Raw genomic sequence first — 284,504 nt, 5'->3', positions numbered from 1 at the left:
AGGGAAACAGGATACCGCTGAAGTTTTTTAGGATATCTGTAATGAATGAAATTGAAAACGCAGAAAAGCACACCCAATGGACAGATGGCCGAAGAGGAGCAACTTGGAAACTTGCCCAGGATCCATTAGTGAACGGCTAGCTGTGGTAACGGGCCTGAAAACACTCAAAGGGGAGGAGGAGGTATTGTTGCTGAGTCATGGTACTGAAAAGTAGGACAAATGTTGGGAAAAGGACGAAGCCTTGTTTGGTGTAGGCGAATCCAGCAGCTCAGATACACAATACTGTTCCTATTATCAAAACATCAAGAACGAGAAAAGTTTCTTGTAAAGGCTTCCAAAGAAATAGAATAACGGGCGGCCGGTTAGCTCAGTTGGTTAGAGCGTGGTGCTAATAACGCCAAGGTCGCGGGTTCGATCCCCGTACGGGCCAGAGTTACCTTTTAACCACGACTGTGATTTAACCGTGAAATAGTTTTGATTACTTTCCAGCCAAACTGTCCAACGACTGTCCTACGAGACAACCTGCGGTATCTCCACAAGAGACAGTTTGCCACAAGTCCAAATCATCCTAGGGAGTCCAGAGCACACGTCTTTGAGCAAGACAGATTGCTCAAAATTTTGTCCAAGAGAAGCAGAAAAGCAGCAAGACACCTTAGGAGTTATTAAGTTCATTAGAAGGAAAAACTGTCACCAGTTTGTTTAGTGGCCAAACACTGCCCTCGAAATAGTCTGAAAACATACTGAGATGCGGGGCAAGTGTGAAAAGGCAGTGTTCATGATCTCCGATTGCTCAGTTGAGGATTTCTATTCGGTTAGATCATCCCTCACATGAAGGGAGGACTCCCATATTGGGAAAAGTGTTTTCTTGTTACTTTGATTTTTTTAGGTAAGAAAGGACTAAGCCCTTTTCCAGAATCTACTTTGCCGTCTGTCACCAACCAGTTGGTCCACGTTGACCGACACCAGCAGACCCTCTGTTTCGTCCACTTCTCGATGTTACGCCTCTTGAATCAGTCTCATTTTCCACCAAAACCGACTTTCTGAACACTAATTATGTATCCCCTTGTTCCTTGTACAACGAATTTTCTTTATTCATTCACGACCTCAGAACTTTATATCCCGTTGAGTGAATTTTCACTATTTTCCGTGGAAAATACTGAGATCAAGCCAAGAGGAGTTAGGGAGCTTGTCAAAAATGCAGCTTATTGGGCCTCACCCCCAGGGACTTAGACTCAGTAGATTTGAGGAAGACTACAGGTTTCTTTATTTTAAATAAACGCCACCGTTGTTTCTTACAAAGGGTGGATCAGCGATCTCTGAGAAATAAGGCTTTATACAGACCAATCTTCGAAGGATTCTGTTGCGGGGAAATCCAGGGAACTTCTGAGCCAAGTCGATCTGGTTTTAAAACTAGGAAGGGAGGGTAGCAGGGAGACAGAAACAAAGAGAAACAGAGACGGAAAAAAATGTTATATATCCAAGTAGGAAAGAAAAACGGAGTAAATATTTAGGAGAAGTAAATATTTAATCTGTTTAGAAAAATCATTTTTGCAGGTGGCTCGTTGGTCTAGGGGTATGATTCTCGCTTAGGGTGCGAGAGGTCCCGGGTTCAAATCCCGGACGAGCCCAGGTTTTGCGGCCTACACCCGCTGTTGAATTTTTTATTAAACTCACTCAAAAGAAATTGGTACATTTGCTGTTAAATTAAACTGCTATATTTTCATGTAGAAATATGTAGGCTGTATATGCACTTGATTCCAATAAGTAACTAGATAACTCTTCTAGTTAAGAGAGACAAGTACTTTTCAGTTTTGGCTCTTACTCAGTTTTGCATCAGCTCTAAATTGACTCTTGCAAAGGCCAAGGTTTCTGGTTATTCTAGAAGTTCGACTCCACGGTTGTGGTTATATGAAATGTATAGGAAACAACATTGTAAAGCAACTATACTCCAATAAAAGTTAATTTTAAAAAATCCAGGTAATAAACATTATATTTTTAAAATTAAAAAAATAGTATAGGAAGACGATGGTCATATCTCAATTCAATGTCACCCATCATTCATTCATCACATCAAAGAAATGGGTTCAAATGGAAAAATCAAATATTGACCTATAGAGTTGGGGTGCTGGAAACCTTTGTACAAGTTATTTCGGCTTTCCTCGTTGCGTATTCTTCCATCATTCAGGAATAGGGGCTCTGCTTCATTATTGAGAAGGGGGACTTTTTCTCTTTTCCCGGAGCATACTGTTGGTACACTCTTTAAACAGATATTTGTTTAGCATCTATTATAATCAATGAGCTTTTGCAGTCTGTGATAAACAAAATACACAAAAATCACTGGATCCTATATTCCAGTGGTTGTCAAATATTTTATATTAAAACGCAGTTGCAACACCCCTTCCCGCCTCCCTTTTTTGTGTGTGCAAGCCCTGATTGTGGAGAAGGACAATAAATGAACAAGAACAAGCGGCCTGAAAAGGAGGGAGAAAACCGCAGGGAATTCCTTTAGGACCACATTTACACAGCGTGGCAAGAGGGGCCAGAGTTGACAGGTGATAGAAACAGGAGAGGAATGTCTCAGTGGGTTACGGAGAAGGCCCAGTGCAATGTTTTGGTTCGAGGACCTGACCTTTGGGACTGAGCTTGGAGCCACATTGGCAACCAGGCCTGGAGCTCTGGGAATGCCAGAGCTGGGCTCACCCTTAGAGCGTTCAGAGATTCCGACTCTTGGATTCCGGAAGGATCTTGTGGTCTATCAAGACATGTTGGTGAGAATGAGGCGAAGAGGGAAGATGTAGTGAAAGCGAATGGAATGCATGCCAATAATTTCAGACAATGCTTACATTCTTTGCGTTTCACGTCATCTTATATAACAAAAACAGTCAAAATATCTAGAATCCTATTAATCCCTGTCAGTCCAGGAAGAATTTTATAGTCTCTTAATTCACTGAAGAAAGCTCACGTGCGGAGTGCCCGGCTAGCTCAGTCGGTAGAGCATGAGACTCTTAATCTCAGGGTCGTGGGTTCGAGCCCCACGTTGGGCGAGTAATCTCTGTACCTTTTGCTCGCAGCTACATTTCTGCACCTTCCTCTAATCTCCAAAACAAAGTGCCTCACCGTTGTCAAACGAGAAATTTTAGAAAGTATTGAATTGCGGAATCCCGGTGACCAGCTGTGGTTTACTGGCTCTGTTGAACTATTCCGGCCAGCTCTATGACTCCGGCAGCGTTAAGCCTCATCGCCCCCTGGCGGCAACGCACTTCTCTGGCTTATTAGAGCTTTTGTTTGGGTAACTAGAGATAACATGGTCTCTGGCAGGGCAGTTAGGCTCCTGGGATGATTCTGAAGCACTATCCCCACCGAAAAGGGTTTAGGATGCAGGGATGTTGGAAAACGTAGTATGAAGGTGGAGACGATCCAAACAAAGGAAACAGTTTGATGGGCAGAGGCTCAGAAGCAGCAATGTCCATGGAGAGTTTTGAGAATGGTGACAACTTTCTGGCCCAAGCAAGTGTCATTATGTAATAATGGGAGACAGATTTTCTATTACCACTACCTCATACACCCTTTCAGTTCCTGATCAACTACACCTAAACAGCACAATGGGCCTCCTTTTAGATAGTGCTGTTTCCAACCTTTCTTCCCTTCCTTCGGCAAGTAAAAGAACCAACCAACCCACAACAGGTTGCAACTGCCTGCAAAATAAAATCTAAAGACTTAAGCCTGGTTTTTATAGTCCAAATTGCATTTCTGCCATTCTCTCTTGAATGGGAGTGTGAAGGATATAGTCAAGAATAACTTTAAAGTCAGAATACCAGCTTTATAAATTTATACTAAGAAAAAAAACTAAGTGGCCCAGTGTGTTTTTATTGGCCCTCAAATTTGGCAAGGCAAAATTCATACGAAAGGTTGCCTAGTGTATAATCAGAGCAAAACGAGTTAGATGTTAAAAATATTTATGTCGCTTTGAAAACCTGATAATGCTGTCTACACCCATTGAGACCAAGAGCCCCAGAACTATCAATATTGTATTGAAAGAATGCCCACTTCTGAGCATGCTGGAGACAGGACAATTTACCACTCTCCATCCTCCCCCATCCACACCTTCCTTTTTTCTTTACTCAGGAACCTGAATATTGTTAATATATCCCTTGCTCCATGTGATGTTATATTCCATTTTAAAACTATTCCGTATTTTACCTATTTAGATGAATAGCACCTATGGTTGGGCACATGGAATCACATGTTTTAAACTAGGTAGACTCCCTACAATTTGGAAGTATTGTCAGTATATACACGATGAAACCGAGAATCATGAGTCAACTTAAAATGGATGGACAAGAAACAACTTTCCTAGAAGAGTACACTGGGCCTTGACTGTTTTCCAGGTCTCAAGACATCTTTCAAATTAATTGATGAACGTATTTTTATTAAGCGCCTTTCCCCTGTTGGATACTTAAAATGAAAATATGCATATAACATGGGCCGTGCCTTCAAGAAGGCTATCATTTACTTACTGGGTGAATGTAACTGACTCAAGTGAAAATTAAATTCTCAGTTGTATTTTAACTGTCTAGCATTAGGAAATGAAGGTGCTCGGAGTGACTGTTTTAAAAAATAGGTGATGGTGACAGAAACGGAGTTAAGAAATTACCAGCGTTTATCCAGTAAAATCAAAGGAACAGAGGCCCTGTATCTGACTCATATGAATATTCTACTTACTAGAGAGAACAATCCTTGAAGATTTACAGACTCCATGTTGTGGGTATTAAGCCCTAAGTCTTATTGTAAAGCCTGGACTCTTGATCACCCAGCAGCATCAACTTAATGTTTCGGTTTCCTGGTATGATGAAAACTATAAAGGGATGTCCTAGGTAGAGAACAAGTATTGCTGGTGTTAATAAGCCACATGTCCTCTTGTCAATTAACTTAATGGATTTCTTGTTTATAAGCATTTTTTGAGTTGCTTGGAACAGACTGCTTTTTCCCATTCTTATGGCCCTTTGGCTATATTGTTAAAATTGAGTTGACTTACTTAAAAATTGCATTTCTGAACTCAAGGCCTGTGCCAACATCTCCAAGGCCAAGGCCATCCTGAGCTTGGTCCTGAGCACAAGCTAACCTAACTCCTTAGACATAACACTTCAACTGCAAAGGAGTCCTTGATTAAAGGTGGTTAAAAAGGGCACAGGTTGGGGGCTGGTGTCTTAGTCTGCTTGGGCTACCAGAACAAAATACCACAGACTGGGTGGCTTAAACTGAAAAATTTTTATTTTCTTGCAGTTCTAGAGGCTGAGGAATCCATGATTAAGGCACTAACTGATTCAATTTCTGGTGAGAGCTCTCTTCTTGGCTTGTAGAGGGCTGCATTCTTGCCACGTCCTCAGTGGAAGAAAGAGGGAGGGAGCTTCCAGATGTCTTTTCTTTTAAGAACACCAATCCAACCTCAATTACTTCCTTATTCCAAATACTGCCACACTGTGGGGTGGGTGTTAAGGTTTCAACATAAAAGTTTGGAGGGGACAATATTCAGTCTACAGTAGGGGGGACAAAAAAAGCAAATCACACTATGACATTTTGGAATTCAGGAATTTGACACACAGTAACCTCTCACATATTTGTTGAAAGAATAACTTTAGTTGTATTGCCTTTAGGATACTTAATCTTTTATATAGATAACATTGTTTAATAAATCTTATCAAATTAACTAAAAAAAAACTTAGTGGCTTTTCCTTAGGACAGATAATCTGAAAGCAGAGTCCACAGACTCTCTATTCATAACTAGAGCTTGACTGATACTGGCCTGAGCCAGATATGAAAGAAAAGCCAGAGGTCAGTAATTTGGAGGTTGCCTACAAGAACATGTTAGCCTACAGTTAGGTCTGAACTTGGGAGGACAGTCTCTGGAGGAAAAGCAAAGGCAGACACAACTACAATTTTGTGAATACACAGGTCTGTTCAGAGAAGGTTATCAACAGCAAATTGTATAGTCAGGTGTGCTTCAGGAAGTCTTGGTAGTTGAGAAGAGTAAACAAGAGACAGAAGTCAGGGCCTTAATCCTGTTCCAGAGCGGACTTGGAAAGCTGGGGTCATAGGTAAAGGGAAAAGGAAGTATTCTACACAAGAGTATTATCTGCACCAGCAGCCCAAGGTGACAATAGCTCAGGCATTCCAGAAACAAGCCAGTATTATTTTTTGAACATGAAATAAAGAGGAAAATATATGTATGCCAGAACATATTTTCATAATCAGCTGGATTCCAGAGTTCAGAGCCCTAGGACTTTTTCTAAAAGATAAATGTTTACATCAGCAGAATACACTTTTATTATATAGTATGGTCTAAACTACCAACAAGAGAGGTCCCACTAACTTAACTACCAAGCCTTTTGAGTCAGAGCCTTCAAAGCTGAAAATCTTTACCTCCATGATTGACTCAAACTTACTGTTTGAGCTTTTCAATTTGACACCTTTTGGGGACAGAGTTTATCTTATTTGCCTCTGTGTGTTCCCAGCACTTAGCATGGTGACTGGAATAGTCAGTGCTCAATGCATGTTTGTGAATATTAAAGGTCACTGTTGTGTATACGTTACCGAGTTCAAGTTCGCACTGCTTACCGCATGACAGGTCAATAAATTGAGAGACAAGTTTTGGGGGCACGGAACAGTGACTTTATTCGGAAAGCCAGGCGTCAGATAACATGGTGATCTAGCGTCCCAGAGTACCATCTTATCAGGGGCTGGACGCTAGTTTCTTTTATAGAACAGAGAGAGGGAGGGGATGAGGAAGTAAAGTAAAAAGGCTTTAAGTCTTACAAAAGACCTCCCGGTTTTGGCCCATCATCGGGGAGGGGATGCGTTAATTTCTGCTTTTCTGCAGCCATTCACAGGTGGGCAGGGGCAGAGTGTTTCCCTGTGGGCTGAACAAAGGCACTTTAATTTAACATTCAGGCAGAGAGGCAGGGTTCCCGGAGGCAGGCCATTATGTATGCCTAGAGCTATAGACCGAACAAAAGCAATGGAAAGCAAAGGTCCGGCAGACCGAGAAGGTGGAAGACAAACGTCCTCAAGAACCATCTTGCCTGGCTTTGGATGCTAGTTTCTTTTATGGAAAAAAGAGGGGGAGGTGAGGAGATAAAGTAAAAAAGGCGATAAGTTGTTGCAAATATTTCCTGGTTCTGGCCAGACTCGGGAGGGGATATGTTAATTTCTTCTTTCCTGCAGCCATTCACAGGGAGGCTAGGTCAGGATGTTTCCCTGGGAGCTAAGCAAAGGTATTTTTAGCTTAACCCCTCAGGCATGGGAGGCAGGGTTCCTTGAGACGGGCCATTATGTATACTTTAAGCCTTAGGCAACGTCCCTCTAGTGATTAATTTATAGCAAAACTAATAGAATGCAAAGGTTAAAGAAAAAGAAACATATCCAGTATAGAGTCATATTTGTTCTTCCCTATTGTGGGATTCGAAATTCATCTCCCACCTGCATCTAAGAATACTGAGGAAGGCGAAAACGAAAGGAACACCAAAACTTTCCTACTTCTTATATTTTCACAGTTATATTTTATTGTGTAAATATATGGAAAAGAAGGCTAGATATATATGGAAGAACCAGACGTGATTCTTGACCTACGAGAATTCAGGTTATTCACATACACACACACTCCTCAGAATCCCTCAAATCTGCTTGTTCTTTTCTCAAGGCTCCTTAAGGCCTGTCTAGCTTTCTGTCTGTCTGAATCTTCTATAATGTGGAGTGGGAGAAAAGGAAGGAAGGAATGGATCCTTTTTGTAAAAGCGTATTTTTACAAAATGGATAGTACTAAATACATTTATAAAATAGGATAACTTATTCAGTCAATTGGGGTTGGGAAGGAGATAAAATTTTATATTTAATTTATTCAGACTAGCCCCCCTCAAAACAGATGTTTCATGAAGACTTGAGGAGCTAAATGGCTAAATTAAGGGATTAACAACTTGCTTTTAATTCCAATTCAGAAAAAAAAAAATCTTGAGCCATAGAGGAGTGAACACTGGTCTCAATGTTCCACTTGCACAAGGGGGATCGTTTGTCCTATGTGTATGGCTCCGCAGTATGACAATGTAATGATTTTTAGTGGAACGTGAAGAACAAAGATTCCTGATGTCTTGCCACCTCAAGTGGATTTCACTTACATGAGAGTAATAGCCATTCTGAGCTTCACAGAAAATTAGACTGTCACAGAAAATTAGACTAGGCTCACACTTTGTAAAATTAGTGTTTGAATGACATTACTTTCTACCTTGTTAAGATAATTTAAAAAATATTTTAGCTTCCCATCGACAGGTTTTTTTCTGAGTTTAGAATTAGTGTGTTCGTCCGGTTTATCTACAGGGACTAAATGTCAATTAAGAACGTCTTAGTATGGTTTTGAAGAGTTTAACCCTGTGCTTGTTTTCTTCCTCCTCCTCCTCCTGTTAATTATCTGTTAAAATTGCAGATTAAAGTACTTCAAATTTTATCTAAGATTGGTTATTTAAATTCATTCATCACAGTAAAAGACACTCATTGCTAAATTTTTGTCAGTTCCTCATACCTCATTATTTTATTTTCTTCTTGCAAACCAGTGGGTGCTAGCGTTTTCTCCTTGGTCCAGGGCAGTGGTCCTGTGAAGGAGTGCTGGGTTACCAAAAAAACGTGGAGGCCACTAGAGCAGACCTAATAAACAGCACTAGTGAGTAAAACAATAAGCACCAATGGCTCTCCAACCTCGTGCAGAGATGGCATGCTCTGCGGGGAAAACACATACAGTGATTCCTTCGATAGCTCAGTTGGTAGAGCGGAGGACTGTAGTGAGTATATTCCTTAACTCAGGCATCCTTAGGTCGCTGGTTCGAATCCGGCTCGAAGGAGTTCACGTTTTGCGTCTGCTTTTTTCACCCTCACCCTTAAGAAGGTTTATCTCAGCTATATATATCCTTGCTGTGCATCTTTTTAAGAGTAATCTCAGTGTGCAACGAATCTAATTTGTTTAATTATTATTCTCCGTAATAATTCCTAATACGCGATCAAACTTCAGGCTCATAGTTCATAAAGGGCCCGTGCCGCAAAAAAGTCCCGAGCCCCAAGCAGGCGGATCAGAGGTGAGCCCCCTAAGCAAGGGATCCAGTGACAAGTCTCCGCCACCCTACCGGGCATCCCAAGACTAGGAGAGGGGCGGCCTGCTAGGAACATAGCTGACCAAAGGTTAGTAACTGGTTGGGCACGGGCGCCCTCTCGTGGTATTAGAGTCCTGAGTCTCTCCGAAGGTTTTTTTTTTGTTTGTTTTTTTCCCAGGTGGACGCTCAACTACTGGCAGTCGCCCACAGACACTGGGGCACTACTCCCACTTCTCCGTTTAATTATGTAAAAGTGATTCTCAACCCTGGCGCAGAAAAGTGGGTGGATGTCAGAATCACCTGGGACTATTTTACAAAGCGCCTTTAGTTGCGGCACTTTGAAGGTGGGACCCAGGCATTGGTAGTTTTAACAGCTCCCAGGTGATTTTAATGTGTTGCAAGGTTTGAGAACCACTGCAGAAGAGAAAAATTTTAGAATTAAAAATAAAAGACAAGGGGAAAGTTGATAGAATTTTCTACCCACTTTGGTCTAAACTGGTAGCTCCCTTGCTCTTTGAAAGCGACTTGAGGGCAAAAGAGTAAACAAGAAAAATTGTCCAATTTTCAAAGATAACATGGGCCTTGGTTGCAAATTTTATTAGATAGTCCTGGACTGAGCGTCTTATCAACGCACCATAGATTCCAACCCAAACATGTTCTCCACTGCAATTTCCCTCCCATAATTGGGCCATATTCTGCAATATTCCAGTATCAATTGGCAGTAGCGGCCCCACCACCCCGTAGAAACAGCCAGATGACTCCAAAAGAGGACGAGTGAATGTAAAAAAACCAAATCTCAAACATACCTACATATTTTTGGCTCTTCAAAATTTCATTAAGAAATAGAAATTATTTGTTCCAGTTGTAAGAACTTGAGGTGGCCCTCAATAGGTCATACATGTGGGAAATAGATTCTGAGGATAAAAATGTAATATTAATGCATAAATAATTGAAATGTAGATTTGTAAATCCACCTGGCAGAGACCAATATTCAAATCTTCGAAAGGCGAGAGAAATCTCTAAGAATCCAACCTTCCCTATCCTGTCACTGGAGAGAAGGGAGAGGCCATCAATTAGGAATTGGGCCCTTATGTGGTAACGTTGGAGCAAGGTGTTCATTTACAGAAGCATGGAATTAAAGGCCAAAGAGTAGGCGGAACATAAAGCTGGAGAATGCGGGCATCGATCCCGCTACCTCTCGCATGCTAAGCGAGCGCTCTACCACTTGAGCTAATTCCCCTCGCTGCTAGATGCTTCTGCCTCCCATACTTTAATATCCGAATGTAATTCAGAACTCGTGGCCACCTTGGTATCTAGTTGGCGTTAGACAATAGGACAAAGTACGGGTTATCAAACAGCCCCTGGGGCGCCACCTATAATCTGTTCTACGGTACTGGATCCTGTTGAGAGAAGACTGCAGAGTGCAGGTGGACCAGGGCGTGGAATCCATAGAAACACCTGTCTTCGAAATTGGGCAAGAGTTTAACACTGGAATCATATCTACGGAAACCGGGGACCGGAAGGAAATTGTAGGTGCATCCAGGAGGGCAAATCAAGTTTCTCAGGCAATGAGACTAGGCTTTTGGCCATCCCAATAGTTCCTGCCAATCCCCGCACTCCTAAATTTTCCACCAATTGATTCTGCTAGTACCAGAAACAGATTCTCCAGAGTTCCTACGAATGTTCCCTAATCTGCTTTCTGTCTGGCTTTTTTTATAGATAAAAATCACCGTCGGTGGACACAAGGTCACGAGGGGGTGTGCGTCCCAGTTATTTTCTCCCTTCATTCCGGCTTCGTAGTCCCGATTTCGATCAAGGGTGTACAAGTTATTTTTCTAAGGTAAACACTAATAGAAGTGAATATAATCATGGCTGCATGCTTAGATCTGGATTCCTTGCAAAAAACCGAAAGTAGTAGTTGCCTCTTTTTCTTCTGGGCCTGTGGAGTACTAGGTACCAGGTACTGTGCTTAGGTGCTCGGTACTTCACAGAGCTAGTTCTTCAGAGGAGAACTCTTGAGCATTGCCGGAGACCCATCACTTGCAGGAAAGCCATGTGAAGACCCTTCCCGTCAACTGGTTCTTTGTCTGAAATTCCATCATTAGAAACATTTTTTCTTTTTGGTTTAATGTTATTTTCTAGTCTCAATGAAATTGGAACAAAGTGATGAAATGGAGATGAAACATTTTACTTAAGAAAGTGACTCTATGTCCCTATGCTGTGCAGGCATGCTGTGCAGGCCTTTCCAGGACCCTTTTAATGCCCTTAATGCTTGCTCTTCTCTTCTTTTTCATTGCAGTCAGGGATGACAAACAAAGTGAATAACTTTCTGTGGGAAGAAATCCTCCACCTTCCTGCACCCCCTCCATTTGAGACAAAAGAGTTCAAAACTCAGATGTTCTAAGTGGGTGTGTAGAAACCACCATTCATCTCAAAACTTGGCTCAAGGTCAGCCTTGCCTTGATTCTCTCCACCGACTGGGTATTCTCTCCTCACTTCTCCTTGGACAGAATTTACCCAGCTACAGAAGTCAATTTGGCCTCCACTCATTTTTTTTCTCCATTTATTTTCCATGATTCTATTAGAGGTGCAAGTGTGGAACTGGAGTGAAAGAAAGTGGACTAATTCCATAGCTCAGATCCATGGATTAAGCTTTGGGATGACTGACTGTGAACTGGGAGCAACTGGGGGCTTTCAACCATGAGCTGGGAGTTCTAGTTTCCAGTACATTGGATTAGGTATTAAAATTTCAACAGCTTAGCTTGCACAGAGGTAAAATGAAGATCAAAAATAATATCTTAAAATTCACATGGAAGTTTTCCCAGTTGTTAAACTACTGACTCAACTTTAAGCTCACTGTTCTGGACTGCATTGTGTTCTTCCAAAATCCAAATGTGACTGTATTCAAAATTGGAAAGTAATTAAGGTTAATGCAGTCCTTAGGGTGGGGTCCTGATCCCATAGGATTACTATTCTCATAATGGGAAACACCAGAGAGTTCTCTCAAGTCAGGAAGAGAGCTCTCACTGGGAATTAAAAGGCTGTCATCTTGATCTTAGACATCCCAGCCTCCAGAACAGTGAGAAAATAAATTTCTGTTATTTAATCCACCTAGTCTGTGGTATTTTGTCACATCAGCCAGGGCAGACTAAGACACTCATCCTTCTTTAATCTGCCTTGTGATAAAGGAGGTAAACCACACGGCTCCATATTAGGCTTTGCCAAAAAGGAAGCTAGAGGGAGAATGCAAGGTTGGAGGAGGAAGAGGAAAGGTGGACTTGTCTTTTCTGTTTCCTTTTGGAGAGCTTCCTGTTCCTCTAAGTATCATCCCAGGAAGACTTCTGCATCCCAAGAGACGACAATTCTGTAGCAGCAACTGAATCCAGCACCATGCTGAAATTTTACACTTGTTGGCATCTCCGCTATTTTCCACCTTGTATTCAAGGCACAGATAGGAGGACACTTGACAATGAAAGAGAAACTCCACGTCCTACAGTCTCTCTTCTCCCGCTGCTAATTCTCTATTAGGTCAGGAACACTGAAAGTTGCTAGATGATATTTTCTTGGTTTGTCATGGAAAGGGATTTAATTACTGAGTTCAATATCGACTACGTCCTCTCAGTGCCCCTAATAGAATGCATTGGCAATTGCCATTTGAAAAAAATTTTCGGAATTCTTTTTAATAGTATCATTTTGTAGAAATAATAGTTTTGTATAAATTTGTAGAAATAAGCACAGATATTTTATAGAGAAATACACTTAATCTTTTCCTTAAGCCTATTTCCAAAGAAAGCCTTTTCTCTCCAGATAATTTAGTGTATTCTCCATTTGTGTATATTTCTGCTTTAGGCACAAGTGTAAGGCAATCTCTGTTGAACCTCGATGTTTGATGATTTTCTTTGAAAAAAGAATATATTTGCATTTAAATTTTAGGGGTTTTTGTTTCACTTTAATTGCTCCACAAAAATTATGCAATATAATATGAACCACCCAAATTATTTATCCAAGTAAGAAAATTCACACACACACACACTCCACATATTTCATCATTAGAGCTATGAATACACACGATTTCCCATTAGATTTTCAGAAAGGAGAATCACAATGATACCAAAATGCACTGGATATGCTCTGTTCACAACTTTGGGATCCTCTTCAACCCAAATGTCTGTGTTTACGTAATTATATCATTTATCGAGCCAACCTAGACACTTTTGAGAGAAAAAGGAGAAAGTAATTATAGGGGACAGCAGGAAATCGGGCGTAATCCAGGGAATTCACCCTAGGTATATAATGCTTAGGGAGGAGGGCATGGGATACCGGTAGGGTTTTTGTTTTGAGATATACACAGAACAATATCCTAACGTCTTAAATGTACAACTCAATGGATCTTACATGTTTATTAAACCCAGGAAACCAACTACCCGGATCATGACATAGAACCCATTCAGTGCCTTAAAAGACTACTTAAATTTGATTATACTTTCAAAAGTGAATATGATCAAAGCGGAAACCATCTGGATAGACATTAGGATTGAGATTCTAAAATAATGGCCATAAGTGGTCCTTCGATAGCTCAGTTGGTAGAGCGGAGGACTGTAGGTACAACACTTAGATATCCTCAGGTCGCTGGTTCGAATCCGGCTCGAAGGATGAGAATTTTGAAAATTGTAGACCGAAACAAATCAAACATACACATAGAGTGAGTGAACTCCTTCCGGTCCAAAAGAATAAACTGGACAGTAACTCCGCTTCAAGATAATAGCTCCCTCTTCAACCCATTTAGGAAAACCCTTTCATTTATGGCTCACTTCTGATTGAGAGAGGAGGCGCTAAGCTGATGAGACAGCAGGAGTGTCAAGAGTGATGGTCCTATCTGTATTGTATCCAAGGGCACAGGATAATGAATTAAAGCACAACTCTTTATTGTTCAAGGGAATTAATTTTTTAGTATACTCCTATAATCACTACCCATATCAGTTTTAGAATATTTCTAGCACCCTTCATGTTTGCTTCTACTTTTGAAATAAACTTATAGTCAAAACAAAACTACAGGATTGAGTAAAGATTATTTAAAGTATTCTAAGACTCCTTTCTTAAAGACCCTTCGATAGCTCAGTTGGTAGAGCGGAGGACTGTAGGTGTTTGATCTTTGAGTCATCCTTAGGTCGCTGGTTCGAATCCGGCTCGAAGGATTCCGTTTTTGAAAGGTTGTCATTGACACTGCAGGCCTGAACACGATAGAAAAATTGAACAGTGAACAGTTATTTGTGCTCAGATCTTGTAGGAATGAGTGTATAAACACACAAACGATCCTCAGGTACGCCTAAGAGCCTGTCAACAAAGGTTGCTTCAGCGAGACAGAAGGTGAGTCAGAGTGTCCTCTTGCGGTGACCATTTCTTCGGTACCTTTAATTCAAAATAACGAGTACGCCATTGAGGCATATTTTTGGGTGGCCTACCCTGGACCCCAACACTGTGAAAACAAGTCCTGGAGAGAATAAAGCTCGCGGTACAGGCAGTCGCCTAAATCAGGGCCAGGTATACATTTGACAATAGGTATTTGTAACATAAGTATAAATACGAATCCATGTATCAACACAAATGTAAAACAGGCGCCAAATAAGTTTTTAAAAGAAGTAATTGTCAAACATTAAAATTTTTTAGACATTTTATTCACAAAATCAAATTTTAAATTAATAGTTTAAACTAAAATTTTTTAACTAAATGAAAAGGTCACAGAAGAAATTTTCAAAAATTAAATCTCAACTAAATTTCCAAAACTTATATTTGCAAAGTTAAATTACATTTTCGAAACTTAAAATATTCAAATCTCTAAGTTAAATTTTGAAAAATAATTAAAATTTCAAACTTAATTTAAAAATTGAAATTTAAGTAACCTTTAGAAGTTGAGCCATCCCCCAACCTTGAGTCTCACCCGAGTCCCTTGGGTAAAATGCTATTTTGACCGCTAGAACACAAAGAAACCTCCCTTCACTCCCAAAATAGTTCTCCAAAATTTCCGGAAGAGCCAGCTTCATCCCGTCCTTTTGCATCTCACCGAGGAGTGCTATAGGGTAAGTTATACTTGGAGCTCTACCTCTCCGGTTCTGCCTCATCAGCTCAAGTTCTCTAACGCTTTGAATCTCCCGGCAGACCCGGGACCCACTTCCGCTCTCTCCTCTAGGCCTAGACTCGCGGACACCGCCCAATCTTGTCCTTTCCTTTGTCGTCACCCGGACCGACCCCGCCCCCTCGACACAGGCAGTCGCACAAGGTGTGCGTCAGAGGCGCGGCGCTTTACGGCTGCCCTGCTTTACCTACCCGCAAGCATGGAGGCAGAGAAATCCGAGAAGGGAGCCGCTGAGCTGGAACCTCTGGAAGGGAGTGATCAGAAATCAGAGGCAGAGGAGGAACAGGAGGAATCCGAAGGGGCGGCTGGCGGCAGCAAGAAACGGGTAGTGCCAGGTATTGTGTACCTGGGCCACATACCGCCCCGCTTTAGGCCTTTGCACGTACGGAACCTTCTCAGCGCCTACGGCGAGGTCGGGCGCGTTTTTTTCCAGCCGGAAGGTAAGTGCTCAGGCCTTGGCGGTGAGGGTAGGAGGGTGATGCTCGCTGGCAGTGAGCACGCAATGCATGTCCTGTTGCCTCAGCTTGCCCTGGTCCGAGGCGCTAACGGAGCCGGGGACCCGCGTCCGGCTTCTTTGGTAAATCGGTAGCGCGCATGTCTTTTAGGAGGCGGCGATGGGATGTGGATAGCGCAGTATATACCTCGCTGAGCCTTAGTTCTCGGATAGCTAATTTTTGGATTTTAACTTCGGCTCCGCTCGCCCATCTTTCCTGAGCCGAATTTACCAGTTTGTTAAATGGGTACAGCCTGAATTAAAATCTCAGTGGTTTTCCCATAAAACTGAACGTATCTCTTTGTCATCGCGGCCCAGTTCTAGAGAAGGTTTATGATCGGCCGTCCCCAGCTCGCATACAGACAGACACTAATTGGAATTGGGGTTGGGGGCCTGTGCGGGTTTTAAAGAGAGCGTTTAGGGCAGACCTGATAAAGGAGTTAACATTTGAGGAAAGGATTGAGTTAGACAAGGGGAAAAGGGTGGACTTTGCAGTTATCCGCTTCCGGGCAAAGAAGTTGAGGTGGGACTCTGGCCTGAGGGAAGGTTTGGAGAATTCGGCGAATGGGAGGTGCTGTTGAGTGGGTGCTGTATTGGCCTCCTTGACCACTGCTCTGTCTTTGCTTCGCAGACGGGTTCGTGAGGCGCAAGAAGAAGGCAGCGGCAGCCCACGCTGCGGGAGGAAAAAAGCGGTCCAAGTACAGCAAGGACTACACCGAGGGCTGGGTGGAGTTCCGGGACAAGCGAGTAGCCAAGCGTGTGGCGGCCAGTCTTCACAACACGCCCATGGGCTCCCGCAGGCGCAGCCCCTTCCGTTATGACCTGTGGAACCTCAGGGTGAGGGGATCGGCTTGTCTGCCACACCGCTCAGCCTTCCGTCTTCCCAGCCCCAGCCGGCGCACCCCTGTCACCTCTTGTTGGCCCCGGCCCCCCCATCTCCTCTCCATCCCAGATCTGCCCTCCTCAGATCTTTTCTTGTTTTCCCTTCCGCAGTACCTGCACCGTTTTACCTGGTCCCACCTCAGCGAGCATCTTGCTTTTGAGCGCCAGGTACGCAGGCAGCGCCTGAGGGCTGAGGTTGCCCAGGCCAAGCGTGAGACTGACTTCTATCTTCGAAGCGTGGAGCGCGGACAGCGTTTCCTTGCCGCTGATGGGGACTCTACCCGCCCGAACGTCTCCTGGGCCTTTGCCCAGCGTCCTACTGAACAGGAGCTGAGGGCCCGGAAGGCAGCTCGGCCAGGAGGACGTGAACGGGCTCGCCTGGCCAACGCTCAGGACCAGGCCCGCTCCAACAGAGGGCTTCTTGCCAAGATCTTTGGATCCCCCACCCCCTCAGCGAGCATGGAGGACTCCTCACTGGTCAGGAACTCTTGAGGGGCAGGGAGGCCCCTTCCACCTCCTAGCCCAGCCCAGCGTCCTATCTACCTGATAATGACTACCCAGGCAGACATTTTATTGTGTTTCTCAAACCAGGAGTGAGTGCTCAGACATAAAAGTTTTGAAGGCCTCTCCTTCCCCCTCCAATTCCTGTACATGCCTCGCTGAGGCACTTAATTCTTACTAGCATGATTATGACTACTGCACATGTCTGTTTTGCCTTGTTTGATTCTTGGCGACCTGCCTCCTGCCCACTGGGGCCCTCTAAAAATCCTGCTTTCTGGCCCCAGGAAGAGCCTTTACTTTGAACTAGACTGATAATGGCTAGTCCAGACAGCTGTTTACCCACCACATTACTGGGCATCAGCAACATCCTTTTTATTTACAGAAGATTAATAAGGATAGGGCTTAATGGGTTAGAGTGGCTTGGGAGCCACCTTCCAAATGTATTTATAGAAAAGAAAAAATATATATATATTTTATATGCCTTTATAGTTTATGGGGGGTGGGGATGGTCATTGGATAAGTTCCAACTTCTGTCTGTGTCCCATTCACTCACCTTCACTCCATCTCCTGGTCTCAGACCCTCCCACTCCCCCCGAATTCAACCTGGACCCTTTTCTATGTATCTAATCAATTTCTTAGGCCATGTTATTAATAGTTATCTAATGCAGCATTTACTAAGTCATTGTATGAGGACACAGAGCGGACCCTTGGGCCTCGGACCGGTATTGGCAGCACAGCAGGAGGTAAGCGGTGGGCAAGAGAGCAAAGCTTCATCTGGCTCTCCCCATCACGCGCATTGCCGCCTGAACCATTCCCGCACCCCACCTGGCCCCTGTCCATGGGAAAATTGTCTTTCACGGAACCGGTCCCTGATGCCAAAAAGGTTGGGGACCGCTGTTACAGACCACTTAAAAAAAGATAAATGTTTAAGAAATAAATGCACAGAAGTACTACAGGCATCATGGTAGATGTGTATAAGGGGTAGAGTGGGGCCATGGGAAGACACGGGTGACTCCATCTGCATGTGTAGTCGGGGAGGTCTCCTGACTTTAAGAATGAGGAATATGTGGACTCTTATCGTCTATCTGGGCAGAGCCCAGACTCCTCTCTCAATTGTCCTGTTATTCCCGGCTGGAGTATCCCTCCACAAGGAAGGAACGAACTCAAACCGTTTGCCCTGGGGGCCCATCTGTCTCCTGCCTCAGGGTGACTAGACTCAAAATACCAAAAGAGAAAAATCTCTTTTTCTCAAGAAATTGGCCACAAGAGAAAGGGTTAACCTGTATTTGAAACAGCTTCCATGATGAATATTTTCTTTATCTAGAACCACAATAAGTTATAAATGTTAAATATCTGGGACAGTTACTTATTCACTGTCCACTCTGTGTGGTACCCTGGTAAACCAACATACACGATACGGTCAGGACTGGAAAAGGATGAGCAGAGACTTTGCAGTCAGGTGGCATTAATCACACTCAAGCTCCACCACTACCAACGTGCATGTCCTCTGACAAGTTATTTCTACGTGCTTCATTTTATTTCCTTCACATAGTAGAAATAACTTTTTAAGTTGTGATTATTAAACAAGATATCAATGCAAACCACAGCATCTGGACAGGGCATCTGACTTCTCAAGAAACATAACCTATTATTAGGATTATATCCATAAATTTATCATATGTCAGTATGTAGTGAATTCTGTGACAGATGAAGAGAGCATTTTGAATGTCATTGCCTATATAGTAAAGTAAAATAACTAATATTCTGTTGTTTCCAAGAGATACTAACTTTTGCATTTATGTAATCTTATCTGTACACCAAACTTAGAGACTAAACAGGACTACTACTTATACAATTACATAGATGATGAACTTCCAGTTCAGAATAATTGGTAAATAACTGCATGTAATTTATACATCATGAAGAGATGATTTAATTGTGGATGAGGAAGTAAAAAAATCAAAATTATGATTTATTTCAGTCTGAAAGGGCAGTTCTTGAGATTTCCCTACCCAGAGGAGGATTTAACTGAAGCTTAAGTCCATTAGAAGGACCTAGCAGTTTTTTATTCACCATTGTATATTCTTTTTTTCTTAAAGCGGGCCCCTCAATGTCTTAGAAGTTTCAAGCCCAGCCAGAATTGGCCTATCCTTGCTCTCATCCCTTCATTGGTAGAAGGCCTATGCGATTCTATCATCCAGAGACTGTCTGCATCTCCTGCCTTAATGTTGGGCTGTGGCAAGTGACCCATCATTGCACTGTGGGTATCATTTGCAAACAGTATCTTTTCTGTTTTCTCCTACTCTCGTCCTCCCTGCTCTGGAGATTCATGTCCACTCTAGACTGCCCTTCCTCCAAATTTTGTGGTGAAATTAGCATCTGTGTGTGTGGTTTGTGGGAGGAGACTATGAGGGCTATAATGTGCTTTGATCTAGTCTACTTGGACACTAGTACTAATTAAGAACACTGATCAAATCCATATTTAGCCTTTTGCTTTTTCTGGAATACAGTAGGTTTTAGATCCAGAGCCTTCATGATGATAACGTGATGGTATATTTACTTTTAACCTAATAACACTTCAATTTTACTGTAGTATTTTATGCTGAATAAAATTCAAATGAAATCAACTGTGCAGATTATTTCAATAAAAATACACAAATTAATGTCTTGATTAAATTAATTCAATCAGTATTCACTCAGTTAATACTTAATAAAACTTTTACCATGTTCAGAAAATTATTTTGGAAACATCAAATAATCAATATCCCTATTTACTAATGATAGCATTAGCTAACCATGAGTTTTACTTTTCAGATATCTATGCAAAATTATTTTCTAAGTAAGTTATTAGAAAAATAGACAAGTTTATAAAACTTGTGTTTTATAAGTGTTACCAAAAATACGGAGTTCTCATCTTAATACAATCAATGAAGATACAAATTTCAAATTCTTGGTTTTTATTAATCAGGGTATTTCAACTATCTCTAGAGTTGTCTGCTATTCTCCCATATTATCTGTTTTAACTTTAATTTTTAAAAAGGCTGTAATTAAAATGCACATTTTAAAATGGAAATTCTCATATCTTGTTCCCCACAGGTATACAGTTTTAAATAATTTGTTTATTTCACCCGCTGGTTACAGCCATAATAATACACTTTTCCTCATGTCAGACTTGACATGAAAGTCACTAATTTATGTCTTTTACAACAAGTAACAGTTGTTGGCCAGGATGTGGAGAAAAGGGAACTCTCGTGCACTGTTGTTGGGATTGTCAGTTGGTGCAGGCACTATAGATAGCAGTATGGAAGTTCCTCAAAAAATTAAAAATAGAACTGCGATATGATCAGTCATATTCTATTACATTTGATTCTATTGATTTGAATCTAATCCAAAAAGTTATATGACCCCGATGTTCACTGCAGCATTATTTACAGTATCAAAGATATGGAAGCAACTGAAATGTCCATCCACAGATGACTGGATAAAGAAGATGTGGCATACATATGCAATGGAGTGTTAGCCTTAAAAAAACCCCCGAAACCTTGCCATTTGCAACAACATGGATGGATCTTGAGGGTAGTATGCTAAGTGAAATTAACAGTGAAAGACAAACATTGCACGCTTTCACTTACATATAGAATCTAGAAAACAAAACAAATTGAAAACAAACAGATACAGAGAAAAAAAATGGATGGTTGCCAGATGGGAGGACGTGGGGACTGGGTGAAATAGGTGAAGGGGAATAAGAGGTAAAAACCTCCATTTACAAAATAAATAAGCCGCGGGGATACAATATACAGCATAAGGAATATGGACAGTAATATTGTAATAACTCTGTATGTGGACAGATGGTTAGAGACATCTTGGTGATCGTTTCATAATGTATGCAAATGTCAAATCACTGTGTAGTACACCTGAAACTAATAATATTGTATATCAACTATATTTCAATAGCCATTTCTTTATTCTGTCTTCTGAAAATAGTTATAACCATAGTGTCCCTTAATTCTTTAACTGTACATCTCAATAATCATAAATGCTAATTTTGGTTTCTTCACTCCTTTCTATTCCCAAAGACCCACACAGTCATACAAATTTGTTATTAAAACTCTCATTCATACAAGTGCATCTGTTTTTATACCCCAAATCCACAATCCTAATCCTCATATGTTGATAGTTACTATACAAGCTAATTAACCCTTATTTCTGAAGATCCTTAAGTTTCCAGCTCATCCTTTACATATATATTAGTGGCCATTACTGTACTTCAAAAAACTACAGAAACTTCAACCTAACATTCAGCGTGTTCAAAGATGTAATCAACTTACTAAATTGAGTTTAATTTTCCATAGGAATATTGTACCTCATTCAGTCGGCATATTTCCTATTCTTGATACGTGTTAAGTAACAGTATCGAAACGTTGAAATAAGGCAAAAAGGCAGTTGGCATTGCTTTTCAATATCATACAAAGGCATTGTTTAACAGACTCTCCCAAGAATTATTTAATACAGGGAATGTACCTGTGTTTGTCTATGTGTTTATGTGTGTGTGTGTGTGTGACTATTCCTGGGAACATGCAGTGTTTCTTCATCCCTTCCAACGATAAGAATTTCTGATCTAAAACTAATCTTTAAAATTTGTTAGAGAGCTTAAAGTAACAGCTGATTAAAACTTCTCTGTATTGTCACACCTGCAAAACTATATCTTGCAGCAACACTAGTGGTCAAAAAACTTGTGGTTCAGTAATTTTCAAGAACATCTTAGACTGTCTTTAGTTCTACAAATAGTAATACAAAGGGTTTTATATAGTAATACACCTAAAATCTTAAATTGTGTTGGTTCAATCTTTTGTATTTTACTTTCTTTTGCACAAAAGAAAATCCACATCCAAATGCTTGCAAAATGCTTTCTGCTATATAATCCTGAATTAAGGGCCCACGTGTCATTGATCATTACAAACAATGTATCATTAAACACTATATGGCTATACCTAATTACTTCATTAGAGTACAGAATGAGATTGAGCTTACCTGTATTCCTAGTTCCAAGAGGAGAACCTTCCAAGTATAAATTAAATACATATATACATAAACGGAAAATTGGAGAGAGGAGGAACAGAGAAAAACCTCTGTTGAGGAAGATGACTGAATTAGTTTAAATTTTGAGCAAAAATGACACTTGCAAGGGATAAGAGACAGAGGAGAAACCACATGGAGAGGACAGATAAAAATCTGGACATGGTCCGGGCATACCAAGTATGAAGAGGTCAATTCCTCTGTGGATGCCAGACTAACTTGTATTTTCTCTTAGTTATAACACAGCATCCTCCTGCAGAACACAGTAAAAAGCCTGCCCCAGGACAGATGGAAAGTACTCATTTAGTGCCGTGATTCTCACAGTGCGATCCCCCAACAAAGTAGCATCAACATCCCCTGGGAACTTGCAGGAAATGCACATTTCCAGGCACCACCTCTGACCTACTGAATCAGAAATATGTTTTAACAAGCCTCCAGGTGATTTGAATGCTGGCTACTGTTTGAGAACCACTGCTGTAGTCCATCTTCCTGCTTTCGAAGAGGACCCTCTCATGGTATTCCATATAGAGAAAAGCTAGTACCTATTGGAAACACAGGGCTACTTCTGAAAATTTCCTCTGCCTCTCCCAGTAACATTGTTAAATTTTCAATAAAGTAAATCCTTTACTTCCCCTCACGTGGATACAATATTCTCTGCTTGCTTTTTTTTTTAGTACCATTGAGTTATGTCATTCTCCTTGTCAGAGACCTCCACAGGCTCCAAACTGTCAGAAAATCAAATGACAACTATTTCTTTTGGGGTTCAGGATACTGCACAAGAGGTTACTCCCACCATCTCAAGAGGTTTCTCCTCATTGTTTTTCAACACAAACCCTGAGAATTCTACCCTTTCATCCCCAAATATTTTCTAATATGAGGTCTTGGCTCAGGTTAGTTCCCTCATGAAGAAGAAGCTTTGTTCTCCAACTCACCCCAACATTTTTAGTTCGTTCCTTCATTCCAGCTCTAGAACAACCACATCACCCTCATGAACTCTATTTCATTTTAATAGATCATATGCTCCCCATTCACTAACTTCAGTCATATGGTCTCTTCTACTGCTCTTGGAGCAGAGTGCTGAACTGGGATTTTGAGATCAGATGGGTCTGTGATTGAATCACTGCTCTACTGCCAACAGTGATATTCTCAAGAATCCTCTTTAAAAAAAATTCTATAGTGAGACCAATATCATCCCTCAGCGTTGTTGCAAATAAAACTCAGCATAAAGCTTAATCCAAAACATACGAACTCAGAAAATATAAGCTTCAACCATCTTATTACCGTTATCATACTTTTGGTATTTAATCATATTGTATTAGTTTGCTAGACTGCCATAACAAGGTACCAAAAACCAGGAGGACTTAAACAATCAAAACTTCCTGTCTCACAGTTCTGAAAGCCAGAAGTGTCAAATCAAGGTGTCAGCAAGACTGGTTCCTTCTGAGTGCTGCAAGGAAGAATCAGTTCCATGCCTCTCACCTAGCTTCTGGTGGCTGCTGGCAACCTTTGGCATTCCCTGGCTAGTAGAAAATAACCCTGATGTGTCCTTCATCTTCGCATGGCAATCTTGCTGTTTTGTGTCTGTTTCCAAATTTCCTCTTTTTATAAGGACACTTGTCATCTGGATTAACACTCACCCTATTGACCTTATTTTAACTTGATTACCTCTGTAAGGAGGTCACATTTTGAGGTACTGGGACTTCAACATATAAATTTTGAGGGACATAATGCAATCCATAAAACATATATTAATTCCCATTTTTATTTTCCTATTATTTTTTATAATGACTTATTCTCTAGAGTATAGGCCACTAAAAGATAATGTCATTTTAAAAAGTACTACGTTAATCAAACAGAACTTTGCTTTACACAGAGTTGAATATGTTCTTCTTAGGGGAAAAAAAGTGTAGATTTAATGAAATAGATCCATGAAGAGATTCTCTGAATGAGTTTTAAAGTTGTGTACATTATAGAACAGTCAAATCATAATGCCTTACATTCACATAATATTCTTTAAAAAGAACCCAAGACCTAGACAAGACTAATATTTCTCAACTTTTAAATATGGGATGAATTAAGGTAGGCCAAGTTAAGATGAAAATATACCTACTGCTTTGGAAGTATCTAAAACAGTATAGGTTGTCATCCATTTCTGCCTCCTTGAAACCATGAAGGTGCTAGAAATTTTGAAATTTAAACTTCTTTTTCCAATCTTACCTTCTGGTGTTTCCCAAGAAGAAACAATAGCACTGACTGAGTAAATAAAAAGGCTTAAATTCCTAGGATTTTTTCCCCTAGTTAAATTTCTTAGTCCACAGGGGTTTAGTCTCTTGCCTTTAATTCCACTGGTGAAGTTATCTTCAATTTTTTCCAAGGTCATCAAGGTAATTGCTTCTGTTCCCAGCATAAGCTTTGTTTTTTAATACCAGGTAGTAGAGAATGATCTGTTTCTTCCATCATTAATAACACAGACTGCTTGAAATAGTCACCTAATGTCTGGCTTTAACATCTTCACAATATCTCCTGCCTCTGCCTGAGTGGTTCTCAAACTTAGATACTTACTAGAATCTTCTGAGGAGATGATTCAAAAATGTTTTCTAGTACCTGACCTTTCTGGACTCACTGAATCAGAATCTCTTCGGAAGAAACCAGGCATTGCTATGTTAACAATCTTCCCAGTTGATTCTATTGTGCAGGCTCTCTTCTTCCAAAGTTAACAATGACATCTTGGTCCCTGGATTTCATTGTTCTCTATCCCATGGAAAAACTTGTTCAATAAGCTTTTTTCGTTCACCCTATTTTCTTTGTCAGTTGACACTTTTAGATTAAGCTACTAATAAGCCTCAAACATGCTTGTTCTTCATTAAACAGCTTTCATATAATGCATAGGCTTGCTGCCAGTGATATTTTACTTTACTATGGTTGAGAAAAAGAGAATTATTTACTAACTCAGAGTCTGAGATGATTGCTGAGTTGATGAGGGATATTCCCTTCTGTACCACTTTTTTATTATTTTGGGGGGAATATTTCAAATGTTCAATAATGGCCACAGATTGTCTTAAAATAGGCATCACCAGTCACTATTGGTCTCTTTTTCCTTATGACAGGAGTGATTCAAATATTGGGCCTTCACTCAACAGTCATTACGTTCTTAGTTCTCTCTTTGTATGGCTCCCATTAAAATTTCCTGCCTGACCCTAATTAGAAATCTTTCAAAGCTCAGATTCAAATGCCTGATACTTATCACAGTTGGACAGTTTGGGGATATGTGTTAGTTCTTCTGATGACTGGGAAATGTGGAGTCCTATCATTTCCATGAGAAGGACCCATGGGAGGAGAAGTCCAGTAAACACTCAGAAGCCCCAGTAACACTATGAGTAGGAATAGTTGGAGAGCTCCTCCCTATAAGTGCCAAATGAGGGATAGATGGAGCCTTACCAAAACTCTACCTACCTTACTTCATCTCAGTCCCCAAATCCACTAAGCTACTTTGTAGCTGATTTAGAGTACTGAGCAAGTTGCTGTGTAACTGGCCTTTATGATACCAGATCCAATGGTGCATCAAGGGTCCGTGTTAAATAGAGATGCTCTATGGAGCCTCTGTCAATTCACAGGAAAAGAATACCTGAGAAAAAGCTCCTCACTCTTTACTGGGCTTTGTAGAGACTTAATGCTGCACAATGGGATACAAAGGAGGGCCATGTGACCTGAACTTCCTTTTAGATATTGAGTATCGTCTGACTCACAATCCATAAAATTGTGCAAGCCCAGTAGAGTCCTTCATCCATGGATATCTTCCATAGTCACTTCCGGTCATCAGAGAACAGATACCAGAGAGCCTTCCAAGGATGTATGAGTTCCATATAAATTCATATTTTGTACAGATATTTATATTCAGATATTTAGATTTGAGTATCTAGAAAGCAATATGAAACACAGTACAAGTACAGAAAGCACAGTAAACAAAAAACAAGTATGTTCAGTGGATAGCAAGGAAAACTGCCTAACTAGATAAGACATTATGGAATATATGAAAATGTTTTCAGTTATAAGCAATAGAAACCCAACTCAATAAGACGTAATCAAAAAGGATTTCTTTTTTCTCATATAATTGGAAGGCAGTAGCTCACTTCAGCCATGGTTCTTGACCCATCTCTTGGCAATTCTCTCAGCTCTGCTTTCCCCAGAGCCGGATCAACCATGCCTGTGGAATGAGTGGGGAGGAGTTTATATAAGATTTTTCCTTTAGTCTAATTGGGCCAACATAGTTTATGTGGCCACCTTAGACCCATAATGCTAATTAGGATAATGCAAGGTGTTAAATTAGCTTAAACTTGGGCTCACAAACCAAAGGAAATGGTATTTCATGCTTGAAGTTGCCCTCGATTCATCAAACCACACTCCTGCCGCACAACGGATGAGGGTGAAATGTCAGCTCTAGATTAATTTCAGAAAATATATCTAAAAAGGGATCAAATTTTAGCCTCCTTAAAAGCTAGGTTAGAAAACGTACAGTTGATGCTATACATAATGGAAAGTAATCTATTTAAGGTTGCATAAGACAGTGTAAAAGGCAGGTAAACCTACTGAACTGAGTAGGATGGAGAGAAACAGGATAATAGAGATTATTGTAAAAATCAAAACTAATAAGTTTCTGGACTAGAGTGGTTATAATAAGAATGCAAATGAAGCAATAAGGGTGAGAGACATGAAGAAAGTATAACAGGATCTGGTGACAGTGGAGAGAAAAGAGTCAAAGATGATACCCTGGCTCAGCAAAGGTGGTGCTATCAATCTTAATGGAAAAATTGGGACATGGGTCAGTGGTTGGAAATGGAAATGAGCTGGATTTTACATGGTTTGAGTCTTTAAGAGAAATGACTCAGGATGTTGGAAAATTAAAATTAGCTCTTATGGGAATGAGAATTTGGAGGTTATTTACACCTGAGTAAAAGACATACAATACAGATGAATACATTTTCTAAGAAAAAGCAGGTAATCAGCCCCTATGCTTTATAAGATTAGGAAAAAAGCGGCCAACATAGGCGTCAACAGAAAGAAATGTCAGAAAGACAGGGTGAGTATCAGTACTATACTGTATTGCTAAGGACACAAAAAAGAGGCAGGCAACTGATGTGCGGTGTTGGAGAGCACATCATCCACTTTGGTTCAAAGGTCGCTAATGATCTTTGAGAGAATACCTAGGTAGGAAATTGTGTAAAGCCAGATTATAGCATGATAGGAAATGAACACTTAGAAACGGAGGCAGTATAGATTTTAAGCTGGTGAATTCTGGAAGGGGGGAAATTAAGAGAAACACTAGCCTATTAAGGGCAATCTAAAGTTTAAAAAAAAAAAGGGAATGAAAGGGCATCTATACATATTTGAAGACATGAGGGAAAATCTCAATGAAGGAAATAAATGAAAAAATCTGGAGATAAATGAGGAAGGTTTCAGAGGTTGTTAAAGAGAATGTGCTTGGCATGTTAAAGGAGTCAGGATGTTTATTCCTTTGGGAGAAGAAAGGCAGGCTAAAGAGATTTGTTTTGAAGTGGTCAGGAGGCCTCTACTAGAGATTTTTCTTGTTGGAGTAGATGATCCTATGCAGGGGTGGTGGGGTGGTGGTGGCTGAATAGGGTTGGAGAATGAGGGCTGAGAGTGTGGGCTTATGACATTGACAGAGGAGAGAAGACACGTCGCTGCAGCAGTGACTGTTCCAAACAACTCCCTTATCAGTCCCCTGCTCAGTCAGAAACAACTGATGTGGTTTAAATTGCCTGTTGGTAAATCATGATATGGCCCTACTGCCCCCGAACCAATTGCCCCCATATCTCCCAAAGCAGTTCCAACTTCCTCTACCTGCAAGACTGAGGCTCCTCATCTAGACGAGTGCTGGATTCAACAGTGAGGAGGTCCACTTAGAATTCCATATAAAAGACTTCTCATTTTCAGATACATTAACGCAAATTTCTGAGCCAGGCAATTAAGACCAAGATTCCTGGATACAAGAGGGTTGCAGAGAATTTGAAAGTGGATATAAAAGATAACAGGAGTTACTCCAAGTCTTCTCTTTTCTTCACTAATTACCAATTATTTGATGTTATCAGTTACTACTGAGAGTTGGATTCCTATACCCCTACTTTTAAAGTGTCCTGTGCCAGATGGAAAAAGGATTCTCTCTGCAAGGGTTAACTGCCTTCAGCCTCCCTCACTTTAAAGTCCAAATCTCTGCTTGGGTAATGACACAAGCTAATATTTTGGGCATGAAACAAGAAAGCTTCAGTTGCATACAAGTGCTCCCCAGCCCATCAGGAAGCAATGTGAAGAACTCTTTCAAGAAACTCTTGTGGCATATACGTGTACTGGGAGGCACCTTTCCCTTCTACCCAAGTGTGGCACCATTTCTCTTCTAATTACTTGTAAGGGATATGACTAGTGTTTTCCCCAGAGGTATTTCTCGCCACAGCCCAGCTAAACGTTGGGCTGTAGCATCACTTTAAGCGGGGGGATAAGCATGAAGGCCACAGGCCTTGTTCTAGCCACACCACTTTATGTCAAAAGAAAAAACAAAACTTGAAATTGTACCATTTTCCCTTCCCCCTTTCATCCATCCAAATTGTCTTAACTCTTATTCTTTTCCCACAATGAGAGCCACTTAAAACGCTGGGACCTATTCTGTGGCAGAGCAAATAGATGTAAACTGGGGCAAACTTCATAATGGGAGGTAAATTAGTGCCACCATTTTTACACCATCTGCTTTGCCCCACTCCAACAAACGATAAGGTGACAAGAGGTAGAACTGGAATCATACATGAATTCCACTGGGAATTGAAAATTCAAAATTGTCCTTTATTTTGAGGGTGTAGACAGACAGTTTTGTTGTTTCTGAATTTTAGTCCCAAATACGGTCAGTTTAAGCTATTACTCCTCCCTGTACTCCGTATGTAATGCAATGGGGAGGCTCCAAAAGGACCCAATGTCTACAGCAGAGCAAAGACAATAATTCCTTCCAGGTTTCCATTCATTATTTGCCTAAGCATCAAAAATTCCTGGAATTCTTAAAAAAAAAAAATCTTGGAATTCTAGAGATGGTTCAATGGCTATCATCACCACCAAGCCAAAGGGTCACATGAATATCCACTTTATTCCTTTTCCCCCCAGCTTTACTGAGATATAACTGACAAATAAAATTGTAAGGTATTTAAAGTGTACACTATGACAGTTTGATATACGTATACACTGTGAAAGGATTCCTGAACATCTGCTTTATTCTAACGCAAGTGTAGGGGAAATGCTTTTTCTTAGTACAGTGGAGGCAAAAATGGGAGTTTTCAGAACAATGCTTTTATTTAAGAATTAAGGGAAAACAAAAACATTAAAGCATAGGAATACAATGACTGAATACAAGTGTCTCGTTTGGTCTGAAACCTAGAAAAAGTCACTCTGACTACTTACCTGAGGTAGATTTAGGTTGGCACTGTTTCAAGAGAACCTCCATCCATCCCAGAAGTTACCTTCTAGTTTTGATTACAGGCTCCCAAGTGGTCCTTTCCAACCTCAGGTTATTCTATATGAGTAATATCAACACCTTTTTCCCCCCATGGTTAAAAGCCCTCAGACCTGTTTCATACCCCCAAAGTTCTCTGTCTGAGGGATGGTCCATTCTTAATTTACTTAAAGACTAGAGACAATTACCAGGAAGATTAGTTGAAAGAAGGGGCAAGTCACTGCCCTGCCAAAGATACAAACTCTGTTCCCTTCTCCAAGTTCTCTCTAATGACTAACAAGTAGCCATAAGGACTAATTTTCATCACCACCAAGCCATACACCCAATACTATTTTAAGAATTACAATTGTCAAACATATACTAGTGATAGACATGATTTTCACCAAAGAGAAACAAATACATCTTGTGTGTTTTATCACACTGAGCAACTTTTTATGGTATAAGAGCTATTTATGAAAATTACTAAAATACATCAGATCAAATAAACTTCCAGGACATGTTTTCTAAAAGAAGAAAGAAAAAAACACCGTAGAATCAGATTCCTTATTATCACTATGAGCTATATCCTCTGACCCTAAGATTATCAAGGTCAACAACCAGTCATCAGGATCAAAGCTTAGAGCCATACACAAGGTGGCAGTGCAATAGTTGGCCACCGCCATGAGTCCGAACACCAACGCTCTCTGGAGTTCAGGATTTGCTAAGATAAACCAGAGGACTCAAAACTTATTCACGAAGCCTACAGTCCCAAATACTGTAGAAGTTTTAAGTATTTATATTAAATGTCGTTTAATCGGAGGGAAGAAAAAAACCCTCAGAAGTGTCCACGTACAGATCCCTGGATTAATTAGAGTATTTCTGGAGAATATTAAAGGTAATCATAATTATCCTGTTAAGTTGGAGGTAACTGCTTATCCTTAAACCTCTGATGAATCTGCCAACTACTTTTCCCTTCTAGCATTTAGAATCCTACATTACAAGCGAAATATATACCTTATATTGTGGTGACTGCAGTCTTTTCCCTGGGAATAAAAAGTATTCTCTTTCCTTGGCAGAATCGAAGTAAATGAAAGGCATGTCATTATGCGGCTTGATTTGCTATAAACAGCAGGATGATGGAGTGGAAAAAAAACACAAAACACCAGCTTTTGAGTCACGATTCTCAAAATCAAAGTCTAGCTTCTCCATTAATAATGCATTATTATGTGTTTTACTCTGTGCCTACTCAGGCTTAAATCTTTCTTTCAGCTTTAATTATTTTGCAAGGAGCTGAAGAGGATATCTTACCATTGAAAGAAACATGATAAATGAAGTCACAAAAGTATGGGTACTAGCAAAAATCATAACTATTATCCTGGAACGTGCATCTCTGAGTTGAGAAGAGATGAATCTCTAAAGCTGAAACTGCAAATACCAGTAATAATCTGAAAGATTTTAGGGAAAGGAAACTTGTAAGGGTATGCCTCAACTCACAAGTAAAAAGCTGAGTATTCTACCTCGTTATGAGCTTGGCCCTCCAAAGGGGAAGCCTTGGGAAGAGTTTTGATCTATGATAACTACTCCCTAGCTGCTTAGTTCTTTTCACAACCAGCAAAAGGTTCCCATGCTGCTATCAACACACTAGTCCCCATTCCAGCCAAGACTTACAAAATCGACAGAGGCAAAGTAAATGTACTTCTTTCCCCCAACAGTAACACATGCCACACCTTCTATCTCAAGGTTACAGTCCTTTCCTTTATTGGAGTTCCAAATTTTAAAAACTGAAAGTAAAGCAATCATTAAGTGGTTCAGATAAAAGAAAAGCATCTTTACCTGAGTTTCCCATCAGGCCTACTCTGACCTGCCCTAGCTCCTTCCAGAAGAAGTTTCTGGGTATCTAAAAAAAAACAGTTTACATATTGACTCATTAAAAGTCATCTCTACTGTATGAGTCAACTAACTATGAGAACAGTTCTTCTCATACCTATTAAATGTACACAGTCCACAGTTAGATCTCTTACTAGAACAAAATTATCTGCAGAGTAGGTTCTTTGGGGCACAATAAGGTAGGGATTTCCTGCAAGGCTTTTTTTTAGACTCAAGGTTATTTATAGGGTTTTTCACTTATGTGAGTTCCCCAGTATACCACAAAAACTGATCACTGACAGAAGCTTTTCTCACTCAGAGAATTCATAAGGTCTTTCCTCAGATTGTTTTTTTTTTTGGGGGGGGGGTGCAAACCCAAGAAGGCTCTCCACCTAATGCTTTTGCCACCTTCAAGGCAAATATAGAAATTTTCACCTGTATGGCTTCTCTGATAGGTAAGAAAGTCATAGTTCTGTTAGAAGCTTTCTTCACACTTGTGGGGGTCTCTTCCCAGTGGGGCGTTCTGACGTCCAATGAAACGTGCACACTCTCTGAAGCACTGTTGACACAGGGTATTAAAAATGCTGTCCACCAATGTGAATTCTCTTGGAATGAGAAGAGGTGACCATTGCTAGAAAGCTTTCTCACATTCACCAAATTTGTAAGGTTTCCCACCTGTAAGAATCCTCTTGTGGGTGATCAGATACAAGCTTGGACTAAAGGTTTTCCCAAACTCAGAGCATTTGTAAGGTTTCTCATTGGAGTGGTTGATAAGCTTCTGTAAGGACAGCTCTCTGGGCAAACCATTTCTCAACTTCCTACAATTGCAGATTCTCTGGTCCCCAGTGAAATCTGAGCTCTGAGGAAAGTCTGAGATTTGCTTAGAGTTCTTCATCTTAAGGAGTTCTCTTACATTGCAAATACATTTTTTATGGCATTATAACTTCTTGTCTGGTCAAGACATTTGTGAGGCTTCTGATGCATGCGGAGGGCTGAGCTCAAGACCTTTTTCACCCACATCACAGATATATGGTTTTTCACCGATGTGGATTGTCTGATGTTGAAGAAGTGCTGAGCTCTGGTGAAAGCTTTTATCACAGACACCGTATTTATAATGCAGCTCCTCTGTCTGAGTTCTCATTTTCTGTTGGGCAACAAAGTCCATGCCCAGGAGGAAGCCACTCTCACATGCAGACCACTGATGTGGTTTCTCTTCCATGTGAATTCTTTGATGCACAATAAGATCTGAACTACAGTTGAAACTTTTCTCATATTCCAGGCATTTAAAAGTGTGAGTGTGAGTTGCCTGGTGCCTGATTAGGTTGGCGCTCCGAGTAAAACTTCGCATACATTCTAAACATTTATACGGCTTCTCACCTGTGTGGACTCTCTGGTGTACAATAAGGTCTGATTTCTGGCCAAAGCATTTCTCACAGGCACCACACTTATAGGGCTTCTCCCCAGTATGAACTCTTTTATGAACAATGAAGGCTGAACGGTGTCGGTAACTTTTCTCACACTTATTACATTTGTAGGGCCTTTCACCAGTATGAGTTCTCTGGTGGCTAATAAGATCTGATTTCCCACTAAAAGCTTTTTCACACTCCAGACACTTAAATGGTTTCTCACCTGTGTGAGTTCTTCGGTGTCTTATGAGGTTTGTACTTCGGCTGAAGCATTTGTCACACTCACTACATAGATACGGTTTCTCGCCTGTATGGCTTCGCTGGTGGACAAGCAGATCAGAGCTCTGACCAAAATTCTTGCCACAAATGTCACATGTATAGAATTTTTTACCTGCATGTGTTCTCTGGTGTCCTGAAAGGGCTAAGTGGTGCCAGAAGCTCTTCTCACATTTGCTACATTTATAAGGTTTCTCATAATTGTGGATCCTCTGGTGTGAAATAAGATCTGAGCTTTGGATGAAGGTTTTCTCACACATATCACATCTATAAGGTTTCTCCCCTGTATGGGTTCTCTCACACATAATAAGAGCTAAGTTTTCACAGAAGTTTTGCTCACGTTCAAGGCACTGGTATATATGATCATCTATTTGAGTAATCTCATGCACATGAATAAAAATCTTTTTACCCTTCTGAGGGTATACATGATATATTTTCCTTTTTTGAGTTCTCTGATTATACCTCTCTTCTGAAGTGTACATTTTCTATGGCTCTCTCCTAGGGAGTTTTCCACTGGTCTTCCTGACCCATCATTTTCTTCACAGTCATTTTCTCGATGAGAACTTGAAAGATACATCTGTTTTAGGCCTTTCAGTCATGAGCAGCTCCTCTCTGCAACTTTCCAGCATCATATATACTAATTCTTTACTTGGTATTTCCAACCCTGTGAGACAAAGAAGAAGTATTATTTATATTCCTTTAACTAAGAAAAAATGCTCAAAATTAAAATTGCTGCAGAAAAGGCAGAATTTCTGTATCAAAGTCCACAAGTGCTCTAGGTTTTACAGGGGTTGAAAGCAGTTACTTTTCCTCTTTGCTAGTATAAAACCAATCAGCAACACATACAGGGCAAGTACCAGAAAGAACTGTTTCTTTAATGAACTCAGGTGATCTCAAAACCAGAATTCCTCCTCTTCCCTTGGTTCAAATGAATAATCAAGACGCCTAATAATTAGTACGCCTGCTCATGAAGAAAACAATCCAAAAGGGGCTATGAATATCTGTGCAGTCCTTTCTATAGTAAGGTTTGGAAGAAAATGGTTAATGATCATTAGAATTTCCAGTGCAAAGAGAGAGAAAGTAAGTTTCTATGACTATCATCCTAGCTGTGTGATGTCAGGCAAGTTACTTAATCACTCTGTACATAGTTTCCTCATCTATAAAATCGATTAATGATGGAAATTATCTCACATCATTGAGTTGAATAATACATTAATCACGATCTATCTCATGGTAAGTACTCTGTGTTAGCTATTATAATAACTATTATTATGGTAAAGGGGCCTAAGAGTCTGCTTTGATATGGTTGTACGAGCACAAACCTTGCTCAAAAAGAAAAACCCCAACTTACTGCTGATAAAAAAAAATACGATGACTTTGCTTCCTATTTTACTGAGAAAATCTAAGGAAGCCAAAAACCAAAAACATAAAAAAAACACTTCCACATGCTCCCACCACATCAACCAACCTCTTCCAAGGTGGTCATGCACTCTCCATCTTTCCTTCTGTTACCACGGATAACAAACTTCCCCTGCCCAATCTAAGGACAACCTGTCCATTGGTGTACTGGATTCCACCCCTTTTTGCCACAAAGACATCACTCCTGCAATTCTATCCTCTCTCTCCTGCAATATCAATTTGTTCTTTCCTACTGGATCACACTAATCAGCAAACTAGCTGTTATGTCTCTCCTAAAACCAAAGCACTAACAAGAAACTTCTCTCAACCACTTCACGCTCGAGCTATTGTCTCACTTCTGCTTCTCTTTACAGCAAAATTCCTCAAAAGAAATCAATCTGTTTATTGTCTTTAATTCTTATCTTCCAAGGTTTCTGGAACATACTCCAATCAAATACCCTCACCACTCCACCAAAACTGCTCCTATTAGAACCTAGGAGTCCCTAGGAAATCTGATTCCTAGTTACCACTCTGACACACTTCTCTGCTCTTCTCGTGTGTACTGCACGCTAGTCACCTTGGCCTCCTTGCTGTTGTTCAAACAAGCCAGGTCCATTCCCATTTCAAGGTCTTTGTGCTTGTAGTCTCTCCCTGCTAAAGTGCTCTTCCTTTAGATCTTCAAAGCTCCCTCTCTCACCTCACTCAAATCTTTGGTAAACTGTCATAGTCTCAGTAAGGCCTGACTGACCATCCTATTTTAAATTATGACACACCTCCACCCCAGCTGACCCACACATACAACACTCCTTCTCTCCTTTCCTGTTTTATTTTTCTCCATAGAATGTAAGCCCCTAAAGGACAAGGATTTTAGTTCATTTCATTTGCTGCTGTTTCCCTAGCACCTGGGACTGTGCCTGGCACAGAGAAGGTATGTTCACATATAATGAGGTACTATGTAACTGTACAACAGGATGAAGATAACCTTTATGAACTGATGTGGAGCAATTTCTAGGATAAACCGTAAATTTTAGAAAGCAGTTGTGAATTAAGTAGAAATAAGAAACTACACATGTATCTATTCATTTGGCCAAAAAGAAACTCAGAAAAGAAGAAACTAATGAGTTTGGTTATCATCAAAAGGTAGGTGTAAATGGGATCAAAAGGACAGGAAAATGAAATTGGTACCAAAGGGTGGATGGAAAGAGAGTCATACTTCTGTTAGTATATACATTTTTGTAAAACACACATTTTTACTTTTTAAACTGTTACATTTCACATATTCAACAAATACATAAATACATAAATAAATAGAAAAGCTGAGGGAGAAAAAAATTAAAATGGAATACAAATAAAAACAAACAAGTCTGTATTTCAAATTAATAACAAAACCACCCAGGAGGGGGAAAAATAACTCAAATAACTTTATAATACAGTATTAGGATTATATAAACTCAAACTAAAGATAAAAAGGACTATAAACAATTACTGAACTCTAATTAGTAGGAGTTTTCCTCCAGAGTGGAAAAGGTTCACTACTTAATGTATGGCCTAGGAATGAACAAATAAATAAATATAACGGCACCCAGATGCTTCCCTGTCAGCGAAGGGGGTTACAAACACAGAAAAGGGAAAGGCTAGAATGAACTCTGCATATGTAGTGTTTAACTGGAATTAGAAGTATCAGTATGAGGTCAAGGTTTTTCTTTTTTTTTGCGGTACACAGGCCTCTCACTGTTGTGGTCTCTCCTGTCGGAGCAGAGGCTCCGGACGCGCAGGCTCAGTGGCCATGGCTCACGGGCCCAGCCGCTCCGCGGCACGTGGGATCTTCCCAGACTGGGGCACGAACCCGCGTCCCCTGCATCGGCAGGCGGACTCTCAACCACTGCGCCACCAGGAGAGCCCGAGGTCAAGGTTTTTAAGTATACACAGAAAAAATAGAAATGTGTGTATGTGTGAAAGTGTGTACTTTTTTTTTTTTACTAATGTCTGGCTGTGAGGTCACAAACGATGAAATCCCAGTAGTAATGAGCACACCAAGCACTTAGAGCATGGTTTCTAAACACCATTTCCCACTGAAAGGAATCAAGGCTCACTGGAGAAATGGCTAATTCCAGGGCTTAGAAAGTACAAGATGAACCTGGAACACCTTGTTTGTGTCAGAAAATAAGGAAGTGCTCAAAAAGTGGTGACAATATGCCAAGAGGACCCAGGAGCCAGGCTGAAGGGGCTGCCACTATACAAATCAGGAACAAACAACATCAAAATAAATAATGATAGTGATAAATTAGTAACACAATAAGAATCCATGAATCCATACTCATTTAAAAAGTGAATAAATAGTCCGCTGCCGCCATATTGTCTGTGTGAAGAGAGGGGAGAGCGTCCGCCGCCACTGCAGCTTCCACCACAGTTTGAAGAAAACAGTTCTGAAACAAGCTCTTACCCCCACTTGCCTCTCAACACAGTGACTGCCATCTCTCCAAACGTCAAGTCCAGCTTTGTCCGCCAACCTGTCTGACATGTCGGGACCCGTACCAAACAGGGCCAGAGTTTACACAGATGTTAATACGCACAGAGCCCAAAAGTACTGGGATTACAAGTCACATGTGGTGGAATGGGGAAATCAAGATGACTACCAGCTGGTTAGAAAACTAGGCCGAGGTAAATACAGTGAAGTATTTGAAGCCATCAACATCACAAATAATGAAAAAGTTGTTGTTAAAATTCTCAAGCCAGTAAAGAAGAAGAAAATCAAGTATGAAATAAAGATTTTGGAGAATTTGCAAGGCGGTCCCAACATCATCACACTGGCAGACATTGTAAAAGACCCTGTGTCACGAACTCCTGCCTTGGTTTTTGAACACGTAAACAACAGACTTCGAGCAATTGTACCAGACGTTAACAGACTATGATATTCGATTTTACATGCATGAGATTCTGAAGGCCCTGGATTATTGTCACAGCATGGGGATTATGCACAGAGATTAAAGCCCCATAATGTCATCATTAATCATGAGCACAGAAGCTACGGCTAATAGACTGGGGTTTGGCTGAGTTTTACCATCCTGGCCAAGAACATAACGTCCGAGTTGCTTCCCGATATTTTAAAGGTCCTGAGCTACTTGTAGACTATCAGATGTATGATTATAGTTTGGATATGTGGAGCTTGGGTTGTATGCTGGCAAGTGTGATCTTCCGGAAGGAGCCATTTTTCCATGAACATGACAATTATGATCAGTTGGTGAGGACAGCCAAGGTTCTGGGGACAGAGATTTATATGACTATATTGACAAATACAACATTCAATTAGATCCACGTTTTAATGATATCTTGGGCAGACATTCCCATAAGCGATGGGAATGCTTTGTCCACAGTGAAAACCAGTACCTTGTCAGTCCTGAGGCCTTGGATTTCCTGGACAAGCTGCTGCGGTACGACCACCAGTCATGGCTCACCACAAGAGAGGCCATGGAGCACCCCTATTTCTACACTGTTGTGAAGGACCAGACTCGAATGGGCTCATCTAGCATGCCAGGGGGCAGTATGCCTGTCAGCAGCACCAATATGATGTCAGGGATTTCTTCAGTGCCAACCCCTTCACCCCTTAGACCTCTGGCAGGCTCACCAGTGATTGCTGCTGCCAACCCCCTCGGGATGCCCGTTCCAGCTGCCGCTGGCGCTCAGCAGTAATGGCCCCTTCTGTCTCCTGATGCCTGAGCAGAGGCTGGGGAGTCACTCACTCCCTTGATGCAGCTTGCGCCTGGCGGGGAGGAGTGAAAGGCTTCAGAAGCACCGTGTCTGAACCGTTGCTTGTGGATTTATAGTAGTTCAGTCATAAAAAAAAAATTATAATAGGCTGTATTCCTTTTTTTCTTTCTTTCTTTTTTTTTAACTCGAACTTTTCATAACTCAGGGGATTCCCTGAAAAATTCTCTGCAGGTGGAATATTTCACGGACAAATTTTTTTCTCCCCTTCCAAATTCAGTTCCTCACCACTAAAGAACAAAGATAAACCAGCCTCAATTCTGGCTGCTGCATTTGGGTGGAGATCTCTTCCCATGCCCACCATTGCTCCCCTACCATCTCACACTTTGAGGGGTTTGTATTCCATGCTCTCCTCCAGAGATTACAAAAATGTAGCTTCTTGAAGGGAGGTGGGAAGGAAGGAAGAAGGAAGGACCCAACCTATAAGAGCAGTGTACTGCTAGTCACTTATATCACTTTACTCCAAAAGTGCTTCAGTGGGGTTATACTGGTAAATCTAGTGGAAATATGTCTTAGTTACACCGAGATGCTGAAAATCTACCCAAAGTGCAGACAGGTCCTGAAAAGGTCTGTTCAGTATGAATCATGTCTTACTGACCTAACCTAAATGCAACTCACTTATAATTTAGTTTCAGTTCAGTTTAAAACTTTAATACCGTCCCTCCCAGGCTCCTTACCTCGGTCCTCTCCCCTTTCATCTCCCAACATGCTCTATAGCTGGTAGGAGGGGGAAGGCAAAATCTTTTTCAGTTTTCTTTGACTTGGCCCTTTTGAATTCAGTTAGTTACTGGGTATAATTACTGCGTTTTACAAAAGAAAAAAACATCGTCTATGTTGGTTTCATGCTAGCAGCTCTTGAAGAGCTAATGAGAGATGTGGCCACTGCATTTTATGTTAAGCTTTCTACCTTCTTTTCCTACCTTCCCCTTCCCTCACATGCCATCCATTGAGAAGACCTGCCCCTCAGTCTTGTAAATATACCTGAGAGGTAGGAGCAGAGCCACTATCTTCAGTGAAACTGAAATGGTAGAACTGTAATTGTGGGAAAACTAAACTCTCCTGTTACAGCCCTGCCACCCCTTGCTGTCTGTATATATATAATACTTTGTCCTTCATATGTGAAAGATTCAGTGTTGGAATTCTTTGGTGTAAATAAACGTTTGGTTTTATTTATCAAAAAAAAGTGAATAAATAGTGACTGAGAAGGGATAGTTTTTTCTTATATTAAAAAAGCCAACAATTAAATGTAGAATAAATGATGGAATTAAAAACATCACATGTCCAATGAAGAGTAACAACTGTTTCAGGCGAAAATACAAAAATATAGTGGATGAAAGTTTTATGAGAATCAGGATATTTACACAATCTGAATATATCTCCCCACTAGATATTTAATAATTAGAAAGACAAAAAAAGTAACTTCACAGTTTAGAAACCTGGAAGACACCACCTTAACCAAATGATCAGAGTTAACACCACCAGTAACAAGATATATAGTTGCCTCCTAATATGATGCAAAGAACAGAACATCACTTCTGTGCTATCTTGCCAAAAATGTATAACCTGAAATCTAATCATGAGGAAACATCAGACAAACCCAAATTGAGGAAAATTCTGCCAAATAAATGGCCTAAACTTAAAAAAAAAAAAAAGTCTAAAGACAAAGTCTGAGGATATGTTCCACAATAAAGACATGACAATTAAATGAAATGGGTGATGGTGGAATGGATCCTGGACAACAAAAAAAACTTATTTTTCTTTTCCTACAAAGGACGTTAGTGGAACAATTGGCTAAACTCCAATAATGTCTGGCGATCAGATAATAGTATTATATGAATGTTAATTTTTTGACTGTGATAACTGTAATGATAATATAAGAGAATAGCCTTGTCTTCAGGGAATAAACAATTGAGTATTTAGGACAGGCTTTCTCAACTAGAGTTCTGGCAAAGAACGAAGCCCTACAGAAAATGACTTGAGTAACTATTTTTAAAATTCTCCCAAGGATGGCATGTAGCTAGTAGCACTGAACACACATGGGAGAGAAGTTAATTCATTGCATACCTATTACTTCAGGGCTTACCATGTCTTAGGACTTTAGGGCTTAATTCTCTCGTAGTTTGAGATGAGGTATTATGTCTATAACTTACTCTCAAAAGGTTCAGAAAAAATGTACATATAGGTACATGTATGTATAGAGAAATTAGTATAGACAGACTCATAAAACATAGTAAAATGTAAACATTTAGGGACTGCAGGTGAAGGGTGTATGGGTATTCTTTATATTATTTTACAACTCTTTTGTAAATCTGAAATTACTTCAAAATTTAAATGTATCTTATTTTGTTTTTTAAGAACATGGGAGCTGAGGGCTTCCCTGGTGGCGCAGTGGTTAAGAGTCCGCCTGCCAATGCAGGGGACATGGGTCCGTGCTCCACTACTGAACCTGTGCTCTAGAACCTGCGAGCCACAACTACTGAGCCCACGTGCCACAACCACTGAAGCCGGCATGCCTAGAGCCTGTGCTCTGCAACAGGAGAAGCCACCGCAATGAGAAGCCTGCGCACCACAATGAAGAGCAGACCCCGCTCGCTGCAGCTGGAGAAGGGCAGCGTGCAGCAATGAAGACCCGATGCAGCTAAAAAAAAAAAAAAAAAAAAAAAAAATATATATATATATATATATATATATATATACACACATATATATAAGAAAAAAGAACATGGGAGCTGAAGAGTTAGTATATTGTGATAGTTAAAGCTGAATGTTCAAACTCTGGAATCAGATTTTGGCTCAAATTCCCACTGTGCTTTTTGTAGCTATGAGAACTTGGGTAAGTTACTTTCTTCAGCTTCAAACTTCAATTTCGATAAAATAAGTAAGATATCATTACATGTCTTAAAGAGTTGCCATGGGAACTGAGACACTGTCAATAAAGGACGTGGCTCAATGCCTGGATCTCAACAGATGCTCAATAAATGGTAGGTTCTATTATTTTCTTAATTCCAGCTTCACAGTCACAAAAACACTAACATTTCTTGAGCTCATCCTCTGTGCCTGTCTCTTATGCAAAGCCTTGTTCAAAACTATTTAAAATAGTTAACTCAATAATAAAAAATAATCAGTTAATGATTAATACGAAGATTAAGCAAAAAACAGAAAAACATTTATGGAGAAATGCTAGGAGGAAAAGGAAGACTTTAGAATCACAATTAAGTAAAGATATGCATCCATACAGACAAATAGCTACTCTAAGATGGTGGCTGTATGGGAGTTTTGTCTTTTAAAATGTGTATTACTGTTAAGGTCAAAAGGAGAGGAGAGTAGAGTGGAAATAAATGATTCTGAGCACGGTCATAGCCTGTTAAATGAATTAAAATATTCCCTAATTTTATCAGCCGAGGGTATCATATTTGCCCTAAATAGCCAATCAACTGTAGGGCACCAAGGAAAAAAATTAAAAATAAGGAAAAAATTAAAAATAAGGAAGACTTTTAGAGGTCAGCACCTAGAAAATAAAATACAGTCTGGCTGTCAAAATTGAAAGTAATCCATGACACTTCCCCAGTTCAAAATACTATAACTGCTTCCTACCACTCTAAGAATAAAACCTAAAGTTTTCACTGCGCTACATAATGCGGTACCTCCCCCTACCTTCAGCCTCACACAGCACATCAGAATCTTTACACTTGCTCCTCTGCCTAGAATGCCCTTCCCCCAAGTAGCTTGCTCCTTTATTTGATCAAGTCTCTGACTGAAAATTATTTCCTTAAAAAGAGGCACACCCTGACTACTTCACCTAAAATAGCTATGTCCCCTTAGCCTGTTTTACAATATTTCTCTTCATAGCACTTATCATCATCCAACTTTGTGGTATATATCTTATATTTGTTAACTTGTTTCTCTCTCCTACTAGAATGTAACTTCCATTAGGGTTAGGACTTAGTCTTTTGTTCACTGCAATATTATTCCTAGCGTCTAGAATACATTTGTTGAATGAATGAAAAATATGAATGAATATCAGAACCAAAAAAGAGCCATCATCCTCTAAGCCTCAGCATCAATATAACAGGCTAGGCTAGTAGCCCTGACTGGTGCATCTGGCAAACCCAAATATATACTTCAAGTCTTAGCTTCAGGGTACCCTTCGCTAAGAGGTTTCTCTTACCTCTTCCTAGGAAAAGACTGGTTCTCTCTTCCATGGCTAGGGTCAGAGTGCACAGAATAGGCAGACAGGCTGAGTACAGAACTTCAAAGCTCAAGGCTATCCTTATAGTTAAAGGATGTACGTGACAGGCAGATAAAGTTGATAAAGTGTTATCTAAAAAACTAGATAATGCTTACTGTATCAGGTCCCAGGCTAGGGATTACCTCATTTATTTTTCATTAATTACATGGATTATCTCATTTAATCTTCCCAAGATTGTAAAATAGGTATGAATACCAATGTTTGTGCCTTACAGATAGAAAACCTGATGCTCAGGGCAGTTAAATAACTACGTAAGAACTCACAGCTAGTAAGTAGCAGAGCCAGTGTCTAAATCTCCATCTTCTGACTCCAGGGCCTGCTTAAGCATTGGGCATACTGCCTTTTGGGGGCTGCAAATCAATCACAAAGGAATTACTAAAAGCCTATTGTGAATAAGCCCGTTGAAAAGGAGTAGAAAATACACTTAAATTGGTAGGACAGCACTGGTTTTAGCACTCCGCTATCTCAGGAGCTAAGAAAGGGTCATGTATCTTCTTTCCATGTATCCTCTCCCATTCCTCCTCGTCTCCCCCAGTTTCCCTCTCCTCCGGCCTCAAAAATCCACTGTTTATATAGAAACATACAGCCTGGTATGTTACTTACCATAACAACAAAGACTCAAGACTATCTTCCTTTTGGCTCCAAAAGGTCTCTAGTCCATAACTATTCACAACACTCAATTCTTCCCTCTCCTAGAGGAAAAAAAATCAATAATGTAGAAATTTATAATTTTTGTGAAATTTATAACTTTTCTGAGGCTTGAACATCTAAAAGTTGGTTCCATTTACTCCCCAGTCTGGTCAGTATCTTTCAACCGTAACTTACCTCTTCCCCCCTTTCCTTACATTCTATTTTCTCCTGCAAGAAGCACCTGCCCCTGGTAGCCACCAGTTCCTTCCCAAACAGCTCTAGACAAAACATCGAGAATCCTTCTGGGTAATGACTAACCTTAACTTCATAATAAAGCCCTGAGTCCTGTTCTACTTGTTTCAATTTTTACCTCAACTTCTGAGATCAATGACCCATTCTTCTACCACTATAAACCTCAAAATGCAGTTGATAAGTGCATATGATACAAAGCAATATATAATGCCGGTTTCCAAAAATGGTTATGGAATGATTAAACAAACCAGATTTTTCTGCATACAGATTCGATGCAACATGACCAATCTCTGCCTTAAAGATAGGGGTGAGCGGTGGGTGGAGAACATTCAACGTCCTTGTTTTTTTTTTAATCCCCCAAAGTGAAAGATACACTTAGATCACTTAGAAAAGTGCCTGGCAGTGTTTACTATTATCTCCAGGAACGATAGTACTAAGCTTCTCTTCCTTTAACTTTTCATTGACCTCCTTTCAGTCGCAGTCAGGGGGGGGGTCCCAGACCCTGCTCTGTTGCGAGGACCAGAGGCTGCTCCTACCAGGCGGAGGCCGAGGGGGTCTCGGGTCCCGCAGAACCCCTCCCCCGATCCCTGGGCCCCGCAGGCCATGCCCCTCCCAGGCCCCGCGGGCCGCGCTTACCACGGCAGCAGCCGGCGCCGCCCCTCCGCCTGGGACGGCACTTCCGGTTACTCTCCGGACAGTCGGGTTTGGGTTTCCCGGCGGCCGCAGGCTCCTGGCGGTAAACCTAAGGGCCCACCTTCGGGAAAAGAAGGAAAGCCAACCTGGGAGGCCGACGAGAACCAGAAGCAGCCCCCTTTGCGTGGCTCGGCGAGGGCAGTTGAGGCCAGGCCACCCAGGGGGCTCTTTAAGGGCCGACAAGGCCGGCTACCCGAGCCCTTTCAGCCTGGCTGGGAAGCGGCTGGCGCAGCCCCGCCCCCGAGAATCACATGATCACCCCCTGTTCAGCCACTGGGGCAGTCCACCCCCGGCCTCTGGGCCAATAGGGGCCGAGCCTCTGGACCGGGGGCGGGGCTCTGGGGCGCCTGCGCTCCGGGACCCTTGGTGTTTCGGGGCGGAGCGGTCGAGGACTTTATTTAGGGATCCTTTCCGATGCTACTGACGTCTGGGGGTGACGAGAGGACCCCACTACCACCTGTCTAAGAAGAAGCAACCCTGTTTATCTTACTGTTTCCGAGTTATGTTCTCTTTCCTGAAGGCTGTTAAAAGAGGACTCGAGGCAGGAGTAGCGTCAGAAGAGATGGATGCCACCGACCCTGTGGAAAACACCCCGAAGGAGCTGGAAGAAATGGAGGATACCAAAACACGGTGGAAGCGCTCCGCCACCCAAGATGTGGCCAGAGAGATGAATGAAATGCTTTAAAGGGGGGATAGTGTTGGCTTTGTGTGGGTAGAGAAAACTGCAGAGGAGGATAGGACTGCTCTGATTGTAGGAGGTTTCCCAGGCCTTCCTTATTGTTTATGGGCTGGAATCAACTTAAGTAATCACCTATGTTTGGGTTGGAGCAGAAATGAGATTTCCTTCAGAGAGAAGTAAATATACCTATATCTACATCTCCCCTTGCTCAATTGTTCAGTGAAAAAAAAGTTTCCTAAAATCCCTCAGACATCAAAGGAGAAAGGTTAGTACTAGGAATATAGAGGACAAAAGGCTGGGTAATGAGACTAAGAACTTGGATTGGGAGAAAAATACTGAGTTTAGGGAGTGGTGAGAGCATCATCAGGGTCATAACAGTCGTTTATTCAAGATTAACTAATCATGTTCCTAATTCTGGAATTCTTCCCCAGAGGAGTTGCAGCTTAGTTTCATGTTTGTTTTAATGAAAACTTCCAAGTAAGGCCCAAATATTCTATCCAGAGCCTTCTTAATATTTGAAATAATTTTTAATAACTTTAGAGTATGTGATATGTTCCAGACATTGTTCTCATCATTTTACACGTATTATCCCTTTAACTTGTAACAAAAATTCTATGAGTGATGAATTGGGTGATTGGGATTGACATATGCACTAATATGTATAAAATGGATAACTCATAAGAACCTGATATATAAAAAAATAAATAAAATAAAATTCAAAAAAAATTCTATGAGATGTTTATTATTATTTTTATCTTAGGAGAAAACTGGTGCAGGAAGAGATTGAGTACCTTGCCCAAGATCACACATTTAGTAACTAGTGAAGCTGAAATATGAACATTCATACCAGAGCCTGTGCTTGCCATCATTGTACTTGTAGGGCTGTATCAATAGTGGTGACTGTATAGTGGAAAAGTACTGAGTTCTGATTCCTGCACTGTGTAGCGGAAGGTCTCAATAATTGTTGAATTGAACTCTTCAGCTTTTTCTTTAAAGATACATTGACCCAAGCAAAGAGCTCATTTTATTCATTGTTTCATTCACACAACACATGTTTATTGAGCACTTCCAGTTCACCTGACACGATGCTGAGTATTAGGAATTTAAAGGCAGGAAAGACTCAGTCCCATTCCTCTAACAGTTCACAGCCTACTATGGAGAGAGCAAGTGGTGTGATGGAGGTAGAAGTTACATAAGGTAGTGTGGGAGCAGAGAGAAGGAGCACTTGTTTGAGAAAGGGTCAGAAATGACTGTAGAACGTGGGGCATGAGGTGAGGCTTGAAGGAATGGAAGCAAGGAGTTGAAGATGGGACTGGAATGGAAGATGGGAAATAGGTCAGAGATGTTTTAATGTGATTTCAGTTAATGGACTTTATCTTGTAAGAACTGGGAATCCATTCATGGGGTAGCTCAATTATCCCCAACCTTAAAATCTTTAGAAGGATGATTTTATTTTAGTTTTACATATAGAGAGAAGCAAAACAGGAAGCCTGGAGACAAGGATAAAGAATAAGGTAGAGTAGCCAGAAAATTAGGAAAATGAAAAAAATGGGTCATGGCAACCAAGGGAGGAGAGGTTCAATTAAAAGTTTATTGAGAGCAATGTCAAATAACGAGATCAGATGAGATAGCACCAAAGAACATCGGATAAAGTTTACATGAGAATTACTATGTTCTAAGTGCTGTTATAGGCACTTTATAGTATTAACTCACTTAATCATCCAACAACACTGTGTGCTTTAATTCTCACAATAACCCCATATTATAGATGAGGAAGATGAGGTACAAGGAGGATAAGTAATTTGGGCAAAATCATGCAGCTGTTAAGAGGCAGAATGGGGATTTAAACACTGGGAGTCTGGCTTCTGAGTCTGTGCTTGTTACCACTACCCTATCCTGCCTCTCTAAAGAGGCTCTGCGGAGTTTAGGAAAAAAAGAGGTTTTTTTTCTTTAGTAAGGGCAGCTTCTGTGGACTGTGGTGGAAAGGGAAGTAGGGAATGCAGGTAGCATCATCTTTTCTTTCAGAAGCTTGGCTATGAAGAAGAACAAAGAAAGGCCATCTCTAGCATGGAACACAGGTCTTAAACAGTGAGCAGGGCCTAGGGCTTCAGGGTGGGGGAGATTTTAATATGTTGCTAAAGGAAACAAGTTCATAGAAAGGATGAGGATTCAGGAAAGGGGTATTTGGTGTAGAGAGGCCGCTTAGGAAACAGGAGAGGCTGAGGTCTGCAGTACGAAGAGGAACTAGCCTTGAATGGGAGAAGGAATCTCCCATTCCTTCAGAGATCAGAGCAGGAAAATATATCTGTGTTGCTTTGGTCTTGTTCAGAAACCCCTACTTTTAGAATTTGGAGGGAGGAACCTCAACTCAACATAGATACTCTATTCATCAGGCTCCCATCTATTCTATTAGTCATTCGCCAGAACCCTGATTCAGAGGAATTTTTCTCACAAGAAATAATCTTCTGTTTGATTGAATCCAAAGATAAAAAGCAGTAATATGTAGGGCTTCCCTGGTGGCGCAGTGGTTGAGAATCTGCCTGCTAATGCAGGGGACACAGGTCCGAGCCCTGGTCTGGGAGGATCCCACATGCCGCAGAACAACTAGGCCCGTGAGCCACAACTACTGAGCCTGCGCGTCTGGAGCCTGTGCTCCGCAGCAAGAGAGGCCATGATAGTGAGAGGCCTGTGCACTGCGATGAAGAGTGGCCCCCGCTTCCCACAACTAGAGAAAGCCCTTGCACAGAAACGAAGACCCAACACAGCAAAAATTAATTAATTAATTAAAAAACTCCTACCCCCAACATCTTCTTAAAAAAAAAATCAGTAATACATTTTTGAAAATAAATCACCATGTTCATGTTTCAGCAATTCCAGTAGGATAGCATTGCTGTTCTTTACCTCCTGATTTCCCAGGTATCTCAGATTTTCCCACTGAAGTATAACCAAGCATAGAGGAGAATGAACAAGTACCTCAAAGTGGCTTCTCACAGTTGGAAAGTTAATTTGGGTGCCTCATTTTATCTTTAAAACTCATGCAATTTGCATTCTACCCTGTGATCTAGTTGGGCACTGGAAATAGAAAATTAAAAAAATTGGTTCCTATCATTAATAAATCATAGTTGAAAAATGAAATAGATATTTGCCTAGTTTAGAGGTGGCAAATCTATGTAGTAAATTACTAGCTCTTCCCCCATATCCATGGCACTAACACCAATCAGTTGTGAATTTTCTTTTCCATTTTACAAAAACTTAAGCTCAGGTACCTTCTCAATACAATATCCACTGTCAGTCAATCAGGATGGATTTTGCTTTGCTACCCCTGTGCACGAGAAAAGTTTAATTCAATAGCATATGAACTAGAGGAAAGATCTGTACAAAGTACCATAAGAATGTTGAAGGAAGTGGGTTATTCTGTCTGGAGGGATCAGAGGAGACTTTACGAAAAAAGATAGGCAGTCTACGGCTGTTATAATTGCTTTGTTCCACAACTATTCAGAAAGCCGGGTTTCTTCCAGTTCATTGTCCCCTGTTCGTTGGAATGTTGCTTTTATCTGGTAGGTAGAATTCCAACCATCACATTCACATTTTAGACAGAAAGATGGAGAAAGAGATAAAGAAGAAAAGGCAAAGGGCATGGGCCAGCTTTTAGTAAAGGAAGTTTCCAAGAAGCTGCCACACAATCATTCCACCTGCATCTCATTGGCCAGACCTCAGTCACACTGTCACATGGAGTAGCAAGTACTAATCCTATGGATGAAAGTGAATATGGATACTACATGGGAATCTGGGATGGGGGAAGGAAGAAGGGAAGTTGCTTTGTTAAATACTGGATTAAATCAAGTGGTCTATTTTTCATTTTCTGCATCACTCTTGTAGCTATAACACCCCTCCCCCATAATATGCATGTGCATCTTCTTCCATAGGAATAGAACCCAACATTTTTGGAAAGCATATGGACTGCAGAATAAAAATTAACTCCTTTGCAGCTACAGAGCATAATGAGACAATGATAGTCGCTAAATAAGAAGGGTAACAAAGGTAAGGAAATCTGGAGAGAATCAGCTTGAAGAAGAAAAAATGAAGTTGGTAGTATGGAGGGCACAGTAGGTAAAGAGGGAGTGAATTATGTGAAGAGGGCAGAACTTCATTTGGGAAATCTGATGAAAAACCACCAGGGATTTGGCCATATCTGAAGTCTCCTTTTAAAAGAGCTCAAGTGAGGGGGCTAGCTCAAGTCTGGAGGGGAGAAATAGCAGAGGGAAATTTCTGAGTGTGTCTTGTTTTATCCTGTTAGTGGCTCCGTTCCTTCCTTACCAGAACATGTTTCTCTCCCAAGGAGAACTCAAGGAACTAAGTTGAGTTTCTGTCTTGGCCCTCAACCTCGTGGCTCCCCTCTTGCTGAAATAGACTTCTATCTCCCCTTACTGAGTACAAATCTTGTTCTTAGACACTGACATTCAGCAGTGTCTGGGACGTCTGTTTTGAACACGATCTTTGGCTTTCCCCTGGTAAGCAGGATCACTTACCCTTCCCAGCCAGGATGGCTAGAGAGAGAGTGGTTACTTTGTCGCAGGCTAGGTCTTTATTAGGTGGGTATTACTGACTCAAGTCTATATACACAGATGCTTTGATTGCCCTAATTTTCAAAAAAAAAAAGTTCTCCTCCTATACTTGAGGACGTCTATCGTAAATCTCAAGTACAATCTTCTGCCTCAAGTGTCTTCAGGTTGTTTTTCTAACTTAAAATTTTTTCAAGAAATGGCTGCCCCCCCTTTTTTTTGGCATGAGTTTTGAGTTAAACAAAACAAAACAAAACCGAGATGAGCACCTCGCATCAGTCCTCCAGGTAGCCCCCAGACAGGTTAGAACAGACCTATATGATAATTTGAGAACAAGGACTGTTCTGCTTTCTTTGGAATCAGGCACCAGGTTCCCACACTGGGAACACACACTTCTGTCTTTAAGTCTGCTGCTGAGCCAGAGGGGGAGTGGGGCAAGAGCAAGTAAACATGCCACAGAGATTCCTACCATTTTTTGGTTGACTTTTTCTTGAGTCAGCTTTCATTGGTTGCTGTAAACTTCGGACTACCTTCCAGAATTCTCATGAAATTAGCTTTCACATTTTCTGCTTGTTTTTAAATGTTTTTGTCAAGGGACAGGAACTTAGAGCTGCCTGCTCTGCTTTCTTGCCCCAAATGTTTTTATAGAGCATCTCAAACTCTTCCAAAGAAATTCTGCAATATTAATTCACAAAACACGTGAACATAACTGAAGAATCCTTCCCCTTCTGCAGGCCGAGGGACAATATCTTTAGGTTAATAAAAACTTTTGTGCTTTTGTTGATGTGTTGTTGATATTGATGTTTGCCGATGTGTTTAAGACAACAGAAACCTTCAAAACAAATATCGAAGAACCTTTGGAATTTGGGGGATAAAGGAAGAAAAAAGAAAAAGAAAAATCAGGTAAAACATAGTAGAGAAATAAGTTAGGGCTCAACAGATTGTTTTGTAAGTTAATACATGGCTCTTCTTTTTAGAGAACAATTATGTATTAACTCAACATCAGCCTAGCTAATAATCTAGGTACCAAGCCTGAACACAATTGGGGCAAACAGTTTTAATTTACTCATTCAGCTAATATGTATCAGACACTAACCGAGGGGCTATGCATGTGACGGACATCATGCCCCAAAATTGCTCTGAATGAAAGAGATGGCAGTTCTCAAGAAAGACATGACTGTAGAATCCTTTGTATTCCCTGAAAGAGGTGTGAGTCAGTTCTTTATGGCTCCTGTAACAAATTACTGTGTACTTAGTGGATTAAACAATACAAATTTCTTATCTTACAGTTCTGTAGTTCAGAAGTCTAATTCAGGGCACACTGGGTTAAAATCAAGTTGTTTGCAGTGCTGCGGTCCTTTCTGGAGAATCTGCTTCCTCGCTCTTTCCAGCTTCTAGGTTTCCTGCAGCTTTGGGCTCATAGCCTTCTTCTTCCATCTCCAAAGCCTGCAGTGAAGGACCAATTTCTTCTTATGTCACATCTCTCCAAGCCTTCTGTCATTGCAAAACTCTGATACAGCCAGAGTCAGAGTCTCCACTCTTAAGGACTCATGTGATTAGATTGGGCTCACCCGGATGATCTCCCCATCTCAAGGTTGTAAACTTGATCACATCTGCGAAGTCCTTTTTGCCATCATGGTAATATATTCACAGGTTCCCCCTGTACTGATTGCTCATGTCAGGGGAGGACTCTAACGACTTGGCGGGTAGCAAAGATCACCGTTATTGCCAACCACCAGAAATAGAAGTCTAGACAAGTCTGCTCACTGCATCTTGCTCCCAGAGTCACCAGGGAAAACACAACACAGTCAAGCACAGGATGGAGCAACACTTTACTTACATAGTGAAGAGACAGAGCAAGGTCAGCTTTAATATGAGTGTCAGTCCCCCATGTCTAGCAGGTCCCCACAGCAGCTATGCACACCCCTCTCATGCCACAGTAGGAGGACCACAACCCCTTTCCCGTGGGGTCTGAAATACTGGAAGTTGGGAGCATGCCTGAGGGTCACTGATGCATGTGCTTAAGCAGAACAAAGGAATACACATTATGAAACAGGGAAATAGATTCCCACATAAGGCAATAAGCCTGGCACAGACTGTGTGGGCTCTTTATTTCTTGGTAAGGATGTGTTCCAGGCACAAGGCCCATTCTTATCTGACCAAGCAGTGGCTGAAAGACTGTGCACACGAGACTGCCTTTCTCAAGAATCCACCCCAAATCTACTGAAACAATAGATAAAGCATGTCAAATCCGGTAGCACCCTAGTCTACCTCAAATTTGGAAGCATAACTGGGTCCAGTGGGTTCCCTGAACAACCTGTGCAGATGCAGTTCACTGGAAGAGACTTTCTGTCCTTTCGAGAGAGCACTTTACCAGGTTCACTAAGAGAACTACACCCAGGAGTGTGACCAGTCCTCCCTGGAGCCTGGTCCTCAACTAGGAACCCCAAATGCCAGGGCTGAACCAGCTGAAGAGGTCAAAGAATGAGTCTAGGTATGACACCTAAAACACGAACAAAAAAAAAAAAAAAGCAAAAGTAAATCCTACAGAATTCGAACCTGCCAGTCCACAACCACAATAATAACTCCAAGAAATAAATGTCTTTATGTGTGAAAATAAGAGCTAGGGCAAGGTTGAAGATAAGGTTCATCTCCTACGTGAGGCCGCTCCTTCAAGACTAGGAAAGGGCTGTTTTATGTAATATATAGAAAAAAACACAGAGTAGAAAAATGAGGAAACAGAGGAATGTGTTCTAAAGGAGAAAACAAGATAAAACCTCGGGGGGTGGCGGGCAGACCCAGTAAAAAGGAGATAAGTAATTTACCTGAGTTTAAAGTAATAGTCATAAAGATGATCAGCAAACTTGGGAGAAGAATGGATGAACACAATGAAAACCTCAACAAAGACAGAGAAAATATAAGAAAGTACCAAACAGAAGTCACAGAGCTGAAGAATACAATAACGGAACCGAAAAATACACTAGAGGCATTCCACAGCAGATTCTTTTCCTGGAGCTCATAGTCTCTTCCTCCCTCTGGTGTTCATCTGTGGTGCTGCAGGTTCTGTGGAGCTGCAACAAGCTGCCAAACTCTCCGGTGTTCCCTGTGGCCCCAAGCCTCCGAAGTATGATGGTTCCGTGTCAGTGCTCGTAATCACGTGAGACAGAAACTAGTCCCTTGGGCAGCCTCCCCTGCAACCCCCGAAAACCAAAATGTTGGGCCTGTGTTCCATTCTTTCCTTTCCTTCCCAAGAGGGAAACAATAAGTTGGGCATTTTCTCCTGATCTTGCTGGGCTCTGTCAGCTTGGAGGAAAGTCTACAGTGGGTAGAATGCAATGGTTTTATTTATTCGTTTCAATGTAGCCATTCTTGCTTTGCAGTACTTGGGGTACTTCAACTTCTCAACTGGTTTCTGGAGCTCTCAGAAAAGCTTTTTGGACCATATATTGATGTTAAGTTGGTGTCTCTGTCAGGAAACAAGGCTTTCTATTTTGCCATCTTGCTGATGTCACCCCTTGCCAGCATTATAATTAATTTAAAGCTCTAGAATTTATACTTGCTATTCATTTGAGGAGGCTGCCTCTGATGGTAATATAATCTGGGGAGGTTTTGTTACTTTCTTCTATATGGATTTCATTTTAAGCAATAAGTTAATGCTCCTTAGTATTCAAACATTTCTAACTCTTGGCTATGCCTCCATCAGTTCCTTTCTGCTGATTATCAGGGATGGTCATCTGACTGAACACTGGCATGTTCATTGACAATTGTGATAACTTCTCTCTACAGGAGAGGAGGTTGGGTGTGAGATCCACAATGAAAAACTGAACACATAATACATGAGAATTTTTTACCTATTACTTCAAGATTTATAGGAAAGAAAAGATTCAAGACGTCCAATTCATCAAAAGCTGGAAATATAAAAAGAAATCCATAGCCAGTTACATCATAGTGAAACTCTAAAAGAAAAAGAGGAGAGCAAGAAGGAGAAGGGGGGAGAGGAGGAGGGGGGAGGAGGAGGGGGAAAAAAGAAAGGATCACAATGGGTTAGAGACTAATGACAATCTTCAAAACATAGAAAAGAGATTGCCTGCAAAAGTGACACTGTTAGCTACAAAATAGCTTAGTAGAATTTTCAAATTGAAGAAATAAAATTACTCTTCAACTAAAATTTTATTTAGTGTATCTATTTTTGAAGAACATTAGAGACATAAAGATACCAGAAGACAAAAGAAAATTTGAGAGTTTATCCCACAAGTGATCCTCAATAAAGGAGATCTCAAGAATATACTATAGGAAGAAGGAAATTTTCACAGATATATTCTTCAGCAAATATTTTCAGAGACACTGTTCTGGACTTTTTGGACCAATGAGTAAACAAAAATGACAAAGAATTTACATTCTATTAGACTTGCAATGCAAATCATGGTGAGAAAACGCATAGACAAGTATCAAGGAGAACTGCCTATTGCTGGTTGTTCAACCCGAGTGTAGTGCAGAAGGCATCCACTTAATTAAGAAGGGGGCTGCAAGCACAGTGTCGGAGCCCCAGTGAGATGAAGAGGGTAGCTCAGCATGAGGTGTTGAAGCCTAATCAGCAGGAGGGATGTGTCTGTGGAAGCAGGAGCCCAGCCAGTGGCGTCAGATCCTGAGCAGGGTGAGGAGAGCATCCGTATAGTACAAAGAGATGGCAATGGAAAAGAATTTATGAAGAGGATTTTGGAGTGAGCTGTTGGTATGCTGTTATTTCTGCACATTCCCTACACAGGATGCAGATTGCGGTGTCTCTGCCCTTTTACTAAATCTGCACAAGAGAGGTGCCAGCAAGGCCGGGCAATGGCATCAAAATATGGGAGACACGGTGGAGAGGGGCATGGGCCATATAAAGGCAAGAGATGGGCAGCTTGACTGCCTGAAGTTGCTCTTTTCTTGGGATTGGCCTGTGGCTCCAGAGCTTATCAGGGACAACCAGGCATCAGCATTTCCCACAAAACATGTGCGGGAAGCAGGAGAGAGGGAGCAATGTCAGGGGATCAACTTAAAGCCGGTTCAAGTGGGCTGAGTGGAGAAAAGAAAGCAGCTTAGGAAAAAAGAAGCAGGAGGAAACTTTGAGTTTCAGAGCTGCTGAAAAGGAAGTCACAAGGAAGGAAGTGGAAGAGAATACGTCATCATCAGGGGAAATGCAAAAGAGAACCCACAATCTTGTGTGTTGTTCAAAGAAGAATTGTTCATATTTAAAATCTGAACAACAAGAGAGGGTCACACTAATGACATCACCATTTAAGTAAGAATTTTATTGTACCCCCGTCCCCTTAATCTCACCTCGCTCTGCCTTAATTCATCCCTCCACTACACTCAAACTTGGAAGGGTCAAAGCCTTAGTTAACAAGATGGCAGGGGAAGGGTAGGAGTTCAGGGAAGCAAAGAGAGATGAAATATTTTCCCTAGCATTTATTCAAGTAGCCATGACTCAACATCCCCAGTGGGTGAAGGGAGAAGTTTTATCTTTATGTCAAGTTTGCATTTTAGAGCGTTACATGGAGCTTAGCACTTTAATTTGGGGACTGAGATGGTATTAGTCAGGATAAGCCATAAAACTTCATATGGAGGTAGGAAAAGAATGCATCCAGTGAATAAAAATAAAATGATAATGGAAGACCTAAATATATCTTCTGTATTATTCTATCCCAGAGATTGGTCATTTTCATGTCACAGAATTTGGAGAGGTCCAATTGATAAAGTTATATGGCTATCCGTTAATCAGTTTTGTTATTATTACTATCATACCAAAAAATGACATCTCAGATACCTAAAAGTGCTCCATTTGGGTTATTCCAAACACATGGCAGATACAACAATGTTTATAATGTAAAGCTACTTGACATTTTCAATTTCTGAGTATTGGTGTAAATATAATTTCTGTTTAGAGATGGCAAATAAAATAAAAAGCCATGAATTTCATGTGTCCCAATTACTTGCACTTTTGGAATAATATCTTGTTCTAGCCAATAACTCCCACTTATTTGTCTTTAACATACCACAACATAAAAACTGTTTAAAACTAGAGCAGAAAGTAGATACTTCCTGGTCTATTGTCAGCTGTTCCCTATTTGCATTTGTGCTATATATTTTGAGACATGGATGTGTATTTTTTTCTCATTTTATGTCCCTATTCAAATTTAAATAGAGATGTGTAGCAATGTAGAAAGTAGTTATAGCCAGGATCCCCACAACCATCACCCCAAAGATCTAAGAGGGTCTGAAAAGGATCTGAAGAGAAATGTAGCATGGAGGAAGAGGTTTTGTAAAAGAAGCATATTGGACTAGACTTTGAAACAAGAGTGAAAGAACTTCCCTAATTAAGAGAAAATGATTCACCCAAATATGGAGGAAGAGAGGAACATCCCAAGTACCTACAGGCATTTTGACATGCAGACCCGTTACTGGCATTGACCAAGACAAATGACAAGAGTTCACCAACGAAAGAGTTCATTAGAAAAGATACTCTTAACATTAGAAAAACTCCTGAGACTATGGCATAAACCATCCCATGACATGGATGCTACAGAGCTTCCAGCTAAAGGAACCAGGTAGGTAGAAACAGAAGCAGGGTTAGCATTACTTTCCTCCCTCTTTTCCTGGGACCTGCATTGGATCCTGTAAGCTTGGCAAGAACCTGAGTGAATAAGAAGATAACAAATGGCTACCTTCAGGATCAGGAGAGTCAGGAATTTCTTTAGGCAATATAAATATTGGGTTGGCCAAAAAGTTCATTTGGTTTTCCCTAAGATGTCTCTAGTAGCACTTAGTTGTCTTTAACTTCATTCGAAACAATTTTGTTAGATTGTATTGTGACAGCTGTCAGCGTGTATTTGTATTTAAAGAAAAACTTATCAAAACTGGTGAATTTTTGTGTAGCCATTTTAATATTGAAGATGGAAGAAAAAAGCAACATTTTTGGCATATTATGCTTTATTATTTCAAGAAAGGTTAAAAAAGCAACTGAAACACACGAAAAAGATTTGTGCAGTGTATGGAGAAGGTGCTGTGACTGATCGAGCATGTCAAAAGTGGTTTGCGAAGTTACGTGCTGGAGATTTCTCACTGGATGATGCTCCACAGTCGGGTAGACCAGTTGAAGTTGATAGCAGTCAAATTGAGACATTAATTGAGAACAATCAACGTTACACCACGCAGGAGATAGCCGACATACTCAAAATATCCAAATCAAGTGTTGAAAATCATTTGCACCAGCTTGGTTATGTCCATCGCTTTGATGTTTGGATTCCACATAAGTTAAGCGAAAAAACCTTCTTGACCATATTTCCACATGCAAGTCTCTACTTAAACGTAATAAAAACGTTCTGTTTTTAAAACAAATTGTCACAGGTGATGAAAAGTGGATACTGTACAATAATGTGGAACGGAAGAGATCGTGGGGCAAGCGAAATGAACCACCACCAACCACACTAAAGGCCGGTCTTCATCCAAAGGAGGTGATGTTGTGTATATGGTGGGATTGGAAGGGAGTCTTCTATTATGAGCTCCTTCCGGAAAACCAAATGATTAATTCCAACAAGTACTGCTCCCAGTTAGACCAACTGAAAGAGGCATTAGATGAAAAGCATCCAGTATTCGTCAATAGAAAATGCATCATCTTCCATCAGGATAACACGAGACTGCATGTTTCTTTGATGACCAGGCAAAAACTGTTACAGCTTGGCTGGGAAGTTCTGATTCATCCTCGTATTCACCAGACATTACACCTTTGGATTTCCATTTATTCCTTCACAAAATTTCTTAAGGGAAAAAATTTCGATTCCCTGGAAGACTGTAAAAGGCACCTGGAAGAGTTCTTTGCTCAAAAAGATAAAAAATTTTGGGAAGATGGAATTATGAAGTTGCCTGGAAAATGGCAGAAGGTAGTGGAACAAAACGGTGAACACGTTGTCCAATAAAGTTCTTGGTGAAAATGAAAAATGTGTCTTTTATTTTTACTTAAAGACTGAAGGAAATATTTGGCCAACTCAATAATTAGTCTATGCATATGTCAGGTTTTGGAGTGTAGCTCCACTGGCAGCACTTCCTTATGGATACAGTGACCGCTAGATGGAAGATATTAATGAAAGATGGGGCACATCCATACTGAATACTGTAACAGCAAAAACCATAAGATGGTTACTGAAAAGGAGTCATGGATTCCAGAAAAAAAAGTCAAGATCATATAAGAATGGAAGTATCAAGAATGGGCCTTAGAGAATGAAGAAGAAGAGAAATCACGGATGTGTGAACCAGGCATGGAAGTGGGAATTCCTCTATGAGAAAAAGTGTATGGCCTTTCTAATTGAGGGGGCTTTAAAATACTCATGAAGGGAAGTAGTGACAGCAAAGGCTGAAAATTTGGAGTTGAAAATATAAAAAATCTGAGCGTGTTATGGGCTGAATTTTGTCCCTCCAAATTCATATGTTGAAAGCCTAGCACGCGGTACCTCAGAACATGACTGTATTTGGAGACAGGCCCTTTAAGGAGGTGGTTAGGTTACAATGAGGTCATTAGAGTGGGCCCTAATCCAAACTGACTGGTGTCCTTATAAGAAGGGACAATTAGGGCACAAAGAGAGAAATACCGGACATGTGCCCAGAGGAAAGACCATGTGAGGACACAGCAAGAAGGTGACCATCTGCAAGTCAAGGGGCCTGAGAAGAAACCAGACCTGCCGACGCCTTGATTTTGAACTTGTAGCCTCCCGAACTGTGAGAAAAATTTCTGTTGTTTAAGCCACCCAGTCTGTGGTATTTTGTTATGGCATCTCTAGCAAATTAATACAGAGCAGAAGGGTTACATTATCAGAATGAAATATTTAAGAGGCTGTTTTTAGCTGAGAGAATGAGGAAGTTTGAGAGTATGGGAACGGGGCCTTTGTTTATCCTGTCAGCTCCTGAGGTCGGGGTTGCCCAATTGCCTCTGACTCCCCAAGCCTGGCACAGAACACGTCCTCAATAATTATGAGTAGAATGAATGATGGAATGAAAAGGAAGAGGGAGATTCAAGAGAGGTTCTGTAAAAAATAATCTAGTGTAGTAGTTCTCAGGCTTTCTGGTGTCAGGACTCATCACACTCTTAAAAACTTTATAATGAAACCCAAAGACCTTTGTGAATTTTATCTGTCAATATTTATTATGTTAAGATTTAAAATGTTTATTTGATTTTTAAAATAACATGATCAACCTATCAGATGTCATCATAAGTAATATAATTTTATGGAAAATAACTCTTTAATTTTAAACTCTCTTTAATGACTGGCTTAATAGAAGACAGATTTTTATATCTGCTTCCACATTCAAAATCTTGAGATATAATGTTTTGTTTCAAGCATATGAAGAAAGTTTGGCTTCATACAGATATGCTATTAGAAAAGGAAAGAGTATTTCAATAGACTTTTCAGGTAATTGTGGACATCTTTCTTTGATTTTACACCAATACTTGACAGGCAGTACCTTCTTTAGGGTTGGTCGTAAAGTAGAATCTGACGCCTTATTGCTAACTTTGAATGGATCTTTCACCCATGTGTGATTTGGTAACAACTTGGTTATATTGGTCCACTGAGATATATAGTTCTTCCAAATGTTGAAACGTTTCAGTATACAATATCAAACAAACAGAAAAGAACATTCACTGATACCATCACCAATCTCATCAGAAACATCTCTAAATATTGGGAAGCTGCAAATTCATGAAGTTTCCTAGATGCTAATTTTCACTTGCAGGCTAATATTTTATCACTGCAAACAAATTCTGTCAGTTATTTTCTTTGAAGTGACAGGCTGAATTTTTTTATTCTTGAGAAAATGCCTGAATGTGTCATAGTTTTGTCTGTTACTTCTTTCAAATAAAAGTGGTGTTCCCTGAAAAACAAAACAAAACAAAACCCATAACTAGAACAGTTCACAACTCAAAAGTCACCCAAGTGCTTTTCTTAGAGATAATCATTCTACTGTGGTGCACAGCTGAAGGGCTTTTTCTGCACTTCTCATTTATTCACACAAATTATTAAAAAGACATGTACTTAAGGGTGAGAGTTAGTAAATACTTTTTACTGCTCCATCAAGGATATTCTTAAGTAAAATACTTTTTTTTTTTCTGAGTGTGTGGCGGATAGACACAGTGGCTGCTAGCACAGCTTGATGTCACTGCCTTGATTCATAGCAGGCACCAGAAGATTTATGCGCTGCTGTTTTTGCACCATCGGATTTTTTTTTCATAGCAAATAAAGCCTTGATAATTATGAAAAAATTGTTGGCCTCACAGATACCCTGAAAGTGTCTCAGAACCCCTATGGGTCTGGACACCACACTTTGAGAACTGATAGTCTAAAGTATTTGTCAGGATTTGAGGGACGAAAGGTCAAGGCTTTCTTGGAAGTTTTGAACTCAGGTGCCAGGCACATGGCAGGCTGTGAATTAATGTCTGTTGAATGGACTGAAGAGTTCACAGTTCTATAAATATTTGTGTAACGAGTGAATGTGGTGATGTGAGGAAGAACATAATCTAGAGTGAAGAAAGCACACTTTTTGGAATCAGCAAAATCTGCTTTCAACGTCTGGCTTTGCCATTTAGCAGCTGTGAATCTGATTCTACGGAGCCTCAGTTTCATCAGTAAAATGTGGATAATGATATATAGATTTATGGCAGAAAACTAAATTGGACTAAATGAAATTGAATGAATAGAATCTTTAATAGGATTTTTGGTACATAGAAGTGAAGAAAACATGCAGACTTACAAAGTCAGTTTGTGATATACTGAGGGGAACATCTCAGGCAACATAGGTGGAAATGTAGATTTAAATTAAGACATGTAAGTGTAGACTGCAGATATGTTTGGGAGCTATGCATTCGTCCAACTACTATTTGGTGAGAGTCTACTATTCCAACAGGGGAGACTATGGATGGTAAAAAATCGACTGATAATTGAGGGAACGACAATCCAGATGATTAGAAAATAAGGACAGCATCAACCAGAGGTCAGGCACAATTGTTCAGTGGATACAGTAGTTTCCAGGTATGAAGCTCTTTTGAGCGCGGAGCTAGAAAGGACCCTGGGTATTTGGAAATATCTTGGATAACCAGTAACTCTGGACGAAGAAAACTGAAAATCCAGAAAGTAATCCGTTTCGAGGGAAAGAAATTAGATAATTCATTTACAGCCTGGCTAAGTAGGGTCCCCCAGCGCCTTCTTAGCGCAGTGGGTAGCGCGTCAGTCTCATAATCTGAAGGTCCTGAGTTCGAGCCTCAGAGAAGGCAGCTTTCTTTTCTTCGGCGTGTTCGTTTTCTTTGTTTTTGCACTCATTTACCTCTGGGACGTAGTTTCTTCTGCTGTGAAGTATCAAGAAGTGAGATTGTATGAGATTGTATCAGAGCCAGAGTCTTCCTACAATAACCGTTCGGGTCCCCAGCAGACATGCGCTCGCCGCTCCGCGCAACTGCTGTTTCCCGAGGGGTTCTGGAGACGCTCTGCCTTCAGGGCGGTGACGCTTGGGACTCCAGACTAGCCCTGAAAAACCACGCGGGGCATAAAGCTTCTAGTGCCGAAATAACCACGTGCTCAAAATAGCCAATAGCGCAGAAATTGTACTTCACTAACTTCGCTGGCTGGTGCCTGCAGGGTCTACGCCCGAGGTCTTCGGCTGTGCATCTCCTTGCCCTCTTGGTCGGTAACAGCAACTTCCCAGATGACTACAGCTCAATACAGATATAGAAAACATTGACTTTTTTTTGCGGGGGGGGGGCGGTGTCTTAAAAAATTTTTTTATGAGCCCGTAGAAGACAGGGAAATATTGGACATTGAAATATTGGAAGTGTAGTAAATCGGATCTTTCTGATTTTTTTCCTCGTATGGTTCCACACATGACAGGGCTGGCGATGTCTTAACTGACACTCCAACTTTGTAGCCGGTGGAGGAAAACAGTGGAAGAGAGATGGGGGATCTCGGAGCAGGCAGAGATAGATGCTCAAAGAGGAAGAAGGTCTGTGGGAGGCTGGGCTGGTCATTTTCCATCACAGCAATGCGCGGTGCTGTATGTCGGGTGGGTCCTCAACCCCGTGTTATAGAAGCCGAGAGAAGTTAATTTTAATGGTGAAAAGTTAATTAAATGGCCAATGACGGGGACCTAAAGAAGCTAGATTACGAGAGGACTTGCGCGTCTAAGGTCTCCTGGTAGATGCCGGTTGGGGAGGGGATGGCAAAGAGCCAGAGTCGGGCAAAGGAAGGTTCTGACGCCCAGTGGAATTTATAGAAAATGAATTCACGCAGGAAGAGGGGGAAGAAAGAGAGTGTTGGGAAGTCTGTCCTTAACGAGATGCTTACCCATCTGCCTAGGACCCCATGATTTCCGTCCCTGCCTGTGTATTTCAACCGTAACGCCGGTCCTGAGCAATAACTTTAGAAACCCTTCAAAATCATTAAAGGAAACAAAGAGGCCATTCTCATGTGCTACACACAAAACCTGGATAGTTTTTCCTCTTTTGTTTTAGAGGTTCCTGGAGATAGACATAGATATGCAAAAACTTCACAGCAGAAAATACTGAGCAGCAATTCCATCAGGATATTTATTTTTAATACAGTCTGACATGTCTAGATTGTCAGAATTATTAAAAAATAAACATACTGGGGGTGGTGGTGGGATGAATTGGGAGATTGGGACTGACATATATACACTAATATGTATAAAATGGATAACTAATAAAAAATATACTGTCTATAAGAAACTCACGTAATATAGTTACTAATAAGTCTGCATACAGATTTACTATTTAATAATTTATTAGTTGCTTGTTCCTTTTTTTTTTTTTTTTTTTTTTTTTGCGGTACGCGGGCCTCTCACTGTTGCGGAACACAGGCTCCAGACGCGCAGGCTCAGCGGCCATAGCTCACGGGCCCAGCCGCTCCGCCGCATGTGCGATCTTCGCGGCCCGGGGCACGAACCCGTGTTTGCTGCATCGACAAGCGGACTCTCAACCACTGCGCCACCAGGGAAGCCGCCGCCCCTTTCTTTTTCATATTTCTTTGTTCCTCTTCCTTCCTACCTTCATTTGACTTATTTAAACATTGCTAGTAGGTGGTCTAGTGATTACCCTATACATCCTTAACATCTCACAGCATACTTGGAATCAATAAATTACCATTCAAATTGAGTATAGAAACCTATACCACCATTATGTACCTTTGCCATAAGCCCTTTATGATATGTATATAGTACATGTAGATATAATTAAACTCTATGAGACAATGTAATTTTCACTTTCAATCATCAAACATACTTTAAAGAACTCAAGAGAATAAGTCTGTCATTTTTACCCACATCTTTCCTAGCTTTGCTATTGTTCAATCATGCTGTTCCAAGTGTCCTGCTGGTATCATTTTTCTTGTCTCACACTTTACTTTTTTCTAGCACTTTTGCTGGCAATGGATTATCTCAGTTTACCTTCAAATCAAAATGTATTTTTCACCTCTTTGTCTGAACGATATTTTTGCTATATCAGCATTCTGGTCTATTCTTCTAACATTTAAAAAAGTCATGTCATTTCTTTATGGCCTCTGTGGTTCTGATGAGAACAGATCAAAGTTTCCCTTTAGTTTTCCTCAGGTTGCTTTCAAGAAGTTTTTATTTTTTTCCTTTGGTTTTCAGCAGTTTAATAGTAATATGTCTGGGTGTGGCTTCATAGGAGTATATCCTGCTTCAAGTTTACTGAACGTTTTGAATCTGGTTTAGGTCTTTTGCCAAATTTGGAAAGTTTTCAAATTTGGAAATTCAAAATAAATTTCCCCCTTTTTCAAGGTCCTCTTTCTCCTCTTGTTTTGTGTCTCCAATGATGTGAATACAAGATCTTTGTTATTTTCCAATTTGTCCCTGAAGCACCAGCCATCTTTTAAAATATACTTTTCACTCTGTCATTTAGACTGGATAGTTACTATCATCTATCTTCACATTCACTGACTTTTTCTCAGTCATTGTCTGCTATTAGGACAGTCCATTGAGGCATTGTTGTTTATAATTTTGGTTAATACATTTTCAGTTCTGAAGTTTCAATTTGGACTTATATGTCCCATTTTTTTGCTAAGACTTTCTAACATTCAATTCATTTCAGTTCTCACCCCTAATTCTCAGAGCACTGAATAATCACTACTTCAAAGTATTTATTAGAAGATTTCAACATCTGTGTCATCTCAGTATTGATATCTGTTGATTCTCTTTTCCAAGTCAGTTAACCAATTTTCCTGGTTCTTCATTTGCTGAATAATGTTGGATTATAACCTGGCCATTTTTGCATCAGACTTTGTGTCTTGTTCAAATTTTATGGAGAATATTGCTACTTTTGCTTTTGCAGTCAATTGACTGCCTTGTGTCAAAGTTCCAAGTACCAACCAGTCTTCTGTGTGTTCATAGTCTAATCCATTTCCAAAGCCTTTCTGATGCTATTTGGAGATCTCTGGAGTGTGTGCAATCCAGTGACCAGTGTGGACTTGGGCAGTGCGCTATCACTTCAGTTCTCAAAGTTTTTGTTGTTTAGGACCTGAGTCACTTATACATAGATCATGGGTTCATCCAAAAGTTCACTAATAACTTCACGTGTTTGCTTTCCACAGTGTCTTTCTCGATATTTTCTGGTTACTTGGGGCACTCGGTTTCAGTCCCTGATGAGAACGCTGCGGCCTTATTGAACCCCGCTCTGTCCTGAGCTTCTCAGGACTGTGCCGCCTTGTGGCTAAGTTGCAGGAAGAAACAGGAATAAAAAGACGAATTGGGCATATCCCTTTAGATGACCAGCTATTCTGAAGAAACAGAAAACAAATTATAGGTTGAAAATATCTGTACATACCGAAAGCCAGTAGAGCCAGCGCTGCCCTGCCTTGTCCTTGCCCAAAGAAGTGTCCAAAGTGTCTAATTTTCTCATTTCTTACTACAGGCTGGAAGATTGGCGCTCCTCGGTAGAACGAGTAAAACTTAGAGAATGTGGATATCGATCCCCCTACCTCTCGCATGCCAAGCGAGCGCTCTACCACTTGGGCTAACTCCCCTACACCAAACTCACTCTCTCTTTTTTCCCCCCGCCCCCCCTTCCTCCTTCAGCTTTTCAGAGTACTTCATTATTCGCTCTTTTGGAAGGCCCAAACTTCAGGAAATGTCAAGACCATTAATGCGAAACCAGAATTTAGACTAAGGGCACATCTTCTCAAAGATGCCCCAAAGCAAGAGCGCGGTTGGTACCTATTCCTCTGCTAAGAAAAGAAAGTAGCCATGGGAAAAGTTTGATACCCCAAAAGTTCACGTTTCAGACTTTCTGGGACAGAAGAGAACACGTCTCACTTGGGAGGAGTCACCCAGAACAGTTGGCTAATGCGACAAGACTACCTCAGGATGATTATCTGTGTCTTGAAAAGGAGACCGAAACAAGAAACCAAAAGAAGTTGGATGATCACTTGTTCCTTTTAGGACAGGTGGTACACTGATTTTTCCCAGATGGTGGAAGGCAAAAGAATCAGCTGTTGTTTCCGCTCGGTTTCGAACCGAGGACCTCTCGCGTGTTAGGCGAGCGTGATAACCGCTACACTACGGAAACTCGCGTTGTAATATTTTCCCGGCATATTTATTCAATTCTTGCTGAGGTGGGTTATGAAAGGTTTCACATCTACACCGTGTGAGAGAATAACCAAAAACTACAAACTATTACAAGCAGGACCCATCGGAAATAAGAAGCGAGATCATATCAGAGAGAAGAAATAAAATATGGACACTGAGGGGTGAAGATGAAGAGTGAACAGGTTGGAAGGAACAGGCATGGAGGTAGGAATTCCTGTGTTCAGCAATTACCTGTTTAGTTGGAGTGGAGTGGAGTGTGTGCGTGTGTGTGTGTGTGTAAAATAGACATGGAGGGAAACAGTGATTGAAAAGCCTGGACACATGAAGATACATTGGGGAGAAAATTGTGGAGGCTTAAGAACCTTTGAAAAAAAATCCAGGCACATGACTTTAAAACCAAAACATTTTATGAAACGTTTTTATTTTGAATGCCAAATAGGTAGGAAACGGAGAAACTAGAATTAGAGAGAGAGAAAAAGAAGTTATATGATATTAAAGAATCGAGGTTTATTCTTTTAGCTCCTGGGATTAGCAGTAGCATGAGTCTTTCTGCATCTCCAACCCAGTACACTGTCTGGGACAGAATACATTTTCCATAAACATAGAATGGATAAAGGCATAGATGCATGAGAAGAAAGAGAAAGATTCTGGAGAGGTTGTCCAGGAAGGATCTACAGTATTTGAGTATATGTCAAGACACTGGATGTAGAGATTTTGAGGGAGAAGAAAGTGTCAAAGCCATGTATAGAATACTTGAACCTGGGTGGTAGACACAAGTGATTTTGAATTAATATCTGATGCATGGAAGATTAAATCCACTGATTTATAAGTATTTGTTTTAATAATGAATTAATGAATGAATTGGTCTGGATAAAAAGTGATAAGACTATGCACAGGGCTAAAGGAAAAGCCTACATTTTAATATAGGAAAAAAAAATCAGTTTTCCACTTCCGGTTTTGCTCCACACATCCATTCAAACTGAGAAAAAAATGGTTCAACTACTCTGAGCTTCAGTTTTATCAGTAAAGTGGGAATAATGATATTTGGATGAAATGCAAAGCCTAAATCAAACAACTTGCATAAAATTAATAAACATTTAGTAAAATTTTCAGCATATGGTGCTGAAAAGGATTTTTTTTTCATTCTTTCGTAGCCTGTATTCCAAGTCCCCAGTGGTGGTCATCCTTCTCTCAAAGGCTCAGAGAGGCAGCAGATGGAAAGAGGTAATCCCCTTGTAACCACTGTGGTGCTTTCTCCAGCCTGAAGATGCTTCCCTTCCTTGAGCCCTTAAGGGGAAGAAACAGCATGGTCTGATCTTCAGGAAGCAATCTCTAGACAAGCTAACCTTCAGAAATCCATCTCTGGGTGTCATTTTGGTAACATGTGTATAAGAAGTAAAACAGAACATCACTTCTCTTTCACATTTTAAAAGAAAATCAACTGGGCAAAGTTGGAATCCTACAACCCATAATCATATATGTCACCATACCGTCACTGGTTCCCCAAAGAATAAAGTGGTTTCAAGATATTTTATTATCCTGAAAAGGCTACTACACTGTCTACACTGTCAGCATTCCAGATGTGACCACTGTCTCCGCTTTCTCCTTCCAGCTTCCACGCTCACGGAATGTCAAAGAACACCTTATCATTATGTAACTTCTCACTTAATAACTGGAAATTTAAAGTCCACTTTGTCTGATATGAATATATCCACTTCGGCTCTTTTTGATTAATGCTTGTGTGGTGTCTCTTTTCCCATTCTTTACTATCAATCTCCTGTGTAACTTTAATCTTGTTTATAACATTTAATCTCATATATTAACACCTTTGAAAAGAGTTTCTTAAGGTCAGCATATTTATTTTTAGTATATTCTGATGATCTCTGATTTTTATGGATGTGTCTAGATAATGTATATTTAATGTTATTATTGATAAATTTGCATATAGATTTACTATTTAATAGTTTATTAATGGTTTGTTCCCTTATTTTTTATTCTTTGTTTCTTTTCCTACCTTCTTTCAGCTTATTTAAACATTATCTGTAGCTGCTCTAGTGATTACTCTATACATCCTTAATATTTCACAGTATATTTAGAATCAATAAATTACTATTCAAGTTGAATATAGAAAACTCACTGCCATTCAGTCCCTTTACCATAATCATTTTATGTCATGTATATAGTACATGTAGATACAATGAAAACTCCATGGGACAATGCTGTACTTTTCACTTTCAAACATTAAACATACTTCAAAGAACTCAAGAGAAACAATAGTCTGTCCTATTCACCCAGATATTTCCTTCTCTGCTGTTGTTCTGATGAGAATGGAGTCATCATAGTTCAGGCATATAAAAATGGAGACATCTGCCATTGAGAATCTGGTCTCAGACACCTCCTTACATCAGTGAGAACTTGAATTTTCTTTGAACTTTGCCAAACCCAAGGATGCCATTTGCCCTGTTGAGAACAACATAACCAGCTGCAACTTTATGGTCTCAAGGTTCCCCCTTGTAACTATGTAACCATTGCAGACCCCAACCAAACCTTGCTTAGCCAGTTCTCAAAGCCTATGGTATGTTGTTTAGGATCAGAGCCATTTATTCACAACTCACAGGTGCATCCAGAAGTTCACTAATAACTTCTTGTGTTTGCTTTCCTGATATTTTCTGGTTACTTGAGGTTCCTGGTTTCAATCAGTGACAGGAAAGCTGGGGTCTTATTGACCCCCGCTCTGCCCTGCACTTCTCAGGACTCTGCTGCCTTGCTGCCAAGTAGCTGGAAGAAACAGGAATAAAAAGAGGAATTGGGCATATCCCTTGAGATGACCAGCTATTCTGAAGAAACAGAAAATAAATTATAGGTTGATAGTAGAGGTACATAAAAAAGGCCAGTAGAACCAGTGCTGTCCTGTCTTGTCCTTGCCTGGAGAAGGATCCAAAGTGTCTGATTTTCTCATTTCTTTCTACAGGTTGGAAGATTTGCAGTTGTCAGCTGGAGTTCCGTCGTTGAAAGAGTAAAAGTTGGAGAATGTGGGCATCGATCCCACTACCTCTCACATGCTATGCGAGCGCTCTACCACTTGAGCTAATCCCCCACACCTCACTTTCGTTTTTCTCCGAGTTTTTCAGAGTCCCATCCCCATCATTCACTTGAAACCCTGACTCTGCTAAGGGCAAGTCTTCTCAAAGATGCCCTGAGGCAAGAGCACGGTTGGTATCCATTCCTCTTCTAAGGAAAAGGAGGCGGTGAGTACCCATGGGAAAAGCTTGGCGTCCCAAAATTTCACGTTTCAGATTTTCCGAGATAGAAGGGAAAACTTCCCAGTTGGGAGGAGTCACCCAGAACGGCCGGCTAACTCAATAGGTCTATCTCAGGATGTTTATCTGTTTCTTAAAAACGAAATGAAAACGACAAACCAACAGGAGTGGGATGACCACTGGTTCCCTTTAAGGGAGGCGGAGGGCTGATTTTCCCCGCATGGTGGAAGGCAAAAAAAGCATCAGTTGTTTCCGCTCGGTTTCGAACCGAGGACCTCTCGCGTGTTAGGCGAGTGTGATGACCACTACACTACGGAAACTCGCATTTTGTACCATCTTAAGATATTTCTCTGTTGTTACTGAGGCAGGTCATGAGGATTTACATATCTACACCGTAGGATAGAACAATAAAAAATACAAGATATTACAGACAAGAGCCATCGGAAATAAGACGCGAGAGCATATCATAGTGAAGGAAAAAATACGGACATTTAGGGGTGAAGATGGAGGGAACAGCGTGCACAGGGTGGAAGAAACAGGCTTGGAGGAATTCCTGTGTTCAGAAATATACCTGTTCAATTGGAGTGCTTGTGTGTGTGTGTGTGTGTGTGTGTGTGTGTGTGTGTGTGTGTGTAAAATAGACATGGAGGGAAAGTGATTGAAAAGCCTGTACACATGAAGATACACTGGGGAGAAAACTGTGGAAGCTTAAAAACCTTTGAAAAAAATCCAGGCACAAGGCTTACATAATCAAGGTAACATTTTATGAAGGGTGGGGGAAACCAGAATTGAAGAGAAGGAAAAAGAAGTTATAAAATATTAAGGGATTGAGGTTTATTCTTTCAGCTCCTGGGATTAGCAGTAGCATGAGTCTTTCTGCATCTCCAGCCCAGTACAGTGTCTGGCACAGAATCCATCCTCCATAAACATAGAATGGATAAAGGCATAGATGCATGGGTTAGCTGCAATGCTAAATTAAACAAGTTGCATAAATTAATAAAATTTTAGTACAATTTCTAGCACTTGGTTCTGAAAGAGGATTTATTTCATTCCTTTTTAATCTTTCTTCACCTGTATCCCAAGTTCCCACTCCCTAAGAGAAAATCACGGAGAAATAGTTGGGATCCTACAAACTATAATCATATATGGCATCATTTTGTCATTGGTCCCACAAAAAATAAACTGTTTTCAAGACACTTGATTACCCTGAAAAGTCTGCTACACTGTCTACATTGTCATCATTCCGAACATGACTACCGTCTCCTCTTCTTCCCTGCAGCCTCTAAGCTGCACAATGTCAAAGATTTGTGGTCTACCTGTATAAGAATTCTCACAAGCCTCCAAATCCTCAAGCTCTCTTCATCCTGACACCTAGAAGAAGAGACGAGGGAACATTTTTGGGCTTCACTGTTGAAGAGAGAAAGAAAGTGGAAATTAAGAACCTGTGTAGAAGAAAATGTTTGGAGGAAATACATGCAAAAGGAAATAGGCTTTAAATTCGGTTCTAGTTTTCACCCAACTTCAAGCTGTTATCAGTTGTGACTGTTTTATAACAGGAGTGTTAAACATCTGTGGTCCCTTACACCTTTATTTGTTATTCACTAGTTAGAAGGTAGAAAATTCTGTCCGGGAAAAATTAAAATTATGCATTATAAATAAACTGCCATTCATCAATAAAATTCAAAACATCAAATAAGTCATAAAGAAAGAGCAAAATGAATTGAAAGATGCAGGGATTAACATTTTGGAAGTTAATAAAATGATTTATTAAATTATTAACTTGTATTTGATCTGCCTATTAACTCCATTTACCTATTACTTCCATTTCAAGACAGATGCCATATTTATGCCTTAACTCCAGGCACTGAGGACACAGTGATTTGAGCCTAAAGATCCTTATATTCTAGACGAGAGACAAGAAATTTAAAAAGAAAAACTTCATAAGACACTTTCTAAAGCACTTCATAAGACACTTTCTAAAGCACTTCATAAGACACTTTCTAAAGCACTTCATAAGACACTTTGTGAGGAATGTGGCATAAGTTGATGTAATAGATTGAAATCACAATAAGAGTCATTAGCTATGGGGGGTGCTGTCAGTAGTAAAGTGACATGTGATTCAGGGACTGAGTACCTAGAAGTAGGTACCTTATTACTAAGTCTGATTCAAAATGAGAAGATGTATTAGTCAGGAGCTGAGAGGTGAAGAAAGGTCCTCTGTGGGCAACTGGGAAACTAGCCCAGACAGAGCCTGGTTACCAAATACCTACAACAGAGTCAAAATGTAAGACATTTTCTATCTTATTGCAAGACTGTGTGCCACTGACTTAAGCAAATGTTGGGTTTGCTGAAGACCCACCACCTATTCACAGAAGTTCTCGAAGAACTTCACCCAAAGGATTCTTTGTGTCTGAAGAAGCTTAAGCTCAAGTTGAGGGAAAGGGAAGTCTCTCAGTGAAAAGCAAAGTGCAAGGGCTGTTCACAGCTCAGCACTGCAGAATCATGATGCTCTCTTTTCTCAATTTTTTTGGACCTCACCAGGATCTGATCACTAATGCTGATTAATATATTTCCTGCATTACCTCCTGGGATCCGCCCCCCCCCCACATATTTTAAACCATATTTAAGCTGCCTGTGCAAAGAGGAAAAATTCTATCTGGGGTTGTTTTTGTGGAAATTAAATACCACCTGATTGTTTCATTTTTTTTGGAGATATTTCTGAAGGTGTTGATTTGGACTGTGATGGTTGGGTTGGGACAGATGGGTAAGAAACCTTCTTAAGGAAGAGCTACCCAAAGATCCTACTCCTATTCTTCTTTCATGAGTCTTCCCAAGAATTCCTCTGGTTTCACAATTTTTTTTTTCTTGTTGTTGCTGTTTTTGTTGTTTGACCGTCTGAGTCTTTCTGATTCTCTCGCAGACCCAGGCTACTCAGACTTCAGAAGGACAAATTCTGCCGTATGCCTTGTCTCTCTAGGTGCCCCTCAACAGCCTTCCTTCTTTCCTCAGGCCAACTGCCCCATAAAATTCAAGTACAAAAATAGTGGAAAGACCTTGTTTTCACCAGGATCTCTCGGTTCGGAAACAGAGGTGAGAGGTCCACCCTCCCGCTAGCCAAAAACCATGAATGTTGAGATGGAAAGGCCAGCACTGTCCAGTACAGACCATGTTCACTCCCTCACAGCTTTTTTCAGGTTTTCCTTCCTTGTCTATAAACCAATGACACGGAGGATTCATTCCCTGAAGACTGAAACTGAGCTGAATTAGAAAAACTTCGGGCACAAGGATTTCAGCAAGCATGAAAGGAGAGACTAAAAGGCATCTTCAACACAATCTTTCCTGACTCTTCCGCTGAAAGCTGAACGTGCCACCTCCATAATCCCAAGCCCCTTTACTGCCTAATGATTACACCCCAGCACACATTTCCTCATGTGCTTATGATGCATTTTTTCTTACTTGCTTCTTGTTCAGTTTTTCCCACTCCTCCCGACTGGGGTGTAGCTCCACGAGGAAGGGACTAACAGGAGATATTTATTGTTGTTGCTTGGTAAAAGATGAAAACACCTGCCCTCTCTGAGGCTCGAACTCAGGACCTTCAGATTATGAGACTGACGCGCTGCCTACTGCGCTAAGAGGGCAGACATCCATTATCTTTTCCTTTGAAAATAAAATATGAAATTTTATTTTCCAGGTCTGTCCATCAGTTTCCAGCTTTTGAAGAATGTAATCAATGTTACTTGTAAATCGTTCCATTTAAACTAAAGCTGCACCTGAAGTGTTCCACATCCAGGAATTGTGGAGTCCACACCTTTCCAGTATACACCCAGCAATTGGACACTCTGGCTTGCAGTACCCAAGAATTGTACAGGTCTTTTGCAGCTCTTTTTCCCTCTTGTGTTCCAGTGATCTGCCTCTTCCCACCTTCAGAGATCTCAGTCACTCTTATACTTTCCTTGGTACCTTATGTTCAAAAGAAACTTTTGAACAGTGCCCAGTTAATATTAGTTCACTGACTGACTGAGTGAATGAATACTCCTCACATTTTTCTACAGTCCATATTTCTCTGTCTCACTCTAAATCTCCACTTGGATATACATGACTGGAGACATTATCCTTACAAAAAACACAAACTGAACTTAATAAAAAACCTCCTTGTTGGGCTTCCCTGGTGGCGCAGTGGTTGAGAGTCCACCTGCCGATGCAGGGGACACGGAATTGTGCCCCGGTCCTGGAGGATCCCACATGCCACAAAAAAATCTCCTCGTTTGTTTCAGCCTTACAATTATACTAAGAAATGTATGGAGATGATTTCATATATTCAAATTGAATTTTGGTAACAAAAGTATGTATCATGATTTGCATTTCTCAGATATAATGGAGGCTCAGAAAAGTTAAGTAATGTTTCAAAGGTCCCAGAGCTGCTAAGCAGCAAAGTATGAATTGAGAAACAGACTTTTAGATTCCAAATTGGGATATGTTTTCCTGCTCTAGCTCGTGATCTCACTGTCTGTTCTTCTCCACAATAGCTCATTCATCCACACTCTATCTAATTCCCAACCTCCTCTGTGCTGGCCTTTTGGGCTTAGACTTGCAAGTCAATTTTGGCTCATCCTCCTCCTTCAAAGTCCACATCCACTGCCCTGCCAAATACTGAACATTATTCTTGTGACGCCCTCTTGAATCTATCCCTTCCTTTCCATTCAGTCAGTACATATTCATTGGGGAGCTGCTCTGTGCTGGGCAGTAGGCTCAGGTGATTCAGAACGAATCTGACCACACAGATCTCTGGAGCCAGAAGGATAAATATGGACAAGGAATGATCCTCTTCCAGTTTCACTACTTTCAGTCTCGCTGGCATTTGCAGCTAAATAATGCTTTTGAAAATATTTGTTTTCATAATGTCCCTCTGCTTCACTCTGACCATTTTTGATTTCTTAAGTTTTGATATGATCTTGCTTTTCTTTCAACTCTTTGGTAGAACCTCATTGTGATTTTCCTTTATAAGGTCAATTCCACCCATTGGTGCATGGTGTTACATTTTCAATGTGTTTTTTGATTTTTTTAATCTACTTGGTTTATCATTAATGAGACATGTACATACCAAAGGCCAGTAGAGCCAGCATTGCCCCGTTTTGTCCTTGCCCAGAGAAGGGTCCAAAGTGTATCGTTTTTTCATTTCTTTCTGTACTTTGGAAGATTTGCGGTTATCAACAAGAGCTCCTCAGCTGAACCGATAAAAGGCTGGAGAATGTGGGCATCGATCCCACTACCTCTCACATGCTAAGCGAGCGCTCTACCACTTGAGCTAATTCCCCACCTCCAATGTTCTCTCTTTCCTCCCATTTTTCAGGGGACCATCTCCATCCACGTCATTCCTTCTTTTGGGGCCGGCCAGAAGGTCAGGAAAAGTCAAGGCCATTAGGCTGGAGTAAGGGCACATCCTCTCAAAGATACTCTGAGGCAAGCGCGCGGTTGGTACCTATTCCTCTGGTAAGGAAGGGAGAAAGTCGCCTTGGGAAAAGTCTGGCCGCAAAAGTACAGGTTTCAGATTTTCCGGGACGGAAGAGATCACGTCCCAGTTGAGAGGACTCACGCAGAACACCAGGCTAATGCGGGAGGACTATCTCAGGTTGATTACCTGTCTCTTAAGCACGAAACTAAAGCAGCAAAGGAACATAAGTGGGAGGATCACTGGTTCCTTTTAGGGGAGGCGGTGGGCTGAATTTTCCCGATGGTGGAAAGCAAAAGGCAGCACGTGTTTCCGCTCGCTTTCGAGCCAAGGACCTCTCGCGTGTCGGGCGAGCGTGATAACCACTACACCACGGAAACCTCCGCTTAGCATTGTTTCTGAGATAGTTATTGGATTCTTGCTGAATTGGGTCTTGAGAAGTTACATATTTACACTATATGCAAGAACAAAAATACATACTGTTACATACAAGAGCCATAGGAATTTAGAGGCGAGGCGTATCAGAGCGAAGGAAAAATATATGGACATTGAAGTGTACAGATGAAGAGTGAACACAGGTGGAAGGAACAGGCATGGAGGTAGGGATCCTGTGTTCAGAAATATACCGGTTCGGTTGGAGGGGGTGTATGTGCGTGTGCGTGTGTGTAAAATAGACATGGAGGGAAACAGTGACTGAAAAGCCTGGACACATGAAGATACCTTGGAGAAAACATTGTGGAGGCTTAGGAACCCTTGAAAAAATTCCACGCAGATGGCTTACATGATCAAGGTAACATTTTATGAAAGGTTTTTAATTTTGAATGCCAAATAGGTAGGAAATAGGGAAACCAGAATTGAAGAGAATGACAAAGAAGTTATAAGATATTAAGGGATTGAGTGAGGTTTATTTTTTTAGCTCCTGAGATTAGCAATAGCATGAGTCTTTCTGCATCTCCAGCCCAGTACACTGTCTGGCACAGAATACATTCTCCATAAACATTATAGAATGGATGAAGGCATAGATGAATGAGAAGAAAGAGAAAGACTCTGGAGAGGTTTTGCAGGAAAGATCTACAGTATTTGACAATGTCTCAAGACACTGGATGTAGAGATTTGAGGGAGAAGAAGGAGTCAAGGACAATTAGAAGTCTTGAACCTGGGTGTCAGATACAGAAGTGATTTTGAATTAATGGAAAAATGATGAATGGAAAAATGAATCCACTCATTTAAAAATATTTGTTCTATGAATGTATGAAGGAAGAAAGGAAGTGGTATGGAGAAAAACTGCTTATGAGACTATACCTTAAATTAAAAGAGAACCTCACATATTTTCATACAGAAAAAAACAACTTTTCATGTCTGGTTTTGCTCCTTGGGGCTATTAGACCTGAGAAAAATGGTTCAACTCCTCTGAAATTCAATTTCATCTTTCAAATAGAAATAATGATATTTGGGTTAGCTGCAAGGCTAAATCAAATGATTTGCATAAAATTAATAAACTTTTAGTACAATTTCTAGAATGTGTTGCAGATGTGAGGTCTACAGAAGTTACCCCACTTCCTCCTCCTATGTGTCATATTTCCAAAATCTCGTAACAACCACAGCTGTTTTTATAGAGAAATACACGATGTGTGGAAGAGCTCCAAATTTCTAACTGCACCCAGAACAGTGCATTAACAAGAAATATTTGTTACATAATTAAAAGAATAAATGATTTGTGGTTGGATGACATTTAGAGCACGAATTTAGGAAAGAAAATTCCCCTGCTTCTTCCATCGGGTGGAGAGGAAGACCAAAAATATGGTATAGATTTTGTCTTCTGGTGTAATCTAAATTTCTTGTCTATTTCACTCAAACCACTGAGAGGTGCAACAAACCAGAAAGCTGATTTCATCCTCTTGAGCAAATATAGAATATTGAAACATTTATCAAATGCTTATCTGGCAGCATTTGCAAATTTTCTTTTGTGTTGATTTCTTTAAGCACAGATGACCCATGCTTTGCCAGGCGGACTGTGAAAACACTTAACGCTGCCCTCTCTGAGGCTTGAACTCAGGACCTTCAGATTATGAGACTGACGCGCTGCCCACTGCGCTAAGAGGGCAGGTACCCCACGCTTTTCGTTTTGAAAGTAAAATATGAAATAGTATTTCCCAAGAACATCTGCTTTATCTGTTTCCAGCTTTTAAAGAGTGTATGTACTCAATGTTACTTGAAAATCACTCCGTTTAAACCAATGTTACCAGGGTAAGATTCCACACCTATGAAAGGTGGAGTCCATGTCTTTCCGATATTCACCCTAAGATAGGACCATCTGGACCTCAGCACTAGGGACACTTCATTGTGTCTGTCTTTTGCTGGTCTTGTGTTGGAATGACATCGTATTTCCTGCCCTCAGAGATCTCAGTGGATCTTACACCTTTCATGATCTCCTTTGTTGAAAGAAAAGTAGGAGGTGCCCAGTTAACATTAGTTCACTGACTGAATGAATCAATAGCCCTCAAATTTGTCTACAGTCCATACTTCTCTGTCTTAGTCTACATCTCCACTTGCATCTACATGACTGGAGACATTCTTCCCTACAAAAACTTAAACTGAACTTAATGAAAAGTCTCCCTGCTTTTTTTTTTTTTTTCAGCCGTATGTGCCATTCATCACGCTAAGAGATTTATGGAGATTATTTCATGTAGTCTAATTGAATTTTGGAAACAAAACTATTATCATAATGTTACCAAACCAAACTTGGGGCCAATGGCCCCAGTGCAGCACAGCCAGTCTGCTGACATCAGGTTGTGGTGAAGGAAAGTACAGCATTTATTGCAGGGTGCCAAGCAAGGAGAACTGGCTCAAAAGACGCAAACGCCCCAAAAGCTTTCAGAGAAGGGTTTTTAAACACAGTCTGAGGGAGACATTCACAGGATATATAATCAGCCAATGCGAAATTCCCTGATTAACTGATGGTGAGGTAACAGGGTGGTATTTCGGGAAACTCAATTATCAATTTTCTGGCTCTGACAAGTCTGGGATCTACACACTACTGGTCAGCATGCAGTCAACTTTTTCCATCTGGTGGGAGTTTTAGTATCTGCAAAATAACTGAAGGATATGGCTCAGAATATTATCCATAGCCCTTAAGGAGGAACTAAATGCTCTTGAGTTTGTTTTATGGCTAAACTATCAAGATTATTATTTGTCTTGTTTGACTGCTTTTCTTTGTGTCTTCATTTTCTCACTTCTCTGATTAAATTTTCTCTTTGAACTGGGGGAAGGCCTAGGATGCTAAAGCTTTTCTACAAACAAGAGGCAGGCAGGGGATACGGGGGATGGGGGTGGGGGGAAATCTGTCCCCGGGAAGACCCTGCAGGGTCCTGTTCGGTTTCAATAATTTGCACTTTCCAGATATAATGGAAGCTCAGAGAAGTTATGTTCTTAAGGTTCTAGAGCTGCTAAATGGCAAAGTCTAAATTGAGAACCAGATTATTAGATTGCAAAACATGAGCTCTTTCTCTACTCCAGCTCACGATATCTCTGTCAGTTCTTCTCCACAGTAGTCCATTCATCCACACACCAGCTATCCAATTCCCAATCTCCTCTGTACTGGCCTTTTGGGCTTAGGCTTCCAAGTCAACTTTGACTCATTCTCCTCCTTCAAACCCATATCCAATGACTTGCCAAATATTGAATGTTATTCTTGTGCAGCTCTTTTGAACCTGGCACTTCCTTTCCATTCATTTGGTACATAATTCACTGTGGAGCTGCACTTTGTCAGACACTGCAGTAGATTCTGGGGTTCTGAAGGGATCATACTACCCTGACCTCAAGAGATAGCAGAAAAAAAAACGTGGATGTGGGATGCTCAACTTCCAGATTCTCCAATTGAATCTCCAGGTATTTACAGCTAAGAAACTCTTTCTAAAATATGAGTTTCATGATACCATTCTTTTATTCTCTAACCATTCTTGGTTCCTTAATTCTAATATGATCTTGTCTCTCTCTCAATCACTGATCCTTGTTTCTACTTGCATTGTGATCTTGATCAATTAGATCCATTGGTTGATGGCATTGTTCAGTTCTTCAATCTCTTTGATGATTTTTTTTGTCTACTAGATCTATTAATTATTGAAAGAGAATGGTTTTGAAGCTCTATGGCCAGGAATTTTTAGGATTGTTGTGTCTTCTTGGTCAATTGACCCTTTATAATTGTGTAACATTCTTCATTACTGCTGGTAAATTTCTTTGCTTTGAAGTCTACTTTGGCTGATACCAATACATTCACTTAAGCTTTCTTTTGATTAGTGATTTCATGTTGTATCTTTTCCTATTCTCTCATTTTAAACCTACCTCTATCATTACATTTGAAGTGAGTTTCTTATGGCCACTGTTTATATTTAATCCATTCTGACAATTTGTGATTTTTAATTGATGTATTTAGACCATTTACCTTTAAGGTAATTATTGCGATTTTTGAATAGAGGTCTACCATTTTATAATTTGTTTTCTGTTTGTTTCCTCTCTTTTCATTCTTCTATTTTCCTCCTCCTTCAATTCTGTACCCTGTTGGAATGGTACTGAAATGCAAATTTAGTTACCGCCCAGCCTAAATTCATTTACCAGCAAACTTTGCTTGCAGAAAGTGTCCAAATACTTGCTCTAGGGATTTCCATATAAACACTTAAATTTTCACAGTGTATTTAGAATAAATGTTTTATAATTCAAGTGAAATGTGGAAACCTTATCATCATTTAGGCTCTTTTACCCTAACCCCTGCTCATCACACTGAGCAGATGACATCTGAACTTTCCAGCTGTAAAGTTTCATAGTGACCAAGGTTTCAAGTTGATAATAAAAAGAAGATAAAGTCTTCCAATCTTCCTAATGAATTTGAAGGGGGGAAAATACTGGAACGTGGTTTATTATTCACTTTTCTGGGAAACACTTGAGAGATCTGATTAGGGTGTTCGTTTACTTATGGTTCTGTTGGTTACAAGCCTGCGGTTAACAGCCATTACCTTGTCAGTAATCTGGATAACCTAAATAGCCATTACCTTGTTAGAAATCCCCGAAACAGAGTGAAGCATAACTACAAGGTGTGTGTGTGGGGGGGGGGCGGTGTCAGTACCAATGAGTTTGAAAGTAGGAAGGGAATGAGAATGCAAATTCGTAAAGACTTGTCTCCTACACGGCACACACAATTGCTATTAATAGTGGTTGTCATTGGCTCAGCAACCCGGGCAGTGGTATTGGTGGCGTCTGCCTTTTGACTCCAGAATTGTATCTCCTATTCCAAGCTTTTAAAGAAAAGGTTTGAGCTGGATTATCCTAAAAGGCCACAACTCAGCAGGGATGAAAGGAGCTGCTCTCCTTTTCTCTTCTTTCTTTTCTTTGCTTGTCTCCCGAATTCCATCAGCCGCCTCCCGCGCTCTTTCAACGTGGGTCTCAGTAGACAAGGATGGAAAAACTCTTCCATTTACTGCCCTTCTTCTGTCAGCGGACCCGGATGCTGTGCATCCTTGACCTTCACGAGAAGGTTCTTCTCGAGGGCAGAGACCACAGGGACTCCTCACCTTTGAGCCGCGAAGCTTGGGCTGCGCTTGATGCACGCTATGCGCGGCGTTGGATTGATGTTCTGCAGATACCTGCGGGGCAGGTAAACTTGCTGCTAGCTCTTCCCAGCAGATCCCAAACCCATCTCAGTCACTTCATAGACACAAGATCCACATCGTTCTCGTTTACTCTGTGAAGGTTTCATCTCTTACGAGCTGCTTCTCCTCACTCGTGGTTCCTTTAACACCTGACTGCTGATTCCCTCCTTACTTAACGTTTCTCTCTGTTGTTTATGACATCGCTGTAGTTTGTTTCGGTGTGAACTTGGACAGCTGAACACTGGAGAAACTTTAGCAGGATTCGTGGAGGATTCTATTCACACTAACTCTCAAGAGAGCACTGTGTTCTCAAGAGTCAAGTGTTCTGAAAAGGGAGAGTTTTTCATGCAAGACGGGTGGGTACAGAAGATTTGTGCAAGATTCTTGTCCTGTTCTTTTGTATATCTTTCCTAGTCCTGCCCCGCCACAGTCCCATCTTCCCTCCATTCTTCTCGGTTGTGTGGTGATCGAAGAATAACATCACAGGTTTTATAAGGACCTCCTCATAATAAAACAGCCTGAAGTGGTTTGTAAATAACTCAGTACACACCTTCCCCGAGAACAGGGAACAATAGCACCGAGCCAGCCAGGAGTCGAACCTGGAACCTTCTGATCCGTAGTCAGACGCGTTATCCATTGCGCCACTGGCCCTGCTTTCGCCAGTTTTCTTTAAACCATTATTAATTAGCCTTTACGAGGTTTTTTGCATTTTCATACCATCGAATTTCTGGATGTGGCTTGATGTGCACTGTCCTTCTGATTTGTCTGCCCTCTTCTCTCCCAGATGATACAATATAAAGATTCGCGGTCTACTTTGAAGCCTCATTATAGCAATAACCTGCCAGCCTCATGTCCTTGACCTCGTGGTGAGGGACCTGGAAGCAGCAAATGATGGAGTTTTTAGGGCTTTGCTAATGAAGGAAGGAAACCAGGAAACAGGGACCAGAGTAAACAAACGGAATAGGGGAAATACTCGCAAACCTAATCGAGTTATTAATTCTTCCCCAGTTTAGATGGTGTTCTTTCCTGTACTCCTAGGGTGCAGAACACACCCCTCATTTTGGCATTTATCACAGTGTTGTGAACAGCTGTTTGCTCAGCGGTCCTCCCCACTCTATTTTATATTCCTTAAGGGCAGCACGCTCGGTATCTACAATGACTAATCTTACATTAAAAGTCTGCATGCGAGAATGAAGAGTTGAGTGAGAAAAATGCCAGTGAGCAACAGGAAAACAATTTAATTTATGGTACACGTAGGCATCACGAGTCTGTGATTCCATGTTATCTCAACCCGGGTGTTTAATTGGAAGAGCAGTGGAGTGCCGTATACAGCAGCAGAATTCTAGTTTCCCGAATATAGGTTTGTGGCTCACAGTGTCTGTTTATGTGCTCAGGGGCTGAGGCTGGGCATGTGTCCATTAAGTCTAAAGCCAGCTACAATCAGACGGTAGGGCTGGGCTGGAGCTAGTGGCTGAGATGTAGGCTTTCTAAGTGAAGAGAATGTCTAGTCTGCTGATATAAAAGAAACAGCTTAGTGAACCAAGTGCGCACCAGACTGATATATTTAATACCACTTAGTGGTTGGCTTCGAGTTTTTCATGATACCAGTCATCAGGAGGACTTACAACACAATGCTTATAAAACTATAAGACACCTAGCCCAAAGATCCCTCCCCAATCAAGGAAACTTTCAGTAATAGCTCTACAACAATTCAAACAACAGCATTCAATTGGCTTAAACAAAGTGGATTTATTATCGCACTTAACAAGTCTGGAAGGTAGAGAGGCTACGTGCCTCGTTAACTCGGTGGCTCCATGATGTCATCAGGACCAAGTTTTTTTGAATCTTTGTGTTCTGTCATTCTCAATATATGGATCTCATACTCCAGCTGGTTTCCTCGCAGTACCTCAAACTCTCACAATATCAAGGTAAAGTCCAGAAAAAAAACCAGACTTCTTTACTGTATCTCTTATTGAGAACAATTTCTCTGATATGCTCCCCAGTGGATTTCCCCCACATTGGCTAAATTTGTATCATATATTCTCACCTAATCCAAGTACTGCCAAGAATGTGACCGCTGTGATTAATTAGATCAATCATAATTCTGCCTCAGGAGCTGAGAATTGGGCCCACCTCCTGCAAAGCCAAGGCAGTATAGAGAAGGTTATGTGAATAAAATCATGTTTCTGTTGGAAAGGAGGAATGGGGGCGCTGGTGTTGGTGACTGGTGGTGGAATAGGCAAGCAGTATTAGCTGCTATACCCTACACCATCCCCATGTTTGGAATAAAATGAAATACTTTTAAAAAGCATTTTTAAGAGCTCCATTCCTTACATTATTAACTCACATTAGACATATATAAATTTCCAGATCTAACCACCATAAAAGGCATTTGATATACAGCTTATATTCAGTATTTGTATTCAGAGCAAGTACATTAATTTTGCATGATGACATATTGACTTATAAATCAGAACTGTGTTAAGTTTGGCCATTAATAATGCCATACATCACCTATCTTCATGACTGCATAGTAAAATGACACTACAATTTCTGAATTTGGAGTGTCAGAGGCTAATACATGTATAATAGTGTAAAGATCTGAAGCTCAACCTTAAATAGTTCCAGGACAGGGCAGGAATCTTAAGTTCCTAACTCTGGAAATCAGTAGTTTATGCTACCTAAACTTGTCTGTAAGGTATATAACACTCACTGGTCCCAGGCTTATTTTTGCAGCTTTTTAAATAACAGTTGGCAGTTTAAGTTTATTTCTTCATCACAATCTGTTCATTTCCAGGATAAGCATAGTTTAACATTTTCTGTCTTAATGTTTACTCTCTATTCGTATCACTGTTCACGTAGAAGAAACTTGATATGGAAAAAAAAAAGAGCAGGCTTAGAGAGAGACTCTGCCTTTTGCTGGAATATGTGAATTTGGACAAATCACTTTACTTTTTAGTCACCCCACTACCTTATCTGCAAAATGGGATGATACTTACTTTGCAGGTTTGTGGTGAGATTAAATTACACAAAGCAGGTAAAGTCCTGGCAACTATTTAGGCTGTCAATAAAAAGTAGCCGTCATTGATAGCAATGTCCAACTGCTTCCCAATCTCTTCTAAAGCTTAATCTTGATAACTCAAAAAGCATATATTGAATATTCATTTACCAAGCAAAATGGGAAAATCTAAGGATTCACAGGTAAAGCTTAATCCAAATTCCTCAAAAAACTAACATCAAGTCGGAGAGACAAATCCAAATTCGTCATTACAATACAACGGGAGAAATGCTACTCCCGAAATAGGTGTGGCAGCAGCATGGAAGTACAGCAGTTAACTCTGGAAGGGAAGTCAGGGGAAGCTCTTCATGACATCGCATTTCAACTTAATCTTGAAGGAGAAACAAATTTGACTTTGTGAAGAAGGAGGAAATAAAGGGCCAGAGGGTTCCGCACTTGTATGACTAAAAGTCACAAAAGAGGAGGTCGGAGTCTCCCGAGTGTCTGCACTTTTCGCGGTCGTCTTGAAAGTATCCGCCCCCGTTTCCGCAGAGCACCCTCCGCGTCTTCAGGATTGGTGGCCGGGTGGGGTCTGCAGCTGACCACGGTCCGCCTTTGTGCGCAAGATGCAGTTGCGGGACTCCGGGAAGGATGGAGGCACTTGTACCTTTGCGACCGAAGAAAAACTGAATATTCCTGCATAGGCGATGTAATGGGTGACCGAAAAAAAAAATATAGGAGCTCCAGTGGCGCAATTGGACAGCGCGCGGTACTTATATGGCAGTATGTGTGCGAGTGATGCCGAGGTTGTGAGTTCAATCCTCACCTGGAGCAGTATTTTCCAATCGGAGATTAGCATCCCTTGAAGAGACCCTTTCCCCTTCGCTTTCCTGCCTACTATACCATCTTCGATGTGTTTCTTTGAATTTGTCCTATAGCGTTTATTCTTACCGCTCCCTTAGCGCCAATGAGCATCAAGCAATTACCGACTGAATGAATCTTTTGTGCTGCAGTGGGTTAGCTTCTCTAATTCTTTATCCCCACCTTGTCTTGCAAGCTGATCTCAAATAAAGAACATTTCCTGACACCCCCTCCACCACCCCGTCTCACTTTGCTCTTATGACTATCATTCCTCAGGGATCCCCTGGTGCGTACTTAGAAATCGCTAAGTAACTTCCCCTAGGTGATAAGCATTGAACTCCATTAGAGGGAATCAAAAGTGGGAACTTGCATGGAGTTCCTGCTTGATTAAAGCTCTGGTTTGGGAGGAAAATAAAATGCTGTTTTCTGAAAAGAGAGTCACCTGTAGTATTTTTCCCACATTTAATTTCACCCTGATGAACTAACCACCATGCAGCTTTTATCAACTGAGAAACAAAACCTGGCATCCTCAAATGATCCAACTGTCTGGGCCTGGAAAAGGATTAGTGATAATGAGGCCCAGAAACCAGAAATCTGTAGAACAACATTACAGGAAAAAGCATATTGTTGTGAGTGGTGTAGGTAGGAAGTAGGTAGTGATTTTGACTTAAAAATATGCTCCCCCTTCCACAATGACACAAGGAGTATGCCTGGTCATACGTCGTATCACATGCCTCCCTACTTCACCCCAAGAGGGTGAATTGAACTAAATAATTTAGAGTACTTTTCCTAGCTGCAAATATTATCCCATACTTGAAAGCATGTATGTCCCACCCAGGACAGGTCACAGAAGGTGCATGTAATAAAGCTGGGTCCAGAGAACTCTCTCTTGAGGTCTGGATTCCTAAATATGTCCTGCATGTACCAGGACATTGTCCAGTCACAGAGTCATCTCCCTGGGAAAGGTAGGGAGGTCCCATCCAGAAAAGCACCAGATAATAAAGTGGATACCTTATCACTTCATAGCTCCTGCTAAGCCACAAGAGTATCTTGGAAGCTGTCAAAGTATATATTTAGGTTATATGCAGTATTTTGTATCATACTAGACATTTTGTTTTATTTAATATGATTTTAATTCCTTAGATTTAAAAACTTAACCATTGCACCCATTGAAACATAAACTGAAGCACATTAAAATTTATAAGGGTTTATTTGAGCAAGCAGCCATTCAAATTAGGGAGTGCCAAACAAAAAGTGGTTAGGAGGCTCTGCAGGCAGAAGCTAGAGGCAAGACTTTTGTAGAGATGTCAGAAGCAAAGCAAAGCAATTATTTGATTGGCTATAGCTTAAGACTGCTTTATGTGGGAAAGCCTAGCTGGCTCATTGTGATAAGCTGTTCTTAAATTTCATTTTCTCAGATTCCAGTCTTGGTTTGCTTACCTAAGCTACCAAGGCATTTAGAGCCACCTCAGTCTAATGGTCTCCTTGTTTAATTACTTTAACAAAGCCCTACCAAATTGTGCTTTCCTTTTGCAGAATAGTATAAAAACATACAGTAAACATACATTGTAAACTTAGTAAGATAAAATTGGGCTTTATAAAATTAGAAACTTTCATGAAAAGAGTAAATATGGTGTCTCAGTTGGTTTGGGCTGCTATAACAGAAATACATAGACTGGATGGCTTGTAAAAAAAAAAACAACATTTATTTCTCACAGTGCTGGAGACTGGAAAGACCAAGATTAATACACCAGCTGATCAGGTGTCTGGTGAGAGCCTTCTGGTTTTGCTGACTTCCTACATAGTGGAAGGGGCACGCAAGCTCTCTGGGGCCTTTAAAAAATTTTTTTTATTGGGGTGTAGTTGATTTACAGTGTTGTGTTAGTTTCTGCTGTACAGTGAAATGAATCAGTTATACTCTGGGACCTTGTAAATGAAGGCACAAATACCATGCATGAAGGCTCTGCCCTCATTAGCTAATCATCTCCCAAAGACCTCACCTCCTAATACCATCACCCTGACCATTAGATTTTCAAAATATAAATTTTAGGGGGGCACAAATATTCAGACCGTAGCACCTAGAAAACAAAGTAGTTCTACTAATATATATTTTCAAATGCTTTTTTTTTTTGAGAAAAAAGAAAAATGTAGTCAGAGCATAATATAGTCATAAAATAATGAAAATGAGATATCTTAAAGTTTATATGATTCTGTCAAGGCTCCACTTAGGTTTCAATTCTAATCCTTAAAAGCTTCTATAATTACAGAGAATAAAATAAATATATGCACCACGGCCTTCTTTTTTTCCTCATTAAGTGTCATCACGTGCTCTGGATTTGTTCCCCACAACTGTGCCCTTGTCTTGGGTGTTGTAGGATGGTAAACAACCTCATAGAGAAAAAACATGAATGTTTTAACTACTTCCCTTTAACACATCCAATTATTCCTGGCTTTGAATCTGCCTCATAAGCCGCTGACCCAAAAACTGGAGAATGGGGGTATCGATCCCACTACCCCTCGCACGCAAAGCAAGTGCTCTTTCACTTGAGCTAATTCCCCTTCTCCTGGGAGCTGACGTCATCGATGTCTTCACTATATCCATATGTCTTTCAGGCCCTCTAGGATCCGTTGGTAATTTTATGCCCACCAAGGCCAAACTGTACGGAATGGAGTTGAGACAACTCATAAGCAGCCTCGTGCAGGAATCCCCGACCACCGAGCAAAGGAGAGTGAAAAACAGCTAGACCTGGAAGGTCGCTCTAGGAAAGCTCTAGCTTCGCCCTATTTTAACTTCCTGGACCTCTCCGCAGAGGAAGAGGAAGCCCTGAGCAGGACCACCAACTCATCACTTAGCTCTCTCCAAATGCTCTGCCTTCCTCTTTTGTAATAAAAGGAGGGCTATCACTGAATAGAGAAGTTTAGAGACTTCTGCAGGTGTAAAGAAGAGCAAAGCTCCAGCATAGCCTCACAGTCCAGGCTTTTCCATATGTGGCTTCTGAAAAAATATGAGCTACTCTCACACATTTTCCCCACAGAAGGTATTTTGACTTTCCCCAAATACATCGCTACCAAATACGGAATGCAGCCAGAGTGTGAGTGGAAGAGTGCAGGGGAGGCTGGTGAGAGAGGGCAGAGGTCTATCGCCAGGGTGTAGGTCATCGATAGTTATTAAAGGGTTTTAATCAGGCTTATAGTATGCTCAGGGTGCCAGTTTACTGTCTTGATGTCTGGGTAGACAGTGGGCTGGAGCTGGCATTCTGATTACTTAACCAGGAGACCGCTGACATCCACAGAGCACGGCCAGAGAGTGAGAAAACTCAGTCAGGTTTTGAGAGTTAAATCACCATGAGAATAGTTGGACTGGATGCCTAAAGAGGGAAGTGATGGATGAAGGCAATGAGGAGCAACTTTAGTCTTGATTTTAAAATGCAGGAGTGGAAGAGAGCGGCAGGGCAGACTATTAGGAAGGTAGTAGTCTTGAACTTGCAAGCTTATGTTACTCAAGCCTTGCACTTTTGTAGAAATCTACTGAGAATAATTTTGCTTCTTGTTTTACACATAGACCATCTCATTTTAAACAGTGAAATCTAGAAGCATTCCTACTTTGTAGACTCTTAATGGCAATAGAAAATAAATGGAAACACAAGTAATAGACAATAGCATCATAAACAAACAAACAAAAACTGTTGTTCTCTCCACAGCTGTTCCTGAAAATAGTGGCAGAATTGGCTGATTGAAAACTATTTATTCAACAAATTATACTGATAACTTCTAGAATTTTGAAGATGAATGAACGCCCTCTTTATCTATTAAAGATTCTTATTGAACAGATGAAAGGAAACACAAAGTAATATAATGCCTGAGATTAACCTCACAATAATATGGAAAACCAGTTTGGCAAAATGTTGATGATTGTTGAAGCATATGTGATGCGTACTTGGAGATACTTGACTCTTTCTTATTGTCACAATAATTTCTTTTGGGACTATGATTAGATATATGATAGAACTTCTCTCCTAGCCTTCATTTTTCATATTCCTCTTTCCTAATTTCCAACTACCTGTATCAGTGGATAGTATTTTATATAGTTCCCTCAAATCTAACTTCCAGTTTCCTAATTCTCCCTTCTGCTCTATCTAATCTGCCATCTAATAAATCTGTTTAAGTATATGTTTTCAGTGTTTTAATTTTCAAATTCCTCTTTAATAATTTCAAATACATGAGAGTTAATGTATTACTTTCCCAATGAGTCACCGTCCCTTCCTGTGAACGGCCTATTTTTAACAATTTTCCTGTTAATTATACTGTCCTTCCTTGTGAAAGTAATATAATTCCTTTACCCTTTGCTATCAGAACTGACAACAGATGATTCATATGATTGCTTTGTATGCCTCCTTGCCTTTGCTCAGGCCCTTTCCTCAGTTTGGGACAACCTCATTCTTCACCACCCCTAGAAAACTTGCTCGTCAAGACTCACCTTCAATGTTACCTTCTTTTCCTGGGCATTTATGATCAATCTGATTAGTCAGAATTAGTTCCTATTCTTGTTCGTTCATCTGTTCGTTGTGTTCATTCTTATGAAACAACGAGATGGAGCTGAACACTCTTTTTTCCCCTCTTTCTTCCTTCGAATTATTTTCTCGCTAGTGTTGAGTTTCTTGACGTTTTCAGTACCAGAACGCTTGGAAAACATAGTGAAAGTTGGACAAACTCTCCTTAGAAAACACACAGGTATCTGGTGGGGCGCGGGGGCCGTGGAGGAATCAGAATTCGTGGTTCCTCCGATGCGGATCACCCGGGAGGAGAGCCCCACGAAGTTAAATATTCTTCTCTATGCAATGTCACCCGAAAGTAGAAGCAGCAATAACACGGAATAGAAATTGAGCCCTATTCAGATCCGTCGTCTAATTTTCCAGCCTGTCTCATTAACCACGAATTAGGAGTCCACATTCGCCAGCTCCCCTGACAGCGACTCCAGTGGAACCGGCTCTGGGAACCTCTGCCCGGCCGCGCTTTCGGGCCGCGGGCCCAGGCTCGCCTGACGAGGGACGGTGACAGCAAACTGGCTCAGCCAGGGTTGGGAAGTGAAAGCCCAGGCAGATGTGTTTCTACCACGTCTCAACCTATTTTACGACTCCTGGGAAAGCTAAGCCCGTTTTTTTGCCCCCGTCGCAGCTTTTCCATCCCAGTTCTTTGTCCATTCGTGTGGAAGCCAGCCACCTCCACGTCTCCCAGACGTCTCTAAGCCGTCTCCTAAGCGTCTTTCTCTCCGGGATAGCCAGCGAGTTCCCTAGTATAAACTCTGAAATAAAGCACGCCAAAAGGTCACTATAAGTGGACGAGGTGGCCGAGTGGTTAAGGCGATGGATTGCTAATCCATTGTGCTCTGCACGCGTGGGTTCGAATCCCATCCTCGTCGGGTGTGCGCTTTTGGTGTGAAGAATTGGGGTGCGAGTGTTTTCGAAACTTTACTAGCATTTCCAGTTATGCTCTCTTTAAGTATTTGGTCAGTATTCTGAGTTTGGCCTAATGAGGTCTGCCTTCCTCTCCACTTTCTATGAGCTCTGTCATGTTTCCCTCCCCTCTGTAAGTGTGCACGCTCTTGCATTTAAGGTGCTGACTTCTTATAACAGGTTTTGCAGATTATTCTTCAACTCTACCATGACATATTGTTCTCTTGATATTTAACAGACTTCTTGAAGGAGCTTTTGTTTTCAAGCAACTCGTATCTAGGAGAATTAACTGTTAAGGGCTTTGAACTCTGTGGATCTTTTTAACAATCGACCAATTTTGTTTCCAAATTTTTTGTTTCTTTTTCTAACACCTCCACTTATACTTGAGTAAGCCAGATTCTTCAGTACAAAGGACAATCTAGTTTCACAATGATTTTAGTATTTTATATTTATATAACAATAGAGTATAGGTTATGTATGTATAAATGTCTGAGGTCTATCCAATTAGGAGAATGACTTGAGGATTTTTTCCCTCCTCAAATTTCAATTACATTATCTTACATAGTTTTTCCAATTACATTATATTCTCTTTTAAAATTATTATCTTAAAGATTATTTAGTAAAAATATTTTTCCAAACTCTTCCTTTTTGAAAAAAAAAGTAAAAACATTTTATTTTGGCAATTTTAAAACATATTGAAAATTAGACATAATGTGAAAAGTATCTGCAAACTCATCTCAGAGCTTCAGTTATCCCCTCTATTGCCTGGACCCGCCTATGAGTCTCCTCCTGGTCTGCTTTTCCCAATTCCTCTCTTTGGGAAATTAACCTCTCATCAGGAAACTGAAACTTGGCAGCCCCTCTTCCACATCCCCTAGAGCAGTTACCACCTACAAACTTCATTAGGCTTGCTTGCAAACCTACTTAGAGTCTTTGGTAATTTATGAAGAAGAGAAAAAGAAACTGCATTAATGGGAAAGGAAATCTGAATATATGACTCTTTGATGAAACACTTGGCTTCACAGAAGCAAGTGCTCTGTGGAAAGCCAATTTGAAGCAAACCTTTTTCTTTTAAATAAAAGTACTCCAGTGTATAGTATCATTTTTGGTGAAAATCATATCCAGGTTGTGGTTTATAGCAGTGCAATAAGGCAGTGTGTTTTTATACTTAAGGATGGTGGTTTCTGGCTGACTGCAATGCACCTTTCCAAACTTCTCATTTTTTTTTTAATCTTTCCTCCCTCATCTTCATACCCAAATGATTCTTTATCCTTGTCATTTCTCTCTACAAACATTTTTAATGCTTGTCCCAAAGAGTAACTGGAAGAGAACTTTATCTTACATTACTTAGCAACCCTGTATGATATATATTTTAACTCATTCACTCATTCTCACATTCACTCAATAATTACTTCTTCAAGGTGGAGAATTGGGCCCTGGTGATGATGGGATGAACCAAGTGCTCCTGCCCTCACCAATCTCAAGGGCTCTAAATCTAAACCTAAAACAAATCATTGGAAGTGTTAGGGGAAAAAAAAAAGAAAGAAAGACAAAGTGTTAGGAGGGTTTACAGAGGCATTGGAAGAGCAGGGGGATGGGTAATATTGGAAAGTATCCAAGGAGAGAACAAGTTGGCTTCTTTAAGGTAAGGAGAGCAAGGAAGGAAGGGGTGGAAGTAAGATTTGCTGAAGGTCATTTGAACCCTGAGAGGAAAATGTCCAACACATACGGGCTTTCTGAACATGGACCTACTGCTACCTCAGTGTCTTCCTTTACGACTCATAGACATTAATTTGAAGAACTGATTAAAACCCTCATCTTCCTGTGTTCTACATTTACCTGAGAAAAACCAGAAGCTTATAAAATATTCCCCTCTCTACAAGCCGCACGTGGTTCCTGCTTTTTACACTGCCTACACACTATGTTCTGTAACAGGAGGAGGTCAGTGTCCAACTCAGGTTCTGCTGCTCACTGCCAGAAAGGCTAATATTGGAGAGACAAGTGTTGGTGGAAAAGGAAAAGTTGCTTTATTCAGGAGGCCAGCAACCTGGGGAGATTGTGGACTCATGTCCTGAGACCATCTCAGGACAAAGGTTAAAGGACAAAGGTTTTAGAAGGGAGTGTCAGGGGTGCACAGGTGGGGGAACTAGGTGCCGAAGAGCACAGTCAGCTCTGATAATCATCTCGAAACTGGTCATGGGGTGGTCTGATCAGCATCCTCTGATGGTTTTATGTGCAATTAATCTTCTATTCCAAGTTCGGCCATCTTCCACCTCTTTAAGGCCAGTCCCTGGAATTCTTAAACAAGCAAGATTAATTCTCACCTAGTTAACTAGTCATTATCTAAGACATGTCAGGGTCAGCAAGAAAGGAAAACATATGTAAGTTAAAAAAATCCGTGCTGCTCAAGATAGAGCATCTTATGCTATGGCTACAGTTCTATAAAGAACCCACAACGCACCTACCACAAGAAGAGAAACTTTGGGGAACATGGGTATTGATCCTCCTGTTTCGTGCCCGCTGGCGTCTACCATTTGAACTATTCCTCCCGAGTACCAGTTGTATCCCTTAATTTCAGAGCGTTAGACGCCACGTCCCACCAGAACTTTCCAGGCAAACTCCCTCCCTTGGAAGCCTTTGCCTGACGTGGGTTCAGTCTCAGTACCATACAAACCCATCTGGACTTAAGGGGGCTTTAAGTCTTTAAAAAGGAGGGCTCGGCCAAGGCCAAGGCGACCCTTCATTGCTCAGCACTTAGCAAAGTGAAGGTGGCGGCGGGAAAGCTCTGATTCGCTAGTTTCAAGATCCTGAATTGTAAGGAGGAACAGAGAGCAAACAGGTTCCAGCTACGGAAGACCTTGCTGGTTACTTCCGGGCTAAATAGTGCTGCAGACCCCAAAGGCTCTATTTACAATTTACAATAATATTTATAATATTATAATATTTACAATTGTAGTTGTAGTGTGATTATGGCCAATGTGTCCGGAGGGTGGAGGCGGTGGCTCTGTGGCTTCCTGTCGCTTCTTCTTCCAGATCCTCAGTCTCCAGGAGACTCTGCTCCCCTGCCAGGTCAGACCCAAACTCCCCTGCCAGGTCCCGGCAGGCTTGGGAGAGCTGTAGAGCCCCCTCAATCCTCAGCCTTCCAGAATGTGGCCCTTGAGCCTTTATATTTAATATAAAAAATGTGAAACATACACTCAAATACAGAAGAATGTAATGACTTACGACGACCATGGGCCCATCCCTCAGCAACCATCAGTAACATAATGGCAGTCCTTTTCAAGTATCCTGTCTCTTTTTTCCCTACCATGCTAGAATATTTTAAAGTAAATTCAGGATATTATTTTATTCCAGAGTAAACACTTCAGGATACATTGCTAATACATACTACAAAATAATACAATGCCAATATCACACCCAACAATTATACTAATTCTTTAATAACACCTAATATGAAGCAGACCTTCAGTAATCTTTGTAACTATATTGTTGTTATTAGTAGCAGTAGTCATATGATTTATTTGAAACAAGACTCCAGAAAGATCCAACACTGTGTTCTTTTCAATTGTCTCTTAAGTCTCTTCAACAAGTGTCTGTAAAATTTTCACTCCTCTTTTTAAATTTCATATCATTTACTTTTTTCTGAAACCAGGACTGTTGTGCAACAGAACTTTTGACATCTGAATATTATTCATTCCCATGGTGTCATTACATATGCTGTCATCCCCCATATTTCCTGTAACTTCAAAACTAGATGTATAAATGTGATTGGATTCAGTGTGATGCTTTGGTTTGGGTCAGGCCCAGACATGAAGGAGGCAGATTTTCCATTAGCGGCTTATGAAATAGGTGATCTAGTTATGATCAACATGACTATGGCAGTTCAGGATGCTCTTTGGAAACATGAAAATCCTGGAACAGGTTTTAGAGCAAAGCCATCTGCAATGCAGAAACTAATTCAGAAACAGTTCCCAGATTGCTCGTGATTCCAGCTAGAGATATGCACGTGGGAATGGATGTTAAGGGTGCAGGATCAAGCTGAAAGTAATATAAAGTTAGATCAGGTAAAATGTGTTGATATGGGACTACTGAGCAGAGATTATGAATTCAAAATTTTAACTTGAGGGCCTAGGAATGACTCTAAAAGTTGTCTATGTTTGTTGATTAAAAAACAGACCCACATATGGCCTACATTAAATGAAGTTGAAATCTCAGGACCTTCTTACTATACTGTAGAGGGAAGTACCCAAAGTCTTAGGGATGCTGGAGACAATGTTTGTGTTGGTTCTGTTCATCCAAACCAAGGGGTTCCAGAGGAATGCCTTTCACCATGGCTGTGACTAGTAAATTCATGAGGATAGCCCCAGCATAAAAGAAGAGCTTTATCGTGGGTCTTCCCTATTGTACTGGAATCCCTAAACATAAGGGTGATGACTGGAGCTCAAGGTGACAGGGGCCAGTGGTAGCACTTAATCATCGAAGACAAAGTGGGTACAATTACAGATGTTAATCAGAATAGGCTGACTGACATAAATCTTTGGTAATGACTGTTGATCATGGTGTCTGTAGAGCTGAAGCATATGAGAGGTCTACTGAAGTCTTACTTGAACTGTATAAGGAGAAAAGCCTCAGATCTGGTGAACAGAAATCTGACATGTATCACTAAAACAGATCATCAATCAATTCCCAGACTTGAGCCAATTCACAGATCTGGAACGCCTGGGATGAAGAAGACTGGAACCCATCCCTGCTACACTGCCAAAATCGTATACTGTTAATCTACCTCTCAGCCTTCCCCAGAAGCACCTGCAGTCATTACTAGAGCACTATGTAATGGGAAAGGAAATGTAATCAGTATTTTCAGAGATTAATAGACACTGGCTCTGAATTGACAATAATTCCTGAAGATCCATAGTGTCATTGTGGACCACCAGTTAGAGTAAGGGATTTTATAGGATCAGGTGATCAATGGAGTTTTGTCTCAGGTCCATCATTTCTTGTAAGAAATTCACTGTCATTTGAGAATTTTTGTTCCCTTATGGGTAAAAGTATTGCTTCTCTTGGGCCATTTACAAGATTTTTTCTATGTTTTAATTTTTACAAACTTGATTATGATTGGCCTGAGTATAAACAGTTTTGAGTTCTCTGAGATTTTTTATATCTGGAGCTTTATGTCTTTCACCAAATTTGAGATTTTTCAGCCATTATTTCCTTTGATTTCATGTGCGATTTCACAGGAAAAAATTGATGCAGAGTTCATCGTCTTACTTCTTTCCTACTGGTAACAAAAATTAAAAATACATGAAAGGTAAGAGGCAGTTGACATGTCCACCAGCCATAGCTGTGCGTTCTAAAATTATTATCAGTTTCCGCCTCCTACCTGACACTCCTTTAGATATGTAACAATTTAGTCATGTGTTCTTCTATTTTAAATTATTTTCTTTTTAAGATTCTAGAGTTAATTTAAATTTCTAAATTCAATTTGAATTTTTAAGAGATAAGCACAGAATAGCACTTATTTGGAGAATTCAAATTTCAATTTACCATTAACCATTTTGTGCCAGCAATCACACAACATCTCCTTATTTATATAGATACTTCCTGTCTGTTCTTAGTGCTCAATAATCTTTTCTTCATGATTAAATTTTAAAATGATGCTCTTAATTTCTTCCAGGCTCTTATATCCCTTGCTTTTCCGACAATTACCAATGACCAAGTTGGAGAGTGTTTTTTCTTGTTCTCCATGCTAGATATTAGGAAAAGGTTGTGAAACTTTCACAGGAAAGCTATGAAACTAAGGTAAATAACATAGCCCTTGCCTTCAAGCAAGCCACAGTAATGTGAGGAAAATAAGCTCGTAAACAAATTTACTATAACATAATAATATAGCTGAGTTATTCAAAAACTGTGTGGACATGTTATAATGAAGGCAAAAAGTAGACACTTACCATTGTTTAGAACAGGGATAAAAAATCTTAGTGTACAAGGACAATAATGGAATACGGTAGAGTCTTCAAAATGGAGTAAAGCCTGCTTAATTCAATTCTAAGATTTTGTACCATAAATATGTGTAACAAATTTGAAAGCATCAAATATTTTTTCCAAATGGATTCATCAGATATCTTAATGCCAGAACTATGCATTGTACCAAATACCTATATTTAATGGTTCCAATTTAAGAAATCCTTCAGTTAAATTAAGGTAGAACCGGATTACTTTGTAGCTCTTTGATAACAAAAAGGCTGATTGTATTGTAGGGAGTACCAGGGAACTATCAAATGATGTCTAAAAACCCCCCACTATGTTCAATTTATTTATTCATTAAAACAAGACACAATCATTCTCTTCAACAAGTGGTGTTGGGAAAGATGGAGAGCTGCATGTAAATCAATGAAATTAGAACACTCCCTCACACCATACACAAAAATAAACTCAAAATGATTTAAATACCTAAATATAAGACATGACACCATTGGACTCCTAGAAGAGAACATAGGCAAAATATTCTTGGACATAAATCATAGAGATATTTTCTTAAATCAGTCTCCAAAGGCAAAATAAAATAAAGGCAAAAATAAACAAATGCGACCTAATCAGACTTAAAAGCTTTTACACAGCAAAGGAAACCGTGAACAAAATGAAAAGACAACCTATGGAATGGGTGAAAATATTTGCAACCAATGTGACTGACAAGGGGTTAATATCCAAAAATATACAAACAGCTCACACAGCTCAACATCTAAAAAACAAACAACCCCGTCAAAAACTGGGCAGAAGACCTAAATAGACACTTCTCCAAAGAAGACATACAGATGGCCAACAGGCACATGAAAAAATGTTTCCTATTAATTTTGCAGCCTGCTTTATCTGTGTATGTTCTCCCAGCTGGGTGAATGGCAGTGTTTGGGTTTTTTTTTTCCTTTTTCAGTATGAGCTGAGTTTTTACTCTTTCAATCCAGACAAGCTTTACTCTTTCAAACATCAAACATTTATACAATGCTTCCTATATATTAAAATTTTAATTTCACTATCATCAATTTACTGGTGAGAAAGCACAAAGTAATTTTCCCAAGGTCTCAGAGCTAGGAATTAGTGGCATCAAACTCAGGAAAGGTAATTCTAGAGGCCATAGATCAAACCATTATTCTTTTCTGCCTGTGAATATTATATTATATCATATCATATCGTATTATATTATATTATATAAAACTAGATATTAAGTGCTTCTATTTTCCATTTTCAAGAGACCTATCCAACACATAATGAGAGATTAGATTGACAATAAAATTATGGAATAAGATCTTGACTAATACCAAACAATAAGAATGTTGGAGAACCCATATTAATACAAGGCAAAGTAGTTAAGATAAAAGAGCATTATTGTGATCAGAGAGGGTTTCTATATAACGGCAGTAAACTTTTAATAGAAATAAACATACAAGGAAGTACATAAATCATAAGTGAACATCTCAATTAGTTGTGTGAACTGATTCATATGCATATATCCAGCACCCAGATCAAGAACCCAGCATTCCAGAAGTTTCCTCTTTTGCTGTCTTCTAGATACTACCTATCATGGGTATCCAGTATCCTTCTTCTAACACTGGATGATTTTTCATTATCAATGAAGAGGATAGTTATAAATTCTTTTTAAATGACCACTTCTGACTCTCAGATGTTTCTTCCAGATTGTTCCTGAGCTTTGGTGGTGAGTGGAGGGCATGGCAGGAGGCTGCAGTAAAGTCTAGGAAACCTGAGTCTCTCAGGGAGCTGTGCAGTGGTAACTACTCATCCTCACAGTGCCTCCTACTCATTACTGTCCACTGACTATAACTGGCTTTGGAATGTTTCTGGGCTCAGCAAATTATGGAGCATTAAGGAGAGGATAGAGATGTGCCCCAGGGATCAACACTGTGCAGAAGCTCTTTACCCCTTGTGAAGGCAAAACTTATGATGTTGACATCTTGACAACAGTGAGAGTTAGGCATGAGTACTGGGACTTTGGGAAATATAAACAGGGCCTGGCTGGCGCTGCTCTGCCAGGACACCACCCAGTGCTGCACAGAGCCTCCAAGGTGAGTACACCTGACACCCGTGGATTGGGACAGCCTTTGGCTTTGGAAGAGAGACCATTTGAGCAGGGCTGGTGAGGGGCAGGCTGTAAGAGAGAAGACTCTGAGCTCTTTTGTCACTTATGGAAGAAGAAGCTGCCAGGATCCAGAGCAAAAACAGCTGATCATTTCCTAGCTGCCATCCAGAAACATCTGGGTTTTCTTTAGTCCATGAGGGAGCTGATCCATTATGTACTTTGGGATAGTATCTGAGTCTAACCCATTTTGAAAGTCTCAAATCAGAAAAATGCTTACTAGTGAGATAGATAAATAGATAGAGATATATAGATGATGATAAATGAAGACTTTAGGTCAGAATCAGAAGATAGGTTGGGGTTTATATGTACCATGGTTAAATGTTTAAAACTTCTGGAAATTCTCCTTCTTGATACTGGACCCATGTTCGTTAATTATAGGCTTGAAAAATAGTCTCACTAGTGAAGCTACATCGGCAGAGATTTAAACATCACTAGGCCTCATGGCCAGATATCTCTTCACGGTTATGCTGGTCCTCACGTAGAAAGCCTCTGCCAACAAACTCCAGGAGGAGTATACCGTGTTTGCAGATTGCCTTTAGTTGATCCTTAAATGCTGGCTGTAAATGCCTTGCAAAGGTTTTTTAGAAATTTATGTAACCTCTCACCCCTCCCAGCAGCCAGAGTAGATATAAAAGTAACACCTGCTCAGTCCATTTTTCATCCTCTTGTGAACAGCGAAGAAAAAATTCTCATTCCAAAAACTGCTCTGGGTGTCTTAGAGTGGTGTGTCTGTCAAGTAACAACTATTTAATCAGAAGCAGTGAAAGGCTAAGTGTAAATTTGTCAGATTTTACTGTCCCTTGAAAGATGGCACATGTGTCTTACTGGAGCCGATAACATTAATGGGAGCCTTGAAGTTCAAACCCACCTATTTATCTGAGGAGACACTGAGGTTCCCAATAAATGTGTCACCCAACGTAGATTGACTTGAGTTCTCCAGGTCATCGACTTTTTAGATTCATAAAGAAAAAGAATCTCCTCAAGTCCCTCTCCTAATTGGCCCCTAACTTCATCTGTCATTAACATGTACTTTTACAACCATAACTCCATGCCTCATTTTGATTGTTGATTTTTTAACTGTTTATTTAATATTATTTTGCAGATACAGAGCCTGGTAATTTAGATACTAGGTGGAGAATAAGTTAACCGTGTAGCTTAGAAGTGGAGGAAGAAAAGAGAGAAGCAACAGCATCGCAGTTCAATGAATTTAGTAAGGGCTTATTAGGCAAGGGAAGTCTAAGCTGGTGTCTTCGTCTGCTCAGGCTGCTATAACAAAATACTGGAGGCTGGATGGTTTAAACAATAGAAATTTATTTACCACAGTTCTGGAGGCTGGGAAGTCCAAGATCAAGGTCCAGTTGATTCAGTGTTTGGTGAAGTTCACTTCCTGGTTTGTAGGCATCATATTGCTGTTGCTCACATGATTTCTTCTTTGGGGGTGTGGGAGAGAGAGGGGGCTATGGTCTCTTCTTATAATCCCACTAATCCCATCATGAAGGCTCCACCTTCATGATTTCATTTAGACTTAATTACCTCCCAAAGGCCCCACCTCCTAATACCATCACATTAGGGGTTAGGATTTCAACATATGAATCTGGAGGGACACAAACATTCATAATGGCTGGTTTATGATGAACGAACAGGAGTTAGCTATGAGGTTTAGGCTATGATTATGAGGTGTCATAAGGATGTGACATAAACAGGGAAAAAGAACCATCTTTCAAAGGAGCTGGCATTTCAGATTCCTCTCTCAATCCTCACTGAAAAGCCAAAACCTTCTTCTAAAGCTAAAGAGATATACAAGAGGGAGCCAAACTAAGCATTCATCTGCCAGCATTGCCATTTTTCAGAGAAGTCTTATGAGAAACTCAGCAAGCAGGGATGCCAATCTATAAAGAATTTGAAGACAACTGCTTGCCCTGAAGAGAAGGTCTTTGCAAGATGTTTTCTAAAGTGTTAAATCTTTGAAGGATTCTGTTCTCAGTCCTAGCAGAATATAGAGATTTCAAAGTCATAAAACAGATGCAATAATAATGACCTGTACTTGGGGTACAATCCTGTTTTAGGGGACCACATGTTGAAATAATATCTTGACAAAAATGCTTACTTATGAAAAAGCAAGTTTTAGGGGACTTGTCAAAGAAAATGTCAGACAATTTCTGCTATGAAAGTAAAGTATAGAAAACTAACATGAATGTCACTCAAATTATTTGTCACACCACGAAGTATCAATACATAATGAAATTGGGAATATGTACTTCTTTAGATAAAAATATGGATCAAGCCTGAAACTAACATAATATTGTACTCAACTATATTTCAATTTAAAAATAAGGATGAAAAATAGAGTACTGCCCTAATGTAACCTTTATTATGTAATCTTGTCAATTAAATCACAGATTAGTCTACTGATGGAATTCACTTAGGAGTGGTTATTACACAACTGCCCGGAGGAAGGATGAAAAATTTAGTAACTTGAGCCTAAGCTAAGAGGTCATCATAAGGCCCCAAAATGTATATTAGTTGCAATTTAAATACAGTTATATTGATTAAATAGTCAGGAAAATTGGGGCTCATCCTTCTGACTCAAAGTGTGGAAAAAGAAATCTGATTTCTAATTCTCTTTATATTAAGTATGGGCGTGCTTTTTATTTTGCAGAGGTGGCTCGTTGGTCTAGGGGTATGATTCTCGCTTCGGGTGCGAGAGGTCCCGGGTTCAAATCCCGGACGAGCCCACCTCCTTTTCGACCAATTGGAATAAGGAATCAGAAAAAGTATTTTCTCTAATACTATTGCCAGAAAGATGGGCTTTCATTACATTGACAGCAGGATTGCCTTCGGAGAAGCTGGGTGCTTAATTCCAGATCTCCTTGACTGGGAGGTATCAGGAGTGTTGATGCGAGTTGGCTGTCGCCGGCCCAGTTCCAGTTCTCCAGTGGATCCCTTCCCGAAAGTCAAGAAGGAAGGCCTTGGGCATCTAGTCTGTGCGTACGTGTGTACGTGCATACGTACGTGCGTGTGCGTACTTGACTGAGTAGGACGGGGAAGCGTGAATTATGGTCAACCTGTACCTTCCTTCGTCTCGTAGAGACGTGAATATTCATTTCCACTGCTACGTCCAACTTGAGTGATCATTTTCGGAATCGCAGCATTTACTGCTACCGCACTGACTAAAGTAAGTCACCCCAGCTGCTGCTGCCGCGGCTCCCACTGTAATCGACCGTTTACATTTAATCCCACTGTAATCTACCTCTTTCTTTTCCTGCGTTGCGCCACGGACCTGCATTCCCTGGTCAAAGTTCATTCACTTTTTCACTCAACGAATCGATATTCAGTGAATACTGCGTGTCAGCCTCTGCTGGATGCCAGGAATGCGTTGGAGGACCAGGAATTAAAAATTATAATAAAAGGTTTTGTTTCAATGGAATTTAATATCACAAGTAACTAAATGTTTACAATTATCATGCGTCCTATGAAGAAGTGTAGAATTCTCACAGAAGCACATAGCACCAGAGCCTACCTGTAGATTCCAGGCAATATTGCCGGCCAGAGTTTTTCCCCCCGGAGAGAAAAACCACGAGGAGCAATCGCTAATACTGGAAGTTCAAGGTCTTCCCCACCCCAAACGTGGAAACTTACCAGTAGCCTTATCCTTGGCCCCAGGAAAAGCTCTCACTTTGGAATTGTTGAAAACGCTCAGGTGAACTGATTAGTATGGAAATTTGGAAGATGAAAAATAGATGGACAGGAAGGTATTAATCCAGTTACTTTGCTCATGCTAGCTAAATTATTTCCTCAGAATAACCGTGTGGTTATGTGGCCCAAACTGAAAGTGGACACACACACATACACACACGCACACACACACCACCGCAGTTTCTTCCTTGCTTTATGACACCACAGAGGCTCACCTGGCCCTGCTCATCTTGGTGTTCTGAAATAGCATGGATCTTTTTACCTTTCCTTGTTCTGTTTTATCTTTCCCTGATCAGCTTTGGGAACCCATTAAGTATGAAGACACAGGTCCTTATTCAGAAGTGGTGTGTAATATATTGTCTCTTTGTATATACAAATATAAATTTATAATTTATTTGTAATTTAACTTTATAATTTGGAGTAGATGGTGTCATTCATTAAGCTTGAGATTCAAAAAGAATTTCCTCCAACTTCTGTCCTTTAAGAATTTTCTCAGAATTCAAGAAGTCAGTTTTATGCCATCTAAGCAGATTGAATGAATGATCCTTCTTCAAGGGATTTTACTATCCCAAGAAGGATGAGTTAAACATATTGTCTGATAGTAAATGGCACAGGCAGATCACTTTGTCATATAGCCCACAATCAATAAACTGGACTCATAATCTCATATTCAGTTATTTGTAGGGCCTAATTATATCTATAGATCAGGAACCAAAGATCACTAGACATCTAAAGTTAATGTCTAATATGAAAGAGATAAAAGTGAACTAAAAAAATAGAGGAAAATATAATGCAGAGAGGAGAAAACATCTCAGGAAAGTTATTATAACTATTCTTGTTTTTTAAAGAGAATGCTGGGTAACTCTTAAGTACAGATGTCTCTTAAAATTGAAGTTGTGAGAGTAGATATGAAAAACGTAATGGAGTAATTGGAATAAAATGTAAAAGACATCCTCAAGAATGTGGAGTAAAAATACAAAGGCAACTCCAGCAGTCATGCTCCTTGGTATATACCCAAATGAGTTGAAAACTTATGTCCACAAAAAAACCTGCACATGAATATTTATAGCAGCTTTATTGATAACTGTCAATACTTGGAAACAACCAAAATGTCCTTCAGTAAATGAATGGCTAAACAAACCGTGGTACATCGTACAATGGACTATTATACAGTAATAAGAAGAAATTAGCTATCAAGCCACAAAAGGACATGAAGGAAATTTAAAAGCATATTACTAAGTGAAAGAAGCCAATTTGAAAGGCTCCATATTGTATGATTCCAACTATATGACATTCTGGAAAAAGTAAAAGTATAGAAACAAAATGTCAGGAGTTCTCAGGGTTATGGGGGCTGTAGGGATGAAGACGTGGAGCACAGGGCAGTGTAACTATTCTGTACGATGCAGTAATGATGGGTACGTGTCATTATACATTTGTCAAAATGCATAGACTGTCTGAAGGGAAAAGTAAACCCTAACATGAATCATGTTAATAATAATATATTAATATTGGTTCATCAGTTGTAACAAATGTACCAAAATAATATAAGATGTAAATAATAGGAGAAGCTGTGAGGGATGGAAGGAGGTATGTGTGAACTCTGTACTTTTTTTTTTTTTAACTCTGTACTTTTGAATTAATTTTTCTGTAAACCTAAAACTACCAAAAATATAGAGTCTATTTAAAAAGTATAAACAGAATGTAACTAGGAGAGAATAATAATTTTTTTTAAAAAAAATTAGAGGAGACATCCTGGAGGTTTAAAATCCAAGAATAAGAAACTCCAGAAAAAAGGTAAAGCAAGAAAATAGAGAACACATAAATGAGAAAATTAGAAACAAAAAATTCAAGCTAATTTCTCAAACTGAAATACATGATTTTCCAAATTTAATGATGTAATGGAGGTCCCAGAACAGTGAATGAAAATAGAAACATACAAAGGCATACCTTTCAGACATTTCAGAGCATTGAGGACAAAGAAATCATCCTGAAAGAGAGAAAAACTAATTGCAAATGAAGCATAGTAATTAGAATGACTTTGTAATTCTCAAAAGCAATACTGGAAGCTAGAAGAAAGAAAATATTCCCCAGCCTAGCATTCCATACCCAACCAAGTATTCAATCAAGTGTTAGAGAAACTTGAAAGATATTCTCCAATACCCAAATATTCCAAAGTCTTATCTCCAATAAACTCTTTCTCAGGAAGCTACTTACTTGGGAAATGGGGTCTCCAGGGGAAGAAAGTATGCAGATGATGGTGAAGGAAGACCTCAAGATGAAAACCGTATAGCAAGTATAAAAAACACCCAATTTCTTTTGTCAAAAATTTATGGTTATTTGTGGTAATTTGAGAAAAAAACTAATGTTCAGGAAACAAAACATCATGAGAGATCAGTGAATGATATTTGCCAATCATAATATATGAACAGTGATACTAATTCAATACACATTATGATATAATTATATTTGGAAGAAACTTTGATAGGAAGAGTATCTGTATCTGTATATGGTGGTGTTTAAGGTGAGAAAAGAGAAGTGAATCTTCTTTTTGTATAAGGGGTAATCAATAGAAAATACTAAACTTAAAAAATCAAAAAGTAGAAATAAAAGCATCAGTATTAATTAGAATACAGTTTTATCTTTGTAACAAAGACCCCAATGAACAGTAGCTTAAAGGAAGCAGAAGTTTACTGATCTCTCATGTAATAGTTTGAAGGTATAATCAAGAGCAGGGTGATACTTTGGCTCCAGGATGTTGGTTCCATTCTTCTGTCTCATGGATCCCTCCTTTCTATGGGGTGCTGGGTCCAATCTCTTTATATTTCAGGACACCTTCATTCCTATGATGTTGCCTTTTCCAGCAAGCAGATACAGTAGGAAGAGAGAAGTGAATGGTATTTCTTTCCTCTTCTGGACATAACCTGGAAGTTTTACATCCACTTTCTCTCTAATGCCCTAGTTTAGAAATTGGCCACATGACCATACATCAAGGAAAGTTGTGCATTGTAATCTTCCCATGGGTGGCTATGAACTCTACTAAATTTCCATTTCTTGGAAGGAAAGCACAAATATTGATGGCAACTAGCCATCTCTGCCATAGCATGATATTTGGAGACATGTTGGTAAAAACAGAAACAACAACACAAACAAAAAGCCAAATGGCTGAAAATCTTTGCCTCTACCAAAGAGGGAGAGGAACACTTTTTTACATACACATATTTCTGAATTACTTGATATTTTTAAACATGTGTGGTTAACTTTGGTTTTAAATTTTTAATTAAAAAAATAAGCTTTAGGGGCTTCCCTGGTGGCGCAGTGGTTGGGAGTCCGCCTGCTGATGCAGGGGACGCGGGTTCGTGCCCCGGTCCGGGAGGATCCCACATGCTGCGGAGCAGCTGGGCCCGTGAGCCATGGCCACTGAGCCTGCGCGTCCGGAGCCTGTGCTCTGCAATGGGGGAGGCCACTGCATTGAGGGGCCCTCGTAACAAACAAAAAAACAAAACAAAACAAAAAAACTTTAAACTGAGAACCAGGTATGGATAAAAAAATTTATCCAGGTTAAAATGAAAAAGGTCGAGAGCACCCCGTGAGGGAAATAGGCTTGTCAGAAGAGACAGGAAATAGATTCTTCTTGATACAAAATCATAAATTGGACTAAGCATGGAAAGCAAGGTGGAGGGAAATGGGTTAAATTGAGGTTGAAGATCCAGGCAGGACAAAGCAACAAACACTAAAATATAAGGACTTTTCCAGGTTAAGAAGAGAGATTAATTCTTTGGGAAAAGCAAAGGGTGGTCTTCACTCAAGAAGATGTTAGAGCAACCTAAGGTAGTGTCCCCACGCTTAGAGTGTGAAAATGCTGCAGGGATCCGTTCCTACAGGGTTTCCCCTGTGTTTCCTGTTGTTCATCCTGTTGTGGTTGATTTGCTTGGGCTTCAAAAGAAAAATCTTCATGACCACCTTCCATTCTCAGATTTAGTGATGTTTCCTGATCAGCCACTCACGTGCTTCAACGCTCCAGCCACAGTGATTTCCAACAGTTTTCTAGATACTACTCACCTTTGATCACGTGCTTTCCTCAGTCTGGGACACCCTCATTTTTTGCACCTCTAGAAAATTTGCTCTTCAAGACTCACCTTCGATATTACCTTCTTTTGTCAGGCATTTATGATTCATTATGATTAGTCAGAATTAGTCCCTACTCCTCGTTCCTTCATGTGCATTTTATTCATTCCATGAAACAAACCAATCAAAAACCAAAAAAAAAAGCAGCTAAAATAGCTTTTTTCACCCTTTCCCAGAATCATTTTCTCACTAGAAGTGAGTCTCAACATTTTTAGCATCTCATCCCTTGGAATATAGAATGAAAGTTGGGAAACATTTCCCCTAGAAAGCCACTCAATAACACATAGGAATTTGGAAGGAAAACAGAATTCATGGTTCCTCAGATGCGGATGACCCGGGAGGAGAGCCCCACGAAGTTAAAGATTCTTCTCTATGCAATGTCTCCCGAAAGTATTGTAGAAGCGGCAATAACACGGAATAGAAATTGAGCCCTATTCAGATCCGTCGTCTAATTTTCCAAACTGTCTTATTAACCACGAATTAGGAGTCCACATTCGTCAGTTCCCCTGACAGCGACTCCAGTGGAACCGGCTCTGGGAACCTCTGCCCCTGCGGACAGCCGGCCGCGCTCTCGGGCCGCGGGCCCAGGCTCCCCTGACGAGGGACGGTGACAGCAAACTGGCTCAGCCCAGGTTGGGAAGTGAAAGCCCAGGCAGATGTGTTTCTATCACGTCTCAACCAATTTTATGACTCCTGGGAAAGCTAAGCCCGTTTTTTGCCCCCGTCGCAGGTTTTCCATCCCAGTTCTTTGTCCATTCGTGTGGAAGCTAGCCACCTCCACGTCTCCCAGACGTCTCTAAGCCGTCTCCTAAGCGTCTTTCTCTCCGGGATAGCCAGCGAGTTCCCTAATATAAACTCTGAAATAAAGCATGCCAAGCGGTCATTGTAAGTGGACGAGGTGGCCGAGTGGTAAAGGCGATGGATTGCTAATCCATTGTGCTCTGCACGCGTGGGTTCGAATCCCACCCTCGTCGGCTTGGCCCTTTGTTAAGGAGAAAAGAAACCCGTCTGTCCAAATCTGAACTTTGAATCCACCTAAGAGAAACCTGTCCTCCCTTCCCTACTCCCAACTGTTATATGTGTGGTTTTTCCCATTGATGGTTCCCAGTGATAGCTGATTGGCTTCTGATATTTGATAAAGTTTCTTCATATAGGTGGAGGAGGAGAAGAAAGTGAAAGACAGATGAAGCTGGTAGAAACTGGAGTCTGATCTCTCTAGTCCCTCATTTTAGAAGTCATTACTACAATTAGCATTAAAATAAATTCATCAAAAAGATATTCAACAGGACAAACACACCAAGGTAGAATTTCAATTACTTAGATTCTCAAGAACAAATCTACTGACCAAAATTGAAGAAATATATAGCACTGAAGAGAGGAGTACACGAGTTTTTTAAACATTAAGAAATTCAGAGGTAAGTTAGTTTCAAGTGACAACCACACAAACCTCTTTCCAAGAGGCCACAGGCAGGATGCAGCTTAAGGATGGAACCAAGAACCTGTTGCTGAAGATTGATTGGGTTGGACATTCCCAGACTGTACCCCTGAGGACTTGAAAATGAAGATGCCCCATGTAAGGGCCACATGGAAAGGAGAAGCATGGTTTAGAGAGATTCAGAGGAACACAGTGTCCCAGGATTTGGTAGGGGAGACGATCGGAAAGTCTGGGAAGAGTGACTTGTAGGACCCTATCTGAGCCCAACTTTAAAGAACTGAAGGTTGAATCAATAGGAAACAATAAAGCAATATTTTACCCCATTCTGAGATTAATATTTGTTCTTTTGGGTAATAGATGCTACATACATGCTCTTCACTCTACCACATTGCCACTAAAGTACCCCAAACTGAAAGAAAGGGTGTCCTCTTTCCCTGAGGTACACATATTTAATGTTCTTAGCCTGCTAGGAAGTGACATCCTTGACTATACAAAGGGTGGGACTCTCACAAGCCACCAAGTGGACACCAGACAAATTTTCCTGGGAGCACTTCGCAGGTTCTAATGCATTTCCACTTGTGAACTAGAGTTCTTGTTCCTTACTTGTAGGCTTTTCATAACTAATTTTAAGAAAGTATATTGCAAATTTTCCTTTTCTTATTATATTTTAAGTTGACCAAAGAATTGAGTTTTTGCTTTTATTTTAAAAAACAGCTTTATTAACGTATAATTGGCATATGATGAACTGCATATATTTAAAGAGTACATTTTAATGAATTTTGACATATGTATACACATGAAACCATGATCCCAATCAAGATAGTGAACTTATCTATCAGCCCTAAAATCTCATTGTCCCCCCCTTTTTTTTTTGTGGTACACGGGCCTTTCACTGTTGTGGCCTCTCCCGTTGTGGCTCCGGACGTGCAGGCTCAGCAGCCATGGCTCACGGGCCTAGCCGCTCTGCGGCATGTGGGATCTTCCCGGACCAGGGCACAAACCCGTGTCCCCTGCATTGGCAAGTGGACTCTCAACCACTGCGCCATTGTCCCCTTCTGTAATTCTTTTCTCCTGCCCCCTCTGTCCCCAATCCCCACAGGACAACTGATCTGCATTTTGTCACTATAGATTAACTCGCTTTTTCTAAAGTTTTGTATAAATATAGTTCAGTATGTACTTTACTTTGATTGACTCCTTTCATTCAGCCTAATTATTCTGAGATTTATCCATTTTACGTGTGTGGTGGACAGACCCCTCTCATGAGCCCCACATCCAGGTGTTTGGGCTTTTGTCTATGTCCTCCCCTTGAGTGAGCGTTGGACCTGGGACTTACTTTAACTAATAGAATATGGCAAAGATGATTGGATCATTCCTGTGATTATACTGAGCTATATAAGACTCATTCTTGCTAGCTGATTCACTCTAAAGAGTATCCTTGCTGGCTTCATGATGTAAATGGTCAAGGAGGGAAAGCCTACTTGGCAAGGAGCTTCAGGCCCCTCTCGGAAGTGCAGGTAGCCCCTGAGAACTGAAAGATACTTCCAGCTAACAACCGGCAAGAAGCCTGTGCCCTCAGTCCTAAAGCTGCAAGGAAATAAATTCTGCCAATAACCTGAGGGGGCTTGGAAGCAGATTCTTCCCTAGCCAATGGAAGGGCAGCAGAATACGCCACCCCAAAATATACCTCTTTGGCATAAGGATTGTTTTGAGCTGATTATTTTTGAGAAGAAAACACAGGAGATGCACTAAAAAACAGTAGACTTTACTCTTTTAAAAGGGAACTTTACATTTATAAGGGAAGTCTCCACTTGTAAGGGTGAATCCCTACCAGGAAGAGAAACTCTTATCAATGGAGAAAGTACCCGACTTAAATGTGCATAAGGACATTACCCTCGCGCACTGTGTTTTTCCTGGTAACCTCCTGTAACTGACGTCCCCAGCCACCACCACCTTTCTTTTGTCTTTAGCTGAAGATGGCACTTAATGTAGTGGCTCGGGGCATTTCAGGGAGTTGTACTCAGTTTTCCTGGATATCTCCCATGTATATACAAGGTAAACATGTTGTAGGGGAGCCAAATTTGCCAGCCCAAGTGCATCCCTTTGGCATGAGGATTCCTTTAGGCTGATTATTTTTAAGACACAAGACTCCGGGAGTTTTCCTTGTTGCCTCCTCCTTAACTGCCTAAAAGAATTTAGATAAAAGGCCTGTTCCAGACTAGAGCTATCACCAGAGGTATCTACAAAAAAATCTGGGCTAGTTGTGGCAGTGGGAAACTTGGCAGGGCATAGAGATCAGAGCTCACTCTATTTCCCATTGTCTCTGCCTGGCCTAGCGAACATTTGTTTACCAAGCATATGTTTTCCCACCTCCATGTTAACTGCCTCCCTCCCCGCTGAAGTACCAAACCACTACCCCAACATCCTCTTTTGTCTTTAGCTGAGAATGGTATTTAAGATGAGGATTTTGACCATTTTGTCAAGTTACTCAGTTTTCCTGGGTCTCTCCCACATATACGTGTTATTAAAGTTTGGTTTGATCTTCTCTTGTTAAGCTGTCTCAAGTCCATTTAATCCTCAGACCAGCCAGAATATTACTGGCTGGAGCCGGAACAGAACTCATATTTGGCTGCTCATCGCTCAAAAGTCAATGTTCAAGACACAAGCATTGGTGGAGAAAGAAAGATGCTTTATTTAGGAAGCCGGCAACCTGGGGAGATGGCAGACTTGCCTCGCAAAAAACCATCTCCAAGTCGCCAGTTAGAGGAAAAGCGTTCTATGGGGAAAAACTGGAAAGTTTCAGGGGTGGACTTCCTTTCCAATTTAGATGACTCTTTCTCTTTCCCATTCTCTCTCTCTTCTCCTCCCTTTCCCTCCCTCCCTCTCTCTCTCTCTCTCTCTGTCTCTCTCCCCTAAATAAAACAAATGAGACAATCCAGGGCAACAGTTTTGTGGAAAGAAATGAGTATCAGGCAGTACTAGACAATGCAAAAACAAAATCCTGTACAGATTCGAAGCCAACACCTTTTGCTTACCAGTAGAATGCACAACAGACAATCCCTGTATTGTATTAAAATTAATTTATTTGATAAGCATCATATGGACAACTTTTAAGAGCATGCCAGTAGAATTTTAGAATTTGTCATTAAGTCACATATTTGGAGCAGGAAACATATCAAGACAAAGCTCCTTGGTACAAAACACTGTCAAGGTCTGAACACAGGAAGCTGTCAATTGTGGAAAAGATACAAATTGTCTGTTTTTCATTTCCTATCTTGACATCTATAAAAAGTTGTTCTAAAACAACAACAAAAACAACAACAACAACAAAAACACAGATCTTTCCACTCTCCAGGACAAATCAACAAATACTGCAGTTTACAAGCTAGGTGTTGAAAATGTGCTAGGTTACAGTGTGATAGATACTGCTCTTGGGGAGATGGAGATGTTCAGAAAAGAAGCCACACGCACCCCCTAAAAAATATATGGTGGGAAAGTAAAAACACAAAACAAGTATAAATAAAAAAGCTGTGGGAGTTTAGAGAATAACAATATATCAGATCAAAGGAATCAAGAATGGGCATTAAAGAATAAAACTGAGGCAAGAAAAGAGTGTAGAGGCCGCAGGCATGGAAATGGGAACTTCTCTCTGAGGAAAGAAGAACTTGTTTAATTGGGTATAAAACATTCATGCCGGATAGAAATGAATTTTTAGTGAGCTCGAAAATTGTACATAATGTTGAGTAATGGTTTGAAATTCAGATTAAGGGGATGGAAGATCTTCTGAAGAACTTTGAGCAGAGGAGTTACATTTCAAACTGAGTTTTGAAGTACACTTCTTTAGCTGTGTCAGAAAGATTACAAGATGATGTGACTAGAGGTGAAGAAACCAGAAGCTATTCAAACATGGAAGGGCCCCAGATGCTGGGCCATGTTCCTTCCATCAGCCTCTGAAGTAAGAGGTGGCCTATATGTGACACAGCATTTCCTCTACAGTACTATGTACCACGAATGGCTGAAGGAATGAGTGAAAAGAAAAAGAATGTGCAGGAATAATCTACAAGATCTGGCAAGCCCTCGGATGTGGGGATATCTCTAACTGGTGAAGGAATCCTCAAACCTGTAAATATGTGTTAAGAGAACTTGCAAGGACACATGGAGAAGGAACATGGAGAGAACATGAGCTGAGATGGAAGAAAGAACACACATTTTAGAGTCAAAAAAATTTGCTTTCCAGTACTGGCTTTGCCACTTACCAGCCATGTGACTTGAATTAATTTTCCCCTGAGCCTCAGCTTCACGTCTAAAAAGGGGGTAATGATATATGTTCATGAATAAATTAAATTACATTAAATAAAACAATGTGAGTAATTCGATTTTTATCTTTCTGTGGTACACAGCACTGAATAGATAGTGGCGATTATTGCTATGAGGTCCTTTTGATTGTATTTTGAAGAGGATCTCAGGCCACGTGGTTCCAAGTGCAGATTTAAAGGCGTTTAGGCTGGAGGCAAGTTTGGCAGTAATTCGTCCCTTCATTGGTTGGACTAGATAGAATACTCCATCTACTATGGCCAGAGAGGAGATGATGGGCAGTGAAACAGTGACTGAAATTTCGGAAGGCAAGGGAGTTTGAGAAAATCGGAGCAGGTGAAGAAAAAAGACTAGCCAAATGCGAACACAACTGTCTCCACTCAGAAGTCCACAGGGTCCTACCGCTGGATGAGCAGCGAATGGCATCGACAGCACCGCCCTCTAGTGCTCGGTCCCTCTAACTGCAGGGGTGAAATGGGAGTCTTGGTCCATGTGGAGAAGTCCTTAGACACCAGTGTTTCTCTACCGGGAGAAATGTTAATTCAGAAAACAGTACTTTGAGGGGAGGGAGATTTGTCATTTCCTGTTAACCGCTACCCCTGAAACCAACCAGGCTGCATGTCTTTCCTGACAGAATGACGCTAAGTTTGAAATTCAGAGAGGGCAGACTATCTTGATGTGACACAATGTGTCACTTGCCTTATTTGGCATATAAAAATAAAATAAAATAATGTATGTACCAATAATCATTAATGAAAAAAATTTATGAAGAAGCAGCAATCCGAGTTTTAACAAAAGCAAAGGTTTTTGCAGGGGAGAGAAAACTGGGAGTCACCAGAAGGAGCCCTCAGAGAATGGCAGGAAGTGAAGACAATTTGTCTTTGATCTGCTGAATCCCAAGGAAGGATTTCTTTTTTTTTCAGCAGGTGAAACAATTTTATTTCACAGTTGTCTTTAAAACCACAAAGACAATATGTTCTTCATATAAAAGCGTTAGTTCAGGTAACTATACTTTCTAGAAAATGATTATAGAGACGCTCTTAAAGAAAATGCACCCCAGGGCTTTCCTGTTGGCGCAGTGTTTGAGAGTCCGCCTGCTGAGGCAGGGGACACGGGTTCGTGCCCCGGTCCGGGAATATACCACATACCGCGGAGCAGCTAGGCTCGTGAGGCATGGCCGCTGAGCCTGCGCGTCCGGAGCCTGTGCTCCGCAACGGGAGAGGCCACAACAGTCAGAGGCCTGCGTACAGAAAAAAAAAAAAAAAAAAAATGCACCCCATTATGTGGTTTTGGTGAAGTTGCTTGGAAAAAACTCACATCTGGACTGATTCCTAAAACATACCATTCCAAAAAAAAAAAACATACCATTCCACCATTCTGCATCTTTTGGTTCAAAGTATATGTTATTGTCAGCAATACATGTTCCTGCATTCTTACATGTATGATAATACATATATATACTGGTTTTTCTTTACACCCAAAGAAGTAAAGAAAATTCTTTGAGAGTCTCCCATAACAGCAGTGGAGCCAAGGAATATTACTTTATCCAGATATACTTTGTGGCAGGCACCGTTCTAGAAGCTTGGGGATACAGTAGTGATCAAAGTAGACCGAAGCAGAAAAATACATCTCTCAAGGGACTTACATTCTGGTGAAGAGGGCAGTATGGTGAAGATTATAAGCAAAAGAATAAGTAGAGTATATAGCATGCCAGATCGTGATACGTATTATGAAGAAAAATATAGTAATACGGATAGGAAATTTGCATGGGGTGGCTTAATTATTAAAGATGACAGTCAAAGAAGGCCTCACTGACAAGATGAATACTTGCATCAGGACCTCAATGTCCCTTATTACAAAGCATGGAAGTCCTATCTCAGGAAGGGAACAGGAATTCAGCCACCCCAGAGCTTTCTGGACCAGGTTCATCGAAGAGTCCTAGGCTTCCTCTCAAATAAGCATCAGGCTTATTTTCAGGGAAGATGCAGCCAGTGTAGGAAAAGGTTTGGCCTCAGGTTACCCTCCTAGGGTCACTGGCTCAGGTGCACCTGCTGAGAAGTTTCAGCCACTCTACTTACTAATAGGAAAGAGCTCCAAGCTAGATAATGAGAAAAGCAAGGGGCAGAACCGTGAGAGGAATATAGCCATTGGCCATTTATGTTAATGGAGACAGAATAGAATCCACGCTTACATATTTGTGTTTGTATAAAGAAATTCCAGATAGGTACACAGGAAACCAATAAACGTGGTTCTTTGTTATTGATGGGGGAACTGGGCAGATGAGGACTGTGTTTGAAATAGGATTGTTTATTGTATTATTTATATATGCAATTATTAAACCCTAGCAATGGACTGCCTAGTAGAAACCACAAAACAATATTAGCTACATTTTCTTAAAGGGCCACAAGATGGCAATAGCGTTTCTTGTTTGTCGAGCCTGGGAGATGGGAGGAGGGGACCGCTGCTGCTATGAGCTCCTCCCTTGTGCAAATGGCCTTCTTGTTCCCTTAGTTCAGTTGCCGGAATTTCTCTTTGCCAGCACTTGATTCCTCTCATTGTCACCCCTTGTTGACTGAAAGAGAATTATCTTCGTTAATTGGGCCAGCTTTTTTGAAACCTTTTTTTTTTTGGGGGGGGGTAAGGGAGAGGGAAGCGGGGAAAGGATTATGGACGTCTTGAAGTATACCCCAAAGTACACAAAAACATACCTCCAAGTGTCCATCAGACATGCTTCAACAATTACCAACATCTGCTTTGTTTCATTATCCAGGTGTACATTGTGGGAGAGGGTAGCAGTGTAAAGAAATCATAAACATAATTTTTTCAATCATGAATATTTTCACAAACATCCTAACGGATACAGAGTCAAATAAAATACAAGATTTTCTCACCTAAGAAAAATTTTAAATGATTTTTAACATCATCCAATATCTAGTACTAAAAAAAAAATCCTCAATGGCCTCAAATATTTTTTTACAATGATTTTGTCTGAATGGTATTCCATTAGATCTACAAATGGTATTTGGTTACTGTGTCTTTTAAATCTATTTTAATTCATGACGTTTAACCAAATCTGAGTTTGCTATTTGGAAAAGGAGTTGAGAAACTATAATCTGGGTGATGGGAATGCTCATTGTCCATGGGTGGTCATTGCTTGCAGACCTTTTCTCTGAAAAGTGATGGGGGAAATAAGGGTTTTCTTAAAAGGAAAAAAAAAAAAGATCCTACTGATGTTTTCCATTCAAATTTAAGTCAAAAGCGTTTTTTACTTAACACTTTTAAATAGATTTTTATTGGAATATAATTGCTTCACAATACTGTGTTAGTTACTGTTGTACAACAAAGTGAATCAGCCATATGCATACACATATCCCCATATCCCCTCCCTCTTGAGCCTCCCACCCACCCTCCCTATCTCACCCCTCTAGGTCATCGCAAAGCACCGAGCTGATCTCCCTGTGCTATGCTGCCGCTTTCCACTAGCTCACTATTTTACATTTTTTAATGTATATATGTCAATGCTACTCTCACTTCGCCCCAACTTCCCCCTCCCCACTGTGTCCTCAAGTCCATTCTCTATGTCTACGTCTTTATTCCTGCCCTGCCACTAGGTTCATCAGTACCATTTTTTTTAACTTAACATCTTTAAGGTTATAATTGAAATTCTTTTATTCTGAAAATCTTAGTTTCTTATATGATAAAAAAAATGACTTGTTTTCTCTATAGACAAAATAAGAAAAGACATCTTAACACTTTAATTATTCTGAATTAGAAAGTAGAATGAAGAGAAGAAAGGTTTGAACCTACTAAAATCTGACCTTGAGTGAGGTCAAGGTCAGATTTTAGTAGAAATAGACTTTTCAACTCTTTCCTCATTTAAAATTGATATTCACTAATATTCTGTCCTTCCCAAATTAAGAAAGAACATAAAAGTCTTGATGCTGCAAAATAATTTAAAAAGAAAATGCCTCCTCTAATGAAGTGTAACATAACACTCTTATCTTCATGGTTAGAACTTTTGTTTCTTGTTTAAGAAATCCTTTGGTACTGTGAGATATTTTCTTAGCTTACCTTCTAAAAAGGCTTAATGGTTTTCCTTTTACATTTAAGGGTCTTTTTTCCTCTGTGGGTAACCAATTGTCCTGACAAATTTTTGAACAGCTTATCTTTTCCTCACCTCACCATTTTCATTTCTAAAGATTCAACAAAAAATTAGATACGATCTTTGCCTTTCTATCTAATTCAGCTGGTAAATGTGTCCATTTCTGTGCAATACCACCCAGTATTATAGTTATATGACTCTTTTTTTATCACTAAATCATATTCTACCTCCTCAGGAGTTTCTTGGATTTTTTTTTACCCTTTTGATCCTCAAATAAATGTTAGAATTAACTTCCAAATTCCAAAACTAGGATTTTGACTGAAATTACCTGATTTTGTCAGTCCTCCTTTGGATACTAAAACTTCTTAAAAAAAAAAAAAGTAAAATAAACACAGCAGAGATGCAAGGATGGGAAGTGAAACTTTTTCAAGTTGGTAATTAAGTAAGTGTAATAGCAGTGGTACCACTCCATTTCTACCTCTTAGTTTTGTTTTGTTTTGTTTTAAAGAAGATGTTGGGGGTAGGAGTTAATTAATTAATTAATTAATTTTGCTGTATTGCGTCTTCATTTCTGTGCGAGGGCTTTCTCTAGTTGTGGCAAGCGGGGGCCACTCTTCATCGCGGTGCGCGGGCCTCTCACTATCGCGGCCTTTTGTTGCGGAGCACAGGCTCCAGACACGCAGGCTCAGTAGTTGTGGCTCACGGGCCTAGTTGCTCCACGGCATGTGGGATCTTCCCAGACCAGGGCTCGAACCCATGTTCCCTGCATTGGCAGGCAGATTCTCGACCACTGTGCCACCAGGGAAGCCCTACCTCTTAGTTCTTTAACAAATGTGTTTTGACAAGGGGAGAAATTACACCAATTCTTTGTCACTATTCAGCACACATACAGTATCCAGTTGAACAGAACTCCAGTAAAACTGCTAGGTGCCACTTTGAGTCTCCCAATAATTGATAAGGCTGCTTCTTTATCAACGAAGGATGTGGTACACATTAAGACTGCAGTAAAATAGGAACATACATATCGATAATTACCTTAAATGTAACTGGATTAAATGCTCCAACCAAAAGACATAGATTGGCTGAATGGATACAAAAACAAGAGCTGTATATATGCTGTCTACAAGAGACCGACTTCAGACCTAGGGACACATACAGATTGAAAGTGAGGAGATGGAAAAAGATATTCCATGCAAATGGAAATCAAAAGAAAGCTGGAGTAGCAATTCTCATATCAGACAAAATAGACTTTAAAACAAAGACTATTACAAGCGACAAAGAAGGACACTACATAATGATCAATGGATCGATCCAAGAAGGAGATATAACAATTGTAAATATTTATGGACCCAACATAGGAGCACCTCAATACATAAGGCAAATACTAACAGCCATAAAATGGGAAATCGACAGTAACACAATCATAGTAGGGGACTTTAACACCCCACTTTCACCAACGGAAAGATCATCCAAAATGAAAATAAATAAGGAAACACAAGCTTTAAATGTTACATTGAACAAGATGGACTTAATTGATATTTATAGGACATTCCATCCAAAAGCAACAGAATACACATTCTTCTCAAGTGCTCATGGAACATTCTCCAGGATAGACCATACCTTGGGTCACAAATCAAGCCTTGGTAAATTTAAGAAAATTGAAATCACATCAAGTATCTTTTCTGACCACAACGCTATGAGACTAGACATCAATTACAGGAAAAAATTTGTAAGAAATACAAATACATGGAGGCTCAGCAACACACTACTTAATAACCAAGAGATCACTGAAGAAATCAAAGAGGAAATAAAAAAATACCTAGAAACAAATGACAATGAAAACACGACGACCCAAAACCTGTGTGATGCAGCAAAAGCATTTTGAAGAGGGAAGTTTATAGCAATACAATCCTACCTTAACAAGAAACACCTCAAATAAACAACCTACCTTGCACCTAAAGCAATTAGACAAAGAAGAACAAAAAAACCCCAAAGTTAGCAGAAGGAAAGAAATCATAAAGATCAGATCAGAAATAAATGAAAAAGAAATGAAGGAAACGATAGCAAAGATCAATAAAACTAAAAGCTGGTTCTTTGAGAAGATAAACAAAATTGATAAACCATTAGCCAGACTCATCAAGAAAAAAAGGGAGAAGACTCAAATCAATAGAATTAGAAATGAAAAAGGAGAAGTAACAACTGCCACGACAGAAATACAAAGGATCATGAGAGATTACTACAAGCAAATATATGCCAATAAAATGGACAATCTGGAAGAAATGGACCAATTCTTAGAAAAGCACAACATTCCGAGACTGAACCAGGAAGAAACAGAAAATATGAGCAGACCAATCACAAGCACTGAAATTGAAACTGTGATTTAAAATCTTCCAACAAACAAAAGCCCCGGACCAGATGGCTTCACAGGCGAATTCTATCAAACATTTAGAGAACAGCTAACACCTATCCTTCTCAAACTCTTCCAAAATATAGCAGAGGGAGGAACACTCCCAAACTCATTCTATGAGGCCACCATCACTCTGATATCAAAACCAGACAAAGATGTCACAAAGAAAGAAAACTACAGGCCAATATCACTGATGAACATAGATGCAAAAATCCTCAACAAAATACTAGCAAACAGAACCCAACAGCACATTAAAAGGATCATACACTATGATCAAGTGGGGTTTATCCCAGGAATGCAAGGATACTTCAATATGCACAAATCAATCAATGTGATAAACCATATTAACAAACTGAAGGAGAAAAACCATATGATCATCTCAGTAGATGCAGGGAAAGCTTTTGACAAAATTCAACACCCATTTATAATAAAAACTCTCCAGAAAGTAGGCACAGAGGGAAATTACCTCAACATAATAAAGGCCATATGTGACAAACCCACAGCCAACATCGTCCTCAATGGTGAAAAACTGAAACCATTTCCACTAAGATCAGGAACAAGACAAGGTTGCCCACTATCACCACTATTATTCAACATAGTTTTGGAAGTTTTAGCCACAGCAATCAGAGAAGAAAAAGAAATAAAAGGAATCCAAATTGGAAAAGAAGTAGAGCTGTCACTGTTTGCAGATGACATGATACTATACATAGAGAATCCTAAAGATGCTACCAGAAAACTACTAGAGCTAATCAATGAACTTGGTAAAGTAGCAGGATACAAAATTAATGCACAGAAATCTCTTGCATTCCTATACACTAATGATGAAAAATCTGAAAGTGAAATTAAGAAAACATTCCCATTTACCATTACAACAAAAAGAATAAAATATCTAGGAATAAACCTACCTAAGGAGACAAAAGACCTGTATGCAGAAAATTATAAGACACTGATGAAAGAAATTAAAGATGATACAAATAGATGGAGGATATACCATGTTCTTGGATTGGAAGAATCAAGACAGTATGGTACTGGCACAGAAACAGAAATACAGATCAATGGAACAGGATAGAAAGCCCAGAGATAAAGCCCACGCACATATGGTCACCTTATCTGTGATAAAGGAGGCAAGAATATACGGTGGAGAAAAGACAGCCTCTTCAATAAGTGGTGCTGGGAAAACTGGACAGCTACATGTGATAGAATGAAATTAGAACACTCCCTAACACCATACACAAAAATAAACTCAAAATGGATTAAAGACCTAAATGTAAGGCCAGACACCATCAAACTCTTAGAGGAAAACATAGGCAGAACACTCTATGACATAAATCACAGCAAGATCCTTTTTGACGCACCTCCTAGAGAAATAGAAATAAAAATAAAAATAAACAAATGGGACCTAATGAAACTTAAAAGCTTTTGCACAGCAAAGGAAACCATAAACAAGACGAAAAGACAACCTTCAGAATGGGAGAAAATATTTGCAAATGAAGCAACTGACAAAGGATTAATCTCCAAAATTTATAAGCAGCTCATGCAGCTCAACATTAAAAAAACAAACAAACAAACAAACAAAAAAACCCAACCCAATCCAAAAATGGGCAGAAGACCTACATAGACATTTCTCCAAAGAAGATATACAGATTGCCAACAGACACATGAAAGAATGCTCAACATCATTAATCATTAGAGATTTGCAAATCAAAAGTACAATGAGATACCATCTCATAATGGTCAGAATGGCCATCATCAAAAAATCTACAAACAATAAATGCTAGAGAGGGTGTGGAGAAAAGGGAACTCTCTTGCACTGTTGGTGAGAATGTAAATTGATACAGCCACTATGGAGAACAGTATGGACATTCCTTAAAAAACTAAAAATAGAACTACGATATGACCCAGCAATCCCACTACTGGGCATATATCCTGAGAAAACCATAATTCAAAAGAAGTCATGTACCAAAATGTTTATTACCGCTCTATTTACAATAGCCAGGACATGGAAGCAACAGAAGTGTCCATCAACAGATGAATGGATAAAGGTGATGTGGAACATATATAAAATAGAATATTACTCAGCCATAAAAAAGAACGAAACTGAGTTATTTGTAGTGAGGTGGATGGACCTAGAGACTGCCATACAGAGTGAAGTAAGTCAGAAAGAGAAAAACAAATACCATATGCTAACACATATATATGAAATCTAAAAAAAAAAAAAAAAAACGGTCATGAAGAACCTAGGGGCAAGATGGGAATAAAGATGCAGACCTACTAGAGAATGGACTTGAGGATACAGGGAGGGGGAAGTTGGGACAAAGTGAGAGTGGCATGGACATATATACACTATCAAACATAAAACAGATAGCTAGTGGGAAGCAGCCGCATAGCACAGGGAGATCAGCTGGGTGCTTTGTGACCACCTAGAGGGGTGGGATAGGGAGGGTGGGAGGGAGGGAGATGCAAGAGGGAAGAGATATGGGGACATATGTATATGTATAACTGATTCACTTTGTTATAAAGCAGAAACTAACACACCATTGTAAATCAATTATACTCCAATAAAGATGTTAAAAAAAAAAGCCTGCAGTAAGTCTCATTGCCATTTGTACATTGCCTTACTTTTTCTCTATAATGTATTGAGATCAGTTAAAAAAATTCTGTGAGATGTGAGGTATAAAGTATTCATTAAGTCCACAGATAGTCTTGCTAGCAACAACATAAGAGAAAGTGAAGCACATCCAAATCTAGAATAAGTGTCTACCTCATTGAAGACAAATCCCTGCCTCATCCAGGACAAAATTTATTGAAATCAATGGATAGTTTGTAAATGTAGTTATTACTAATTGAGTATTTTCCATATATCATCAACAATTGAAAATAAAATTAACAGAAATTTGTATTATAATGAAATTAACTTTAACATAACAAAGATAAAGTTATAATTGAAGAACAGATATCTGCATGGCATCTACATATAGAGCCACTAATCTTTTGACAGACTCTGTCAGTGTGTCTCTATTAACTTCTGAGGGAATGGGTGCCTTGATTTCAATAAGCGTTGTAGATTAGTTTAGAAAGAAATATGTGTACAGTAGAAAAGGAAATATAATCATTTAATGTACCTTGAAAAAAAGTCCTTTACAACCAGCTGGTTCATCTAAGGCAACAGTCAAGGCGTCATCCTGATTTGTCACCTCTGGGGAAGACCTGGCAGTTAGTTCTAAGTATTGTGAGCAACAAATGTCTATTTCTTTTGTGATAAAATACACCACAACGTACATTTTTTCAAATGACATACTGTGTTAGTTTAGCCTTGAACGATGAGATAAACTGATAGCATTTGGTTTTTCAAGCAAAGGAGTAAATCCTCCCCTTACTCATAAGGGAATTCCATCAAGGTGCAAACAGGCCCAAAGATAAAGATTTGATTTATTTACCTAGTTTATATATCTCTTAGGCAGTTTAATTTTCTGCGTAATAGGAGAATTGGCTGGGACTTTTCAACTTTATAGTTTTCAAAAATTTAGTCTTTATGAATTTTCATCTGGGGATAAAGGATGACTCACCTTCTATTCCAATCCCTCTCCTTCTTCCACAGATTTTATTCTGATTGCTATATACTAAAAGACAAAGAAACAACCAAAAAAGTATTTAGCTTGGAAATTATCATCTAATTATTTGGATTAATGGAGAAGATGGGAGGCTCACGTGACACATGACACAACAAGAAACAAAAATCATTTATGTTCTGTTTATTTACAGGACTCGGTTACCATTAGTGTGGGATGGAGATGGTGAAAGAAAATAACTTTTTTTCTTTCTTCCTTTCTTTATTTTTCATGTCATGTTGAGTGTACATTCTCTATATGGAAACACACAACAAGCCAGTTAGTAGCAGCTCAAATAGATATGAGACACTATGGAGGCAGTTTCCAAATTCTGGACAAGCTGTTAGAAAAAGCTCAAAAAAGGGAAGAAATTTCAGAGGGCAGGCAAGGCTGAAGTGGGCGTTGAAACATGGGTAGGCTTTGGGTCAACAAAGGGGAAGAGTACATTTGACAGTGGATTTAACAAATATTAATTGCTTTTAGACATTATTACTATGCTAAATTTAGATCCATTTTAGATAAATTAGGTAACTTATTTACGTAAATTAAATTCATTGAAAATCACGACCTAAATAAAAAATCAGCCATAGTGGAAGCTTCCAAATTTTATAGATAATAGCTTTTGACCTGAAAGAGACACGTAATTTTAAACAACCGTAATATAGAGAAGCATTGTTTGTTGAGTGCCTGGTTCTCATTTATGACAACCTGAACGACGCGGAATTTGTTTTTCTTCACTGGTTCCAGGCAAGGTTAAAATAGCATTAAAAATACCAACCAAAGCAACTTTAAAATAGAAACGGATTTTTTTCAGAAAAAAGTTTGAGATAAACGCCCTCAAGCTTCTCGCCTTCATCGGACCCCAAATAGTCATGTTTAGTCTTGCAATGTTTCCTATTATATGGATATAGGGCAAAACGAAAGCAATATTCTAATTAGAAATAAAGCGCTGGTATTTCTCAGGCTGAAAATCACATCCACCAAGTTCCCTTCTCTCCAAAGAAAATTTTGATTTTTTAATTAAATCTCATTCTCGAAAGGGAAAAAGCACTAAGAAAAAGACAAAAATGAAAAAAGCAGGAACTACCCGAAAATGTTGATTAAAGAGCTTCTGTGTGCTAGACTGAGAAGCAGGAAGTGGATTCCTCCCGCGCACCGAAAGCCCCGGTCTCTTCCTGGATGCCGGCAACCAATCAGGCCGTGGAGGGAAAGAGCGGGCGCCCAGGCAAATTTAAACTGCCCGCGCAATCTCTGAACCCCCGCAGGAATCCAATTCTTTGTCCCAGAGCCATGAGTATTTGGATTTACTACGAATTTAAAAATTAGCTCCTCCCCCGTTACTTAACCCTAAATGGTAACAGAATTGGTATCTGAACCCTTTTAAATATACGAAGTACCTAAACGACAATGAAAAGGCCGGGGCAGGGTTACAAGGAGTTCCAGAGCTTTGCCAGGGTCAGGTAACATTTTTGAGGTTAGCGTATCTCAAGCTTACCGTGACAGCAAAGTCCTAAAGGACTGTTCAGTAACTGGTCTACTTCGCAGACTAAATACTGTAATGAGCTACGAAGGCCCAGCGCAGAAACAAAACCAGCACCAGCTCTCTCTATTGAGCATATGGTGGCTCTTAAAAGAGCCGTTAAATTGTTTGCAGCCAACTCACTGTTTACTTGGCGCTGGTGTACTTGGTGACAGCCTTGGTGCCCTCGGACACGGCGTGCTTGGCCAACTCCCCGGGCAGCAGCAAGCGCACGGCCGTCTGGATCTCCCTGGACGTGATGGTCGAACGCTTGTTGTAATGCGCCAGGCGCGACGCCTCGCCCGCGATGCGCTCGAAAATGTCGTTGACAAACGAGTTCATGATGCCCATGGCCTTAGACGAGATACCGGTGTCCGGGTGGACCTGCTTCAGCACCTTGTACACATAGATGGAATAACTCTCCTTGCGGCTGCGTTTGCGCTTCTTACCATCTTTCTTCTGCGCCTTAGTTACCGCCTTTTTGGAGCCCTTTTTCGGAGCAGGAGCAGATTTAGCTGCTTCCGGCATGATGAAAAGCAACTCAAAAGAATTTAAGAGAAAGAGAAATAGCGTGGTAAAAGATACGATGTGTCCCTTTTATATAGAAACTCTTATGCAAATAAGGTGATAAGTTAAAGTCTTGTGTCTGATTGGTGGCTGTTTAAGAAGCCGTAAGAAATTAGTTCTACCCAATCACAACGCAAGAATCCTACTGCCGCCTTTCCATTGGTTAAAATGAAGCCACAATCCTAACCAATGACATATCTCTTTTAGCGCGCCCAATAAGGGTTATAAGAAGTGCTGCCCCTACGCTTTCGTTCTGAAAGACTTCTGACGTGTCGTCGTTGGTTTCATGATGTCTGGACGAGGCAAGCAAGGCGGGAAAGCTCGCGCCAAGGCCAAGACCCGCTCTTCACGGGCGGGGCTGCAGTTTCCCGTGGGCCGAGTGCACCGCCTGCTCCGCAAGGGCAACTACGCCGAGCGTGTCGGGGCCGGCGCGCCGGTGTACCTGGCGGCGGTGCTGGAGTACCTGACCGCGGAGATCCTGGAGCTGGCGGGCAACGCTGCTCGCGACAACAAGAAGACGCGTATCATCCCGCGCCACTTGCAGCTGGCCATCCGCAACGACGAGGAGCTCAACAAGCTGCTCGGCAAAGTCACCATCGCTCAAGGTGGCGTACTGCCCAATATCCAGGCCGTGCTGCTGCCCAAAAAGACCGAGAGCCACCACAAGGCCAAGGGCAAGTAATTGCCTAGATTATAGCAGCTCGGATAAATTCAAACCAAAGGCTCTTCTCAGGGCCACCCATATTTTCTGTAAAAGAGTTTTAACATTTGTTACGTTGGACGATGAAAAGGGGTAGTGAGATTTAATAAAAGCCTGAGTCCCTTTCCCATCCTCTGCTTTGTTGAAAGCAAAGTAAGAAAAACATTTTATCACGTTTTAAAGAAAGTTCGCTGCAGTGATTATCTACGGACTTAGGACTTTATCGCTAATCCTTAATAAGTGTGCGTCCACGGGTAACCATTAGCATCAGTTTCTGAAATATTTTGGTACAAAAGAAGCACTACCCTGACTCGAATTTAGCAGACGGTGCAGCAAGGGCCTGACCAGGCGGCCTGCGGCAGCGCGCCGGCCACGGGCGGCGTGAAGAAGCCGCACCGCTACCGGCCCGGCACGGTGGCCCTGCGCGAGATTCGCCGCTACCAGAAGTCCACGGAGCTGCTGATCCGCAAGCTGCCGTTCCAGCGCCTGGTGCGCGAGATCGCGCAGGACTTAAAGACCGACCTGCGCTTCCAGAGCTCGGCCGTGATGGCGCTGCAGGAGGCGTGCGAGGCCTACCTGGTGGGGCTCTTCGAGGACACCAACTTGTGTGTCATCACGCCAAGCGCGTCACCATCATGCCCAAGGACATCCAGTTCCCCTACAGATCAACGGGGAGCTTCGTGGCACGATAGTCTCCCTCACCCAAATACTGTCAGCCACATACGTTTTCCCTAACAGTACATGTGCCACGAGGCAATGTTGCTACGTTAAAATATTGGGATTACATCTGTAGATGTGACACCACTCTGGAGCACGAGAAAGGTTTCTCATATTTGGGTTGCGGCCTAAATCTCAAATGCTGTTGCCTCAGGAGAACTTGACAGGTTAGTTATTTCTAACAAACTTTAAACCTATCAAGACATTTGAGGAAATGTTTTCCATAACTATTGCTATTGAAATGTAAAGTGTTGCCAATCACGCAGACTTAAACTTCTGCCTCGTAGACTTTAAGTGTGGTGTAAGGAAAATAATATAGAGGATTATGATATGGTTCGACAAAGTAGTTGATAAGTAGTGGAGAAATGTAGTGTGTTGTGGGCTCCTGACAGAAACCAAGTCAGCAAAGCTGATAGGGTTACCTTTGAAAGAGTTATTTGATGTGACATGACAAGTAACTTCTGTTGCTGTAACCAAATAAGGAATACCCCTGCCAATGGTTTTTACTGCCTAGGTCGCAGTATCTAGCCTCTTACTCTCCACTCACTGAACTCTTTGAATTGATGTCATCTCAAAATAAAAGACGTTAACTTTTTTTTCTTGAATATCATGAACACCTTTGGCTGTGTGGTGACTAAGTGGAAACTTCTCAGAATAATGTTTTAAGTGTACAAAATGCAAAAATTGCAAAAAATTTATTACATTACAGTTATCAAAGTATTTTTAAAAGTAAATTTGATAGAGTGACATATGCACTTATATAATTAACACAGTACATAACACAATCTTTTGGGGAGCCTAACTGCCATCAGTAATAAGATAAGTATAAAAGATGGTTTAAGATAACGCAGCAATTGTTATGAAAAATGAAACATCTGTGATTTCCACTGGGTAACAAAGTAACAGGTACTGAGGTTTGAGGCCTAAATTCATAATAAAGTGAAATGCCAATGTTCAGTTAAAGGTTAATTAAAATATATATTTTTCTCCTTCTAAACTCATGGACTTCCCCCCTCACCACTACTGCCACCGCCCCATCCACATTCTGCTGATTTTTATCCTCAGAGGCATTGTGGCATATATGGATCCCAGGTGAAAAACCGTTGCTGTAAGATTTGGTCAATCTAACCCATTCTTTTGCAACTTAATTATGATTTTTCACTGAAACTGCCTCTTCATAGCTGGAATTTCTTTAGCACTTAAGTCTTCTAATATCTCATATAATTATTCATACCCTTTTATTGTCTTTGTTTTTTGTACTTAAAATAGAACTTCTTCCAATCCTAGTATAAATAAGACTTCTTGAAATAAAAAGAAATGCCAACAACAATATCTAACAATGCTAGACACTCAAATGACCCATCAAAAAACAGTAAAATATTTGACTTTTCATAGGCTTTTTAGAAGTTATGTAACCCAAATGATTTCATTCATTATTCAATTGTTCTGTCTTTAAATATGTCTTCCAATTGTAGGGAAAAAACATACTTTTTCCTCCACCCTTCCGAGTTTTTGGCTGAGAGTCTGTAGGCAGATAGGTTAGGGGGTCCCCGCACCTGACCAGGGATTGAACCCGGGCTCTTGGCAGTGAAAGCGTGGAATCCTAACCACTGGACCACCGGGTAATTCCCAGGAATGGCTTTATTTACATAAGAGAAGCCATTTTGGCCTAAGCCATTTTGTGATCTAAGCGTGATCTAATGCTTGCCCTTGAACGTGTCTTAGTAATCAATGATCTTAAGGAAAGTAAGGGAGTGCAGGAACAAAGGAAAAGCAGTCAAGAAACAATAGTTCAACAATAAAAGCCCTAGTTCCTCCTCAAGGGATATAGATAAAAATCTGATACAGTCTTTGAGTTCTGCAGGAACTAAGGCCCCCACCTAGGTGGAGAATGGAATGATAATTTTGCCCCTTAGTGACTTCAGATCAACTAAAGCTTGGACTCCGTCAACCTTTGCCCCAATTCTGTGCTGAATTCTCTGCTCGAGCCCCTTCATGAATATGCATGTACCCTTAGCTTAAAACTTCCCCAGTTTTGCTGTTCAGGGAGACAGCTTTGGGAAGATCCCTGGTGTTCTCCTTACTTGCTGCAAGTAGTAATAAATTCTTCCTTCCTTCTCCTGATCTTTGGCTTGGTTCTGTCTTTTGGTACGACACCCACCAAGAGGCGAACCCAGTTTTCGGGTAACAAGCCCTGTAATAAAAGCCAAATTCGAAAGAGAAAAACAAGTTTCTTAACAACTATACCTCATCTATACATGGGAGAAACCCAGGGAAAAATGAGTACCTCTAGAGGTGCCTTAGAATTCCAGGGAATTCCCTGGTGGCTTTCACTGCCAAGGTCTCGAGTTCAATCCCTGGTCAGGGAATTAAGATCCCGCAAGCTGTGAGGTGCGGCCAAAAAACAAAACAAAACAAATAAAAAGAACTCCAGCTTAAATACCATCTGCCGCTAAAGATGGAGATGTAGGGAGGTCAGGTACGGGGAGGTTACCGGGGAAACAAGGGTAAACTTTGTTAGGCATATTTAAATTGATGCCTTCTCCATTGATAAGGGTCTAAAGTTGTTTACTAGGATTAACCTTTGTTCTTCCTGGGAAAGAGAGGAGGAGGGACATCTCTGTAAATCTGTGTCCTGCTTTTAGGGAAACAGAAGGAAAGCAAGATTTTCTTGGATCTGCTTCATCTCAAACGCCTCCGTTCAGCGAAATAATCCTTATGCTAAATGGTGTATTTTGGGGTGGCCTAGTCTGCTCCCCTTCAACACCAAATACTAATATTTTGTTGATGTATACTGTTGTCTGTATTAATATAAAAAATCTGAACTCATGCATTATATTTTAAATGATACACAGAATATTTCTAAACAAAAGTTTTAAAGCAAATTAAAACTCTCGCATTACAATTCTTTTAAGGGTTTTTTTTTTAATTTAAATCCAATGTTGTGGGTTAATAATGTAATTGAACATTTTTTTCTTATATTTGTAGACATTTGTATATCCATTACAGTCAGTTTGGGCATCTATTCTGCCCAAACTATTTGGGCATTTGGCCATCTATTTGGGCATTTTGAGATAGAAAGTTAAAGATCAAGTTTAAGATCAAGAATATTTAAGGAAGATCAAGAGCAGAGAAAGCAAGGGTAGAAAGTGAGTTCACAGAGATAGGCAGAGGTCAGATCATGTAGGGCTTTATGATCATGTAGGGTTTTATATGCCATGCTGTAAGTTTCTGCAAATCATTCTAAGAGTTTTGAACAGAGGAATGGCATAACTTGATTTACATTTCTTGTGAAAGTTCACTAAGGCAACTGTATGGTGAATACAAAGTTTAGAAGTAATGATATAAATTAGGAAGCTATTGCAGTGGTCTTTTTGAGAGATAATGGTGGTTTGGCTTAAATTGGGGTAATAGACAATGGTTAGGTATAGGATATATTTCACAAGTGTAACCAATAGTTTGCTGCTGGATTTGATTTGTACTGTGTAGGAAAAAGAAATTTCCTTTTGAATTCTTGGCTGAGACTACCTAGAATAAAAGACAAATTAAAAAGAGAAAAACCACCAAAATTATATTAACATGTAAACCTCATGTATACAGGAGAGACACAGGAAAAATGAGTAAACTCCTCAAGATGGCCCAAGCCACCACCTTACACACCATCTTTAGCTAAAGACAAAAGAAAGTTGTGTAGGGGAGGGGGGACACATTATCAGAAAAACGCATAATAAACAAGGGTTTGTTATGCAGGTTAAAGTGGGTGCCTTCTCCCATAAGATCTTTTTCATGATTTCGGATCATCCTTCTCTTCATAGTATACAGAGGGAGACACAAATGTAGCTTTCCTCTATACATATGTGTCTCTAACAAAAAGGTAACTTCTGTTTTCAGAGATTCACCTGTCTATGCTGTTTCTCAAAAATAATTAGTTCAAAATAACCCTTATGACAAAGAGGCATACTTTGGGGTGACATATTCAGCTGCCCTTCAATAGTGAAAGAACATAAAGCCACAAAGAAAATATTTGATTTGAACTGTTCATCTCGACATATTAAGTCAGTTACTATGTTAGAAAACGGCCCGAAGAGCATTGTATTTTTATAAAATAATATATTGTATGTTTATAGAACAATAAACCTTTGCTTATCAATTTCAGAAATTATAAAGAATCTGACAAACTTTTCAGATATCCATCCATTGCTAGTCTTATAATCACTAGTTGTTATGCAAAAACTCATGAAATCAGATAGGAAGGGAGGTTAATAGTTGGTGGGCATTTTACCCATTTTTAAAGTAGAGAAGGGGGCCTCCCCTGTTGGTCCAGTGGTTAAGACTCCACGCTCACAATGCAAAGGGCCTGGGTTCCAGCCCTGCATGCCGCAGCTAAAGACCCCGCAGGCTGCAACGAAGGTCCGCATAAGACTTGGCTCAGCCAAATAAATAAATAAATATTTTTTTAAAAAGTAGAGAAGGGTCTGTAAAATATATTCCAGTTAACTAATGTTGGGGAAATATAATGTAAAACAAAAGAAAAGAAAGTTTATTATTGAATAAGCTTAATGCTTATTCAAAATATTATGCTCTACACGGGCAATCTTTTAAAGAGATTGCAAAGATAGAGAAAAAAATCTCACTCTTTTATATAGGTAAGTAGATACTACCCATTACATTAGGTAGGTTTTGCAATCTGGAGTCAGGAAACTGGGAAATAGAGTACTATGTTCCTTGATGATTAAAGAGCGGACTCTAAGCTCCTTGAGGAAACTTTCCTGAGTTAAGAGGCTGGCATACATTTGGAAAGGACAGAGAAAGAAATTTTGATAGAGAAAAAGGAAAGGAAAGGGACCCTCAAGGAGAATTAAGCCTCTTATTTTCAACTTGTATTTGCCCTTAAATTAACCTGTTGAATTATGCTGGATATATACCCATCTCTGTAATATATACTGAATTTTGTTCCTGTTGGTTGAAACAGTTTTGTTTTTGCAAAGGTTTTTATTTATTTTATGAAATTTATAGTTTATAGGAGTACTTTGAAAATACTGTATTGCAACCTTGCTAAAAGTAACTCTCATTGAAATAAAGGAAAGTGAAAGAAAATCATTGAATAACAATGGGATTATATGCTAATGCTGAAAGAAGGGATTAAAATTTCTCAGAATTTAGGCAATAGTAAAATAGTATATATTTTTTAAATTAAGTATATACAACCAAGAATGTTTGAAATATATAATCATTCTTTTAATAAAGGCTTTCTTAGAAAGACAAAGATAGACTTTCTTTTCTCTGCATTTGAATTTTCTACTTGTTCACTAATGACAAATTAACTGCTCTTCTAATTAATGAAAGTTAAAAAAAATTTTAATTATATGTTACCTAGAAAAAAAAATCTACTGAGACATTTAAAGACCCAGATTCAGTATTTTGCAGGTTAGGAGGACACAGTACTTCAAAAATAACAAATTTACCCTAATAAACTGTATAGATTTAATACAGTTAAGAGTACTAAAATAACTACTTTGTTGCAGCTAGATAAAATGATTTATTTTCCTATAATAGTAGAAATTAATTTGAAATAAATAATTATGAGGTATGAATTCACTGGCAAATACTTATTTTTCAACATTACAAATAATTAAATGCTAGAGCACTATACATAGACTGATCAGCAGAATAAAAACTCAAGAAATAATTTTAAGTGAAATATTCAATAAACGATCAATAAAGTTCCTCAAATAAGTGGAGAAAATATTTACTATGTTATACTGATGAGCCAGCTGGTTAATTTTTTAAAAGTTAATTCTCTATATAAGAAACCAAGTCTGGATTGTTATAGAGTTAAATTTTTTTAATGATGCTACCCATTATCAGTAAAATAATAATAGGAATTTATATTAAAAATGGAAATTGACACACATTTGGTGGAAGAGAATTTAGCAATATACCTGGAAGATCTTGAAATTCTCTATTTTATTAGCCCATCTTGCTCTATTTCTAGGTAGTATATTTCCCCCATATATTAGGAGAAAAACTTCACAAAATGGTATTAACCGTATGCAAATACTGGTAGAGAAAGAAGACACATGTATATAGGTAGAGATAAAAGCAGAATATTTTATTCTCTGTGCTATTTTATGTATCATCTACAATATTAAAGTTTTGTTGCTTAACGAGGATGAGGAGCGAAACAAATTAAATGAGAAAAGGGGAGAAAAATAGCCTAGGTCTTGAGGAATCAAAAGAATTAACTGAAAGAGAACAAACGGGAGTAGTACGGCCGGCTTGTTCCTATAGGTCTTTAGGTCCCCTCCCCCAACCCAGAGGGATTCCCGCCACAGCTCTTTTGGTTTTCACTCTGGTCCGCAGAGGTTACTTTTTAAAAGGAGCTGCGACAAGTTGAGTGCAGTTTTCTGCTCAATTTCCTGAGAATGTCTGGACGTGGTAAGGGGGGGAAAGGTTTGGGGAAAGGGGGCGCCAAGCGCCACCGCAAAGTTTTGCGCGATAATATCCAGGGCATCACCAAGCCCGCCATCCGCCGCCTGGCCCGGCGTGGAGGTGTCAAGCGCATCTCTGGTCTCATCTACGAGGAGACCCGTGGGGTGCTGAAGGTGTTCTTGGAGAACGTGATCCGGGACGCCGTCACTTACACCGAGCACGCCAAGCGCAAGACGGTCACGGCCATGGACGTAGTGTACGCGCTCAAGCGCCAAGGACGCACCCTCTACGGCTTCGGCGGCTAAAAGAAAAAAGTTTGATCCTGTTTGTTTATTAAAAAGGCCCTTTTTAGGGCCCCCAAGTTTTCAGGAAAGGGCTAAAGTAACAATCTGTTTGTACGCTGGTGTCTTAAACCATTTAAAGTGTAAACCATTTAAAGTGGATCGCTCAAGGCAGTTCACGTAGTTAACTCTAGGGTGTGGAAAATGGACTGAGCACAGTAGTGATCGCGGGGCAAGATTCCCCCGGGCACGGGTGGGGCCTCCAACTAGCTTCTCGGCTGCGGGTTGGATTTGTCTGGAGGCCTGAGTTTTATGAGACCAGAGGCCCGGACTCAGGCCCAACTCTAAAATCTCCCTCCAGTCCTTTATATTTCTTAATGTCGGGTGAGGGATATGACCTTATTTTTCCCCATTTTACCACCCATCTGTTACTTGTTTCTCTAGACGTATGTTTTTTATAAACTAGTAAATTGGCCACATAAGATCTTTTTTTTTTTTTATAAGATCTTTTTTGTGAGCCCTCATATTACATATCTTTACTCTGAAGACATGTTTCTCTTTGCCTTGCAGACTTTGTTCCTCCTGGCTGGGGGTGAGGGTGGGGGGGCGGGGGGGCAGGGAGGGCGGCGCAGAGTTCTAGCATTGTCCTGACCCCAAATGGGCTGGACGAGATAACTGCTGAGTTAAAAGGCTGCATTTTAGGTCATTGGAGACCAAGTTTACTAACACATAAATGCACATTAGAACACTGGTGGTGGAGAAAAAAAGGACACGTGACAGAGGCTGTTAAGACTTAACAGGAAGCCACTGTACTTCACACAGAAGACCCCCGAAACAAGAATGATTCTCTTTGTGTTCACGTGTTAACTTACCAGATCTAAGGGCCGTGTTACTGAAGCACTTGGTAGTATAATTGGTTTCCTTCTATTCAGAGGCAATTTACGACCACAGTACGTGTGATTCAGTACAATGGAATTCTCAATACCTCACGTTATCGCTAGAACTTAAACCTAAATTCAGAGTTCGTGTTTTCAGCTCTAATACTGACAACTTAGTGGCTCTTAAAAGAGCCTTTGGGGTTAGATGTAAAAGTTACTTGACAAATTTACTTGGCGCTGGTGTACTTGGTGACAGCCTTGGTGCCCTCGGACACGGCGTGCTTGGCCAACTCCCCGGGCAGCAGCAGGCGCACGGCCGTCTGAATCTCCCTGGACGTGATGGTCGAGCGCTTGTTGTAGTGCGCCAGGCGGGACGCCTCGCCCGCGATGCGCTCGAAAATGTCGTTGACGAACGAATTCATGATGCCCATGGCCTTAGACGAGATGCCGGTGTCCGGGTGGACCTGCTTCAGCACCTTGTACACGTACACGGAGTAGCTCTCCTTGCGGCTGCGCTTCCGTTTCTTGCCATCCTTCTTCTGCGCTTTGGTCACCGCCTTCTTAGAGCCTTTCTTCGGGGCCAGAGCGGACTTCGCCAGCTCAGGCATGATCTATAAAAACAAGCAACGTACAGCGACAAAAAATACTAAATGCGCAAAGTACCTCATTTATATAGAACCTCTTATGCAAATAAGGTAAGTCGAAGTCCTATGTCTGATTGGTGGCTGTTCAAGAAACCTTCAGAAATTAGTTCTGCCCAATCAGAACGCAAGAATCCCAATTTCACCTTTCCATTGGTTAAAATGAAGCCACATCCTAACCAATGACATACCTTCTTTTTCGCGCCCAATAAGGGTTATAAAAAGCGCTGTCCTTGCACTTTCCCTTTAGTAGCTATTTGAGGTGACGTTGCTGAGCTCGTTATGTCCGGACGAGGCAAACAAGGAGGTAAGGCTCGCGCTAAGGCTAAGACCCGGTCTTCGCGGGCCGGGCTTCAGTTCCCCGTGGGCCGAGTGCACCGCCTGCTCCGCAAAGGTAACTACGCCGAGCGGGTCGGGGCCGGCGCGCCGGTGTACCTGGCGGCGGTGCTGGAGTATCTAACGGCCGAGATCCTGGAGCTGGCAGGCAACGCGGCCCGCGACAACAAGAAGACGCGTATCATCCCGCGCCACTTGCAGTTGGCCATCCGCAACGACGAGGAGCTCAACAAGCTGCTCGGCAAAGTCACCATCGCGCAGGGCGGCGTCCTGCCCAACATCCAGGCCGTGCTGCTGCCTAAGAAGACCGAGAGCCATCATAAGACCAAATAAGTAACAAGGTGAGAAAAGCTGAAATACAAAGGCTCTTTTCAGAGCCACCTACACTGTCAAAGAGAAAGCTGGTACACACAATCTTGTGTTTTGAGGGTTAAGATTATAAAGTGCTTCTGTCCTCTTGAGGGGGTGGAGCGCAACTCCCAATAGCAATTCGGCACGTGGTCTGAACTGAAAGGACTACTTGCAGATTCACATGGACTAGTATGTGCAGGAGAGGCTTGTTCAGAAGTTGGGAGATGAATCCGATAGGCAAGTACCTGAAGTCCAGTTAATAAAACTAATGTTATCTAGAAGCAGTGTCCTTAGGCAGCCAAAATACGGATGCACTGATTACTTTTAGGAAACTTAGCAATTCTGAATGTACTGTTTAGAAAAGTCCTTTGAAAGAGCATCCTGGTTAAGTGACCTAACTAAAGGATAGTTTTATCAGATGATGAAATTCTTAAAATTCCACTCAGTAGCCGTTTACATTTTCTTTAGGATTTAATTCTAATGGGAACTAGAGTTTGTCGATTAAAAATATTCAGAATTTATTTAATCCCATATTAGTAAATCCTTGGTCCTATTTCTTTGGGACTCATGTGTTCATTTAACGCACTCTTGTAGTAACTCAGGATACAACAGTCAATTCAAACCTAGAAAATCTACCTCCCTGGAATTTACTCTAGGTGAGGGAGCCATAAATAAACATGTGAATATATAATATGTAAGATGATACACAACCTGTGAAAAACATAGGGAGGAGATAAGCCATAGAGCATTATGGGGACTCACTTTAGATAGGGGGTAAATGGAGATTACCTCTTAAAAGTATTACTTGCTCAGAGACCTACATAAATTAAAAAAACGAGACAGTCAGATACTAGAGGAAGAGTATTTCAAGTAGAGGGAACTGAAAATGCAAAAGCCTTAGGACAGAAAATGTGTTTTTCTTGGGCACAGCCAGAAGGCCCATTAGGCGTTGAACTTAAAGGGGGGTGGGGGGGAGGACACCATAATATAGGACTTCGGGTGTGTAAATTAATGTGTATAAGTAATCAAAAGCAATAGCAACCCTGATCTCTGAGATAATAAATTTGATAATACAGATTAGCTAGATAGAAAAAGCTGTGGAATCCAACCCACTTTTTAAAAAAGACACCATAAAAACAGTATTGACTGGGTGGGGGGGTCATGAATTGGGAGATTAGGATTGACATATATACACTATTGATACTACGTATAAAATAGATAACTAATGAGAACCTACAGTATAGCTCAGGGAACTCTTCTCAATGCTCTGGTGACCTAAATGGGAAGGAAATGCAAAAAAGAGTGGATATACGTATGCGTACAGATGATTCACTTTGCTGTACAGTAGAAACTGACACAACATTGTAAAGCAACTACACTCCAATAAAAATTAATTTAAAAATAATATCGAGTTTATTATGAAAGATTGAGAACATAGTTTATAATTCAATACAGGATTTATTTGCTACTCCTAGTCTTTGCTTGCAGAAGCCCTGTCGAATGAAGTGATAATAAAATGCAAGACACCCAGGAAAAAAATTATGGTGATATAGTGATGTAGGTTGAGTTCTCTGGAAGCAGATGCTGAGATGGAGTTTGGGGTGCAAGATGTTTATTAGGGACCAACATCTGTGAAGGGAGGAAGGAACTAGGATTAGACAGAGAATGTCAAACTGTGATACAGGCCAGACAAACGTGGGGAGCATTGGAGCCTGTATTGCCTGTCAGAGTTGCCCCACATTGGGTGAAAATGTCTCTGGATCAGGCTTTACTTCTGCCACTGATGACTGCCCTGAGGAAGGGCGTGCCTTGAGTTGGGTGGAGATCTGCAACTCTGGGGAACCCTGGAGATAAGAGCTGCTGCCTATCTACTAAGCGCACTCTGCAGTGGGGCAGCAAGTCCTTCCTTGGTGGGGGATCTGGATACTGCATCTCCATGTCTATGACATACATTAACATGAATATAAACATCAGTGTTGAGTAATGTCTATGATGGTATTTGTAAAACTGACTTTAGCACACATAGTTTCTTTACCTTCATCGGGGAATTTAAAAGGGATGTGTTTTCTTTTTAGAGAAACGAGAAAACTTACTTTCTAAAAACCTTTACTAATTTCATATACTCCTGTAAGAGTTTTAGACGCCACAATCATTGCAAATGGAAGGTGATATAAAACAATAAGGAATAAGAGAGAATCTTCCACTGGCCTTTTCTCCGTCCTCCAGATCCAGTAATCACTTCACTTATCCAGTCCTGGTTCCAGTTTTGTACCATAATGTGAAGGCTTCAAAGTGAATAGTTGAGGCCCCAAAAGAGAAGAGAATGAGGCTTTAAAGAAAACATGGAAGAGATATTCAGTACAGACCATTTATGGGCTACATGTGTAACATGAATGCACTTGAGGTGGGTATCGTTCCAGTTACAATTTAGAAAAGAAATGCTATGGGACTGAATGTTTGAGCCCCCTGCCCCCCTTTCATATATTGAAATCCTAACCCCGCAATGTGATGGTATTTGTTGGTGGGGGCTTGGGAGGTAAATGGCTTTAGATGAGGTCATGAAGGTAGAATCCTCATGGTGGGATTAGCACTCTTGTAAGAAGAAGAAGAGACCAGAGCTCCCCACCCACTCCTGGAGCCCACAAAGAAGAAATCACATGAGCACACAGAGAGGTGGCAGCACCTGCAAACCAGGAAGCAGGTCTTCACCAGACATGGAATCTGTTGGCACCTTGCTCTTGGACTTCCCAGATTCCAGAACTATGAGAAATAAATGTTTGTTGTTTAAGCCACCCATCCTATAATATTTGTCATAGCAGCCCCAGCTGAGTAAGACAAGAAAGCACAATGTAATTTATTCAATCAGATTCTCAATTTGTAAGAGATAAAGCTATAAATCAAGATATTAGCTACCTCAACACAGAACCCACACATAACTGCCTTCTCTTAACTATCTGGTCTTATACACTTTGGTCTAAGGTATGAGTAGGAATGTTAAAGAGAGATGTTGAAAAATTTGTACATGGACAATTTTGCAATCATTGATTGGTTGGGGAAAGAGATTGACTGATATCTGCAGGATAGATCATCATTTCTACCCCATTCTTAAGAGCCTCCTTCATGGTGGAAGCCCTCTGGTGGTCATTTTGGGGTAACTCATATACTGACTGTGTCCTTGTACATTACACTCCACAAGACCTTCATGATAATAATTTTCTAGTCATGTTTTCCGTGTCCTTGATTAGCTGGATACCTCACCAGTCACTGTCTATAAATTAGTAAAGATACATATAGACTCGCTTTTCCTGCATCAGGCCAGATTCCCTACCATAAGAAGTGGACAACCAGATGTACCACCCAATATTCTGCTGACAGGGGGATTTCTTTTCACTACTCTCTCTCAAGACCTCCCATCTCTAAGTGGAAGCATAACTTGCAGCGCACAGCTATCCAATTCTACTAGTGCTAAAATGCTCTGCAAAGCCGCTCTAACAGGGCCATGATTGTTAATCATTTGTTAACTGGTCATAGGGGGTTTACCAAGAGGTTATAAAAAAGAGTTGAAGGAGAGGTAGCAAAGCAATAGAAACAGCACAGGAGTCTGAGCATTATACATCTTGCTCAGACCATCACAGATCTGGTCTTGTCTATAGAATTTCATTTTAAAATGAAATGCTACTGTGATATCCATCTTTATAATTTGGTAGATCATAGGACACCCAGTTCCTGGTGAATATTTTGGGGCGCATATTTGCTTTATGTCCCACTGTCAGGCATTCAGTAATTAAAATGGCTCAGTAGATGCTAGAAGCTACTTTTCAAATAAATGATAGTTGCCATCAGAGTAAGACTTGGCCTTATTCTAAATCCCCAGGTGTGATACTCTTCATGAGTTTTGCAAGAGTCTCCTTAGAGCGTTTCTGTCTGCCATGCGTAACTCCAGACCAATGACTCTTATGCATCATAAAGCCTAAGTGGCAGGAAATGGGGCCTACTGAAAACCAGCAGGCTTACAAACTATCTGATAGCTGGTGAGGGGAGCATATCCAGATATGGTACATGTCACTTTGGGGAAATAATAATGTTAGTAGCTCAAAGGGTAGCAAGAGAACATTTCAGATGAACGAAATAAAAGCTGGTAGGAAAGATCCTACAGAGGTTATTATTATTATTACTATTATTATTTGGCCACACCACATGGCATCTTAGTTCCCCAACCAGGGATTGAACCTGGGCCCAAGGCAGTGAAAGCATGGAGTCCTAACCATTGAACCATCAGGGAACTCCCTCTACAGAGATTTTTAAAAAATAATATAGGAAAGAGAGGGAAGGGTTGCTGGAGCTATGCCCCTGAGTAAGAGAGAATTTTAAATTTCTTTTTAATAGAAAATTTAGGAAAGTCGGAAGTAGAAAAGTCCATGGCATTGATAAACATAGAGCTAGCAGGTTGGATTAGGCCACCCTGTCTCTTATCCTGCTCAGAATCACTGTAGTAAAAGTGTCAGGCAAAATCCTCAGAAAGGCTTTCAAAAATAAAAAGCACAAGAAGAGAGGCCATTTTCTAGGCCTGTGCCACACCAAGGACTAACACACAGGATTGGCTTTTCTCTCTTCTTATAGAGAAGCACATGCAAATCAGTCCAATTGCCAAAACACCCCAGCAGAAAATGCAGAAAAGCACTTGTGTCCATAAATAGGGTGCTTTCTAAATAGGGTGAGAGGAAGTCCCTGAGGGAAAGAAAGGAAGGAGAAGTCCAACTCAAACAGGCCTGAGACAAAAGCAGCCTGCATTCCCTGTACAGGCAGCATTTCCTTTCCTTCAGCTAAACTGAGCTCATTTCCTTGAGACAGAAAATCCCTAGCTCTCTTCCCTCATCAAATTAATACTGGGAAGCAGGTAATTCTTCAGCAAACCTGCCAGTAATTAGGGTGGCTTTGTGTGATCTAGAAGAAAGGAGATAAAGAAAACCTCAGAAAATTAAAGACATCATTTTGGCTCTGCTGAGAAGCTTTATATGGTCAGCTGCTGAGGTAATTCTGAACTCCTTTGCCTTCATTTCCTAACAATATTTCCTACCCACAGCCTCTGCACACAATAAAGCCATTTGCCTGGCCACATACTGTTGGGAGAAGTTGCCTCCATAAAGGATTGGACTGGAATCTCTGTGCATTCATTCATTCATTGTGCGCCCGAGCAATATTCGTAAAGAGCTTACTAAATGTGGAACCCTGGCGATAGACTATTGAACACGACAGTTATCTCCTCTTGGAGCACAGTTGGGGAGGGGACGGAGGGAGGGAGGAGACTGACATTAATTTAAAATAACTCCAGTAACTAATACATCATAAGAAACTGATATGGGAACACTGACAGAAAAATAAAAAAAGGGTCATGGAACAGAGAAAATAAATTTGACTTAGACGGAGAGGAATGTGTTGTGTGGAGAGGGGAGCTCAGGAAAAGCTTCCCCAGTGAATTCAGTGGGGAGCTGAAGCATGAATGGAATTTAACCAGGTAAAGAGAAGAAAGGAAATCATTCTGTACCAAGGAAAGAGCATGTCCAGGACCCTGACTCTACAGTGCGCAGGCAGAGTTGTCTGTGACGGGGTGCGGGCGGCCCGTAGAGCTTCCAGGCCATACAAGAAGTACTGTTCCCTCTCCCCCTCGGGCAACTGGCAAAACTGGGAGAAACAAGTTTCAGTGAGATGTAAGCACTCTGAGACACTGAACATTTTCTCAGTTGGGCAGGCTGAGTCCAGGGGCGCGCCAGATTCACAGGTGTATGGGTCAGGATGGAGCCATATCCCTTCCTTTGAACTCACTCTTGGAACCTGATATGATGCCAGATTCTATGCCAAGCACCTGGAGATTCTGACCAGTTTGGCCAAAAATGGGACCCAGTAAGGTTCAATTCGAAACAACACCCTCTCCATTCTATCGCTGGAGGTCTGAGGACCACGCTTTTTAAAACTAAGCAAGAGACCTGCATGGGCTGGAAGTGGAAGTGAGAATAGTCAGTCCGCAAGTGTTAGCAACCCCAGAGAGGAGCCATCATGTTTGGAAAATTCCATGTAGTGAAACTTAATTTTATTCCTTTTGGTTTGTTTGCCAGGAGCAACATACTGTATTAGCAAGTGGAGGAGCAGAATAGGGCAATAAACTGAGAAGGCATTTCTAAATAAAGATGGAAAACAAAGTGTATGTTTCTTTAGAAATAGACATTCTTGAGAAAAGAGCAGAGGTAGAGCTCTAAAGTGGATGCTTCCTGGTGCTGTGCTGTGATCATACAGTGGTTAGTACTCTGCGTTGTGGCTGCAGTAAGCTCGCTTCGAATCTGAGTCACAGCAGGATCTTTATTCCTCATATGTGCATCACCGATTTTTTTCAACACTGCCATGGAGACAGCCTCTCTAAAACCTTTGCAAAATTGAACACAAATGTTCAGCATCCTGCCCCCACTGGCCAGCCAAACAGAAAGTATCCATGGTTTTGGGGGGGTTTTATGTTTTTGGGTTTTTTTCTCCAATTCTTCTCTTCCCAGCCATACCCATGTCCAACACTCCTGTTGGCATTGGCTGGAAGTCCCAATGAAGAAGTTGAGGTAATAACAATAAAAATAGAAAACTTTTCCTTTTAAACACGATGAAATGACTGTTTAAATGCAGATCTGGTTTATTGTGGCAATCTTTTCTTGCACACAAAGGACTGATTATGAATCACACATTTCTATTTTTCTTCTTTTGGATGCATTTTATTGTTTTTTTATTTTTATTTTAGCATAGTTGATTTACAATGTTGTGTTAGTTGCTGCTGTACAGCAAAGTGAATCAGTTATACATATACATATATCCACTCTTTTTAAGATTCTTTTCCCATATAGGTCATTACAGAGTATTGAGTAGAGTTCCCTGTGCTGTATATACAGTAGGTCCTTATTAGTTATCTATTTTATATATAGTAGGGTGTATAAGTATCGTAGTTAGGTCAGTGCTGAGAAACTAAACTTTGATAATCTGGGAAAAATTAGAGGAACTTTTAGGGGGTGGGATCATGACTCAGAAGAATAGCCACTATCTCTAGCCTCTTCAGTTTCTTGAGTGAGTTAGAAAGAGGCAAGTGGACTGGGTAAGGTGGGAGTGGAAGAGCGTTGGTCTGAAGTGGGGAGGTGGCTGGAAAGCAGAAGCAGTAGATGCTACCTGGGGACCACAGTGAGACGACTAAAAAGAAGCAGCTCCCCAGAGGAGCGGGGACTTCACTTCTCATAGCACAGCGCTCTGAGATACACATGGCGCCTCATCTCCCTGGGCCTTATAAATTTTCAGTGCTCAAAAAAATACTGTCTTCTTTCTCATATTTTTAGCAGCTTATTAGAAGTTTCAGCATGAAGGTATCTTCTTCGATTTCCTAAAGCCTTCCCTTCATAGGGCTAAAATAGCCCCCACTTCTTACCCAAGTGTCCACCTGACACGGATTCTGAAACTCGACCCAACAAAGCTTCAGAGATATTGTAATTAAGCTGAAATGTCTTATATTTTCAGTGTCATCCCTTCAGCAGCCCAGGTTTGAGGCTGCTTCTCAGTAGTCTAACAATATTCACAATGACCATCCATGTTCATCTGGATCACATCTACTTCAATTTTCTCTTTTGTGTGTGTTATTTCTACTCAATTTTATAAGGGTGAGTTCAGGGATCAAGTATGTATTAACCCAGACTGGCTCCTATCAATTTTTTTTTCCCACCAGTGAGTGAGGAAACTCAGATTTAGAACAGAGACAAACATCTTGATCTTTCAATTCTCTAGAACATACTCTCTCCAGCAGTTATTGGCCTGAGTAGCGGAAATGCATGTACTACGGCCCAGAGGCTACTTCTTGGTAAGAGGGTTAGGGTCCTAAATCTGGCACCGAATTAACTTGTAGTGCCAGGCTGGTGATGGGTTACAGAAGACCTACACTTGGTGATTTGCTCAGAAAGTACAGAGCTTGCTTGGCATCCACCACATGATACTTAGTGCCAATACATTTCTACTAGACATGTCAGTTTCTCTGGTTCACAGTTATATTGTGTAGCTTTGCATGACATCACTAGCAAATCGGATATAAACTGACCAGGGGAATTAGAAGATTAAAAATTTGTATTTTCCAGGTGTCCTTTTATGATTGCTTGAATATTGGTTGGGAACATCATTCACAACCTGCCAATCACATTTGCAGAGGGAAAACTGCCCTCCTCTCCCTATGGCACTCCTGGTCTGCTTTTTAATTTCTCTGTGCCTCATCATCCTCATCTTTCAATGGAAGTTAATGAGAGTTACCACTTTCTACAATTGTTCTAAAGATTTAAGGACATAATATGCATGGGGCACTAGCTCAGTGAGGTACAAACCAAAAACATGACAAAATAAGCCATTGTTGTTATTGTTAAATAAGTAAATAAATAGGATTGCTATCTGTGCCTTTGTAGTAGTAATGTAAACACTGATACTGAACTCGGCATCTACTTAAAGCGACTACAGTCCTCAGCTATTTTGATGGTGATAAGCTAATTCCAGCCATGGCTGGAAGAGTTTTGTCTGTCCTCAGAATTAAGGTTCACTTCAAGATTTCAGCTAGGCTATTTATTAGCCCCATGCCTGCCAAAATGTTTGCCATAGGGCTTCCCTGGTGGCGCAGTGGTTGAGAGTCCGCCTGCTGATGCAGGGGACACGGGTTCGTGCCCCGGTCCGGGAGAATCCCACTTGCCGCGGAGGGGCTGGGCCCGTGAGCCATGGCTGCTGAGCCTACGTGTCCGGAGCCTGTGCTCCGCAACGGGAGAGGCCACAACAGTGAGAGGCCCGCGTACCGCAAAAAAAAAAAAAAAAAAAGTTTGCCATAGTGTTACCAAGGCTGTTTCCCCAGAATCATACCCCTGCCCCCTCCCTCGAATAGAAACCAACTACTCTTATCTAAGTTTCAGGAAGAAGCTGCAAAGAGAAAAAAATACAAGAACTGGTTAGAACCAACTACACGCAAGATGGCGGAAGATTTGACTTCCAGTACACCTTGAGCCTCATTATATGTTTATTAGAATACATTAGTATGCTAAATGACACACCCACCAGCACCTTGACAGTTGACAGTTACCATGACAACAATGGGACAAGCTCGTACAAGCACTGAAAAGGAGGATTGCATCAGTTCTGGGCCTAAACCACACCGGTGTTCTCAGATGAGTCATGAATATTCCACCCAGTCTTTCCAATTCCCTCCCTTCTATCTCCATTCTCCTATATAAGTATTTGTTTCATTATTTGCCTTGTTCTATATTGTGCTATCTATTCTGTTCCATTGGTTTATTTATCTATCTCTGCAAAAATACCACACATATTAATCACTATCCTTTAAAATACATCTGACGTTAGAAAAGAAAGCACCACTAACATTCTTTTCTTCTCTTTTAAATTAATTTAGTTTGCTAAAGCTCTCTAGTTCTTCCAAGTATTAGAATCTGTTGGAATTTTGATTGAAATCTCATTGTATATATATAATTTTAAAGAAATTTTGTATTTTTATTTTATAGAACTTTTGCTCTCATTAATATGTTGTATCACTGCATTTATTTAGGTAGTTTTTTATCTTTCCATAATATTTTATAACTTTCCCTGTGAAAGTACTGTACATAATTTGTCAGATTTATTCTTAGGTATAATTTTTAAAACCTTATTTTCTATGTATTTCTGAATTAAAATTATGACAGTTATCTAGCAAATGTGCTAAACTCATTTATTGATTTTAAACGTTTATTGATTCTCCAGTTTTCTCTGTAGATATCATCTGCAGCTAATGATTACTTATTTATTCCTTTTCACTCCTTATACATATTTTCTAATTTTAAACCAGCATAACGAACTATTATTACTCCTCCCACATGGAATAAGTAATCATATTTTTACTTGCACAATTTTCAATAGGTCTTATTAGTTCAACCCCAAATCCATCCACCAGTTATTTAAATCTCTTTTCAGGGTGTTTATCCACATCCAGGTTTCTCTCAACTTCATCTCCTTGAAGAATTCTTCCCCAAACGTTTCTGAACTCTTACAGTCTGGTCTTGCTTCCCTTAACACTCCACATATATGATATTCCCGTCATCCTGGACTATCCCTTCACTTATCTCCTATGTTGCACTTGCATCTCATACTTTCTGTATCCCAAGTCTTCCTACTTCTTAACCCACACTTTCATTTTGGTAGAACGTATCCTCCCATGGATCCCAAGAAAGGAAGTACTGAAGGTAAATTGTACAAGGCAGTGTATATTTGAAAATATACAAATATATTTGTATATATATCTCTTTTACACTCATACTTGATGGATACTTGGGTTTCATATTGGATTCTAGGGTGGATTTCATTTTCTTTCAGATTTGAATCCATTGCTTTATTGTCATCTAGCTTCCGGTGCCAATTTTGAAAAGTCAACTACTCTGTTAATTTATCCTTTCTGTGACTTTTCAAAAATCCTTTTTACTGACTACTCAGTGATCCCTGCCTGTCTAGATTTTTTTTAGTGTTGTGATATGTACCTAATTTTTTGAGGTTTATCATCCTTGCATTTTCCCTATTCTTTATATCAGGAAGTAATACTACTTAGATATTGCACATCCTAGAATTTTCCTCTAATAAACTTATTATTTTCTCTGTATCACTAACTTTTTTGCTTGATATTCCAGGATATTATCACACTTTATGATCTATTTATTAAATTTTCATTTCTGATAATATATTTTTATCTTACAAAAGCCTCTTTCCTTATGTAAATACACTTATCTTTATTTCAGTATTCAGTGTTGTCTCCCATCTCTCTGAGTATATTAATATTGGTTTATTCTCAGCATTGTTCTACCTATGTAGCCTTTGTCCATAAGTTGCTTTTTGTTTGTTTTTGTTATATTTCTTTAATACATTCTTCAGAAATATCATGATTCTGACTTTCTATTCATGGTTTAGAGCAGGATATGTGAAAGTCTATTGCCAGCTCTGACCCGTTGGATGGTGCTTGCTTATTTTGAGTGGAAGTGGAGTCGAAGAGGGTTGGGAAGATCACTGGGTAAGGTCAAGGTTTTCATAGATGTCTCTTGTCTTTAGTCTGGAACCTCAGCCATCAAACACATCAAATGCCTCTCAGGACAGCGATCTCTGTTTTATCCTTTTAGGAGCATAAACCTGGAGCCTTCTTCCTGAGACTTCCAGGCAGGAGCTAGGAGAGCTTGACTTTCTAGGAGAGAAAACCTGAGTCCTCCGATGAATTGAGAAATGCTGGAGGGGTCAGCGTCTGTTGAGCCCCGTCCACACATTTCTCTGGCACTGTTCCCAATCTGAGGCCCAGGTTACACACCTAAAATCGGATCCTCGCCCCTCCGCCCAGTTTTACAATTTTAGAAATTCTTGCTGATTAGGCTCTCTCACTCTTGAGGTGAGAAAATGTTTATTGTCCCCAGCGCTCAGGCCTCATTGAAATCTATTTCTGCTTGATTTTTATGATGACTGGAGATAACAGAAGTAACAAGACTATTTTTTGGTGACAACCCGATGCTCCACACTGCCTCAGAGAGCTAAGCAGTGTATGAAAGTGGAGCTCCCAAAGAAAAGTCGGGAGAGAATCTGCAATTCTGTTTCATAAACAGCTCTCAGAAGCCTAATCTACAAAAACAAAAACGAAAGCGAAAAGCCCACTGTGTTAGCCTTGGAGTGAGAGAAGGAAAAGGAAGAAAAAAAAAAAAAAAAGATGTTTACAAGTTGGTTCCACTGGGGATCGAACCCAGGACCTTCTGCGTGTAAAGCAGACGTGCTAACCACTACACTATGGAACCACAAGCATGCAGACTTCCTGTCCCCAGACACAAAAGTTTCTCGAAAAATACATCAGAAAATATAGCTATTCGATTCAAAGATAGATGACTTGGAACACAGGAACTTTTGGAGCTTAATTACATTTCTAGTGCATCTCACTCACACACAAGCTTGAAATATGTCCTCAAGTTGCATCATCTGTGAACACATGATTCTTGATTTGTGCCCCTTTGAACACTTCTAAACTAATCTATATTTATCCAGTCACTCAAAGAGTATTTATTTTGAGCTATGTGCCAAGCACTTGTCGAAGTGCTGCAGATAGAGAAGTGCAACAATTAAAACCCCTGTGTGTACACATCTTTTGCTGTAGTTCCTAGCAAATAACCGGGGCTGAATAAACATATCTTTATTTCAAGGGAATTATAAAAGAAGTTAGCAGCACTCACACGACCTCCCTTTTTTTGCAGCTGGGTTAGAGCTGGCCAGTTGGGGACTGCTCACTAAGTTAAACTTGGGATATTTGTGCATTAAGATGGGATGCAAAAAAAATGTTTTCAATTGTAGGGGTTCAGAGCATGCCACCCCAAAATATGCCTCTCTGGTATGTTGATTATCTTAAGCTAAAGACACTTGAAAAACAGCAGATGCAAGAAGGGCACTCTTACCTTCCTTTTTCTTTCCAAAAGCAGGAGATAAAATACCCATATGCCCTCTCTGTACCAGAGGAAGGAAGCAATCTTATCACCAGAGACTGGGGAGTCCAAGCAGAGAGAAATCTGTACCAAGAAACCTCCTTAAACTAACCCTTATCTTCCTAGTCCCTTTTCCACATAATTGCCCTAGTCCAAACCCTTTCGTCTTGGCACGTTTTCACAACGTTTGTCCAACCCAGTCCATAAGCGTTGGGCTCTGATTGCTGCTTTGAGTCTTCATTTTTCTTGTGAGGGCTCCCACGTACATGTAAAACTTACTTAATAAAATTTGTATGTTTTTCTCCTATTAATCTGTTTTATGCTACTTTACTTCTCAGGCCCAGCCAGAAACCCTAAGAATAGAGGAGAAATTTTACTTCCCGTTCACAATCTCTCTCTCTTCCCTCCCTCCTTCCTTGTGATATAATATTGGTCCAACACGTCTCCTTCAAACTCTGGGCCCTGATTTCCAGAGCCTTGTTGAAGAGTTGGGAGCCTTTTGGAAATCGAGTCACTGGTGAGGGCCACCGGACTGAGGAGGTTGTTTGCAGGTCACATAATCCTAGTTGTTCAAGGTCTTCTCAGTTTTCATTTCTCTTTAGAATCAATTTACTTAAAAACTGATGGGCTTGGAGTGGTTATACCAAACTGATGGTAGGCAAGGACCACAGTGGAAAGATTCAACCATGTACCTATTAAACACTGCCTACTTGGATTTTTTTTCTGTGCTCTGGAGGTAAGGGGTAGGATTATAGGAGAGCGAAAAATAACCAAATAGCCTGAGCACAAAACAGAAACTCATAAGTTTTCTGGAACAAACGTGAGGGGTTTCCAGTTCTTATCGAAAAGGACAAATTAGAAAATAAGTTCATGTGCCAGAAGCAAGGACTGAACCCAGGCAGATATGCAATTTATAAACTTTAAGTTCAAAACTTTCCCACTCACCCATCACAGCAACATAAGATTCTTGTTCTCGTATCTTTTTTATAAGAAACCAAAAAGTATTTGTTTACAATCTGGGGAGTCTAGGATTGACCTCATAGGTCCATGAAACATTGGCCCAGGCTTACAAGAATATAAACAAAAAACAAATCTTTGGAAGGTTCTTTGATGGGAAATTCATAAAACATAATTCAAACAATTATTTTCATAAAATTTACTATTTATGTGCTATGACTTGTGCTGGGTTGTTAGACTCTCCCTGACCTTGCAGACATATATTTTAACAGAAAAAGCACACAATTTTACTAAATACATAATTTCATGAAAATGTGAGGAGGCTAAGTAAAGGAAGTGTAGGATGCTACATGGCCACCAACACATCCTGGAGACCCTTACTAAACCAAAACTTAGGACACTAGAAGACACAACCCCAATAGACTATCATATAAAAACCCAGTACACTTCTCTAGATATTTAGACAGATCATGTCTCAAATATAAAAAAGAAACTCTATACTTTTTAAAAGAGAGAATATTTTTTAACCTAGTAGCAGAGAAAGACCCTTTAAGCATAACCTCAAAAGTACAAACCAGTAGGGGAAAAAACGATAACTCCTTAATAAAATCAAGGCTCTGCCATGAAGTTCTGTCAAAGTCAACAGACAGGTAACATAACAGTAGACAATACTGCAAGGTCTAAAATTCACAATAGACTAATGACTACAATATACAATGTACCCCAGGTATATCAACATGAAAAATACACCAACCTCTATACGAATATGGACAAATGATAAGAAAAGTATCAGTGTACATAAGATGCAATTCGAATGACTAACAAACATATAGACAGATGCTCAAAATCTTTAGAAAACATAAATAAAATTTTAAAGAAAACAATGATGAGATGTATCACTCTACACATATTACAGAGTAGAAAGCTGGATAATGTTAAGCCTGGGCATGGATAAAGGGATATGCAGTGCTGGTGGGAGTGTAGACTGACAAAAATAAGCTGGGATTAATTAGTATACATATATATATATACACTAATCAGTGTGTATATATATATATACACACACACACATATATATACACACTCGCACGAGTACATAAAGGGAGATGGATGAGGAAGTGATGTTATATGGAGTGGGGGGACAATGGAGGCAACCTGTCAGCGCATCACTGGGACAGAAGAGAGGAAATACAGTGCCCATTATGGGATCTTACATAGCAATTAGAAGCAATGATTTAAGTGCACACAGAGCAACTTTGATGGATCTTAAAGTCATAATGTTCTTTTAAAGGCATAAGAATATATATCATTTATATAAATTTATAATATATGTGCACAAAACAAAAATGTCAATTTTGCAAATATATATATATGATCAAAGTGATACACAATAAACAAATTAGAAAAGTTGTTTATGTAAGGAGAGGAATGGCAGCAGGACATAGGGACAAAGGGAATGAATAAATCTTATTGTAAGAAAGGGCAAGTAGATTAGGCACAGGCTAGACAGGCAGGGAAGAGCTGAGGGGTGCCTAGAGGAAATCGGGTGTGTAGCTCTGTCACAGGATCTCCTAAGTGATTTCTGTTTTCTCCAAGTTCTTGCATTTTGTGGATGTTCAGTGAATACATAAGCCCTCGTCCTTTCCCATAAAGCACAAGGCACAAGGCGGTTATTTAAACATTTCAGAATGGTGGTCTCATCTATTCTTCCCCCACGCTAAGCTGTATTCGGCCAACATGCTACCACCCCTTCTGCAATCATCAACCTGACCTGGAAACTGAGAAGAGAGGTCATGTGACTCTGCTAAGACGCGCCCTGCATCTTGCCCAAGTTAGAGGCTCCCACGGCATCCTGCGGGAGTTATTTACCACATTGTACCCTAATTTTCTCTTTAATTCTCTGCATCCTCCACTCATTTTTACAACCTATGAAGACAGGAATCAAGTCAGTTTTAACTCAACGGTGCAATGAGCAGAATCTCCTGTGCATCAGAGTGTCCTTATCTTTGCTTGCTTTCTTATGCCAGGTTAGATAAAATAGAAGGAAGCATGATAGTCTTGCTCATGTGCAGTGAATTAGCTCAGAAAGTAGCACCGTGGGCTCTTTAACCTTGCGGTAGCGGAATTAGTGCTTACATCTCTCGTTGTTTGGGGGGGGGAGGGTTGGAGGGAGAAATTTTTAAAACTTGCTTTATTTCCCTGCTTCTAGAATACAAATCCTATAGATGAAGAAGTTTTCGTTTGGTTGGTTCTCTGCTTTATCTCCAGTACCTAGAAAACTACCTGAAATACAGTAGTGACCACATTTGTTGACAAAATGAATTAACGGAGAAAAATTTTTAATGTGTTGCAATATCCAATATTTCCTCTAGAGGGCGATAGTCACCATGAAATAGGAATTTCACTCCAATTTAAAATAATTTTTAAAACCTCGCGCTGAAGAATGCATTTTTATTTTTTAATGTTGAAGTTTCTGCTTTAGTGTAGAAATATAGTTCAGAAATACAGGTGCGTTCTCTTTGTCACAAAATCAAGTACGTTTCTGGCAAAATGCTACATTTCACAGAAAATGTTACAAATGTGATATAACCGAAGCATAGTTTGAGAGGGGGCCCTGTGGCTTAGCTGGTCAAAGCGCCTGTCTAGTAAACAGGAGATCCTGGGTTCGAATCCCAGCGGGGCCTTTCCCTTTCCCTTTCGGTTTTTGTATTTCAACAGTGTAGTTGCCACTAAACATGCTGGAGATACATTGAGGAATTTATATTACTGGTAAAGTCTGTATTGAATTGTTATTCCAATTGTGGAGAGTCTTCTTCCAGATAACACCTTCACAATGTGAAGAGTTGTGATGAAGGGAAAAGTGAATAAGTTTCCTGTAATTGATAGAAAGTGATGGATTTGCTAATGATTGGTATATGAATTGAGCACAAATTATCTTCCAGTACCTGATAGAGAGGAAGATTTCAAATTCTGTCTTGGAAGTTCAGTCTCAGCTCTCTTAAACTGTGACATCCAACATAGTCAGCTAAATGATGGAGTTTGGTTATCAGTGTCAGGCAAAGAATTAATAAGCCACGACATTTAGTTGGAATCAGACTCATTTTTATTTTTGAGAACAAGAGAGCAATGTCAAATGTAGACCCTCATCGTTTTGGTTTTGTGCAGCCCTAGGAACTGTATTTGTTTGTGCATCAGAACCTACTGAGTGCACAGGGGGAAAATTGGAGCTCAATGACATTTTGAGGAAATAAATCACAAGTAGATTATCACTTTCTTGAATCTTAAGTGACATTGTAGTTTATAGCTAAAATGTACACTGTGTAGCACTGGCCTATACATTGGGCTTTTCCCTCTTATCTAGAGAAATTTCAAAGATTATGACTGGAGTCCCACCAGAGTCACTGTCTTTTCACTTTAGTAGAAATAGTCCTGCACTATGCCTGAAATCCTGTTTATACTTCACTGGAAACCTGGTTTCATTTTCCTCAGTTTATCCATAGAGTTCTTCCCCATCTACTTCCCAAGGAATGTGAGCAAAAAAGGTAGTCATGAAGGGTAGCAGATTATGCCACCCCAAAATATACCACTTTGGCATAAGGACTATTGTGAGCTGAAGACAAATGAGAAGAAGCAGATACAAGAAAAGCTCACTTCACTTTCCCTATTTGCCTATAAAGCGGGACATACAAAGGACATAATACATTTTAAAAGTCCCCCCCCCACCAGGAAGGGCAAAGATTAATCCCCAGAGACAACTTTAGACCCTATCAGCCTGGAATCTAAATAACAAATTTTACTAACTAGCCTTTCTGGAGTGAAAGATCTGATGAGAGTTTATAACAAGACTAATGCCACTAACAAGGAATTTTGGAAAAAGAATAGCAAGGAATAACAGAGCCATTCCAAAATAAATTTTAGGCAAAAATCTCTGTAGACATAACAATCAACCATATTTTCAAAGAAGACAGAAAACAGTGCATCTAATTTATAAATGTGAATGAACATAATCTTTACAGAGAAAAAAATCTTGATACATAACATATAATAATTCTGAGACACAATATGCCATGAATATCCAAACCATGTAATTAGAATATATAAACAATATATCAACAATATCAAGCAGAGAGATTCAATAAGTCTGGAGTAGGTCCTACACATTTATATATTAATAAGGTTTCACAGGTAAGTAATGTAAATCCTCAACTGAAAGCCAGTTGCCTAGATGTTAGATTCAAAGTGTACCAAGTTAACATTTAGAAAGATAACTGAAATTATGGCTCATTGTATTCTACTGATGTTGTCTAATATCAGGCAAAACAACACCAGGGCTCTGACAAATAGAAATATGTTATGAACAGTGGGTACTGATAAATCTCTAGGAACTTCCCATTCCTTGAAGGCTGTCAGCTAGCAGTCATTCTCAGTTTCTAGTGAATGTCCACATTCCATGGCTGGTGGCCGCCTTCATCTTCAAAGTTAGCAATAACCTGTCGAGGCCTTCTCATACTTAAAATCTGTAAGTATATTATTTAATATGCAATGAAACAGTGGATGCCCTTTATTAATTAAAAACATTTTTCCAGGCGCTGGCTTTGAGCCAGTCACAGTACTTGACATGAAGGATGCAGCACTGACCAAAGCACAGCAAGGCCTTACCTTCTTGGATTTATTGAGCACTCACTATGTCCCTGGCACTGTGCTTGAGACATTACTTATGTCATTATTTAATCAATATCGTGTATGTCATTTTCAAAGTAACCCCATACATTTAAACGAGAGAAAGAGTAAAAATATGCTGGGAGTCTGAGGGACAGTGCAAGGGTCGAGGGGAGAAACAGGAGGAGGCTCGTGCTGGGCACACGGAGGCCCAGGCGCCAGACTTGAAGAAAAGGACAGACAGGGAGAGTGAGGTACTTAGACTGACAGCGGCCCCAGGGGCTCTTGCCCTCCTATCCCCCACTGCGCACCCCGTTTTCATTTTGGATTCAAATCTTAAATCCAACGCTTTTATGATAAACGTTCGAAAAAAATTTAGACGAGTTGTAAATGGCTTCTTAACTGGCAGCACCGAGGTAACGGTCAAATATAACCCAAAGTCTCACCATTGCTCCATTTTACCGCAGAGCATTCGCGGTTGCTGGTCTGAGGCTACGCCACAAGCCTGAGATAATCCCACATTGAGAAGAAGAAAACCGAAATACCACGAGGCATATACTTCAAGAGGAATCGAATCAGCGACCTTGACATTATAAAAACAATAAATACCCTAACCAAGTGAGCAACTTGCCATGAAGAGGCATGATGTTTTTACATTTCAGAAGTATAAACTATATCAAAGCATTATTGCCTGAAGTTTTTTCCAGAATGATGCAAGACATTTCCTCATTCTCCCAGTTTCCTCTTCCCCTAAATACATCCACCTTACCTCATTCAATTTTCTTTAAAAGCTCTCCATCCTGACTCTGGTACTTTATTTCTTTAAAAAGAAATACACACAATCAAATCGTTCAGTGGTAGTGATATTAGGACTGTCTGTAATTGGATGTACGGGTGCAATTTCCACCGGTCATGTGGCCTATAGGTAGGACTGGGACGAGAAAATGAACGTGAAGGGTATTGGCCCGTACGGGGATCGAACCCGCGACCTTGGCGTTATTAGCACCACGCTCTAACCAACTGAGCTAACCGGCCGCCCCGAGGCACAAGCCTTTACTTACATGGTTTAAAGTTATACCTAATTAAAGTCGGCGGTCTTTCTAAAATGTTTTTAAAAATGTTCTTTTTTCTATCAAAAAGGAAAAGACAAATCCCAGTTGCCTGCACGGATGAACCGTGCTTCTCTCCAGGAAAACTCAGTCTCTCAAACCGACCGAGGAAGACTCATATCAATGTCCGGGAGCAACTACCTCCTTGAAACTATTCCCAGAAGGCCTCGGGAAACGCGAAGCCCCTGCAAGCCTGAGATGGTGGCGGGCGGATCACGGAGCACAGAGCAGGGCTTGGTGGACTCGGCTTCCGCGCACGGGGTGCGGATTCTCGGCTCTTGGAGGTCATACCGGGCGGGTCATCTCTTCCCAGAGGCCTTTAGCCGCTTGGCTTCAGGGTGGTTCCGCAGTCGCATTTAAGCTAAATCTGTAGCCGTTCGTCCGGAGCGGAGTAAGACAGGGACCTTACGCTGCAATGTCAGCCATAGGCCACTTGGTGGCGCCCGAGTGCAGGGCTGAGGACTGAGGCAAAAGGACTGTGAAGACCGCCCCCCTCCTGAACCTCTGACCCCTCCCCATGCCCCCCAAATCACCAAATCTATGACAAGGGAAGTCGAGACCACAGCGAGTCCGGAGTCAGGGCCTTGTTCCGGACCAGGGAGAAACACCGGAATCTGAGAGGAGTAGGGGAACTGAAGCCAAGGTCAGGCAACTCAGAGGAAGGAGTTGGGAAACCTTTGCCCTTTTGAGCCTGGCCTGATCTACCTGCAAGCGGGCGTCAACGATGTCAGGGACCAGTAGAGCAGCGAATTTCTGCTTGCTTTCTTTTCTCTGTTGGACCCTACAACCCTCTCTCTCTCTCTTTTTTTTTTTTTTTGTATCTGAAGTTAATTGACTCGTTTTATATATATATAGTATATCGAGTAAGATTTGAAAGACTATTCGAAAGAGAGCTATTTCTTTTAATGAGGCAAGTTAACTATTCATTTACTTGTTTTACATTATGCAATTTATAAATTTTGTTTTTAATTGTTTAAAAAGCTGTAAGATGGTATGTCTTATCTTTAGTACATTTCTTTTACTTTGTATCAGCATCCACCATATGAACTAGTAGCTGTCTTCATTTTCTTTGTCCTCTAGTAAAAATTCGGTGGAAAGTGTGTAGAAAAACCAATTTTTAAAATTTAATTGTATGTATTTATTTATTTTTATTAAAAAAATTTTTTTACTACAGTACTTTATCTGTAGTCTTTCCCCCTCCCTTTGTGTTTTACTGCCACTCTCCCGGATTTCCAAACCTTGAGAAACCTCTCTCTGCTTAACAGCCAGAATGTCAGCTGTTTGGATGACTGGGCATTCTCTTTTCTCTCCTGTCCTCCCCCAGTTTTCTTTGGCTGTGAGATCTCTCTCCATTCAGTAAGCCTTGGAGAGATTTCTCTCAGCTCTCCAGTCCTGGCTGTTGGCAGCTAAAACACAAAGTGCTATTTGCTCTTCGTTTTCCTGCCGTGCTCCCCAACTTCAGAATGTTTTGAACTTGAGAGTGCCTCAGTGGGTATTTCCACTTTCTAGCCTTTTCCCTCACCCCCTTTTGACTTACTCTCCTCATCAGAGACAATCAGAACTGGTTTTGGCTACTTGAAATTCTGTTTGGGTCAAGCAAGCCCACAAGCAAACCTTAAAAATGTCTAAGTTTCTTCTGGTTTCTCCTAATCTGGTCTTCACAGGATTTTCCTCCTCTGTGCCGCTGCCATCTGCCAGGAATAAGGACAGCCAGAGGCTTCTTTTCTCCTATGAAGGCCTCTTTCTAGAATTTAGTTTATGTTGATTCTTTAGTATCCTCAGCTCCTGATGGGTTCAGAAAATCTACTCCCCTTAAGCTTATGGCTTTGCTTTAGTTAGTAGGTTGAGAGGGACACACACTTGCAACTTCCTACAACTTAACCAAAATGGAACTCAGTGCTTTGTATTTTTAAAATATTTCCAAATGTCTGTGCCAAAAGTACTTTTGTCATTCCTTGAAACTATTTCCTTTAAAATATATAACAACAGACTAATCTCTCTCAATAAGGAAATTAACCATGTTGCCAGTTGCTTTTCATATTGTTTCAGGTAATCCTTATATCACATGTCATTTATTCAACTGATATTTTAAAATAGCCAGTTTTGTTCTTATATTGAAGTTGGAAGAAGTGAGATATAATATCCATACGATACCATGAAAACTTCAAGAAGTGAAACGAGTGACCACCTGCAGGTATGTTGCCAGATTTTACTTAGACTTCCAGGTGATACTGCTGGGCACGTGCAGGGCAAAAGAATGTCACATGGAATTTGGATACATTTCAGAAAGTTACCTCGAATATTGTCCCCTGATTTGACAAATGTTTATTGAGAACTACCAATATAATGGTCCCAAAGCCACACATGATACCTTCCTCATCTTCCCAGAGCTTAAAATCCAATACCACCATGACTTCTGATTAGTTGTCTAACAGTGGAGATGGTCTTCTCCACAGAAGCGGTATCTTCATTTTACTTTAAGAAAGATCTTCTTCAGTCTTTTGCATATGATGCAGGTGTATTTTCTACACAAATGATCAGGACAGATTAGCAACATTATCCAGTGAAAGCACTTATACTATGCGCCATGGAAAACTTCCATATATGGGCACGTATCTTCCATATGTCAGCACATCTGCTTAAACAGAATATCCTGTTTGGAATCCTATCTCTTGCTTTTTGTGATTTTGGAGAATAATATCACCAGCAATGTTGAAGACAGCTTGATAAAGCAGAGATTTTTAGAAGTTAAATGATGGAGAAAATTATGAGCCTGTTGTCAGCTAGGAAATGAAGATCCTGAGGTCAGGAGATGACAGTGGGGTGTTTTGTATAGAAATGCTGAGGTGGAAGGATTCGTTCATATAAAAGACTGCATGAAAAATCACTCCCAGTGGGGCCTCAAAAGGGTACCTTAAATTCTGTCTTGGAAACTGTAGGCTGCAGAATTCTCATTCCGTAACACCAGCATATTATGGAGAGAAGTGGAGTCTGAATGCAAGCATCAGAGCTTTAAAAAACAAACAAAAAAAAGTAAAATAAAACAAACAAACAAACAACAACAAACTCATATCCTTAGTTCACCAAAAAAAAAAAATTCTCCAGGATGCTGCCTTAGCTTTCCAAGCCTGGAATTTATTCAAGAATTGGGATTATGAAAGGTTTTTGTTTTTGTTTTCATAAATGGAGGAAAGGGGAGAGAAATGTTTTGCAACAATGAATATTTCTTCAAAAGGCATGAAGTGAGTAAACCCGGGCTATACAGGCAAAATCTACTCAGTTATGTATAAGGGCTGGAGCAACAGTTAGCAGGTGTTTCCGTAGTGTACTGGTTATCACGTTCGCCTCACACGCGAAAAGTCCCCGGTTCAAAACCCGGCGGAAACAAGTTTTTTTCCTGATTATCTTATGTACTTCTACTTGATTTCAACTTGCTTATATTAAAAAATAACAAACCCCACAAATCTTCGCACTTACCCTTTGTTTGAAGGAAGAAATTATCCTGAGAGTCCCGCGCCGATGCATGGTTTCGCTGTTCACACGGGGCAGTTTTTCCCTTTCTCCCTTCTCTCCTCTGCTGGGTTCCGACGAGGCCTGTGAGGGTCCCTGGGAAAATATCAGAGGAGATGAGCCGGCGCCGCGGAAATGGTTGCTCTCTTCGGAATTTGGATTTCTACGAAAAGAGGCTTCTCCAGGAACTGACCCTGACGGCAGCTTGATCTTGGACCTGATCTGTAGCAGAAAAGTCTCCCAGACTCAAGCCAGTTTTGAATGCAGAGAATTCTGTTTCCCCTTGAGAAAGTCCACCGGCACATTGCCAAAAACGTATACTGTTATTCTTCCTCCTAGCCTTTCCTAAAGGGACCTGCGCTCATGTACCAAAGTGACTGTGCATTAGGGAAAAGGAAAAAATCAGACTTTTCAGGAATTACTAGACAATGGCTCGGAACCGGCATTACTTGCTAGAGATAAAAAACATCATTGCTGTCCACCAGGCAGTAGGTACTCATGAAGGTCAGGCAACCAATGAAGTTTTGCCTCCTGTCCATTTCACTGTGGACACAGTGGATCCCTGAGCCTACCCTGTGGTTACTTTCCCAATTCCAGAGAGAATCTCTATATCATTTCCATGACTAATGGAGTGAAGGCCATTAGAGGCCACCAGAAATTCCTCTGTGAAAATAATTACACAAAACACAATACTGTTATTCCTGGACCGATTTTAGAGATTAGTGCCAACATCGAAAACTTGAAAGATACAGGGACAGAGATTCACCAAATTTCTATTCAACTCACTTACTCAACTGTAGAAGGTAAATGGGTTGTGGAAAATGACAGTTATTGTAGATCTAGTCAAGTGATTATTTCCATTGCATCTTTTATTCCAGATGTTCTTTTATTAATGGAGAAAATTAACACATGCCCTGGCACCTGGTATGCAGCTCCTGATATGGTTAGTGCTATTTTCTCTGTACCCAGTCAGAAAGACCATCAGAAGCAGTGAGCCTTCAGCTGGCTGATCCAACAGTACCCCTTACCTACCCTACCTCAGGGGTATATCAGCTTTTCAATCATATGTTATAAATTAGTCTACAGAGAACTTCACCACCTTACCATATGTTCTAAAGTTGAAAGCTGATTTTTGTTGTTTTAAATATGAACACTGTAGGCAAATGTATATTGTGCAAACTGATCACAAGTGAATGGGCCTACCTTTCCAGAACTGGCTCAGTCCTGTGCGCCTCATTTACATCTCTATCCCAGTTTTAGTCCATATGGGCTGCTGTAACAAAAATACCATAGACCAGGTGGCTTAAAGGACAAACATTTATTTCTCACAGTTCCGGAGACTAGTGTGGATTCTCAGTCTGGTGAAAGTTTGCTTCCTGGCTCCCTGTCTCATAGACAACAGTCTTCTCACTGTCCTCAGATGAAGGAAAGGGTGAAAGAGCTCTCTGACATCTCTTTTATGAGGACCTAACCCCACTCATGAGGACTCCATCCTCATGACCTAAAGCCCCCACCTCCAAATACCATCTCATTGGGGACTGAGATGGTCTCAATGTAATTTGGGGGAGAGAGGCATGTTCAGTCTATAGCAATCACCAAAACATCCATTTCCTTTTCTGACTTCAACTGTGTTTAGTCAAGTATAAGTTGATATTGACTTTTTGTGCAGGGAGGCCAGTGGCCAATGGGTGATGTTGAAACCAATTATTAAAACATTTTGAAAGGAAATTATCCTGAACTGATCCTTCACATCCAGAAGTGCTGCCCCACCATACAGTCCTGACTGTCAGTTGAGTCTGAAAGAGTCTTCATAGCCATCAAAGGAGGCATTTTCTAAGATATCTTTTTACCTCCCATTTCTTCCTGAAATTGAGAAAGGAAGTTGACTGAGAAAGACGCTTGGACAAATTTTAAAATCAAAGATGCTTTAAAGAAAATACCAGTCCGCAGGCGTCAATCCAGGAGGAAAGAGAAAGAACATCTCCTGGGGGAATGTTGATGTGTAGAAGAATGTGGTACCATTTAGAACTGAAAAGAATCCCTGACAAAAGTTAAACTCCCAAGGTGGACACAGGGAGGACGGGATGAACAGTGACTGCTTTTGGACGACGTTATTTTAAACAACCTCCTTTTTCTGTCCCCATCTCCACTTGGGGGTGAATTCCTTAGTAGTGTAGAAGTACTAGGAAGAAAATCAAGATCTAAATGAGCAAAAAACACAAAAATTTCAAAAGAGCTTTTTCATTTGTAAGTGGATTTCACAGCCTTCACCCCAAGATTGTTTAATTCTCCAAAGTGTTCTGTTGGAAGAGCTATAAAACCTCCAGAACTGTGCACTGTTTACATGACAAAACTGGGGACAAGAAACTGGAGATTTATAGAGTCACTTCACTCACTTATGAAGTGAGTGAAGGATTTCCTGTGAAAACAACTCCTGGGCACTGTCCACTGTAAAGAGAACTACACTCTGGTCAAGACAGAAAATAAAAAGAGAGCTATGCTCTTTTCTCTGCAAAAACAAATCAACAAAACAAGACACACACAAAAACAACTTTTAAAGTTGTATTTCTAGACCCAAAGGAGGAAGTTTAAGCTATTTAAATTCTGCTAATTCTTCCACTTCCTTCAGAACATCCTAGAGCAAATCAAGGGCTTTGAAGTCAGGGTGTGAAGATGGTGGGTCTGACCTACTGAGCTGGTCCTGGTTGCTCACAAATGGAAGATCCAATTCAGTGTCTGAAGAACATTCCAGAATCGTTTGATCTTGGATCAGGTGATTCTCCTAGAGACTCCCAGGTCTCCCGTGCCCTGTGTGTCCAGGGCTAGGCTTGGACAGCATTCCAGAACCTTCTTGCCTTTTTGCCTCAGGCTTCCTAGGTGGCTTCAAATCTTATTTGTGTGATTAGCTCCTTCTGAGGCTCGAAGTGAAGCCTCCTTCAGAGTGCTGACTATTGCTGAGTTCCAGAAAGGAAGGGCTAGTCACCATTCCAGAGGAGAACTCTGGTAAGAAAACTTTTCTCCTCCACTTCCTCATTTATACTGTTTTCTTGAGCCTTTATTTGATTTTTTAAATAGGTAACATCTAAAGTCTAATGTGACATGCAGTAAATTTCTTCCTCCTGCTTCCAAAGAATTCCACCTCCTTAGTCTCCAGCCCCTCAACTGGAAACTTTGTTGTGAGTTTACTGATTATCCTTGAGAGGTTTTTTTTTTTTTTGCTTTGTTTTGTTTTTGTAAAATGCATATACAATCTAACACAAATATATCTCCAATAGTATCATTCTATAGAGATTGCTCTGAACCTTGCTTCTACTTTATAGCATATGTATGTACATAGTGATCTTTATCATTTTGTTTTAAATATGCATAGCATTTCACTGTGTAGTTATGCCATAACTTATCTAATTAATAGTTCTGACTGACTAGGTTTTTCTCAATCTTACTATTACAGTTAATGCTGCAGAGAATAAGCTAGAACACAATATAATTTCTCATGTGTTCAAGTCTATGTTTTACATTTGTGGAAATGCTGTATCAAAGAGTATATGCATTTGAAATATTGGTAGATCCTGCCACATTGTCCTCCTAGCAGTAAGGCATAGTGTATTTGTGGAGAACACAAATGAGCAGAATCGTAGACACACTTAATACAACTCTTACTTCATTCAATGCCAAGAATGAAGCTAAACTAGGCAATCCATGAAGACTGTAGAAAATTTTAGAAAATCAAGGATTCTTGTGATGCTGGAATATTGCCTTCTCTCAAGGAGGTGAGACTTCGCAGCCTGGAGCCTGGCAGGATGGGGACAAGTTGGATGAGGCTGAGCGGAGAGATCTGATGAGGGAACTTGAGTGATCTCCTTTTACGTACTGCTTAAAGTAAACATGCCAAATAAGCAAGGATGGCCAGAATTGGTAAGCAAGATTATAAATCCGGGACCTATATGGTCTTTTTAGATTCCTAAATAGGGGCTAGCGATTCAAGCTGTGATGGCCGAGTGGTTAAGGCGTTGGACTCGAAATCCAATGGGGTTTCCCCGCGCAGGTTCAAATCCTGCTCACAGCGTTTCTCAGTGCTTTTTCCACTCAAATTACGAAATGACTTTCTCTGTGTGGTTCTCAATCTTCGTCTTATTACATAAACAAACTGAGGAGTAAGAAGGCAGCTTTCCGTCCCGTCCCGAGTACACTCTCAGTATTTTGGCTCTTCCATCCTCCCGCAAACTGGGCGGGTACCTGTGAATCACTTGAGCGCGGGGGCGGGGCTTCCTTCAGCCCAACTATCTGCAGCTACCCCTCAGTACCCGGGAAGCCTGAGACTTAGTGAACGCTCAAAACAGCTGCTTGTTTTGTATCCATTCTGTTAAATCTAAAAGTAGCAGCAGGTCCCAAAGGCAAAGGGAAACAAGAAATTCTGTTTTAAAAAATCTGTAATAAAAGTCCCCGCTCTGTTAATGGCGATGCAGGTAGCTTCCTTAAAGAGTTCTCTGGTATTTAAAAAAAAAAAAACAAAATAAAACAAAACAGTCTAGTGAGAACCATGAAGGTCTAGGATCATAAATATCTGTGTGTGTGTGTGTGTGTGTGTGTGTGTGTGTGTGTGAGCGCTCTTTAAAACATTGTACTATAGAAATGAGGAAACCGAGGCAAAGAGAAGATACACAACTTGCGCCAACGCAATAAATCTAACGAGGGAAGAGTACGGATAAAGGCTGTGGGCACCGTGACTGCACTCGGACCCAAACTATTGTACTTCTCGCTCAAAGAACTGCCCTCACTTATAAACACTTTTTTATCTCCACATACCTATTTCGCCTACGTTGAGCCCTTAAATATAGCTAGCCAATTTATGTAATGATACTGGTATTCTCTAATTTTATAATTATATTAACTCTGAACTTCTAAGTTCCTATATGAATTTGGTTCTTAAAGTGTTTACCTTTATTAAATTATTACCCCCATTTCGCCTAATTTGGGAGGGTGGGTGTTTCGGAATGTTTTTCTGCTGCTTAGAGTCTGAAATTATTTCCTGTGTAAAGAGTTTCAGCTCTTTGGAGAGTGAGATTGAAAAATATGATTAATACCTCAAGAATGTGTTTTATTCCACTTTCTCTTTCACTATATCAAAATTGAAAATTAAATGGATCACTAATTTTTGACCCATACTCAACATCAGTAAGTGCCAAAGGAAAATGAAATGACTTGATGAATGGACAGATGGACCGACTGTTAAAGAACCGTTCATAAGTAGAAACAATACAGACAGTCACGCACATAAATGGGGGGAAAATGCTAACCACAGTCGTTCTATCACATACATGATGCTCCAAGGCAGAAAATTCTTTCATAATTATAAATATTTTAAGTGAATGTAACTTATACAAATTGACCCCGAAGATAACCAATCAGTTTTAGAAGAATCCATAGGTCTTTCTTGTACAACTAACTTCCATCTGTATCATGAATCAACCGTTTTCTCAATGATTCTAGTGAATAATGAGTAATAGAGAGCATTATAACAAGGGGGGCCAGTGGCGCAATGGATAACGCGTCTGACTACGGATCAGAAGATTCTAGGTTCGACTCCTGGCTGGCTCGAGTTGCCCTTGTCTTTTAGGAAAAAATATATCTCTGTGTACATTTTTCAAATTGATAACAAATTCTTAACGTCCTTCGATCTGGTTCTTCACCTTGCATGGTGCCCGCCACACAGTGCAATTTTGGCTGTCCGTTAAGTCTGAATGGATGCGTAAGTTGTCTCTCTTCTGAAATGTCCTTTTAATCTCGTTTCTTTTAATGATACTGAGAAGGGGAGTTGACAGAAAGGTCTTTAGAAAGACAACTTTAAAAAATTAAATACGGAATATTATTTGACCATAAAAAGGAATGAATTTCTGATACATGCTACAACATGAATGAAACTTGAAGACTTCATGTTAAATGAAAGAAGCCAGACACAAAAAGCCTTATGTTGTATGATTCCATTTATATGAAATGTCCGGAATAGGCAAATCCATAGCGGCAGTAGTAGTTGCCGAGGGCTGCGGAAAGGATACAGAGTTGGTTTGCGGATGATGGAAATGTTTTAAAACTCGATAATGGCGATGGTTGCACAACTCTGGGAATATACTCAAAAACACTGAATTGTACACTTTATGTGAATATTATAGACTGTGAAGTATATCTTAGTTTTTAAAGATCAAAGAAGTGTCAAAGAAAAGAAACAAAGTCTGACCAGTATTGTCTTCATCAATTTTTCCCCCGTTGGGCAGGGCTCTCACTCTTCAGGCTCTTCCCCTGCACACTTTCTGTCTCTGAGCATCGGTCCTAGAGGAAAAAGAAGGGACATCAGCTGGAGAAACTGAAGCAGGAAAGCCGCTTCTGTGGACAAACGAAATCATAGCGTCCCCCTTAGGCCCTCTATTCAGCGATCTTGGCAAAGATCTGCCCTGACACCCGAGAAAGCTATTCAGACTCTTATCTCCCCGGCCAGCTCCGGATCTCAACTAGAAGAGCACGGCAGCCTCACCGCCGAAGACAGAGACTAAGAAAGTGTTCCGAGTTGTAAGCGATCCTAGACAAAAGTTAAACAGACAAGAGGAGGGCGACGGTGTCAAAGGAGAAGAGGAAAGTGGCAGTTTGGGGGTGGTGTCTCTTTCAACAGCTGGATCTCCCTGTAAGGTCTTCCTGGGGCGTGACTTCAGACGTTTGGGGCCGAGTGGAGGAGCCTGGGAAGGAAATCAAGGTGAAGCTGGGAAAGGAACAAAAACATGCAAAGGAGACTTTCATTTGTTGGTATTCATGTATTTATCTCACAAAAGTTGATTGACTCTGGACAATGTGCGTTGTGAGGGGTGCCGGCAACCGAAAGAATGAACCTGCCACGCGTCTAGACCTCGTTTGATACCTCATCTGTTGGGCTGTTACCGAATTAAAAGGGGAGCGGGGTGGGGAGAGAAGAAAGGTCCAAAGGATTTGGAACTTCCTGATGTAAATACTTCTCAAATCTTAGCGCGGAGAAGAATCGCTAAGAAAAAGTATTAAGCCCAGTTTTCTAGGCTTCACCGCCCTCCCCCCCAGAGATTCTATATTGGTACCAGGATGCAGCCCATGAATTTTTAGCAAGGTGATGCTTCTGCTGCTATTCCGCCGACCATACTTTAAGCAGTACTGGACTAGTGCGTTGTATTTTATTACCCACTTTTTCCAGCTAACATCAACAGGGAACTTCCACGGTAGAAGAAAAAAAAAAATAGAACATCTATATGGAGACGCTCACAACTTTAGTATTATTCCACTAGGCTTTAACCAACAAAGGTAACCGACTTTTCTACTCTCAAGATTTTTGGTTTGTTTTTCTCTTTTATAAACGTGTTTCATTGAATACTTTTTTTTTTTGGTGGTGGTGGTGGAGGCTTGTTTTAGAAAGAAGTCCGTTTCAACCTCCGTCTCAAATAAACAAAAAGACCTTTCTTTGATATAATAATCAAATCACTCTTGGATTTAAAGGAGATAAGCTAGGTTTTTTCAAAACTCTGCATATGGGGAACGTTCCTGCCCCCCCCAAAAAAAACTACAGAGATTATACTGTGAAGTGAGTATTTTTTCCTTTCCCCCAGAATGTTGTGGAAGTGCCCTGTCCAAAACAATAGCCATTAACACGTTTCTAAAATTTAGTTTTTTAAAAAAAGAATGTACAATATCTCATTAAATTTTTATTGATTGCATGTTGAAATGATAATATTAGGAGTTAAAACATTAAAATTAATTCCATTTGTTTATTTCTACTTCTTAAAATATGACTACTAGAAAAATTAAACTTACTTATTATGTGATATTATTTGTTAGCTCTCACATCTTTTTGCGGTTATTGATGTAGCAACATCAGTAAAGTGTAATCAGTTTGCCAAGGATGTGGTTCTTTGAAGCAGATGCCATGGCAGAGCCATATTCCAAAGAATTTGTTTGTTCTTTACTTCAAAAAATATCTGTATTCTTCTCCAAACGCAATTCTTAGTATGTGAAAATGAAAACTTTCTCACACTATATTTCTTTACTGTTTTTCTTTTTCTGTTCAAGAGGGCTCTGTGGGTTGGCTGGTTGAAGAGCGTGCTTAGTAAACAAAAGATCCTGGATTGCAATTTGGTGGAGCTGTCTCCATAGGTTTCATAATTTTGAAAAGTGTTAGCCCTCATTTTGTTGAACACAGTTTGGGGAATTGATCCTTGATCAAACCCGAGTTGTTCAATTGCTGTATGATGTGGAGAACTAAGAGCCTGATGTTTACTTTATAGATGTGGTTTCTGAAGGTGGCAGGCACTGGAAGTTTTCAAAGAAAAGAGGGAAAGACTGGATGGAGTATGTAAAAAGTTGCATGAAAAATCATTCCACACATGGCATGAATGAAGCACTGTAAATTATTATTTGGACACCAAACAGTTCAGAATTCTCATCAGATGACAATGCCCCTCTCATATGCAATGAGATTAACAGTGATTTGCTTTGCACATCATTGAATATTTTGTCTTTAATCAATGACTTTACCATCTGAGAGTTTGCAATGAGAGCTACAGCAGTTACTGGAAACCACTGTTTTTTATTTTGTATGATCCCCACAAACAGTGTTAATTCTTTTTTGCATCCTGGAATATTTACCACACATGATGTGGTCAATAAATATTTGTGAATGGATTCGTGAATATCCAGTTTCTTTTCTCTACTATTTTGGAAGTCAGTAGAATGGAGCTGGATGCTGGAGATGCTGACGGCTGCAGGAGCTCCTGGAACCAGAAAGCAAAACTCTTTCCTCCTACTGTGTCTCTCCTGCACCCCCTACTGACAAAATTTCGGTGCCAGCTGGCACAAGAAAATAAATGTTTAAAAGGTCCAGAACCCTTTTCAAACAGTAGTCTAAAAGGGTGAATGTGTGGCTGAGAAGTGCATTAGAAAAAAACCCTGTTTTTCCTCCTGTGTGTCTCCTTCACTACTCACACAAGAACACTTTGCTTCTGACACTTCTGGCCACCAACTACATGGGAGTTTTCCCCCCACCAAGCAATTCTACAGCACTAGCTGAGTGTCCTACAGTTTAACTCAATTCTGACACTATTTATCTGGAGATAGCATCAGATCCCACAGGTTACGGGCTTAGTCCCTCGAGACCGCACCCATTTCAGATGCCAATGGAAAGTAGTAGGTCCCCACGTTACCCCAACACATAAACAGATGACACATTTCAGTAGATTGTTGCAAACTAAAAGTTCAATAAATATGTTAAATTTAAACACACACACACAGTAAGACTAACTAGTCTACTAGTTAGTCTATCAAATGCCTTTGATAGACTAACTAGTAGACTCTATAGAGCTGAGAAAAGAAGTGATAAACTTGAAGGTAGACCTAAAAACTACCCAAGCTGAAACACCAAGAAAAAAAAGAAAAAAAGAGCATTGAAGAATTATTGATTAATATATTTGTAATCAGAATCCCAGGAGGTGAAGAGAAAAGAACAGAAAAAATATTTGAAGAGTTAGTGGCCGAGTATTTTCCCAAGATAATGAAATACAGATATCCCTCACTTTTCAAAAGTTCACTTTTCTGCCACTTCATTTTTAGGAAAGACCTACGTTTGTACCTGTTTTGTAGAAAGCCATTATAGAGGCAGCGTGCATCAGGAGCAGCAAGGGTGGGACCACAAAGCTCCTCCCCCAGGAACTACAGTCAGCATCTCAGCATCAAGCCGCTATAGCTTTGAACTGTGTCTGTGAGCATCTGTGCTTTACCTACATTTATTTTGTGCATCCATGTGCAAGAAGTGTCCTAAGGTAACTGCTTCTTCACTTCACACCAATTCAGCTTGTGAAAGGTTTTATAGGAACCTACTTTCCGATAGCAGAGGAAACCTGTACATCAAACCTCAGCTCCAAGGTCAGAGAATTCCTATCTATCTATCTATCTATCTATCTATCTACCTATCACCTATCTATCATCTATCTATCTATCTATCTATCTATCTACCTATCTATCTATTTATCTATCTATCTATCTATCTATCTATCTACCTATCTAAAACAGCAGACTTATCAGAAATTAGGTACACCAGAAGATAACGGAATGACATTTTAAAGTGATGAGAGGCTAAAAAAAAAGAAATTAAAAAAAAATCTGTTAACCCAAGCAAAAAATATTTTCCAAAAGTGAAGAAATAAAGGTCTTTCCAGACAAACAAAAACTGAAGAGTGCATTACTATCAGACCTGAAAAATAGGAAATGTTATAAGATGGACTTCAGGAAAAAGAAATACAAAAGAATGAATATCCATTTCTGTACATATAATGGAGGTACATATAAGGAATACTTTTTCCCAATTTTCACTCTAAAAATGATAGACTGTATTAAGCAAAAGTAGTAGTGACGTATTGTACAGTTACAGCATATATGAAAGCAAAATCTATGACAATAACACACACTATAGGAGGGAGTATATTATTACAAGCTTCTTACACTGCACTGGAAGCAGCATAACATTATTTGAAGGTGGACTTTGATTAATTGTAGCTGTATATAATAAACCCTAGGGAAACAACTAATGATTTTTTTAAGACATACAAATGATAAGGCAATGCTGGAGATATCATCAAATCATGTAAAATATTCATATATTTCAAAGACAGGAAGAAGATAAAAGAAAGGAACAAAGGACAAAGGGAACACATAGAAAACAACTAAGTTAGCGGATTTTGATACAAATATGTCAATATTTACGTTATATCTAAGCTATCTAAATCACCCAATTATAGATAGATCCTATCAGATTGGATAAAAGAAGTTCAGCGACATCTACATGCTGGACTATTTTCCAACTTTGTACAAGGAATTTTCATTTTCAGGTAAGACATCCGCTAAAAAGGAGTTACCGGGAGTGGGGTTCGAACCCACGCGGACACACGTCCATTGGATCTTAAGTCCAACGCCTTAACCACTCGGCCATCCCGGTGCCCTGAACCAGCAATAACATGCCAAGTATTACTGGGTTAAAATTAATTAGACTTCCTAGTCCCTGGAAGATTATGAATAATTTTACACACGTGAAATCTGGGACCAAGCTTTAAAGAGAGAAAACAAATCCTTGTAATGTTTCTTGGAAAAAACTAATGAAAACGTTTATTTTCACTAGTTTATTAGTTTATCTAATCACAAGTTTGTGCCACGCTTTAACCAGGGTTAGGGAAACTCTGAACCACCCCGATCTTATGGACTTACATTAAGATGAGGAATATTATGACAAAAAAAAAAAAAAGCACATGATGCTGCAGGAATACATACTTTTCCAGACACAACTCACTATGCTCAAGAGAAGACACTTCTTTTAGTGGATCTGGAAAGAAAAACCAAAGAGGAAAGGAAGTGGTATAACAGAGGTGGTGAGAATGCAGCCTCATGAACCATGTCTCAAGACTCTACAAAGGTGGAACGTACATGTTTTATTACTCACTACAGAACACTGTTTTGCCCCATTCCAAACCCACTGAATCGAATTGTCCAGGTAAGGGCTTCAGGTTTGGAATCAGAGGACAGTTAATATCGAAACAAGTTCCTCTTGGAGTACATTTGGAAAACCCTAGTGCAAGCATATGGAATTTGGAATTTGAATACAGGACATTGGTTTTAATAAGGAAGTATTTTAAACAGAAGTTCTAACTCTCCACTAATGAAATTTCTTTCCTGAGTACTTACTATGTGCTAAGTGCTGAGCCAGGTGTACATAATCTACCAAGTCAGTAAGACGCTGCCAGACACTTCGGGGTTGGGGTACTGGGTTGTTTAAGAACTCATTAAAACAGGTTTCAGATGGGTATTTGGGGAGTTGTGTTGAAAGTCTGTGAAGGATTCTGGAACCAGAGATGAAATTAAATCCTGAAGTAGGGTTTGGAATAGAAGTAATTTATAAACATCATAAAACATCTATTGCAAGCCACAAAAATAAATAAATACAGTCACCACTTGGTATCTGCATCTGAAGGGATTGGTTCCTGAAACCCCCTCAGATACCAAAATTTGTGGCTGATTAAGATCCTTACAATCGGCCCTCCCTATCTGTGGGTTCTGCATCCCATACAATAATATGAGAGGATTGTGTCAGCTGTAACATACAAGCACAAAAGGTCCAAGGGCAACTCTCCTCAAGCTTAAAACCATTGATGCAGAAGGAGTCCGTCCCTTGTTGGCAATGCACAATGCTTACTGAGTTCAAAAACCTATGTCCTCTTTTGCCGTATAAAACCAGGAGAAAGGAATATGTCACTCATTTCACTGGTCCATCCAGTGCCAGGTTCTGTCTCTGGCCTTTTAGATACTATGTGCTAATGAGCAAAGACATGGCCTGAGAGATTCTTGCCTTTGCATATTGGGAGAAATCCAGGCCTGTCAATGTCTGGGTCAGAGCTGAATTGGGAGGGGTGAGTAGTGGGTGCAAGAAAGGGCATATCAGAAAAAGGAGTCCCCATACATTGACATACACAAGAGTTTTTCTATTGTTCTGTTATTGTAATTCTTTTTTGGTCAGTATTTTTATTGAGGTATAATTGACATAAACCTTATATTAATTTCAGGTATAAAATGTAGTGATTTGATATTTGTATATACTACAAAATGATCACCACAATAAGTCTAGTTAACATCCATCACTATACATTGTTACATATTTCTTTGTGTGATGAAAACTTTTAGGATTTATTCTCTTAGCAACTTTCAAATATTCAACACAGTGCTATTAACTATTTTACCATGGTGTACCTTACATCCCCATAACTTATTTTATAACTGGAAATTTGTACCTTTTGACCCCTTTCATTCATTTAGCCCATCCCCCAACCCCTGCCTCTGGCAACCGCCAAACTCTTCTCTGTGTCTGTGAACTCGATTTTGATTTTGTTTTTTAGATTCCACATGTAAGTGAGATCATGCAGAATTTGTCTGTTTCTGTCTCACTTATTTTCTCTTAGCATAATGCCCTCAATGTCATTAAAAATTAATGAAAATTCATTAATAATAAAAATCAGTGTTTTTATTATACATTACTTGGATATTTAAACAACTAACTTTGCTTTATGCCAAAGTAAAATATTGAGAACACATACTAATCACAAACTTAGGAAAAGACTGATTGTCCTGTAGCAGTGGTGACAAGTAGCCACCAGACATGAATTTAAACCAATTCAATCTACCCATGACAATTGTTTTGTGAACATACTTTTGCATGACAACCAATCACTGTCAACCCCTGCTTTCTGAAAGTGAGCCAGCCAGGGATGCACTCACTCCAATAAACATACCTTTGAGTGCCAACCAAACAACAGCAGTTCCTCCCAATAACCATGCTTCCATAGAATATGTCAACCCGCTTAGCCTCTGAAAGCCTATCTTAAGCCCCCTCCCAGAAAACATCAGCCATAAGCTCTTTCAAAGGGACTGTGCCTTACCAACACCACTCCCTCCTTAAATGAACTTTGGTTTTGTATTTCAAGTATTGAGTGATGAAAATGCACCTTTGTCAAACCTGAAATATCTAAATTTCACTTCTTGCTGGGACTATGTTTGCTGGGGGTGGGGGGGGCGGGGAAAGCAGGGGGTGGTGACAAGGAAGGTAGTTGCCATTGCTGAAGAACAAATTAAGTCAACATTTAATCCCAATTTTATGTCTGCGAGGTTATTTCCAATTTGATAACGTGCCTGCAGGAAGATTATTTAGTAACTGAAGAGCCAAAAACACGGGCTGGCCAGTACGGGGATCGAACCCGCGACCTTGGCGTTATTAGCACCACGCTCTAACCGACTGAGCTAACCGGCCATGCGACGCAGAGTTGTCGCCTTTCACATAAAATAACAGGTTTCACATTCTTGTGCCCACCTACAACTAAATGATACGTCCACAAATTGGACAACCTAGAAGAAATAGATTCCTAGAAATATACAACCTACCGACACTGAATCGTGATGAAACAGAAAATCTGAACAGTCCTATTCTAACAGGGAGATTGAATCAGTAACCAAAAACCTCCCAACAAACAAATGTCTAGGACCAGACGGCTTCGCGCGTAAATTCTACCAAACATTCAAAGAAGAATTAAGACCAGTCCTTCTCAAACTCGTCCAAAAAGTAGAAGAGGGGGAGGCTCTTCCAAATACATTTTACCAGGCAAGCATTACCCTGAAACCAAACCCAGACAAGGTTGCCACCTCACATATTGCAATATGGGGAAGTCATTGTGACTTATACATGATTTGGTGTGAACTTTATGCTAACTAGAACAGCCTGTCTTGTGACCCATCAAACATACCTTGTACATCTGCTTTAACCATTGAAAAGGGTGCATTGTCCAGAAGTAAAATATGTCCGTTTTGAAGATAGAGATAAAGCTAAGAGGATTGTTGATAGTCCAAGTCAGAGATGATGGTGGCTAGAAGAAAGTGAGAGCGCTGGAGGTGGGGAGAAGTTGTTGGATTCTGGATAAATTTTTAGAGTAGAACCAGCAACATTAGTTGATGGATTAGTCATTCGCTCAACAAACATTTATTGATTGCCCACTATGTACACTGTAGTAAGGACCCAACATTTAGCAATGGACAAAAGAGATGAAAATCCGTAGCCCCATGGAGCTTACCTTCTAGTCTGGGAGACAGATGATGAACCATATAAATAAATAAAATATGTATACTTCTGATAGTGATGTTGCTATGAAGAAGAGTAAAGAATAAAGGAGACCTACAGGTTTGACAATTTGTAAAGAGCTGACCATGGAAGACCTATCTGACCTTTGAATAGAGATCTGGCTGAGGTGAGGGAGCACGACATGAGGGTTTATGGAGAAAGAGGAATCCACAGTGAGAACAGCAGGAGCAAGCCTGAGATACTCAAAGTGTTCTAAGGACTCTAAGGAACGTGGTGAGATTGCGAGTCAGAGGGTTGGTGGGGGGGTTGATGATGGGCAGAAAAAGGGGGACACTGGAAAATAGACATGGCGAGACTAAACGAGAGAGAGACTGAAATAGAGAGAAGACTGAAAGAGAAGCGAGAAACAAAGAGAGGGACAGACTGAGTGTTGGGGCAACTGAGGGGGACTGAAAGTGTGCTGAGGGCAGAGAGAGGAAGAGGGGGTCCTGAGGTAGAAAGAAGTGGTGACTGAAGGAAAGAAGAGACTGAGGCACAGGCAGGGAGACTGAGGGCCTGTGGGGAGGGAGATCAGGGGGCAAGAGAGGAGAAAATCGGGAGCAGAGAGAGAAGTAATTGGATATCCAGGGGCCACACCAGCAGGTCTCTATATACAGACTCTGGCGTCCCTGCCTCGCTTTAGTGGTTCCAACAGAAGCTTGACCTGTCCCAGGACAGGAGTCTGGAAAGAAAGCTGAGCTCCTGATCAAAGACTATAAATTTAAAGGCCAGCCCTGGGAACGTTAGATGAAGTCGAGTGAGCGGGGAGAACACAGCACCTAGAGCCCTTGCACAGAGGACTGGACACCATGGCCATTGGGCCTGTCCCGTGGCTGGGCCCTTTGCTCCTGGTTTCCCTCTGGGGGTCCTCAGCTCCAGGTAGGAGGATCCTGAGTGTCAGGCAGGGGGTCCTAAGGGGGCCTGGCCTGACTCTTTCCCCTCCATGTCCCACAGCTTCCCTCCTTAGGCGCCTAGGTGAGCACATTCAGCGGTTTCAGGAGAGCTCTGGCCTGGGCCTGAGCCTGGACCCAGGAGGTGTGGCCCTCCCAAAAGAGGGGTGGCTGGAGCAACCACTGGACCCCTTCAATGCCTCCGACAGACGATCCTTCCTGCAGGTGAGGCCCGGAGAGGGGGAGACCACTGTGTCCCCTGCCCCCCTCCTTAGTCTCCCTACCCTGCCCCTCGGTCTCTGCTTTCCGTTCCTATCTCTACACCTCTGTCTCCCCATCCCTCTCCCCCTCAGTCTTATCCAATGCCTGCTGTCAGAATCCCTTATGGCCCTTTAGTCTAGCCCCTCTGGTTTTTTGATTTGCCCTCTAACCCCTAATCTCCCCTTCTTTTCTTCAGCCTCCCACTTTTTTTGTCCCGCAGGTCCTGTCCTTCAGTTTTTCTTTTTCCCTGTCATTCACTCTCACTCCCTCACTGCCCCTCAACACCACCCCCGCATCCTTCAGATTACACACTAAACCCACCACCAAGTCTCAGTATGGAGCAAAAATCTGGACCATCTTTGGAACCAGACCTGGCTAACAATAGGCACTTGAAGGTATCTACTGAATGAATGAACAGATTTACCATTTTTCACACCTACTCTATCCACAGTCTCCAGAGGTCATCTCACGTAGGCCCTATTCCTAAATCCATCTGCATTCATTACTTATTCTACAATTATTATTTCAATATATTGCAAGTGCCTAACAAGTGCTAGCCACTATTCTTGACCCTGGGGATATAAGAGTGAAAAAGCTGACAAAAATATCTGCTCTTGTAGATCTTACATTCTAGATGAGGAGACAAAGAGGAGAGAAATGAACACATAAATAAACAAGCCTATTTCAGATACTATAGGTATACAGAGATCCATTAGGGAGAGAGACTGGAGCGAACAGGGAATAAAGAACAGGTCAGAACTCTCACAGTCCCATTTCTTCTTCCCCATCCTACCTCTTAGCGGTATTGGGTAAATGACCAACATTGGACCAGCCAGGATGGGCCTGTATTCCTGCATCTGGGGGGCGAAGGCAGCCTTGGGCCTGGCTCAGTGATGAGAGGTAAGATGCAAGGGTGAGGAAAGACATAGATGAGTAGCTGGTGGAGGCCAGGAAGGGGAGTTGCATATTGCAGTGCTATGAGGCCTGAGGGTTGCAGGAGTTGACACCCACTTCACACACACCCCCTCTGGACTCTTCACAGGGCATCCTGCAACCCTGGCCCCAGTCTGGGGGGCCCTGGTGATAGGTCTGGAACATAGATTTTATGGCCTGAGTATACCCGCTGAGGGGCTCGACGTGGCCCAGCTCCGCTTCTTGTCCAGCCGCCATGCGTGAGTAGGGGTCGGGAAAGTGTTTGGGGTCATGGGACTGAGGATGTCTGTGTTTTGGCATCTCTGCATCTGTGTCTCTCTGCTCCACTGCCCAAAGTTGACCTCTGAGTCTCTGGTCCCATGTTTTTGTCTCTGTCTTTCAGTGTCCTGTTCTTTCTTTCCCCATCTCTGGGTCTCTCTCCTTCCCTTTCCCCCAACCCCCCCTTCCACTGTATTCTTACGTTTTGCTGTCTCACTATGGCCTGTTGGTCCAGACCACCAGCATCTCTTACCTGGATGACAGAGCCTCCTCACTGGTCTCCTTGTTTCTGCCCTTGATCCCTCCAGTCTATTCTCCAGATGAAGCAGAGTGCTCATTAGAGCATAAACCAGATCACCTCTCTCCCGGCTCAAATCCTTCACATATCTCTCATCACACTCACAGTAAAGACAAAAGCTTTGCAATGGCCACAAGGTCTGGTTGGCTCTGGCTCCCCAGTTAACTCTCTGATCTCTCCTACAGGCTAGATTTTCACCCAAACTGCCTTGGAGGTTTTCCCTCTCCCACCTAGTCTGGAAGAGAATGGTGGAGGCTTTCCAGATGGGTCTCCCCTGACCTAGGCACTCATGAAGAAATGAGTTTGTGGGCATGCGGAGTCCTCAGAAATACCTCATGAGAAAAGAGCCCTAGCTTCTGGCCAAACTCCCTCCATTCTCCATTCCCGCCTATACAATGGGGGAATTTTCAGGGATTCCCGGTGTTGGGGACTGACCCAGCCTCCCCTCTGACCCTAGGCTGGCCGATGTGGTCTCTGCCCGCCTCGCACTCTCCCGCCTCTTCAACGTCTCCTTCTCCAGCCCCTGGCTCTGCTTCGGAGGCTCCTATGCCGGCTCCCTGGCTGCCTGGGCCAGGCTGAAGGTCCCGGGACTCCTCTGGGAGGACTGGGGGGAGGGAACTTGGACTCCGGGGTCCCCAACTCAGATAATAGAATACCTGCCCACCACACTCCCTCCTCCCACACTCTCCTTTCCGCCCAGAAGAGCTTCCTACAATCTGCCTCCACGGGAGTCCCGTGTGTAGAAGGTAGGGACTTGCCTAAGATCACACAACAAGTGAGTGACACAGGGGCGGGAAGATATGGGATCCCAGTCCCTAAGCCCCCAGGCTGACAACTTCTCCTCCCTCAGTTTCCCCATCTCATTTTCGCCTCCGTCGCCTCTTCCGCTCCGGTGCGGGCCATACTGGATTTCTCCGAGTATAATGACGTAAGGATGGCGGGCGGTGGGTCCGGGTGGGGAGGAGGGCCTCAGTGGTCGGAGTCACCTGATACTCTCCGGCGGTCGGACTTTAGGTGGTGTCTAGAAGCCTAATGAACACTGCGATTGGCGGATCCCTGGAGGTAGGATGTGGGGCCCAGTCCAAGGGGGATAGGGAGAGAGAAGAGGCCTTGAGGATGGGGGCCAAAAGAAAAGGTTGAAGCTTGCAAGATGTCGGGGTCTGAGGGACTTGGGAGCCCCGAGAGGTAGGTGGATTTGGGAAGAAGGCGGGAGCTGAAGATGGGTCCGGGTACCAAGAAAGGAGGAGACCCAACAGGGGCGGGGCTGATACGGAGGCGGGGCCTGGGGACAGACGACCCTATCAGGAGGCTGTTCCACTGTGGGGCGGGGCCTGGGGGACGACCCGGAGGAGGAGCCGGAAGAGGGCGGGGCTTCGGGTCTGAGTGGCGTTCAACAGACCCCGGGATGAATCTGGCGCCGGGAAAGTGGGGAGCCCAGGGAGGATGCAGGTCGTGGAAAGGGAAAGGCCGGGGCCCGGGTCCGAGTCTTCGCCAACGCTGCCTCTCGTTCCCAACAGTGCCGGGCTGCTGCGTCCGCAGCCTTTGCGGAGGTGGAGCGACGGCTGCGCGCGGGCCGCTCGGCTCAGGCAGCGCTGCGAGCGGAGCTGGGCGCATGTGGGTCCCTGGGGCGCGCTGCGGACCAGGCAGAGCTGCTGGGGGCGCTGCAGGCACTCGTGGGAGGGGCAGTGCAGTACGACGGGCAAGCGGGAGCGCCGCTGAGTGTGCGACAGCTCTGCGGACTCCTTCTCGGGGACCGGGGCAACTGCAGGAGCCCTGCGCCCTACCGCGGGCTTCGTCGGGCAGTGCAGGTGAGCACCCCCGAGCACCGCCAGGCGTCGGCAGACAAGGGTTCCTGCTCCACCTCCGCTGTGTGATCTTCGTCAAGCGTAAAGCCTTCTGCACCTTAGTTTCCTCATCTGTAAAATGGGTATGACATCTCATAGGGACCTCGGAGGTGAAATGAAGTAGGGGCATGGAAAACACTCAACAGGGAGCCTGGCACACCGTATGCAAATGTTAACGACTATGCTTACTATCTAGCTTGCCTACCTTGTTCTGGCCTCTTCCTGGAGCCTGCAACAGCGTCTAGCACACAGCAAGCTCTCAATTAGTATTTATAGAATGAAAAACGGTAGCCCTGGGGACACAGTTCTCCTAGAGACCGGGCTCCCAGCCTCGGAATCCACAGCTACAATCCAGCTGTCACTTTTCCAGCGTTTTCTGCACCAAGTACTGTGCAGTGTGCTTCACATTTATTATTTCATTGAATTCTCACAATAGTTCGAGGTAGGCACAGCTGAGGAAACTGAGATCTAAGATATTCTCACATGTCCAAGATCTCACAGGTAAGATGTTCTTGGTCATCTAGTACCTTAATCTCTAACCCACAGGGACCTAGGCCCCCACCGCCTCTGACGACTGAATCCCAGGAGAACTCAGGGACTCACTCTTCTGACTTCTGACTTTTGACTTGTAGGGATCTATGGCTCCTTGCCCTGGCTTGATGGGGGGAAGGGAGGAATGTATGTATGTATGTATGTATGTATGTATATATGTATATTGTCCCCTAGGTTGTCACACACAGCCTGGGTCAGAAGTGTTTAAGCTTTTCTCGAGCAGAGACAGTGGCACAGCTGAAGGTCACAGAAACCCAAGTGGCCGGCGTTGGCGACCGGCAGTGGTTGTACCAGACCTGTACCGAGTTTGGCTACTGTGAGTGACTGGCCTAACCCTCACCCCCAAAACATACATTCTGTGCTATGCCCAGACAAGCCATCTAACAGGTAGTCTGGACTCGTTTTCATTTCCATAGGACAACTAGCCGGACTGCTGGGCCTCGTTTAACCTGCAGGTGTGGGGTGTGGGGTGAACAGCCGTACTAGAGCGTGCATGTGTGCTTGGCCCTCACGCACCTTCTCACTCACACACTTAGCCCTCAACATGAGTGATCGTCCCTTCAATCATCTCTTCATCTGTGTGCCTGTCCCAGGAATGGCCCTACCCTCTCCAGTTACCAGGCTAGAAACCCTAACAGTGCTTTGCATGCCTCCTTCCCATCATCCCCATAGCTTGTCATCACTGAGTCTTGCCCACTCTTTATCCTGGACAACTCTGCAGTTCACCCAACCCCTTTCTCTTCCCACCTCTGCTGTCCTGGTAGGGACCCCCATGCTCTCCTGCCTGGATCCCTGACCCAGCCTCTTCTCTGGTCTCTAGGACTTCCCTTCACCCATACAATGCAACTTCCTCACAGGGCTTTGCATATTTTGACACCCACCCCCCCCACACCCCCACCCGGCCCGATATACCAATCTTCCTAATCCTCAGACATTTCCTTGGATTACTTATCTTCCCCTCTTCACACAGTTTACTCGTTTTCAAGTCTCAACACAAGATGTCCCCTCCTCAGGAAGGGAGGCAGATCTCTCAAGATAAGTCTGCCTCCCTGCGCCCCACCCCATTAGCTCCTTGTTCTTCTCCTTAGCACTTTCCACAGTCTTACCATACATTCTTTATTGCCTATCTCCCCTCTGGACTGTGAGTCCTGTGACAGCAAAGCCTGGGGCTATTGTGTTGTCACTATGTTCCCAATATATTGTTCAACATATATCTGACTACATGGTAGGTGCTCAAATAAATGGTGAAGGAAGGAATGAATTAATGTGAGACTGAGAAGTTAGATTTACCCTGAAAGCACAGAGGAGCTATGGATATTAAGCAGGGGTCCAATTTGTGCTTTCAGCACTGCAGGCTCCTTCTCACCTCTAGACCTTCGCACATGCGGCTTCCTCTTTTCTTTCTTTGTTTGCCTCACTCCGGCTAATTCCTTAAGGTCTAATCCCTTGCAGGATGCTGTCCCTGAGCCCACTGTGCTCCCTCTGAGACGGCCCCACCCCTACCCCAGGCCTTTGTCCATAACAGCCCTGATCGTTCTGGGCCATCACTGTCTGGGGCTGAGTATGTCTCTGACAGGAACCATGAACTTATTGAAAGGAGGGTCTGGAGCTGTCTTGATCATCAGTGGGGAGAGCTCTGTAAATGATTATTAAAGAGGTAGGGGGCTGGCTATGTACTCCACACTTATGGATACCTCTCTCCACAGATGTCACCTGTGAGGTCCCTGGATGCCCTTTCTCCCAGCTCCCAGCTCTGCCCTCCCAACTAGAGCTATGTGAGCAGGTGTTCGGGTTTTCAGCCTCATCCATAGCCCAGGCTGTGTCGCAGACGAACTCCTACTATGGTGGCCAGACCCCAGGGGCCACCCAAGTGCTGTTTGTTAATGGTGAGCGTGCTATCAGAACCTGACTCCTTAGTGTCTACCTGGCCCCAGCTCAACACACCATTGTCTCCTTTCTTTCCAGGGGATATAGACCCCTGGCATGTGCTAAGTGTAACACAGCCTTTGGGACCCTCAGAATCAGCCCTTCTCATCCCTAATGCTTCTCATTGCTTGGACATGGCACCTGAGAGACCCTCAGACTCCCCCAGCCTCCGCCTAGCACGCCAGGTAAGCGAGAAAAAGCTCTGGGTGATTTGCACTGTCACTTGCATAGTAATTTGCATGTTCCTGCTCTCTACTAGTGCTGGAGTCTGACTGTCCAAATTCTCTCCACCTCGCCACAGAACATCTTCCAGCAGCTGCAGACCTGGCTTGGTCCGGCAAAGAAGAGCCAGGTTAGGGGTGGGGTCTGAGCCCCACATCCTCACCATTCCCCGTGTGGCCACCTCAGTCCTGGATGTATACACTTATTGGACAAGAAAAAGCTTGTTTTGAAAGAGGAAATTCCCAGGAATTCGGATTTAGCACCTGTTCTGCATAAAACTGACTTGTGTCTGCAAACGTCCTCACTCCCAACTAAAAGTGCTTTGTTACAAAGAGTTATGTGAATATAAGTGATTCTCCTCATCGTGAATATTGTTATTTTAAATGTCAAAGAAATATGGCTCTTTATGCTCATCTCCTCCCCCTGCAAATCAGCTTCTGTCTCAAATTCTGCTCAGCTCCTGGACTGGGCACCTTGCTTCATGTCTCTCTCTGGACCGCAGACCCTGACCTGTCTCTGCTTCTCACTGTTTGTCTCACTGTGCCCTCCTCCCTCAGTCTCTTCCTGTCTAACTTGTCTCTGTCTCTAATTGTCTCTCAACCTCCTCCTGTTTCTCTGGATATCTTTCTTTCTGTCTCTCTCTGTGTCTTAGTCTGTTTCTGTTTATTTCTCTGTGTCTGTGTCTCTGTCCCTGTCTCCCAGTCAGCATCTCCTCTACTCTCCTCTCTTGCTTGCTCGGTCCTTAGTTATCTCCACTGCTCTACTCCTGTCTCTCATTTCTGGTGCCTGTGTCCCTTTAGTCACTTTCTCTCTCACTCTCTCTCTGCCTCTATTTCCCTCTCTTCAGACTTTCCGTCTCTCCTTCATTATCTTCTCAACATCTCTCTCCCTCAGGCTCTGTTTCTGTCCCTTATGCTCTTCCCCACTGTCTCTGTTTCTCTTCCTGTCACTTAATCTTTGTCTTTCTCTGTCTGTCTTTCAGTTTTCCATCTTTTTCACTCACCATCTTTTTCCATAATTAAATGTCACTCGCGGGCATTTCCAGCTTCCAGCCCTGGGGATTTAGGGTTCTGGTCAAACCTTCTTGATGGAGACATCCCCAAGTTCTAAGAGGTTGGGCCCAGTACCAAGGGGTCCGACCCCAGTACTAAGGGTCCCGCTTAGCCTGCTTTAGCACTGCCAACAGTGCCCTGTTCAGCACCCAGAGCCGCAGCCACCAGGAGCAGGAATTAGCAAGTCAGGGCGACTGAGTGCCTCTGCGAAGCTGGGAAGTGGAGGAGAAGTAAAGACAAGTCAGGACAAGGGTTTGGGGGCTGGGATGGTAACAGAAGCCATGAAGCCCATTCTGTGAGGAAGTCACTCCCTGCCTTTCTTGACTCCAAACCCTGAGGAGTAACTTTTTTTTTTTCTTCTTCTGAGGATTAATCCCAGCTCACCGGGTGCTACCCTGTACCACTTACTGCTCTTTAACCACAGCCCCTCATGCTGAGGTCTAGCCTCAGTGTCTCCCTTTATATATTTAGCATGTGCACCATGGTCTGACACATCGTGGGTACTCAGTACCTATTGAGAAATGAAAGAATGAGGTCAACCCTCAACTCTTCACATACTTTTGTTTTTCCTCCTACTTTGCTGGATGCAACTTCTTTCATTCTCCTTTGCAAACTTCTTCTCCATGTATTATTCGAATGGGTTTGGGTTTGGTGCTGGGCTACCTTCCCTTAAGTATTCTCAGAGCTTCCCTACCAATGTGTCTGTGGTACCAGGGCTAGCTCTCAGGTATTCCAGAATATTGATTACCTCGGCCTTTGAGGGTTTTCTCTGGAGGCCCTTCGGCCAGTGAAAAAAGCCGGGGCTGCTCCGCACCTGACAGGTGCAGGTGTTTCTGCCTCTTTCCTCTGAAGTTGCTCAAGTCGAGTCTCGACGCTGCCACCCTTCTCAGATCTAGATGTTTCTCTTCCGGTCCAGATAAAGGCCCCTGATTCTGGGGGCGTAGTTCTGCTCCGGGTCAGGGCCAACCACACAGTGCGCGGGGCGGGAGGCATTTCAGGATCACTCCGAGGCCGAGGCCGGCGGCAAGAGAGTGCAAGTTCGCAGGTCTCATGTCCTGGGATCTGTCCGAAAGGGTCTCCAGGAGCGCAGTATATCCGCGAGAGGCGCGCGCAGGGGCCGAGTCCTCGGAGCCCTGCTCCGTGGCCGCTCCGTGGTCAGTTCCGTGATCTGCCCGCCGCCAAATCTGGCTTGGAGCATCTTCTCGTTGGCCCCCGGTCTTCCTTGGGTAGGAGGAGGGACACCTCACTCCGGGGCTCTGATCGTTTGGGGTCAGAACTGTAAATTTGAGAGGGGCCCCCAAGAAGTAGAGTTCATTCAGGCCAAATGTTAAGTTTTTCTCTTTTTCTTTTTCCTAACTCCGCGATAGGGGAGAGTGAAATAGGAAGAATGTGATTTTTTTAATGTTAATTTTGGGTTGTTTTTATTCTTTATGTTCCCTTTTCCCCACCCCCAGAAGAATTTGAAGTACCCGTTTTATTTCGTTTTCATTTAATTATCTAAGGAGGAATTCTCTGGCTAGCCAGCGGCCAGTTAGCTCAGTTGGTTAGAGCGTGGTGCTAATAACGCCAAGGTTGCGGGTTCGATCCCCGTACGGGACAAGCTGTATATAATGAGGTCACTTTCTTACATTTATACACAGATGAGAGTTCTGCCAGTTTCAGGTTCACCGCAATGTCACAATTAATGTGTGGAAGACAAACCTCTCGCTGAGAACTTTAAAAAACTTGAACGCACGCCTTTGATGTCCCCCAAGGTTGCGGTCCTGTTTTGACTCCCATCTGCAGGGCGAAAGGTTAGCAGGGAGTGACCCAGTAAGGGAAATAGAGCTGCTTTGGGCATATTATTTTTCCACTGGGTAACTGATTCTTGCAAAGAAACTGACCCTATTGGATTATTTTCGTCCAAAAAAACCCTGGGAAACCATCCACACTTTCTACACTTCCACACTTGGGTCTTAACTAGTTCTGCGAAAGATGAAACAAGACTTTTTATATGACCTGTGAAAAAATGTATTAATATCAACACTAAGAAAGAAACAGCTTTGCCAATTGTCTCTTTCTAACAGGGAAAGAGCTCCCAATGACCAAACCTGGAACAGTCTGAACAACAAAGAGTGTGGTTTTGGATTATAGAAGTTACCTTTTTGTAAGAGACACTTATATTTATACTTTGGGATAGGAGAGGGTTTCTAAAGGAATAAGACACAACCGCGCTAAACATAAGGGGAAATTTGATAAATTTAAGTGAAATGAAGAACTCTGTTAATCCCCCCCCAAAAAAACAACTATAAAGTAATGAAACACAGAATGGGAGAAGATATTTCCAATATAAATAACGAACAGGACTAACATAAAAATATGCTTTAAAGAACTTTTATGAGTCCATGACTCTATGAAGTCTATGACCTCTTGAGAGAGTGAGCCAGGCAGAAGATGTTTGTCTTTCATTTAGCTTAAGACGTCAAACACAGCGTCACCTCGGCTTCATTCTTTCTTAGAAGCGAATCACTAAGCCCAGCCCATAGTCAAGGAGAAGGCAATCAGACTCCACCTTTTGATAAGAGGAGTGCCAAAGAATTTGTGGAAATATATTTCTTTAAAACTACAGCAACCAGCTTTATTAGAAATTAGGAAAATGCAAGTTATCCTATAATTAAATACTACTGATCTTCCACCAGAATTACTAAAATTAATACAACAAGAAGTACTATTTGGCAAGGATGTGACATAATAAGAACTTTCATCACCACTATTGTCTAAAATGATACAACTACTTTAGAAAACAGTTGGACTCTGTCTACTAAGTTGAAGATACACATACCCTATTATCCTAGAAATATACACAAAGGAAATATGTGCACAAGGAGATTCGTATAAGAATGTTCATAGTAGTATTGTTTGTATAGCCAAGAACTGGAAACAACCTGAATGAACCTTTACAGTAAATTGGATACATAATGTTGAAAACTATTCAACAATTGACAATGAACAGATCAGAGCTACACACAAAAATATGGGTGAATCTTAAAAGCATAATTTTGTGAAAAGAAGACAAAGGAAACATTTAGTATGATTATACTTATATAAATTTAAAAACCACAAAATTATGATACATTGTTTAGGGGTGTATGTGTAGATGGTAAAATGTATTAAGAATGTAAAAAATGATTACCATAAAAGTCAGGATTGTGGGGGTGATAAGAAGAGTGTGGAAGGCAGGGTGAGTGGAAGGGACATACTGAGGGCTTCTGGAGTGCAGCAATGCTCTTTTTGTTTTTGCTCCTGAGTAATGGTTAAATGGGTGTTCAATTTATAATTAATTGTTAAGTTGTAGAAATAAGGTTTTATTTACTTCTCTGTATGTTTATTTTGCAACAAAATGTAAAACTAAGCAAAGACAAACAAGGAAGCTTTCTATGTCATCAATGTGTAAAGATTTCCAAAATATATTGTGAGGTACCAAAAGCAAGACCCAGAACATATGAATCTATATATTTACATGCAAGTGGATAAAGAAACTCCAGAAGGTTAAGTAACAAATTAATAATAGTAGAAACCTATGGATGATGGAGAAGAGAGAAGCAACCAGGTAGGTGAGTACCAGGGATGGGAAGGAAACTTTTAACTGTTTAACTATTTATACATTTTTTAACTCTATGAGTATATTACCTTTTCAAAATACAAAACAACCAAATAAATAAAATTTCTTAAAAGCACTATTCAGAAGCCCTATAGGAAAATGTGTCCTCTTTAGAACAGATTCCCACTCCCTCGCAGCCTCATGTATTATCTTCATCCAGCCTTAGCTCCAGTAGCTTGGGAGTCAGGGTTTATTCCTGGACAGTGGAAGGTCTGGAAAGTGGAACAACTAGTGATTACACAGATCAACATCTGCAGCTCTCCAGATGGGATTAGAAGTACTAGGTGCTTAGTCCTAACTGCAGGGTCAAGCTTTAAGTCCTTGCACAAGCACTGACTAGCAATGGTGGGTCACATAATTAAACAGAAGACCCACGGTTAGCAACTCAGTCAGGTTTGTACACACACCCACAACAGGGAGCTATATGAATGGAATTCAGAACCTTTACCTATGAACAGACCATTCCTGTCCCCTTTCAGGGTTAAACACTTGAAATTTGCTTGTACATCCACCTGTGGAAAAACTCATTTATTGTACCCTGGTAGACCATCCATTCAACATGTATTCAACAAATTGTTAATGAGTAGCTGCAATTTAACATGTGCTCCTCGAGATACTGGGACTAAACCTGTGAACAAAATGGGCAAAACTCTATCCTCATGGAGTTTGCATTGTAATGGGAAATGCAGACCAATGAATAAGTAAAATGTATAGTGCAGTAGATGGTGATAAGTATGAATGAAAAAATATAGCAAAAAGATAATAGGGATGGTTTTTTTCTTTTTAATGTCTTGTAATTTTAAATATGTTGAACAGGTAAGCCTGCACTGAGAGAGTGATATCTGAGCAGACCTGAAGGATATGAGGAAATGAGTTAGGCACGTATTTGGGAAAGGGTGTTTCCAGGCAGAGGAAGCAGCCTGTGCTAAGGACTGAGGCAGGAGTATGTCTGACTTGCCTGAGGAAGAGCAAGGAACTAGAGAGGACGGTGGAGGGGAGGAGGGGAGGGCTCCTGCAGGCCACGAGAAGCACTTTGGTTTCTTTACTGAACAGGAGGGAAACTCTTGGAGAGTTTCAAACCCTTGGGGAATTTTGCACTACTTCTGTGTGTAGAATAGACCAGAAAGGGTCAAGGTTAATACAAACCAGGGGACCAATGACGGGTCTATTGCAAAAATTGAGGTGATGGACCCGAGAAACGCCTGAGGATCTGCATTCTGGAAATGTTCCCACTAGCCAGCTGTGGTCACAACCACTATTGGCCACAGGGCAGGCTAAGACTCTGTTCTTTCTTCAATGAAATGAGGACTGTTTGGACTTCACCTCAAATTGTGTCTTGTTGCCAGGTAGAACTGGCCTGGAGGAAAAGACAGAAGCAAAATTCCAGAGTAAAGAACTCCCTCTTTATTCACAACAGAAGCAAATTCACGTAAAACCTGACGTGCTCAATCAGTAAAATGCTTTCAAATGGTTTTGCAGAAAGGAAACAAAAATTAATGAAAAATTGTGTCAAAGGAAAAAAAGGAGAGGGGAGGAGGTTGGGATTACCATATACACGCTACTATATATAAAATAAATAATCAACAAGGACTTACTGTATAGCACAGGGATCTCTACTCAGTACTCTGTAATAACCTATATGGGAAAAGAATCTGAAAGAAGAATAGATATATGTATATGTATAACTGAACCACTTTGCTGTATACCTGAAACTAACACATTGTAAATCAACTATACTCTAATATAAAATAAAAATTTCTTTAAAATTAAGTGAGAGATTGATAGGTCTTTTAGTATGATAGCAAAGTAAATAGTAAAAGCTGTTGAATTATGGATATATTTTGAAGGTGGAGCTGATAGATGAAATGTAAGATCTGAGCAAAAGCAAAGGTTCACAGATAACTGCACAGATGGAGTAGTTGTTTACTGAGATGTGGGGAGATTGGGGAGGGGAAAGTTTGGGGGGAAGATTAGGAATTCAGTCTTTGGCAATGTTAAGTATAAAATACTTGTCGAGAAGGCAGCTGTACATGTGAATTTGGAGTTTGAAGGAGCAGTCCAAGGTGGAAAGACATTTGCATATACGTGGTATTTAAGGACTGAGCCCTGAGTGTGCAAATGTAAGATTCAGACAAGCGGTAGTTATAATACAACATGTAATAAGGACTATTAATAGGATTGAAATAACTTCAGGGATCCTAGGTGTATTCTAGGAGTTTCTAAACCAGTCTTGAGGAGTCAGCAAAAGCTGCGGGGAAGAGGTAGTGGGTAAGGTCTGAACTGAGATCCAAAGGACAAGTAGGAACTGGCAAATGGGAAAGGGAGAAGGAATTCCAGGGGAAATGCAACCTCGACGTCCAAAAGCAAGAGAGGACACGAAACAGTCAGGAATTCCCCTGCGCCTTTCCACTCCAACTTCTCTGCCACATTTACCCTCCTGCCAGAGGAGGGACTATAGACGTTTGGAGGGGAGTTAAATTGGAGAGATTTAACATTTGGATTTGGTGGGCAATATTTTTGTGGCTTCTAGTTACTTCTGTGTGGAGTGAAGTTCTTATTCGGCGGCACCTAGCAGTGCAGTTTCTGGAAGGTAGCACGCAGAGGCAGCCGCGAACAGGAGCCTTGGTGTGCAGAGGCTTCCAAAAGCCCTATTCCGAGACCAACTCCGAAAACAAAACTCCTGTTTTCAGACACAGGAACTCCTGTGCCCTGTCGAAACAGATCCAAACGTTATCCAATCGGAAATGGAATTCTGAAAATCTGCCTCCCTTGCAGGCAAAGAAAAACCTCTTGAGATTTTTGACAGTTTCTTCTCAAGCGAGGGTTTCCTCAAGGCTTTGCCCCGCCGGCTTCTCCTCGGTTCCCCCTGCAGCTCCTCCTGTGAGGCCAGACAAGCTTCTGAAGAAGCGGGTTCAGAGACTGAATATTTGGCGGATTGGAAACGGGCAGACTTGGAGGCGCTACTGGAACCCTGTGGTTCTCATGGGGACCGAAAAGAGGCCGAGTAAAAGGAGGAGTGAGCTGAGCTAGGGGGGAGGAAGAAAAAGACGGGGAAAAAACGAAAAGAGAAGAAGCCATTCTTGTGTTTGAAAACCCAGTTGTGATAACGGAGTTGAATATCGACGAGGGAACATCCGTTTATAAGCAGAGTGGACCAGCTGAAGTGTGTTGGACAGGAAACCCAGAGATCGATGCATCGGAACCAACCTTGGCTGCAAGTTTTGTAGCAACTCCATTGTTAAGCTGTATTCAAACAGTTGAACTAAATCTACTTCTAGATCTTACATCATATTTCACCTTTCCTAAGGTATTTACCTTTCAAAAGTCACCTCTCAGAGGATCAGCCTGCCATAGAAGTGTGGCACGTAAGTCCCACGTTCTCACCTTTCATGGAAAAGTCTCGCCCTTCTGCTTGATAAATTAAGACATTTCTGATAAATTAAGACTCATTTGGCTGTGGCACAGTGCCCCGGGGTGTAAATATGCTCTCCTCTCAGACTCCCATCACGGGAACAATGGGAAGAACGGAATCCTTCAGTAGACGTAGTCTTGTACACGATTTCATGGAGGAGGGAGGAGGACAAATTCCATATTTATTTCCATTATGTCCTCCGTTAAAGGGTGTTTAAATTATTATCTGTTTATCATGCTTTGATTAATAATGTGCAAGTAGATGCAGATATAGCACAATCCACAAGAAGTATTTTTAATACAGATTTGGGTTCAAAAGAAAAACATCAGATTTCAATGTTTATAGCTGGATTTGGTACAGAGAAGCATCGTAGGAAAATCAAGAAGATACTAAATATAAAAAGTTGTGGTATTGGAATAAAATTCTATGGGAGACACGGGCTGGAAATAACGAATTCAAGGAAATAAAAGATCAAAGAAAAATCTTTCATAGAAGTTTAACAAGGGCTTTCTCTTCTCTCTCTTTCTCAAGAGATGTTGGTAAGTATTAAATTACTATAGTTTTAAGATTCCTTTGATATAAGTTACTCTATCCTTCAGAAAAATTGAACCTTATGAAGAAGAATGTTACATGTCTACTGGAAAAAAATGTGAGGGGGAATATCGAATTTATCAAAATTCTGTTGGGGGTTAAGAATGTCCGCAAAGCAACTGAACCATACAAAGGAGACCTAATAAAGAAGTGCGCACAGAGCCTGGGTAGCTCAGTCGGTAGAGCATCAGACTTTTAATCTGAGGGTCCAGGGTTCAAGTCCCTGTCCAGGCATTATGGACCTCTGTTTCCTTGGGCCACTAGTATTTAAGCTTTTCTCCCAAGGAAAATTTGGGTTAAACTTCTATGACTTTTACCAACCTACAGTGAGAAAAAGCCAAGAAGTCAGCTACCTTCAGCCTTAACTAGTAGTTGAGGTTTGACATTCTGTTCCAAAAAAAAGATGATTTTAGCAGTGTGTAATAATAGAGACTTCCTGAGGAATGCAGTGCAAAACCCTTACAGCCCATGAAATATAAGAAGGCTATCTCTCTAGACTAGGGTGCTTTAGAAAAGGAACTGGAAACTATATTTGTTGGGTAAAGTATTCTCTGGATCAGGACCTTTAGATTTTCATTTCTTCACTCTCACAACTGACCTACTTGGCAGATGGGAACGCCCTCCACTAAACCGTGATAATGTTATATTCTAATGATAAACCCAAAAGGTAGGGAGTTATTTCACAAATACTGCAGTATGATCTTTAGGTGAAACGCTCACCCTACCCAGAAATATTAGCATACTTTACCATACGTTTCTGCAGTTTTGTCCTGTTGTGTGTTGGTGGTGCAATTTCTTGCTCAGTGGATTGTATTTCTCTTTAGAAATATACATTTCCCCCCTCCCTCTCTGTGGAAGGATTGTACTTCCCATGCCATTTGAAGATTATGTGATGGTCTGCATAGAAAATGCTAAGGAACCTAAAAACAAACAAACAAACAAAATTCCTCCTAGAACTAATAAGTATGTTCAGCAAAGTCACAGAATACAAGATCAAAATAGAAAAATCAATTGTATTTCTATATACTAGCAATAAACATGTGAACACCAGAATTAAAATGCAGTACTTTTTGTAAAAAAGGAAAAGAACACAGATGAAAATCTATCCAGACATGTGAACATGTACATGCTGGAAACAACAAAACTATAAAATTCTGATGAAATAAATCAAAGACCTAAATAAATGGAGAGAGATTCCGTGATTATAAAACTCAACATAGCTAAGATGTCAACTCTCCTGGAAATGATATAGAGGTTTAACATAATTTAAGATAATTCCTATCAAGATCCAGGTAAGATTTTTTGTGGCTATAGACATGACTATTCTAAAATTTATATGGGAAGAAAAATGAGTTAGAATAGCTAGAATTATTCTGAAAAGCAGGAATAAAGTGGAAGAAAACATTCTTATTATTTCAAGACTTATTATACAGCCACAGTAATAAAGAGTGTACATTTTTGGCAGAGGGATAGATATATGTCGATGAAACAGTATAGAGAATCCAGAAAGCACCACATGCAAGTACATCTAAATTAATTCTTACAGAAGTGCAGAGGCAATTCAGTAGAGGAAGAAAAGTCTTTTCACAAGATTGTGGTGGAGCAATCCATAGGCAAAAGAAGACAACTGCCACCTAAACCTCACACTTTATTTAAAAAGTAACTGAAACTGGTTCATAGATTTAAAATAAAACATAAAACTATAAAACTTTTAGAAAAAATATGAGAAAATTTGGGGGACTTGGGGCTTGGAGGAGAGTTCCTAGATATAACACCAAACACACAATCCATAAAAGACAAATTTGACTGTCTGGGTTTCATCAAAATTAAAAACTTTTGCTCTGCAAAGGACTCTGTTAAGCAAATAAACGAAGCAAGGTACAGACTGGGAGAAAATATTTGTAAATCACATATCTGGCAAAGACATATCTAGAATATACAAAGACCTCTCAAAACTCCACATTAAAACAACACTCAATCCAATTAGAAAATGGTCAAAAAACATGAAAAGACTTTCCACCAAAGAGGATATACAAATGGGAAATAAGCACATGAAAAGATGTTCAATATCACTAGTCATTTAGGAAATATATATTAAGACCATGGTGACATATCACTACACACCTACTGCAAGAGATAGAATAACAAATGGTAACAACTGCCAAAGGTTGGCAAGAATACAGAGAAACTGGATCTGTTATACATTGCTCATAGGAATGTAGAATGGTGTAGCCACTCTGAAAAATAGTTTGTCAGTTTCTTAAAGGGCTAAACACACACTTACCATACAACTCAGCAATTCCACTCCTAGGCATTTATCCCAGAAAAATGAAAACTTATATCCACACAAATCCCTGTGCATTATTACTTATAGGAGCTTTATTTGTAATAGCTCAAACCTGAAAACAACCAAAATGTTCCTTAATAGGTTGAATAGGTTAAACAAGCTGTGGTCCATCTATACTATGGAAGTATATATCCATACTCAACAGTAAAAAAAAAAAAGAACTGTTGATACATGCAACCTCGATACATTATCTTTCCAACTTCATGTGAATTTATAACTATAAGTATAATTACTTCATGTGAATTTATAATTATTTATGATTATTTCAATGAAATAATATATTTATTATATAATATACACACTTCCTCTTCCTCATGGACTTGGCCATGTGACTTGATTTGACTAATGAAATGTCAGTGGAAATGTCCAGTCTGACATATCAGAGAAGTAAAGAACCATTATGTGGGGATTAGGTAGAAGAGCCGTTGGTAATCAAATCACCTGGTTCATAGATAGGTGAGTTCTCTATGTTGCTGTGACCTTTAAATGAACTGCTGTGACACAATCTCCCACTCAGAAGTAACCCTGCAAGATAATGGTGAAAAGAAATCCTCCCAGTGGCTAGAGCTTTAGATGGTTCATTTGATGTTCCTCTTTACATGGAGAGAGAAGTGGCCTAAGATAAAGCTGTATATGGAATCCTAGGCAAAAGGGAATGGTTGGCTGGAAGGTCAGGAATCTGAAAAGAGTAAGATTTGAAGATTAGAGACCAGAGGTGTGGAGAAATGCATGTGGACTGACTTGTGGGAATTGTCACAATGTTGAGGATCTTTTATCATATATTAATACCTTCCAGATAAAATCTACTTCAGAACAGCCACTGAACAATTAGCTGCACAGATCAACTCATCCAGTAGATGTCATCACCCTCAGGCATCAATAACAGGAATTTCTTATTTTAAAATATTATTAAAAGATTGAAGGAAGGTTTTTTACCCCCTTTTTTTTTTCTTCTTCTTCTTTTTTTCTTCAGCGGAGGCGGTCTTATATCAATATATTGTATGCGACCTCTTGGAGAAAGAGGTGATAAATTCCGTATTTACTTGTGTTACAACTTCCAGTAAAGGCCCTTTCACCTTTGTTATCTACTTACGATGTTTTCATTGGTTGCATTCTATTAGTAAATGCAAATATAAATGAAACCAAAAGAATTAAGTATAACAGATTTGTGGTTCTGTCACATATCAAAATTTCAGATTTCAGTGTTTATACCTACATTTGGTGCAGACTAGTATAGTAGGACGATCGAATAAAGACTTTAAGCGTAAGCATACATTATATTGGCGTAATATTCTGTGGAAATACAAATTCAAGGAGAAAGAGATCGGTGAAGTGGGAGATGTCTGGACCCATTTTTGGACAGTGTGGGTTTTGAATGGAACTCACTCTCCGAGTTCCTTAACTTAACCACCTTAAAATGACGTTTCTTGAAAGAATCGTATTCAATCCGTGCCATTTTTATTGTTATTGGAAGGAATGGTGTTACAAATATTAAAACGTTATTCGTTTTTCAATTTCTCAGAATGTTAGTGCCCTAGTTCACTCAGGCTAAGCCTGAATATTCAGCCGCAAATTAAATCTCCCACTTCTTTGCTCCCCTCCTGGAGCTCCGACCCCACCGGGCTAGGTGAGGATCGCGATTGGAGAGGGTGGCCGGGGCGGGGGGGCGGGGGGGCGTGGCTGAGCGAGGGACAAAGCCGGGTTCCTGCGGAGGCGCTCAGGCTCTTGGTCGGTAGACAAGAAATCCCTTTGGCCCCCTCCGGAGCCTCGCGAGCCCGCCAGAGTGCCATCGTACCCGCATACTCAAAGTGCGAACAATCGAGGGCGACACACATTCAGCCTCGGGGAGGCGGATGGAAAAGGAAGGAAGGAAAAGGCAAAGGCAAAGGGAAGGAAGAAGGACGGGAATCCCCAAGCAGCAAATCCGGCCTCCGTTATTCCCCGCTGCTGGCGCCACGAACGCCGTCTGGGCTGCCCAGGTCCACGCGCCCGGGTCTCCGGTCCCGCGCTCCCGCCAGCGCCCCGCCCCTCGCCCCCAACCTCCACCGACTCAACCTGAGGGGCTCGGACTGCCCTCCCTACTCCGACTCCGGGGGACGGGCGGGCGGACGGATCGGTGCCGGGGCCGGGAGCCGGAGTCTGGAGACCCAGCGCCTGCTCGACTCAAGCTCTGGGACTAGAGCTATGGGACTCCAGCCGCGCGCGTCCTCTCCAATCCCTCTCCTCGTGCCGCGCGCTGCAACCCGGAGAGGAGAGAAGAGAGGCCAGAGCGGCCATCTTAGGCCTCAAACTAGCAGAGCAGGCTACGGAGGCTGCTGAGGTCCCGCGTGTCCCCTGTTTCCACCGGCCGCTCACTTTCGGATGCAGGACCTGGAGAGTGAGGAGCTCCCCGAGACCCTTTCACTTTCCTCGCGCAGGGATCCCAACCGACACCGGAACACTTCGACTGCGGCTGAGTCACCAGGCGTCAGAAACCTCGGGAGCCCAAACCCGAAGTCAAAGTCACCGACCCCGCCTCACTGCTCCACATGGGCACTTACGTGGGCAAGCTGGGACTCTGGCCGTCATCCCCAGCAGGGGGGCGCACAGACTTGTCGGAGAGGCCCTTGAACCGCCGGCCAGCTCAGGCCCTTCATCAGGTCCCCCGGGTTCAGCACGTCCATCGTGCCCACCCTGCCCCTCGGCACAGACCTGCGAGGAGCCTGCCGAACTGGGATCCTACCGGTCCCAACGCGTGCGTGGTCAATGAGGCTTGGAGGCCCTTTCCCATGAACAGGTCCCGGAATTCCATCATGGGGCCTCTTCCCTCAGACTGGTGGGAAAGTTACTTCAAGGGGGAGTATCTGGTCTCTTCGGCACCCCAGGGCAACATGGAGCCCGGTGACCAGGAGGCGCGCTCCTCGTGAGCGGACAGCGCCCCCCTCCACTGCCCCAGCAGAGGTAACGAACTCTGCAGGGGTCTCACCTTCTGAGAAGCCCCAGATCCATGTGCGAAGGAGACAGTGCTGAGGGCCCTCAGAGAGCGCAAGAAGGGGAAAGTGAGGTGGGAAGAATCACTTGTTCCATGAGAGCTTGGACAGTAAGAGAAGGATTCCAGAGACCAGACTATCTGCGTTTAAGCCTCTGACGAAAAATGGAGTCCTCACTTCTTTTGTGCCCAGGCCTGGGCCTCTGAAGAGAAGCCTCGCCTGCTGGGGCTCAGATCACAGCTTGAATAACAGGCCCAGCTGCTCCTCCATGGACTCCTTGGCCAGCACACACACAGGTGGCCCCCTTAGCTCCCAAAGAAATGCTATTACAAGCTCTTACAGCTCTTCTAGAGATTTCTCTGAGCCTTGGAAGAGAAGAATTCCCAGTACATAACTCCAGGTACCAGAGTGGCCAATGAAAAGGAAAGAACATTGGTCATCCGTCTCACTCTCCAGCCCCACTGGTATCAGATGAGTCCCCAGAAACATCTGGCAGCTCTGGGCAGCAAAATCAGATTCCCCTGCTTCTGTCAAGCCCCGGGAGCCTGCTGTCCCTGACTCCGCCTCCTCAGCTCAGTTATGCGGTCCCCAAAGACCTGGCCTTAGGGAAGAAAGCTGGACTCCAACGGAGCAACAAAGCCAGAGAAGATACGACTGAGGTCACCACAGACTCTGTCCCTGACACTTGGTCTGCTATTCAGCCTCCCCTGTCCCAGGGCACTGATCCTCAGTTGGAAAGCTTACATAAAATGCAGAAGTCTCCAAGTCCACTGGCCTTCCCACAACCTACCGGAGAGGCAATCAGTGTGGCCCACTTGCCTCTGAAGACAGCGAGCCTGCTGGCCTCACATGGGTGCTCCCAGTCAGAGCCCCTTTCAGGCACCTCTTCAGACTCAAAACCCACCACTACTGTCATCCTTCTGACCCTTGTTTCCCCCACAGCACCAGTCACTGAGACCACGTGGCCACTTCAAGCTCTCAGGCTGCCACACCCCGAGACTCCCCTGCCATTAACCCTGCAGCGCCCGCTATGCAGAGCACTTTGTTTGGATTGATGAGCAGCCCAGCCCCCCATCTTCCTGCATCTGCACCTCCTGTTGCAACTTCTGCTGATCGCATATCAAAACCCATCTTAGGGCTCCCAGCCAATAGTGAGACAGGAGGCTCCTCATATTCCAGAATTTCAAGCACAGCTGCAGCATCTTCACCTCCGGGTATCTCAACTCCCACCTTCAAGCCTATTTTTGGCAGCATAAGACCACTTAAAACTATGCCCGTGAGAGCTCCTTTCTCTTTCAAGCAGACCTCTCCTCCACCTACTCCTGCTTCTACCCGTCTCTTCCATGGCCTGGTCAAGGCTACCTCTGTAGTCATGTCCACCACCCCAGCCAGCACATCCAAAGGCTCCTTTAAGCCACCTTTGGAATTTGGTGTAGTGAATGTTACCAGTACCATGGGCCGCACTTGCTCCAGCCCTTCCACTTGCCCCCCTTTTCCTCTCGGGGCTGCCTGTGGCTTCAGGGCCAGCTTCTCCCCAGCTGCAGGATTCACTTTCCCACTGAGCCAGCGTCCAACCATTCCTACTGTGCACACAGTCACCATCTTTAGCCAGGTTCTTCCCAGTGCTGTCCAGATATCCCCTACCAGGAGCACTGCCGATTTTAGCGCTGTGGGTGGCCCTCCGGCAGCTTCAGCCCTAGTAACCACCAGCCAGCCTGCATCGTCATCCAGGATCTCCAGTTCGACGTCAGCATTCACAATTCCCTTGGAGTCAAGCTCAAGGCCACCTTCCCCACTAACCCTGGGAGCCACTCCCCAACCTGCATTTGGGGCTGCATATATGCAGAAGCAAGAAGCCCCCCAACCAGCCCTTGGCCCAAGCTTCTGTAGCTCTCCCATTTTTGGAAACTCAACAGTGGCCTCCTCAACCCCAACACCGACCCCAGCCCAGCCATCCTTCAGCGGTACCACGCAGTCAGCCTCTGGGGGTTTGGCACCACCAGCCTCCACCTTTCACATCCCTGCCAGCTTCCGGCCGGCCTTTGACAGCACTCCAGTAGGTTCCCTTTGGTCAAGCTAATACGAATGGTTTGGGAGTTGTCACCCCAAGCCACCGGACTGGGGCTTGTGGCTCAGTGTTTGGCAGCACAGCCCCACGACCATTTGACTTTGGGGGATTAGTGAGCCCTGTGGACTGTGAGGAGACTGGGCTCAGCGTCACTGCCCCAGACGCGAGCTCCAGCTCCGGAGCACTCAGCCCTGGAGCAGTGCCGAGTGGGAGCACTAACACCATCACACCCTTGGGGAAAGGCTGGGGTCCAGGCAGCCAGGGCCGGACCAGCCAGGGCACACCTTTGGCCCTGGGGAAGACCAGCATTTCTGCAAGAGAAACTATGTCTGAGGACCCCTCCATGGCCCCCTTTGCTCAGAGCACCCCTGTCACTGGGTCAGTTAAGGCAGGCAGCAGCCTTGGCTTTGGGATGCCCTCTCCACTGCCCCAGGGCTCTGTTGGGAGAAGATCTTTCAGACCGTCAGCCCCTTCGTTTTCCATTGGTGAAAAATCAAAAACCCCACAGAATGGGGAGGAAGGGCATTCCCAAAGGAATCATGCCCACAAGAAATAACTTGTGTTCCTTGCCATTCGTACTCTGATTTGGACCTCAGCATAGTAAAGTGCCTCAGTCACTTCTGATTCTCTACAGCGAAAATACCCCAGATCTAAGGTGAGAGCTTTGCACATTCACCTTGTGGTCATAATCTACATTCTAGAGGAAAATGAAGGGCTAAAATATCTAGTGGTAATAGCAGAATGAAACTGAGTGGAACCAAAGCTTTGGAATTGAACGGAGGAGCCTTACCACTCCTTTCTGTGTCAAGAGTGAGCTCAGTCAGGACACTGCCTCCTGCTTTTTTCTCTGGGAACAGACGTGCCAGGGAGGCAAAAAGTACAACCCATATTCTCTTGCATCTTTGGGAGGAGGATTAGATTCTCTCTAAATCTTAGCCTGCTTTTATTTGGCTCAAAGAAGTGGTTCCTTTATCTGGTCCCCTAGGGAGGCCGATTCCTCATTTCTTGTTATTTTGCTCCTCAGTTGGTTCTTGGAGAAGATTTTTTTTAAGCTTAATTTATATATTTTGGAGAAGCTTTTAATGCAATTTGACCGTGAAGCCAACTTTTCCTTGAGGATCAATGGTCTACCCATGAGAGCATCCATGGGAGGGCCAGGGGAGGAAAAACACAGAGTGGTGCCACCTTGCTTCTTTTCTTTACACCATAGGTCATAATTCCTCCATAATTACGAGTGAGAAATGCTCAAGTAGGGAACCAAAGCTTCTACTTTTCTTTTAATTTGTACCTTATAAAATCACCCTCTACCTCACATCTCTCCCAGATAGGGTGGGTCGGGCAGGAAGATTCTTGGGCCTGAGAACAAAGGGAGAAAGGGAGGAAGAGCAGATACCGAAGCTGACCTCTGTACTGTAACCAATGGGAGGTCTATGAGTAGCTACGACATATTCCTTAGCACGTATCATCCTGATGGAAAAAAAGAAAAGGCAAGAATGACTCCCTGAATACATCTACCTCCTGTTTTACGGATACCTTGGAAGAGACCTAACTGGAAAAATAAGCAATCTTAAGTTGGTTGATAAAATAAATTGTTGAAATGAGTTTATGATACAGGAATTGCTATAAAACTCATATCTATTCAGAGGCAGAAGGATATTAAGAAACTTGCCCAAGCTCAACTAGTTAGTAAAGGTTAGATTTGGGATTTCAACCCTATTGGCTCCAAAATGTGTGTTCGCTTCTCCCTCACTACAGCAAATCACCAAAGTCAGAACTCTAACGCAGGTATATAGGACTCTAAATATCCATGCTGTTTCTACTTTGAAAGGCATTCCACAACCCAAGATTGCCATCTGACAGAGGGGGTCAAGAGGAAAAGTATTAGACAATTTCTACAGCTCTTTACATGATACTTTAACATTTATACAGTGATGACTGTATACCTTGTATCGTGCTTTGCACCAGCCATTCAGAGGTGAAGGAAAACTTCTGCTTTGGAGATTACAATTTAGTGGGGAGACTGGTAAGTAAGCCAGTGATTCCATAACAAGCGACAGGTACTAAGGGAATGGAAGCAGGGCAGAAGGTCATCTTACCTAAGTCTTGAAACTTGAGTTCTGTTTTACGGTGTGTGTTCTCCAGTTCTAGCATCTGGAGAAGGGTATTTCAGGCCAAAGACAAAACACGTGCACAGGAGGGTCTGGAAGACAGAACGCATGTATCTGGGTAACTTTCAAGGAGTCAGACATGGTTTGGGAGAAGAAGGGGCAGATCATGGGTATGCTTATAAACCATATCGTGCAGTGGGCACAGGGTTCCAAATATAATGGAGAGTCATGGAAAGATTTTAAGTAGGAAAGAGACAAGCTTGGGTTTAGATTGCTCTAGCTGTCATGTGAGGGAGGAGTCAAATGGGGACAGGCTGGAGGCTTGGAACTGTGTGGGAGGCTGCGGAGACACCAACAAAGATGAAAGATACAATACATTCAAGCTAGGTAATTAATTACCTGGTTAACAGGGATTGTTAACCAGGTAGTTAACAGTGGGCGTGGGGAGGCAGTAGAGAGAGGAGGGATTAAGAAGCAGGACTTGGTGACCGATTGCACCGTGTGGGCAGAGGAGATGGGCAGAATAAGGGTAAGGGGGAGTTGGAGAAGACCGACCCTTAGCCATTTGACTTGGAGGATGGAAAATGTAATTTTGGCAGAATACATGGAATGTTTATAGACTTGAGTGTGAAATGACTATGGAATATGAAGGAAATATTTGTCATATTCAATCATTCATTCACTCAAAAAATACTGGGCATCTGATACTGGTTACTAGGCACTCTTCTAATATTTGGCATGTTCTCAGTGACAGATAAAATTCCTGTTCTTCTGGAGTTTATGTTCTAGTAGGGGGTGTGATTAAAAAATAAACAATAAACATAATAGGAAATAACTCCCATGTGAAAGAGATTGCAAACGGCATGGCAAAAATATAGAGCAGGGTAGGTGGGTTAAGATGGCGCTACAGTTTCATCTGAGCTCTTATGAGAGGTTGACATCTGAGCAAAGACTTGAATTCACTGACAGACTCAGCCATGCCAGAGTATGAGGGAAGAGGATTCCAGGCAAAGAGAAAACCTGGTGGAAGTCCCCAGGAGTGAGATGTGGAGCAAGCAGAGGCTTTGGGACAAATAAATGACATGACTTGACTCACTGTTAGGATTGTTCTGGCTGCTGGCTGAGGTGGGACGGTAGAGGAGTGAAAGCGGGGAGACTGGGAGGAGGGTTCTGCGGTCATCCAGGTGGGATTCAGTGGTAGCCCCGACGAGGACGCTTACAATGCAAGTGGTAAGAAGTGGTCAGATGTATATATATATTTAACCGATTTGCTCTTAAAGGGGTTGTGAGGTGTGAGATGAAGAGAGGAATCCGGGATAAAGCAAAGGTTTTGGGTTAGAGCAAATGAATGTATGGAGTGTCTGGTGAGGGCTAGGGAAAGATTGGAGCGTTGTCAATGTACCTTAGAATATCGACATCTTGGGAAAAGGTGAGATCCCTTACGGGGAGGGTATAGAATATGAAAAAGAGGGCTAAATTCGTCGCTTTAGAACGGCAGGAAGTTAATGAACTTTTCAAGTGCAGTTGGTACAAGTAGCTAAACTCTTCAAAAAAAATTTTTAAAACTGCTTCATCTCATACAATTAAAAAAATGAATTCCAGATGAATTAAGGACTCTGATAGTATGAAATAAAAATTATTTTAAAATAATTTATTTTTATAAATTATTTTAAATAGGTAGGAGGAAGGAAGCCTCCCTGGGTGAATCTGATCTTTTGGGGGGCTCAGAGTCGTCAGTTGGAGAGAGGTCCCCAAGAAGTAGAGTTCAATCAGGCGAAATGTTTTGTTCCCTTTTTCTTTTTCCTAACTCCGAGATGAGGCAGAGTGAAATAGGAAGAATGTGGAGATTTAAAAAATTAACGTCACTTTTCGGTTGTTTCAGTTCTTTGTGTTCCCTTTCCTTCGCCTCCCTCCCCGCCTCCCCCCGCCCCATCCCTCCGGACCCCCGGCCCCCCGGCCCGAGAATTTGAAGAAACCATTTTGTTTCCCTTTTATTGAATTGCCTACAGCGGAACAGGCTACCGGTTAGCTCAGTTGGTTAGAGCGTGCTGCTAATAACGGCAAGATCGTGGGTTCGATCCCCGTACAGGCCAATTGGTATGACGACGCTTACCTCTTACACTTCTACACAGATGAGAGTTCTTCCAGTCTCAGGTCCACTGCGATGTCACAATTAATGTCAGGGAGACAGACAAACCGCTGAGAACTTAAAAACATTTAAACACACATCTTTGATTTACCCCAAGGTTGAAGTCCTCCTTTGAATCCCATCTACAAGGTGAAAGGATAGTAGTGAGTGACTAGCAAGGGAAATAGGGCCACTTTGGGCATATTAGTTTTCCACTGGGTAACTGATTCTTGCAAAGAAACTGACCCTACTGGATTATTTTCGTCCTAAAATAAACTGGGAAACCATCCACACTTTCTACACTTCCACACTCGGGTTTAACTAGTTCAGCGAAAGGTGAAACAAGATTTTTTTTATATGATGTGTGAAAGAAAAATTTATTAATATCAACACAGTAGGAAAGAAACAGCTTTGCCAATTGTCTCTTTATAACAGGGAAAGAGCTCCCAATGACCAAAGCTGGAACAGTTTGAACAACAGATGGTGTGGTTTTGGATTATAATCCAAAGTATAAAATACATATTCATGAGTCCATACTGATATAAATAAATCAATGAATACAAGAGAAGGGAAACATTTTCCTTACAGAAGCATTCCAACTAATGTAAGTAAATACTCCCCCCACACCCCCAGGAGATGAAGCTTAATGCCCTCCTTTCCGGAATATGGGCCATACTGAGTGACTAACTTCTAAATAGTAGAGTAGGAAGTAGGAAAAAATAGGAACTTCACAAGGGAGAAAAATGGCAAACACTACCTTAAAAATGATCAAGGTTGGCATCACCAATGGTAAGCTATGCTCCTATCATGTAACATCCGATATGATGCGATGGGACAAGTACTTTATCTTTGTGGTCTCCCACAAAAGCCTATAACCCCAAACCAATCATGCAAAAAACATCAGACAAACCCAGATTGGAAAACAGTCAAGTATGCTACAGAAGTACTTCATCAACACTGAGAAACTGTCACAGACTAGAGGAGGCTGAATACAATGTAGGATCCTGGAAACAAAAGGGACATTAGTGTAAAACCTGGTGTGATATAGTCAAAGTCAGGAGTTTAGTTTTTAGTAAAGTACCCACGTTGGCTTCTTAGTTTAAACAAAGGTACCATGATAGTGGAAGAAGCTAATATTAAGGGAAACTAGGTAACGGGTATAAGGCAATTCTCTGTATTGTCTTTGCAACTTTTCTAAAATTATTCCAAAATAAAAATTTAATTTTAAAAATTACAATAAGAAACATGTCTCTTTGCCACCACTGAAATCAGTGTTCAGGCAAACGCCTGGTTGACAGTAGTTCCATGACAGGTAGTTGTTCAAGGCTGAAGGAATGTGATATTGATGTCTTATTTTGGTGAGGGACATGGCAGAGATATTTATATGGTTATCTGTGCTAGATGATGTATACTTGTCCTGCCAACTACTCTCCTAGAGTCCCATTCGCACACTGAAGTGCAAACCAGACCAATGAGATTTGTCTTTAGCGTGTAAAAGACATCTGAAATGGAGCCATCTGGTTTATGTTGAACTTGAAGTTCGGTGGGTTTCTCTCACAAAGTTTCACCTCACACCCAAAGGGTTTTCTTTCCTATCTCGGGCCTAAAATATTTCCATTTGGGCCAATAAACAACTGAACCACTTCTCTTTGTTACATCCTGGCCCACAAAACTGGGTTTATCTATCACACCAAGGTCCCATTATAGAATCCAAGTTTTTCAGAAAGAACAGTGGCCAGTTCAATGTTCTTTGGTGGGTTCTTCACAGAGCTCAGACTTCTCCCAGGTAGTATTAATCACGCCCTCTTTTTTGTTCTTAAAGACTTCATAGATTACTTTAATGCTGGGTGGACTTGTGTGTGTGTGTGTGTGTGTGTGTGTGTGTGTGTGTGTGTGTGTTTTAAGTTTTAGGCATCTCTGATGTGCATAAATGCAGGTGGTTCCTAATTTAACTTAGTCTTCCCATTAATACACGTAATACCTGATACTTAAAATACAATAGGAGAGGTGTATTGCATTGGGCAGAAAATTTTAAATCTTACAGATTTGATTACAACGAAAGAGTTCTTCAAATAGAAATGAGTGGAAAGTGTGACCTACCTTTACAGAAGTACTCGAGCTGTTGAAATAAACAACAAAAGGAAACAAATTGCCTGCTATTGCAAGAGATACAGGCAGTTTCCTTACACTGTTCTCTATCAGCTCAGGAAGCAATGCTGTGTACCTGGCCTAGATCTAACACGCTTGTAGAAGTCTTATAGATTGAGGCTAGTCATAACCCACACCATCTGCCAGCACTCCCCAAAGAATTTGAGTAAATGAAAACAGGAAATAGAGATTTTACATTATTTTCCCAAGCTCCCAAATATAATGACAGGTTTGGGACAAAGAACCAATGGAGCCTGACATCACAGTTTGTGCTCTTAAGCATCATTCCATACTGCCTCTCATTCTCATAGGGGAGGACAACTCTCTGATATTTATGCATTGATTGTTGATTTCAGGAACTAGGACCAGTTAAGAACTTTATGACATTTTTAAGTAAGACATGTCTACCTAAGTTTTATACTGTCTTTATCTCTGTGTCAAACATCGTTCTTAACATGTATACATTTGCTGAATTCTTACCTTCGTTTTTCCATTTGCATGCCTTTACCTGCCACATAGCTCCAAAATCAAGATTGGGAAGCACGTTTCTCTTTTGTAAGACATTGCTTTTTCACAGTAAGAGTAGCAAATGGTGTGGTGAAGTCCTTCAAAGTGCTCCAGTTCATGTTATGTTTCAAGACGGTTAAGCACCATCATTTCCCAATTGCAGATTTGAAACTGAGAAATATCTCCTATAACGAAGTTGTAAAAGCTCCTAGAAGTGAAATGGTTTGGCTACCTATTTCAAGGGTCCAGAGGCTCAGAAAGTTTTTCTTGTCTTGGCACAGCATGTAAACTTCTGTGCATATTTCAGGCGAGAGAAAGTACAAGAACTTGATAGAAATTCTGAGAAGTAGTCCCGAGACTCTATCATTAATCAAAAATCCTTGAGAAATGCATTGGTGAAAGAGGAAAGTGACATCTCCTTCAAATACTGTAAGAATGAGTTTGGTGTCATAGTTGGCTCCGTGGCTTAGTTGGTGAAAGCGCCTGTCTAGTAAACAGGAGATCCTGGGTTCGAATCCCAGTGGGGCCTAAGGTGGCAGTGTTTTAAACATGGCAAACAAAAATTGGAATTAACTGCAGTTGACATGCCTTCAAGTCCTAGGAGGAGATGGGGACAACAACTCTCCCAAGAGCGTTACATGCCCTGAAATCATGAGATGAAGATTAGAATTACCTAGAGTGATTGCTTCTTGGTCTTTCCTTTACCTTTTAGATCAGGTGTCAGACATTGCCAGTTCGGTTTTGTGTGGTCTCTTCAATTATTTTTGCCTCCTAGAACTTTTAACACAATGGAGACGTTTGTTTCTCTTGACTGATTCATTGAATGGTCAACCTCTCCCCTCAGATACCCCCAATTTTGTGCCAGATAGCTCTTTGGCACATTGAATAGCACCTTAGAGCCATGCTTCTCAAAATTTTGTGAGCATATGAATGACCTGGTACGGTCCATTACAATGAGGGTTTTAGATGACTACATCTGCAACAGGGCCTGAAAGTCACCATTTCTACAGTCTCCCAGATGAGTGACATCTACACTACTGTTACGTGGACCATACAGTGTGGGGCAAGGCTACTGAATTAGTGATCTAGTTTCGATGGGTGTGCTTTCAAGTTCTGCACTTACATATGTTTACAGCTATTTTCCACACCCAATACTTAGTCTGGAGTTGTTTTTACCCATTTGCCTTTAGTCAAACTAATCCAAAACCAATAAAAGAACAAGGGAAAAGTTCTAATATAAATTAGAGTAGTGTAAATCAAGTAGTGTTATAACCGTTTCCTCTTTTCTTTTTAGTTTATTTTTACTGGAGTATAGCTGCTTTACAATGTTGTGTCTGTTTCCGCTGTACAGCAGAGTGAATCAGTTATACGTACACATATATCCCCTCTTTTTTTTAGATTTCCTTCCCGTTTAGGTCACCACAAGCACTGAGTAGAGTTCCCTGTGCTATGTGGTAGATTCTCATTAGTTATCTCTTTTATACATAGCCGTGTATATATGTCAATCCCAATCTCCCAATTCATCTCACTCCCCCTTCCTCCCTTGGTTTCCATAACTTTGTTCCCTACATCTTTGTCTCTATTTCTGCCTTGCAAATAAGTTCATCTGTACCAGAAAATGAATGACCATTTATCTCTGTGGTTTCATTTGGCAACTTTAAAAATAATTAACTGATTTCGTGCAATCTTATTATAATACTCAGTGCATGTGCCCTTTGCTACCTCAGACTTGCATACTTTTTCAGGACATCTGGTAGGGTCAGGATTGGCCACGTTGGGGGCCACTCATTGACTGCTTTACAGTAAACTTCTAATCAAAGTACTGGAAAATAATAAATCATCATTTTTGCTGCCAAGTCGATATCAGGGAAAAAACGGACTCCAATCTTGCTAGCTGGGAAATACTGTCTCACTTCTCTGTTTCCTGCAACCTTGGGACCAATCCAAGTTTGAGTTGCTGAGAACAGTTTTCAGCTTGGCTCTTGGTCAGACGTGCTGATGCAGAGCTGTCCTATCACGAATTTCTCACAGAGAATTCGAGGAAAGACCATGGTTTTGCTGCTGAGCACCTCCCTGATCCTTGAGGTAAAAGCTGGGAAGTGGACAAATACAGTGACGAAGGTCAGGTGAAGTGAGGAGAAAAATAAAGTATTGACATCGCTCAGAGCACAGGCGTTCCAGGCCAGTGTGAGTGACACTGGATAAGAAGTTGACTGACGACTCCCACCTCAACCTACTCGGCACAGAGTCCGGTCCCATGAATTCCCAAACACTACTCCTTTTGTCACTCCCTCCTGGGGCACAGCCCACCCCGCCCCTGCTCAGCAGTCTCCTCCAGACAAGCATGCCCTCTCGGAAGTTTGGGGGTCTTCAGGGCTCTGTGTGTTACGTCCTGGGTCCTACCGATGAGCAAGAGAGCTGGAAATGAAAGTCACAGGGTACTGTCGGGTAGTTCCTTGTAATCACATGCCCTAGGAGCCTGAGGTTACCCTGCCTGATGTTGGGGAAGGAATTTGGACTCTGCTTTTGAGTTACGTTTGGTTATGAGTCGTAGAGTTCCTATATTCTTATTTTAACACGTTTTTAAAAAGGAGGGAAAGCAAAGTGAGTGAGTGATAATATACTAAAAGAGAAATACTCAAAATTATTAGACTTGGGGAGCACCAAGGAAATGCCGTTTTATTGGACTTGTAAAATGCAACGTACATGTGACGTTTCCGTGGTGCAGCGGTCAGCACGTTCGCCTTACACGCGAAAGGTCCCCGGTTCGAAACCGGGCGGAAACAGTGCCCTTCCCAGGCTTTTGCCACTTTACCCACAAGTACAACTACTTCCTTACTACCTTGCTGCCCTCTCTAAGGTGCCCGACCTCAAAACAAAGGGTTTCCAACCTATCCTCACAACAGCAGTGCTCAGAACTACATCTTGTTAAAGTACTTACTGCATTTTAACATTTCTGTAGGTTCCTCGGACTCCAACACCTTTTACATTGTGTGAATTATGAGTATGTCCTGCCAGTCTGTGCCTAGTGTTTTTCTCTCCGAATGGACTTTTGAGGAAAACCGTGCTCAGTTTTTGTTGTTTTGTTTTGCGGGGTGGGGGTGGGGGTGGGTACAGTGTAGCAATCTTTCTTGTATGCTTAGTGCTTATTATGTCCTGTCTAACATATAGTTGCTCATCTCAAAGGCATGGCGTATTTTGCTAAATTTTCTTCAACAGACTTTACTGTTTTCACTTTCACTGTAGAGGCAAATGATTTGAAATGCAAGCAAATGGCCAGGAAGCAGCTGAGGTATGCTTACCGCAATTAGAAATGAATAAGTGAATGAATGCCATCAGACAAACAAGGATGTAAATCAAACAAACGAAAAACAAAAGGTGATGTTTCCAGATGTCTTCCATCTCCGGCATTTTCTTTTTTTCCTTGCCAGAAATATTTTCAAAAACCTTCAATATAAAATTCGTGTGTGGAGAAGGTGGAAAGCAATGGAGGACGGGGTGGAGGAAATGAATCAGAAACGTCTCCCGTCCCCAGAAAGTACACGTGGATTTTGTGTCCGGCAGAGGCCGTTGCTTAACCTCACTGTCCTTTCCTTTTTCTCCTAGTTCCCGGGGTCCGCGTTGGTACCCCCGTCAATACCCTCGGGGACTCGGTCTGCAGTCCGCCTTGATCCGGGTCTCTCTGCTCAGGTGTTTGCACAACGCGGTCAAGGCCAAGTCTCCCCTTCTCCGGAAGCCCAGGCTGCGCGCCGGGATCCGTAGGCCGACTCGCCTCAGCCACCTAGGCTTGCCTGGGAGGGGTGGCCGCTCGCTGCCACGAGCTGTCCTTTGGGCGCAGACACCTGTCGCTTACGTGGGTTCAAAAGGCAGTTGCCTTTAGGCACAGAACAGTCCCGGCCGGGCTCGGAAAGGGGTTAGGGTGGGTTTACCGGCGTGTGTGTTTAGAGACAAGTCTGTGGGACAGACGTACGCGGAATGGGGCGCGGGGGCCCTCGCAGGCAGGGTACCGAGGCCGGCAGGGGCTCCTCTCGGACACTTTAGGGGCTCGGCATCCCGCTCAACTCAAGGTGCGTGCCCGGCGGGCGGAGATGGTCCGCGTTGCCACCAGGAAGCCCGCCTCTTCCCGGAGTCAGGACCATGAACAGCGCACTCTGCATTTGCCGGGCTGTGTGAGGGATTTCTCAGAAGAGAGAAAGGACAGGGGGAAATGTTCTGATATAGTATATTGAGCTGGTGGTGTGTGTGTTTTAGGCACCGATTTTTTTAATTTACAAAAACACAGGAAGTACCGCATACAGTATTTCTACTTGATGGTTATGGAAGAACTGCTCACATATTAAGGTGTGGGGAAGTCATGGCTTACATACGATTTAACTAAAACTTAACCCTGACTAGAGCAGCCTGTTTTGCGACCTATTAAACATACCTTTTACATCAGCTTTAACCGTTAAAAAAAACCCAAAAAACATAAAACAAAAGCATACCGTTACATCTGCTTTAACCATTTAACTTTTACCGTTACCAGAAGTAAAAATGTCTGTTTTAAAGATGAAGATTAAACGCCTCCCTTCCTGGGACGCCAGTGCCAGTAGCACTTCCTCTCTACAGGGACCCTGGCTCTTGTCCCTCGTGGACTAAGGGGAGTCACATGATCTGAATGCCTGGGAGTTTTCCCAATGTTTGGGGGAATTTTAGCTGGCTTTTGCTTAGATTAGGTCAGACTAGATCTCAGATTCTGTGAACTTTGAGAGGACAAAAGTATGACAGACAGAAAGCAGTGTTTCTAAAAGAGTTGCCTATCACCTAAACATCTGATGGCTATTTTATTATGTGGCCCTGAAGATTATGGCCTGAAATCCTCTCCACGGCCACTCCTGTGTCTTCAGCTTCATTTCGTACCTCACTGCCCCCTCTCTCCCAACCAGCAGCCCTTTGTCCTGCCTGCCAGCAGTTCCTCTTGTTTCCCAGGGATGTGTGCACATATCATTCGTTCTACCCCAAATACTCCTCTGTACCTAGTGAACATCTCCTCAACCTTGAAACTTGACCTCCACCATTACTCCTTCAGACAAAACTTTCTAAGTAAATCTTCACATTTCTGTTAGCACTGTACACCTCTCTTTTATTGCAAAAGCCAGTTAGGTGAAAGATGGCAAAGCTGGGATGAGAACGCATTGCACTCTGGATTCCAAGTTTGGGCCGTCAAGAACATTACCATACCGTGTCTGTCTCTCAACATCCAAGGTCCTTCTCTCGAGGCAGTTGTACATTTTGAGGCATCTCTTTTGCCCAATTTGAAAACTAAAATAAACATACAACCAAATTGTCTAAAAAGAGCATGTCTGTCTGTTTGAAATGTATGTGGTATTAAATCAGTTCCTAAATTCCCACATTCTATGTCAAATTTGATTTCTGGAATGTGTGTACCTTTACTGAAGGACTGAATTCTTGCCTCGTTTTGCCTTTACCATAGACTTTTGCATGCTTTTATCCGATGCATGGTTTATCACAGAATTTGCCCATGATTCTCCCTCTTAGTGAGGCTTACTCTTTTAACAGTAAGAGGAAAAGATGTGATTCTTACAGCCGAACGCATTTCCAAACCAAATAAATGTGCACTATTTTTTAACGCTTAATTAAAGAGAATACAGGGCAGTCATTAGTCATCCGCGCACACATCATCAGGGTCCAATAGAAGTACATCCGAATATATGACGCGGGTGGAAGCATGGCAGATTAACAGAGTGATTGCAAAAATTTGCAAAGAGCACTCGCAGGAGAAAACTTGCTTTCAGGGAATGACATTCTTGCTATCACGTATGGAATGTTCTAAGGGTTACAATTCTTATGATTTTAAATATAGAAATTGAAAACAACGTTGTAGTATATACACTCACCGCGAATTACATGAATCTGTCGGAGTCAACAGTTTTGCGGTTATTTCCATCCTCACTCCGGAACCAGCGACTTCGGAGGTTTCATTTAATTAAATAGGCATGCTTAAGGGCCTGTTTCACGCAGGGGCCAGTGGCGCAATGGATAACGCGTCTGACTACGGATCAGAAGAGTCTAGGTTCGACTCCTGGCTGGCTCGGAACCCTTTTGACGCCCAATCACCTTGCAATTGACACGCCGACCAATTCTTCAAGCTTTCTCCGATCGCAATGACGTGCTGGGAAAAGCTCCCTCACCTTCCTTCTTGTTGCCCCACAGGGCAATCAATCCCGCCTCTTGCGCAACTCGGAAGGACCCTTCAAAGGCGATCACAGGAACGTTCACAATCTAACCTTTTCTGGTTTCAATCTCATACCGCAAATATGGAGAAAGGATCACACAGAGACACCTATACACAGATTCAAATCAAAGAGGCTTTAAGAAAAAAGAAGAGGAGGAGGAAGAACAAGAAGAAAGAAATAAAGAATCAATGTGGATCTACGAGTGTCTTCACCAATATTAGCTTCACTGGGTTACCCCTCAACCCCTTCCGAATAGAGAGACGAGAGGCTTTGACTGAGGCAATGGTAAATCTAGAAAGGCCGGGCTTGTGCGGGCCGGATATTGGAGCTGGTCCTGACCACCACGCACTCCACATTCCATGCCGCAGCTTGCTTTCCAGGACCGCGACTTCCAGAAGAGCGCTGGTTAGACAGTTCCAAAATGCGTGTGTGTGTGTGTGTGTGTGTGTGTGTGTGAGACGTGTATGTGCCTTTCAAGTCTCAGAGACGTGTAACCACCTTGGGTGGTAAGGAGTAAAAGCAAGCGTGGCCCGTACGGGGATCGAACCCGCGACCTTGGCGTTATTAGCACCACGCTCTAACCAACTGAGCTAACCGGCCGGGACGCGACGTATCTTTTCACTTAAAACTTTTAACCACCATTTCCCGCAGTACCTCTTCGGCCAAAGACAAACGTTTACTTTTCACGGTCCTCGGACACCTAGCTGCTCCATGTGTAACCCACCAAAGATGTGCTGTGCCCTCTACACAGAGAGCCAAACTCGGACAGCAGCCCTTTGTCCAAAAGGAAGCCTTGGGTTGCACGGCGCCGAGCCATTTACACAACTGCACATACTTCCATGGATTCCCCTGGCCGTTGGCCGCAGCTTCCTCCAAAAACGTCGGCTTCCTCTTTCACGTCCAGGAGTACGACTGAAAACCGGTGTGCCTTCTTTCCGTTTGGTTTTCTTTCAGGAGACAGCGTCTCATTCTGTTTATTTTGGGTGGAAAGCAACAACCACCACCAAATTCTCCTGAGAGAAGCTACTCTTGGAACGTAACCTTTGAAAGAGGTTGGGGGGTGGGGGCGGGGAAGGAGAGAGGGCGCAAGAGGAACGAAAGAGGAGAATAAGGGCGAGGTGTTCGGGGGCCGGTTAGCTCAGTTGGTTAGAGCGTGGTGCTAATAACGCCAAGGTCGCGGGTTCGATCCCCGTACGGGCCACTCCTTTACGATCACCTGCGCAGGGAACTTCCCCTGCCGTAATCCCTCAGGAAGAAACTTGCTTCTTAACCTACGCACGCCTGCGAAAAGGGTAGAGTCCTCTCTATAATAACATGTTCCAAGTCCACCATCCCTCGCGGACCTTTTATCCACTCCTTACCCAACTCGGCTCTCGGCCTACTACAACTTCAACATTCTTCCCAGCAGGCAGTGTACTCTTTCCTCCGGGACCAGTGGCTGAGGACTGAGGACAGAGACACGTGCAGGGCCAGAGGACGCAAGAGTGGGAGCTCGACCTAACACGAAAAATGGGCGGGAAAAAGTGGAAAAGATTACTGGCAACCTTTGGTTACAAGCTTATTCGCTTTTCAATTCTCTTTCCAAAGTAGTTGCGCAATCAACGTCCTTTCTCAAATCCTCACGAGATACAAAGTAAATAGGCGTTCTTTCAAAGGTCGTTCTTTCCACGTCTCTGACGACTCTTTCAGAGGAACTGACAGCCGAGATTGCCCTGTGAGGAAGGACCACGCCAGGCGGACTGGTTCAGGATACTTCCTCTTCCCTCCATGTCAGCAGCTCCTTGAACACTTTGAGCAAGAAACACAAAACACAGACTTTTCTTTTCTTTTCTTAAGGACAGGAATCGAATCTGGATTCCTTAGACAGACGTGCATCTCATATCGTTGCTTCTGACTTGAAAGGACAGTTCAGTATCATGGTAACTTCTCTGATCTTTGTGGGAAGTCCTGCCCCAGACTTGTACAGTTTCCCTACCTGCGTGCGCTGACCAGTGCTAAGCTCCACGTGGAGTGCTGTCTGGAGGTTTCTCTTCTCGCGGCTCTCTCCTTTCCGGTACTCTGTCCTGCCAGCTTTAGCTGCCTTGGTCTCCTGGACTATCCGCCCCGTCACTTCAACTTAGGGAGTTCACCAGCCTCCGCCTGGGTTCCTGTTCCGCGCACTGGGGCCTGGAAACTCTCTCAAGGCTGCAATCCCAGGTCTCACCTCATGCCCAGAAAACTCGCTCATTCCTTTCTTTCTGTCAGGGAGCACCATCCTTCTTTGCCTGATGTTTGGTGTCTTGAAAACTCTTTCGTCTATTTTGTCAGGTTTTGCTTCTTTCAAGCAGGAGGGTGTATCTGATCCTTGAGATTTCGTCTTAACTGGAAACAGGACTTTCTGCCCTCTAGAAGACGAAGGGGGAAAGCTGAGGCCTCTTCGGTGTGTGCTGGGGGTTGCAGGCTCCGAGGGAGCAGAGGCAGGCGGGCTGCTTAGTGCAGCGGCCTGTCTCAGGGCAGTTGGCATTGCCTTCCTGGGAAACGTGGGGCCTCATATTGCGTGTGGCAAGCAGTGTGCTCAGGTATTGCACTGGGGCTCCAGGCTGCAACTGGGCCAAACTGTCTGGAGGGCTCAGGCTACAGGCCTCGGCGCCAGTCAGGTGGTTTCCTCTGGTGTGTGAGTGTGATGTGTGTGTGTGTGTGTGTGTGTGTGTGTGTGTTGGGGGGTGAGGGGGGGGCGGGGTTTGGGCCAGGGCTGTTTGCGGGAGAGGAGGGCTCTTGTGTGAGAGCAGGGCTGAGTCCAGGAGTGCTGAGGGGCCGATGCCGCCAAAACGGGCATTCGGATCTCTGTCCGGCTGGAAGGCTGAAGGTGGGAGTTTTCTGATGAGGGGGTGGGAGCCTTGGAGGGCGTGGGATCCGGGCACTCTTTCCTTATCGCCGCCCCGCTGTCGCCCGCGGGGCATCGGAACACCTACGTGCTCCGTCAGTGCCTCACCGTGGGTGAATTCCGGTCGTCCTCTTGGTGGCCTGGAGATGACTGCCACTTAGCACAGCCTCAGAGGCTGAGATTGGATGAATCAGTGGGACCCGCCCAGCACCTGAGTCCACCGGAATGACCCCGCTCCGTCCTTCCTTCCCTTGCTGCCTCTAGTACCCTTTCTCTCTCTCTCCCCACACACACCCCCGTCTCTCCTTTCCATTAGGTTACTACTTCTCTGTGGTACCCTTTTCCCAATACTTTATTGAAGTATATTTTTAAATGAAAAGCGTTTATGTGTAGTTTGAGCTGATAAACTTTACCGATGTATCCTACTCCCATGTGACCACCACCCAGATGGAGACTGAGAACATTCCCATTAGTCCAGAAAATCGCCTTATGCCCCCTTACCAGTCAAGACTGCATCCTGCAAGCTAATCGCTGTCGGATTTCTAGCACCAGACAGTTTGCCTGCTCTTGAACTTCATAGACGTGGAATCATATAGCATATCCTACTGTGAGGCATTTTGGGGGTCCAGCATGATATTTCTGAGAGTGATCTGAGTCCTTCCACGTGCAATAAGTCACAGAACTTTGTTCCGCTTATTGCTGGGAAGTTGATTCTTTCGATTTTATAAACAAACCAAAATTTGTCTGTATATACAAGGACACATGACATAGCTCGTGATGTTCATAGTGGGGAAAAAGGAGCTCCACGTGCCGGCCTGTCAGCAGAGTGGCGCAGCGGGAGCGTGCTGGGCCCATAACCCAGAGGTCGATGGATCGAAACCATCCTCTGCTAAGCTTCCTTCTTCTAACACCCAGTTCTTTTCTCCTGGATCGCAGGCACGACATAGCGAGAAGAAATTTCGTCAACTTACACATGCACCTTCTTCCTCGACCACCTCTAGAATCCATTGCCACCCCCTACCTAACCACTGTAAACCAGTTAGCGTTTTCCTTTCCCCTCCTTTTCCTTTCCTTTCCTTTTCTTTTTTCTTTTGCCAGTTGGGAGGGGGGGACGGGGTGGGGAGCACAATCCACCCTCCTCACTCATTTCAAAAGAGAGGCGAATCTCTAGCCCTTCTCACTCGAGAATACTTTAAAAATTACCGTTCATTTCCAACGGATCAGTATCATTTCTTCCAGGAAATAAAATACACACTTCACTCCAGTTAGGGTTTTATATTTTCTTTACACTCGAAAGAAAAACATTTTTTCTTGATTTCTGCCCGATGACTATGTCGCATTTTTACTTGGGCTCGAGTCTCCTACCCTTTGTCGCCTCTTTTTTCGCTCCTACGCATGATTTATCAAATTTAGATCAAGTTAATGCGAAAGCTTTGTGAATCCTTTTTGAAAGCAATACATGTTGCAATTACCATGAAGACGCCATTCGCGTGCACTCTATGGGAAAAACAGAAGCAAAGGAGTTAAATGTGAAATGGCAGGAGAAAAAGAAATGAATGTGCTAAAATAAAAACATCTGTGCATCACTACCTAACTGTCAAGCTCAGGGGGGGAAAACACACACATGGAAGTCTTAGGAAAAAAAATTTTTTCCCGTTTTTTGAGGAACCCTTTTTAGTGAAAGTACTCTTTAATGAGTCCTTACGTCATGACAAGGAAGTATAAATTCCTCCAAAACAGGAAGCACTCTAAATAATGAGAATTTTAAAAAATCAAATGGAAAACTAGAAATGAGCTGAAGATGGCGATAGAGGGAGGGACCTGTTCTCTTCCTCTACCTGTTGCTTTGAAGGTGTTCTTATCTGGACGTCCACTAAACCAACACTCTTCAACTTATTTTGCCTGCTTACCCTCTAAATTGTTCAGAGGAGGGAATAGCCAGGTTCTGACCAAAACTCTGGGTCCTTTGGCTCTGCAACGTGTGCCACCATGTGATGGAAGGGAGGGTTTACGCCTTCAAGACACCTTTCCTATGGGTCCCCAAGAGGTCGGGGCCACATCACTTCCATGTGTGAGATGTGATGAGATAAGCAGTAAACCACGCTCTAAGAGTAGAGAGCAATTGCACTCAGCCAGCCAAGCAAGAACACTCGAGTATCTGGGAAGGACACGTGCAATGCACAATTCTTTTGTCAAGATAGAAGATAAAAGAGCAAATGGCACTGTCCCCCCACTGGAAAAGTCGACGAGGATGGGATTCGAACCCACGCGTGCAGAGCACAATGGATTAGCAGTCCATCATCTTAACCACTCGGCCACCTCGTCCCACGGGAGAAAAATGCTTTTGAATACTTTTTTGCTTTTGAATACTTTTTAAAAGTCTTGCTTTTGGCAAAGCCTTACCTTTTCATTTTTCTGTACAGTACCGTTCTTCAAAGTGCAGTCATTTTAAGAGAATTTTCACACAGAACCTGTTCTTTCCCCCTTTCTCCTGGGAGCCTTTCACACTTTGATAATCTTTTAACCTGCTCGTGTCTCCAGCCTTAATTGTCATCCTTCCTCAGTACTCGCATTGCCTTCCAGTCAAGATAAAATTTTTTCTATTCCCCCCAAGCTCCATAATCTTCTCATTCTTCACCGGGAACACTCTAGTCCCCACCTCTGCCCTCACTTCACCTCATTCTCTACACGTTCCTCAGATCTCAGTTTGGGCCTTACAGCTCTCCTCCCCGTCTCCCTCCTCTCCCCCTTCCCTTCCTCTTCCCCCCCACCCCTCAGCCTCCGTCGAAAAGCCCTTCTTACTGAGCTTTTACAGTTGAAAAAATTTCGAGAATACGTTTTCTCTCAAAACATATTCTCATTCCGTTTCTGCCACAGAATTTTATCCTAATACTATGTATTTTTATGCTCAATTACCCAATCATGCCACTATGCAATAGAAAGTATTTATTTACATTAACTGGAATCTAAATTTCAGTTATTTCCAGTGACTATAAATCTGTGTTTAAGTGTTTTTTTTCTGACTTGAATTACCTTCACATTTAGTAAGAACATTCAGTAAAAATATTAATAGCTAATTTTGATAAGGAAGTTGTTACATATGTAAAGTAGAATTGCATTGGTAAGACATTTTTTAGTGAAAGGGCAGGGAATATTTTCTCCCATCAATTCATGCGTTTGTGGATGAAAATTTCTTATGGCTGGAATAAGAAGAATTCGGTGAAAATTAGCAAAAAGACCATTAGTTTTGAATAAGTGTGTGGCTTACAAAAGGTGCTTTTATGATTATTTAAGGTGCATTATTAAAAGTAGAATCTTCAATACATTTCCACTGTTCATCTAAATTTAACAAACGGTGGCAATAAGTAGGAGTGATAGTGAGCAGGGGTCTAGTAACTATATAAAAATTATTTTTACAAAATATGGATTTCTATTTGACAGAGTCAAGGAGAATAATTTTTTTACGAGTCTGAATAAGTGTAAAAATATTAAAGCACTAACTTTCTGTGATATATATGTATGTTCCCTTCATTAAAACTGTAGTGTTCATAGTTGGAAGTAGATGAAGAATTTGTCACTTTCTCCTCTGTGAAACTGTATAAAATACACAAAGGAGACGCAGCCCTGTGTCTTGTTTACAGGTGAGACTTTGGAGACACCAATATTCCCATTTGTTTTTTGTCAACAGGGAATATTTTTACCCCTGAAGTAACGTGCCACAGTAAAATGTTGTATAAAAAGTAATAGAATGGCATGATTTGCAAGGGAATGTGAAAGTAGAATCCGTTCACATCCATGGGAGCCAGCGCGCGATCAGGAAGATACATTTTAGGAAAATGTTTCACTGTCTCCTACTGGATCTGGCCATCTCCAGAGTAGCAACGCTGTAGTTGAGTTGCTCTGGGGTACAGTGCTCTCGCTTTTGCCATCTTCCTTAAACACTAGAGCTGAGTTTTCCTGTTCACATTTCTTTTCTCCTCGCCTCTTCCATCCCGGGCTCTCTCCAAAACTAAACGACCCCAGCAATTCCTAGGACGACCACTCTTTTCGAACAGGCAGAAGAGGGTCCGAGCTCTGGGCCAGACCAGGAACCGCAGAGAAAGCCGAGGAGCAGCGCGCCCAGCAAAGTCTTCAGGGAACCCTCGCTAGGAAATGTCAGGGTCGCGTGGAGTAAACTCCGCCGTCAACAGGGAAAAGTCTATATAATTCAGTTCATTTGCCCGCTTTTCGAGAACAGGCAAAGTTCCAGGTGCAAACGCCAAAAGTGGCGCGTGCAACATTCCTGCTTCAGTTCCTCCCACCTCCCACTCGCTTTGGTCAGGTATTTCATGTCCTTCCCAGATACTCGAGTGTTCTTGCTTGGCTGGCTGAGTGCAATTGCTCTCTACTCTTAGAGCGTGGTTTACTGCTTATCTCATCACATCTCACACATGGAAGTGATGTGGCCCCGACCTCTTGGGGACCCATAGGAAAGGTGTCTTGAAGGCGTAAACCCTCCCTTCCATCACATGGTGGCACACGTTGCAGAGCCAAAGGACCCAGAGTTTTGGTCAGAACCTGGCTATTCCCTCCTCTGAACAATTTAGAGGGTAAGCAGGCAAAATAAGTTGAAGAGTGTTGGTTTAGTGGACGTCCAGATAAGAACACCTTCAAAGCAACAGGTAGAGGAAGAGAACAGGTCCCTCCCTCTATCGCCATCTTCAGCTCATTTCTAGTTTTCCATTTGATTTTTTAAAATTCTCATTATTTAGAGTGCTTCCTGTTTTGGAGGAATTTATACTTCCTTGTCATGACGTAAGGACTCATTAAAGAGTACTTTCACTAAAAAGGGTTCCTCAAAAAACGGGAAAAAATTTTTTTTCCTAAGACTTCCATGTGTGTGTTTTCCCCCCCTGAGCTTGACAGTTAGGTAGTGATGCACAGATGTTTTTATTTTAGCACATTCATTTCTTTTTCTCCTGCCATTTCACATTTAACTCCTTTGCTTCTGTTTTTCCCATAGAGTGCACGCGAATGGCGTCTTCATGGTAATTGCAACATGTATTGCTTTCAAAAAGGATTCACAAAGCTTTCGCATTAACTTGATCTAAATTTGATAAATCATGCGTAGGAGCGAAAAAAGAGGCGACAAAGGGTAGGAGACTCGAGCCCAAGTAAAAATGCGACATAGTCATCGGGCAGAAATCAAGAAAAAATGTTTTTCTTTCGAGTGTAAAGAAAATATAAAACCCTAACTGGAGTGAAGTGTGTATTTTATTTCCTGGAAGAAATGATACTGATCCGTTGGAAATGAACGGTAATTTTTAAAGTATTCTCGAGTGAGAAGGGCTAGAGATTCGCCTCTCTTTTGAAATGAGTGAGGAGGGTGGATTGTGCTCCCCACCCCGTCCCCCCCTCCCAACTGGCAAAAGAAAAAAGAAAAGGAAAGGAAAGGAAAAGGAGGGGAAAGGAAAACGCTAACTGGTTTACAGTGGTTAGGTAGGGGGTGGCAATGGATTCTAGAGGTGGTCGAGGAAGAAGGTGCATGTGTAAGTTGACGAAATTTCTTCTCGCTATGTCGTGCCTGCGATCCAGGAGAAAAGAACTGGGTGTTAGAAGAAGGAAGCTTAGCAGAGGATGGTTTCGATCCATCGACCTCTGGGTTATGGGCCCAGCACGCTCCCGCTGCGCCACTCTGCTGACAGGCCGGCACGTGGAGCTCCTTTTTCCCCACTATGAACATCACGAGCTATGTCATGTGTCCTTGTATATACAGACAAATTTTGGTTTGTTTATAAAATCGAAAGAATCAACTTCCCAGCAATAAGCGGAACAAAGTTCTGTGACTTATTGCACGTGGAAGGACTCAGATCACTCTCAGAAATATCATGCTGGACCCCCAAAATGCCTCACAGTAGGATATGCTATATGATTCCACGTCTATGAAGTTCAAGAGCAGGCAAACTGTCTGGTGCTAGAAATCCGACAGCGATTAGCTTGCAGGATGCAGTCTTGACTGGTAAGGGGGCATAAGGCGATTTTCTGGACTAATGGGAATGTTCTCAGTCTCCATCTGGGTGGTGGTCACATGGGAGTAGGATACATCGGTAAAGTTTATCAGCTCAAACTACACATAAACGCTTTTCATTTAAAAATATACTTCAATAAAGTATTGGGAAAAGGGTACCACAGAGAAGTAGTAACCTAATGGAAAGGAGAGACGGGGGTGTGTGTGGGGAGAGAGAGAGAAAGGGTACTAGAGGCAGCAAGGGAAGGAAGGACGGAGCGGGGTCATTCCGGTGGACTCAGGTGCTGGGCGGGTCCCACTGATTCATCCAATCTCAGCCTCTGAGGCTGTGCTAAGTGGCAGTCATCTCCAGGCCACCAAGAGGACGACCGGAATTCACCCACGGTGAGGCACTGACGGAGCACGTAGGTGTTCCGATGCCCCGCGGGCGACAGCGGGGCGGCGATAAGGAAAGAGTGCCCGGATCCCACGCCCTCCAAGGCTCCCACCCCCTCATCAGAAAACTCCCACCTTCAGCCTTCCAGCCGGACAGAGATCCGAATGCCCGTTTTGGCGGCATCGGCCCCTCAGCACTCCTGGACTCAGCCCTGCTCTCACACAAGAGCCCTCCTCTCCCGCAAACAGCCCTGGCCCAAACCCCGCCCCCCCCTCACCCCCCAACACACACACACACACACACACACACACACACATCACACTCACACACCAGAGGAAACCACCTGACTGGCGCCGAGGCCTGTAGCCTGAGCCCTCCAGACAGTTTGGCCCAGTTGCAGCCTGGAGCCCCAGTGCAATACCTGAGCACACTGCTTGCCACACGCAATATGAGGCCCCACGTTTCCCAGGAAGGCAATGCCAACTGCCCTGAGACAGGCCGCTGCACTAAGCAGCCCGCCTGCCTCTGCTCCCTCGGAGCCTGCAACCCCCAGCACACACCGAAGAGGCCTCAGCTTTCCCCCTTCGTCTTCTAGAGGGCAGAAAGTCCTGTTTCCAGTTAAGACGAAATCTCAAGGATCAGATACACCCTCCTGCTTGAAAGAAGCAAAACCTGACAAAATAGACGAAAGAGTTTTCAAGACACCAAACATCAGGCAAAGAAGGATGGTGCTCCCTGACAGAAAGAAAGGAATGAGCGAGTTTTCTGGGCATGAGGTGAGACCTGGGATTGCAGCCTTGAGAGAGTTTCCAGGCCCCAGTGCGCGGAACAGGAACCCAGGCGGAGGCTGGTGAACTCCCTAAGTTGAAGTGACGGGGCGGATAGTCCAGGAGACCAAGGCAGCTAAAGCTGGCAGGACAGAGTACCGGAAAGGAGAGAGCCGCGAGAAGAGAAACCTCCAGACAGCACTCCACGTGGAGCTTAGCACTGGTCAGCGCACGCAGGTAGGGAAACTGTACAAGTCTGGGGCAGGACTTCCCACAAAGATCAGAGAAGTTACCATGATACTGAACTGTCCTTTCAAGTCAGAAGCAACGATATGAGATGCACGTCTGTCTAAGGAATCCAGATTCGATTCCTGTCCTTAAGAAAAGAAAAGAAAAGTCTGTGTTTTGTGTTTCTTGCTCAAAGTGTTCAAGGAGCTGCTGACATGGAGGGAAGAGGAAGTATCCTGAACCAGTCCGCCTGGCGTGGTCCTTCCTCACAGGGCAATCTCGGCTGTCAGTTCCTCTGAAAGAGTCGTCAGAGACGTGGAAAGAACGACCTTTGAAAGAACGCCTATTTACTTTGTATCTCGTGAGGATTTGAGAAAGGACGTTGATTGCGCAACTACTTTGGAAAGAGAATTGAAAAGCGAATAAGCTTGTAACCAAAGGTTGCCAGTAATCTTTTCCACTTTTTCCCGCCCATTTTTCGTGTTAGGTCGAGCTCCCACTCTTGCGTCCTCTGGCCCTGCACGTGTCTCTGTCCTCAGTCCTCAGCCACTGGTCCCGGAGGAAAGAGTACACTGCCTGCTGGGAAGAATGTTGAAGTTGTAGTAGGCCGAGAGCCGAGTTGGGTAAGGAGTGGATAAAAGGTCCGCGAGGGATGGTGGACTTGGAACATGTTATTATAGAGAGGACTCTACCCTTTTCGCAGGCGTGCGTAGGTTAAGAAGCAAGTTTCTTCCTGAGGGATTACGGCAGGGGAAGTTCCCTGCGCAGGTGATCGTAAAGGAGTGGCCCGTACGGGGATCGAACCCGCGACCTTGGCGTTATTAGCACCACGCTCTAACCAACTGAGCTAACCGGCCCCCGAACACCTCGCCCTTATTCTCCTCTTTCGTTCCTCTTGCGCCCTCTCTCCTTCCCCGCCCCCACCCCCCAACCTCTTTCAAAGGTTACGTTCCAAGAGTAGCTTCTCTCAGGAGAATTTGGTGGTGGTTGTTGCTTTCCACCCAAAATAAACAGAATGAGACGCTGTCTCCTGAAAGAAAACCAAACGGAAAGAAGGCACACCGGTTTTCAGTCGTACTCCTGGACGTGAAAGAGGAAGCCGACGTTTTTGGAGGAAGCTGCGGCCAACGGCCAGGGGAATCCATGGAAGTATGTGCAGTTGTGTAAATGGCTCGGCGCCGTGCAACCCAAGGCTTCCTTTTGGACAAAGGGCTGCTGTCCGAGTTTGGCTCTCTGTGTAGAGGGCACAGCACATCTTTGGTGGGTTACACATGGAGCAGCTAGGTGTCCGAGGACCGTGAAAAGTAAACGTTTGTCTTTGGCCGAAGAGGTACTGCGGGAAATGGTGGTTAAAAGTTTTAAGTGAAAAGATACGTCGCGTCCCGGCCGGTTAGCTCAGTTGGTTAGAGCGTGGTGCTAATAACGCCAAGGTCGCGGGTTCGATCCCCGTACGGGCCACGCTTGCTTTTACTCCTTACCACCCAAGGTGGTTACACGTCTCTGAGACTTGAAAGGCACATACACGTCTCACACACACACACACACACACACACACACACGCATTTTGGAACTGTCTAACCAGCGCTCTTCTGGAAGTCGCGGTCCTGGAAAGCAAGCTGCGGCATGGAATGTGGAGTGCGTGGTGGTCAGGACCAGCTCCAATATCCGGCCCGCACAAGCCCGGCCTTTCTAGATTTACCATTGCCTCAGTCAAAGCCTCTCGTCTCTCTATTCGGAAGGGGTTGAGGGGTAACCCAGTGAAGCTAATATTGGTGAAGACACTCGTAGATCCACATTGATTCTTTATTTCTTTCTTCTTGTTCTTCCTCCTCCTCTTCTTTTTTCTTAAAGCCTCTTTGATTTGAATCTGTGTATAGGTGTCTCTGTGTGATCCTTTCTCCATATTTGCGGTATGAGATTGAAACCAGAAAAGGTTAGATTGTGAACGTTCCTGTGATCGCCTTTGAAGGGTCCTTCCGAGTTGCGCAAGAGGCGGGATTGATTGCCCTGTGGGGCAACAAGAAGGAAGGTGAGGGAGCTTTTCCCAGCACGTCATTGCGATCGGAGAAAGCTTGAAGAATTGGTCGGCGTGTCAATTGCAAGGTGATTGGGCGTCAAAAGGGTTCCGAGCCAGCCAGGAGTCGAACCTAGACTCTTCTGATCCGTAGTCAGACGCGTTATCCATTGCGCCACTGGCCCCTGCGTGAAACAGGCCCTTAAGCATGCCTATTTAATTAAATGAAACCTCCGAAGTCGCTGGTTCCGGAGTGAGGATGGAAATAACCGCAAAACTGTTGACTCCGACAGATTCATGTAATTCGCGGTGAGTGTATATACTACAACGTTGTTTTCAATTTCTATATTTAAAATCATAAGAATTGTAACCCTTAGAACATTCCATACGTGATAGCAAGAATGTCATTCCCTGAAAGCAAGTTTTCTCCTGCGAGTGCTCTTTGCAAATTTTTGCAATCACTCTGTTAATCTGCCATGCTTCCACCCGCGTCATATATTCGGATGTACTTCTATTGGACCCTGATGATGTGTGCGCGGATGACTAATGACTGCCCTGTATTCTCTTTAATTAAGCGTTAAAAAATAGTGCACATTTATTTGGTTTGGAAATGCGTTCGGCTGTAAGAATCACATCTTTTCCTCTTACTGTTAAAAGAGTAAGCCTCACTAAGAGGGAGAATCATGGGCAAATTCTGTGATAAACCATGCATCGGATAAAAGCATGCAAAAGTCTATGGTAAAGGCAAAACGAGGCAAGAATTCAGTCCTTCAGTAAAGGTACACACATTCCAGAAATCAAATTTGACATAGAATGTGGGAATTTAGGAACTGATTTAATACCACATACATTTCAAACAGACAGACATGCTCTTTTTAGACAATTTGGTTGTATGTTTATTTTAGTTTTCAAATTGGGCAAAAGAGATGCCTCAAAATGTACAACTGCCTCGAGAGAAGGACCTTGGATGTTGAGAGACAGACACGGTATGGTAATGTTCTTGACGGCCCAAACTTGGAATCCAGAGTGCAATGCGTTCTCATCCCAGCTTTGCCATCTTTCACCTAACTGGCTTTTGCAATAAAAGAGAGGTGTACAGTGCTAACAGAAATGTGAAGATTTACTTAGAAAGTTTTGTCTGAAGGAGTAATGGTGGAGGTCAAGTTTCAAGGTTGAGGAGATGTTCACTAGGTACAGAGGAGTATTTGGGGTAGAACGAATGATATGTGCACACATCCCTGGGAAACAAGAGGAACTGCTGGCAGGCAGGACAAAGGGCTGCTGGTTGGGAGAGAGGGGGCAGTGAGGTACGAAATGAAGCTGAAGACACAGGAGTGGCCGTGGAGAGGATTTCAGGCCATAATCTTCAGGGCCACATAATAAAATAGCCATCAGATGTTTAGGTGATAGGCAACTCTTTTAGAAACACTGCTTTCTGTCTGTCATACTTTTGTCCTCTCAAAGTTCACAGAATCTGAGATCTAGTCTGACCTAATCTAAGCAAAAGCCAGCTAAAATTCCCCCAAACATTGGGAAAACTCCCAGGCATTCAGATCATGTGACTCCCCTTAGTCCACGAGGGACAAGAGCCAGGGTCCCTGTAGAGAGGAAGTGCTACTGGCACTGGCGTCCCAGGAAGGGAGGCGTTTAATCTTCATCTTTAAAACAGACATTTTTACTTCTGGTAACGGTAAAAGTTAAATGGTTAAAGCAGATGTAACGGTATGCTTTTGTTTTATGTTTTTTGGGTTTTTTTTAACGGTTAAAGCTGATGTAAAAGGTATGTTTAATAGGTCGCAAAACAGGCTGCTCTAGTCAGGGTTAAGTTTTAGTTAAATCGTATGTAAGCCATGACTTCCCCACACCTTAATATGTGAGCAGTTCTTCCATAACCATCAAGTAGAAATACTGTATGCGGTACTTCCTGTGTTTTTGTAAATTAAAAAAATCGGTGCCTAAAACACACACACCACCAGCTCAATATACTATATCAGAACATTTCCCCCTGTCCTTTCTCTCTTCTGAGAAATCCCTCACACAGCCCGGCAAATGCAGAGTGCGCTGTTCATGGTCCTGACTCCGGGAAGAGGCGGGCTTCCTGGTGGCAACGCGGACCATCTCCGCCCGCCGGGCACGCACCTTGAGTTGAGCGGGATGCCGAGCCCCTAAAGTGTCCGAGAGGAGCCCCTGCCGGCCTCGGTACCCTGCCTGCGAGGGCCCCCGCGCCCCATTCCGCGTACGTCTGTCCCACAGACTTGTCTCTAAACACACACGCCGGTAAACCCACCCTAACCCCTTTCCGAGCCCGGCCGGGACTGTTCTGTGCCTAAAGGCAACTGCCTTTTGAACCCACGTAAGCGACAGGTGTCTGCGCCCAAAGGACAGCTCGTGGCAGCGAGCGGCCACCCCTCCCAGGCAAGCCTAGGTGGCTGAGGCGAGTCGGCCTACGGATCCCGGCGCGCAGCCTGGGCTTCCGGAGAAGGGGAGACTTGGCCTTGACCGCGTTGTGCAAACACCTGAGCAGAGAGACCCGGATCAAGGCGGACTGCAGACCGAGTCCCCGAGGGTATTGACGGGGGTACCAACGCGGACCCCGGGAACTAGGAGAAAAAGGAAAGGACAGTGAGGTTAAGCAACGGCCTCTGCCGGACACAAAATCCACGTGTACTTTCTGGGGACGGGAGACGTTTCTGATTCATTTCCTCCACCCCGTCCTCCATTGCTTTCCACCTTCTCCACACACGAATTTTATATTGAAGGTTTTTGAAAATATTTCTGGCAAGGAAAAAAAGAAAATGCCGGAGATGGAAGACATCTGGAAACATCACCTTTTGTTTTTCGTTTGTTTGATTTACATCCTTGTTTGTCTGATGGCATTCATTCACTTATTCATTTCTAATTGCGGTAAGCATACCTCAGCTGCTTCCTGGCCATTTGCTTGCATTTCAAATCATTTGCCTCTACAGTGAAAGTGAAAACAGTAAAGTCTGTTGAAGAAAATTTAGCAAAATACGCCATGCCTTTGAGATGAGCAACTATATGTTAGACAGGACATAATAAGCACTAAGCATACAAGAAAGATTGCTACACTGTACCCACCCCCACCCCCACCCCGCAAAACAAAACAACAAAAACTGAGCACGGTTTTCCTCAAAAGTCCATTCGGAGAGAAAAACACTAGGCACAGACTGGCAGGACATACTCATAATTCACACAATGTAAAAGGTGTTGGAGTCCGAGGAACCTACAGAAATGTTAAAATGCAGTAAGTACTTTAACAAGATGTAGTTCTGAGCACTGCTGTTGTGAGGATAGGTTGGAAACCCTTTGTTTTGAGGTCGGGCACCTTAGAGAGGGCAGCAAGGTAGTAAGGAAGTAGTTGTACTTGTGGGTAAAGTGGCAAAAGCCTGGGAAGGGCACTGTTTCCGCCCGGTTTCGAACCGGGGACCTTTCGCGTGTAAGGCGAACGTGCTGACCGCTGCACCACGGAAACGTCACATGTACGTTGCATTTTACAAGTCCAATAAAACGGCATTTCCTTGGTGCTCCCCAAGTCTAATAATTTTGAGTATTTCTCTTTTAGTATATTATCACTCACTCACTTTGCTTTCCCTCCTTTTTAAAAACGTGTTAAAATAAGAATATAGGAACTCTACGACTCATAACCAAACGTAACTCAAAAGCAGAGTCCAAATTCCTTCCCCAACATCAGGCAGGGTAACCTCAGGCTCCTAGGGCATGTGATTACAAGGAACTACCCGACAGTACCCTGTGACTTTCATTTCCAGCTCTCTTGCTCATCGGTAGGACCCAGGACGTAACACACAGAGCCCTGAAGACCCCCAAACTTCCGAGAGGGCATGCTTGTCTGGAGGAGACTGCTGAGCAGGGGCGGGGTGGGCTGTGCCCCAGGAGGGAGTGACAAAAGGAGTAGTGTTTGGGAATTCATGGGACCGGACTCTGTGCCGAGTAGGTTGAGGTGGGAGTCGTCAGTCAACTTCTTATCCAGTGTCACTCACACTGGCCTGGAACGCCTGTGCTCTGAGCGATGTCAATACTTTATTTTTCTCCTCACTTCACCTGACCTTCGTCACTGTATTTGTCCACTTCCCAGCTTTTACCTCAAGGATCAGGGAGGTGCTCAGCAGCAAAACCATGGTCTTTCCTCGAATTCTCTGTGAGAAATTCGTGATAGGACAGCTCTGCATCAGCACGTCTGACCAAGAGCCAAGCTGAAAACTGTTCTCAGCAACTCAAACTTGGATTGGTCCCAAGGTTGCAGGAAACAGAGAAGTGAGACAGTATTTCCCAGCTAGCAAGATTGGAGTCCGTTTTTTCCCTGATATCGACTTGGCAGCAAAAATGATGATTTATTATTTTCCAGTACTTTGATTAGAAGTTTACTGTAAAGCAGTCAATGAGTGGCCCCCAACGTGGCCAATCCTGACCCTACCAGATGTCCTGAAAAAGTATGCAAGTCTGAGGTAGCAAAGGGCACATGCACTGAGTATTATAATAAGATTGCACGAAATCAGTTAATTATTTTTAAAGTTGCCAAATGAAACCACAGAGATAAATGGTCATTCATTTTCTGGTACAGATGAACTTATTTGCAAGGCAGAAATAGAGACAAAGATGTAGGGAACAAAGTTATGGAAACCAAGGGAGGAAGGGGGAGTGAGATGAATTGGGAGATTGGGATTGACATATATACACGGCTATGTATAAAAGAGATAACTAATGAGAATCTACCACATAGCACAGGGAACTCTACTCAGTGCTTGTGGTGACCTAAACGGGAAGGAAATCTAAAAAAAAGAGGGGATATATGTGTACGTATAACTGATTCACTCTGCTGTACAGCGGAAACAGACACAACATTGTAAAGCAGCTATACTCCAGTAAAAATAAACTAAAAAGAAAAGAGGAAACGGTTATAACACTACTTGATTTACACTACTCTAATTTATATTAGAACTTTTCCCTTGTTCTTTTATTGGTTTTGGATTAGTTTGACTAAAGGCAAATGGGTAAAAACAACTCCAGACTAAGTATTGGGTGTGGAAAATAGCTGTAAACATATGTAAGTGCAGAACTTGAAAGCACACCCATCGAAACTAGATCACTAATTCAGTAGCCTTGCCCCACACTGTATGGTCCACGTAACAGTAGTGTAGATGTCACTCATCTGGGAGACTGTAGAAATGGTGACTTTCAGGCCCTGTTGCAGATGTAGTCATCTAAAACCCTCATTGTAATGGACCGTACCAGGTCATTCATATGCTCACAAAATTTTGAGAAGCATGGCTCTAAGGTGCTATTCAATGTGCCAAAGAGCTATCTGGCACAAAATTGGGGGTATCTGAGGGGAGAGGTTGACCATTCAATGAATCAGTCAAGAGAAACAAACGTCTCCATTGTGTTAAAAGTTCTAGGAGGCAAAAATAATTGAAGAGACCACACAAAACCGAACTGGCAATGTCTGACACCTGATCTAAAAGGTAAAGGAAAGACCAAGAAGCAATCACTCTAGGTAATTCTAATCTTCATCTCATGATTTCAGGGCATGTAACGCTCTTGGGAGAGTTGTTGTCCCCATCTCCTCCTAGGACTTGAAGGCATGTCAACTGCAGTTAATTCCAATTTTTGTTTGCCATGTTTAAAACACTGCCACCTTAGGCCCCACTGGGATTCGAACCCAGGATCTCCTGTTTACTAGACAGGCGCTTTCACCAACTAAGCCACGGAGCCAACTATGACACCAAACTCATTCTTACAGTATTTGAAGGAGATGTCACTTTCCTCTTTCACCAATGCATTTCTCAAGGATTTTTGATTAATGATAGAGTCTCGGGACTACTTCTCAGAATTTCTATCAAGTTCTTGTACTTTCTCTCGCCTGAAATATGCACAGAAGTTTACATGCTGTGCCAAGACAAGAAAAACTTTCTGAGCCTCTGGACCCTTGAAATAGGTAGCCAAACCATTTCACTTCTAGGAGCTTTTACAACTTCGTTATAGGAGATATTTCTCAGTTTCAAATCTGCAATTGGGAAATGATGGTGCTTAACCGTCTTGAAACATAACATGAACTGGAGCACTTTGAAGGACTTCACCACACCATTTGCTACTCTTACTGTGAAAAAGCAATGTCTTACAAAAGAGAAACGTGCTTCCCAATCTTGATTTTGGAGCTATGTGGCAGGTAAAGGCATGCAAATGGAAAAACGAAGGTAAGAATTCAGCAAATGTATACATGTTAAGAACGATGTTTGACACAGAGATAAAGACAGTATAAAACTTAGGTAGACATGTCTTACTTAAAAATGTCATAAAGTTCTTAACTGGTCCTAGTTCCTGAAATCAACAATCAATGCATAAATATCAGAGAGTTGTCCTCCCCTATGAGAATGAGAGGCAGTATGGAATGATGCTTAAGAGCACAAACTGTGATGTCAGGCTCCATTGGTTCTTTGTCCCAAACCTGTCATTATATTTGGGAGCTTGGGAAAATAATGTAAAATCTCTATTTCCTGTTTTCATTTACTCAAATTCTTTGGGGAGTGCTGGCAGATGGTGTGGGTTATGACTAGCCTCAATCTATAAGACTTCTACAAGCGTGTTAGATCTAGGCCAGGTACACAGCATTGCTTCCTGAGCTGATAGAGAACAGTGTAAGGAAACTGCCTGTATCTCTTGCAATAGCAGGCAATTTGTTTCCTTTTGTTGTTTATTTCAACAGCTCGAGTACTTCTGTAAAGGTAGGTCACACTTTCCACTCATTTCTATTTGAAGAACTCTTTCGTTGTAATCAAATCTGTAAGATTTAAAATTTTCTGCCCAATGCAATACACCTCTCCTATTGTATTTTAAGTATCAGGTATTACGTGTATTAATGGGAAGACTAAGTTAAATTAGGAACCACCTGCATTTATGCACATCAGAGATGCCTAAAACTTAAAACACACACACACACACACACACACACACACACACACACACACACAAGTCCACCCAGCATTAAAGTAATCTATGAAGTCTTTAAGAACAAAAAAGAGGGCGTGATTAATACTACCTGGGAGAAGTCTGAGCTCTGTGAAGAACCCACCAAAGAACATTGAACTGGCCACTGTTCTTTCTGAAAAACTTGGATTCTATAATGGGACCTTGGTGTGATAGATAAACCCAGTTTTGTGGGCCAGGATGTAACAAAGAGAAGTGGTTCAGTTGTTTATTGGCCCAAATGGAAATATTTTAGGCCCGAGATAGGAAAGAAAACCCTTTGGGTGTGAGGTGAAACTTTGTGAGAGAAACCCACCGAACTTCAAGTTCAACATAAACCAGATGGCTCCATTTCAGATGTCTTTTACACGCTAAAGACAAATCTCATTGGTCTGGTTTGCACTTCAGTGTGCGAATGGGACTCTAGGAGAGTAGTTGGCAGGACAAGTATACATCATCTAGCACAGATAACCATATAAATATCTCTGCCATGTCCCTCACCAAAATAAGACATCAATATCACATTCCTTCAGCCTTGAACAACTACCTGTCATGGAACTACTGTCAACCAGGCGTTTGCCTGAACACTGATTTCAGTGGTGGCAAAGAGACATGTTTCTTATTGTAATTTTTAAAATTAAATTTTTATTTTGGAATAATTTTAGAAAAGTTGCAAAGACAATACAGAGAATTGCCTTATACCCGTTACCTAGTTTCCCTTAATATTAGCTTCTTCCACTATCATGGTACCTTTGTTTAAACTAAGAAGCCAACGTGGGTACTTTACTAAAAACTAAACTCCTGACTTTGACTATATCACACCAGGTTTTACACTAATGTCCCTTTTGTTTCCAGGATCCTACATTGTATTCAGCCTCCTCTAGTCTGTGACAGTTTCTCAGTGTTGATGAAGTACTTCTGTAGCATACTTGACTGTTTTCCAATCTGGGTTTGTCTGATGTTTTTTGCATGATTGGTTTGGGGTTATAGGCTTTTGTGGGAGACCACAAAGATAAAGTACTTGTCCCATCGCATCATATCGGATGTTACATGATAGGAGCATAGCTTACCATTGGTGATGCCAACCTTGATCATTTTTAAGGTAGTGTTTGCCATTTTTCTCCCTTGTGAAGTTCCTATTTTTTCCTACTTCCTACTCTACTATTTAGAAGTTAGTCACTCAGTATGGCCCATATTCCGGAAAGGAGGGCATTAAGCTTCATCTCCTGGGGGTGTGGGGGGAGTATTTACTTACATTAGTTGGAATGCTTCTGTAAGGAAAATGTTTCCCTTCTCTTGTATTCATTGATTTATTTATATCAGTATGGACTCATGAATATGTATTTTATACTTTGGATTATAATCCAAAACCACACCATCTGTTGTTCAAACTGTTCCAGCTTTGGTCATTGGGAGCTCTTTCCCTGTTATAAAGAGACAATTGGCAAAGCTGTTTCTTTCCTACTGTGTTGATATTAATAAATTTTTCTTTCACACATCATATAAAAAAAATCTTGTTTCACCTTTCGCTGAACTAGTTAAACCCGAGTGTGGAAGTGTAGAAAGTGTGGATGGTTTCCCAGTTTATTTTAGGACGAAAATAATCCAGTAGGGTCAGTTTCTTTGCAAGAATCAGTTACCCAGTGGAAAACTAATATGCCCAAAGTGGCCCTATTTCCCTTGCTAGTCACTCACTACTATCCTTTCACCTTGTAGATGGGATTCAAAGGAGGACTTCAACCTTGGGGTAAATCAAAGATGTGTGTTTAAATGTTTTTAAGTTCTCAGCGGTTTGTCTGTCTCCCTGACATTAATTGTGACATCGCAGTGGACCTGAGACTGGAAGAACTCTCATCTGTGTAGAAGTGTAAGAGGTAAGCGTCGTCATACCAATTGGCCTGTACGGGGATCGAACCCACGATCTTGCCGTTATTAGCAGCACGCTCTAACCAACTGAGCTAACCGGTAGCCTGTTCCGCTGTAGGCAATTCAATAAAAGGGAAACAAAATGGTTTCTTCAAATTCTCGGGCCGGGGGGCCGGGGGTCCGGAGGGATGGGGCGGGGGGAGGCGGGGAGGGAGGCGAAGGAAAGGGAACACAAAGAACTGAAACAACCGAAAAGTGACGTTAATTTTTTAAATCTCCACATTCTTCCTATTTCACTCTGCCTCATCTCGGAGTTAGGAAAAAGAAAAAGGGAACAAAACATTTCGCCTGATTGAACTCTACTTCTTGGGGACCTCTCTCCAACTGACGACTCTGAGCCCCCCAAAAGATCAGATTCACCCAGGGAGGCTTCCTTCCTCCTACCTATTTAAAATAATTTATAAAAATAAATTATTTTAAAATAATTTTTATTTCATACTATCAGAGTCCTTAATTCATCTGGAATTCATTTTTTTAATTGTATGAGATGAAGCAGTTTTAAAAATTTTTTTTGAAGAGTTTAGCTACTTGTACCAACTGCACTTGAAAAGTTCATTAACTTCCTGCCGTTCTAAAGCGACGAATTTAGCCCTCTTTTTCATATTCTATACCCTCCCCGTAAGGGATCTCACCTTTTCCCAAGATGTCGATATTCTAAGGTACATTGACAACGCTCCAATCTTTCCCTAGCCCTCACCAGACACTCCATACATTCATTTGCTCTAACCCAAAACCTTTGCTTTATCCCGGATTCCTCTCTTCATCTCACACCTCACAACCCCTTTAAGAGCAAATCGGTTAAATATATATATACATCTGACCACTTCTTACCACTTGCATTGTAAGCGTCCTCGTCGGGGCTACCACTGAATCCCACCTGGATGACCGCAGAACCCTCCTCCCAGTCTCCCCGCTTTCACTCCTCTACCGTCCCACCTCAGCCAGCAGCCAGAACAATCCTAACAGTGAGTCAAGTCATGTCATTTATTTGTCCCAAAGCCTCTGCTTGCTCCACATCTCACTCCTGGGGACTTCCACCAGGTTTTCTCTTTGCCTGGAATCCTCTTCCCTCATACTCTGGCATGGCTGAGTCTGTCAGTGAATTCAAGTCTTTGCTCAGATGTCAACCTCTCATAAGAGCTCAGATGAAACTGTAGCGCCATCTTAACCCACCTACCCTGCTCTATATTTTTGCCATGCCGTTTGCAATCTCTTTCACATGGGAGTTATTTCCTATTATGTTTATTGTTTATTTTTTAATCACACCCCCTACTAGAACATAAACTCCAGAAGAACAGGAATTTTATCTGTCACTGAGAACATGCCAAATATTAGAAGAGTGCCTAGTAACCAGTATCAGATGCCCAGTATTTTTTGAGTGAATGAATGATTGAATATGACAAATATTTCCTTCATATTCCATAGTCATTTCACACTCAAGTCTATAAACATTCCATGTATTCTGCCAAAATTACATTTTCCATCCTCCAAGTCAAATGGCTAAGGGTCGGTCTTCTCCAACTCCCCCTTACCCTTATTCTGCCCATCTCCTCTGCCCACACGGTGCAATCGGTCACCAAGTCCTGCTTCTTAATCCCTCCTCTCTCTACTGCCTCCCCACGCCCACTGTTAACTACCTGGTTAACAATCCCTGTTAACCAGGTAATTAATTACCTAGCTTGAATGTATTGTATCTTTCATCTTTGTTGGTGTCTCCGCAGCCTCCCACACAGTTCCAAGCCTCCAGCCTGTCCCCATTTGACTCCTCCCTCACATGACAGCTAGAGCAATCTAAACCCAAGCTTGTCTCTTTCCTACTTAAAATCTTTCCATGACTCTCCATTATATTTGGAACCCTGTGCCCACTGCACGATATGGTTTATAAGCATACCCATGATCTGCCCCTTCTTCTCCCAAACCATGTCTGACTCCTTGAAAGTTACCCAGATACATGCGTTCTGTCTTCCAGACCCTCCTGTGCACGTGTTTTGTCTTTGGCCTGAAATACCCTTCTCCAGATGCTAGAACTGGAGAACACACACCGTAAAACAGAACTCAAGTTTCAAGACTTAGGTAAGATGACCTTCTGCCCTGCTTCCATTCCCTTAGTACCTGTCGCTTGTTATGGAATCACTGGCTTACTTACCAGTCTCCCCACTAAATTGTAATCTCCAAAGCAGAAGTTTTCCTTCACCTCTGAATGGCTGGTGCAAAGCACGATACAAGGTATACAGTCATCACTGTATAAATGTTAAAGTATCATGTAAAGAGCTGTAGAAATTGTCTAATACTTTTCCTCTTGACCCCCTCTGTCAGATGGCAATCTTGGGTTGTGGAATGCCTTTCAAAGTAGAAACAGCATGGATATTTAGAGTCCTATATACCTGCGTTAGAGTTCTGACTTTGGTGATTTGCTGTAGTGAGGGAGAAGCGAACACACATTTTGGAGCCAATAGGGTTGAAATCCCAAATCTAACCTTTACTAACTAGTTGAGCTTGGGCAAGTTTCTTAATATCCTTCTGCCTCTGAATAGATATGAGTTTTATAGCAATTCCTGTATCATAAACTCATTTCAACAATTTATTTTATCAACCAACTTAAGATTGCTTATTTTTCCAGTTAGGTCTCTTCCAAGGTATCCGTAAAACAGGAGGTAGATGTATTCAGGGAGTCATTCTTGCCTTTTCTTTTTTTCCATCAGGATGATACGTGCTAAGGAATATGTCGTAGCTACTCATAGACCTCCCATTGGTTACAGTACAGAGGTCAGCTTCGGTATCTGCTCTTCCTCCCTTTCTCCCTTTGTTCTCAGGCCCAAGAATCTTCCTGCCCGACCCACCCTATCTGGGAGAGATGTGAGGTAGAGGGTGATTTTATAAGGTACAAATTAAAAGAAAAGTAGAAGCTTTGGTTCCCTACTTGAGCATTTCTCACTCGTAATTATGGAGGAATTATGACCTATGGTGTAAAGAAAAGAAGCAAGGTGGCACCACTCTGTGTTTTTCCTCCCCTGGCCCTCCCATGGATGCTCTCATGGGTAGACCATTGATCCTCAAGGAAAAGTTGGCTTCACGGTCAAATTGCATTAAAAGCTTCTCCAAAATATATAAATTAAGCTTAAAAAAAATCTTCTCCAAGAACCAACTGAGGAGCAAAATAACAAGAAATGAGGAATCGGCCTCCCTAGGGGACCAGATAAAGGAACCACTTCTTTGAGCCAAATAAAAGCAGGCTAAGATTTAGAGAGAATCTAATCCTCCTCCCAAAGATGCAAGAGAATATGGGTTGTACTTTTTGCCTCCCTGGCACGTCTGTTCCCAGAGAAAAAAGCAGGAGGCAGTGTCCTGACTGAGCTCACTCTTGACACAGAAAGGAGTGGTAAGGCTCCTCCGTTCAATTCCAAAGCTTTGGTTCCACTCAGTTTCATTCTGCTATTACCACTAGATATTTTAGCCCTTCATTTTCCTCTAGAATGTAGATTATGACCACAAGGTGAATGTGCAAAGCTCTCACCTTAGATCTGGGGTATTTTCGCTGTAGAGAATCAGAAGTGACTGAGGCACTTTACTATGCTGAGGTCCAAATCAGAGTACGAATGGCAAGGAACACAAGTTATTTCTTGTGGGCATGATTCCTTTGGGAATGCCCTTCCTCCCCATTCTGTGGGGTTTTTGATTTTTCACCAATGGAAAACGAAGGGGCTGACGGTCTGAAAGATCTTCTCCCAACAGAGCCCTGGGGCAGTGGAGAGGGCATCCCAAAGCCAAGGCTGCTGCCTGCCTTAACTGACCCAGTGACAGGGGTGCTCTGAGCAAAGGGGGCCATGGAGGGGTCCTCAGACATAGTTTCTCTTGCAGAAATGCTGGTCTTCCCCAGGGCCAAAGGTGTGCCCTGGCTGGTCCGGCCCTGGCTGCCTGGACCCCAGCCTTTCCCCAAGGGTGTGATGGTGTTAGTGCTCCCACTCGGCACTGCTCCAGGGCTGAGTGCTCCGGAGCTGGAGCTCGCGTCTGGGGCAGTGACGCTGAGCCCAGTCTCCTCACAGTCCACAGGGCTCACTAATCCCCCAAAGTCAAATGGTCGTGGGGCTGTGCTGCCAAACACTGAGCCACAAGCCCCAGTCCGGTGGCTTGGGGTGACAACTCCCAAACCATTCGTATTAGCTTGACCAAAGGGAACCTACTGGAGTGCTGTCAAAGGCCGGCCGGAAGCTGGCAGGGATGTGAAAGGTGGAGGCTGGTGGTGCCAAACCCCCAGAGGCTGACTGCGTGGTACCGCTGAAGGATGGCTGGGCTGGGGTCGGTGTTGGGGTTGAGGAGGCCACTGTTGAGTTTCCAAAAATGGGAGAGCTACAGAAGCTTGGGCCAAGGGCTGGTTGGGGGGCTTCTTGCTTCTGCATATATGCAGCCCCAAATGCAGGTTGGGGAGTGGCTCCCAGGGTTAGTGGGGAAGGTGGCCTTGAGCTTGACTCCAAGGGAATTGTGAATGCTGACGTCGAACTGGAGATCCTGGATGACGATGCAGGCTGGCTGGTGGTTACTAGGGCTGAAGCTGCCGGAGGGCCACCCACAGCGCTAAAATCGGCAGTGCTCCTGGTAGGGGATATCTGGACAGCACTGGGAAGAACCTGGCTAAAGATGGTGACTGTGTGCACAGTAGGAATGGTTGGACGCTGGCTCAGTGGGAAAGTGAATCCTGCAGCTGGGGAGAAGCTGGCCCTGAAGCCACAGGCAGCCCCGAGAGGAAAAGGGGGGCAAGTGGAAGGGCTGGAGCAAGTGCGGCCCATGGTACTGGTAACATTCACTACACCAAATTCCAAAGGTGGCTTAAAGGAGCCTTTGGATGTGCTGGCTGGGGTGGTGGACATGACTACAGAGGTAGCCTTGACCAGGCCATGGAAGAGACGGGTAGAAGCAGGAGTAGGTGGAGGAGAGGTCTGCTTGAAAGAGAAAGGAGCTCTCACGGGCATAGTTTTAAGTGGTCTTATGCTGCCAAAAATAGGCTTGAAGGTGGGAGTTGAGATACCCGGAGGTGAAGATGCTGCAGCTGTGCTTGAAATTCTGGAATATGAGGAGCCTCCTGTCTCACTATTGGCTGGGAGCCCTAAGATGGGTTTTGATATGCGATCAGCAGAAGTTGCAACAGGAGGTGCAGATGCAGGAAGATGGGGGGCTGGGCTGCTCATCAATCCAAACAAAGTGCTCTGCATAGCGGGCGCTGCAGGGTTAATGGCAGGGGAGTCTCGGGGTGTGGCAGCCTGAGAGCTTGAAGTGGCCACGTGGTCTCAGTGACTGGTGCTGTGGGGGAAACAAGGGTCAGAAGGATGACAGTAGTGGTGGGTTTTGAGTCTGAAGAGGTGCCTGAAAGGGGCTCTGACTGGGAGCACCCATGTGAGGCCAGCAGGCTCGCTGTCTTCAGAGGCAAGTGGGCCACACTGATTGCCTCTCCGGTAGGTTGTGGGAAGGCCAGTGGACTTGGAGACTTCTGCATTTTATGTAAGCTTTCCAACTGAGGATCAGTGCCCTGGGACAGGGGAGGCTGAATAGCAGACCAAGTGTCAGGGACAGAGTCTGTGGTGACCTCAGTCGTATCTTCTCTGGCTTTGTTGCTCCGTTGGAGTCCAGCTTTCTTCCCTAAGGCCAGGTCTTTGGGGACCGCATAACTGAGCTGAGGAGGCGGAGTCAGGGACAGCAGGCTCCCGGGGCTTGACAGAAGCAGGGGAATCTGATTTTGCTGCCCAGAGCTGCCAGATGTTTCTGGGGACTCATCTGATACCAGTGGGGCTGGAGAGTGAGACGGATGACCAATGTTCTTTCCTTTTCATTGGCCACTCTGGTACCTGGAGTTATGTACTGGGAATTCTTCTCTTCCAAGGCTCAGAGAAATCTCTAGAAGAGCTGTAAGAGCTTGTAATAGCATTTCTTTGGGAGCTAAGGGGGCCACCTGTGTGTGTGCTGGCCAAGGAGTCCATGGAGGAGCAGCTGGGCCTGTTATTCAAGCTGTGATCTGAGCCCCAGCAGGCGAGGCTTCTCTTCAGAGGCCCAGGCCTGGGCACAAAAGAAGTGAGGACTCCATTTTTCGTCAGAGGCTTAAACGCAGATAGTCTGGTCTCTGGAATCCTTCTCTTACTGTCCAAGCTCTCATGGAACAAGTGATTCTTCCCACCTCACTTTCCCCTTCTTGCGCTCTCTGAGGGCCCTCAGCACTGTCTCCTTCGCACATGGATCTGGGGCTTCTCAGAAGGTGAGACCCCTGCAGAGTTCGTTACCTCTGCTGGGGCAGTGGAGGGGGGCGCTGTCCGCTCACGAGGAGCGCGCCTCCTGGTCACCGGGCTCCATGTTGCCCTGGGGTGCCGAAGAGACCAGATACTCCCCCTTGAAGTAACTTTCCCACCAGTCTGAGGGAAGAGGCCCCATGATGGAATTCCGGGACCTGTTCATGGGAAAGGGCCTCCAAGCCTCATTGACCACGCACGCGTTGGGACCGGTAGGATCCCAGTTCGGCAGGCTCCTCGCAGGTCTGTGCCGAGGGGCAGGGTGGGCACGATGGACGTGCTGAACCCGGGGGACCTGATGAAGGGCCTGAGCTGGCCGGCGGTTCAAGGGCCTCTCCGACAAGTCTGTGCGCCCCCCTGCTGGGGATGACGGCCAGAGTCCCAGCTTGCCCACGTAAGTGCCCATGTGGAGCAGTGAGGCGGGGTCGGTGACTTTGACTTCGGGTTTGGGCTCCCGAGGTTTCTGACGCCTGGTGACTCAGCCGCAGTCGAAGTGTTCCGGTGTCGGTTGGGATCCCTGCGCGAGGAAAGTGAAAGGGTCTCGGGGAGCTCCTCACTCTCCAGGTCCTGCATCCGAAAGTGAGCGGCCGGTGGAAACAGGGGACACGCGGGACCTCAGCAGCCTCCGTAGCCTGCTCTGCTAGTTTGAGGCCTAAGATGGCCGCTCTGGCCTCTCTTCTCTCCTCTCCGGGTTGCAGCGCGCGGCACGAGGAGAGGGATTGGAGAGGACGCGCGCGGCTGGAGTCCCATAGCTCTAGTCCCAGAGCTTGAGTCGAGCAGGCGCTGGGTCTCCAGACTCCGGCTCCCGGCCCCGGCACCGATCCGTCCGCCCGCCCGTCCCCCGGAGTCGGAGTAGGGAGGGCAGTCCGAGCCCCTCAGGTTGAGTCGGTGGAGGTTGGGGGCGAGGGGCGGGGCGCTGGCGGGAGCGCGGGACCGGAGACCCGGGCGCGTGGACCTGGGCAGCCCAGACGGCGTTCGTGGCGCCAGCAGCGGGGAATAACGGAGGCCGGATTTGCTGCTTGGGGATTCCCGTCCTTCTTCCTTCCCTTTGCCTTTGCCTTTTCCTTCCTTCCTTTTCCATCCGCCTCCCCGAGGCTGAATGTGTGTCGCCCTCGATTGTTCGCACTTTGAGTATGCGGGTACGATGGCACTCTGGCGGGCTCGCGAGGCTCCGGAGGGGGCCAAAGGGATTTCTTGTCTACCGACCAAGAGCCTGAGCGCCTCCGCAGGAACCCGGCTTTGTCCCTCGCTCAGCCACGCCCCCCCGCCCCCCCGCCCCGGCCACCCTCTCCAATCGCGATCCTCACCTAGCCCGGTGGGGTCGGAGCTCCAGGAGGGGAGCAAAGAAGTGGGAGATTTAATTTGCGGCTGAATATTCAGGCTTAGCCTGAGTGAACTAGGGCACTAACATTCTGAGAAATTGAAAAACGAATAACGTTTTAATATTTGTAACACCATTCCTTCCAATAACAATAAAAATGGCACGGATTGAATACGATTCTTTCAAGAAACGTCATTTTAAGGTGGTTAAGTTAAGGAACTCGGAGAGTGAGTTCCATTCAAAACCCACACTGTCCAAAAATGGGTCCAGACATCTCCCACTTCACCGATCTCTTTCTCCTTGAATTTGTATTTCCACAGAATATTACGCCAATATAATGTATGCTTACGCTTAAAGTCTTTATTCGATCGTCCTACTATACTAGTCTGCACCAAATGTAGGTATAAACACTGAAATCTGAAATTTTGATATGTGACAGAACCACAAATCTGTTATACTTAATTCTTTTGGTTTCATTTATATTTGCATTTACTAATAGAATGCAACCAATGAAAACATCGTAAGTAGATAACAAAGGTGAAAGGGCCTTTACTGGAAGTTGTAACACAAGTAAATACGGAATTTATCACCTCTTTCTCCAAGAGGTCGCATACAATATATTGATATAAGACGGCCTCCGCTGAAGGAATATTTCCATTGCTCCTCTACTGGACACCAGGGATGGAAGGAATTTTACAATTCGGGGCAGTGTGTCACTTCAGATAGCTAGAAGGGTTTTGGAATTGCCTAGTGAGAGAATGGTGGGATTTCAAAGTAATGTGGGAAGCAAGAAGCCAAACTAGAGGATTCTCAAACTCGTGAATGTTAACTGGTTGAACATGGAAGAGGTAGGAATTGATTCGGTGTTTATGCGTGCTTGTAGCCGAGTTGGAGTAAAGTTTTAATAGCAAGGGATGAAAAAGCTCTCTAGCAGAGGACGGTTTCGACCCATTGACCATCTGGGTTATGGGCCCCGCACGCTACCGCCGCGCCACTCTGCTTAACCCACAGGGGAGGTCACTTTTCTTCCCTTCAATGATTATGTCACCGTTTCTGCGCTGAACATTTTTTTCGATTTCGATTTCTTTTCTTTCTGATTTCCTTTCTTTCTGTCGCCCCTCTCTCTCGAGGCACGTAGATCAGCTCTTCCGCAACCAGATGACCTCGGGTCATCACCTTCGAGTCTGCAATTTTCCAACCTGCCCAAGAGTGCCCAAAGCTCGTCATTGAACCCCCTCCCCAGCACCCCTCCCCACTCCCTCGAGCCGCTAGCCTCTCGGAGCGGAGGAAGAGCCCGCGGAGCAAAACTCTGGGTGGACCCTTCTCGGGGAGAAGATCGGAAGTCGTGGAGCCAACTCTGCTGCCACCGGAAAGGAAACGTGTTAACCATCTCCTCAGTTACCTGTCGAAAAATCTTATAGATGACACTTTGAATAAAAGAGAGGCATTTTGCTTGCTCGCAAGGGCGCAAGATTTTCAGTACGGTGCGCCTGAAATAGAGTTCACCCAGTTTGTTTCTCAAATTATTACACGGGGGTCACAATTTCGACTGTATCTCGTTTGGGGACGTTTGGACTAAACAAACAAGTACATTTTTAAAAATAAGATAGGACCTTCCTTTTCCCGAGGCTTATATTAGAGAGCAGAACCTTTGGGAAGTTCCTGAACACAGCTCTCATTTGCGGCTGCCTCTGCGATGACGCTAGAAGGGGCCCGTCTGGGAGGTTGTAAATCTTTTCTCTTTAGTACTGGAAGCTTTTGGATAGTGAGCGCAGAGTGTTCCTTCAGTCACATGGCTAGGCCGAGGCTTGTATGCTAGTGTATTTTTCTTTGTTTTGTTCGTTTTTTTTTCTCCTTGTACTCCATGTCCCCGTCCACAATAAAACTTAAGGAGCGATGGTGGAGTGGCGAGCTTAGCAGCTCGCACCAGCAGAGGACCCTCCTCGGGTCCGCAGCCACGCGCCCTGAGCCCAGCTATGCAGCTCCTCGGGTCCGCAGCCAAGGAAAGCGAAACTCCATTATTCCTTTGGGGCTCTTACCCCGACCCCCCACCCCCAGATATTTGTCATCTCAAGGAGATGCTGCCATCTTCAAATTATACCCTCTCAAGAAAGTCTTTTTTCAAAACTTTTCTGACTGCAACTGAGTGTCGAAATACATTTTAAGTCACAACTCAATACAATATGCAAACAAATGTATATATATATATGTATACATGAGAGAGATTTATATATATATAAATGAGAGAGATAACTATCTGAATCTATCTCTATCATCTATACCAATATCGATATAGCTATAGATAGATGATAGATATTTGGAGAGACAGAGAGACCAAACTCTACCAAACAGCATTTTACTGCATGGGTTTATTCTGATATTTCCTATTTCTATTCCTATATCTTCTATTTCATTTATTAAAATACCATTCATGACCTTATTTTTTTACATTGATTTTACACCCATTCACTTCTGAGTGATTTGAAAAACACTGTCACTTATATAATGGTATTCGAAATGTCTCTTCCTTTTAGAGTCAGATAAGGAAGATGTGAAAGACAGTGACCGTTCCACAGAGGTCAAAGAATTAAGGAAAGGGTTCTAATGCCATCAGCTGTTTTTGGTATCAAACAGGACACAGTATTAACTCTCCCAGAGACTACACTCCACATGCCCCTATCTGTGATTATTCCCGCAGTTAGTGAAGGGAAATCACACTTATTCTAAACAGTCCTCTCTGATTCCGTTTTTTAAATTTTTTCCCACCTCTACCCCACAGTTGTGATGTGGATTCTTTTTCTCCTCATCTGCCGAAGGATTCTTGCCTGTGTGACTAAGTAGGTATTTGTCTTCACCTCTTAGAGAATATTTTGTTTTTATTCCTCTATTTTATCGTGTCCAACATATTGTTCTGATGCTGTTCCCTCTGTGTAGAGAATTCTTACCTCAGATATCTATAAGATTTACTCCCTGGCCTCCTTCAAGCTTTTGTTCAAATGTTGGGATCAATGGATCCAGAGGTTTTGGACAAATGCAGTCTCCCCTCCATTTTCCGTGACTACTTCAAACGATTTGTCTATTAAGTTCTCCTAACATTTCTTCTAGGATGAATAATCCTCACCTGCCTTTGCTGTGTTGTCACAGTACACTGGTTGCAATGTTACCGCATTCATTCAGCATTTACTCTTGCTAGCTGTGGTTTATGGCTCTCTAGCATCAGTTAGATGTTTGTATACTGGAAATTTCAGCCTAAAAGTATCTGGGATCATTTGAGATATTTGGAGACATGACTCACTAAAGTTCAGCCCCACACCAAGAAGAAAAAAAAAAAGAGGGTAAAAAACCTTCCTTCAATCTTTTAATAATATTTTAAAATAAGAAATTCCTGTTATTGATGCCTGAGAGTGATGACATCTACTGGATGAGTTGATCTGTGCAGCTAATTGTTCAGTGGCTGTTCTGAAGTAGATTTTATCTGGAAGGTATTAATATATGATAAAAGATCCTCAACATTGTGACAATTCCCACAAGTCAGTCCACATGCATTTCTCCACACCTCTGGTCTCTAATCTTCAAATCTTACTCTTTTCAGATTCCTGACCTTCCAGCCAACCATTCCCTTTTGCCTAGGATTCCATATACAGCTTTATCTTAGGCCACTTCTCTCTCCATGTAAAGAGGAACATCAAATGAACCATCTAAAGCTCTAGCCACTGGGAGGATTTCTTTTCACCATTATCTTGCAGGGTTACTTCTGAATGGGAGATTGTGTCACAGCAGTTCATTTAAAGCTCACAGCAACATAGAGAACTCACCTATCTATGAACCAGGTGATTTGATTACCAACGGCTCTTCTACCTAAACCCCACATAATGGTTCTTTACTTCTCTGATATGTCAGACTGGACATTTCCACTGACATTTCATTAGTCAAACCAAGTCACATGGCCAAGTCCATGAGGAAGAGGAAGTGTGTATATTATATAATAAATATATTATTTCAATGAAATAATCATAAATAATTATAAATTCACATGAAGTAATTATACTTATAGTTATAAATTCACATGAAGTTGCAAAGATAATGTATCAAGGTTGCATGTATCAACAGTTCTTTTTTTTTTTACTGTTGAGTATGGATGTATACTTCCATAGTATAGATGGACCACAGCTTGTTTAACCTATTCACCTATTAAGGAACAATTTTGGTTGTTTTCAGGTTTGAGCTATTACAAATAAAGCTCCTATAAGTAATAATGCACAGGGTTTTGTGTGGATATAAGTTTTCATTTTTCTGGGATAAATGCCTAGGAGTGGAATTGCTGAGTCGTATGGTAAGTGTGTGTTTAGCCCTTTAAGAAACTGACAAACTATTTTTCAGAGTGGCTACACCATTCTACATTCCTATGAGCAATGTATAACCATCCAGTTTCTCTGTATTCTTACCAGCCTTTGGCAGTTGTTACCATTTGTTATTCTATCTCTTGCAATAGGTGTGTAGTGATATCACACCATGGTCTTAATATATATTTCCTAAATGACTAGTGATATTGAACACCTTTTCATGTGCTTATTTCCCATTTGTATATCCTCTTTGGTGGAAAGTCTTTTCATGTTTTTTGACCATTTTCTAATTGGATTGAGTGTTGTTTTAATGTGGAGTTTTGAGAGGTCTTTGTATATTCTAGGTATGTCTTTGCCAGATATGTGATTTACAAATATTTTCTCCCAGTCTGTACCTTGCTTCGTTTATTTGCTTAACAGAGTCCTTTGCAGAGCAAAAGTTTTTAATTTTGATGAAACCCAGACAGTCAAATTTGTCTTTTATGGATTGTGTGTTTGGTGTTATATCTAGGAACTCTCCTCCAAGCCCCAAGTCCCCCAAATTTTCTCATATTTTTTCTAAAAGTTTTATAGTTTTATGCTTTATTTTAAATCTATGAACCAGTTTCAGTTACTTTTTAAAAAAAGTGTGAGGTTTAGGCTGCTGTTGGCTTTTTTTGCCTATGGATTGCTCCACCACAATCTTGTGAAAAGACTTTTCTTCCTCTACTGAATTGCCTCTGCACTTCTGTAAGAATTAATTTAGATGTACTTGCATGTGGTGCTTTCTGGATTCTCTATACTGTTTCATCAACATATATCTATCCCTCTGCCAAAAATGTACACTCTTTATTACTGTGGCTGTATAATAAGTCTTGAAATAATAAGAATATTTTCTTCCACTTTATTCCTGTTTTTAAGAATCATTCTAGTTATTCTAACTCATTTTTCTTCCCATATAAATTTTAGAATAGTCATGTCTATAGCCACAAAAAATCTTACCTGGATCTTGATAAGAATTATGTTAAATTATGTTAAACCTCTATATCATTTCCAGGAGAGTTGACATCTTAGCTATGTTGAGTTTTATAATCACGGAATCTCTCTCCATTTATTTAGGTCTTTGATTTATTTCATCAGAATTTTATAGTTTTGTTGTTTCCAGCATGTACATGTTCACATGTCTGGATAGATTTTCATCTAAGTGTTCTTTTCCTTTTTTTTTTTTTTTTTCACAAGAGAAAAACCAACAGAAGTTTATTTATTTATTTATTTATTATGCTTAATAAAAATTTTATTTCCATTTTTTCTTTGTTCAGAGGTATCCAAACACTGGCAAACTTCTTAAATTGAAAGGAGAGTCATCTAACTTATTCAGCTCATTCAACCATCAATATTGAATATTTGTCTTTTTGTTTTGTTTTGTTTTTGTTTTTGTTTTTTTTTGCGGTAGGCGAGCCTCTCACTGTTGTGGCCTCTCCCGTTGTCTTTTCCTTTTTTACAAAAAGTACTGTACTTTAATTTTGGTGTTCACATGTTTATTGCTAGTATATAGAAATACAATTGATTTTTCTATTTTGATCTTGTATTCTGTGACTTTGCTGAACATACTTATTAGTTCTAAGAGGAATTTTGTTTGTTTGTTTGTTTTTAGGTTCCTTAGCATTTTCTATGCAGACCATCACATAATCTTCAAATGGCATGGGAAGTACAATCCTTCCACAGAGAGGGAGGGGGGAAATGTATATTTCTAAAGAGAAATACAATCCACTGAGCAAGAAATTGCACCACCAACACACAACAGGACAAAATTGCAGAAACGTATGGTAAAGTATGCTAATATTTCTAGGTAGGGTGAGCATTTCACTTAAAGATCATACTGCAGTATTTGTGAAATAACTCCCTACCATTTGGGTTTACCATTAGAATGTGACATTACCACGGCTTAGTGGAGGGCTTTCCCATCTGCCAAGTAGGTCAGTTGTGAGAGTGAAGAAATGAAAATCTAAAGGTCCTGATCCAGAGAATACTTTACCCAACAAATATAGTTTCCAGTTCCTTTTCTAAAGAACCCTAGTCTAGAGGGATAGCTTTCTTATATTTCATGGGCTGTAAGGGTTTTGCACTGCATTCCTCAGGAAGTCTCTATTATTATAAACTGCTAAAATCATCTTTTGTTTGGAACAGAATATCAAACCTTAACTACTAGTTAAGGCTGAAGGTAGCTGACTTCTTGGCTTTTTCTCACTGTAGGTTGGTAAAAGTCATCGAAGTTTAACCCAAATTATCCTTGGGAGAAAAAGCTTAAGTACCAGTGGCCCAAGGAAACAGAGGTCTATAGTGCCTGGACAGGGACTTGAACCCTGGACCCTCAGATTAAAAGTCTGATGCTCTACCGACTGAGCTACCCAGGCTCTGTGTGCACTTCTTTATTAGGTCTCCTTTGTATGGTTCAGTTGCTTTGCGGACATTCTTAACCCCCAACAGAATTTTGATAAATTCGATATTCCCCCTCACATTTTTTTCCAGTAGACATGTAACATTCTTCTTCATAAGGTTCAATTTTTCTGAAGGATAGAGTAACTTATATCAAAGGAATCTTAAAACTATAGTAATTTAATACTTACCAACATCTCTTGAGAAAGAGAGAGAAGAGAAAGCCCTTGTTAAACTTCTATGAAAGATTTTTCTTTGATCTTTTATTTCCTTGAATTCGTTATTTCCAGCCCGTGTCTCCCATAGAATTTTATTCCAATACCACAACTTTTTATATTTAGTATCTTCTTGGTTTTCCTACCATGCTTCTCTGTACCAAATCCAGGTATAAACATTGAAATCTGATGTTTTTCTTTTGAACCCAAATCTGTATTAAAAATACTTCTTGTGGATTGTGCTATATCTGCATCTACTTGCACATTATTAATCAAAGCATGATAAACAGATAATAATTTAAACACCCTTTAACGGAGGACATAATGGAAATAAATGTGGAATTTGTCCTCCTCCCTCCTCCATGAAATCGTGTACAAGACTACGTCTACTGAAGGATTCCGTTCTTCCCATTGTTCCCGTGATGGGAGTCTGAGAGGAGAGCATATTTACACCCCGGGGCACTGTGCCACAGCCAAATGAGTCTTAATTTATCAGAAATGTCTTAATTTATCAAGCAGAAGGGCGAGACTTTTCCATGAAAGGTGAGAACGTGGGACTTACGTGCCACACTTCTATGGCAGGCTGATCCTCTGAGAGGTGACTTTTGAAAGGTAAATACCTTAGGAAAGGTGAAATATGATGTAAGATCTAGAAGTAGATTTAGTTCAACTGTTTGAATACAGCTTAACAATGGAGTTGCTACAAAACTTGCAGCCAAGGTTGGTTCCGATGCATCGATCTCTGGGTTTCCTGTCCAACACACTTCAGCTGGTCCACTCTGCTTATAAACGGATGTTCCCTCGTCGATATTCAACTCCGTTATCACAACTGGGTTTTCAAACACAAGAATGGCTTCTTCTCTTTTCGTTTTCCCCGTCTTTTTCTTCCTCCCCCCTAGCTCAGCTCACTCCTCCTTTTACTCGGCCTCTTTTCGGTCCCCATGAGAACCACAGGGTTCCAGTAGCGCCTCCAAGTCTGCCCGTTTCCAATCCGCCAAATATTCAGTCTCTGAACCCGCTTCTTCAGAAGCTTGTCTGGCCTCACAGGAGGAGCTGCAGGGGGAACCGAGGAGAAGCCGGTGGGGCAAAGCCTTGAGGAAACCCTCGTTTGAGAAGAAACTGTCAAAAATCTCAAGAGGTTTTTCTTTGCCTGCAAGGGAGGCAGATTTTCAGAATTCCATTTCCGATTGGATAACGTTTGGATCCGTTTCGACAGGGCACAGGAGTTCCTGTGTCTGAAAACAGGAGTTTTGTTTTCGGAGTTGGTCTCGGAATAGGGCTTTTGGAAGCCTCTGCACACCAAGGCTCCTGTTCGCGGCTGCCTCTGCGTGCTACCTTCCAGAAACTGCACTGCTAGGTGCCGCCGAATAAGAACTTCACTCCACACAGAAGTAACTAGAAGCCACAAAAATATTGCCCACCAAATCCAAATGTTAAATCTCTCCAATTTAACTTCCCTCCAAACGTCTATAGTTCCTCCTCTGGCAGGAGGGTAAATGTGACAGAGAAGTTGGAGTGGAAAGGCGCAGGGGAATTCCTCTTTCGTGTCCTCTCTTGCTTTTGGACGTCGAGGTTGCACTTCCCCTGGAATTCCTTCTCCCTTTCCCATTTGCCAGTTTCTATTTGTCCTTTGGATCTCAGTTCAGACCTTACCCACTACCTGTTCCCCGCAGCTTTTGCTGACTCCTCAAGACTGGTTTAGAAACTCCTAGAATACACCTAGGATCCCTGAAGTTATTTCAATCCTATTAATAGTCCTTATTACATGTTGTATTATAACTATCTCTTGTATGAATCTTACATTTGCACACTCAGGGCTCAGTCCTTAAATACCACGTATACGCAAATGTCTTCCACCTTGGACTGCTCCTTCAAACTCCAAATTCACACATACAGCTGCCTTCTCGACAAGTATTTTATACTTAACATTGCCAAAGACTGAATTCCTAATCTTCTCCCCAAAGTTTCTACTCCCCAATGTTTCCCCATCTCAGTAAACAACTACTCCATCTGTGCAGTTATCTGTGAATCTTTGCTTTTGCTCAGATCTTACATCTCATCAGCTCCACCTTCAAAATATATCCATAATTCAACCAGGTTTTACAATTTCCTTTGCTATCATACTAGAAGGTCTATCAATCTCTCACCTAATTTAAACTTTTTAAAAAATTTTATATTAGAGTATAGTTGATTTACAATGTGTTAGTTTCAGGTATACAGCAAAGTGGTTCAGTTATACATATACATATATCTATTCTTCTTTCAGATACTTTTCCCACATAGGTTATTACAGAGTATTGAGTAAAGATCCCTGTGCTATAGAGTAGGTCCTTGTTGATTATTTATTTTATATAAAGTAGCGTGTATATGGTAATCCCAACCTCCTCCCCTCTCCTTTTTTTCCTTTGACACAATTTTACATTAATTTTTGTTTCCTTTCTACAAAACCATTTTAAAGGCATTTTACTGATTGAGAACCTCAGGTTTTATGTGAAGTTGCTCCTGTTGTGAATAAAGAGGGAGTTCTTTACTCTGGAAATTTGCTTCTGTCTTTTCCTCCAGGCCAGTTCTACCTGGCAACAAGACACAATTTGAGGTGAAGTCCAAACAGTCCTCATTTCATTGAAGAAAGAACAGAGTCTTAGCCTGCCCTGTGGCCAATAGTGGTTGTGACCACAGCTGGCTAGTGGGAACATTTCCAGAATGCAGATCCTCAGGCGTTTCTCGGGTCCATCACCTCAATTTTTGCAATAGACCCGTCATTGGTCCCCTGGTTTGTATTAACCTTGACCCTTTCTGGTCTATTCTACACACAGAAGTAGTGCAAAATTCCCCAAGGGTTTGAAACTCTCCAAGAGTTTCCCTCCTGTTCAGTAAAGAAACCAAAGTGCTTCTCGTGGCCTGCAGGAGCCCTCCCCTCCTCCCCTCCACCGTCCTCTCTAGTTCCTTGCTCTTCCTCAGACAAGTCAGACATACTCCTGCCTCAGTCCTTAGCACAGGCTGCTTCCTCTGCCTGGAAACACCCTTTCCCAAATACGTGCCTAACTCATTTCCTCATATCCTTCAGGTCTGCTCAGATATCACTCTCTCAGTGCAGGCTTACCTGTTCAACATATTTAAAATTACAAGACAATAAAAAGAAAAAAGAAGCCATCCCTATTATCTTTTTGCTATACTTTTTCATTCATACTTATCACCATCTACTGCACTATACATTTTACTTATTCATTGGTCTGCATTTCCCATTACAATGCGAACTCCATGAGGATAGAGTTTTGCCCATTTTGTTCACAGGTTTAATCGCAGTATCTTAGGAAGTACATGTTAAATAGCAGCTACTCATTAACAATTTGTTGAATACATGTTGAATGGATGGTCTACCAGGGTACAATAAATGAGTTTTTCCACAGGTGGATGTACAAGCAAATTTCAAGTGTTTAACCTTGAAAGGGGACAGGAATGGTCTGTTCATAGGTAAAGGTTCTGAATTCCATTCATATAGCTCCCTGTTGTGGGTGTGTACAAACCTGACTGAGTTGCTAACCGTGGGTCTTCTGTTTAATTGTGACCCACCATTGCTAGTCAGTGCTTGTGCAAGGACTTAAGGCTTGACCCTGCAGTTAGGACTAAGCACCTAATACTTCTAATCCCATCTGGAGAGCTGCAGATGTTGATCTGTGTAATCACTAGTTGTTCCACTTTCCAGATCTTCAACTGTCCAGGAATAAACCCTGACTCCTGAGCTACTGGAGCTAAGGCTGGATGAAGATAATACATGAGGCTGCGAGGGAGTGGGAATCTGTTCTAAAGAGGACACATTTTCCTATAGGGCTTCTGAATAGTGCTTTTAAGAAATTTTATTTATTTGGTTGTTTTGTACTTTGAAAAGGTAGTACACTCATAGAGTTCAAAAATATATAAATTGTTACATGGTTAAAAGTTTCCTTCCCATCCCTGTTACTCACCTACCGGGTTCCTTCTCTTTTCTCCACCTTCCACAGGTTTCTACTATTATTAATTTGTTACTTAACCTTCTGGAGTTTCTTTATCCATTTGCATGTAAATATATAGATTCAAATGTTCTGGGTGTTGCTTTTGATACCTCACAGTATATTTTGGAAAACTTTACACATTGATAACATAGAAAGCTTCCTTGTTTGTCTTTGCTTAGTTTTACATTTTGTTGCAAAATAAAACATACAGAGAAGTAAATAAAACCTTATTTCTACAACTTAACAATTAATTATAAATTGAACACCCTTTTAACCATTACTCAGGAGCCAAAAAAAAAACCAAAAAAACAGAACATTGCTGCACTCCAGAAGCCCTCAGTATGTCCCTTCCACTCACCCTGTCTTCCACACTCTTCTTATCCCCCCAGAAAACCACAATCCTGACTTTTATGGTAATCATTTTTTACATTCTTAATACATTTTACCATCTACACATACATCCCTAAACAATGTATCATAATTTTGTGGTTTTTACATTTATATAAGTATGATCATACTAAGTATTTCCTTTGTGTCTTCTTTTCACAAAATTATGCTTGTAAGATTCATCCATATTTTTGTGTGTAGCTCTGATCTGTTCATTGTCAATTGTTGAATAGTTTTCAACATTATGTATCCAATTTACTGTAAAGGTTCATTCAGGTTGTTTCCAGTTCTTGGCTATACAAACAATACTACTATGAACATTCTTATACAAATCTCCTTGTGCACATATTTCTCTTGGGTGTATGTTTAGGATAATAGGGTATGTGTATCTTCAACTTACTAGATAGAGTCCAACTGTTTTCTAAAGTAGTTGTATTAGTTTAGACAATAGTGGTGATGAAAGTTCTTATTGTCACATCTTTGTCAAATAGTACTTCTTGTCATATTAATTTTAGTAATTCTGGTGGAAGATCAGTAGTATTTAATTATAGGATAACTTGCATTTTCCTAATTTCTAATAAAGTTGGTTGCTGTGGTTTTAAAATATATATATTTCCACAAATTCTTTGGCACTCCTCTTATCAATAGGTGGAGTCTGATTGCCTTCTCCTTGACTATGGGCTGGGCTTAGTGACTCGCTTCTAAGAAACAGAATGAAGCCTAAGTGATGCTGTGTTTGACATCTCAAGCTAAATAAAAGACAAACGTCTTCTGCCTGGCTCACTCTCTCAAGAAGTCATAGACTTCATAGAGTCATGGACTCATAAAAGTTCTTTATACCATATTTTCATGCTACTCCTGTTTGTAATTTATATTGGAAATATCTTCTCCCATTCTGTGTTTCATTATTTTATAGTTTTTTTGGATTACCAGAGTTCTTCATTTCACTTAAATTTATCAAATTTTCCCTTATGTTTAGTGCTGTTGCATCTTATTCCTTTAGAAACCCTCTCCTATCCCAATGTCCTCCAGGATTTTGAAGTATTCTCTTCTAAATGCTTTATACTTTTTCCTTTTACATTTCAACAAATTAATTAATGCAGCTGAATTAATTTTTATGTATGGTGTATATTTTCCATATAGAGATCTAATTATGCCAGCACAATTTATTGAAAAGTCCTTCCTTTCCTTACTCTTCTACAGGGTCCTATTTATTACATACAAGATGTGCTCTTTTTTTTTTTTTCTGTTCTATTGGTCCATTTGTCTATCCTTGTACCAATACCACTCTGTCTGAGTTGATAAGCCTTTAAAGGAAGTTTTCGGGTATGGTTGAGAAAGTGTCCCCTTCCTCCTCTTTCTCTTCTTCTTCCTTTTTCTTGACTTTTTTTAGCTGTTCTTGGCTCTTTGCATTCCCAAATATTTAGAAAGATATTATTAAATTCAACAAAATGTTGAGATTTTAACTGGAATTACATTAATCTATTAATCAATTTTAGAAGAGTAAATATTTTTACAATATTGTATTATTTTACAATCCATAAACATAATATGTAACTTCAGTTATCTAGGTCTTATTTAATGCCACTCAATAGAGTTTTATTTTTCCTATGAAGAATTTTACATTGTTTCTTAAATTTATTCCTGAGTATTTGATATTAATGCCATTTTAAGTTTAATGTTAGAATTCATAGAAAAACAATTTATTTTGTATCCAGCAATCTTGCTAAATCTCTTACTGATTTTAATTATTTATGTGGATTTAAAATTTTCTGCATACTGAAGTAATAACTCTAAATAATAAGAATTTTATCTCTTAATTACAATTCTCTCTTTTGTTTGTCTTGCTTTGCAGCACTGACTAGGACCTACAGTACAGCATTGAATGGTAGTGGCCTTACTACTTTGAGATAGCTGAGATAGCTTTCACAATTTTACCATAAATGTGATGCTGCCCTTAGCTTTTTATACATGTTCTTTTTCAAACAAAAGAAGTTCTTTTCTATTTTTAGTTTGCTTAGAAGTATTATTATTACTGGTGAATGTATGTTGAATTTTATCAAAACCTTTTCTGCATCCATTGAGATGATCATATGTGTTTCTCCTTTGATTTTTTTAAATAATGTTAATATTCCTTTAAAAAAAATTTTTTTTTATAGCTGTGCAGCCTGTGGGATCCTAGTTCCCCTACTAGGGATCGAACCTGAGACTCCTGGAATGGAAATGTGGATTCCTAACCACTGGACCGCCAGGGAATTCCCTTCTTTGATCTTTCAGTGGGATGAATTAATGTGGATTCGTTCTATAATCTTCAGCCAACTTTCATTCTTTGGATAAATCCAACTTGGTAGTGCTGTATTATCTTTCACACTTATGTGGATAGACAGTGGGTCAATAGTTTGTTCAAGAGTTTTGCATCTATGATCATGAATGAGACTGGCTTGGAATTTTCCTTTCTAAATATTGTCCTTTTCAGACTTTTGTATGAAGGCTATGCTAGACACAGAATGAGTTGGGAAGAGCAGACTCTCTTACTCTCTGGAAGCATGGAACAGTTCTTTCTTTACTGTTTGACAGAATCCACTGGTAAATCTATCAGTGTCTAGAGCCTTTTTCGTGGGAAGATTTTAAATTATTGATTCAAGTATACCCCAATAAACCTGACTTTAAAAAATGTCCTTTGGCAAGTTACATTTCCAGTCAATTTTGGTTTCAGGGCCATTAGGTACTATTATTATTGTTCAATAGAAAGGATATCTCCTACTCCTTCTGAGCCTACCATTTTTTGACTGACTAATTTATAATTTATGCCATCATTGAGGTCACAACATAATAAAATAGTTCACATAAGTTATTATATAATATGTACAGTATACTATAATAGCTTACTGTAATAACTATTATGGTATATTATAGTATATTATATACTATATATTACAGTATGTTATATAACTAATAACATATAATATTATATGTGTTATATAATTACAATAGTAAACTTCCCACAAAGTGTCTGGCACATTTATATATCATCTCATTTAATCCCTAAGGTAACTGTTGACAGGTAACCTTGTCATTATTTTACAGATGAAGGAACTAACTCTGAGAGGTTATATTCTCTGACCAAAAGTTACACAACTGATAGGTTACACAACTGATAGGTTGAGAAATTGATGCCCTTAACCATGTTCCATACCAATTCCCTCAAATGAGCTATTCCTCAAGAGAATGTGCAGACTGCTCAAATTTTTTTTGGTTTTGCCTATTTCTTACTAAATTCATTCCTAAATATTTTTTATTTCTATAGTTATTGTGAATAAAATCTCTTTTCCATTACATTTTCAAATTATTGTTAGTATAGTGTATACGTATTTGTAGTACTATTAACTTTATTTTGTAACTGCTTACAAAATTGTGTGAACGTGTCATGCATTTTTCTGGTGAGAAAGTCTGCGACTTTCATAGGTTCTTAAAAGGATACATAAATTCAGAAAAGCTTAAACACTGCCGCCTTAAGTCCAGGTTTTCCCAAAACTTTTGTAGCAAGTCCATTACAGTTTATGCTTTGTGTGAACAGTCTTCTTGGACACCAAAACAAACACCAAACTTTGAAAGTCTGGACTACTCTCCAAAACCATGTACTGGATAAGTTCCATAAGTGGATTTTTTTCTGTCCCTAGGTAGTGAATTTAAAATCACAGGATTCTGAGGTAAATCTTCATATTTTCAGGCCATTGTCTCTATAACCACAGGAAGAAGTCAGACAACAGACCAACGGACTTTTCTAGATGTTCTGAAACTCAAAATTTGTTCTCATTCAGATGACCCTTACATATTTAGGTGTGTAAATAACAAATGAACTTCCCAATTTCATCTTTTCTTGGTAATCTGCCCAAGACATATTTCTAGTTCCTTTTCATCTGGGAGATGATGGCAACACTACTCAATTTAGTAGAGAAAGTTGAGAAAGTTACATTGCAAGATTAAGTTTGAATAAATTCTAGGAAAGCTAGCTTTATTTTATTATTTTTTAAATAAATGTATTTATTTATTTTTGACTGTGTTGGGTCTTTGTTGCTGCGCGTGGGCTTTCTCTAGTTGTGGCGAGTGGGGGCGACTCTTTGTTGCGGTGCGTGGGCTTCTCTTTGCGGTGGCTTCTCTTGTTTCAGAGCACTGGCTCTAGGCACACGGGCTTCAGTAGTCGTGGCTCTCAGGGTCTAGAGCACAGGCTCAGTAGTTGTGGCACACGGACTTAGTTGCTCTGCAGCATGTGGGAACTTCCAAGACCAGGGATGGAACCTGTGTCCCTGCATTGGCAGGCATATTCTTAACCACTGCACCACCAGGAAAGTCCCGAAAGCTAGATTTATATACCAACAGTTCGATTCATTCTTTGCTGGGGTTTTATCCAACATCATATCCTTAAGAAAAGATCTCAATGTTCCTACTGAAATAAATCAAGGAATTTATACTATTTTATCTCAATATTCTTCAATATTCATAATATTTTGCATTTTGGAGAAAAAGTACAAGAGTAATATATAGCATATATGGCATATGGTCTGTATCTTCACTGAACCACACTTGATGTAGAGTAAATAAGTCACAATTTAAGAACCACATCTACAGAAGCCTGCATTAGTAATAAAAACAATAAATGTGGAACTTAAATATAAATTAATCAGGCCTTCCAAATTTTCAGGTGAGTAAATCAAAGTTTAAAGAGGTAAAGCAACTTAGTTCAAAATAACGAATAGACCTAGTTACTAATAGAGCTGAGATTAGAATCCAGGACTTTCAAAACCCAGACATGTGCTCTTTCCACTGAACTATGTGGTCACTCTAGGAAGTTGACAGTTTTTTGTTTGTTTGTTTTGTTTTTGGTTGCATTGGGTCTTCGTTGCTGTGCTTGGGCTTTCTCTAGTTGCGGCGAGTGGGGGCTACTATTTGTTGTGGTGCATGGGCTTCTCATTGCAGTGGCTTCTCTTGCTGCAGAGCACAGGCTCTAGGTGTGAGGTCTTCAGTAGTTGTGGCACATGGGCTCAGTAGTTGTGGCTCACAGGCTCTAGAGCACAGGCTCAGTAGTTGTGGCACACAGGATTAGCTGCTCCGTGGCATATGGAATCTTCCTGGACCAGGGATTGAACCTGTGTCCCCTGCATTGGCGGGTGGATTCTTAACCACTGCACGACCAGGGAATTCCTGAAGTTGACAGTTTTCAGGATCTTCTTTCTGTTTCCCTGGGGAAGGTCTCCATGCTAGCCAAGTTCCCAAGGCATTCAGAGGATTTCTCTCCAGTGTGAAGCTTTTCATGTTGAACAAAAGAAGAGTTTTGTCTAAAGGTTTTCCTACACTCAGTATGTATATTTGCCTTCTCTCCACTATGAGTTTTCTGATGTTTTTTAAGGTCTGTCTTCTGGCTGAAGGCTTTGCCACATTTATTGCATTCATAAGGTTTCACTTCAGTATGAATGATCTGATGTTGAATAAGGCCTGAACAGTAACTAACAGCTTTTCCACATTCATTGCATTTATAAGATTTTTCAATGGTATGAGTTTTCTGGTGATTTGTGAGGTTTGTACTCTGACTGAAGGCCTCTCCACATACATTACATTTATAAGGTTTCTCTCCAGTGTGAGTTCTCTGATATTGAATAAGTGCTGACCAATCACTGAAGGCTTTTCCACAGTCATTGCCTTTAAAGGGCTTCTCTCCAGTATGAATTCTCTTGTGCTGAATAAGGGCTGAACAGAAACTGAAAGCTTTCCCACAATTGTTACACTCATAGCACTTCTCTCCAGTGTGGGTTCTCTGATGCTGAATATGCCCTGGGCGGTCACTAAAAGCTTTCCCGCATTCATTACATTTGTAAGGTTTTTCTCCAGTATGAACCCTCAGTGTTGTGTAAGGAATGAACTCTGGATAAAAGTTTTCCCACATTCATTACATTTATATGGTTTCTCTCCTCTATGACTTCTCTGATGTTGAGTAAGGTACATACTTCTGCTGAAGGCTTTCCCACGTTCCTTACATTCATATGGCTTCTCTCCAGTATGAGTTCTTTGATGTCAAATAAGAGCTGAGTAGTTACCAAGGGTTTTCCCACATTCATTGCACTCATAAGACTTCTCTCCAGTGTGAGTCCTTTGATGCTGAATAAGGGCTGAACAATCATTAAAGGCATTTCCACATTCATTGCATTTGTATGGTTTATCTCCAGTGTGCATTCTCTGATGTTGAATGAGGTCTGAACAGTAACTGAAAGCTTTCCCACAGTCATTAAATTCAAAAAGTTTCTCTCCAGTATGGACAATATGATGTAGGGTAAGAGCTGCGTGATCACTGAAGGCTTTCCCACATTCGTTACATTCATAGGGCTTTTCTCCTATATGAATTCTTTGATGTTGAGTAAGATGTGTACTCTGACTAAAGGTTTTACCACAGTCGTTGCATTCATAAGGTTTCTCTCCAGTATGAATTCTTTGTTGTAGAGTAAGATGTGTGCTCTGGCTAAAAGCCTTTCCACATTCAAAACATTTATATGGTTTATCACTAGTATGAATTCTTTGATGCTGAGTAAGTTATGTACTACGACTGAATGTCTTGCCACATTCAGTACACTTGTAAGGTCTTTCCCCACTATGAATTCTCTGATGTTGAATACGGACTGAGCAATAACTGAAGCCCTTCCAACATTCATTGCATTTGTAGGGCTTTTCTCCAGTATGAGTTTTCTCATGGTTTGTTAAATGGGAACTCTGGTTAAATCTCTTTTCACATTCATTACATTTAAAGGGTCGTTCTCCAGTATGACTTGTTTGATGTTGAGTGAGAGTAGTGTAGTCTCTGAAGGTTTTCCCACATTCACTATATTTATAAGGTTTCTTTACATCACATTTACTTTGTATAATTAAATCTGAGTTTTGTTTGAACATTTTTCCATGTGTACCACATTCATGGCAATGCTCTTCTATAGTAGGACTTCCCTGGTTGTCCAGTGGTTAAGACTCTGTGCTTCCAATGCAGGGGGTGCAGGTTCAATCCCTGGTCAGAAAACTAAGGTCTCATATGCAGTGCGGTGCATCAAAAACAAAAACAAAACCAAAAAACCTACTAGAAAAATTTAAATTATATATGTGGCTTGTATTATATTTCTATTGATCAGTGCTGGTTTAGAGAGATTAGACATTTGCTCAAGGCTACAGAGCTAGTTAGTGGCAGAGCAAGGACCCAACCCAGTCAGCTGGGTGAGAGAGTCCACCTTCTTCACTACTGGTCCCCATGTTGTGTCAGCATATTCTCCATCAGAGAACTCATCAGTCTTTTTTACTAGACTTTGAGCTTCTGGAGATCATAAACTAAAGTCTTTAACCTTTGAATTATCAATTCCTAACACAGTATCTGACATATAGAATATGCATGAGGAACGTTTGGTGGGTTTTTTTATGAGAATGCCACAATGATAGCAGTTTTTAAAAATTAGTCTGTCCACTTTTTAAAAAAATTAAGCCCTAGAAATTACTTAAAGCAAAAGTTGAGATAAAGCCACTATCCTAATACTTGGAAGAATAATGTTTGATAGTGAGCATCTCCTTTTAAAATAATTACAGGCATAAATGCTAAGAGGGATATTCAACCTGTAAACTGAAACAAATTTCAGTTTACAGTTCAGTTCCTTCAGTTTCCTTCAGAAACCATGAAGGAACCCATGGAGTAGCTGGAAATTTAGGTACGTCAGAGCTTTACACTGTCTTGCACAGCATGAAAAGATGGTTTCATAAAGGACAGTGAACTCAATCAATTTTATCGGAGAAAATAAAAGAGGGCTAGGAAAATATAGTCAGATTCTTTCTGAAAGAAAAGGAGAAATGCCCTTCATAAGCATATTTGCAACACAGTGGTGAAAGATAAACAGAAATTATAGTCAAGAAGTGATTGTGTGATCATTAAAAGAGCAACATGAACAACCACTTTTAATATTATTTGACTTGCTTCAAAAATTACTTGCATTTTAAATGAAATTTTACATCAAGATCATGAATATTACAAATAATTAAACTAAATATATAACTATTAGCATAAACAATGTTTTTTTGTGTATTATCCTGTGGAACTGTGTAAATACCTGCCATGAGGATTGGTGTAAAAGAAAGGATGCACAGTAGATGGAAGTACATAAAGAGGCTAAGACTAAAATGAGGATGAGATTCAGATAACTGAACTTGAAAATCTGCAACTTTATTAGGGTTTTCTTGGTTGCCTAATATACATGATTAACTTCATAATTCTTACTGGACTTTATAGTAGAAAATGTATTTTCCATTTGTAGAGGTACAAAATCAACTTTAATGAATTATCCAGACATTCCTCATCTTTATTTTTTGCTTGTTTGATTTTGTCCAGTAGTATGAAAGGCATATGATCATTGCATGCTTGTCAATATATCTTACATTTTTAATAATTTTATATTACAGATATATAATTTTTTTTGCCCTGCACTGGGCAGCTTGCGGGATCTCAGTTCCCTGACCAGGGATTGAACTTGGTGAATGGCAATGAAAGCCCAGAATCCTAACCACTAGGCCACCAGGGAACCCCCCCTCCCCCCACCTGAGTCTATTTTGAAATTAACTTGCAGCTTAACTTCCTTTTTATTTATATCTGTCCAATCTTTTATTTGAAACTTCTTTATTACTTTCATCCAAAAATCAAAACACAACTAAATAAAAAGCCCATATTTTAGGGACAATAACAAGTCCTACAACTCAGGCTTATCACAAGGATTAGATAAATTAATATGTAACAAATATGTAAATACGTTAATATGTAAAGCACTTAGAACACTTAGAAAGTAGCTGTGTGAGGCTAGTTTCAATTAATGTCATCCATTACCTCAACAGACTAAAAAAGATAAATTATATGATCACATCAATAGATGCAGAAAAGCACTTGAAAAAAATCCAACAATATTCATGATAAAAACTCTCAGTAAACTAGGAATGGAGGGGAATCTTCTCAACTTGCTAAGACTATTTTAAAAAAATCTTCAGCTAACATCATACTTAATAGTGAGAGCCTTGAAGCTTTTCCACTATGATGAGTTACAAGGACAGGATGTCCACTCTCACCTCTCTTTTTCAAAAATATACTAGAAGTCTTTGGTAATGCAATAAGACAAGAAAAGGAAATAATGGTATACAGACTGGAAAAGAAGAAATAAAACTCTCTTCATTCACAGATAACATGATCATCTTTGTAAAAAATCCAAAAGAATCAACAAAACTCTTAGAACTCATAAGAGATTATAGTAGGATTGCAAGATACAAAGTTCATACACAAAAGCCAATTGCTTTCCTATATACAAACAATGAGCAAGTGGAGTTTGAAATTAAAAACACAATACCATTTATATTAACACTGAAAAGAATAAAATACTTTGGTATAAATCTAACAGAAAATATATAAGACCTATATGAGTAAATCTACAAAATTTTGGTGAATGAAATCAAAGAAATAAATAAATGGAGAGATATACCATACTCATGGATAAGAAGACTCAGTATTGTCAAGATGTCAGTTCTTTTCAACTTGATTTATAGATTCAGTGCAATCCTAATCAAAATCCCAACTTATATTATGAATATAAGCAAACTGATTCTAAAGCTTATATGGAAGGGGACAAGACCCAGAATAGCCAACATAATATTGAAAGTGAAGAACTAAGTTGGAGGATTGACAATACCCAACTTCAAGACTTACTATAGAACTACAGTAATCAAGACAGCATGGTAAAATAATTGGTAAAAGAATAGACAAATAGATCGATGGAACAGAATAAAGAGCCCAGAAATAGACCCACATAAATATAGTCAACTGATCTTTGACAAAGGAGCAAATGCAACACAATGGAGCAGAGATGAATTCTCAACAAATAGCACTGGAACAACTGGATAGTCACATGAAAAAAAAATTAACCTAGACACAGACTTTACATCCTTCACAAAAACTCAGAATGGATCATAGACACAAATGTAAAATACAAAACTATAAAACTCCTATGAGGTAACATCGGAGAAAACCTAGATGATATTGGGTATAATGATGCCTTCTTAGATACAAAATGATCCATGAAAGAAATAATTATTAAGCTGGACTTCAGTAAAATTAAAAACATCTGCTCTGCAAAAGACAATATCAAGAGAATTAGAAGACAAGCCACAGACTAGAAGAAAATATTTGCAAAAGACACATCTAATAAAAGATTGTTATCCAAAATATACAAAGAACTCAGAACTCAGCAATAAGAAAACAACTCTGTTTAAAAAATGGACCCAAGATTTTAACAGACACCTCCCCAAAGATACACAAATGGCAAATAAGCATATGAAAAATGTTCCACCATGATATGTCATCAGGGAAATGCAAATTAAAACAAATAGATAACACTACACATCTACCAGAATGGCCAAAATCTGGAACACTTACAAAAACAAATTCTGGGGAAGATGTGGAGTAATAGAAACTCCATTCACTGCTGGTGGGAATGCAAAACGTACAGCCACTTTGGAAGACAGTTTGACAGTTTCTTACAAAACTAAACATACTCTTACCGTATGATCCAGCAATTGTGCTCCTTGATATTTACTCAGATGAATTATGTTCATACACGAGGAAAGGGGCAGCATAAATAGACAGACAGATAGATAGATAGATAGACAGATAAAGATACATATACAAGCTCAGGTAGTGAAAAATGCTATCAAAAGAGTAAGGTAAGGGGATAAGGAATAAAGAGGATCTTTATTGTAGATAGGATGGCCAAGGAAAATTTTTATGGGAGGAAACATTTGATCAGACCTGAGTAAAAAAGAGGGAGTGAGCCATGAATATATCTGAGGACAGCCCCAGAGAACAGCAAGTACAAGATCTCTACATCAGAATCCTGAGGTGGGAATAACTTCAGGATGCTATGGGAAGAATGGGAGGCCAGTGTACCTGGAGAGAGTAGTAAGCTAGGAGAGTGTAAGAAATGAGGAATGGATCATTATGTGGTGTAAAATACAGCCAGCCCCCGGGATCTGAGGTTGGTTTAATCCATGCGTGCAGAACCCACGGTTACTGAGGGCCAACTGTACTGAACAATTTTACAGAAGAGACTTGAGCATACCAAGATTTTGGTATGCACGGGGGTCCTGAAACCAATCCCTTGTGGATACCGAGGGACAACTGGAATGCCATCTCCCGTATTCTTCAAGGATATGGGAGAACTTGCTTGTTAAATTCTTACAGTATAGGACATACTGGCTTTATTATCATAGGTAGTGTTATTTAATGGAAAAAAAAAACACTCAGCTGGGGTTAAAGGACCCTGGATTCTAATATCTGAGTAAAATGCTGTAAAAGTATTAAGCAAGTCAATTTGAGTCTTGGTTTCTTCAGTAACAAAATAACAGGCTTAACAGTATCTGTTCCCCTTGTTTTACAGAATTTTGTAGGGATTAAGCAAGATCTAAAATTTTTAAAGGCCCACTAAATTTGAAGGGAGAGGTTTGGAACACTGCTTCTCAAAATGTGGTCCCTAGACCAGCAGTCTGAAAATCACTTTGGAACTTGCCAGAAATGCAAATTGTTTTTTTTTGTTTTGTTTTTTTTGTTCGGTATGCGGGCCTCTCACTGTTGTGGCCTCTCCCATTGCAGAGCACAGGCTCTGGACGCAGAGGCTCAGCGGCCATTGCTCACGGGCCCAGCCGCTCCGCAGCCTGTGGGATCTTCCCAGACCAGGGCACGAACACGTGTCCCCTGCATCAGCAGGCGGACTCTCAACCACTGCGCCACCAGGGAAGCCCTAGAAATGCAAATTCTTAAGTCCCACCCCAGACCTACTGAATAAAAACTGGCAATGGTTTTAGTAATCTGTGTTTTAATGAATCCTTCAGGTGATTCTGATGCACACTCAAGTTTGAGAAGCACTGGTTTAGAAGAAGGTGAAATTGTTGAGCCAGATCCCCAAATTACCAAGCAGTGAGAATTTCCTCTTGGAGGTTCAGAACATTGCTGCTTGCAGCTGCCATGAGCTAGTAACTATACTGAATATTTCACATAATTCAGGATCTCAATGAGCAGGAACTGGCCCTTATAATGACTGGAGGAAAGGGCCCCTACTAGCAATTAATGTGTAAGAGCCAGGATGCTAGATGCCCTTCAGCATAGCATAGTCCCATACAATTTTCAAATGTCCTGCAGGACATTCACATGGGTATAAATCTGTTGACAATTAGCAGAGCCTAGAACATAACTCTTTTTTACACACGACTACAGAGTTTTGTGTTTGTTTTTCCAGTGCTAATATACAATGATTTTTCTCTAAAGGTAACTACAGTCTAAATCAAGGTACTTTTTCTGAATTTTACTAACATTTGGATATTTTATCAGCCTGAGATGCAGTGTGTTCCTTTTTTATTTCTCCTCTATTTTAGAGTTGGAGCATTATATAGCTTTTAAAAGTATGTAGGTTAGGGCTTCCCTGGTGGCACAGTGGTTGGAAATCTGCCTGCCAATGCAGGGGACACGGGTTCGCGCCCTGGTCTGGGAGGATCCCAGGTGCTGCGCGAGCGGCTAAGCCTGTACGCCTAAAACTACTGAGTCTGTGCTCTAGAGCCTGTGTGCCACAGCTACTGAAGCCCGTGTGCCTAGAGCCCATGCTCCGCAACGAGAGAAGCCATTGTAATGAGAAGTCCATGCACTGCAGAGAGGAGTAGCCCCCGCTCACCACAGCCAGAGAAAGCCCTTGCACAGCAAGAAATAGACCCAACACAGCCAAAATAAATAAATAAATTTATTTTAAAAAAAGTATGTAGGTTAATTTTACTAATTTAATAAACTTTATTTCAGGATAGAAATGAAAGCATTACAAAATATTTTTTATAAAAAGGGACTGTTCAGTCTGAAAGAGTTGAGAGCCACTGATATATATTGCATCATTTAACCTCACAAGACCCTGATGAAGGTACTCATCAAAGTTAAATAACTTGTGCAAAGTCACCACACAGTCAATAAGTCTCAAAGCTAGGATTCAAATTCAGACTTGTTTGCCTTCAAACACCAGGCTTAATGAAAACGATTTTCACACAAAAACCTGTACATGAACACTTAGGGAAAAATTCAAATGTCCATCAACAGGTGAATGGATTTAGAAAACAAAACAAAACTGTGGTATATCTATTCAGTGGAATATTACTGAGGAACAAGAAGGAACTGACACACACAAGATGGATGAACCTCAAAGGCATTGTGCTGAATGACGGAAGCCAGTCTCAAAATGTTATGTAATGTATGAGTCCATTCAAGACATTCTGGAAAAGATAAAACTACAGAGATGGTGAATAATCAGTGACTTCCAGGGGTTAATGGTGTAGAACCGTACGCCCCTCTCAGATAGATTTTACTGTATGATAATTACAAAACTAACTAAACCAGACCGTTTTCTCTGTGCCATGATGGATGAAAGGCTGGCGTGGAAAAATGGGGTTACTCGAGGCAACACAAGGAGTGATTTTATTTTGGTCGAGGCTTCAAGCATCCCCTCTCATACAGACCCCACCACGCAGGCCCGGAAGTTTTCTTCCCACCTTCTCACACAAAGCTCCTGCCCCTGTGTTCTCCTCTCACCCATCAAGGTGAGGAAAAGGAAAGCTACCTTTCCTCAAATTCAGTCTCCAGATCACTCTCGCACTCGATCTCATCGATTTCTTACCTCTCTTTTAATGCAGAGTCGTCGCCTCCACCTTGCAGTGCTCTGGCTGCTGTGACATCACGAAGGCTCTGTTCTCTGTATTATCGTTGGTTCTGTTTCCTTAGTGACGCTGGGTGGGCCTCCACCAGATGAGCCCCTGGTCCGGGCTAGGGGGCTTTCTCTTATCCAGTTTGAGGCTCTTAGAGAATTCGCCTCTGCCCCTCCCTCTCGCGCACCTACCTCTTTCTGACATCTGGAGGCCAGGCAGGGCCTAGTATTTTATCACCAGCGCCCGCCAGCTGCTGTCACTCTCTGCATGGTCCCCTTAGCGCCAGGCTCCAACGCCCAGAAGCCGTCGCAATCCCGGGGTTCCTGAAACCCCGATCTTGCACGGCCCCCGAGCAGGCTCGAGTTTCCGCGGAGACACACCGCAAGTCCGATGGCCAAGAGGGAGCGTCCTGGTTTCCCCCGGGGCCCTTCAAGGGTTAGCGACAGCCACAGGTAAAAAGGTGAACCTCCGCCCCCACTTCTGAAAGAGCAAGGCCTACCCTCAGCGAAGCTTCAAACTCTGCGAGGCTTGACCCACTTGTCCCGAGCTAGGGGAACCCCAGACAGCTCGCAGCGGGAAGCACTGACAGTGTTCCCCCGTCCCAGAACTACGCTTGCGCGCCTCTAGCCGTCCCTTGAACCCGTTCTCCCTCCCAACGAGTACATTTCCCAGCAAGTCTGCGGCTGCTCTGATTCAGGGGCAGGGGCGTGTCTAGATTCGACCCCTGTAATCCTAATTGGGCAGAACTAGGCGTGGCCACTGGAGAGCGTCGCTTGCCTGGAGTTTTCCCAGTATGGTCCTGATTTATGTGACACCTCCACGATGACTGGGATTTACGTGAATAATTTGCATGAAACAAAGTTCTTCCAAATTACAGCATTCACCGTTCTCTAGTAAGCAAAGGACAAAGGCAGATTCCTATTAACTTTTTACGACTTACATTAAACCACTAATTAAAAGTTAGTGTCATAGGAAAAGCAGTCTCCTTTATTTTATAATAACAATACCCAGTGATTATTAAGCACGTACTGTGTGCCAGGCACTCCTACACTTTATATGTATTATCTCATCTGAAAAAGCAAAAATCAGCCCTGCCATTAACCAGACTCAGATGACACTGATAAAGCCTGCTGCAAAGTTAATAGCAAACAATCTTTCCCCAAAATCATACTGCAGCTGTAAAGTGTCATAATGGTCCTCTTTAAATACTGCTTTCTTACCAATGCGACATCCCCATCTTTGCTTTGCTACTCCCACTTCAAAAAAAATACTGAGAAATGTTGCTTGCTAAAATCACAGACTGTCAAACTATTTGACATCCTATCAGTAAAAATGAACGTCTCACTCTTGCCTGGAAGATCAGAGCCCTCTTCGAAAGAAAAACAATCTCAATTTCCAAGCCAGGTGCAGAGCTTCAGATACAGCATTTTCAGACACAACATATCACATTTACCATAACTTGGAGATTTCTAAAGAGAGAGGACCTGGAGTCCATTTTTTAATCCAAACCTGCCTTGCAATGAGCCTGTTAAAATGCTACAAGAACCCTGGTTCATCCTTTTTGAGATGCTCCATGGTTCTGCTGGTGACCTTGTGGTAGCAAGTGAATAAATCTTATTTTGTTGGACTATAAGTTTATCTCTGGTAGTCCTTATCAGATGTGTTTTAACACATTTTACTTCAAAACACAAGTTCAGAGACTGCCACATTGTAATCAAATAATTAATGATTTATGTAATCTGTTTCCTCATTTTACAGATTACAGATGAGGAAACAGATTCAGAGAGGCTTAAGTAACTCACCCAAAGTCACCCATATGGTTTGGCTACAAGAACTCATATTCTTAATTGCTGTGTTTTGCGCCCAACTACTTTCCAAATGCAAAGAAACAGCCCCAAGATGTTACTTGCTTAACGTTCCACAAATAGCAAATGGCAAAACTACAATTAGAGTCCTTATCTAATCCCAGTCCAGTTCTTTTCCTACTCTACGTCACTGTACTTTCTGGATATGTATGTTTGTGTGTACAATCTAGCTCATCTGCCTGATTTTGTATAGACTTCTGTATACTATTTATCCATGCATGACAATATCTCTGAGATCCAATACCTTCATATTTAAAATGGAAAATAAATTAGGTGCCATCCCTTGGTAAGGTATGGCCTTGATGTTTTTTGTTGTTCATTCTAGCAGTGATGAATGTTAAGGGGCCTCACACTGAGAAGCATATCGGTTATTGTGAGAAATCAGTAATGCACAGAAAAGCACGGTGCCTGGTACTGAATAAGTGTTGTTTTGTCAGCATCACTTAAAACGTCTTCAGTTCCTTCCTAAATGGACAAGCCTGGGAAAACCACCATCAGTGGATTTAGGGGATTGGTTCTCTACATTTCTAGATTCTTATATCTAAGCAAGTCTCTCATATCTTTTGATTAAGAATGGACAGAATTTGAGAGCCTCACAAGGTATGGCGTTCTCCCGTAGTACATTTTGAAGATTGTTCCTTAGTGGTTCCTAAGGCGGTTGTGAAGATTAAACGAGTTAGTAATGTAATGTTGCTGAGACCACAGCCTGGCAAATGACACAGGAGCATCTCAAGGAAATTGGGAACAGTTAAGAGAGAGTCAAATGGAACTCATAATTAAGTATCTAGGACCTCAGTAAAAACTGTCATGGACATTCAAATAAAGCAAAATAAGAAAAGTACAAGGAATACTATCTGGGAAAATTAAAAACCAGAAAATCATTGTCAAAATAAAATATGCATGATTAAATTTTATGATATTCAATGATGCAGCAAGAGATGGAAATATGTATATACATATATGTGTGCATGTGATATGTGTATAGAGAGAAAAAGAGAAATGAATGCTGCTGAATTTGAATCTGGATCCTGTAGATTTTCAAATTTAAATAAAGACCCAGTTTTACAAACTTTTTAAGAATGTTACAGATCTTAAAGAAAAAATATATTACCTGAAAGAGAAACAACAGAAATTATTGAATGGGCTATTAAAATAAAAAAATTTCAAATATTTGTTGACGTATAATTTTTAAGTATACAGGCAAATGACTTGACAAATGTATACACTTCAGTAACCACCACCCCCATCTCTCTCTACAGAAAGTTTCCTAGAGACCCTTTTGCAGTCAGTATCCCTGTATATAACATTTTAACAATTTCCCATTAAATATATGAAATCAGAATTTTTAAAATTAAAAATACAGTTGAATCATAGATTCTATAATGAAAAATTTATATAGTACTTTATTTGAAGTTATGTCTCTTGGATTTGTTAACTAAATGATTTTGCAAATGAAAATCAGCATTATTGACTTTTACATACTCAAACCGTCCAAAATACCAGTTGTTAGAACTGTACCAAAATAACCACAATGTCATTAACCCATCAATGGATAGCTTAAATTGAAGTTAGTTGAAATTTAACTTGTATTTTTCATTTATTATCACTAAATATTGACCTAAAGATTTAGAGAAATAATTTTTGTACAATATATTTAAGCTATTTCTGTTGCCAATGTTAGGCTGTATTGTAATTGTTGCAGTGCCATACAATCTAGAGTATATTTTAAGTTGTATTTGAACTTACACTGATTAACAGTCAACTAAAACTAAATAGAAATAAAGTTTAAGGAGGAAGCAGAGCAGTTCTGAGAAGGAACAGAAGGAGTAAACCAAGTCCCCCAGTTCCATCATGTTTAGGTGATTTCTGGTTTTATTCTTCTATGTTGTGGGTATTTCAGGGGAAATCTGATTTATTATCATCTTACCTTTCTACCTAAGGCCGAATCTCTTAAAATGATGTGCTTTGTAAACCAAGTACAAAGTAATAAGAAATAGGCTTGGAGATTTAGTATCTTTGTTTTTCCCAATCTTCTACTTGCTCACTAGTATGTTCAAAGGGGAGAAGATAGACTTCAAAGAGTACATGCTTACATCCTGTAGAATGTATTTTTGTGAAATAAATCTTGAAAATCACTCTCTGTCCATGCGTCTTTCCTTAGATAAAACCTCGTGGTGTTGGGGATGAGAAGGTAAAGAGAAGCATAGTGATGGAATTGTTCTGTTAAAGGGATCAGTTATTTAAAAGGTATCCTCTTGCTCTTGCAGGTCCTCTGTTATGGTGGAGAAGACCCATGTTATAGATACCTGGATTCCTGGCTTCTCTGAATAGAAATTGTAGATACAGAATTTGAGATGCTCTTCCTAATTAAAAGCAGTTTCTCAATTTTATTTGGGTGATTCTATTTCCAGTTGGGGCATTCCTATTTTTAAAAGCCTAAACAAGTTTCTGAGAATGGGAGTACAACAAATCTGACCAAAAATCTATTAACGATACAAGCATTTACTACAGAGTCACTGTACAAAGCCCTAAGAAAAAGCTGCTAAGGAATATCAGAACCACACAATACCTGTCCTCAAGTATAGTATCTCACAAAATTTATTTAGTGCTCTCTTGCTCAGAATATTAACTTGCTGACCTTTCATGAAATGTCAAATCTTATGTAAACTTTCCTTATGTTAAAATCTTTGATATCTGGTGATGACTGATATTTACCAGAAGTCATTAGTACTCATCACATTCACGAAATTTCTAGGCGTGTGAGTTGGCAGATGCTTAAAAGAACTGAACTATGGCTGAAGGCTTTTCACACTCACTACATTCACAGGGTCTTTCTCCAGTGAGCATTCTTTTGGTGTTTGGTGAGACTTGCATTCTGGCTAAAGACTACCACATTTACCACATTCATAGGGTTTCTCTCCAGTATGTATTGTCTGATGTGTGGTAAGGTGTGAACTCTGGCTGAAGGCTTTTCCACACTGGCTACATTTACAGAGTCTCTCTCCAGTGTGTTTTCTGATGTTTGGCAAGATTTGCACTCTGGCTAAAGGCTTTCCCACATTTATAAGGCTTCTCTCTGGTGTGGATTACTTGATGTATGGTAAGGTGTGAACTCTGGCTGAAGGCTCTCTCACATGCATTACACCTGTACGGGTTCTCTCCAGTGTGAGTTCTGTAGTGACTTCTGAGAGCAGAGTGGTCTCTGCAAGCCTTCCCACAATCAACACATTTAAAGACGTTTTCTCCATTATGAGTCCTCTGGTAATGAGTCAGGGATGATCTTTGGCCAAAGCCTTTCCCACACTCATTACATTCATATGTTTTCTCTCCAGTGTGTATTTGTGATGCTGAATAAGAGCTGACCAATTTCAGAAGGCTTTTTTACATTATAACTTTGCACTCAGAGGGTTTCTCTCCAGTGTGTATTCTTTTATGTTTAATAAGTGGTGAGCTCTGGCTGAAGGACTTCCCACACTCATTATGTCCATAGGGTTTCTCACCAGTGTGAGTTCTCTGATGTGTGTGTGTGTATTTTAAAAAAGGTTTATTTATTTATTATTTATTTTTGGCTGTGTTGGGTCTTGGTTGTGGCATGCGGGATCTTCACTGAGGCATGCGGGATCTTTCGTTGCAGTGCGTGGGCTTCTCCCTAGTTGTGGTGTACAGGTTTTCTCTTCTTTAGTTGTGGCACGCAGGCTCCAGGGCACATGGGCTCAGTAGTTTGCGGCATGTGGGACCTAGTTGAGGCGTGAGAGCTCAGTAGTTGTGGCACACAGGCTTAGTTGCCCCGCGGCATGTGGGATCTTAGTTCCCTGACCAGGGATGGAACCTGCATCCCCTGCATTGTAAGGCAGATTCTTTACCACTGGCCCACCAGAGGAGTCACTGTCTGATGTTTAATAAGAGAACTCCTGCTGAAAGTTTTCACACAGTCATTGAATTTGAAGGGTTTCTCTCCACAGTGGATTTTCTCATGCTGAGTAAAGGTTACATTCTCACTGAAGATTTTCCAACTATTACATTCAGAAGATTTCTCTCCAAAATGAGAAGATAAAGGGTGACTCTTTGGATGATTATTAAGAAAAGAATAGTAACTGAAAAATTTCCCACATTCCTTACAATTGTATTGTTTCTCTACACTGCACATTTTATGTTTCATTAGTTCTGTATTCTGTTTGAAAATACCTTCAGTCATATCACACTTATATGCTCTCTTTCCTATAGGAATTTTTGTTGTATAATAGGATATATTCTTGCAAATTTTCTTTTTGCCTGGCCCCTCTCTTTGTTGAGTATTTTTTTGCTGGCAACTGACATTTGATCCTATACTCTGCTGGTCTCCCTCTCTTGGCTCTCCAACCTATTCTTTACATTCCCCATCTTCTCTCAAGTTTAGGTTTCAGGGACCATCTTTGGTAAGTCTTTTCATTATTGCTCCCAAGGCGGTCTTATTCAGAAACATCCTGATTTTCAATAGACTTTTTGGTCTCCAAGATTATTTTCTCAGCCTGAAAGAAAAAATTTTTAATGCACGTGTCTTGTGCTGAGTGACAGCACAAGTGAAGCGACAGCACTGGTGAAGGTGAAGTGATATCATGAAAACATGTCCACAGATATATATGGCTCTTACACTCTGAAATATGTCTTTGCATTTAACATCACAGAGGGATGAGGAAGGAAGATATACATAGGACAAGAATGGTATGAAAGGGGGCCACATCAATCTATATACATAATTCAAAATGTGAGAGAAGGAAGGGAGGTGATCTAGTGGGAAGCATCATCAGAAGTTATACAGATGGACCAGAAAAAAGGAAAATCCTCATGCCATTTGCAGGGAAATGACTGGGGTTGGGGGTAGTGGGGTGGGGGAGAGAATACTGGAAAGCTGGAGGCAAAGCAATTACTCAGAGATGTTTGGGCACTTATTTCACTTTTTACAGTCGAGTGAGAATATCACCTCCTGCTGGTGTTTTCAATACCAGAATCAGGAAAGCCCAATCTGAGTAAACATTTCTTTTCTTTTTTTTTTTTGCGGTACGCGGGCCTCTCACTGTTGTGGCCTCTCCCGTTGCGAACACAGGCTCCGGACGCGCAGGCTCAGCGGCCATGGCTCATGGGCCCAGCCGCTCCACGGCATGTGGGATCTTCCCGGACCGGGGCACGAACCCGTGTCCCCTGCATCGGCAGGCGGACTCTCAACCACTGTGCCACCAGGGAAGCCCCCTGAGTAAACATTTCTTTAAATGAAAGTAGCAGGCTTCCTGAATAGTGACAAATGCCCCTACTATAAAATTATGTGGTACACCATGTACAAAACAATGTCATCTTCAGGTACCTGGCTTTTGTTGGGGGATTCTGGGGAATGTGGTGAGCCACAGTGAGATATGCTGCATCTGTTCCTGCTCTGTAGGACCACCTAAGTTTCAAGCTTGAAGACAGTTAGCTAATTAGTTTAGAAATTTTCAGGGTTTCTTTTTATTTGGTAAAGAGGCTCTCTTTCCCCCAATCCCTAGCCCATTTGAAACATGCATATGTATAATAACTGTGGGAAGGTATCTGAACTTAAAATCTAGGTCTTCATGCCTAAATTATGTGTCTCCTGACTAATTTCATGGCTGGCAGTCTCTCCTCATCGCAGCCATCTACGTTCTCCCAATCTGTTCTCTACAATTTCAAGGTGACACTGTTTTGCACACAGTGGGGTTTTATAACCATGGACCACACAAGAGTCTAGGTAGATGGTGAGGGCAATCACGGCATTCCAAAGTGTCAGGGACCCAGGCTCTTCTATCTTGTTTGTCCATCATGTATAAACTTGACCTCATACTCCAAGATTATAAGGAGAACAGAAGGGATAAAGAAGGGCAAAGATCAACCATTTCTTCAGAAAGTTTCCCAGAAGCTGCCACCTGACACTTCTGCACATATTCCATTGAGTAGAATTCTAAGATAGCTCCAAGATTCCCACTCCTGTGGTACTAACTCTGTATAATCTCCTCCCTTTGAGTGTGCATAGCTCCTGTGACTATGGTGGGGTAGTCATTTCCTTGATTAGGTTACATTATATAAGACTCTATGGTAGCAGACTGGACAGATTGTCCTTCTGGCTGTGAAGAAGCCAGCTGCCTCACTGTGATAGGGCCATGTGGCTAGGGCCAAAGGACAGCCTCTAGTTGCTAAGAACAATGCCCAGCCAACAGCCAACAAGAAAATGGGTCCTACACATAAGGAACTGAATTCTGCTAACAAACTAAATGAGCTTAGAAGAGGATCTCAAGCCTCAGATGAGACTGTGGTTCCAGCTGACATCCTGATTTCAGCCTGTATTAAGCCCTGAACAGAGAACCCAGTTGAGCCCTGTTCTGAATTCTGACCTACAAAAATGTGAGATAATAAATGGGTATTGGTTTCAGCTGCCAAATGTGTGGTAATTTGTTATGCAGCAACAGGAACCTAACACAAAATGTTTAATGGATGGATAAGTAAACCAATGACTTGAAGAGGTGATTACTAGAGAATGGTACTGTTGAGAAGGAGCTTTTTCTACAGAACCTACCATTTACTACAATAAGTCAAATAACTTTAGATTTGATTTCAGAAGTGTATATATGGGAACATAAATTTTAAGGTGAGAGGATAAAATGTGTTAATGCTCTGAACACTGGAATGGCATTTCTGATGGGAATAAACTCATATTTACCTGGTGTCCTGCAGTTAGATGCATGGTAGCCAGCCTCTCTCCTTTGGGCTCCATTTTGAGGGAAGGAAAAATCCTGGGAAGACAGGGATGTCAAAAGAACATGCACTCCTGAAGACAAACTACTGACCAGCAAGTCCCTCAGAACAAGAGATGTGGCCCCTACCTTCTCTCCAAAGAAAGCTATCAAAGGAAGCAAAAGGACAGATATAACTCCCAATTCCTATGTTTCAGAGAAAGGAATTCTTATCTCTGTTATTAGAGTGGGTTGCAGGTAACAGTTATCTGGGTGCTATCGGGGGCAGGAACAGAGAGGGAAGCATGAGGACATAGGATGCCTGGGCAGGGAACACTAGGAGGTGACAATCAGATACAAAAAAGGAAGATGAAAATATTAAGGAGAAACTTAACCTCAGTAAGGTGTTCATGTAGTATAAAGTGTTATATCCTTTTTGGAGAGTAATTTGACCCCTCATACCACAGAATCATGCAGCATTTTGTTGATAGTACTCTTAACAAGTAGTTATAAGAGAATCATTTTTTACAAAACAGAATCTTTTAAAAACAAAAACAAATCGCAGGTTAAAAGATGATCCCTGCAGAAAGCATTAAAATATCAAAAATTCCAAACAATCTAAATATGTCATAAAAAGAAATAAAATTTACAAAGTATTAAAACGGCATCTTGAGGGAACAGCCCACATCTATCAAAATAATTATGAAAACTACACAGCCAACATATAAAATACTTGTGATAGAATGAAAATGTCTTAAACAATTATTGTGACTATTCTACAATTAAAATTGAGTAAAAAGTATGCATTTATCTAGGCAGGGAGTGGAAAGAAACATGGAAAATATACTTGATGTGTTATAAGATTCTGGCTGATTTTTGCCCTTTTCACTCTTGTTGGAAAGTTTGTGCAGTAATAGAAAATAAAATTACCTAGGATTGACTCTGTGCCTAAAGAAGGGTAAGGAAAACTTATGTTTCCTACTTTTACTTTGCAGACTGCCTTCTTCTAAGCTTATTCCATTAGTACATTTTTTCTATAAGCCATACTTATTTCTTCCTCATTTGGGTTAAATCCTCCAGAGACACAATCTTCATTATTTTCAGAGTTTTGAGACAAAATTTAAACTCCTTGTTCAGGAGGATCTGAAACTGTTTCAGCACAAGTAATTTCACCATTTCTTTGATCTTGCCAGTGCCAATGCTCTAAAGACCTCTGGGTCAATTTGTCTGTTGATTGATCCTGCACAACTAGCTTTTCCTCCACACAAGGGTTCAGAAGATGTCTGAAAGGAGCTGGAAGCTAAAGCTTCTCTTCAGACTGCAAATCCTCTTCCAAGATGCAATTTCTTTGGAGGCTCACCTCCATCTCAGGCATTTGAGCTGTACTTTCAACCTCTGAAGTTCCAAGCTGAGGCCTCTATCCAGAAAATCTGTGGGCAGAAACACAACTGCAAACATTTACTGAACAGTACTCTGTAGAGGACACCAGGATTCCAAACTTTTAAAAGATGTTAAACTATTAGGGGGAAGGTTGACAGGAACCTTTATTATATATAAATCAGATGGACAAGCAGAACAGTGGGACATCAAGCCATCATATGCCTCCTGCAAAAAGAAGGACAAAGCCACAGGTATCAGTATTCTTGTCAGGAACTTGAATCTAAATCTAAATCTAGTCTTTAGATATAACCATCAACTTGTAGAGATTACAGAAGACAGAATTGTTTTAAAAAGAACTGTTAATTGATACCACTAATATGTAATTATCCAAATCCAAAATGTAGGAAATTCTACATGATGAATGACCCTGTTTCTTCAACAACAACAACAAAAATGGCATGGGGAAAAAAAGAAAGGAGATTGTGAGAAAATGGCAGAGTAAAGAAATCCAAAAGTCTATCCCTCCACAAAAGCAACAATTGCAATTCTGGAAAAAAACTGTCAGAATCAACTGTTTTAAAATTCTAGAGATTAACCAAAACTTGCAGCAGCCATTGGAATGTTTAAAAATCAAGGAAAATCATCTGAATCTTAGTAAGAACAGTGAGCTTTATGGCATTTTAACTGGTCCCATTCTACACTCCCTAGTTTGGCTGTAGCCTTGAAGATAATAGCCCTCATTTTCAGCACGGGTACTAGTACCAGAGGGAATGGAACAGACCTCATCCACAAAGAATTGTGGTTTTTTTGTTTTTACCTGTCAGGTGGGTTCATGGAGGAATGACTCAAAGAAAATATAAGAAGACTGAACACTTACTAATTCATTGTATGAGACCAATATTACCGTAATACTAAAGACAGAAAAAGACATCACAAAAAAAATCAAAACTACCTAACAATATCCCTTATGAATCCAGATGTCAAAATCTTCAACAAAATACTAGTAACTTGAATTCAGTAGCATATTTAAAATATTATATACCACAGACAAGTGAAATTTATCCCAGGAATGCAGGATGATTCAACATAAAAAATCAGTGTAATATACCTTATTAACAGAATGAAGGGGGAAAACCACTAGTTCATCTTAATAGATGTAGAAAAAGCATTTGACAAAAATCCAACACCCTTTCATGAATAAATATATATATTATATATATGTATTATATATATATCTCACACAACAAACTAGAAAGAAGGGAACTTCCTCAGCCTAATTAAGGGCATCTATGAAAAAAAACCACAACTAACATCATGCTTAATAGTAAAAGACTGAAAGCTTTCCCCCTAAGATCAGGAACAAGACAAGGATGTCCATTCTTGCCACTTCTATTCAACACTGTACTGGAAGCTCTAGCTAAGGCAATTCAGAAAGAAAGGAAAAAAACAAAAACAAAAAAAGCATCCAGATTGGAAAGGAGCAAGTAAAACTATCTCTATTCACAGATGACACAATCTTATATCTAAAACCCTAAAGAATCCACACACACACAACACACACACACACATAAAAACTATTCCAACAAACGAGTTCAACAAAATTGCAGGATAAGATAAAATTGAAAGATCAATTTGCAAAACTCTGTTGTATTTCTACATACTAACAAGGAATAATCCAAAAATAATATTGAGAAAACAATTCTATTTATAATAGTATGAAAAAGAAAAATTACTTAGGAATAAATTTAACCAGAGAAGTGCACAAATTTTACAATGAAAGTTATAAAACACTATTGAAAGAAATTAAAGAAGATCAAAGTAGGGCTTCCCTGGTGGCGCAGTGGTTAAGAATCCCCTGCCAATGCAGGAGACACTGGTTCGAGCCCTAGTCAGGGAAGATCACACATGCTGTGGAGCAACAAAGCCCGTGTGCTGCAACTACTGAGACTGCACTCTAGAGCCCGCGAGCCACAACTACTGAGCCTGCGTGCCACAACTACTGAAGCCTGTGTGCACTGAAGCTTGTGTGCCTAGAGCCTGTGTTCTGCAACAAGAGAAGTCACTGCAAGGAGAAGACCGCGCACCTCAATGAAGAGTAGCCCCTGCTTGCCGCAACTAGAGAAAAGCCCCTGCACAGCAACGAAGACCCAATGCGACCAAAAATAAAGAAAAGAAAAAAAAAGATCAAAGTAAATGGGAAAATATCTGGTGCTTATGCACTGGAACACTTAATATTGTTTTAAAGGCAATATTCCCTGAATGATCTACAGACTCAGTGATTCAAAATCTTAGCTGCCTTCTTTGCAGATATGGACAAGCTGATCCCAAAATTCATATGGAATTGCAAGGGACACCAAATAGGGAAAGCAATCTTGAAAAGAACAAAATAAGACTGACATTTCCTGATTTCAAAACTTACTACACAGCTACATTAATCAAAATAGTGTGGTATGAGCAAAAGTCAGTGGAACAGAAGTTAGAGTCAATAAACCTATGTGACTATGGTCAATTGATTTTCGACAAGGGCTTCAAGACCATTCAATGGGGAGTCACTTTGCGGAATCACTTTTTCAACAAATTCACATCCAAAAGAATGAATTTGGACCCCTATGCCCACATATTCAAAAGTTAACTCAAAATTGATCAAAGACCTAAATGTAAGAACTAAAACTCTTAAAAGGAAATGTAACTATAAACCTTTGGGACACTGGATCAGGCAATTATCTTAAATATGGCACCAAAAGCACAAGTAACAAAAGAAAAAAAATAGATAAGTTGGACTTCATCAAATTTAAAAATTTGTGGATCAAAGGCCACTATGAAAAGCATGAAAACTACCCATATAATGGGTGAAAATATCTGCAAATAATATATCTGACAAGGGTCTAGTATATAGAATACACAAAGAACTCTTATAACCCAGCAACAAAAACACAATCCAATTTTTAAAACAGGTAATGGATCTGAATAGTCATATTGCCAAGGAAGACATGCAGATAGCCAATAAGCATATAAAATAATGCTCAATACCATTAGTCATTAGGCAAATGTGAATAAAACCCACAAGATACCATTTCACACCCACTAGGACAACTATATTCAAAACAATTTGATTTTCAACAAATATTGATAAGGATGTTGAGAAATGGAACCCTTACACATTGCTGGTGGAAATGTAAAATGGTGCAGCTGCTGTGGAAAAGTTTGACATTTCCTTGAAAATTTAAATATAGAGGTACCATATGATCCAGCAGTTCTACTCCTAGGCATAAACCCAAGAAAACTGAAAAACAGAAAAGCAAACAAATAAACAAACAAAAACACATTCACACAAAGTTTTATACATGAATTTCCATAGCAGCATTATTCATAATAGGAAAAAGTGGGAAAAATTCAAATGCCCATCAACAGATTAATGGATAAACAAAATGTGGTATATACACACAATGGAATATTATTCAGCCTTAAAAACAAATGAAGTGCTAATAAATGTTACATGTGTGAACCTTGAAAGTGAAAGAAGCCAAACACAAACAGCCACATATTGTATGACTCTATTTATGTGAAATGCTCAGAATAGGCAAATTCATAGACAAAAGAGAACAGTGTTTGTCAGGGGCTGGGGAAAGGGTGGAATGAGTGACTGCTCAGTGTGTACAAAGCTTCTTTTGGGGTGATGAAAATGTCCTGGAATTAGATAGCTATGATGGTTGCACAACATTGTGAATATACTAAAAACTAATGAATTATACACTTAAATGGTTAAATTTTATGTTATGTGAATTTTACCCCAATAAAACAAGAGAGGCATAACCCATACAAAAACTTGCATGCAAATGTTTATAAATGCTTTATGCATAATCTTCAAAAATTCAAAGCAATCACGATGCCCTTCAACAGGTAAATGAATAAACAAATGGTGTACGCCCAACTACTGTGGATCCAATACTATCCAACAATAAAAAGGAATGAGAGATTAATTCACACAATATCGATGAATCTTAAATCCTTTTTGCTAAGTGAAAGAAGCAAACTGAAAAGGCTACATACTACATGATTCCATTCATGACGTTCTATTAGAAAGGCAAAACTAGAGGGATGGAAAACAGATCAGTGGTTGCCAGTAGTTTGGGGAGAGGAAGGTATTTGACTAGGGGAAGCACAGAAGATTTTTTAGGGTGATGGAACTAACCTGTATCATATTGTAGTTTGGATATACAAAACTATGCAGTTTTTTAAACCAACAACTTTACAACGTAAAGAATGAACTTTAATAAATTAGAATGTTTAAAAACCCAACCAGGAGATTGGGGGATCTTAGGATAGATTGTAAGATGTGAAAAAAGATTCTAATTGTGTTACAAATGTATGATATGACCTAACTAAGGAGGATGGAGAATAAAGGGAATGATTTAAGTATCTTTGGAAATGACTGGAAACTGTAAGACTCAGACAAAAGGAATTAACTTCACACAGCACTCTAGTTGGTATATTTGTTTCTCTTGGGAATATGAGAAACAAATTCTGCAACAGCTGTACATGTACACTGGAGTTGAACAGATAAGTAAATGGATGGTTGACTGAGTGCCAGGTTTCTCACTATTGGGCAGGGAAGTTACAAATAAGCTAGAGGGAAGGTTAAAATGATACACGTGGTATTGGATTAGAGTCAGAGACATCAGCATGTATTCACCTCTAGCTTAATATAGATATGGATGGATACAGAAATAATTATAGATATGTATGGATATATTGGTTAGTATACATATATAGTATAGTCTAACACTGGCAGCTGAGAGAGCCCAGAAGCAGTGACACCTCAGTGACAATGAACACACCCTATGTTGCTGACTCCAGGACTGGGACAGAGAAAATACAAGATGAACCTGGAGCATCTTGTATTGACAGAAAGTAAGAAAATGCTTAAAAAAATAATGGGGAAATGGGTAGGGGGAACGTCAAAGGGACATAGGACCCAACCTAAGAGCACCCAATGGCCAAAGCTGAAATAATTTGAGCAATAAAATAGTGTGCTATTGTATTATAACACAAAGTATAAAATAAATATCAATGGATCCATATTGATATAAATAATTGAATAAATAAATAGGGGATTAAAAAACTAATCTCCCTTACAGAGCATTCCAAATAATTTATATAGCTACTCTCCCCTGCAGGATGGGGAGGTAAATTTCCTCTCCTCCCACTCCTTCTATGGGCTATGCTTATTGACTTGCTTCAAAGAATAGAATATGGAAGGAGAGGTAACTTTACAGTGGGGAAACCTGGTAAATAATACCTCAGTCAGGTGATCAAGTACAATATCATCAGTGATAAGTCATGTTAATAGCATGATCCTTGATATGAGATGTATCCTTGATGTGATGAGATTGGGACTTCTCTTCTGTGGTCTTTCGTACCCAAACCTATAACCCCAGTCTAATCATGAGAAAAAAAATTAGAAAAATCCCAATTGAGGGGCATTCCACAAAATACCTGACCAGGTCAAGGTCATCAAAAACAAGGAAAGCCTGAGGAAAATGCATAGATCAAAGGAGACTAGGGAAACATGACATGTAAATGTAACATGGTATCCTGGAAAGAGTCTTGGAACAGAAAAAGAACATGAGGGGAAAACAGTGAAATCCTAATAAAGTGTAGTGTTTAGTTAATAATAATGTACCAGTGTTGGTTTCTTAATTGCGATAAACATACCATAGTGGTATAAGATGTTAACAATAGGGGAAACTAGGTCAGGGGTATTCAGGAACTCTCTATACTATCTTTACAACTTTTCTGTAGATTTAAATTTAAATAGATCTAAAAATATTTAGAATTAAAAGTTTATCTTTTAAAAAGAGAAAGATTTAAACACAATGTGTGCACCTCATTTGGGACTAATTCAAACAAACAAACTAAAAAAAAGTGGAGGGGCCTCCAGGAAGGTCTCTGAAAATACAGCAAAAAGACACAGAAGCTAACTTAAAGGTCTTCCTATTAGCAAAATTTTGGATAATTCGAGAATCAAAAGAATGATGACAGTAATGCATATAACATGTTGAATTTTTAAAAGAATGCTTGAGGACATAAAAATATTGATAAGAGGGGAGAAATGTACCTTAACATTATGCAGATACCGCCTTAACCTAAGTGATCAAACTTAACCAACAGTGGGACAAAGTGACATAAAGTACCTTCTGATGTGATGCAATGGGAGATACATATGTGATACTCATGCCAACAATGTTTAATCATAATCTAATCATAAGAAAATAACTAGCCAAATCTTAATTGTGAACATTCTACAAAGCAACTGACCTTCACTCTTTAAAAATGTCCACGTTAAAAAACACAAAAAGGTGGATGTAGTATTCAATACCACAATTTATTTATCCATTGTACTTTTTTTGGATATTTGAGTTATTTTCAGTTTTTGCTACTATAAATTATTCAGCTATGAACATTCATGTACATGATTTAGGACACTTGTATATGTATCACTGTTGAGAATTTACCTGGGAAGGGAATTATGGGCTCATAATATATATATCTTCAATTTAGTTAATACCAAACTTATTTCCAAAGTCATCATACCAACTTAAATTAAGGGGTTAATTGTGCAAAGTTCTGTACTTTTGTGTGGTTGGATCTTTCCATAATTTTTTAAAAATATAAGGTTAATAAGGAGGATAATTTCCTTCTCCTAAGACATACTACCAAAGGGGGCAAAAAGAGAAAGAAGGGAGGGGGGAGGAAGAAGGAAAATAACCCTAAAAATTATATATGATTATCTCTAACATTCTTCTAAGTTTTTTTTCCCTTTCCTGGTTTAGTGGCTGGGTGACCGACACAGAAGAGTTGAAAAAGAAATAAAGTATGATACACTCTTACCGGCACAAGCCAACAGTATCTATCTTCAATCCCTAAGGATAGAGTTACTTTTCTTTCCTTGAATCTCAGTTTCAGAGTCCCTCACTTCTACCACAATCCTTGAAATGGCTGTGTTTTACTCATTCTGAGAATACCAGCATCTTTCCCTTTATTCTCATCTATAACCCTCAAGCATTTCAGTTTAATCATCTACTAGTGAAGTACTTTCTTTCCATTCAGAAATACATTTTACTTTGCAACTACTACAAACTTACCTCTATGTGTGTATGGTGTGTGTCTGAGCCAAAATTTCACAAAACAACAATTATTCCTACTATACATGTTTGCTGTTACTCTTATTGTGTGTATAAGCTACTCTGGTATACATATTTGCTATTCTATTTCTTTCTTTCTTTTTTAAAACGCTGTTTGCAAGCCACTGGATCGATTTCATAACTCACAATGGTCCCAAAGTTTGAAAAACACTAGTCACTACAGCTTCTCTGATCCTCAGATACTGTGCCACCATCTAAATGCTAATCTTTCCCGGCAGTCTGTTCAGAGCATTCCTTAGCACCAGAGGACTTTGTCCATCTGAAAATCTCGAGTCAGAGGTTATCTCCTGATAAAGGGACTTCTCTGTGTCTCACGTGTCTCCTCTGTCCTCCTATATGGCATATAGTTCGTTTTAAGTCAGTGTCTACTTTTGACCACACAGTAATACGTTTTATAACCCATTACACACACTTGAATACACAAAAGCTTCACGAAACAAATACTTGCCCTTTCTATATGTGTTGCTCTCTGATACTTTCTATTCCATTTGGGTAAAAAAATGCTTTCACTCTGAAGAAGCACTTTATTTCTATGGCTCTGGGACCTGGAGATTAAAAGAAACAATGAGAAGTGTCCAACACAAAAAAATGAATCTCTGTGGAGAGAACCCTCACTCTGCAGCTCGAGAAAGAATACTGCAGCCTTCATCCTCAAGTCCTACTTACTCCGGGAGGTAACAAGAATGGCCAAATGATTTTTATAAAGCCCATTTTAAGGATGTAAAGTAGGTGCATGACGTTGTTATTAAAGAAAAAGCATGAGTCCCCAAAATCACTCTGGCAGAAACAGTCATCCTGAGTGTGTCCCAACCGATCTCTTGAACAGGGAGCAACACAGATCCCACAATGGGGAAACCTACGAGGAAAAACAGAACGGAAAAGGCAGACAAGTGCTAAAGAAAGGCCTTGATGTGCACACTTGCCTGGAACAAACCCCAGCATTGGCGATAAAACTCGAGACTTCACCGAGACAGGCGGTTGCCAGGATACGTAGCTATCCATCCAGACACTCCCACGACTCTGTCCGGAGCGTTGTGGTGCCGCAGCCTCACAACGGACAGTGGGGCATCTCCATAGAAAGCTTTTCCGAAAGGGCAAAGCGTACTGTCAGCCAATACTCCGGAACACACTATTCAGGCTCCCAACAGACACTCACCCTCCCAATTAACGCGAGCTGGGGCGACGGAGCCAAGGGCCAGCGGTGGGAAATGACGCAACAGAGGCGCCGGGAATCCTGTGCAACCAGCCGCTCCCGCCGTCTCCATGGAAACACCCAGATTGGTCCCAGCGCTCAAGGCAGCGGTTTTTGATCTGAACCTAGGAACCAAGGGTCAAGCTTAGCACTCTAAGTCCGCCTGTCTTCCTGCTAGCAATCCAGTTTTGTTTATCCTCCCATGTCTTCGTCTTCTTGGCAGAGAGTAACGCCTGCGTAAAACCAGAGTCTCGGGTTCCATTTATGTTCTTTAGGAATATAATCTGGGTACCCTTACCAAGGCTTATTTAACATCAAGAGCAGATAATTTTTTTTTAACACTTCTCTCCTCTGTACAAGAAAAATTATTTTCGGTAATAATCCTGAAATGGAATGAATAATAATAATGGCCAGTGAAATAGTCTTTATTTCACTTCACATATAATTATGAAAGTTTTAAAAAAGTTTTTTTTTTTTTTTGCGTTACGTGGGCCTCCCACTGTCGTGGCCTCTCTCGTTGCGGAGCACAGGCTCTGGACGTGCTGGCTCAGCGGCCATGGCTTATGGGCCTAGCCGCTCCGCGGCATGTGGGATTTTCCTGGACCGGGGCACGAACCCGTGTCCCCTGCATCGGCAGGTGGACTCGCAACCACTGCGCCACCAGGGAAGCCCTAAAAAAGTTTTTAATATAGGCCAAAAAGTTTTTAAATAATGGATTGGTATTTTTAATTACATGAATGTATTTCTGGGAAAAGATGAAAAAAACTCACCTACATATTAGTGTGTTGCAGTAATGAATAATAACTTCATAGTTTCTGTTTTTGAGTCTTCTGCAAATTTCTCAGTGACTGACAAAATTTATCCTGTTTGTATAGTCACCTTCAATAGACAGTATAGCCAGATTTGTCAATTTATCATCCCTTGTAGCTGATTGAAGAATGCTTTATTTTTTTAACATCTTTATTGGCGTATAATTGCTTTACAATGGTGTGTTAGTTTCTGCTTTATAAGAAAGTGAATCAGCTATACATATACATATATCCCCATATCTCCTCCCTATTGAATCTCCCTCCCACCCTCCCTATCCCACCCCTCTAGGTGATCACAAAGCACTGAGCTGATCTCCCTGTGTTATGTGGCTGCTTCCCACTAGCTATCTATTTTACATTTGGTAGTATATATAAGTCCATGTCACTCTCTCACTTTGTCCCAGCTTACCCTTCCCCCTCCCCATGTCCTCAGGTCCATTCTCTACGTCTGCGTCTTTATTCCTGTCCTGCCCCTAGGTTCTTCATAACCTTTTTTTTTTTTTTTAGATTCCATATATATATGTTAGCATACGGTATTTGTTTTTCTCTTTCTGACTTACTTCACTCTGTATGACAGACTCTAGGTCCATCCACCTCACTACAAATAACTCAATTTTGTTTCTTTTTATGGCTGAGTAATATTCCATTGTATATATGTGCCACATCTTCTTTATCCATTCATCTGTCGATGGACACTTAGGTTGCTTCCATGTGCTGGCTATTGTAAATTGTGCTGCAATGAGCATTGTGGTACATGACTCTTTTTGAATTATGGCTTTCTCAGGGTATATGCCCAGTAGTGGGATTGCTGGGTCGTATGGTAGGAAGAATGCTTTATTTTATTAAATTCATTTTAAGAAATTTCTTTCACATGAAGCAACAGATATACAAATTGGGAAAATCTTAAAGGTAAGTTTGGTAGAAGTTCATAAAAATCCCATTTCAAAATTCACAGCAATTGTTTACAAATGGATTTTAAATTTCTCTGCAGTACAAAAATTGTAAAGACACGAAGTCCAAGAAGTCACATAGAAAGGTGTAAGTTAAGTATGCTCAGCATTTCTTCTGTTTTTAAGATTAAAATTTTTTTCTTGTCCCTCTTCTTCCAACCAATTTCTCTCCTTATATTGCTTAAACTCCTTATATTCAGGAGACCCTTTCCCCCTTAAAGAACACAAGATTTAATTCTAGCCTTGTATCTGTCTGTGTCATTTCACTCTTCATTCCATGATTTGTGAAAGGAAATGACAGTTATGTCATGGAAGAGGGATGAGTAGGAATGTCCAGGAATCAGTCCCTCCATAGAAACAACTATTGAGCTCGCAGGACTGTGTGAAGCAACTCTTTTGGAAATCTGGGGTCTAGTCAAACACTTGCAGAGTCCAGAAGAGAGACTGATGAAGAGATTGATAAATTTTGGTGAATCTCACTGTTTCATGCAATGGCTACCATCCCCCATCTCCTAGCACTGTGGCAGGCAGCCAGTGGGAACTATGGGCCTTGCTCCTGGTGTAGCTTTTGGTGCTGTGGTAGGCAATAAAGACCTTGCACTCTAAACATTGGGGTTTAATGTTTTGATTGCTTATCACTGCTTTTGATTGCTGAGGAGCCAGTACAGAGTCCAGCCATAGTTTTAACTCCAAAGAGCTGAAATGGCTTCCCAACCCCTAGGGGATTTTAAAAAACAGTGCTTCACCCCATAAGCTTTGGTGTGTTGTGCTTTTGTTTTCATTCTTCTCAAGTTATTTTCTAATTTCCTTTGTGATTTCTTTTATGTTCTTTTTTGTTTAAGACTATGTTATTTAATTTCCACACAGTTATGAATTTTCTAATTTTCCTTCTGTTATTGATTTCTAGTTTCATTCCATTTTGATCAGAAAATATTCTTTGTATGATATTAATCTTTTAAAAATTATTAATGCTTTTATTGTGGTTTAACATATGCTCTATCCTGGAGAATGTTTCATGTTCACTTGAGAAGAATGTGTGTTCTGCTGTTGTTGGGTGAAATGTTCTATATGTATATTTTGTTAGGTCTAACTGGTTTATATTGTTGCTCAAATCCTCTATTTTTTTAAAACTAATCTGGTTGCTCTATTCATTAAAGAATTCCATCTGCAATAGCATCAAAAATAATAAAATACCTAAGAAGAAATTTAGCCAAGGAGGAAAAAGATTTGTACTTCAAAAAGTACAAAACATTGCTGAAAGAAATTAAAGAAGACCTAAGTAAATGGAAAGACATACCATGTTTATGAATTGAAAGACAATATTAAGATGGCAATACTATTCAAAGCAGATTTGATGTACTCCCTGTCAAAATACCAACCATGTTTTTTACAGAAATAGAAAAACCCATCCTAAAATTCATATGGAATCTCAAGGGACCCTCAAAACCAAACCAAATTTTGAAAAGGAACAAGTTGGAAGATTCATACTTCCTAATTTCAAAACTTACCACAAAGCTACACAGTGGTAATCTCAACAGTGTGGTGCTCGAATAGGGATATACGTCTAGACCAATGGAATAGAAAAGAAAGGCCAGAAAAAACAAATTCCACGTATATATCAACTGATTTTCAACCAGTGCTAAGACCACATAATTGGGAAGTAACAGTCTTTTCCAACAAATGGTACTGGGAAAACTGGATATCCACATGCAAAATAATGAAGTTGTACCCTTACTTTACACCAAATACAAAAAAATAATTCAAAGATCTAAATTTAAGAGTAAAAGTATAAAACTCTTAGGATAAAACATAGGTAAAAATCTTCATGACCATAATAGGATCCTGATTTTATTTACCTTTACTTCTCTTGATGGAATTTGGGAAGTGTCCTGCATTTAATTGCATCTAAGCATCTAGACTGTGCAAAAAAGCCTGTTTCCCCAGAGATGGTCTGAGGACCACCTGCATAAGAATTACCTGGGATGCCCCCTGAAAATGCAGTGTTTCTGGGACTTTCCTCTGACCAACGAGTGCGAAGCCTGGGAATCTGCATTTTAACCAGCTCTGCGGGTATGCTGTTTAAAACTAAACCACTGGTTTGGACTATACTGCATAGAATGTATTAAGATCTTCAGGACCTTTCTAGGGTCTCCAGCATCAACTTTCTCAGGCCTCTAGCATCAACTTCTCAATCTCGCCGTCACACACACCAGGGAAAGTGCTGCAAAAATCTCCGGGAAACAACCTGGCGGTCCCGGACTCTGCAGCGCAGGCGCAGAGCCACGGCCTCTGGTGTGCTGCCCATTCTCCTCATCGTCTCTGTTCTCTAACAGATCATCTGCTCCAGGAGAATTAGGTCAGGGCCGTTGATCAGGCAATGACTGGCCCCACATACTGACAAGGACACGACCAAGGGTCTGAGTGGAAGAGTGTCTGTGACCTCGGGAACCTTGGTGAGCGCGGGAGCAGTGGATCGACGCAAAGGTTTCCCGTTAATCCTTCCGGCTTCCTCAAGCCCCGCGTACTAAGGTTCCGTCTAAGCGTGGGTCCGGCCCAGGGTGTGTCCCGGCGTTCGCCCCGAGGCGGCCGGTGAGTGGGGCACGTAGGGCTCCGGCTCCCGGGGCCTGGACGGGTGGGCCTGGAGGCTCTAGGAATTGGTCGTGCGGAAACACTCAACTCTCTCGGGGGGGGGGGGGGGGAGACCGGCGAGAGGTCCAAGGGTGGTCTGGCCTCAGATCCGGCCGAGAGGTGCCTCCGCGGCTGGGACGCGGCACGGTGTCTCTGCGCGGCGTCCAGCGCTCGCCTTGCGGGTGGGCTCAACCTAGTTCCTCAGCTGCAGTGACAGCAGGTGGTGTTCTCCGGTGAACCCCTGGGAGATGGAAAAGCTCAGAGTTTCATTCCGCTCCGCTCTAGCTGGGCGAGGAAGGGCTTCTGTACTCGGGGTGTTTCCCAGATGCTTACCGTGTACCAGGCACTGTTCTAAGAGTTTTTACCTGCGTCAACTCATTTAATCCTCGCGTTAACCCCATGAGATGTACGATTATTATCCTCATGTTACAGATTTTAAAATTGAGGCACACAGAGATGAAGTACCTTACTTAAAGTTACAGAGCTTGAGAGTAGTAGTATTTATCTTATGGTTCTGATGATGACGGTTGTACTTCAGTATAGTAGATGTTGTTAGGGGTATTGACAAATGCTGTATATCAAATTCTGTGAATTTGTTGTGACTTTGAACCAATCTTCAAGGACACTGTTGTCTGAAGACCATCTTTTGGTAGGCCTGGAGACTTGACTGTCTCTGTTTTAGAGTTGAACAGAGGCTGCCTAGGCCCTCCTGCTGACTCTTGTGTATTCACAAAGGCTCCAGGAAGTAGTCAGCCCGATACCAGAAAGCAAAGCACCAGAAGAAGAGCTATTTCAGAACCTTCAGAACCTGCTTCCTTCTGAATGAGATAATTTCTTAATATTCAAGGGAGTATATACAAGGGAAAATTATTCCAAGATCAGCAATTGATTATAAGAGAAAGTGGCATGGTCAAAAGAATTTCAGATGGTTAAGGTAACAGGAGGGGGTCAGGGC

The 284,504-nt window shown here is 41.4% G+C and overlaps 11 protein-coding genes, 45 non-coding genes and 2 pseudogenes across 60 annotated transcripts; 32 read left to right on the top strand and 26 right to left on the bottom strand.

Moving 5' to 3' along the window:
* The first annotated feature begins 356 nt into the window (after positions 1-356).
* TRNAI-AAU (transfer RNA isoleucine (anticodon AAU)) lies at positions 357-430 on the top strand. The gene has a single exon. It is a non-coding gene; the product is annotated as a tRNA-Ile (tRNA).
* A 1,126-nt stretch (positions 431-1,556) lies between these two features.
* Positions 1,557-1,628, top strand: TRNAP-AGG (transfer RNA proline (anticodon AGG)). Its single transcript has one exon. It is a non-coding gene; the product is annotated as a tRNA-Pro (tRNA).
* A 1,343-nt stretch (positions 1,629-2,971) lies between these two features.
* TRNAK-CUU (transfer RNA lysine (anticodon CUU)) lies at positions 2,972-3,044 on the top strand. The gene has a single exon. It is a non-coding gene; the product is annotated as a tRNA-Lys (tRNA).
* Positions 3,045-8,789: 5,745 nt separating this feature from the next.
* TRNAY-GUA (transfer RNA tyrosine (anticodon GUA)) lies at positions 8,790-8,885 on the top strand. The gene is made up of 2 exons: positions 8,790-8,826; positions 8,850-8,885. It is a non-coding gene; the product is annotated as a tRNA-Tyr (tRNA).
* Positions 8,886-10,298: 1,413 nt separating this feature from the next.
* On the bottom strand, positions 10,299-10,371 carry TRNAA-AGC (transfer RNA alanine (anticodon AGC)). The gene has a single exon. It is a non-coding gene; the product is annotated as a tRNA-Ala (tRNA).
* A 3,325-nt stretch (positions 10,372-13,696) lies between these two features.
* Positions 13,697-13,784, top strand: TRNAY-GUA (transfer RNA tyrosine (anticodon GUA)). The gene is given in 2 exon segments: positions 13,697-13,733; positions 13,749-13,784. It is a non-coding gene; the product is annotated as a tRNA-Tyr (tRNA).
* A 451-nt stretch (positions 13,785-14,235) lies between these two features.
* On the top strand, positions 14,236-14,326 carry TRNAY-GUA (transfer RNA tyrosine (anticodon GUA)). Its single transcript is given in 2 exon segments — positions 14,236-14,272; positions 14,291-14,326. It is a non-coding gene; the product is annotated as a tRNA-Tyr (tRNA).
* Positions 14,327-15,404: 1,078 nt separating this feature from the next.
* Positions 15,405-17,346, top strand: ABT1 (activator of basal transcription 1). Its single transcript, XM_060163483.1, has 3 exons — positions 15,405-15,704; positions 16,389-16,594; positions 16,751-17,346. The coding sequence occupies exons 1-3, from the start codon at positions 15,464-15,466 to the stop codon at positions 17,129-17,131; spliced, it is 828 nt and encodes a 275-aa protein (XP_060019466.1). The 5' UTR covers positions 15,405-15,463; the 3' UTR covers positions 17,132-17,346.
* A 12,192-nt stretch (positions 17,347-29,538) lies between these two features.
* On the bottom strand, positions 29,539-44,458 carry ZNF322 (zinc finger protein 322). 3 transcript variants are annotated; one of them, XM_060163460.1, is made up of 3 exons: positions 44,181-44,458; positions 43,266-43,354; positions 29,539-33,914 (listed from the first exon to the last, which is right to left on the bottom strand). In XM_060163460.1, exon 3 carries the CDS (start codon positions 33,730-33,732, stop codon positions 32,524-32,526), a length of 1,209 nt encoding a protein of 402 aa, XP_060019443.1. In that variant the 5' UTR covers positions 33,733-33,914; positions 43,266-43,354; positions 44,181-44,458; the 3' UTR covers positions 29,539-32,523. The 3 variants fall into 3 exon arrangements, with proteins under 3 accessions (XP_060019443.1, XP_060019446.1, XP_060019444.1); XM_060163463.1 differs by having other exon boundaries at positions 44,324-44,458; XM_060163461.1 differs by lacking the exon at positions 43,266-43,354.
* On the top strand, positions 36,663-38,358 carry LOC132527572 (casein kinase II subunit alpha-like; annotated as a pseudogene).
* Positions 44,459-60,704: 16,246 nt separating the features above from the next.
* TRNAM-CAU (transfer RNA methionine (anticodon CAU)) lies at positions 60,705-60,777 on the top strand. Its single transcript has one exon. It is a non-coding gene; the product is annotated as a tRNA-Met (tRNA).
* Positions 60,778-65,021: 4,244 nt separating this feature from the next.
* Positions 65,022-65,094, bottom strand: TRNAV-AAC (transfer RNA valine (anticodon AAC)). Its single transcript has one exon. It is a non-coding gene; the product is annotated as a tRNA-Val (tRNA).
* Positions 65,095-68,621: 3,527 nt separating this feature from the next.
* TRNAV-AAC (transfer RNA valine (anticodon AAC)) lies at positions 68,622-68,694 on the bottom strand. Its single transcript has one exon. It is a non-coding gene; the product is annotated as a tRNA-Val (tRNA).
* Positions 68,695-71,939: 3,245 nt separating this feature from the next.
* Positions 71,940-72,012, bottom strand: TRNAM-CAU (transfer RNA methionine (anticodon CAU)). The gene has a single exon. It is a non-coding gene; the product is annotated as a tRNA-Met (tRNA).
* A 1,604-nt stretch (positions 72,013-73,616) lies between these two features.
* On the bottom strand, positions 73,617-73,689 carry TRNAA-AGC (transfer RNA alanine (anticodon AGC)). Its single transcript has one exon. It is a non-coding gene; the product is annotated as a tRNA-Ala (tRNA).
* A 441-nt stretch (positions 73,690-74,130) lies between these two features.
* Positions 74,131-74,203, bottom strand: TRNAV-GAC (transfer RNA valine (anticodon GAC)). The gene has a single exon. It is a non-coding gene; the product is annotated as a tRNA-Val (tRNA).
* Positions 74,204-75,854: 1,651 nt separating this feature from the next.
* On the bottom strand, positions 75,855-75,927 carry TRNAM-CAU (transfer RNA methionine (anticodon CAU)). Its single transcript has one exon. It is a non-coding gene; the product is annotated as a tRNA-Met (tRNA).
* A 4,116-nt stretch (positions 75,928-80,043) lies between these two features.
* Positions 80,044-80,116, bottom strand: TRNAR-ACG (transfer RNA arginine (anticodon ACG)). Its single transcript has one exon. It is a non-coding gene; the product is annotated as a tRNA-Arg (tRNA).
* A 3,087-nt stretch (positions 80,117-83,203) lies between these two features.
* TRNAI-UAU (transfer RNA isoleucine (anticodon UAU)) lies at positions 83,204-83,297 on the top strand. The gene is made up of 2 exons: positions 83,204-83,241; positions 83,262-83,297. It is a non-coding gene; the product is annotated as a tRNA-Ile (tRNA).
* Positions 83,298-88,661: 5,364 nt separating this feature from the next.
* TRNAS-GCU (transfer RNA serine (anticodon GCU)) lies at positions 88,662-88,743 on the top strand. The gene has a single exon. It is a non-coding gene; the product is annotated as a tRNA-Ser (tRNA).
* A 10,846-nt stretch (positions 88,744-99,589) lies between these two features.
* TRNAP-CGG (transfer RNA proline (anticodon CGG)) lies at positions 99,590-99,661 on the top strand. Its single transcript has one exon. It is a non-coding gene; the product is annotated as a tRNA-Pro (tRNA).
* Positions 99,662-105,639: 5,978 nt separating this feature from the next.
* On the top strand, positions 105,640-105,721 carry TRNAS-GCU (transfer RNA serine (anticodon GCU)). The gene has a single exon. It is a non-coding gene; the product is annotated as a tRNA-Ser (tRNA).
* Positions 105,722-120,591: 14,870 nt separating this feature from the next.
* Positions 120,592-122,676, bottom strand: LOC132527615 (histone H2B type 1-J-like). Its single transcript, XM_060163519.1, has 2 exons — positions 122,274-122,676; positions 120,592-120,622 (listed from the first exon to the last, which is right to left on the bottom strand). Exon 1 carries the CDS (start codon positions 122,655-122,657, stop codon positions 122,277-122,279), a length of 381 nt encoding a protein of 126 aa, XP_060019502.1. The 5' UTR covers positions 122,658-122,676; the 3' UTR covers positions 120,592-120,622; positions 122,274-122,276.
* Positions 122,677-122,973: 297 nt separating this feature from the next.
* Positions 122,974-123,864, top strand: LOC132527599 (histone H2A type 1-like). Its single transcript, XM_060163500.1, has one exon. It carries the CDS (start codon positions 122,983-122,985, stop codon positions 123,376-123,378), a length of 396 nt encoding a protein of 131 aa, XP_060019483.1. The 5' UTR covers positions 122,974-122,982; the 3' UTR covers positions 123,379-123,864.
* On the top strand, positions 123,480-124,899 carry LOC132527939 (histone H3.1-like; annotated as a pseudogene).
* Positions 124,900-130,535: 5,636 nt separating this feature from the next.
* LOC132527636 (histone H4) lies at positions 130,536-130,850 on the top strand. Its single transcript, XM_060163540.1, has one exon. The coding sequence runs from the start codon at positions 130,539-130,541 to the stop codon at positions 130,848-130,850; it is 312 nt and encodes a 103-aa protein (XP_060019523.1). The 5' UTR covers positions 130,536-130,538.
* A 1,077-nt stretch (positions 130,851-131,927) lies between these two features.
* LOC132527620 (histone H2B type 1-K-like) lies at positions 131,928-132,312 on the bottom strand. Its single transcript, XM_060163524.1, has one exon. The coding sequence runs from the start codon at positions 132,310-132,312 to the stop codon at positions 131,932-131,934; it is 381 nt and encodes a 126-aa protein (XP_060019507.1). The 3' UTR covers positions 131,928-131,931.
* Positions 132,313-132,618: 306 nt separating this feature from the next.
* On the top strand, positions 132,619-151,764 carry LOC132527607 (histone H2A type 1-J). Of its 3 annotated transcripts, none has more exons than XM_060163511.1 (2): positions 132,619-133,022; positions 151,643-151,764. In XM_060163511.1, exon 1 carries the CDS (start codon positions 132,628-132,630, stop codon positions 133,012-133,014), a length of 387 nt encoding a protein of 128 aa, XP_060019494.1. In that variant the 5' UTR covers positions 132,619-132,627; the 3' UTR covers positions 133,015-133,022; positions 151,643-151,764. The 3 variants fall into 3 exon arrangements, with proteins under 3 accessions (XP_060019494.1, XP_060019493.1, XP_060019492.1); XM_060163510.1 differs by lacking the exon at positions 151,643-151,764 and adding an exon at positions 141,990-142,428; XM_060163509.1 differs by lacking the exon at positions 151,643-151,764 and adding an exon at positions 141,984-142,428.
* Positions 144,812-144,884, bottom strand: TRNAV-UAC (transfer RNA valine (anticodon UAC)). Its single transcript has one exon. It is a non-coding gene; the product is annotated as a tRNA-Val (tRNA).
* On the top strand, positions 149,127-149,200 carry TRNAT-AGU (transfer RNA threonine (anticodon AGU)). Its single transcript has one exon. It is a non-coding gene; the product is annotated as a tRNA-Thr (tRNA).
* A 372-nt stretch (positions 151,765-152,136) lies between the features above and the next one.
* Positions 152,137-152,210, bottom strand: TRNAI-AAU (transfer RNA isoleucine (anticodon AAU)). Its single transcript has one exon. It is a non-coding gene; the product is annotated as a tRNA-Ile (tRNA).
* A 3,388-nt stretch (positions 152,211-155,598) lies between these two features.
* On the top strand, positions 155,599-155,671 carry TRNAV-CAC (transfer RNA valine (anticodon CAC)). Its single transcript has one exon. It is a non-coding gene; the product is annotated as a tRNA-Val (tRNA).
* A 4,107-nt stretch (positions 155,672-159,778) lies between these two features.
* Positions 159,779-159,860, top strand: TRNAS-CGA (transfer RNA serine (anticodon CGA)). Its single transcript has one exon. It is a non-coding gene; the product is annotated as a tRNA-Ser (tRNA).
* Positions 159,861-161,319: 1,459 nt separating this feature from the next.
* On the top strand, positions 161,320-161,392 carry TRNAR-ACG (transfer RNA arginine (anticodon ACG)). The gene has a single exon. It is a non-coding gene; the product is annotated as a tRNA-Arg (tRNA).
* A 5,315-nt stretch (positions 161,393-166,707) lies between these two features.
* Positions 166,708-166,790, bottom strand: TRNAL-UAA (transfer RNA leucine (anticodon UAA)). The gene has a single exon. It is a non-coding gene; the product is annotated as a tRNA-Leu (tRNA).
* Positions 166,791-169,569: 2,779 nt separating this feature from the next.
* Positions 169,570-169,643, bottom strand: TRNAI-AAU (transfer RNA isoleucine (anticodon AAU)). Its single transcript has one exon. It is a non-coding gene; the product is annotated as a tRNA-Ile (tRNA).
* A 1,670-nt stretch (positions 169,644-171,313) lies between these two features.
* On the top strand, positions 171,314-177,836 carry PRSS16 (serine protease 16). Its single transcript, XM_060163458.1, has 12 exons — positions 171,314-171,383; positions 171,459-171,619; positions 172,456-172,555; positions 172,698-172,827; positions 173,602-173,725; positions 173,995-174,072; positions 174,159-174,206; positions 174,662-174,952; positions 175,715-175,856; positions 177,247-177,426; positions 177,506-177,651; positions 177,768-177,836. Exons 1-12 carry the CDS (start codon positions 171,314-171,316, stop codon positions 177,834-177,836), a joined length of 1,539 nt encoding a protein of 512 aa, XP_060019441.1.
* Positions 177,837-180,265: 2,429 nt separating this feature from the next.
* On the top strand, positions 180,266-180,339 carry TRNAI-AAU (transfer RNA isoleucine (anticodon AAU)). The gene has a single exon. It is a non-coding gene; the product is annotated as a tRNA-Ile (tRNA).
* A 6,205-nt stretch (positions 180,340-186,544) lies between these two features.
* TRNAK-UUU (transfer RNA lysine (anticodon UUU)) lies at positions 186,545-186,617 on the top strand. Its single transcript has one exon. It is a non-coding gene; the product is annotated as a tRNA-Lys (tRNA).
* A 4,641-nt stretch (positions 186,618-191,258) lies between these two features.
* Positions 191,259-194,323, top strand: LOC132527559 (POM121-like protein 2). The gene is given in 7 exon segments (XM_060163441.1): positions 191,259-191,564; positions 191,566-191,704; positions 191,707-191,795; positions 191,797-192,135; positions 192,137-192,712; positions 192,715-193,760; positions 193,762-194,323. Coding segments are annotated over 7 exon segments (3,057 nt in total).
* Positions 194,324-197,891: 3,568 nt separating this feature from the next.
* On the top strand, positions 197,892-197,968 carry TRNAI-AAU (transfer RNA isoleucine (anticodon AAU)). The gene has a single exon. It is a non-coding gene; the product is annotated as a tRNA-Ile (tRNA).
* Positions 197,969-201,113: 3,145 nt separating this feature from the next.
* On the top strand, positions 201,114-201,187 carry TRNAT-AGU (transfer RNA threonine (anticodon AGU)). Its single transcript has one exon. It is a non-coding gene; the product is annotated as a tRNA-Thr (tRNA).
* Positions 201,188-203,371: 2,184 nt separating this feature from the next.
* TRNAV-UAC (transfer RNA valine (anticodon UAC)) lies at positions 203,372-203,444 on the top strand. Its single transcript has one exon. It is a non-coding gene; the product is annotated as a tRNA-Val (tRNA).
* Positions 203,445-206,679: 3,235 nt separating this feature from the next.
* Positions 206,680-206,752, top strand: TRNAR-ACG (transfer RNA arginine (anticodon ACG)). Its single transcript has one exon. It is a non-coding gene; the product is annotated as a tRNA-Arg (tRNA).
* Positions 206,753-207,420: 668 nt separating this feature from the next.
* On the bottom strand, positions 207,421-207,494 carry TRNAI-AAU (transfer RNA isoleucine (anticodon AAU)). The gene has a single exon. It is a non-coding gene; the product is annotated as a tRNA-Ile (tRNA).
* A 527-nt stretch (positions 207,495-208,021) lies between these two features.
* TRNAI-AAU (transfer RNA isoleucine (anticodon AAU)) lies at positions 208,022-208,095 on the top strand. The gene has a single exon. It is a non-coding gene; the product is annotated as a tRNA-Ile (tRNA).
* A 2,482-nt stretch (positions 208,096-210,577) lies between these two features.
* TRNAM-CAU (transfer RNA methionine (anticodon CAU)) lies at positions 210,578-210,649 on the top strand. Its single transcript has one exon. It is a non-coding gene; the product is annotated as a tRNA-Met (tRNA).
* Positions 210,650-212,000: 1,351 nt separating this feature from the next.
* TRNAS-GCU (transfer RNA serine (anticodon GCU)) lies at positions 212,001-212,082 on the bottom strand. Its single transcript has one exon. It is a non-coding gene; the product is annotated as a tRNA-Ser (tRNA).
* A 3,282-nt stretch (positions 212,083-215,364) lies between these two features.
* TRNAM-CAU (transfer RNA methionine (anticodon CAU)) lies at positions 215,365-215,436 on the bottom strand. Its single transcript has one exon. It is a non-coding gene; the product is annotated as a tRNA-Met (tRNA).
* Positions 215,437-217,918: 2,482 nt separating this feature from the next.
* TRNAI-AAU (transfer RNA isoleucine (anticodon AAU)) lies at positions 217,919-217,992 on the bottom strand. Its single transcript has one exon. It is a non-coding gene; the product is annotated as a tRNA-Ile (tRNA).
* A 527-nt stretch (positions 217,993-218,519) lies between these two features.
* TRNAI-AAU (transfer RNA isoleucine (anticodon AAU)) lies at positions 218,520-218,593 on the top strand. Its single transcript has one exon. It is a non-coding gene; the product is annotated as a tRNA-Ile (tRNA).
* A 668-nt stretch (positions 218,594-219,261) lies between these two features.
* TRNAR-ACG (transfer RNA arginine (anticodon ACG)) lies at positions 219,262-219,334 on the bottom strand. The gene has a single exon. It is a non-coding gene; the product is annotated as a tRNA-Arg (tRNA).
* A 3,235-nt stretch (positions 219,335-222,569) lies between these two features.
* TRNAV-UAC (transfer RNA valine (anticodon UAC)) lies at positions 222,570-222,642 on the bottom strand. Its single transcript has one exon. It is a non-coding gene; the product is annotated as a tRNA-Val (tRNA).
* Positions 222,643-224,826: 2,184 nt separating this feature from the next.
* TRNAT-AGU (transfer RNA threonine (anticodon AGU)) lies at positions 224,827-224,900 on the bottom strand. Its single transcript has one exon. It is a non-coding gene; the product is annotated as a tRNA-Thr (tRNA).
* Positions 224,901-228,045: 3,145 nt separating this feature from the next.
* TRNAI-AAU (transfer RNA isoleucine (anticodon AAU)) lies at positions 228,046-228,122 on the bottom strand. Its single transcript has one exon. It is a non-coding gene; the product is annotated as a tRNA-Ile (tRNA).
* Positions 228,123-231,690: 3,568 nt separating this feature from the next.
* Positions 231,691-234,755, bottom strand: LOC132527558 (POM121-like protein 2). Its single transcript, XM_060163440.1, is given in 7 exon segments — positions 231,691-232,252; positions 232,254-233,308; positions 233,311-233,877; positions 233,879-234,217; positions 234,219-234,307; positions 234,310-234,448; positions 234,450-234,755. Coding segments are annotated over 7 exon segments (3,057 nt in total).
* A 7,578-nt stretch (positions 234,756-242,333) lies between these two features.
* TRNAK-UUU (transfer RNA lysine (anticodon UUU)) lies at positions 242,334-242,406 on the bottom strand. Its single transcript has one exon. It is a non-coding gene; the product is annotated as a tRNA-Lys (tRNA).
* A 1,132-nt stretch (positions 242,407-243,538) lies between these two features.
* Positions 243,539-253,958, bottom strand: LOC132527937 (zinc finger protein 883-like). The gene is given in 3 exon segments (XM_060163942.1): positions 243,539-244,038; positions 252,375-252,920; positions 252,923-253,958. Coding segments are annotated over 3 exon segments (2,082 nt in total).
* Between the last annotated feature and the right edge of the window lie 30,546 nt (positions 253,959-284,504).

This window comes from Lagenorhynchus albirostris, chromosome 10 (assembly GCF_949774975.1).
Source record: "Lagenorhynchus albirostris chromosome 10, mLagAlb1.1, whole genome shotgun sequence".
In the NCBI taxonomy this organism is placed as follows: domain Eukaryota; kingdom Metazoa; phylum Chordata; class Mammalia; order Artiodactyla; family Delphinidae; genus Lagenorhynchus; species Lagenorhynchus albirostris.
This window is presented reverse-complemented; position numbering and strand designations above follow the sequence as displayed.

Excerpts from the sequence above, each read along its gene's own strand:
- ABT1 (XM_060163483.1), top strand. The coding sequence starts at position 15,464 with ATGGAGGCAGAGAAATCCGAGAAGGGAGCCGCTGAGCTGGAACCTCTG. Across the intron at positions 15,705-16,388 it reads CGTTTTTTTCCAGCCGGAAG|ACGGGTTCGTGAGGCGCAAG; the intron begins GTAAGTGCTCAG and ends TTTGCTTCGCAG. Across the intron at positions 16,595-16,750 it reads ATGACCTGTGGAACCTCAGG|TACCTGCACCGTTTTACCTG; the intron begins GTGAGGGGATCG and ends TCCCTTCCGCAG.
- ZNF322 (XM_060163460.1), bottom strand. The coding sequence starts at position 33,732 with ATGTACACTTCAGAAGAGAGGTATAATCAGAGAACTCAAAAAAGGAAA.
- LOC132527615 (XM_060163519.1), bottom strand. The coding sequence starts at position 122,657 with ATGCCGGAAGCAGCTAAATCTGCTCCTGCTCCGAAAAAGGGCTCCAAA.
- LOC132527599 (XM_060163500.1), top strand. The coding sequence starts at position 122,983 with ATGATGTCTGGACGAGGCAAGCAAGGCGGGAAAGCTCGCGCCAAGGCC.
- LOC132527636 (XM_060163540.1), top strand. The coding sequence starts at position 130,539 with ATGTCTGGACGTGGTAAGGGGGGGAAAGGTTTGGGGAAAGGGGGCGCC.
- LOC132527620 (XM_060163524.1), bottom strand. The coding sequence starts at position 132,312 with ATGCCTGAGCTGGCGAAGTCCGCTCTGGCCCCGAAGAAAGGCTCTAAG.
- LOC132527607 (XM_060163511.1), top strand. The coding sequence starts at position 132,628 with ATGTCCGGACGAGGCAAACAAGGAGGTAAGGCTCGCGCTAAGGCTAAG.
- PRSS16 (XM_060163458.1), top strand. The coding sequence starts at position 171,314 with ATGGCCATTGGGCCTGTCCCGTGGCTGGGCCCTTTGCTCCTGGTTTCC. Across the intron at positions 172,828-173,601 it reads TTCTTGTCCAGCCGCCATGC|GCTGGCCGATGTGGTCTCTG; the intron begins GTGAGTAGGGGT and ends CTCTGACCCTAG. Across the intron at positions 177,427-177,505 it reads CCAAGTGCTGTTTGTTAATG|GGGATATAGACCCCTGGCAT; the intron begins GTGAGCGTGCTA and ends CTTTCTTTCCAG.